At 41.5% G+C, this 274,484-nt stretch overlaps 41 protein-coding genes and 1 long non-coding RNA gene across 108 annotated transcripts in view; 20 read left to right on the top strand and 22 right to left on the bottom strand.

The window, feature by feature from the left end:
• LOC104000861 (MADS-box transcription factor 3) overlaps window positions 1-6,015 on the top strand; it is a 15,870-nt gene extending 9,855 nt beyond the window's left edge. For 2 of the 3 annotated variants that reach the window (XM_009423003.3, XM_065086839.1), the window contains 7 exons: window positions 213-294; window positions 4,923-4,984; window positions 5,055-5,154; window positions 5,265-5,306; window positions 5,387-5,428; window positions 5,502-5,656; window positions 5,764-6,015. In XM_009423003.3, coding sequence (XP_009421278.2) covers window positions 213-294; window positions 4,923-4,984; window positions 5,055-5,154; window positions 5,265-5,306; window positions 5,387-5,428; window positions 5,502-5,656; window positions 5,764-5,767 — 487 coding nt within the window. In that variant the 3' untranslated portion in view covers window positions 5,768-6,015. The remainder of the gene's footprint in view (window positions 1-212; window positions 295-4,922; window positions 4,985-5,054; window positions 5,155-5,264; window positions 5,307-5,386; window positions 5,429-5,501; window positions 5,657-5,763) is intronic. The other variant, XM_065086840.1, reaches the window with a different exon arrangement.
• A 1,480-nt stretch (window positions 6,016-7,495) lies between these two features.
• Window positions 7,496-10,363, bottom strand: LOC135595625 (trifunctional UDP-glucose 4,6-dehydratase/UDP-4-keto-6-deoxy-D-glucose 3,5-epimerase/UDP-4-keto-L-rhamnose-reductase RHM1-like). The gene is made up of 3 exons (XM_065086838.1): window positions 10,205-10,363; window positions 8,348-9,960; window positions 7,496-8,221 (listed from the first exon to the last, which is right to left on the bottom strand). Exons 2-3 carry the CDS (start codon window positions 9,917-9,919, stop codon window positions 7,751-7,753), a joined length of 2,043 nt encoding a protein of 680 aa, XP_064942910.1. The 5' UTR covers window positions 9,920-9,960; window positions 10,205-10,363; the 3' UTR covers window positions 7,496-7,750.
• Window positions 10,364-14,379: 4,016 nt separating this feature from the next.
• LOC104000988 (early nodulin-like protein 3) lies at window positions 14,380-15,339 on the top strand. Its single transcript, XM_009423155.3, has 2 exons — window positions 14,380-14,562; window positions 14,643-15,339. Exons 1-2 carry the CDS (start codon window positions 14,397-14,399, stop codon window positions 15,008-15,010), a joined length of 534 nt encoding a protein of 177 aa, XP_009421430.2. The 5' UTR covers window positions 14,380-14,396; the 3' UTR covers window positions 15,011-15,339.
• Window positions 15,340-16,225: 886 nt separating this feature from the next.
• On the bottom strand, window positions 16,226-30,339 carry LOC104000865 (uncharacterized). Of its 2 annotated transcripts, none has more exons than XM_009423005.3 (12): window positions 30,049-30,339; window positions 29,889-29,953; window positions 29,306-29,404; window positions 27,110-27,242; window positions 25,746-25,805; window positions 24,378-24,437; window positions 22,754-22,876; window positions 21,405-21,476; window positions 20,301-20,438; window positions 19,381-19,536; window positions 18,146-18,250; window positions 16,226-16,595 (listed from the first exon to the last, which is right to left on the bottom strand). In XM_009423005.3, exons 1-12 carry the CDS (start codon window positions 30,271-30,273, stop codon window positions 16,563-16,565), a joined length of 1,269 nt encoding a protein of 422 aa, XP_009421280.2. In that variant the 5' UTR covers window positions 30,274-30,339; the 3' UTR covers window positions 16,226-16,562. The 2 variants fall into 2 exon arrangements, with proteins under 2 accessions (XP_009421280.2, XP_009421281.2); XM_009423006.3 differs by having other exon boundaries at window positions 16,226-16,592.
• Window positions 30,340-30,850: 511 nt separating this feature from the next.
• On the top strand, window positions 30,851-32,344 carry LOC104000989 (VQ motif-containing protein 4-like). The gene has a single exon (XM_009423156.3). The coding sequence runs from the start codon at window positions 31,517-31,519 to the stop codon at window positions 32,231-32,233; it is 717 nt and encodes a 238-aa protein (XP_009421431.2). The 5' UTR covers window positions 30,851-31,516; the 3' UTR covers window positions 32,234-32,344.
• Window positions 32,345-33,528: 1,184 nt separating this feature from the next.
• Window positions 33,529-45,033, bottom strand: LOC104000866 (probable serine/threonine-protein kinase At1g54610). The gene is made up of 8 exons (XM_065086836.1): window positions 44,209-45,033; window positions 41,569-41,853; window positions 41,009-41,330; window positions 39,078-39,301; window positions 37,822-37,922; window positions 36,860-36,974; window positions 35,219-35,653; window positions 33,529-34,103 (listed from the first exon to the last, which is right to left on the bottom strand). Exons 1-8 carry the CDS (start codon window positions 44,650-44,652, stop codon window positions 33,834-33,836), a joined length of 2,196 nt encoding a protein of 731 aa, XP_064942908.1. The 5' UTR covers window positions 44,653-45,033; the 3' UTR covers window positions 33,529-33,833.
• A 3,775-nt stretch (window positions 45,034-48,808) lies between these two features.
• LOC104000867 (mannan endo-1,4-beta-mannosidase 2) lies at window positions 48,809-52,197 on the top strand. Its single transcript, XM_009423009.3, has 5 exons — window positions 48,809-49,470; window positions 49,744-49,941; window positions 50,356-50,478; window positions 50,931-51,145; window positions 51,345-52,197. The coding sequence occupies exons 1-5, from the start codon at window positions 49,057-49,059 to the stop codon at window positions 51,736-51,738; spliced, it is 1,344 nt and encodes a 447-aa protein (XP_009421284.2). The 5' UTR covers window positions 48,809-49,056; the 3' UTR covers window positions 51,739-52,197.
• A 2,194-nt stretch (window positions 52,198-54,391) lies between these two features.
• Window positions 54,392-56,068, top strand: LOC135595624 (ethylene-responsive transcription factor TINY-like). The gene has a single exon (XM_065086837.1). The coding sequence runs from the start codon at window positions 55,137-55,139 to the stop codon at window positions 55,839-55,841; it is 705 nt and encodes a 234-aa protein (XP_064942909.1). The 5' UTR covers window positions 54,392-55,136; the 3' UTR covers window positions 55,842-56,068.
• Window positions 56,069-60,286: 4,218 nt separating this feature from the next.
• Window positions 60,287-63,171, top strand: LOC104000869 (protein phosphatase 1 regulatory inhibitor subunit PPP1R7 homolog). The gene is made up of 6 exons (XM_065086835.1): window positions 60,287-60,747; window positions 61,769-61,999; window positions 62,168-62,314; window positions 62,397-62,539; window positions 62,613-62,727; window positions 62,929-63,171. The coding sequence occupies exons 1-6, from the start codon at window positions 60,436-60,438 to the stop codon at window positions 63,007-63,009; spliced, it is 1,029 nt and encodes a 342-aa protein (XP_064942907.1). The 5' UTR covers window positions 60,287-60,435; the 3' UTR covers window positions 63,010-63,171.
• Window positions 63,172-68,149: 4,978 nt separating this feature from the next.
• Window positions 68,150-74,665, bottom strand: LOC135583354 (pseudo histidine-containing phosphotransfer protein 2-like). 2 transcript variants are annotated; one of them, XM_065086833.1, is made up of 10 exons: window positions 74,482-74,665; window positions 71,013-71,200; window positions 70,566-70,702; window positions 70,341-70,459; window positions 69,651-69,929; window positions 69,080-69,210; window positions 68,926-68,994; window positions 68,686-68,757; window positions 68,500-68,572; window positions 68,150-68,421 (listed from the first exon to the last, which is right to left on the bottom strand). In XM_065086833.1, exons 5-10 carry the CDS (start codon window positions 69,708-69,710, stop codon window positions 68,371-68,373), a joined length of 456 nt encoding a protein of 151 aa, XP_064942905.1. In that variant the 5' UTR covers window positions 69,711-69,929; window positions 70,341-70,459; window positions 70,566-70,702; window positions 71,013-71,200; window positions 74,482-74,665; the 3' UTR covers window positions 68,150-68,370. The 2 variants fall into 2 exon arrangements, with proteins under 2 accessions (XP_064942905.1, XP_064942906.1); XM_065086834.1 differs by lacking the exon at window positions 71,013-71,200.
• A 370-nt stretch (window positions 74,666-75,035) lies between these two features.
• Window positions 75,036-79,131, bottom strand: LOC104000872 (transcription factor MYBS3). The gene is made up of 3 exons (XM_009423015.3): window positions 78,688-79,131; window positions 75,938-76,134; window positions 75,036-75,839 (listed from the first exon to the last, which is right to left on the bottom strand). The coding sequence occupies exons 1-3, from the start codon at window positions 78,968-78,970 to the stop codon at window positions 75,315-75,317; spliced, it is 1,005 nt and encodes a 334-aa protein (XP_009421290.2). The 5' UTR covers window positions 78,971-79,131; the 3' UTR covers window positions 75,036-75,314.
• Window positions 79,132-82,849: 3,718 nt separating this feature from the next.
• Window positions 82,850-84,222, top strand: LOC104000873 (transcription repressor MYB5-like). Its single transcript, XM_009423016.3, has 2 exons — window positions 82,850-83,187; window positions 83,294-84,222. Exons 1-2 carry the CDS (start codon window positions 82,850-82,852, stop codon window positions 84,000-84,002), a joined length of 1,047 nt encoding a protein of 348 aa, XP_009421291.2. The 3' UTR covers window positions 84,003-84,222.
• Window positions 84,223-98,849: 14,627 nt separating this feature from the next.
• On the bottom strand, window positions 98,850-101,073 carry LOC135595623 (protein DETOXIFICATION 51-like). The gene has a single exon (XM_065086832.1). The coding sequence runs from the start codon at window positions 100,792-100,794 to the stop codon at window positions 99,115-99,117; it is 1,680 nt and encodes a 559-aa protein (XP_064942904.1). The 5' UTR covers window positions 100,795-101,073; the 3' UTR covers window positions 98,850-99,114.
• A 7,805-nt stretch (window positions 101,074-108,878) lies between these two features.
• Window positions 108,879-120,059, bottom strand: LOC135583346 (nuclear poly(A) polymerase 4-like). 6 transcript variants are annotated; one of them, XM_009423018.3, is made up of 13 exons: window positions 118,920-120,059; window positions 118,717-118,794; window positions 116,874-116,981; window positions 114,206-114,268; window positions 113,971-114,132; window positions 111,643-111,756; window positions 111,512-111,574; window positions 111,117-111,446; window positions 110,879-111,043; window positions 110,223-110,718; window positions 109,747-110,036; window positions 109,558-109,634; window positions 108,879-109,449 (listed from the first exon to the last, which is right to left on the bottom strand). In XM_009423018.3, exons 1-13 carry the CDS (start codon window positions 119,043-119,045, stop codon window positions 109,425-109,427), a joined length of 2,097 nt encoding a protein of 698 aa, XP_009421293.2. In that variant the 5' UTR covers window positions 119,046-120,059; the 3' UTR covers window positions 108,879-109,424. The 6 variants fall into 6 exon arrangements, with proteins under 6 accessions (XP_009421293.2, XP_064942901.1, XP_064942900.1 ...); XM_065086829.1 differs by having other exon boundaries at window positions 109,767-110,096; window positions 118,920-120,057; XM_065086828.1 differs by having other exon boundaries at window positions 109,747-110,096; window positions 118,920-120,056.
• Window positions 120,060-123,306: 3,247 nt separating this feature from the next.
• LOC135583342 (protein IQ-domain 26-like) lies at window positions 123,307-125,545 on the top strand. Its single transcript, XM_065086831.1, has 3 exons — window positions 123,307-124,022; window positions 124,382-124,588; window positions 124,680-125,545. Exons 1-3 carry the CDS (start codon window positions 123,603-123,605, stop codon window positions 125,358-125,360), a joined length of 1,308 nt encoding a protein of 435 aa, XP_064942903.1. The 5' UTR covers window positions 123,307-123,602; the 3' UTR covers window positions 125,361-125,545.
• A 711-nt stretch (window positions 125,546-126,256) lies between these two features.
• LOC108951525 (uncharacterized) lies at window positions 126,257-127,725 on the bottom strand. Its single transcript, XR_010480554.1, has 2 exons — window positions 127,044-127,725; window positions 126,257-126,912 (listed from the first exon to the last, which is right to left on the bottom strand). It is a non-coding gene; the product is annotated as an uncharacterized LOC108951525 (long non-coding RNA).
• A 2,448-nt stretch (window positions 127,726-130,173) lies between these two features.
• Window positions 130,174-133,821, bottom strand: LOC104000991 (profilin). Its single transcript, XM_009423158.3, has 3 exons — window positions 133,455-133,821; window positions 132,434-132,571; window positions 130,174-130,613 (listed from the first exon to the last, which is right to left on the bottom strand). The coding sequence occupies exons 1-3, from the start codon at window positions 133,575-133,577 to the stop codon at window positions 130,479-130,481; spliced, it is 396 nt and encodes a 131-aa protein (XP_009421433.3). The 5' UTR covers window positions 133,578-133,821; the 3' UTR covers window positions 130,174-130,478.
• A 2,966-nt stretch (window positions 133,822-136,787) lies between these two features.
• Window positions 136,788-140,260, bottom strand: LOC135595622 (uncharacterized). 2 transcript variants are annotated; one of them, XM_065086825.1, is made up of 3 exons: window positions 138,330-140,260; window positions 137,662-138,188; window positions 136,788-137,551 (listed from the first exon to the last, which is right to left on the bottom strand). In XM_065086825.1, exon 1 carries the CDS (start codon window positions 139,645-139,647, stop codon window positions 138,601-138,603), a length of 1,047 nt encoding a protein of 348 aa, XP_064942897.1. In that variant the 5' UTR covers window positions 139,648-140,260; the 3' UTR covers window positions 136,788-137,551; window positions 137,662-138,188; window positions 138,330-138,600. The 2 variants fall into 2 exon arrangements, with proteins under 2 accessions (XP_064942897.1, XP_064942896.1); XM_065086824.1 differs by having other exon boundaries at window positions 137,662-140,260.
• On the top strand, window positions 139,965-140,795 carry LOC135594778 (aldehyde oxidase GLOX-like). Its single transcript, XM_065085287.1, has one exon. The coding sequence runs from the start codon at window positions 139,965-139,967 to the stop codon at window positions 140,793-140,795; it is 831 nt and encodes a 276-aa protein (XP_064941359.1).
• Window positions 140,796-140,850: 55 nt separating this feature from the next.
• LOC135594777 (aldehyde oxidase GLOX-like) lies at window positions 140,851-141,681 on the top strand. The gene has a single exon (XM_065085286.1). It carries the CDS (start codon window positions 140,851-140,853, stop codon window positions 141,679-141,681), a length of 831 nt encoding a protein of 276 aa, XP_064941358.1.
• A 452-nt stretch (window positions 141,682-142,133) lies between these two features.
• LOC135595619 (aldehyde oxidase GLOX-like) lies at window positions 142,134-153,537 on the top strand. Of its 30 annotated transcripts, none has more exons than XM_065086820.1 (5): window positions 142,134-144,678; window positions 144,808-144,905; window positions 152,816-152,833; window positions 152,957-153,198; window positions 153,315-153,537. In XM_065086820.1, the coding sequence occupies exon 1, from the start codon at window positions 142,134-142,136 to the stop codon at window positions 144,300-144,302; it is 2,169 nt and encodes a 722-aa protein (XP_064942892.1). In that variant the 3' UTR covers window positions 144,303-144,678; window positions 144,808-144,905; window positions 152,816-152,833; window positions 152,957-153,198; window positions 153,315-153,537. The 30 variants fall into 30 exon arrangements, with proteins under 30 accessions (XP_064942892.1, XP_064942891.1, XP_064942889.1 ...); XM_065086819.1 differs by having other exon boundaries at window positions 152,909-153,198; XM_065086817.1 differs by adding an exon at window positions 152,590-152,740 and having other exon boundaries at window positions 152,816-153,198.
• On the bottom strand, window positions 150,044-150,511 carry LOC135594776 (probable inorganic phosphate transporter 1-4). The gene has a single exon (XM_065085285.1). It carries the CDS (start codon window positions 150,509-150,511, stop codon window positions 150,044-150,046), a length of 468 nt encoding a protein of 155 aa, XP_064941357.1.
• Window positions 152,947-154,734, bottom strand: LOC135595621 (uncharacterized). The gene has a single exon (XM_065086823.1). It carries the CDS (start codon window positions 154,732-154,734, stop codon window positions 153,247-153,249), a length of 1,488 nt encoding a protein of 495 aa, XP_064942895.1. The 3' UTR covers window positions 152,947-153,246.
• A 1,224-nt stretch (window positions 154,735-155,958) lies between these two features.
• On the top strand, window positions 155,959-157,657 carry LOC104000880 (uncharacterized). Of its 8 annotated transcripts, none has more exons than XR_001975915.2 (5): window positions 155,961-156,259; window positions 156,330-156,539; window positions 156,636-156,915; window positions 157,073-157,197; window positions 157,297-157,657. XR_001975915.2 is itself a non-coding variant. In XM_018819378.2 (5 exons), exons 1-5 carry the CDS (start codon window positions 156,170-156,172, stop codon window positions 157,413-157,415), a joined length of 795 nt encoding a protein of 264 aa, XP_018674923.2. In that variant the 5' UTR covers window positions 155,961-156,169; the 3' UTR covers window positions 157,416-157,657. The 8 variants fall into 8 exon arrangements, 6 of the variants coding, with proteins under 6 accessions (XP_064941570.1, XP_064941569.1, XP_018674923.2 ...); XM_018819378.2 differs by having other exon boundaries at window positions 157,102-157,197; XM_018819376.2 differs by having other exon boundaries at window positions 157,099-157,197.
• A 2,337-nt stretch (window positions 157,658-159,994) lies between these two features.
• Window positions 159,995-164,042, top strand: LOC135595615 (uncharacterized). Of its 3 annotated transcripts, XM_065086789.1 has the most exons (4): window positions 159,996-160,349; window positions 160,964-162,235; window positions 162,353-163,653; window positions 163,739-164,042. In XM_065086789.1, exons 2-4 carry the CDS (start codon window positions 161,155-161,157, stop codon window positions 164,018-164,020), a joined length of 2,664 nt encoding a protein of 887 aa, XP_064942861.1. In that variant the 5' UTR covers window positions 159,996-160,349; window positions 160,964-161,154; the 3' UTR covers window positions 164,021-164,042. The 3 variants fall into 3 exon arrangements, with proteins under 3 accessions (XP_064942860.1, XP_064942859.1, XP_064942861.1); XM_065086788.1 differs by having other exon boundaries at window positions 159,995-160,349; window positions 161,061-163,653; XM_065086787.1 differs by having other exon boundaries at window positions 159,995-160,349; window positions 160,964-163,653.
• A 493-nt stretch (window positions 164,043-164,535) lies between these two features.
• Window positions 164,536-167,481, bottom strand: LOC135595618 (mitochondrial import inner membrane translocase subunit TIM10-like). Its single transcript, XM_065086791.1, has 6 exons — window positions 167,267-167,481; window positions 166,861-166,922; window positions 166,568-166,620; window positions 165,437-165,475; window positions 165,136-165,205; window positions 164,536-164,891 (listed from the first exon to the last, which is right to left on the bottom strand). Exons 2-6 carry the CDS (start codon window positions 166,900-166,902, stop codon window positions 164,841-164,843), a joined length of 255 nt encoding a protein of 84 aa, XP_064942863.1. The 5' UTR covers window positions 166,903-166,922; window positions 167,267-167,481; the 3' UTR covers window positions 164,536-164,840.
• A 430-nt stretch (window positions 167,482-167,911) lies between these two features.
• LOC104000883 (proliferating cell nuclear antigen) lies at window positions 167,912-169,500 on the bottom strand. Its single transcript, XM_009423030.3, has 4 exons — window positions 169,089-169,500; window positions 168,731-168,883; window positions 168,547-168,644; window positions 167,912-168,315 (listed from the first exon to the last, which is right to left on the bottom strand). Exons 1-4 carry the CDS (start codon window positions 169,405-169,407, stop codon window positions 168,094-168,096), a joined length of 792 nt encoding a protein of 263 aa, XP_009421305.1. The 5' UTR covers window positions 169,408-169,500; the 3' UTR covers window positions 167,912-168,093.
• Window positions 169,501-170,278: 778 nt separating this feature from the next.
• On the bottom strand, window positions 170,279-174,779 carry LOC135595617 (LIM domain-containing protein WLIM2b-like). Its single transcript, XM_065086790.1, has 5 exons — window positions 174,396-174,779; window positions 173,190-173,289; window positions 173,073-173,104; window positions 172,842-172,931; window positions 170,279-170,789 (listed from the first exon to the last, which is right to left on the bottom strand). Exons 1-5 carry the CDS (start codon window positions 174,534-174,536, stop codon window positions 170,580-170,582), a joined length of 573 nt encoding a protein of 190 aa, XP_064942862.1. The 5' UTR covers window positions 174,537-174,779; the 3' UTR covers window positions 170,279-170,579.
• A 748-nt stretch (window positions 174,780-175,527) lies between these two features.
• Window positions 175,528-177,558, bottom strand: LOC135595613 (protein GRAVITROPIC IN THE LIGHT 1-like). The gene is made up of 3 exons (XM_065086785.1): window positions 177,372-177,558; window positions 176,549-177,203; window positions 175,528-176,468 (listed from the first exon to the last, which is right to left on the bottom strand). Exons 2-3 carry the CDS (start codon window positions 177,192-177,194, stop codon window positions 175,672-175,674), a joined length of 1,443 nt encoding a protein of 480 aa, XP_064942857.1. The 5' UTR covers window positions 177,195-177,203; window positions 177,372-177,558; the 3' UTR covers window positions 175,528-175,671.
• Window positions 177,559-178,156: 598 nt separating this feature from the next.
• LOC135595614 (uncharacterized) lies at window positions 178,157-180,136 on the top strand. Its single transcript, XM_065086786.1, has 4 exons — window positions 178,157-178,475; window positions 178,603-178,695; window positions 179,631-179,768; window positions 179,858-180,136. Exons 1-4 carry the CDS (start codon window positions 178,257-178,259, stop codon window positions 179,897-179,899), a joined length of 492 nt encoding a protein of 163 aa, XP_064942858.1. The 5' UTR covers window positions 178,157-178,256; the 3' UTR covers window positions 179,900-180,136.
• Window positions 180,137-182,672: 2,536 nt separating this feature from the next.
• LOC135595612 (uncharacterized) lies at window positions 182,673-201,678 on the top strand. The gene is made up of 26 exons (XM_065086784.1): window positions 182,673-183,100; window positions 183,270-183,329; window positions 183,424-183,516; window positions 185,011-185,239; window positions 186,084-186,190; window positions 186,525-186,587; window positions 188,180-188,280; window positions 189,629-189,723; window positions 189,884-189,904; window positions 192,444-192,539; window positions 192,656-192,776; window positions 192,862-193,035; window positions 193,146-193,342; window positions 195,322-195,593; window positions 196,649-196,750; window positions 197,446-197,622; window positions 197,808-197,996; window positions 198,083-198,324; window positions 198,405-198,551; window positions 199,499-199,733; window positions 199,894-200,025; window positions 200,093-200,236; window positions 200,633-200,713; window positions 200,791-200,967; window positions 201,187-201,246; window positions 201,329-201,678. The coding sequence occupies exons 1-26, from the start codon at window positions 182,858-182,860 to the stop codon at window positions 201,401-201,403; spliced, it is 3,633 nt and encodes a 1,210-aa protein (XP_064942856.1). The 5' UTR covers window positions 182,673-182,857; the 3' UTR covers window positions 201,404-201,678.
• Window positions 201,679-202,238: 560 nt separating this feature from the next.
• Window positions 202,239-205,795, bottom strand: LOC104000888 (protein OCTOPUS). The gene is made up of 2 exons (XM_009423037.3): window positions 203,755-205,795; window positions 202,239-202,366 (listed from the first exon to the last, which is right to left on the bottom strand). Exon 1 carries the CDS (start codon window positions 205,694-205,696, stop codon window positions 203,777-203,779), a length of 1,920 nt encoding a protein of 639 aa, XP_009421312.2. The 5' UTR covers window positions 205,697-205,795; the 3' UTR covers window positions 202,239-202,366; window positions 203,755-203,776.
• A 2,227-nt stretch (window positions 205,796-208,022) lies between these two features.
• LOC135595611 (protein NRT1/ PTR FAMILY 8.1-like) lies at window positions 208,023-213,507 on the bottom strand. 5 transcript variants are annotated; one of them, XM_065086780.1, is made up of 6 exons: window positions 213,308-213,480; window positions 212,947-213,204; window positions 210,258-210,399; window positions 209,947-210,164; window positions 209,326-209,876; window positions 208,023-209,068 (listed from the first exon to the last, which is right to left on the bottom strand). In XM_065086780.1, the coding sequence occupies exons 3-6, from the start codon at window positions 210,364-210,366 to the stop codon at window positions 208,204-208,206; spliced, it is 1,743 nt and encodes a 580-aa protein (XP_064942852.1). In that variant the 5' UTR covers window positions 210,367-210,399; window positions 212,947-213,204; window positions 213,308-213,480; the 3' UTR covers window positions 208,023-208,203. The 5 variants fall into 5 exon arrangements, with proteins under 5 accessions (XP_064942852.1, XP_064942853.1, XP_064942855.1 ...); XM_065086781.1 differs by having other exon boundaries at window positions 213,312-213,480; XM_065086783.1 differs by lacking the exon at window positions 212,947-213,204 and having other exon boundaries at window positions 213,312-213,507.
• A 3,018-nt stretch (window positions 213,508-216,525) lies between these two features.
• On the top strand, window positions 216,526-217,933 carry LOC135595610 (formin-like protein 20). Its single transcript, XM_065086778.1, has one exon. It carries the CDS (start codon window positions 216,625-216,627, stop codon window positions 217,693-217,695), a length of 1,071 nt encoding a protein of 356 aa, XP_064942850.1. The 5' UTR covers window positions 216,526-216,624; the 3' UTR covers window positions 217,696-217,933.
• A 2,427-nt stretch (window positions 217,934-220,360) lies between these two features.
• LOC104000892 (glycerol-3-phosphate 2-O-acyltransferase 6) lies at window positions 220,361-223,316 on the bottom strand. The gene is made up of 2 exons (XM_009423044.3): window positions 221,981-223,316; window positions 220,361-221,503 (listed from the first exon to the last, which is right to left on the bottom strand). Exons 1-2 carry the CDS (start codon window positions 222,593-222,595, stop codon window positions 220,607-220,609), a joined length of 1,512 nt encoding a protein of 503 aa, XP_009421319.2. The 5' UTR covers window positions 222,596-223,316; the 3' UTR covers window positions 220,361-220,606.
• A 2,436-nt stretch (window positions 223,317-225,752) lies between these two features.
• LOC135595609 (chloroplastic import inner membrane translocase subunit HP30-2-like) lies at window positions 225,753-233,576 on the top strand. 5 transcript variants are annotated; one of them, XR_010480542.1, is made up of 9 exons: window positions 225,753-226,175; window positions 226,642-226,757; window positions 227,384-227,510; window positions 228,647-228,795; window positions 228,912-228,974; window positions 229,057-229,209; window positions 230,852-230,971; window positions 233,191-233,319; window positions 233,417-233,576. XR_010480542.1 is itself a non-coding variant. In XM_065086777.1 (6 exons), the coding sequence occupies exons 1-6, from the start codon at window positions 225,789-225,791 to the stop codon at window positions 229,082-229,084; spliced, it is 870 nt and encodes a 289-aa protein (XP_064942849.1). In that variant the 5' UTR covers window positions 225,753-225,788; the 3' UTR covers window positions 229,085-229,440. The 5 variants fall into 5 exon arrangements, 1 of the variants encoding a protein (XP_064942849.1); XR_010480541.1 differs by having other exon boundaries at window positions 230,848-230,971; XR_010480539.1 differs by lacking the exons at window positions 233,191-233,319; window positions 233,417-233,576 and having other exon boundaries at window positions 230,852-231,084.
• Window positions 233,577-234,527: 951 nt separating this feature from the next.
• On the bottom strand, window positions 234,528-244,425 carry LOC104000894 (protein DEFECTIVE IN EXINE FORMATION 1). Of its 2 annotated transcripts, none has more exons than XM_009423046.3 (13): window positions 244,032-244,425; window positions 242,528-242,638; window positions 241,102-241,184; window positions 240,706-240,823; window positions 240,481-240,641; window positions 239,546-240,027; window positions 239,384-239,454; window positions 238,295-238,551; window positions 237,374-237,555; window positions 236,162-236,445; window positions 235,947-236,064; window positions 235,482-235,664; window positions 234,528-235,376 (listed from the first exon to the last, which is right to left on the bottom strand). In XM_009423046.3, the coding sequence occupies exons 1-13, from the start codon at window positions 244,175-244,177 to the stop codon at window positions 235,062-235,064; spliced, it is 2,511 nt and encodes an 836-aa protein (XP_009421321.2). In that variant the 5' UTR covers window positions 244,178-244,425; the 3' UTR covers window positions 234,528-235,061. The 2 variants fall into 2 exon arrangements, with proteins under 2 accessions (XP_009421321.2, XP_009421322.2); XM_009423047.3 differs by having other exon boundaries at window positions 239,546-239,982; window positions 244,032-244,424.
• Window positions 244,426-244,869: 444 nt separating this feature from the next.
• LOC104000895 (fructokinase-like 1, chloroplastic) lies at window positions 244,870-252,612 on the top strand. Of its 8 annotated transcripts, none has more exons than XR_001976016.2 (3): window positions 244,870-245,864; window positions 245,973-246,942; window positions 247,647-247,872. XR_001976016.2 is itself a non-coding variant. In XM_065086776.1 (3 exons), exons 2-3 carry the CDS (start codon window positions 248,695-248,697, stop codon window positions 250,520-250,522), a joined length of 1,611 nt encoding a protein of 536 aa, XP_064942848.1. In that variant the 5' UTR covers window positions 246,661-246,942; window positions 247,647-248,694; the 3' UTR covers window positions 250,523-250,648. The 8 variants fall into 8 exon arrangements, 2 of the variants coding, with proteins under 2 accessions (XP_018675230.2, XP_064942848.1); XR_010480532.1 differs by lacking the exon at window positions 244,870-245,864 and adding an exon at window positions 252,140-252,612 and having other exon boundaries at window positions 246,661-246,942; window positions 247,647-252,025; XM_065086776.1 differs by lacking the exon at window positions 244,870-245,864 and adding an exon at window positions 250,514-250,648 and having other exon boundaries at window positions 246,661-246,942; window positions 247,647-250,296.
• A 364-nt stretch (window positions 252,613-252,976) lies between these two features.
• LOC135595608 (uncharacterized) lies at window positions 252,977-254,426 on the top strand. Its single transcript, XM_065086775.1, has 3 exons — window positions 252,977-253,303; window positions 253,384-253,710; window positions 254,112-254,426. The coding sequence occupies exons 1-3, from the start codon at window positions 253,222-253,224 to the stop codon at window positions 254,228-254,230; spliced, it is 528 nt and encodes a 175-aa protein (XP_064942847.1). The 5' UTR covers window positions 252,977-253,221; the 3' UTR covers window positions 254,231-254,426.
• Window positions 254,427-254,863: 437 nt separating this feature from the next.
• LOC135595607 (phosphatidylinositol:ceramide inositolphosphotransferase-like) lies at window positions 254,864-258,347 on the bottom strand. Its single transcript, XM_065086774.1, has 11 exons — window positions 258,220-258,347; window positions 257,692-257,778; window positions 257,518-257,586; window positions 256,884-256,964; window positions 256,685-256,756; window positions 256,520-256,580; window positions 256,321-256,423; window positions 256,106-256,201; window positions 255,966-256,012; window positions 255,748-255,872; window positions 254,864-255,124 (listed from the first exon to the last, which is right to left on the bottom strand). The coding sequence occupies exons 1-11, from the start codon at window positions 258,325-258,327 to the stop codon at window positions 255,044-255,046; spliced, it is 930 nt and encodes a 309-aa protein (XP_064942846.1). The 5' UTR covers window positions 258,328-258,347; the 3' UTR covers window positions 254,864-255,043.
• Window positions 258,348-265,627: 7,280 nt separating this feature from the next.
• On the top strand, window positions 265,628-266,342 carry LOC104000899 (uncharacterized). The gene is made up of 2 exons (XM_009423052.3): window positions 265,628-266,088; window positions 266,185-266,342. The coding sequence occupies exons 1-2, from the start codon at window positions 265,644-265,646 to the stop codon at window positions 266,199-266,201; spliced, it is 462 nt and encodes a 153-aa protein (XP_009421327.2). The 5' UTR covers window positions 265,628-265,643; the 3' UTR covers window positions 266,202-266,342.
• Window positions 266,343-268,342: 2,000 nt separating this feature from the next.
• LOC135583297 (probable pectin methylesterase CGR2) lies at window positions 268,343-273,813 on the bottom strand. 3 transcript variants are annotated; one of them, XM_065086771.1, is made up of 7 exons: window positions 273,674-273,813; window positions 273,107-273,269; window positions 272,952-272,991; window positions 272,739-272,780; window positions 271,390-271,761; window positions 270,125-270,180; window positions 268,343-268,667 (listed from the first exon to the last, which is right to left on the bottom strand). In XM_065086771.1, exons 2-7 carry the CDS (start codon window positions 273,230-273,232, stop codon window positions 268,521-268,523), a joined length of 783 nt encoding a protein of 260 aa, XP_064942843.1. In that variant the 5' UTR covers window positions 273,233-273,269; window positions 273,674-273,813; the 3' UTR covers window positions 268,343-268,520. The 3 variants fall into 3 exon arrangements, with proteins under 3 accessions (XP_064942843.1, XP_064942845.1, XP_064942844.1); XM_065086773.1 differs by having other exon boundaries at window positions 273,643-273,749; XM_065086772.1 differs by lacking the exon at window positions 273,674-273,813 and adding an exon at window positions 273,470-273,618.
• Between the last annotated feature and the right edge of the window lie 671 nt (window positions 273,814-274,484).

The raw sequence follows: 274,484 nt of genomic DNA, 5'->3' as shown, positions 1-274,484 counted from the left end.
TTTGTGATGCCTTCATTAGTTAAGCAAGATTGTTTCTAATTATCAATCATAGCAAAAAATTCAGATATAAATAAAATGGAATAAATACATGTTACTATTAAATTTTTGTAGTCTTCTGTATAATAAGACCTTCTCCCATAAATATCACTGAAGGGGATATTCTCAGACATGAGCTTATGTTGATAACAAAAATAATTATCATTTCTATGCAGCGTGAAAGCAACTATTGAAAGGTATAAGAAAGCAAGTAGTGATACCACTGGCACGGGATCTCTCTCAGTAGTTAATGCTCAGGTAACCTCTATGTAGTTGCATGCTATTCATAATTGTCTTGTTCTATTCACAATTACTAGTGATGATCACATATTTCAGCACCAAAAAGCAAATATCTACTAGCAATACTTCATATTCTTCGGTGGAAGTCATACTGCATGAATATCCAACCATTGTCAACCTAACCATGTTAGCTTTGTGCGTTATCTAGATCGGAAAATCTCGTTCCACATTAATTTAGCTTCAGTCACAGCAAGTTTTTTCGCTTTCAACCATAGGGAGAACACAATATGTAGATTAATAATTTGTAAAACAGGTTTTTATCTAATTTACAGTATCCTCTTCTCTTTATCATGTTTCGTTGCTTGTATTCTGGTTCTTTAACATTATTGGAGTAAGATCCAGAAAGATGTTATATAAAATAGCATTACGCCATTACGTGTTTCTTTTGATGCTTCCAAATATGAATTCACGTACTTATTCTGGCATGACCAAGATGAATGTAACAGCATGCTTGCTTTGTTGTCATGCCATGAAATATCCTACAAGACTATATATTAACATATTCAGAATATGTTTGTGCAAAATGAGCCGGACTCTCAAGTACTATGCATTATTTATAACTAAAGATTAACAAGCAAAGAAAACAAACAAAATTATGAATGTATCTGAAACTGAAAAATGATTATTCCAATTGATTTGACTTGTAGTATTTGAATTTCCTTCATTTTCTGAAATTATGCATGGAAGGTTTCAAGCATGAGAAGTTTTGACTCTTCAAGTTTTATCGGTTGCCTATCTTGGTCTTCTTCCACTCATAGTTCCACACCTGAGTAGTTCTTCAAAATGAACCTACAGAAGTTTCTATGCTCAAAGTGTGACCACTTACTTTTAATAAATATGCCCTATAAGTTAGCATCCTGATTGATAATCCATGCAGTGTTTTAGGTCTAATGTATTCCATCAAGATCTATTGGTATATTGATAGAATGGAGTAGAGTCGCCAGCGGAACCTCTTTTCTTACCTCCTTTTAATCTCCATTCTAGTCTTCTTCTATACTCCAATCCCCAAATTAACTTGGATTCCATTAAATCGATAATAAAAAATACATCAATATTACATCTTGAAGCAATTAAACATACACCAAATAGAATTGAAAAGGGTTCAAACAAGATCTACATTGAAAGATTTAAGCAATTATTCAAACTTCAGGTTTGAATTGAATTTGCATGAACAGAAATCCTACAAGATCTACATAACCCCATCAAGATCTACATAAATCCTACAAAAATTAAACAAAAACTAGAAAATTGGAATACATCTTTGAAGTGAAACCCATGGTAGATGTCAAATTTAAGTAGTTAGGATTGGATAACCTGCAAGAGCAAGGTAATTTTGAAGTTTTATCAGATATTAAGGCTTCTTCTTGGATCTCACCAAATCTCTCAAGTTTCACTCACTTTGATTGTTCACCACTTTCAATTTAAGAGCAATCTCCTTAAATTTGAACACGCGGAGACTTTGAGCTTGGATTTAATGACTAATTCATGGATTTGAATTTAGACTGCTGTTGCCACAAGGAAGAGTGAGAGGCGAAAAGAAAGAGAGGGAAGAATGATCTTATCAAAAATATTGGAGAGAAGTATGTCTAGACTTGAGTGGTTAGTGACAGCAGATATTAATACAAGCAATTAACTTTCTCTCTTGAATTTGTGTTCAATTAACTTTTGGCTTTAGTAAAGGTTTTGATGGAATATCTGAAAATCTGACAAGTAGGCAAATTCAAAAGATATCTAATTGTGGTCCACTTACGTAATCTGGATTCAGATTAGTGTACGGTGGTAATTGGGACCAAGAGTTCCTATTAAATCTGGACTTGATTCGATTTGGACATGATTAGTATAAGTAGCCAATCAAATGGTCAATGGATCCTATTAGAAGCTAGAATTGTTGTTGATCCTTGATATAGTCCATGATTAATTCAAATTGTTTGATCTTTAATGACTTAATTGCATTAAGAGGTCAATAACAAGAAATTCAACCGAATTAAACTCTCTTTCAAATCTAACGAAATTGATTATATGTAGAGTTTGAATTAATATTGTGGAGATTTGGTAGACATTGATCATGGTAAAATAATTAATTTACTTATTCAGCTCAATTATACTATTTAGGTTGGTTCCAAGATGATTTAGATGTACATTTGATTAGTTTGAAGTCACAACTAAACATAATAATGTCAATCAACTTTAGTTACACCAGATATATGGACACAAAATACTTGTTGGGTACTTAAGGACAAATTTTTGGAATTTTTAACTTGATGGCAACACTAGTGGTAATATTAGCAACTTCAAAATTGTGAAATTGTGATGTCTAGAAATATCCACCTTGTTTTGCTGCTTCTTTATTCTTCTATTCTCTTTCATCATCACCTGCATTGTTAGACTTATCACTAACCGTTGCATTCCCCCACTTATATTGACTAGCCTCTCCTGTTCCAAGTCAAAAGAAAAGGAATTCATTTCTAGAGTAGTCGAAGATTTCATTTCTAAGTAAAAGACAACAAGAGAATGCTGCTTTCCATATTCTCTATCTTGGCTCGTTCTCCTTATTGAACCTCGCAGAGCAACCTTGTCATCATCTTTAATAATTTCCTAAGAATATCATCTAGCTTAGCTTCTAATGCAAATTCAAGTAATCTATTTTCTTGTTTACCAGTGTATTCTCTCTTAAAGTAAATATATAAGCACTTAAGAAATTCCATGTACTCTGCATCACTTACAAAAGAGTTGCCAGTTATATACAAGGACTGCTGCTTTTCTCCACATCTTTTTCCTTGAAGGTAGCTCATCAAGTGTATTCCTTCTAAAACTTTGTGAAACTTAATTGTTTGTTCCCCAGTCACCTTTCTTCTCAAGACTAAAAATATCCTACCAGTAGGCCTCTCCACTCAATTCTGGCTATATTTATGTTTAGCTACTGAAATCTTAGATTTATTGAGAGACTCAAGTGTCCAAAAGTACTATACTCACATCCTTCATTTTGAGTATTTCCTTTCCAGCCTTTTCTTCCAAATGTATTGTTCCTGTGGTCCCATACAAAAAGTTGGAGGAAGGTTTTTGTGAATCCATGATTTTCTCATCTACACTATTCATGTGTAGGCTGCTTTTTATCTATTTAATAACAGTTTCAATAATTCAGATGTCAAGATCTTTTTTCCAAGGCAGACAGCGATGAGTTTATTATATCGTGTTGCCATTCTTCATCTTGCATAAATTGTGACTTCTTTTCTACCCTTCCATTCACCATCTGGTTTTTCACTTTTCTTTATCATTATACTGTGCTCTTGAATCCAAAAGTCATCTAGAAAGATTTCCATTGTATTCTTCAAAACTCACACTTCATTTATAACCTTCATGTTAAGTTGTCTACAAAGATGACGGAGCCTATGCTGGCCTTGTTACTCCATGCCCTGCAGGATTCTCTATACCTCGAATATATTACTCTTGTGACTTATTGTATCTTGCAGGTCTTGAAGTGCATAGCTCAGATTTATGAGAATAAAGATATTGAAGGGCTAAAAATTCTTAAGGGCACATTTGACACACCATTCTTGGAATAGATTTAGCTCCTGATGATTAAGGTGCACTCACTTACCTAAACATATATTAGGGTAAGTAAAAGATAAGCTTAAGAGCACTTCCCATAAATAGTTGGGAATCGCCCAATACCTCTTACATATTAGAAACATAAAATGTAAGCAAAGAAAATATTTAAAGGGAAGTGATTATTCCATAGAATAATTAAAAGAAAATAACTCATAGGTTTGAGAATATCTTGATGATCAGATAGACAAAGTCAGCGCAATACTATTATCTTTTCTCAATTTTGAAAGAAATTTGAGATATTTTCAATCAGTAGAGAGTCTTGAAATGACATTGTTATGTCCCGTTGTTTTTTCCTCTAGCATTTTGTGAAGTAACTATTAATCATTTTGTGGTAAAATGAGCAAGCTGATATTTCATTTATCAAAGTTATTTGCATATTTCAGTCATAAACACTTTTTCTTATTGCACATAATTTTCCTTATCTTACATACTGCTTAAAGATATTGTGCTTATAATATATTTTGCATCTAAGTCTTGCAGTGTGGATATCGGTACCTAACCCATCAGGGTGCCGGTGCCACCGCCGGTGGTAGGAAATCCTTGCACTAGTTGAAATAATGTCTCCCATTAATAGTTGTAATAACATTACTTGTTTTAGAGACGTGGAGGCAAAACCAGTCACATATATCGATAGCAACTGGTTGCAGTTCATGAACATTGTAGATAGTGAAACAAGATACAAGCAGCAACCTCGGTTTATAACTAGTTGAATCATTCTAATACTAATTGCTGACAGAGTCTTAAGGGTGACAGTTAGTGTAATTACACAATCACTACTTTTCCATCACATTGAGCTCCATTCCAAGAATGGATTCTCCAAGTACATTCATAGAATAGCAATTACACAATCACTACTTTTTATCTGATATGATTCCCAGGTTCATTGTGATTAGCTCATGAATTTAAAGCCAAAAGTCCTATTTATGATGTGTTGAAAAATGACACCTTATGACTTCACTATTTCTGTTTGTTCTTAGCACTACCAGCTAGAATCAGCAAAACTCCGCCAGCAAATCAACAATATACAAAGTACAAACAGGTAAATTTGAAGCATAACCCCTCTTTTCTTCCTTGGCATTGGTAGCTGTAGTGTGATCCTTGTTTCATAGGAACTTGATGGGTGAGGCTCTCAGCTCCATGAGCCTCCGAGATCTGAAGCAACTTGAGAATAAATTGGAGAAAGGCATAAGGAAGATAAGAACTAAAAAGGTGTCAATTTTTCCCGAGCTCTCTATCAACTTGTTTGCCATAGAAATCCTCCAATGCTATTTATCTGGAATGTATATATACTCTTAACAAATGTCCCTTGATTATGTTAGAATGAGCTGTTGCATGCTGAAATCGAGTACATGCAGAAAAGGGTAATGAAACAATTCCCATTCTTTCTTATGGCATATTTCTTGAGATCTTCAATCAAATGCCTTCTGAATTCTTTGGTCAGGAGATGGAGCTGCAAAATGACATGATGTATCTAAGGAACAAGGTTCCCTCTTGATCTCTTTCTCATTCACACGTTTCTTAGCTGCACAAGCTGAAAACTTTGCCTCCATTGCCAGATAACAGAGAATGAGAGAGCCCAACAACAGATCAACATGCTGCCTTCAACAAGCGAGTACGAGATCTTGACTCCATTTGATTCAAGGAACTTCCTCCAAGTTCTACAGCCTAGTCAAGATTCCTCGCACCCGCAGCGGACAGCCCTCCAACTGGGGTATGCGCAATCACTCACGAAAGTTTACTGGAACACTGAAAAATCATCGTAAACAAATAAGCTATTAACTTTCCGACTGGTAAATTGATCATTCGATCTCTGTGTAGATGAAATTGCAAGGTCTATACAGTGCTTCTGCAGATGATTCCGTAGACATGCAGCTTAATCCCGGAGAGGAGATAATGGTGAGTAACATCCGGAAATCCTAATATGAATGATTGCTCTGGACTCTCTATTTATACGAATCTGATAAGTGTAATGTTGGCTGACTTAGATACCAGCGTTTCCTCTTTGTTGCATGGACTAACAATGTACCTTGTTACTTGCAAGTTCTTATAAGACAGTTGAGTTATTTTCGACGTGGTGTTCCTGATTTTGATAGTCACATAACTTTTTGCTAGTGTAGCTGAGTCTTCTTGCTCTTGGTTATACTCGTTCTGATTATTATCTCGATCATATTATTGTGTTGCAAATGTAGCTGGGTTTACCTCTTAGTGACCTTTATCTTGAAACGTAAGGGGCTAGAATTCTTGGTGACCATAGGCAGAGGACACTTCCTTCTTCATGTAGCACAGATCTGGTTAAGATTTGGATAACCAAAACTATAAAGTTGTATACTGGATCTACTGACATATCCTTCTCTTATGTTTAGGAATGTCAATAGAGCGAGGCGGGGAGGGGGGTGTGGGGGATCACGAGTTTTCTATATTTGTAAAATTCACACATCATAATAATATACAAATATAAATATATTTACATGTTAATAATAATATCTATTGATATTATGTTATCTAATTTAATCGAATTAATCGAATTAAATGGCTTATAATTTATTAATAATTAATTCAATCAAGACTTAACTTACTCTGATTTAAATCGGATGAGCGACTGACCCGCCCAACATTAAGAACATCTCGTCTCACATATTGAGAGAAAGATATGTGGCCGAGATGAGGCTACCCATTCCCGCTCTATAATCGCACGGGTGGTAACAAAAGATATCACTGTCTGCCGCCCCATCCCTGGCTCATAAGGGACTGGTCCCGCAGGTATCGGTGTAATTGACCTCTCCTCTCTTATGCACCGACCTTTCTACTTGACTAGATTTCGTCAACTTCTTTGCCAGGCACGTGCAGATGTCAGGTCCATAAAACATATGAAACTAATTAAAGAACATGAAGCAGCATCAAAACAATTAAGTTTCACTCAACAGACGTAGGATGACTGAAAGACCATAGAAAAAAATGAGTTCAAATCATGATAGTATTTTACATGTTAAATAAGATGAGTTAGAACTTCAATTACTTTCAGACAAAGGACATATAGCTTGTAGTAGCAAAAAGTAGCACAAAAAACTAGTGGAGATTGTTTCTTGACCATTTGTCATGATAGGAAGAAAATTGTGCAGGTTTAAAATCAGTATGTACCATTTGTCAAGAATTAGATGCCTAACCAGAAAACTGTAATTTAAGCCCTTCAAACATAAAGAAGACACAGCAACTATGCACCACCCTTCTTTGAATATGTACGGTACAGAAATAACTTCTACTTCAAATAATACATGAATGAACTTTGACATAGGAACAGAACCAAACAGGAAAGACTCGAGAAAGTAAAAAAGAAGCTCATGCTAGGAATCACATTATTCAAGAACAGTATAAATGCAGATCATTTGTCTATATACAGATTTACACCATATACTATGAAACTCTATTTGGATTTAAATACATCTAGTTCGAGTACCAGCAACAAGATACAGAAGAAAAAAAAAAAAACATAAAACCAACACTAATGATGGTACAGGTAGAGGTTTGATGTCTCACGGAGTTCTTCTGTTCATAGAGATACAACAATTCGGCTGTGATTCAATAGATATCCTACAATATTAATTGGACAGGACCATTCAAATTCTAGACCTTTAACAATAACGATTCTCATAAATGGCAAAATACCCATTGCCTTCACTACAATGCATTAAGCGAAGAACACTAATTGACAAGATCAGACATACAGCAAATAGAACAACTAAAGGCAGAGAACAAGGTTCAACATAGGTAATGTAGGTTGAGAAATTAGATCTAATTTCTACATTATCTAGTTTCGCTTGGTTTCTCCACCAAGCGGGACCTTCCTATTTGGTTCAAAGACATACTTGATAAGTGATTCCTTTATAGAACACAACTCAGGAAACTCTTTCTTCAACTTTGAAGCATCCATCTCATTGTTGCTGCGAGGAGCAACAATGACCTTAGCCTGCTCTTCAAGCGTAAAATTAGCCCACTTAAAGCTGGGATCAATATATTTCTTGTACATCTCCAATATCTCGTTGTGACTAACGACCCCAGGATTTGTGAAATTCCATATTCCCCTGCAGTTCCTTTTTGCCATCTCAATAGATATTGGCAGAAGCTCATCTAAGATAGTCATGCTGTTGGGAATGTTTACCACTTTATTATAACGACTGATCTTCGTGATGAAGTTCCGTGGGTTGTTCAGGTCAGAGGATATTGGCATTCGAACCCTCAGAGTGCATACATTATCATATTCCCTCAGAAGTTCTTCAACCTGCATTGCCATATTGGAAAACTCATAAATTCATCAGCTAAGCAATTCTTTTTTGTTCAAGAACACTCTTACGATGTTTCTAAGGAAATGAATAAGGTAAAAATGGCATGAGTAGTTTTTAGTTACCATCGCCTTTGTCTTCGAGTAGTATGAGCCAGTAAAATTTGGCTTGTCTTCCTCCTTGAAACCAATGCCTGAGCCTTCTGGATGTGCATCATCGTACTCAAATATACACCCAGTAGCATAGTTCATCATCAACAACCCATGCTCCCTGCAGACATCTGCCAAAGTAAGAGTACCCACAACGTTGGTGCGAATTGTCTCCATCTTGTGAGACTCGCACCAATCGACATTAGGCCTGCCAGTCACACCGGCAGCATTAAAAACATGCGTTGGCTTCACTGACTGGATATCCGATATGAGTTGTGAGCGCTCCTCCAGACGACCCTTTCCATACTCAAAAGGTATGCCCTGTTTTGTGCATATCTTCCCAAGGAGACCACCAATCCACCCAGTCCTACCATAGATCAAGAACTTGAGAGGAGGCTTTTGGGAAGCAGCAGCATTTCTTGGAGCAGGAACCACCATTCTTGTCTGACTCAAATTGTTGGTGAAATGAGAAGCCATGTCCTTTGTGGCTTCAGACGCATCAAAGTGCCTCTCGATTCCAGGCATCATCAGCATCCGTGGATGAGGAACTAACGCACCGGAGACATCGCCCCACCAACCAGGATTGCTAGTGTACCACTCCATCGTCTTCCTCAGTCCCTCCTCCCAAGTTGTCCGCTCCGACCACCCGAGGTTCTTCAGCTTTTGATCATCCAGGAAGTACCTCTGGTCATTGAAGGGCCTGTTGTCCACACACTTGATGACAGAGTTGGGATCCAGATCGAAGAGCCCGCAGATATCCTTGGCCACATCAATCACCCTCCTTTCTTTCTTCGTCCCAATGTTGTAGACATGGCCGACTTCGCCTCGATGAAGCACAACCTCGAAGGCCTCCGCAACATCCTCGCAGTAGAGATAGCTCCTGACGTTGGATCCATCTCCGTGGATGGGGAGCTGCAGCCCCCGCATGGCGAGGAGGATGAACTTGGGAATGAGCTTCTCGGGGAACTGATTGGGCCCATAGACGTTGTTCCCCCGCGTCGTGATGACGGGCAGGCCGTAGGAGCGGCCGTAGGCCATGACGAGCATCTCGGCCCCGGCTTTGGTGGCGGAGTAGGGGTTAGTCGGCAGCAACTGCGACGCCTCGTGATTGCCGACGACGGCATCTTCATCGGTCTCTCCGTATACCTCATCGGTGCTGACGTGGATGAATCGGCGGATCTGGCCGGTGACCTTGCAGGCCTCAAGAAGGACGTGGGTGCCGTAGATGTTGTTCTTAGTGAACTCGAAGGAGTTGCCGAAGGAGTTGTCGACGTGGGTCTGGGCGGCGAAGTGCATGATAGTGTCGATGGATTCGGTGAGGAGGAGGAAGTGCACGAGGTCGGCGCTCGCGATGTCGCCCTTGACGAACTTGAAGTTGGGGGAGCAGAGGGAGGGGTGGAGGTTCTTGAGGTTAGAGCAGTAGTCAAGCTTGTCGAGCACCACCACCTTGTAGTCAGGGTAGTTACGGACCAGGCGATTGGCGACGTGGGACGCGATGAAGCCCGCCGCCCCAGTGATAAGGATGTTCTTGGGGGTGTAGCTCGCCATTCGCGTTCCTTCCCTTGCCGCCTTCCTCGGGAGGACCCAAGCTGCAGAAATGGAAACGCGTCATCAAGATTGGGATCCAAAATCTACAGGAGGAGGAGCAGCAGCAGGAAGCGAAACACAAGCAATCTTCCGGCGTCATCACGATCGCAAATCGCGGGACATCGGGAAGACATCTCCGAAAGAGCGGATCAAGAAGGATCTGCCAGCCGATCCGTTCGATCTCTGCCCAAATGCAGTAGAAGAGAAGAAGAAAAGAGTGGGGAGAAGAGTGGAAAGAGAACTCGCCTAAAGCCGAGGACTTGATCCGGAGAAGAACGACAGCAGATGCAGCGCAGCGAACGACGCCAGACACAAAGGGCGGTGGGAAAGAGAAGAGGCAATTGATAGGTTTATATAGCGGAGTTTTCACAGAGTTGGAGTTGGAGTTGGAGTTGAGGGAGTAATATTAAAGACGAGACTAATCGATTTAACAGACTCGATGAATAAATATATACATAAATATAAATAAATAAATAAATAAATCTTGGAAAATAAAATAAAATAAAATCAACCAAATCCCACGAATTGGGGGATCAAACTAATAAGTAACTTTGGCGATGCCTTTAAATCCTATCCCAATTGGGTTTTAAAATTGTATATTATCTCGAAATCATGGAACATCCCACCAATCTGTCGTCATGTATCCATTTCATAAATGGCCAAAGACAAATCATTCATTCTTTAATTTTCATTTAACTCTGATCTATCTATATTATAGAGTCTCACGAATCCACATCATTGCACAAGCAGTCGAGAGCTATACGTATTCAACTCGGTTGGCGTGTCAATTTGCGTAGATCTTCACCGCGCCCCAAGTAATTAAAACGATCGAAGAGGCATTACATCAAACAGCTTGTAGCTAAGGCTGATCGCACGTGAGTAGTTGCTACTGTGTTAACTCGGATGCTCCCCTACCTACCACCAAACGGCCAGCCCTTCGTCAGGAGGTAGGTATGCTATCGACGACGCAGAGGCAGCCACAGTTCGACGGTAGGTGGAACGCACCACGTGTATCCCTCCAACCTTAACTGCGATACGGCCCGTGCCCGCATCTTGGTTGTTGAAATGCTCGGTAGAAATTACTGGTGCGTGGAAAGCAGAGAGGCAGCAGAGGCAGACAAGCGAGGAGGGACTCGAGTGTATTTTTTTGGTGCTTTCCTGGTGGCATGAGTTGCTCGTGCGTTCGGAGAGGCAAAGAACCTGACAACATTTGCCAATTGTTTTAAGCTGAGTTCCCCATCTCGAGGTACCATTTTTGGGCAGAGTCAAGCTGCTCCCAGCGGGTGCTCGTTCTGAGAGAGACCAGTTTTTGGGAGAGTCCACGGCTTCCTCGTGATACTGTGGCTTTGGTCGAGGTTGCACTAGTTTCTCTGAGGAAGAAAACAAGATGCATTGGTTGGCATACGTTTAAATTTCGTCAACTACGCGAATCTTATTCCGGAGGATTGGGCTTTGTAATTAACGGTTACGTTACATGATCGGATCTCTAAATAATTAAATAGTGACTGAGTCACGATTTGTTCTTATATATATATATATATGAGCTGGAAATAATTATACAAAACACTTGGCGAAATAGTTACATTACCATTTAATTTACGGATGTTGAAATTAGTTTTTTTTTAAGAACCTCTTAATAATCATTAATATATGTGTGCGTATGTATATAAATATCATATCACACATAATATTATTATCTTTTTTTGTGTCTAAATATGTTTGATTTAAGTATTCGAGGAAGTATTAAAAAAAAGATACATTTTTAGAAGGTATAGAATAATTAAAAATATATATATTTCTATGGGCGATTTTTTAGTGTTTTTGGGCATTTTTTTAAAAGATATTTCTGTTTTTTATTTTTATCAGATGATGTCTCTTATTTTTATAATAGATGTACTCCCCCTCGTTATTTTTCACTATCTCCGTTCTCATCTTTGTTCGTTGCTTTCACCGTCATTCTCATTCGTCACCTTTATTCTCGGACTGAATGCTTTCGTTGTCGATGGTGATAGGAGACACTAATGACAAAGCAACTAACAGAGACATCAAGACCGAAGGTCTCACAATGAGGTATTTGGCGATAGTGGCAAATGATGGCCTCATGGCAACTAACACGTGTTGTCACATGAGTTCAAGGGTAATATTCAAAATAGAAATAATTTTTTTATCCATTATGACAAAGAAATCAATCACAGGTTTTATTCTTATCCTTTATGACAAGGAAGACAATCACATGCTTCATTCTCATCCATTATGACAAGGAAAACACTTACAAACTCTCTTCTTATACTTTAAGTTATAATAAGATATCTTAAACCCAATACAATGGATTTCTTTTGAACTACTTGAATTCATATTTGAGATTTTGGATTACTAACTTAAATATAAAAGGGACTAAGTCGAGAAATTTCTTCCAATCTCGATCTTAGTGTATGTGGTACCTCGAGAGCTTGACACCTCCAACTCAGACAATACTGTTTACATAAGTTCGGATCATGTCAAACTAATCAAGACTTCAATGATGTTTTTCCTTGACAATTTGACCTAAAAGGATGGAACGTCCACCCACCAATTCTCTTAATGAATACTCTAACCGTCTTACCTCCAACCCACATTACTCTTTACTCATAGAGACAAGTGTCTGTTTAATAACTCAGACCCCTCATCCTATAGATGAACTCGAGCCACCTGCTCATTCTCGCTAAGGTATTTCTAAACCTTAAGAAATTATTGATCGAAAGAGCACCTCACCGAATGAGCCATGATTTGTTCTAATATATATATATATATATATATATATATATATATATATATATATATATATATATATATATATATATAGTTGGAAATAATTATACAAACCACTCGGGAAAATAGTTGTCAAATTAGTATTTTGAAAACCTCTTAATAATCATTAAAATATTTGTGCGTACTTATATAAATATCATATCAGACAGAATATTATCACATAATTTAATGTCTGTTTGATTTAAGTATTTAAGAAAGTATTAAAAAAAATCTATTATCAACTAACACACATAAGCTTCTTAGGAAATAAGCATAAGCTTCTTCTCGTAATTCCTTCTCATCTTTTATGATAAATAAGATAATCACAATTTTCCTTCTCATCCATGTGAAAAACAATCATAAATTTTTTTCTCATCCAAGTATAAAAAGATATCTTACTAGGTACAATGAACTCCTTTTGAACTACTCAAATCTATATTTGGAGATCTCATCAGATTACTAACTTGAACATCGAAGGGATCGGGTCAAAAAATCTCTCTCAACCTTGGTCTTAGTGTAAGTTGTGCCTTAGGAGCTTGACACCTCTATATCGGAGCCATCTTGAAGACCTCCACATCGGAGCCACCTCGGAGATATTTTGAATATTCTTGCATATGATTTTGGAGTACATCGGATTATCCAAGACATCAATAATATTTTTTTTCTAACAAGTGATAAACTAGAGTAAGGGTGAAGGGAGAGACAGGTCTTATAAAAAAAAAGAAAACATGGAGCACCTTTCCATAGAAAAATTCCAAAAAATTAGGGGCCCAACTCAAATGTATGGCCCACGTTGGGTAGGACCCAATATGAGACTCAATCTAGATTAGACTCGAGGATAACGACCGAACCCGAATATGGATTCGACTCGGACCTTATTTATATTAGTTAAGACATGTAACATGAACTATGCATGCTTTCTATACGGATTTGATCGTATAAAGCTACTGATGGCACAATCTACAGATTAGGAGAGTAACACTTAATGCTCCTTATACGACTTATATTAATCTAACCTAACACCGAATCGGTCAGATGCGATCGAGTATTGGATAATATATGATAAATACATGCTTGTTTGGTGCTAAGTGAAAGAAAAGAAAGTTCCAGAATTTATAAGCTGTCATCTAGCGTGCAAGTTTCTTTTACACTAATGGTTAAATGAGAATTAAAATATATCGAAATAAAAAATAATCAATGAAAAGTAATGTATTATTAAAAATATGTGAATAAATTCTTTAAAATATGAGCTCGAATTCCATATATATATATATATATATATCAATTGCTCATCAAATTATGCTACCAAGTAAAATCGTATGAAACATGTGAAACATTTTTATCATGTCAAAAGACAATCCCTAACAAATAAACAACAATAAAATGAAATGCAAAGAACTCTTTTTGGTGAGGCGAGATAGGAAAGAGAGGGTTAATCGCTTGGCTGTCATCATGCATGCAATCGCGGGGTGCAATGAACCCGAACCGAAACGTCTAATTACTGTGCATTGCGCGTCACACACTCTCCTAGTCCTCTCACCTGCTCTCGTTCTTCCTCCCCAACGTTAACATCATCCTCTCTCTATATATTCCCCCTCTCGACCTTCGTTTCCTCTCTGCAGAGTGGTCTCATCTTCTCCGGGGTGATCAGATGGCGTCGACAGCTATTGTTTTGGTGGGAGTTGTGCTGGGTTTGGTTTCCTCAGGCTGGGCTTACGAGTTCCACGTCGGTGGAAGCCATGGATGGGTGGAACACCATCACGAGAAATACAACAGCTGGGCCGAGAGGAATCGGTTCCAAGTCAATGACACGCTCCGTAAGTACTCTCACATCTCCCGTCTTCCATGAATCTGTGTACTCGTCGGCGGTGTTTGATGTGTTTGGTTTACCATGCAGTGTTCAAGTACAATCCAGGGAAAGACTCTGTTTTGGTGGTGACGGAGACTGCCTACAAGTCATGCAACGTGACCAGCCCCATCCAAAGCTACACCGATGGCAACACCATCTTCAAGTTTAACCACTCCGGCCCCTTCTACTTCATCAGCGGCGCCGCCGGCCACTGCAATCGTGGCCAGAGGCTCATCGTGGTCGTGTTGGCTATCAGACACCACAAGTCCCATCGGCTACCCCCACCGGCGGTGGCGCCGACCCCGTCGACACATGGAAGTCCACCGCCATCCTCCTCTGCATCGGGTTCGGCCGTTTCGAGAGTGTACCTCGGAGTAATGGTGGCCATGGCGCTGGGACGTGCGCTTCTAATTTGACTCGGCGGATGAAATCTGCCGATCCTCTTTGTCTTGTTGCTCTGCCTATTGTTGGTTGTCATCTGAACCACCCCCCAGCCAGAATTATTAACTTGATTGATGTCGTTTGGTGTTTAGACTTTTTTTTGTCATTTCCAGAATACCGTGCCGACGTGAGAGACGCATGCGTGGTATTGAAGTTGTTGGTCAATGGTCATTTTACTTGCCCTCATTTGTGGGTTTAGACTTTGGAGTTTCCATCCAAACTTTGTCGCCGTTTGCATGATGTGGACGCAAGTACATGTATCACATGTGGATGCAAGTACAAGGAAAAAAGTCTTATGTTGTTCCTCCCAACTTCATAAATGGTTTCTTCTCTGGTTTTGACTGTGACATTGATAAGAGAATCCTTGTCTAGTTATTTTAGGAGTAAGAGAAGGATTATCTATAATATAATAATGGATTAGTTAGTTACCCAATCTTCCTAGGATTCGCTTCCAATCTCCCTTTTGCTTCAAAAACAAATTTATATCATGCCACCTTTTGCTTCAGAGCTAATAGAAATTTATTATTTGTTTGTTTGCTTTTACACAAAAGGTACATGGTGAGTCTAGGACTTTTTGTGTATTAATATCCAATCTATCTATCTTCAAGCATTCCAAGCAACAACTCACCGATCTTAGAATTAATCTGACTTGTCTTTTTTTATTCCTTTGCATACCGGAACTATTATGACCGACCCATACAAGTTATTGGAATTAATCTAACCTTACGGAAACCAGACTTAGAAAACTACATGGCTCCTCCTGGCTACAAGGGTTTAGCCCTTATCCAACCCGTCCTCGGTTGCACAGCTGTCCATACATTGAATGGCTAAAATTGAATCCTGCACTAAAAGATTCTTGTGGAGCATCACAACAGACGGATGTATCTCCGATAATGTTTCCTTTGCCTAAAATGGAGGCGGCCGGGCCGGGCCGGGCATAAAAGATCACCGAGCGTGATCCTTAAGATAGGAGAATCCAATCGTGTCACACTTCCAAGTGACAATTCGGGGCACCCCTTCAGCTATAAAAACACTAGTGACACGTTCGTGGTTGGTTCGAGGAATGTAAGCACCTGCAAAGAGCAGATGCTACGGTCCTCAAAGGCTCAAGTCCAGTCCAAATGGCTTTTCCACGGATCGGGGTCCAATCCACGATTCCGTCTTGAGTATATATATACAGGAGAGAAAAAGAAAGGTAACGTTATGCTTGATGTCATAATGTTACCGTAGTTGCAGGGTACAAGATAAATCTAATGACGCACACTTGTTTACAACAAGATTATAATTCGATCGAGGGAAAATTCATATGGAACAAAAGAGAAGAACACAAAATCAAGTTGCGAGACATAGGACTCCAAAATCAACAACTTACAGCTCTGTTGTGAGTGGTCGTCAACGTTGCCTAACACCGACAGCTGATTTCGACTACGAATTCAGTAGCTACAACTTACCAAGCTCTTACAGATGGAACTCAAGGTCAGAACAGCAAAAAATACAACAGCTCCAATTTCCATGTAACCGCTTCCATCAAAAGAAAAACCATCTTCTTCGAGTGGTCTTCTGAATTGAAAGAGATATGCATTAAAATAGTAAATACTAAAAACTACATTGCAAGCTTCTTAATCCATAATTTCTTTATCAAACTTTGTACTCAAGGAACAATACACCAGTAAAAGAACCATACTATCTATTTTCGAAATTTCAAAAACACTAGGAAAAAAAATGCGAAAAAGGTAAACAAATCAAATATTCCCTATATAAACCATCAAAATGATAACAAAAAATATGATACACATCAAGAACACCAAGTGTTCTTTACATACAAACACTAGCACAGTTGTACTGCTTTTTCTATTCAAATTAAAAAAAAAAGCATTAAATATAACTGAGATAAACTTTTATCAACAGAAGATTTAGGTCCATTTACCTATCATCGTCAAGTATCCCACAAGCACAAAATCATTGTCATATCTTTGTTGGAAACCAAGACATGACAGTTCTGCATTCAATTAATTTAAATATAGAACACATATATCTATAGAATCCCAGACATTGAAACAGTATATGTGCATTTTGGCCTTTCAAGTTGAATGCTAATAATAACTAACATTTTGTATGGATTTGAAGTTTTCTTTTTCCTCTAATAGTTGCTAGTAAGTAATTAGCAATTAAGCTTCTTACGAGTAAATTATTTCACGATCATAAGTTGCCTAAGCTACCAATGTGGTACCATGTCTCAAGAACTGCCTCTAGTCTGACAAGTGGTAACTAGATTGTAGTAAAATTGATCGAAACAAAGCAACTAGGAACAAGCCAACATGTACACTCTGGGTATAAAGACTAGCAAGACAATAAATGTGTCAAACCTTTACATACAATTACAACCCAACAATACTATTATTTATTTTATATCTAAAGAACTTCAATTAAATATTATGGGTCACCACAGTAATAGATTTAATACCTCATTCATTAAGCAGTTACAAGTTAGTTAATTTAACAGTTATCGATGGTCTATGCAATTTGCCTCATTCATGCTGAGGCAGCAGCATGAATATATAGCTCATTATTACACCAATTTCCTAGAAAGTATATTGAACTAAATAGTCTTCTGTAACATGAAGGCACAATCATGATAAATATATAGCTCATTATTACACCACTTTCCTAGAAAGTATATTGAACTAAATAGTCTTCTGTAACATGAAGGCACAATCATGATGAATATATAGCTCATTATTACACCACTTTCCTAGAAAGTATATTGAACTAAATGTCTCATTTCTTGTGAAACTCTCATTACAAAAAGAAAGCTCCAGATGGGCATGCTTATAAAATAGACAACCAAAACTTCAGACAACTAATAGTACAACTGAAGACATTATTTTCCCCACTAAGATCTATGATACAACATCCAACTTTGATAACAAGAACCAAAATTTAACATGATACCAAGCAGGCATTTAGAATTCTCAAAATATACATGAAAGCAGGACTTACAGAAAAAGAAAACCAAGAAGAATTAGTAGTACAGATGGACTGCAGATAGACAATGATATGTCCAAAACATAAAGGTGCTTCTTTGGTCAAAAATAAAAACATAGACTAACCTTGTTTCCTTGGTCATGTGATCGTGTGACTATAGACTGGGGAAGACCAGCTTTGTCGACACTCCTTAAATATGGTTGTAACTTTTCTTTCAATAGATCATTTAGCTGAAAGGGCACCGAATAAAATGAATGTAAGCTCACCGTTTAGTACCTAACTTATTTGTATCAAGGGAGATTAGATTCACATATATATCATATATGATTTATGTACACGGTGAGGGAGGAGGGGTTAGAAAAGAAGGGAACAGGACCATCTGAATTCATCTGTCAGACAGGCAAAACTTAAGAAGCAGCTACTGTCAAACCAAGATGAACCCATTAATGTATATACATATACAGCATATGTACATTAATGAATTAGCTGTCTCATCTCTCTAGGGACAACTAAGTGGTTAGCGCATTGTATTTTCAATTAAATACACTAACGTTCAAGTCCCACAGTGAGCACCTAATATGGATGGTTATGTAATATTATATGGAAGGAGTAAAATTTTAGAAAAAAAAAATGCAGCTTCTAGATAAACATAAGACTAGACTTTCCTGAATGAGCAACTCTAATCATGTGTGAAATGAACTTTCATGCCGAGAAATGGACAAATAGAGAAAGAAAAAAGATATTAGAACCTAAAGAACGCCTCTCTAATTTTCCTATAAGGTACAGATATCCAGGAAGTAAAGTTGATATCAAGTGTACTATTGAACAACATGTACCCCAAAACATGCTAGAATGATAAAAAAAGATGAGAGTTAGTGATCACTGAGTTAATGCATTAATCTCCTTAACTAGTGAACATAACAACTGCATCTATAATTTATTTTGTGAATTTGGTTATAAGTCAAAATCAACTTTGACTAGGAGAAGCATCATTGAGATAAGGAACTCTAGACCGAAAAGCTCATATAGATCTTTCACTGGGGAAAAGATGAAGTCATCTTTTTATAAACTAAGTGAGAGAGGACACATTGGCATCATTGCAGCATAGCTTTACTGCACAACTCTCACCCCTCCCCCTCATTAATTATACCCAAAAAAACGACCCACAGAGAAAAAACAGAAAATGGGAATAGTGCTTAACTTATCAGATCATTAAGTTATGATTCACATCGAAATCTACAGAATCTTTGTCCCGTGAAAGTTCTAGTTCACTTGTGACTTCTCTATCTTGAATTGAAGGTAACCAAAAAAGATGTAGTACAATATCCTTAAACAAAGGTAAACCTGGATTAGAGCATACCTTATCTTGGCGCCATTTTGCTTCCCATTGTGCATCCAATATGTTGTCTGCTATTTCTCTTTGGGCAGTAAGTAGAGACGTCATCTCTAGTACTTTCGCTGGATCTTTAAGCTCCTCCTCAGTCCATGAAGATGCCTTAAGTGGTAGATCTATCTCCTGCAGAAATTCTTATCAGTCAGGTAACATGATCAATCTGACAATCAATCATTAGCATGTGTTAGTTCATCGATGACTTTATCATGAATAGCAGCTTTAGGAACTTCCTCCTTGCTCCTATGAGAAATGCATCACTGACATAATGCACATGAAGATGGATTATGTGACGTACATACATCAAATCCTAGCAATAGAAAACAAAAAGGAAAGAAACATGGACTCTTACATCGTTTGCAATCAGGTAAACTAATGCCTCCTCAACAAGCATTCCGGCATTATATAGAATGACAAAGAAGCAGAAACAGAACTCCATGGAAAGATTTGAAGAAATGAAGTGAAGAAGCTGAAACAACATTATTTCTAGAACAAAGCGGAAACAGAAGCATACGACTAAAGAAGCTGGTCCATACAGCCCTGCTCCTTGAATTTCAATTTCAGTTTCATATATAAAATGTTTACCTACCATGAAATATATATTATATCAAATCTAGTCAACAGTAGGTTAATGTGAATCTGCAGTCAATACAAATCAAGAAAAGTTTAAGGACTAGAATTTTTTTTGTATAGTGCATGATAAAAAGAAGGTTCTTCCCTAGGATGACATGTGTTGATTTTTGAAATAAAAAACCCCAAAATCAGTAATGTTTCTAACTGAAATAGGTCCCACATGCTATATAATTTGCACACAGCTATGTTTAATTTGCTTCTTGTCTTCAAAGAAATAGCACAAACATGACATAAATGAACGTGATATTGGTTCTTACCCCCCAATTCTGAGGTCTAGGTGGGACATCAAGATTCAATACTTCTGCCTCTAGTGCTTTCTTTGCTTTGTAATATGGAATATTTTTAACAATTACCGGATCATCCCTTGCACGGACAGGATCCACCGAGATAAGGGCCTAAGATCAGAAACAAAGATTTAGAATACTGTCATACCACCAAATCACAAGTTTATGTTTCTTAAGAATAGTTAGGACTTACGGAAAAAGATCCATATAACTAACCCCAAATAGTTGGGACTTATGGTTTTGTCATTGTTGTTGTATTTTTCTTCAGAATCATAACCTCAAAAATACATTGTTTAACCAACCATTATGAATAATAGTGAACATATGACAATCTGGACAAGCAAGCTGATGACTAAATTGAGATGTAAGATTTAATATATATATATATATATATATATATATATATATATATATATATGATTCATCAATAAAGTGAAAAAAAGAAAGCCAACTTGCAGCCCACAAAAAGTCAACAACACAAGCCATAATGTTTCTGTAAAAATCTACAAAGAGACAGATGGCAACGACCGATATTTACATAAGAACTTACCAAGGCATTGCGGTTTCGCCAATGAGATGTGTTCGCTTGTGACTTATTTTAATATTGCCCCTATGGCAACATAATTTTAGCCATCTATGCAAGAATTCAAAGAGTATTTTTCATTCAAAAACGAAGAAATAGAAAAGCAATTATTTTTAATATTTTGAATCATACTCTTCCATTAAAATGGGATTAACTTTTTAATGCATCAACCATGCTCCAAGTTGCAACTGCATATATCCAATGGAATAATAGGCATTCTAAAATTCAAGAGACCCCAAATCTAGAACAGAAAACTATATAGTATATACATTCTTTCATGGTTAAATTGTACCTTTTCACCTGCAGAATTTCAGGTATCTGTATGATTACATTTAAACAGAACCATAATATAATAAATTCACGGTATCCTCATACTACAATGTAATGGAATATATATATATATATATATATATATATATATATATATATCAAATTGATATCAATTATGGACCCAGTTTATGTCTATAACATCAATAAATCACATTGCTACTCACATTCTGAAGGTGCTCCCAACCAGGTTTTCGCTCGGCAACCAGGTCCCGGAGTTGATCATACCGCATAGATTCCTTGAAATTATTCATAAATCATCATATTTTCACGAGCTCAAGATAAGCCAAGATTATATGAAACATAATACAAAACAGTTATTGCAGCTGAATAAAATACATGGTCGAAACTAGAAGTTATGTTAAAATTGTGAAAGCAAATCAGCAAAGCATAATATGCTTGCAAGTTTTAACCTGAAATCCAGGTGGTATATTTCTGAGGAAAAGAGAGAGACACCTTTACCTGGAATTTGCAACATGAAGATATCTGCTATGTAAGTTTCTGAAGTTTCCCCATAATTTTTTATCCAAATTGCACAGGTTCTAGCAAAATGTAGCCCAAACCGTCTAAAATAACTGCTTTAATTTCAAAACAATATCCCTTACATGTTACACCTAGATCCCAAGGTAATGCACCTAAGTGATTATGTTCGATAAAGGTATAGGTATAAGGTTTAGGGGGCAAGGATTCTACAGTTATATAATCTTGAACCATAATTTATATTAATAATGGTAGAAATAATTGTAACAAGGACAAACGCGAAGTATATATGCAAAATATATGGCTCCATATGAGGTGTTGTTTTTCTTATTTACAAGGACAGCATATGTACCAACACAGGTGAATGCTACCATATATTATAAATATGAAGTAATATCACCTATGGAGGATTAGGCCATATGCAATGGGGTTTTATAACAGCAAATGCTTATGCAACTATATATGTGGCTGCTTAGACCACTATTTGGAATAATTAATCTGTTCCAATCTGCCCAAGGGCCAATATCATATCGATACCCAGAACTAAAATCCTTATATTGTTTTACTTGGGGATGGTTTATGGTGCATATGGTACCTGATCTCAGGCAGTTAAATGGTTTAAATGATGTAGTAGATTTTCAAAGAATGAACAAATAAACCCTTTGATATGACATAGCAATATGTACTTCAGCAATACAATGACTTTGATGCATAGTTATATGCACACATGATTTGCGGCTGAAGTGATGTTCAACACACTAGAAAACGTATCAGGCTTGAATTGTTCACTTCTATAAGTTTGGAATACTTGAGACCAAGCATCACAAGCAAGATCCACATGCTTCTAGTATGCTGAGATCACTAGAAAAGAGATGAAACGATTGATGGACTGATATAGAGTGTACTTGATAAAAAAACTTCATTAATATATAAATTGCAGAATTAGCACTTGAAGAAACAAATGAATTGGTATAAATTAAAAGCCTCACAATCCTTGGAAAAAGAAACATGCATGGAGAATTGAAAATTAGCTAACCTCGTAAGACCACCAAATTTTCTGCTTAACATCCTCATCAAAGTTGAATCCTCCCATAATCTGAGGCATGGTGATCAACCAAAAGGCAGCAATCTTTGGGTCCCTCATGCTATGAACAATGTTCTGAGAAACCATTAAGCATGCTAAAGGTTATATATTTGGTAAAGCCAAACCAAAGCATATTGCTTGTGTGGAACCCAAAGTGCCTAAATTTAGCATAATACATGAGTTATCTAAAATCTTCACTTACATACATGTATGTATGCAATCAATGAAATTGCTGGGTTTTTCTAGCCTGCAAACCACTGCCTAGATTGATGCAACAGCAATTTAGTTAATTTATCAATAAAATAAATTTGATTAGTTAAGGAATATTTCGCATACGTAATACATTGTCACATGTCAACACTTACTCAACAAGGAGAAAAAAATAAAGGAAAATATGGAAAAAAATAGAAAAAAATCATATTATTGAAAATTACAAATCTTGATTGAATATCTTAAAGATTCATCTTTATAAAGATGAAAGTTTATCAATTAATAATATTATCAAGAGAGGAAGATTATTTTTCAAATTAAGTTATAAATATCACCTTCTTCAAAGGAAAGAGGATATCATATATTTGATTTGATGCGATTATAATTTTTTTATTTCTGCATTTCTTTTTATTTTTGTACTTAAAACTATAAAAAGAGGCTAGAAGATTATAATGCATCAATATGAATCAATGAATTGAGTTCTTTCCCGCCTTGTGAGTGGTGTGAGGCCACAGTTATTTTCCCAACAGAATGATTTCATTGTCCACATGTAAGACGTGCGGAGGTGCAAGACCATCATCTTAGGATTATTCTCCTTAAGCCAAAGTAAGTATGTTAGTTGTCCCTTTAATTTCCTATTACCTTTCGTTTATTATCTTCCTCTTCTCTCTTTCTATTCTTCTATAATCAGAAAAATAATTTGCCGTTGCTTGTCCTACATCATAGATCTTGACTGCTTTATGCACTTTCCTAGCCTTGCATCAGCCTTCTTGTGCTGTTTGAACTTTGAAGTAGATCAGCCATCTTAAAGGTTAAAATCTGATTGACTGCCATTCAAGATTGTCACAATTTAATTCAAATATTGGACTCTCCAACATAAGTATTTTATATCCCCATTTGTTAAGGTTCATAGCCTTGTCTAAAGGGAAGAAAAAAAAAATCTAGATTATATTTAGAAACCAGGAAAATCACGATCACAATGGGCATAACTACTATACATAAGCTAGGTTGTAAAAAGCATATGGAAGAAGGTTGTAACACTACAGTGGAAAAAGTGGTAGAATTAATATTGAGCTATACTTAGCTGCTAAAAACACAGACCTACACTCATAGATTGGAGAAATTATAGAATAGGAACTAGGTTATCACTTCAGTTCTAAATTATAACCATTGTTCAAAGATTGTTAAAGTATAAAAAGTAAGTTCAGAAAGAAAAAAACATATAACACCTACTGTAACCTGACCGATAGATAAAAAAACAAAGTTCCACTCCAAAATTTAGCCAAGAATAATCATGTTCCAAAATGAGTCTGGATGACATTTTCCTCCTTAGATATGAAAGAATCAGAGGTACCATGTTACTTACCTCATATGGGTAGTCCATCTTCCTCATAACATTATATGCTTTCCATGGAGGTTCCATAATCTAAAAAAAAAAAATGAATTAAAATTAAGAGGTGATGCTGATAAGAACCAGTGAGGATGCATGTTACACGACTGACATAATGTGATAAAAGAAAAAAACTATACTCATTGACCAAATAGATATAACAATACAGTGACATGTAATTGTATGACAAATCTTAATTAGAACGAGGCTATTCATGCAAACAGCATGGAAATGTTTCTTTAATGATATTCTAAGGAAAACATCCCTCACTAGAAGAATTCTCTCATAATGGATATTCTAACACAACTGAATAATTTAACATCCAAGAAAATCATGGATATTCTAACACAAGGGAAATATCCCTCATTAGAAGAATTCTCATAATGGCTTAAAGAAAGTATTTCAATCTCAAATATGAATTAGATATTGACTCCAACAGGCCAATCATTGAGCATATGTGCCCTCCTGGTTGTCATTTTCAAAAAAATAAAGTCTCATATGAAGGAAATGAACTGATTCAGTACTGAAAGTTCAACTAGGAGATGTTTTGCCAATCCAAATAGTCAATCGCCTATCAATTCTGAGAGGCTGCAAGTATCAACCAATAACTGTACCTAACTGAGCTATTCTAAATATAGATTTTATGGATGATAAATGGAATGAGAGAACAGTAGTCCACTGTTGAGAAAGATGACAGCACAGGGACAAACACCTTTCTAGTTATATCTTGATAAACATTAAATTGTGTGCATATTGAGGTATGTTAATGACATCATAGGGACAAACATCTTTCTAGGCCCTTTCTAGTACTTTGCTCTCCCTATCCTTCTTAATTTCTTAATGACTTCACCTTCATAAATTATCACAATAGTTCACTTTTTCAAGTGAACATCCCATCCGGTTTCCACATCCAAGATTCTGTGAAACTCACTACCAAGAATTAGATGGTGGATTACTGGAACTTCAGAAAGAATACTCTCTTATAGTTTTCTCCGTGTGGAGGTACTTTCTGTTACTCTTCTAGCTTTTCTAGCTTCCTTTTCTATCATATCTGGATATTGAGATTTGAGACCTTCTCGATGCAGAAAACAAATCAACCAACCAGATGATTGGAATGTGTCAAAAAAAATTCCTTGATCACTCCTACTAATTTATGATTAGATATTTAGAACTCCTAATTTGTAACGTCATCCTATTGCATGAGAAGATCAGAATAACCATGCTTCTGCCAAATTATGACACCAAGCAGGCAAGATTGTATACTGATTTATAAATGAACAACAGAAGATTGGGACAAAATATTAAGAGAACAAACCCGAAAGGACAATTCATAATTCTACTCACCTCATCTGCTGAGATCCTAACTTGCAACTTGTGTTTGCACTCTGGGCAGCCCATTACACCCTGCGGAAATGATAGGCAATGCCTCAAGCATTTTTAAAAAATGTAATCAAATGATGTATAATTAATATTGAAATGAACTAACTAAAGTGTTATAATTCCTGGGCATCAAGCAAGATGAACAAATGTGTACCATGAAAAACTGATAAGTGTCAGACAATACACACACACAAACATATATATCAGCTTTCCACACAAGTGCAAATGGTAAAACATGATTCAAAGTTAAAATAATTTTAAAATTTTAAATACATAAGTACAGAAAATCTTACAAGGTACGATATGCATGCATACAATTAAAAGAACTTTACCTGCAGAACTTATAGTTGACAGAACAAACATGGAAGAATAAATGAGCTTATAAGCAACAACAGAATTAGGTTAGTAAAAGCATCCGAAGGGGAAGGATCATGCTAATTATCTGACATGGGAACAATATTGGCTTATATAATCTTTGTAAAACTTTGTTGGGAAAAAAAAAAAAAAGGTACATGCATGCATTAGATTGGGAAAACATGCACAACAGGACAGGAGGTGCATGTAGGATATTTCAACCTAGATACTAAGATCCACCAGGAAGTATGAACTCACAAACACAAAGAAAACAATCGCATAAGGAATATAAGATGTTGATAAAAGGTACGTAATCCCTACATCACATTAAATGACATTATGATGCTGTCATACTTTCATAAAACACCAATGTTTTGACGTACCAATAGTAGAAGAAGACCACTTTCCTAAATGTGCTTCTTTTTATGCAAACAGATTGCAAGAGAAGTAGAATCTACTTTTCCCATATATGTAATTGAGTACAAGATTTGAGCTAGTATTCTTCTGGTATTGATGAAGTATCAGACCTACTATCAAAAATCAATTATGGAACTTTAATATTTATGATCCATCTTCTCAACTGTGACCTAGCATTTTAACAGTACCCATCAACAGAAAAGCCTATTTTCTATTAGGTTAAAAATAGAGGAAAAAGATATCTCTTGAACAAATAGAAAAAGAAATTTCATGTAGCATTAAATCAAGATATTAAGTTCCAGCAAAAGAATCACTAATATATGTATCATGGCCAATGATATACATAGTAAATATAAGGGTTCCTATCCGGTGCAACTTAGGTTTTAATCAAAACTATGCAATTAGACTTGCTCGTAAAAGGTAACATGGACCTATATTTAGACTGCACCAGCCTACTGACTAGACCTACTTACGTCATAGGGCAACTGAACTTTAAAGATAATAAAAAAGAACAAATTAGGTTCATAATTGAATGGACAGAGTATGGCGTATCTTACTGTCCCATCACAGGTTGGACAATCTTTAGAGGGAAGCGGTACAGAAAGATTAATGGCAGCAGGAAGATGCACCAACTCAGCACGGTTCTCAAAGATGGCCTCTGCAACACAATCAGCTGTTGCCCTCTCGCCACTGCAACAGAATGCTCAAAAATCCAAAATACCAATTAACCAGGTTCAATTGTTAAATTGAAATATTAATAATCTAGTAATAAGTCATGGACTGCATTAGTTGCCCCCATTCTCATGCAGCACTACAAACAAGAAAAGTTATAAAAGCACACAGACATTGTATCCACGAGAGTGTCTAAGAGCTTCAACAACAACAATGACAACAAAGCCGTAAAATCTTAATCACTTGGGGTCGGCTATATGGATCAGACTTCAACACATGTCCTGATGTAAAATTATAGAAAAACAATAGAACATGGAAAAACGATAAACAATAAAATCAGTATATACATATACATATACATATACATACATACATATATAGATAAATATGTGAAATTTGATAAGTGTTAAACAACATGGACACATATCCACTAAGAAGATAAACATCGTACATGATTTAAAGAGGTGAATGCATGAATCTAGAAAACAGACTACGATGCATCTCTTGAGCAGACCAGATACAAATTCATGGAATACCCAAAGCAATGAGAATATAGTAGCCACTAAATTCACTTGAATAATGCAACTACTGCGACACATATTAATAACCTGAGTTGATACACTTGCAAGCATTAATTAATAGTTAAAATTTAATAAACATCATGAAATTGTCAAATGCCGATCCTCACCTCATCGTCCCTGATAGTCCTGATTATATATCAAAATGCAAATTTAGGATACACCTAGAGTAAGATTCATTTATATAAAAATATATCCAATCAAGAAATAATGATTAGAGCAGCATCAGGCAAGTTAGATTAATTGGGAACTGCTATGTGAAAGAAACTAGGATGGTCCAAAGTGAAAAAAAGGTGAGACAAAGTTGTACTAGGAAATAAGAGGATTCCAACAACAATAAATCCATGAAAGATTCTTATAACAGTGACACAGATAAATGAATAAATAATCATATCTAAAACTTGATTAAATGGTAGCTCAGTACACAATTATCTGCAGCCAATCAAGCATGATTGCAACATGAGGGAAAAACCAAAAAGAGGCGCCTAAAGCTAGTAGCATCAAACAAAGGTGTGAAAGTGTGCCATTAGTAAAAATACAAAAAGTAGATTCAAGAAGAACAGGGGTTTCTACTTCTAGTATCCACCTTAAGTTCTCAAGATTATAACCTATCACATTTATTTTGTATAATTGTGGAATTACCCACGACGATTTTACATCTGTTTATTCCAGGGTTTAACAGGTCTTCACCATATGGAGCTCAGACTTCCATCCTCTAGGTTAACAAATCTTTTTTCCGGCTGGCTGCTAGGTTTATGGTAATTAAAGTATGAAGAACATCAAGTTTTGTGATTTTGGTTGCATAAACTATAAAGCATAAAATAGATAAAACATGTTACACAAGTTAAATTTCAATCTTGACCTGTAATCATAAAGCCACAATAACTCCATCACAGTAAGGGATTCAGCACATTAACTTGGCTAGTTGACCTTGTGGTAAAACTACAAACACCTGGTCAAGTAATGCTTCCATCGGTGATGGGGCTTGTTGGACTTGGGCTTCTAATTTGGATGCATATGATGCAGAAAATCATTTAGCCTAGTACGATGCTTAATGGGAAGCTGTTTAATTTCCTGCTTCTAATAATGAACAAACAAGAAGCCTAAAGGACACATTCGACAAAACACTGATGGATCAAGCCTGTCCTAAGTCAAATTCACTAGTATGAGTAACCACCCCTAAATTCCACTAGTTGGATTAAGGTGCTGAATTGACCCTTGTGGCGTCATCTACATATCCATCAAAGCATGGAGGACATCTTGTTTTAACTAGAGTCAAGCACAGAAAAACTTAGTAATGCGACTCAAAATGATCAAGCCTAGAGATTAAGATTAGATGGAAATGCATGAAGCAGATGGATGAAGCACATCGTTGGGAGCTGTATATACAAAAATCTATGACATTCCTTTTTTCAGCAATAAACTGCTTATCAAGGTACTGGATGAAAGCACCAACAATAATCTCCAAAATTAAAAACATGACGAAAAAGAGACATTACTTACCTTCTGGGGTTATAATTCTTCACCTGATAGTGCACTTTGCCTGTACCCTTGCACATAGTACATCTCAAAGCTTGCCAGCCATTGCAAGTAGAGCAATTTCTGAAATGAAGGAAAGCAAGAACCTGTGATCATTTACCGGTGCAAAAGATTTAAATGAACATTGTAATTTGTCTGACCAAAAGTGTGCCATCATATCAGAACCAAATATTATAAAACCCATTCAATTGCATTCTTTAATTGGTTTCAAACAAGCACCTTTTCGACCTCACTTTAAAGATAGATCACAACAAGAAAGGTGTTCCAAGATAGCAGTAGGGTTTCATCCATTAATCTTTGCCAATAAGATCACAACAAGAAAGGCAACGTGATCCAAGATAGCAGTAGGGCTTCACTGATGAATCTTTGCCAAAAAATATCACAAGAAGGGCGAGGTGATCCAAGATAGCATTACTGTTGCATCGATGAATCTTTGCCAAAAAGATCAGAACAAGAAAGGTGAGGTGAACTAAACTAGCAGTAAGGTTTCACCGATGAATCTTAGCAAATGACAACCAGAACCTAAACTAACAAGGGCCAAAATTACCGCTGGCAGACCACCTTCTTCCCCAATTCCAAGGCAATGTCGTATGTCCCCAGTGTGGCGACCAACTACAACCAGCCAATTCAAGAAACCAGTGACCTGTCGTCAAGAAGTCTCAACAAATATGGGGTTCAAGAACAAAAGAATCGAATGGAGCGCGTACAAAGATGGCGGAGAAGGAGATCTTGGAGGCGAGCTCAGGCAGGCCAAAGCCGCGAGGGGCGGAGCCCGCAACGTCGATGGCGAGGGTGAAGGGCGAGAGGACGAGGCGGATGGGGAGCTCGAGGAGGTCGATCATCTGCTGGCCGTAGCGAGCCGTTAGCTTCTTGTACTGCGTATCCGCGAACTGCTTCGCCGCCTTCAGCATCTTCTCCGTCCCCCGCCCCATCCTTCCTCCTCGCGTGTGCTTCCCTTTCCACCCACTTCTTCGCGGCCCCCCCTTACCGCACCGGATAACGTTCCTTCGGGGAAGGAGGGTTTTGGGTCTTTTATAGGGCCGAACAAATCAATTCGGATCTTTTTTTTCGGATATCCACCTATATTTGATCCGTTTAAATTAAATTTCGACGGGTTCGGGTCTTATTGGGCCTCTGTAGTGTCGGTCTGACCTGTCCACCGTGTTACGATTAAGTCATCTCCACCCTCGGCCCAAAGTTGATATTTACGGTTCACCCAATACGAAGCGACGTCTACAAATATTACGTATTGATAACTTTACTTCAAATCTGTTATGTGAGTCATAGTTCAGTAAATTCGATGTGGATTAAATCGGAATATTATATTTTATGCTTTATCAATTATTTTTTTTGTATTAAAAAATAATATTAATCTCAAATGTGATCGTCTCAGTTAATTTAAATTAATTAATAATGTTGAATATCTCAAAAACACAAAAGAATAACACAATTAGGTTCAGCTCAAGTCACTGGCAAATGGCCAGCGAAAACGACAGTGGCGCTGCTAACTCGACAAGAACAGAGACAGCACCGCAGGAAAGAAGAGAAGGTTGCCAAAGAGCTCAATTGCTCTGCTCGCCGACAACCAACCTCTGACCTGCTTCGCTTCGTCAACAAAAGCTGCAATAAGAAATCACGCAACAGCTGATGAACTCTCTCGTGTGTTTGCATGTGCGCCATTTTCACGTGATTAATTCTCTGTCTCTGTCGAAACATGATGTTGAAAGAAACCATGCGCTTCATTCGTCTTCCCAAAGAGCCAAACATGATCTTAGAGGCTGTATGACTTCCTCTGTTGTTTAGTGCAGCATTAGAAACACTTCAGCAAAGATGATAGAAAATTAGAAATCTCTCTCAACAGAACTCCAAATCTGTAAGTAGTCTCTCTCTCGAAATCTATTAGTTGGCTCTTCTCTAAGGGTAATTGAGGTAGAGTAAAAGATCCAATCTAAATAAGAGAGAACAAGAAGAATGATATCATGCTGCGCCATCACTTTATTCTGGGAAAGAAGAAGCCGACCCAGAGTTCTCCTTTTCTTTTTCTTCTTCTTGTGTTAACCTTCTCTTGCCCAGACGAACTGCTCTGTTGTTTCGCTCCCTCCCTCTTTGTTCCCTCTCCCTCTCTTCTTTACGGTAACTGTTTTTCCTTGTCCCTGTCCCTGTTCACCTCCGTCGATGGAAATCGACCCAAAACCACGGGACGCAGCGATCACCAGGAGTAGCAGCAACTACAGTAGCACCAACGGAGGAGCACCGGCAGCAAAACCACCTCCGTCGTCGCCAACAGCTGTACCACCTTTGACTCCACAGCCCATTCCGAGGGCCTGCGAAGCGAATCCGTGTCCGACGACCTTCGTTCGTGCCGACGCTTCCTCGTTCAAGCAAGTGGTCCAGATGCTCACGGGCTCCGCCGAGACCGCCGCCGCCAACTCGACAGCTGAGAGAAGCTCGGTAGCTCCTGCCGCCAAGGTCACCGGCCCAAAGAAGGCCGCTTTCAAGCTCTACGAGCGGCGAAGCAGAGTCAAGAACCTCAAGATGATCGGCCCCCTGATACCGACCTTGCTGGACTCCAACCCCAATTCCCCCGTCGGTGGCGCCGCCTTCTCTCCTCGCAAGCTGCCGGAGGTTCCCTCGCCCAGCACGCCGGACTTCCCTTCCCTGTCACTGAGCCCTGTCACTCCTCTGATCCCGGACCCCTTCGAGCGGCCGCCGCTCAGCGGCACGGACTCCGCCAAGTGGGCCGAGGACCGGGCGATCGCCGAGAAGGGATTTTACCTTCATCCGTCGCCGAGGACAGCGAGGAGAGACGGCCAGCCACCGCGGCTGCTGCCGCTGTTTCCGGTGACCTCCCCAAAGGCCTCCTCCAACTCGTATCCTGCCACTTGTAATTGAGATGGTTCGACTCCATGGCTGTCGATGGCTACGTCCTGCTCTTTATTTCCATTTCAACTGTAAAAATGGTTAGTCGTGGCTTTATCTGAGTTAAATGACTGCTTCTCTTTAGCTCTCGCTGATGTGATTGAAAGCCTGACAGCAGAGTCGAGGTATCGATTCTTTCGATCAACTTCTTACCATCTGCGCTCGGAATAAGATGTAACCGAGGTGCATGTGTTCTTCCACTGTTCCACACTCCTTGGTGGAGAATGATTCTGTGATGGAGGTGGGAGAGGAATCATGTGGATGATATATGAACCACGTTCCGAAGAAGAAAATATGTTCGGACTCGAGGGAGAAGATCGACTACCAGAGGCTAATGGATCTGTGAGTAGATAGATTCATCATTAAACAGTATGCAAGGGAGAGCAATGATATCGAAAGAGAGAGGATTTGATTTGTCTCGAGCACCCAACGTCGTACAGGCCACCATGATCGAGAGAGAGAGAGAGAGAGAGAGAGGAGTATGGGAATGTCATTCCTGTGTTCTTCTCGAAAGCCTTAACCCGACCTACACTTTTATTTCGTTATAATTCCACGTAGCGTTCACTAATTAATCATCATTCGAGGAGACATGTTGTACGCAGGCACAAAAACGACAAGTGGGACCCGACTAAGTTAACACGATCGGTGAGTCCGAGGACAAACTGCCATGACAACTGATGATGCCATCACGTGAAATCTGACTTAAAGTGGTTGCCTGACAAATCCAAGTTCAGTTCACTTGCAGTGAATCGATACTCTCCAAAGTTCCAACAGGAATCGATGATGGAGACGGCCATTTAAATGAACAAAAGACGTACAGCTTCACTAAATTCTCAGACCCAAAAAATGCTACCAAGAAGCCCGCTGCAGATGATGTGCCTATGGACCACCAGTCACTACAACACTATTTTCTGACGGTATAAAGAGATTATACTTTACTTTGAGCAACACAGCTGGACTATATAGATACATGAATGGTAACATCAGATGACTCTCATAATATACAGTAACAAGGATTGTTTTAGAAGTGACTGACCACTTCATTTGCTAGCTTTGACAAATGAGTACAAACAGTTGAAACGTTGCATTCACAAGAATCGACCCAACAGCAAACTCGAGCATCACCTGTTCTTTTGCGGGACAGAAACCATGTGCAACATATGGCTTTGACCCATTAAAAAGTTTCTGAAGAATCATCTGAACTAGATTGTTGAGAAAGAGGATCGTAGAAGACTACATGAGCAAGGTCAGATTTTTAGTTCAACACATTGCGCCAAACAGATGGAGATATCAACAACCAAAATGTCGGTACACCGAAGCTCGTAAGTTTATAAGAGCTGCACTACAACGGCACCAGTTGACTACGGCTCAAATGGCTACCTCCGCTCAATTAATAAATAGTTTCTTGTCTCACTAACAAGCAAATACAAAGAAATCTGTACATTACCTGACCTCACCACCACCCAAAACAAAAGTACTACACTATATCCAATAGAAATCAACAATACTGGATAGGGCTCCGCTGACACAACTTGCTACCCGACCGCTCAGTTCCAGTGCTTCTCTTCAGGTTTCACTGTGCAGGTCCACGACTTGATGTGAAAACCGGAACAGATGAACCACGACTTGAAGGATACACTGGCATGGCAATGAAGTCACTAGGCTTGACACCCAGCTGGTTTCCATCACCTTGAACTTTTCTGATCTTTGACTTATTGATTCGAGCTCGTCGGAATACCTCTTGGATTTGACGGTCATGTTCCTTGAGCATCTGATCTACATTTCCAGATGGGCGTAGCAGGGGTCCGGAATAATGGATCTTGTTTCCTTTCGGTCCATGATCCTGCACATATGGTTTTTTAAATGTTCAGATCAGAGCCGAGCAAATATTGAAGTTTGCAGTAAGATTCTTATAATCAAAATCTAACACTTGCATAGTATAAAGCAAAATTAAAAGGCTGTAAGTGCATTGGCATGTGGCGAGTAAGCCAACTCCCTATCAGAGAAATGGCTGCCAACTCCCATTGTGGTAGTGCAGATATAGAACAAATTTATAAAATATATTAATACTATCAAATATTAAAAAAAATTAAATAGGAAACCGAACAAATTTCTATTGCTGCGGTACATTGTTCGAGATTGTAAAATGAAATAGTTTTACGCTAAATAGACTAGACAATTTCTTCTGTTGATAATTACCTGGCAGAATATTCCTGGTGAGTATTTTCCATACTTCAGGTTACCGAACCATTTCTTGGAGGTCAAGAATCTCCACTGCCAGCTAACTAAATTTCAACAACCACAAAAACATGTTGTGTGATCCCAACTACTTGGGGTCTACTATATGCATCATTTTCTAACAATTACCTGATCAAAAGCAATCAAATAGTTTCTAGTGGTTACTAGAAAGTTTTCTTAACCCTTCCTCTATCTCTCCCCACACCAAAAGATTCACCCTCATTTTATCCTCATTAGAGCGTCATCAGATTATTAACGACCAAATTCCATCAGCAAAGAAGATTTACAACATCAGATAAAATTGGTGTTTTTCCATTAATGAATTTTGAGTATCACCAAGGTGTGCATTACATTGTATTGTTGAGCATGACAAATAAATACTTAGAATCTTCCATAAAATCTAAGAAATGTATACAACTTCCTAATAAAAAAATGATAAACTGCAGAAAATGAACCATTAATTTGGTGATGATATATGCTAATTGGAGCAAGCAAGAAGACAAGTAGATACAGGTTCGGTCATCATATTGTAACCAGAGACTGCTGTATTTCATAGTTTCACACAGAATGATATCAGAAGGTCATTACTTCCTAATTCTCTCGAGATATTTCTACAACCCTATGAATAGTGAAGACATGTTAACAAACTCTAATTTGGAATAATAGATAAACAGATTAAATAGTTGCCGAAACTTATCGATCAGGATTTTGAATACTTACAGTTGGTTGACCTATGTTGCTCCTCTCATCTTCTCTCTGATGACACATTTGATCACACTTTTTGCCATCTGACTCATTCCCAGACTCAGATAACCTACCAGATGGATGACCTCCTAATTGGGCAAAGAAATCTTCATTCCCATCATTTGATATAACTTTCCTCCTTGCAGTGGCTGGTCCAGGCAATCCTGATGAATCTGCTATTGCAGAAACCTTGGGTAGATCTTCATTTTTCCAAGATTTTGGCAATTGACTTCGATGAACCAAAGGTCCAGAATGGAAGGACCTATTAGAAAATTGATTCTGGGGCTCTTCAGATACTTCAAGTACTGGGGTTACTCGAGGTGGTTCGATTGGAAACCCAGAAGCAACTTCCTCATGTTGTGAACTAAACTTCTCACTCCTGCTTCTGGAATTAGCCTGGCTTTGCCTCCTCTGAAATATAAAAATGATTCATATGACAACCAAATGTAATGAATGACAAATTCAAAAACATTTTCCAAAAAGATGCTTATTATGATTTATGAATAGTTTCACACTGAACTAGAGAAGCAAGATGTGGAATATATAAGGACTCCACTGAATGGGCTAAATATTTCTTGATGCCTTGCTACTCAATGATACATGTAACCAATCACAAATAATTGGGAAATAATGCCTTGCCTCTCAGAGCTCAGCAATGCACCCTTGACACTTTAGCAGCTCATCTTGTGATATATTCCTTTCAAGAAAAAATAAGTAGCACAATGGAAATTCCTCTAGTTGAGAAAACGAGAAAATTTGCTGCTGAATCTAAATATAATGATAGATAAAGCTACGACTCTAAATAAAATGATAGATAAAGATGTGACTACTAGAGAGAGAATCATAACTCTCAGAACTGAACTAAAATCTTGTAGAATAGGAGACGAGTAAGTTAAACAGTAATCAACACACAAGTTAATTGGAATTTAAGTTAGGTCAAATTAAAAGGCAACTATTCCTTACCAATGAGACTTTGCTCTATGAAACAAGATGCAGCAAACATGGGTTTTAATTTAGGCTAAGAGATCCGTGCTCTATCAATGCTTGATTACAAAGTAGTAACTTCATCACAATGTGTCCGAATCTCAAGAATGTTCACAATGTTGAATGTTGACAGTTGTGAACCTTCATCAAACACATGCTATGACATTCATCTAAAATACCTGCATGTCTTGTAAAACAGTAAAAGTATATTCGAAAAACGACGGCAGGTTATAAAATTGTCTTGGAGCAACTGATCACATTTCTTTTCATATGTGGATGGATAACAATCATGTGAATATTTTTGCATATTATTAAACAGGAGCACACGTGTGCACACACACACACACACCCCTTTCGACAACAATTCAGCAAATACTGTTTAAGTGACAAATACACACATAAAAATACACATCTGCCTGTACATGTATATAAAGAAATGAACAAGAAAAAAGAGAAGACAAAGGAAAAGAAAAGGTAAAGAAGACGGGAAGAAAAAGAGAAAGGAGGATTAACAAAGTTCCATAAATTGCTACAGAAAGGGAAAGAGATGTCTGGTGTCTAATAATTAATTAGTGTCAAAGGGGCTATGCAGAACATGTACTAAGCAATACAATTGAAAAGATAACGAAGAACCTGCATTGATGATGCTAACTCAGCATTAGCATCAGGCGCTGGAATAGCTCTAGATTCTTTTTGTCCTCTCTTTTCAAGATCTGGACGATGTACTTTACCCCTTGAAGCACCTTGCCTGTGAAGAACATCAATGAGATGTCAATGTCACAGTTACAACAATACACTAAAGCATGAGTTCATTGTAACCACAAAATTGTACATCTTGTGTATAATATTTAAATTAAAAGTGTATTCAAGCAGTTTTGCAATGATATGCAACCATATGTTTTAGCTACAGAAACATATGATTGATATATAACATATACTCATAAGTAGCTTTTGAGCATCTTGTATTTAAATCCACCTTCGCTCAAACAATAGAAAGCTACTTCATGATCAGCTGTACAAACATCAAATGTGCATCTATTCTCCCCTTAAAACCTTTCTACAAACCAATCAAGTATAATAAACAAGATCTCTTACTCAAGGCTTTCACTAGTTCCAGGATACCTGTTGGGAACTAAATAACCATGAAAGTGCTACTTCTAAGAAGAAAGTATTAACTAATACATATCACTCAAGAAGTATATGGATAAGAAAATGCATGCTATCATACTCAGCATTGTCATAACATTCATATACCTACAAGAACTTGAACCATTGGGTGGAACCAGGAAGTTGCATACATATCCCTATAAGAATGCTCATTTGAAAGAGTGGAAGCTTAATCATAGCTATCAATCAACTATGCATCACTATAAGTTCCTAACATAATCATGGAGCACAATGCAAGGGCTGACAGTAGAAATCCAACCACCACCACCAAGGGTTAAAAAAGAATTTTTAAAATTATGCTTTCAGGCTTGAATATTCAATAACGCAAAAGCACCACATCTAGACATTAAATAGCACCATTAACTTTGGTGTAAATTTTACTAAAAAAGGATGGCACAAAAAAGCTACATTAAGCAGGAGGTACAGACCTTCGAGCTTCCTCATCACGTCTTTTTGCATCAAACTCTTTACTGGGAGGATATTTAGGCAAACTTGAAGGGTCACAAACAAGAGGCTTTGTTGTAAAGTACTGCAAAACAAGCAGTAGCTTTTTAAAATGATATTAAAAAAAACATATGCAAGTCGAAAAAGACGCCATATGAGAAACACTCTTACCGGTTGTTACTTCAGGATATTGTGAAAATTGTAAAGGGCAACAGCTGGGCATGTCTAGAAGCTAAGAAAAGGTTGCTTGGTCACCATTTACTCAAATACATGACAAGTTCAGCTTAGTGATACAAATCTTTAACCTCCTGGTCATGGTGGAAGTTACAAGCTTAAGCACTGTTTGTCCCAAACTAAATTCTGACCTGATGAGTGGAGAGATGAAGTCATCCATTCTCCATGAAAATGGTGACAAGGAGCAAGATCTAACCACCCCAAATAGAGGATCAACATTTCTTTTGTCATATGGACTGAACCAATAAAGAGACATTCAAAGAATCCTTTTGATCTTCCAATATCAATAAATTGACTGTTTTGGTCCTATATCTTCCAAAGAGGAAAAATATTTCTGAGCATATTTTCATGTATTAGGGAACACATGCATATGTATGTACTCCCATCATAACAAAAAATTCACATAACTTCCTTGAAGAATGGGTAAATCTGGACTTATCCCTCTGACTAATTAGATATGGCCCTAAAACTCAAAACTGTCATTAAGCACTAAGAAAGTTTATGCTATTTTGGTATAGTGGAGAATCTCTCCATGCTGATGTTAAGAGATTGAATATTTCTATATTATTTCAAAGCACTAAAGCTATAATAAAGGGGAAACATGCCTCAATAGAGCATCTATATGGAAAAAAGCTCAAACAACAGGTGAAAATTGCCTAACACTGCCCCATCACTGTATCTGCACTGTAACAACATATACATCAAGAAATAATTAGGCATAGAAAGCATCTGTGCTGGAGCACTTGCCACGAAAATTAGTGCACGCCATGATAACAAAGCCTTTGGGAGCACATTAAGAGAAGCAAAGTAAGCCAAAAATAGTTCAAAACTAACTCATAGAAAAGAACAATATCACCATAAATATCATACAATCCAATTTAAGATATTGTTGAAAATAATATAACCAAATGATGTAAAACAATAATTTAAAAAATGATCCATAAATTAAAAGCAGCATCAAGATACTATCTCAATTAGTAATGCTTAAATATGGAAAAACAAATACCTCATTTTTTAGGGCAGAGGCAGCAGTTCCACGGTCTGCAGGGTCCACTGATAGAAGGACTTCAATTAGTGCTAAAGCTGCAGACGGAAAGTCCTTAAATGTGTCTGCAACACATCGTCTATAAGGTTGTTGTGGTTTAAAAATGGTTGCATGGGGCAATCTAGATTTCTTCCAATAATCCTCAGACGGTGAACCACAAAGCTTAAATATTTTGTGCAACTGTTCTACCTGCAGAGGCACACTGAAAACATCAACATACACTGACTAAAACTTGAAAACAAAATTTTGCACCACGAACCCTGCAAATTCTCATGACAATAGGGACAAACCTATGTATAAATGTTATTTAAGAACAGCACAATGGCACATTCTGGTTAAATGGTTTGGATATTTGATGCACTTATCTCCTACACTATTTTGTGCTGCACCAATTTTGACAGTACAAAGTTTGGCTTCAAAACTTGACTTTGAGGAACCTAAAGTTCCTAAGCCAGGTCCACCTCAGATGTAAAAAATCATCTACCTTATAGCTACAGTCAATTCAAAATTCAGAAAATAAAATTTCTCCCGTCTAATTCATTAATATGGGAGAAGTATCTTGAAAAGTCCCAGTAGAGATAAAAACATATGTTCTTTAATCTCAACAAATGAATGCAACACTTCAAGTTGCTCAAGAGGCAATAAAAACAAGCATTACACTTGAGAGATCATATAGCCGCATTAGTAACAAGCTAACAAGTTAATTATATTTACATATATCCTATGAGTCATACGTTTAACACACAAAGCAACTAGATTCATAAGCATTAAGAAGTCCTAAGGTAACTAACTTCCGAGTCAAGTATACAAGACTGGACTGGAACCGGGCTTGGGATCAAGCCTAAGGCCTTGGTCTGCATATGTTGGCCTAGATCAGCAGGATTAGATCAGTCCAAAAAATAAATAAAATAAAATACAGAAAATTCAAACGTGTCCAGAAAATAAAAAAACTATACATTGAAATTTAACAAAAATAAATAAATATGCCAAAAGATTTTGTTTTCTTACTTTCTATGTAGTTTGATTAACCATTTTGTTGATGATAATAGAGATTTTATCTTTAAAAAATTTACTATTACTTAACAATATGAAAACTAAAACGCAAGTTAAAGTTTGGTAACAACTTAAATAAGGCTCTCGTTGATCACAATATATAGCCAATACTAAAGGAAAATACCTATTGGTCAACAAATGTGGGGCGCACAAGAACATCAGTGGTCCTTTTGATACCTTTGATGTTAGGTTTGGTATAGGATATGGTAGAACAACAAAAGTTTTATTCTAAACGAGAATAAAATGGCATAGACTTGGTCTTCACTTCTTCCTCCTACTACTACTTTTTTTCTTTCCTTCTCCATTTTCTTCTACTTGTTCCACCTACAAAGGATGGCCAGAATTAGCCAATTCCTTCATGGTTAGCAAATCCTGATCGAGTTTCTGATGATTTTTCATGTTATAGCCAAGTATTCAATCATGAACCTTATTTCACTCATCCAAATGAATATACATGTATGATTTTAGTTTCATGACTTTAACTTATGCTGGTAATAAACCATTCTCAGCAGTCAGCCCATTAACCCATTTCAAGTTTTCCTGCCACATCTAACTTTCCTAAAGTTTCAAGATAAGAAACAGGTAGAAAAAGTAAAATTTTGTCGAGCTTTGAAGAGTGCGTACCCATGTTGTGAGGATAAAAGCACATATAGGAAGGTTCGGGTTTAAGTTTAACAAACAGCATAATAAAAATATGTCAAATCACAGTGTGAAGTATAGATGAGACTTGAGAGGAACAAAATTATGACGAAACTGAAAGCCCGCTCTAGTTTTTAAATAACGGGATAAGATCCCCAACAAATAAACAGATAATAAATCTGCACTAGTCACGAAGTAACTTGCCTCTGTTCTTCCAGGCATTATAGGTTTGCCTGCATATAATTCTGCAAGGATGCATCCGGCGCTCCATAAGTCCACAGCCACTCCATAATTAGTAGCTCCTAGCAAAAGCTCTGGAGGTCTATACCAAAGGGTAACTACACGACTAGTTAATGGCAGTCTCTGATCAGGATCAAAGAAACTTGCCAAACCAAAATCTGCAATTTTTAAAATGCCACTGTTGTCTATCAAGAGATTGGAGCCCTTAATATCCCGATGCAGAATTCCACGACAATGACAATGGTCAAGGCCACGTAGAAGTTGTTGCATGTAACATTTAACCTGTACGACAACCAAAACAATTGTAAACCATGTAGCTAAGATACAAATAGCCACAAGATCATCATCTTCTAAAATTGAAGATAGGTTATATAGCTATTTTAAGCTTGCTTAAACGATCAGTGAACTTCAAACATGTAGTGATCATGTCATGTCCAAACATCGATTCTTTTTCCCCTATGGAAATAAAATAATAATACTCTAGTATATAACAGAGAATATATTACAAATTCCAACTCACCTGGGGTTCACTGAACTTCAATCCAGGGAAAGAAGCTAGACCAGCAAGATCATGTTCCATATACTCAAAAACAAGGTATAAACTGCAAGACATACGTGATGTTACTAAACCTTCCAACTTTACTATATTTGGATGATCAAGTCTCCGCAAAATGAGAATTTCCCTAGCCATAAACTTTACACTTTCAGGCTCCAGATTGTCAAACCGCACTTTTTTTAGAGCAACAATCTTTTTATTGTCAAGATCACGAGCCCTGTATACATTGCTGTATGTTCCTTGGCCAATCTGCAAAAACCATAATGCTTCATCACATTACAAACATGATGAAACTGCAAGGTGAACTTTCAAAATTAAATAAACTAGGAATTTGTAATCTAAATACTATCATAAAGAGTACAACTTTAGGAATTACAATATTAATAATTAGCATCAGCTATCATAAATTTTATAGTGGTGTGAAATTTTATGTAAAAAGCAGGTCTCCAAGCATCTATTGCTAGCAATCAAAAGTATATTACACACTTTGCAACTGAAAAAAAAAAGAATAAACCTGCTAATCAAGTGAAATGCAAGACAGGAAAGAAATCTACTAATGATGACAAGATCAACTGCGAGCAAAAATCAAAAACAAGATGAACAGGTTCTAAATGATTTCCAAAGCAGCTAGCTTCAGATCAAAGTGAAATTGTCAGGTTGTGCCCATGTTCAATACAAAAGGTCTGGAGGACCAAAACATTCGAATTTGTTTTGCAACTAAATTAGTACAAAAGAATCTTATCATCTGTACAAGCAGTACAGATATGGGAACATCACAATTTTTAAAACCCTTTTGCCAAAATTCAATCCATATCAACCAATCTGAGAGATTCTAATCTCCTTTTTTTTTTTTGAACAATCAATCATGAGTTGTTAAACCTTGGCATCAATGCTTCATTGATTAACCTGAGAGATCCTAATCGCAAAGGAGTAACCCATGAAACCACCATTTCTACATCACCACACTAATTGCCTCCAGTAAAGTGGCAGTAGCAACTTCAAACCTCAAGTATTACTTAGGATCTTGACATTGCTATTAAATTCAATTAAAAAAACATATATGATTGAAGATGGATGCACCGTCCTTCAACAAGCCACCAAAACATGAGCTGAACCTCCGATAGCTAAAACAATATAACTTAATTGGGGTATCACACTTGCTCTACGAAAAGTAACATCGACCTCAAATAGCAAAACGGAATACAATCTTTACCACCCACTTCCAAAACAAGGAATTTTTCCAGAACTTCCAAATTGACCTAAAACAACATAATTGGGACATCACACTACTTTGTAAAATAGCAACATTAACATCAGATATCGAAATCAAAATACTATCTTTACCATCCACTTCCAAATCCAAGCAAATTTTCCAGCATATGACCAAATATTAATTTCTAGAGTCATTTATGTCATTTTTAAAATTATGATGCTGAATGAACAACAAAACCACTAAATTAAGATCGTAAAATCCAATTCATTGCAAAAAGGGTTCATATTCATAAAAGCAATACTTAATCCCCCTCTAACAAGTGGAACCACCAATGTAGTCAGCATCATGCAACCGAAATCTGAAGCTACCAATATTGTCATGAGCAATGCCTAGGCCACATAGCTACACCACCGCCTAAATGCCAAGTGCTTTTGAGTTTCAGACCAAATGATGCTTGGATGCCTAGATGAGAAATAGGAAGCTGCCCAGGCCCATAAGGCTTGCATGTTCTCTTAAGTGCCTGCTTGTTAAAATTGATTATGGTAGAGTCATAAAACTCACCTAGAAAATTATAGAATAAGAACACTTATCATTCAGGTAATGCAACAAGTGGAACTAATTGGTTATACAAGTTACAAGCAAATATAGTTGTTATACATACATGTGCAACGAACAATGACAGTGTCACAGTAATGCATATGTTGGTTTAATACATCTTTATTATTGTCCTTGATGCTTGCCAAAATTTTTAATTATTATAGTAATTTTTAATTTATTTTCCTTTCACTTCTATTTATGTGGGTATTTTAAGCAGTGTTTTTCATCAAAACACCCATGGAAGAGACATTGTATAGAAATTTAACAAGTCTTATTGATACGATTGGAATCTCCAATGTGAAATAGTGAATGTTAATGTGATCCCCATTCAGAAGCTAATGGCAAAGGATTGAGCAGGTTATGTTACATGCTTTTTAACTTACAAATTATCTAAAACTTTTATATTAATTTTTTACCTACATATCATACATTATGTTTATGGTATTTATTCCTAGGAACCCACTAGTGCATCCAAACCTTTGAAGGAATTACCACCGATGTTGGCCTACGAAAACCTAGACGATTTGATGAATTTGCAACTTCCATTAAATCTTATAACTTCATGAGCAACAGAGTCCACTGGTCAAACTAATTAAGCTCTCTCGGCTCCTCATCAATTAGTCAATGGCATTGTTGTTCAAAAGAGGCTTAGAACAACAAAATGCTTCTCAAAGAACATTATGAAGAAATGGCATATCAAAGAAAGCTACAACATGGCTATAATTTATCATCCATAATACAGAAAAATAGTGACGATATTTGGCAATAATACCAGGGCCTAAAGACGCGCTTACTTTGTCAAGCTTCTCAAAGGAATCAGCACGGCGGGGAACCCAGCCCCTAATGGCTTCCCCCGCAACCGCAGCAAGCCAAGGAGGCCACCCAGCTGCCACCTGCTCCCCCTCCACAGCCTTTGGGACAGTGCCAATGACCTGCATCGGGTGGCTCCGTTGTGCCGGCCTCTCCATCACTCTCCTCCTATCGGCGTCCATTCCATTAGCACGAATCGGCCCGCTCCCCACTCTCTTCTCCACCGCCACTACCTGTGCAACCGCGTCCACCCTAACCCCGACCACTTCCTCGCGCATCAACGAAGACACCGCCGCCGCCATCCTCTTCGCCGGCGCATCCGCCTGCAAGGGCGCCGCCGCTGCCGGCAGCCGCGAAGCGGGCAGCCTCTGGCGAGGGCTCCCTCTACTGTCCTCGATGACGAATGGCTTTCCACAGGCGCAACCCATGGGCTCCCCGGGAAGATCCACCACCAGCTGGCTCACCGCCGCCCGATCAGCGCCGCGGCCACCTCCTCCTCGTCGACGCCCATCGGAAGGGATGCCAAGAGCGACGCCGAAGCCGTGGAGGGAAGATCGATCGGCTCGGCAAGGGTCAGCCGCAAGACCGGGGTGTGGGTTTCTTCTTCTAGGGTTTCCCGATCGGGTCTTCTTTGGATTCTTTGGAGGTGGGGATCGATGTGGCGCTTCTCTGCTCTGCTCTGCTCAGCTCTGCTCCCTCTCGGGCAATGTTTTTTTGTTAGGGCACGGACGGACGAGCGGGCGAGCGAAGAAGTGACGCTACATTGCAAAAGAAGAGAAAAGAAAAAGACGAATCTTTTCTAGCATTTGCTTGCTTTGATCATTATTGATTCTTGTGATCACTCGACACAACACTATGTTTTCATTTTCGACAAAATTACATCTATATCCCTGTGCAGTCGGTGATTGCCGTATTTATCTTCTATTTTTAAAAATTAATATATCACTTCAAAAACATAATACACGTAATTCCAAAATTATCGTATATTAATAATACAAGCGAATTTTGATGGCAAAATATTATTCTAACAAGCAGCGATCCTATTAGATAATAGTAAATTTTGTCGACTTATTAACGACCTTATTATATTTATGATATATCTACTAAAACTTCGGAATCAATTTTCACATTCAATGTATTGAAATTTCTCATGTCTATATCTTTAAGTTCTTCATAATGACATAAAAATCTTAAATAAAAAAATATAACATCTGATTTAGTTTTAATATATTTATTTATTAAAATATGAAATGACATGTGAAGAAGAATATGTGAAGGACATGTTATTATTCTTTGTTATTGCACTGATCAATTTAAACATGTGGTCTTTATATCAACCGTCACAACAATTCATTATTAATTCAAATAAAATCTATTAGAAAAGTTTTGTCCATTCAAAACAGAAGTTCTAAAAAACAGAGGTAAAAAAGATCCGATGAACTTATAAGTTCTTCATTTTCATATTCCTCGATGAATATAAGATTAAATAATATTATATATATATATATATTATAGTATTACCAGTCAACTGCTCATTAGTTCATTGATGGGTTCATAATAACCAGTCAGCACGCATGTTGCAAGCACAAAGTGCACAACAAAAAGTCACAACCACCAAAAGCTACAGAATGAATCATATCGTACGGACATATATTTACTCCCAAATAATTAATGATACAGAAAAAATATATATGAACAGATATTGTGTGGCCAAAGAAATGGATCTGCCCGTTGTCTTCTATTTTTCTGAGACATGCAACAGAAACTGCAGAGCTTTAACTTTAACAGCCATGCAATGCCCAGTAGTAGTTCTTCCAAACTTGATCTCAGCTCCTTGCTCAAAGGATCATGTACCTGCAGAAAGAAACATGAACAGTGTTGCGCCATGGATACGACTCCCCCCACTTATATCCGTGGGGTCTCCGGCAGCATCGCCTTGTTGTGTCGTGGGGTGGGGGTGAGGGTGACAACGACAACCGAGTAAACGAAAGGATTGTGATCCATGGTCAGCTTTCTTTTGTTCTTCCCACCGAGTTTCTTCTCCTTGTTTCTCAGTGCAAGCTCCAAATATGAATAAAGGAAGAAAGAAAGGCTCCTCTTTATCTGTTCCAAAAGGGAGGAGAACGCTTTACAGCACAAGGATACTCGCGAGTGATCAATGGCGGATTCTGGTGCATTCCTTTTTGTCTCTTATACCAACCCAATGTTCACGTGCTCCGCCATCGTTCCCCGCTGTTTGACCTTGGAGACCTCAACCCCAAGAGAGAGAGAGGATATAGTAGAGCTGGAGCTACTCCACTTCTCACTCTTATGGGTGGCCATCACTGCCTTGTACTATCTCTGAAACATCACTGTTAAAGAGTACTGCTGGGGAGAGTAACTTTGGCAGCATTTTACCGTGATAAAGAAGTCGTAATTGCATCCTCCATGTTTCAGCTGCATGCATGCCAACGAGAAGAAAGTTGGGGGAGAGGGAGGGTAAAGAGTGGTGCTGCCTCGTTCTCGTAGATGCTCTTATCGTCTGCCATTGCCGCAGGACCGTGTCATTATAGCCGGTTGTCATCTTCCGCCTCTGTTGCATGTTAGGGTGGCACAACCAGAGAGAACAGTCACACCCGTTGCAAGAGAATGAATTCATCTCTTCCGTAGCACTGCAGACACAATTATATATATATAATTTTGGTAAACAATAATATTATCGACTTGAATTGAATCTAAAGCTTATGAACAAATCAAATACAATTTAAATTTGGTATCACCCAATCCTCGTCTTCTTGAGCAAGAAATGGATCCATACTTCGTTGCTAAGATTCAGTTAACATGGAATAATCTTCCAAAACTTTCGATCGGGCGAAAACCAAATCCTTCGATCGAATGTTTCCAAGTGTTCTTTGGATTTACACCAACAACAACAGTGTGCGACTTTTAGGCTGCCGGTGATATCAGAATGTAGCCATGTGTGATGAGCTGATCTTGACTTTTGCGGACGTGCAGATTAACGTGCAGTTGTCGGACGCCAATGAATTGCGTGGGCCCCATTCCAACGCGTGTGGGCAAACAACTCACCTACATGCGAACAGAACGGGTGGACAACACAGAAACAATAAGCGTTCGACCGAAATCTATTATGGAGTACTCGAGCCCGGATTTGACGCATCGGCTGATCAAGATTAAGCCATCGATTGACTCGGTCGGGATCACGTCGACGGTCTGGACTCCAAATCAGACGGCGATGGGTCCATCGCCTTGTGAATCATGTGGAACGCCCACAAAGCATCGTCCACATCACGTGGACGGTGCCGGAAAAACCAGTCCAAGAATGGTCGCGTCTTTGCAATGATGTGGAATGCGAGATCACGAGAATGGTTGTTTTCGATCCAATAAAAGTATTTGATGATGTTGTTTGTCATTGCATATTTTCCTCGCTTTTATGTCCTGCTCGATCGATCCATTAAAGAAAAGAAGCAATCTCCTGTTAAGGAATGTGAGACCCAACGAAAAGGAATTTGCGAGAGTAGCAACATGGGATTTATTATTGTTTGATTCATTTAGCTCGTGTGATTCACATTTTTGAAATGAAAATTCAGCTTGTTTATTTGGGAAATATGATCAAACTTAGTTCATGATTCGAGTGACGAATGCTTATTTTGAGGCAGCGTAAATTTCTCGATCCACGATAGTGCCAATGGCCTTCATCCATGCAAGCCCAAAAGGCCCATCTTTTCCAAGCATTCGTAGATCGTTCGAGGATTGACCGGCAGGAATCTCGCGGTTAGAACGTTTAATGTTGGGTTTGAGGATTGACCGGCAGAAATCTCGCGGCGAAGGACTGCAGCAGCAACTGCTGCCGCTGTCGGTGGAACGAACCGGTGTCGGTGAGCGAGTGAGGCCCCCTTCGGAGTTGCGCTGTTCCTTCGTCATGATCTGGTTGACCGTGGCATCACACCCGATTCTATTATCAACCTCTCACCTGCCCACCAAACCTACCACTCAATTCAGATCGAAGTATCAAGCGAGTGTTGCTGCAACCCTACCGCTGTGCACTGCCCATTTCCACGAAATATATCGAGTTGCCCTAAATCGGCGTGGTCCTCATGGAAGGTAGGTTGTCACCACCAAATACCCAACGCAGGATAACGTTGTGTGCCCCAATACTTTCCTCCCCCCCCCCCAAAAACATTTGGTATGTGGACGCAATAAGAAACCTTACATTTTTATTTTCATTTCATTTCATTTTGGGCATTGACTAAGACGCCTCACTTGCAAAGCCAATCATGATGCGCCACCTAACGGTCTGTTCCACCGTGTTGACAACGTCCTTCGATTAGGTTTCGTGTGGTAAATGAGCAGAACCTTTATGGGTAGAATGTTCTCCCGTAGACGTTTTACAGGGTTTTGTTAGCATATTCCAGCTGTATGCTCACATGATCTGGCAGGAAAACAATTAGATCTGGCAAGAATCTAAAAGAGTAATGTTCGTAACTGCAATCTTATACATATCCATGCAAGATGTAGGAAGTTAGCACGACGACTGGCTAATACTTGTCCTAGAAGTATTATAATGCGTCCATTTGCTTTGATGCGGTCTCACATGACTAATTTATCGGGCCGAAGACGCCGTGATGCTAACAGTTCACCAAATCCCCTGCCCACCATTTTCTTCATGGCTCTCCTTCTTCCTCTTGATCCTCCGTAGGCTCACAACGAAAGCAACGATTCTGTGATCTGTTCGACCTGCACGACCGCTGGTCCGAAGGGGTGGGAAGCAAAACATCACAGGCTCGTTTGTGGATGCATGTGATCGATCACTCGTCGAGCTTCTTCGGATCGGAATGAGCATCCTTCCGGGAAGACCCGGCAGCTGGTTTAAGCCTTCTGCAGGTCACAATAGGGCGAGAGCAGGGAACGGGATCGTATATCCGGTTCTGGGAATTGTTGTGTGTGTAGCCTTGATATACCTGATGCTTGGGGACTTCAAGTTCTCTCCTGGGAAGTCGCAGCTGAGCTTTGTGCAGAGGAATGGCACCCAGTTCGTGGTGGATGGGAGGGCGTTCTATGTGAACGGATGGAACTCCTACTGGCTGATGGATCAATCCGTGGAGGAGTCCAGCAAGCCGAGGGTCAGTGAAATCTTCCAGACGGGTGCGAAGATGGGAATGACCGTCTGCAGGACTTGGGCCTTCAATGATGGTGCCTACCATGCTCTGCAGGTCTCACTCGGCATCTTCGATGAGCGGGTCTTCAAGGTATGACATGTTCTTCCCTTCCCTTCTCTTTCTTTTAGGGTTCTTGGCCTCATGGGCTTGCTCTATATCCTAAAAAAGTGATGGAACAAGAACTTGTCGGGATCATTACGAGCAGATTTCGTGGGTTTCCTATGGATCGGTCTAATGATCGTTGATCTGTTCGAGTAGATCTGTCCATATGTTTGTTCAACGACCTGAGGCATTTCATCGAACACGTTATGTTCAGAAAGCAACACATATGGTGTTCTCCGTTAATAACCGGAGTTATGGCAGGCATTGGACTGGGTAATAGTGGAAGCACGAAGACATGGGATCAGGCTGCTGCTGAGCCTGGTTAACAATTTGCAGCACTACGGTGGGAAGACGCAATACGTCAAATGGGCATGGGACGAGGGTTTTGGGCTGAGTTCTTCAAATGATTCCTTCTTCTTCGATCCTTCAATTCGTAGTTACTTCAAGATTTACTTGAAGGTAATACATTCTTTCCTATTTAGTTTCTGCAAGCATCTCCTTTGTTGGTTGTCCCACACTTTGAGCAATCTTGATCTCCGGCAACCAAGACCGCTGAGTCAGTGAGGAATCTGTAGCCATTTCATGAACCATTGACCATAAATCCCTTAGATCTATTCAGCAACTATTTGAACCATTTCATAAAATAGGGGATGGATTCGAAGAAGCAATTCCTTCTCTATCAATTGTTGCAGGAACCCTTAACCTATCAAGCAATTTGATCATCGACACTGTCTACGTTGAAACTGAGTTATCATTCATTTTTGAGCTGATATATTGGTTTAGAAATCATGTATGTTCTTCATTTCATGCCCTTTAAAGAATTCTGATAGAATTATAGGATTGATTTCTTAATCTAATTTGGCTTATTTACAGACCATATTGACAAGGAAGAACCATTTAACTGGAATTGAGTACAGGGATGATCCCACAATCTTCGCTTGGGAGTTGATGAATGAACCGCAATGTGCATCGGATGCTTCTGGTGACACTCTCCAAGTATGTTGCTAGTTGTTACTAAAATTTTGTTCAGTCTGTGCATATATGACAACTAAACAATGATGTATAGCTTTACTACTTCCCAGAAAATATAGATCAATCTAAATTGTAGCAATTAATTGTAAAAGCCTTTTTTCCAGAAAAAAAAGAAACTAATGTAAAACCTTTAATGCTTATTTTCTTCAGTTCGGAACCACTGATTGCTATAACAATAAGTTGACTTCATTCTCCGAAAGTTTCTTGTATACCTTCATACAGTTTTTTCCACTGAATGCATTGATTTCTAACCGATGTCCTACCGCATCATTTTGCTGATAATTATGATAAATTAGGAGTGCTCGAGAAAAATCATGGTAGCATCATTGTTCCCAAAGCTTTTGATCCTATAATATTAGAATTTACATATAAGATTTTGGAGATTTGAATTATCATTTGGTTATAAACAATTGCAGGAATGGATCGAAGAAATGACAGAATATGTGAAAACGATTGACAAGAAGCACCTCTTGACGATTGGACTTGAGGGGTTCTATGGACCAGTAAGTCCTGAAGAGAAGCAAAACATCAATCCAGGAAAGTGGTATAGCACTCTAGGATCGGACTTCGTTCGCAACTCCAAAGTCCCCTATGTCGACTTTGCTTCCGCGCATATATATCCTGATCAATGGTACTTCCATCGACGGCTCCTCTTGTTTGTAATTTATTATGCATAGAACTAGATAGATTTGCATGCACAGGACATCGGTGAAAGAAATGTGGATGATTTGCTATAATGGCTGAACCTTTCTTGTTCTCAAATGCAATGCATGAATGCCATTCAATCAAATATCGCGAGAGATTCAAAAGAGTAATTTTGTTCTCTGTAGGTTGGTAGAAGCAGATCTCAATGAGAAAGTCGAATACATCTCCAAATGGATCACATCTCACATCGAAGATGGTGAGAAAACACTAAATAAGCCGATCATGTTCACTGAGTTTGGCCTCTCCACAAAGGCAAAGAATTTCGAATACTCGCACCGAATAATTTTCTACAAGTCTATCTTCAACAAAATCCACGAGTCTGCGAGACAAAATGGAGCTGGAGCAGGTGCCTTGATATGGCAACTATTGGTTCAGGGAATGGAGGATTACAATGATGATTACGGGATCGTGCCAAGGGAGAGACCTTCTGTAGATAAGTTGATCAAAGAGCAGTCATGTCAGCTGATAGCAGTGCGATACGGGAAGAACTCAGTAGACAAAAGCTCTGTAATCTGCTAAAAGACATTGCCTATGTCTTCCATTTCCTCTTCTTCCGACCAACCACAGCAGTTCTTTCCAAGAGCAGTATCTGATGGTACAACTCAAATTTTTGGACAACTGGAACCAGATATATGTCCTTGGCATTTTATTTGGCTCTCGTCTTGGCCATTCTTTCCCAGAATGATTCACAAAGAACCGCAGAATGTTTTCATTAGCCACTTTGATGAGTGATCAGAATATGACGACAGTAAATACTATGGTGTATGTTTCAATCTCATTTTCCTTTGGGTTTTGAGTTTCGAGCAGATGATTGTGAGATTTTACTTTGAATTTTATTATTGTTTTACCGCAGACAGATTTTAGCATCACAATCAGGTTGCCCAGCAAACCTTCTTGTGTTCTTGGTCTCTGTTTGAGAAGAATTGCGATGTACTTTGTTGTGTTTAATAGAGGATCAACCTGAAGGTCCTTTCGAGATGTTTGGTTATCATGATCATCTACCGTGATGTATATGAGGTCAAGCCCAGTGATAGCTGCCCGATATTAAGTCGGTTTTAGTATCACGATGATACATGAATGATAAAATCCAATGATGACTCTCCAATATTAAGTCGGTTTGAGAACCATTTGTCATGATAATATTCAAGTTATTAGTAATATTATAATCTAAGTTAATCTAAGTTAATAATATACTTAAACTCTTATAAGTCAATCTGAATCTTTATCTATAGATCAAACCAAGATGTTACAAAAGAGGCTAAGGCATTGATAATGATTTGGCTCCATAGCATGGCTAATACTTAGCATGAGTTTCCCCCGATTTCAACACACCCGAGTATTAGGAAAAATAAAAATTCGAGATAAAAGGATATATTTTCTTATTATTTTGAGGTGAATAGTTTCTCTATTTGGATTCTAAGTTGGGCTCAACACATAAACTTAGAAGCTCCAGTCTCATGGTGGATCTTAAAATGGATCTCGACTACTATTACAGATACAAAGTTCACCATCATCTTGACTATAGTAGTAACAATAAATTCAGGCCATCCACTGTTTATATTTTATATTTCTCAATCCTTTGTGTTTCTTTTCAGGAGAAAGAGACAATTTCTTTGTTTATTATACTGCACAGTACAGCAAAGCACTTTCTTTTGTTTTACTTAATCTAATACCGAATACTATTCCCATAGTATGTATCATTCAGACATCCCAATAATCTTTCTACTGTGCAATCTTTTATTCTGAAAGAATAAGGTACAGAGGTCGTCATCACTCTGCATGCAGTGTATGTGCTATTCTCGAAATATAAAATTTGCTTGGTGGATTCAAATAATAATTCAATGCGTAAAGATCATATTTTCACAACACACGAAGTAAAATATTGGTGTTTAGTCACACAAAATACTACCCTTGATGAGTAAACTGTTGTATATTTAATGTGGGGCCCCGGGTGTTACTTGAAGTTGCAGTGTAGGGAGCATGGAGGTATGCTTCACCTGTATGTGCATGCACATCTCTCACATGGCTCCATCTCCATGACCTGAGCAAGTACTTGCTCATTATTAGCATTATTGCATGCCGATATATATATATATATATACCACCATGGCTACAGAGCAATTCCTGCCAAGTTTCTGTAGCAGAGCGCAGTGACGCAGGACACGGCCAGGGTTATGTCGATGCGCACTTGTACCATCAGGTGAGGTGTCTGCCATCACTTCATTCCACGTTCATCCACAACCACCGCCCGGCTTCCACTCGGCAGTCGAAGACGGGCGATGGGTCGGCTTCGTACACGTCATGTCGAAGGCTATTAAGGCTGCGCCCTGCACTTGCCCATTCCCTCACCTACCCATTACACCCTTTGGCATCCGCTCCACCTACCGAAATCTTCACATGAATTGCCCGTATCTCCCCCTCCGTCGACTGTACTCGGACGGGGGATTTAGATGTGTGCTTCTTGACAACTCATCTTCATGGAGGCACAACAACTCGGCGGTTGTCATCAATGCCCGTTGGCCTCCTCCAGCTTAATACACCTCGATTTAGATTTGGATCCATGCGTTGTTGTTCACGATGCCACCAGTGGATCTGTTGGGGGTTGTATTCACCTGAACAGTTGGACAGATTCTTCTTATCTTGTTGGTGGATCAAAATGGTAACCTTCATGGATGGCAAAAAGAAGCTTCTTCATTCGACTGCAGCAGGAAGTACCAGTATCTTAAATTTCCGAGCGATGCTGCAAGTGCAAACGAGCTATGGGACAATTCACCTACGTAATCTAAAACAGGATCACCTCGATCCAGGCGTTTGCTGCCGATGTAGCGCGGCTTCAGTCGCAATAATGTTACCGTGCAGATTCACCCATCTCTTCTTGGTCCCTTCCAGGCTATATATGTACAACGCAACCGTCAAAGAAGACGATTGAGGAGGACAACAACTAGCCATGACAACAAAGTCATGGGAAGAAGACCTACGTGATATCTAAAAGAAGACTAGGTGTAGAATCGCTAAGTTGTCGATAGGTGGTGTAGGAAGGAAGAAAGATCTTGCTAGGTTGTGCAGCAAATAATTGATCATGGGTACTCGGTGATGACCAGTGGTGATGGGTCTTGGGGGAGTAAATGGGTGAGAGAGTGGTCCAGAAGGTGGTGAAGAGAATGGCAAACTGGAGCATTGAATGTTGGGAGGATGAAGTAAGTAACAGATAAAACGGGAGAGGCTCGGGGAACACTGTACTGCTAGGGAGTAGTGGGCGCAAGCGTCATTGGGAAATGATGGGGAATGCGAGGTCGGTGGCGTGTCGCTTTTAGACCGCACGCTTCCCCTCAATTAAAACCCCTCCCTGCCCTGCTCCTCGGCCTCCCAACTCTCCCATCTCCTTCTTCTTCTTCTTCTTCTTCTTCTTCTCTCCCTCCGTCCGTCTCTTCGAAATGTGTTTGCTTCCATGGTGTCAACTCGACGGTAGCAGCTCAAGGTTTTCTTCTTCGTCTTATCCAAGAAAAACTTGAATCTTCATCTTCTACTCGTTCCAGGCACTTGTAGAGGAAGCCCTGCAGCTACTCCAACCAAATCACCCTATCCTTTGAATCACATCCATCGGTTCCAGAAGCTATACATGTCCATCACTCCACTCAAGCCACCGATGCCAATGCCGGTTTCTCTTGTTCGCCAGCAAGTCGTTCGTCCACCTAAATAAACAAGGCCGCGAGTTTCTAAGCTTACCTTTCCGAGCCAAAGCTAAAGAACTCTGCTCTCGAACGCGCCACCTTCCACCAACTATTACTTTCTGTAGCCTGCATCACGCGGGGGCAACGTGAGAACGCCATCAGGAAGCTTGCTTTTTGGAGTGAACAGTATCGGAGAGGGACACCGCACGGCATCGCAACCAAAAGGATCAGTCCTTTTTGACATCAATGGCGGACACCCGCAACTCCTCTGAGCCGGAGAGCAGCGCCAATTCGATGTCTTCTTCCCTCTCCTCCCCGTCCTCCACCACTACCTCCTCTTCACCTTCCCGAGCCCTTCAGGCGATTGACGAGTCGAACCAGGCGATGGCTACCTCTACTACCGGGGGGAGGAAGAGCGGCGCCGGAACGAAGCGGACGCGGGATGGGGGTACGCTGCCGGCGTACCGCGGCGTCCGGATGCGGGCGTGGGGCAAGTGGGTCTCGGAGATCCGGGAGCCCCGCAAGAAGTCGCGCATCTGGCTGGGGACGTTCCCCACGGCGGAGATGGCGGCGCGGGCACATGACGTGGCCGCACTCAGCATCAAGGGCGCCACCGCGGTCCTCAACTTCCCCGAGCTCGCCGCCACCCTTCCGCGCCCGGCCACCCTCTCTCCCCGCGACGTCCAGGCAGCAGCCGCCAAGGCCGCCGCCATGGTCCCGGCGCCGTCTCCGGCTACCCCCGACGATCCGGACACCTCCGACGAGCTCGGGGAGATCGTGGAGCTGCCGCGGCTGGACGGGTGCCTCCTCGACTCGGCCAATTCCGGGGGCGAGTTCGTGTACCACGACGCGGTCGACTCGTGGGCGCCGTGGGTTGAGACCGAGTTCGGGCTCGAGCCAGATCAGATGTGGGATCCGACCACCTTCGGAGCTCTTCTATGGGACTATTAAGGCTGCTCAAGCTCTTACTCTCTCTCTCTCTCTCTCTCTCACCATGCTCACTAATGCCCTCTAATTTTTCATCCAAGCTGAATGGCTTCTCTCTCTTCTTCTTTTTCTTTTCCAATCCAAGCATGTCTTTTCTTTTGTGTGTGTTGAGTTTTTGTGTGTTAAAAAATCGATTTGTATAGTTCTCAAAAAGAGTGGAAGAATAAATTGTGATCACTGTTTTGTGTGAATGACCAGTTTGAACCACCAACCTTGGAACTTTTCTCTATCCTTCACACCCAGCTCTACTTTATTTGTTTCTTATTCCCAACTTTATGATCTTAGATATGATTTCAGCTTCATAGCAGTCATACACCACAGAATATTCCTATTCCAATTATTCTTGTAGCATCCCAGTCTCAAATTATTATCACTGACTCTTTAACTTTTTCTAATGCTAGTGCTCGCAGAAGACAAAATAGAAAAATAAAGGTACAAAAAAGTCCAAAGTATTAGTTGACAGGGAATAAAAATAAAAAAAATCTATAGACTTATGATAGATGGATGTTCCAACTCATGCAAATCAGAGCAATTATTAATGATTCTGCTGAATAGAAGCACTCTATATTTTGAAGTATGTGAGCCAAGTGGCATTACACATACCTAAATAGACAACGATGCTCTTCCTTTTCAAGTCCTTTCCTCATGTCAGCATCATCCGCTGAGCTCTAAGCAATTAAAGTGCGGTTTGGAGCCTCTTCAAAGACTAAGGACGTCCTCATCACCAAACTTGCCCAAACTTAGCGAAGAATAAATTAGCATCATGTCATTAGAGCAGCGTGACAGCTCTATCAAGTCACATCACCCGATGGACGTCCGCTTTAGCGGTAAAGGATTAGTAGCCATTCTGTGTGCTACGACGCACGGTGAAACCGATGGTTACTGATCCTCTGTTTGTTCTTAATAATCAATCGTACTCTTATAATGAACTGATAAGAAAAGGATGACTGGCGCAGAGGCTCGCCTTCCCTACTCTATCGTTAGCGGCTTTCAAGGCTTGCGGTCATCCTGCGCTGCGCGAGACGGTAGCGGGTCGCTTTTCAAGACGGCACGGCACACCCGCGAGTTGCTCGACGTATCGCGTCACTGAAGGTTGTTTATGAGAAATTAAGAGAGAGGGAGAGAGAAGGGATGGGCACATATGGTTTCAAAGGTATCTACGTTCTCCTCCTCAAATAAAAAAAAAAGGGGAGAGAAAGCAACAGTCTTCTTTCACGCACGCTGGAAATTGGAAAACCAGCTGCTATCACAACATGGACTGTCCACTGCGCTCTCTCTATTTATTAGTCCAGAAAGCATATAAAAAGTGTCTTCCCGTCCTTTTCTTTTCTTTTTCTTCTTGTCTGGGAGACAGTGATCTGCAGGTTTACTGCATTGTTTACTTTCTTTTCAGCATATATTTTTTCCCACCCTGCGGTGCACGCATGTCTCTCAGAAGCATTTCCGCAAACAATTTGCGGTCACGCGCAATGCGTGGCATCCGTCAGCTACCCCCAACCTCCATTACCCATTATTCTACTCCATGCCCCTCCTCCTCTGGTCCCTGGATCTGATGTGACGACCCTTCCCCTTCCCCTCGAGCTAAACACAACCCGGGTTCAGCCACGCGTCTGGTGGTCTCAGAAGCAGGAACGATGGCCCAATTCTTTATCACTTAGCTAATTCCATGACAAATATGAACTGCTAAAAACTCACCGACGACGACGACGACGACGACGCTTGCGACCATGAAATGACCTCAGCAAGAAGATCTCTCGCCCACCGCCTCCTGCGCATAAAAACCGAGAAGGAGACAAGCGACTGATTGCAGTAAGATAAGATGGGATAAGATGTGTGTGCAGGGGAAGTACTGCGTGTCACAACAGGGTTGCCTTACTTTTTCCGGACAGAATGATAGGACGTGTGTCCTTGCGGGTGTGTTCCCGGAGGAGGTCCCCCTTTCCATGGTTTTGCGATCACTGCCCATGAAGAACACTAACCTTTTGACGTCCGTCTGCTTCTTACCACCAATTCTCCATGCAGTTTGGAGAGGATCCAAATGCATGCATTCGCTCTCACTCTTACCACCAACACTGCAGATGACCGGCCCCCACCACATGAAAGTGCAGGTTTGCATGCAGTGCATGCAAGTGGTGGTTGGATTTCACAGTGTCATATCTCACGCCGGCGACCGTCAACGTGGTTGGTGGTACTTCAAAGATTACGGCCGTCCCTACTCCCTCTTCGGCCCAGTTGTACATCGAGATGAATCTCTGGGCCCTGCTTGGATACCTTAGATTTTACCTCAATGCCGACAAGATGAGAGGAGGAGAACGATCATTCACATGTTCGGACTCCACCATTCATAAATCCTTGGACAATATATTGTCTTTGCCGATAATTCGAAGCTGCACAAGAAGTGAAAGAGTAGATTGGAAACGAGTTAAAGCTGGCTTAAAGCAGTACAGGGGAACTGGCCATCAATCCCAATCGCATCGCAGTTTAGCAAGCCATGTTCACAGAATCCGCGTGGGCAACGCTGCCGCCAGCTTTTCTGGATTTGACATCGTCGTGCCGTGGCCGACGGTACGGTTCGAGGAGGAGATCGGAGAAAGACGCTGTTCCAAACCCGTGTCGTCCAACACGCACACAACGTCGAGTTGTGCGCCTCCTGATTGCGCCAGCTTTGGTTCTGCTGCTTGTCTTGCGCGGCAATGTTGACCGATTCAAGTGCTCGAGGGATCGGCGCAGACAAAGATCAGACGCGTCAATCGCAGACGAAGGTCAAACCTTCACCGTTTGGTTGATCAATGTTGCTGTGAAAATTATATTAAGTATCTAAAAGAAATAAGTGATAATAAAAATATCATTCATGAGATCGGGTAATCAATCAATCACCAGTATATTAATCATTTACATGTGATCAATCAATAACGATTTGATTGCGATAAAAGTGACTCGTAGTCAGGCTTCGATGCTTCCGCGAAGTCTCACAATGGCTTGGACTGCGGGGACGAGCACCGAAAAGTAGGCAATGATGCGGGCGGGCCCAAGCCAAACAAAGTCGGGGCCCACCCACCACGGCCAACGAATGCGACTGTCGGCGTTGCCATCGCTCGACACGTCTCACGCACTCTATTAACGACGAGAGGGGGTGCCTACGTCTCCGGGGAGGGACCCGCACACACGCGACTCGATTGATCTGCGACGTAACAGAGAAATCTAAATCGATTGGCAATCCATCGTAGAGAATTGACTTATGAAACGAATTCCGAAGCTTAAATTGCCTATTCCTGAAGATTATTGAGGCAATACGTCAGTCGAATTGACTTGATTGTATCCGAATAATTTTATGGGCCATGAGTTGATATGAACCCCAGAATATGGTGACAAATAAACGTCTATGAATTTGTTGACCTAAGATTGATACATGAGTTATCTGAATAGTCGAATTCAAAGATATCCCCTACTTGTCATTCGTGTATAGCGCTACACATGCCATAACATTAGGGTGAAACATATTGGAAACTTTTCTTTCTGTGCTATATTAAGAATCCAAATTCTCTATAAATTCATATTTCTTGAGAGAGAGGTGAATGGGCTTTTTGGGCGGGTTTTAATGCGTTCGGAGTTCGTTGGGCCAGACATCTATCCGAAGAAGAAAATAGATATCTCACTGTACTATATATATATATATAATGTGTTTTGCTGGTTGTAAGTTTTTTTTCTTACTCATGTTTTTAGAGATACCTAAACTGATTGGTTAATATTAGGAGAAAATATTATTGACGTCTTAGGTTGATCAAATGTAGTCCAGACCTATATACGTAGGAATGTCTGAGATATCTTTAAGATGAAAATATCATGCTCCCGGTGTAGATGTCATCTACCGAAATACCCAAGTCGAGAAGGGTTTTGTAATCGATTTCTCTTATGTAGGTGGAGGGTGATTTGAATTTTACGTGACAATCATGTGTCGGTTCATAGTAATTCCTTAACTACTAAATTAATTTTGTATTGAAAAAAATTTTGATATTGGCTTTGCTTTTAGTAATAGGTTTTTTTGAAAAAAAACTTGATATTTATTCTATTCTATGGGGTTCAAAAATACATGGCATAAAACAACGTTGTTTTCGTATGCATTACGAGTCGGATGGTCGATCAAATGAAAAGGAACATTGAGTTCATATATTCGGGTTTAGACCGGATTTGGAGCCCAACGCCAAGTCGACCTACTCAGAGGACGCAAGTCGATCGGACCAGATTGATCCAAGTCGTCCTACGATGTGGTCAGGTTGGACCAAATAGGATCCCGTTTGAACTGCGCACTGCACATTACATTCGACTTTTTTTTTATTTTTTTATTTTTTTATCTTTTGCTTAATTATCTTTTTTCGTCCGCAAAAATACAAATGTTATTTTCCGTTTCGATTCTCTTCGACCACTTTCACTACATTGTTCTTCGCTTTTAGAGGCATCGAGAACATAATCTCGATCGGTCTCTCCTCCTCTTTGCACAACCGTTAGGGTTTTGATCGGTTTCTTTGTCTGGCGTCTTCGATCTGCACGACCACTGCCGATGGAGGAGCGCCGTTGTCTCGACGCCGATGAAGCGCCCGGGAACGGAGGGTGTGCGACGGCAGGAGAAGAGGTGGAAGGGGAGCCGCAGGGGCGATGTCTCGACCTCACGAGCTTTCAGCTCCATGACCTGCGTGAGGTCGAGATCCCGGATGACCTCGTCGAGTTGGATCTCACCGCCAACAGGCTTTCCGAGTTGGACCCGCGCATCCGTCTCCTCCCGCAGCTGCGGAAGCTCTCGCTTCGGCAGAACCTTTTCGACGACAAGGGCGTCGAGCCCATCTCCCAGTGGAAAGCCATCGCCGGCTTGCTTGTAATGCTTCCCGTTTTCTCGTTCTTGATAACTCGTTTGAATTCTCTTGCTCTTTTTATTAATTCCAAGAGGAGTAATGTGTTACCTTCGTAAATGTCTGTTTTTATTCTTAATTTCTTGCACAAATTTAGTACGTTTATTTCAAAACGGCACAAACATTCTTTTCATCCATGAATGAATTGAATTGTCATCTGAGACGATAGTGAAGCATTGTTATATGATGCAAGTCGAATAGAGTAGGTAGAAATGGATCGACTTGAATAGATGGACGAAAAAAGAACAAGAAGATGGAGAAATATGCACAGGTTCACAGTTTATAACAGAGGGCATTGCTTCCAATGGCGATAATGCAGAATTTGGTGGCGAGAAGGGAATCTAGAAACAGAGAAAGTGGCCTTGTTATGAGGGTTCCAATATAAATGTTTTGAAGCCCTGGTGACTGCCATTATGGAGCTCTCAAGCGTCACTTTCTTGCAACTTGCGGTTAATGAACAAATGAAAGGTACTTTGATTAGGGAAAGACAAAAGAAGTCGTGCAACGTGCAGCCGACAAACAAAACAAATAGCCAATTTATATGTGAGAAGTGAATAGGCTAGTATTAGTGAAAGGTTAGAGTATTCTGGAAGAAAAAGTTTCACTACTGTTGGAAATATTAATCTTGCGAATAACTTAGCATTTTCTAATATTTTGTGATTTTTAAATTTTTGATTCAAATTTTTTTATTTTCAATCTTAATTCGTTTGATTCCAATCACAAATCTTCGGTTGATGTCTATACTGTGGAGCTTCAGGGAAATGCCTTGGTTAACTGGCACATTCCATTGGAAAAGTTTTATGAAAAAACTTTAACAATGAAACTGATGAAGAGCGAGGTCTATCTTCCATTTACTATGATATCGATAATTAATTTTCATTTTTGTTTAAATATGGAGTGGCAAGGTTTTTGGATTCTTTTATTTGACTAAATCCAAGCCGCCTTTGTTGCTATCTATTATCCACTGGTGGTTGCTTTATTGTGCAGGAGCTGGTACTCCGGGATAACAAGCTGAGAAATATACCTGATGTTAGCATTTTCAAAAGCCTCCTTCTCTTTGATGTCTCTTTCAATGAGATATCTTCCTTGCATGGCTTGTCCAAGGTCTCCGACACACTCAAAGAGCTTTATGTTTCAAAGAATGAAGTCAACAAGATCGAGGAACTTGAACACTTGCATTCGTTGCAGATCCTTGAACTCGGTTCAAATAGATTAAGGGTGAGCTTTTATATCTTGTAACTTTTATCAAAGGCTTTATAGATTGGTAAAAAGCAGTTCCAGAAACTGAATTTGTTTTCCTTCAAAAATATATGTCATCGCGATAATCTTTGGTACTTCTCTGATGATATAATTCATGCTAATCTTTTTTCCTGATCCTCATGCAAGGTTCTGGAGAACTTGCAAACGTTGACAAACTTACAGGAGCTGTGGCTTGGACGAAACCGTATTCGGATGGTCAACTTGTGTGGGCTGAAATGTATCAGAAAAATAAGTTTACAGAGCAACCGTTTGACATCCATGATGGGGTTTCAGGTAAAAGAAACAAAAAAGGTTTTTCTATTGTCGCGTTTCATTACGTATAATACATGATGAATTAATATTATTCTTATTCTAGGGATGCATCGCACTAGAGGAATTGTATCTGAGTCATAATGGTATCCAAAAGATGGAAGGGTTGTCCACCTTAGAAAACCTACGTGTACTGGACATTTCATCCAATAAACTTACCATGATTAGTGATATTGACAAACTGACAAGGTATGAATAACTTCTTTGTCTCTCTGGCTCAGTGGTCATCTTTTTGATTTATGCATTTGTCGATACCATGCAGATTAGAAGACCTGTGGCTTAATGACAACCAAATAGCTTCGCTAGAAGGCATTGATGTAGCTGTATGTGGTTCAAGGGAACGGCTTACAACCATTTATCTCGAGCGCAATCCATGTGTATGTTTTTTGAAATTTCAGGGAGTAATTATTTAGTTTTTGATTGGCCTCATTTAATGTTCTTAACACAAGCTTTAGAAAGGCTTGCTTAGGTCACTAGTATGGATATCCTTCCTCGAGCTCGTAAAATTAGAAAAAATTGAGTGATGAATGGATTTCGAATGTGCTAATCTATTTCACTCTGTTAAAAATGTGTTGCAGGCTAGCTCGCCAGATTATTCTACTACTTTGAGGCAGATATTTCCAAACATTCAGCAGATTGATTCAGATATTTTTATGTGAGGGATTGGATGATCATGCATGTTACTGAATATGATCAGTAATCACGTGATAAATGGATTTTGGAATCACATTTCATGGTACAAGCTACTCGATCTTCACCTACTTAAATTGTCCTTGTAACCTTACTGGTTATTAATCATCCATTTGGTGATTTCATCCTCACTCGTGAACTGGTGGAATTTGGGAGCAGTTAGAATTATGATGCATTTCTAACAGATAAGTCTGTGTTTTGCTTCTCAGACAGTTTCTGCAGAGCAAACCTTTGTATCAAGTAGGTTTATCAGAAGCAATCTCCTCCTTGGCAACGAATACGGTACCACAGCAAGTTCCAAGAGAACGAAGGTGGAAAATTTTATGCCATTTTTGAAGTGGTGGATTAAAGTAGAAAAATAGACAATGTGTCCTGCTCTCATTTTGTCAAGAACAGGAAACATGTTGAGCTTCAAGCCCTGTTCATAATGTCAATGTTGAAATCTTAAGTTCATAATGTCAATGATGTTAATTACAAGAAAAGCTGTCACGGTTATGCTATCAATCCTTTCTCTTTATTCGGGAATCCAAATCATGAAACAGTAACGACTTAGATGACAAACAGTACTGTTCCACTGCTTCAGGTTTTTCTCATTCGTTCGCACGGCTTCCGACACTCGCTCCGCCATGCCTTCGAAGCCATCTTTGGTCCAAGCCTGCAGTGGGTCGGAGTGGAACGACCACTCGAGCTCGCACCCGCCTTCCCCACGCCCGTCGGCCCGCAGCGGCAGGACCTTCAACCTCGCGACTTACGGCCGGAGCCCCATGTTGTTCTCGGCCACCTTGTAGCTGTACCGGCGGCGGCAGAACGACCTTGAACGTTGCCACGTACCGCTTCAGCCCTATATTGTTGTCGGCCACCTTGTACCTGAAACTTCGCTCCGCAGGGTCGAACGCCAGCAGTTCCTCGTAAGCCCAGATGAGAGGGTTGCCGTCGTCACCCGGGGGGCTGCCGCAGTAACGCACGCAGCCTGGCCGGCTTTCATCGCCGGCTGTCTTGCGGCATGTCTCGACCAGCCCCGGGAGCCACAAGTGAAGGCTGCAGAAGTCGGAGAGGAGGGACCAGGCTTCGTCAGCGTTCGTGCTGAGGAGCTTGGCCGCGGCTTTGCCTTCCCACTTCTCAGGTGGGTCTTGCTCCATTGCTGAGCCTTTAGAGGGAGATCATGGATCTTCTTATATAGGAAGAAAGTAGACCAGTGGACCACAACATTTGGAATGAGCAAAATTTCGACTGGTGATGGTCTCTCCAATGGAATCGACATCGTTCCGCTCGTGGCTCATCGATTAGTGTCCGTAGGCATTGGGCACACACATTTGCCTGCTTTGAGACCACGCTTTCTTCGTGCTGCATCTGATGCTAATCTATGCCAAGAAAAAAAATTCATGTGGTAAATATCGATTACTTCCCGAAAAATTTATGACATATATCATCAAACTCAACTGGGAATCTATATTCTTTGCCAAAGTAATCGGTTCTCTACAGTTCATGGAAGACCGGTCGATAAGCGTCTGTCACTTCCTCACAAGCTATATACTCTTTGGCTTGTCTAGCATCGGAGAGGAATGCGGTAAGAACCAAAACTACAACTGTAAGTTCCTCAGCAACGCTAGAAAATGGCTGCTTACGGAGTCGACATGTTCTTGTCAGTTTGCAATTCTCGTGTTTCATGACAAGCTTTCCTATTTGGATTGTCCGAGTATTGGACAGGTGTGTGAGAGACAAATTGTCGTGTTTCACATGATGTTGAAAGGAGAGGGCTAGTCGAAGGAGGCTTAAAATGTGAGGCATTTGCAGGGTGTTGATATCATGGCATAAATGTAAGACATTTGAAGGAGGACATTTGAAGGAGGCCAAAGAGTGAGTTCTATCTCTGATAGAAATGTGCCATCCAACTTGAAGAATTCTGGTTCATTCCCAGAAAACTGTGATTTTGTACATAATGCTCGGATTGTCTATAGATTATCTCAAACTGATGATACTGTCAAAGTACAGATCTTATAGTGTCCGGGAGCCAGAGAAGAATTCTGAAAATAAAAAAATTTATAGAGATCAATAATAATAAAAATACTAAAAAATTGACGTAAGATTTAACATGATTATATAAATATTTATTTACATCTACAGCAAAAATTAAAATTTTAATTTCAAGGTTATCGAGTTATCTCTACTCAAACACAAATTTTCTTATCTATCCTCTCGTATAAATATTAAAAAATTATATATATTTTTTCACTCTCTATAGAAGTCCTAAGGAGTATTCACTCTAAAGAAATCCAAAAGCACCAAAAATATTCTTCACATCTTACTTTTCGTCTAAAGTAATTCTAAAATACTTGTTAATCATAACATATAATAAGAAAATATTGACATGCCTTGTATACTTATGTGATCAACCAGCAAACTTACATGATCTATAAGAAGATGACCAGCTCCATCAAGATTGGAACTGATACATGGCAGGAGCTTCGTTGGAAGAGGTTCATCATCTCTACGATGGCTTTAGATAAAATGGATTTTATTTAGGTTATGATGTGTTGATCTAGCTTCTGTGCTTGTGTAGTTCTGAGACTCTTTCACTTACCTAAACCTTGACAAGTTCTGCTGCTGCAGAAGAAAATATATAATCGCTTATTTCTCATTGATGAATTCTTCTGATTTAGACCACCGTCTACTTCCATATTCCATACATGTATCTTTCACCAATAAATTCAATCCACTGCACATCGTCTGCAGATAGCAAAGATTACAACCCACTACGGTGGGAAATCGTGGAAATCCTGCCGATGGAGGAGACAAATGTTGGAGAGCACCAATCCATTTGTCCACCAGAATATTTCCAGGGAATGAGTAGATAACTCTGTAAAATGGAGCGTCAGTGATTGCATGTTTTGAATATGGATCATATGGTGGACAGGATTTGGCGTTGGAAGAACCAGATGAGATGATGAAAGCAATGTGTGCGAGTGACTTCTTTGAGCTCCTCTTAGCTTCACCAAATTTGACAAAAGAAAGTTAGAACGTTGTGCTTTACTAGTTTCCCTCGATAATTTTATGCTAAATGGTATTATCACCGTAAGAAAAAATAATTCAGCAACATCTTAGATTAATTCATATACACTTATCTTATAGAACAAAGAAAGGTCAAAGTTCAAGGATATAAGCGATTAAGATAGAAGCAAGTCAAAATAAAAAAAAGATATTGTTTATTATAATAATAATAAAAAATAATATTAAATTAATCAATGCAAGCAAGTCAAGAAGAATAAGAGAAAAAAAATAGAGCATATAGAGTAAGAAGATAATACTACAACTATAGTGCAGGGTGATGATTATTTAATTTTATCTACTTCTGATGATATTTTTTCAGGGTCTCGAGTGAGTGATTAACATAGGTGTTTCTTATCATGCTACACTGAAGATGAATTTTTTTGTTATCTACAGGTCTAAAAATTTTGGTATTATCAAGATGGACAACTATGACATGATAAACATCATCAACATGAGTGATATTCATATAAAGATCAACCTTAACTACAAGTTGATACTTAATTATGTGAGGGATATGATTGACTTTGAGGTTGAATTAATTCCAGTTGGAAGGCTAAATGATAAAAACTTTGATAACAGATTTCACATAAGATAATGAAAGCAGGTTCTCTTAATGTATCTAGTGGAAAGAAATATCACACTTTGTATAAGTTGTAGGCTAAAACTTGTAATGAGCAATTAAATACTATAGAGAAAGATTTCAACGTAAAATTATGACATAGATAACTTGAGCTCATGATTGAGAAGAGATTGTAAAATCTCATTCTAATTCAAACTCAAGTAATTTTTAACGTTTTTTTCTTAATATATATTTTTTTAATTTTTAAATTAGTTTGGAATTGAACTAAAACCATTAGTTTCGTCCGGAGTAGATTGGAAACCAATTACCTCCTTGGTTTTGGTTTGGTCTGAAACCATAAAACCATTGATCGATTCCGATTTTGACTAGTTCACTTTAAACTAAATCGTGATCAGGACAACCTTTATTTCTAGATTCAATAATTAAAAAATCTAACATAATATTACTCAAATGCTTGAATTTCAAGCAAGAAATTCAGATTAAAAGTTAAAGGTTTTGGATTACATCCATCTGCATTATCATGTATGCTATTTTGACTAAATTAACTCAAACTCGACGATGAATTTAGAGGGAAGAGGTAACATAAATTACAACTGAACCGAAAGCTTAGGGGAAAGCCACACCGCCAAACGTAGCTTTCGACTATGGTAGTGGTGGTGGCGGCGGCGGCTGTGTATTACAAGGACGTGTCTCTCGTGCTTGCTTTGCGAGGTTCCTCCACCCCCACCCCACTACTAATCAAACCCCCCCCCCCCCCCCCCCCACCCCCCTTTTGGAAAGTAGAGAATCCAAGCATTCGTTTCTGTAACGCCGTGTCAGTTTGCTCAGCTTTTTCGTATGTTTTTTTTTTTGTAAAAAAAAAAAAAAAAAGTTAGATTAATCAGAGCTATAAAATTAGAATGGATTGATATCTATCTTCCAGACGAGAAAAGAGAAAGAGAATGATTATTCATCCTATAAAAATTTGTATCATCATGAACTACAAGATTATGAGAGAGATCAAAATATTTAAAATGGACAATATTCAACTTGGAAGTCAGAAAGCAGATGTAAAAGATAATATGGTAAGGAGACCCAGCGTTTCTTTGCATGGTCATTCTTTTTGGTCAATGCTTCCCTAAACCCTTCATCTTCGCATAAGAGTCGAGAGATGATGGTGTGTCTGATCTTGCCATGTATTATTTTTAAGCTTCATTGTTAATGATAGCGTTCGAGATGTTTAATGTGGCTTAATTATTGTTAATGATGGTGTGTTTGATTATGCCATGCATTATATCGGCCGAGCTTTTATCGAGCCTCATCGCAACCGAGAACGCATTAATTAGTTTTTTTTTAAGGATAAATCATAAAGATATGATTTAACTTCAAAACCGAGAACGCATGCCGTTTAGTAAATCCATAATTCAATTATATATCATATGTCAGTGTTTTTTTTTTCTCTGATTAAATTGACAATTGTACGGTTGGACAAATTCTGAAAATATTAGAATTTTGTACCTCCCAACGTTAAGATTTTATGATCACAGATTGCACATGAAGTTTGATAGGATATATGTGGAGTTAATATTTATTTAGACTCCACGGTCGAATATATTAAAGTCAACATCTGCTGCAATAACATTGCTTATTCTCACACCAACCTACGCTATATATCTGCTTCGACTCACGTCACATAGCTTCGTTGACGATCGATGATCTCCTCTCACTTGCCGGAGCGAGTGGCTTTCTCAGCAGGACCAACTTGCCTTAACAGCTGCCATGACAGAGGTGAGGGCATCAAATGCATGAGGAAGTCTGAGAGAACGAGTTTTTAAGGGTCAGAAAATGGAACCTGGAAGTAGTTCTCCAGCTTCAGCCTCAGGGTCGAGTGCTCCTTCTTCACCTTCTGAAACGATCGTAGGCACCTGAAAGAATGTGAGCGAACAACGCAATCAAACAGTAGCCATGGAGAAGACGATGCATGGCATGCAGTATTCAAAAGCGGAAGATTGTGGAGGAAAAGAGATGAGTTTGGCACCCTTCGGAGTTTCGTTTCTCACAGTAGTCTCTGAAGACGGTGCAGTCTTTCATCATCTTCGCGGCGCCGATGCTACACCAATCGCGTAAGCTTACATTAGCCAACGCTATGAACATCATCAAAACTAGATGGCCAAGTACGAGTTGAGGGAAAAGAAAAGAAGATGAAGAGAGTCTCAGAAAAGCTTGTGATCTACCATCTCAAAACCTGGTAGTCAATGTGAGAACGGCAAAGTCTTACCTGGAAGCACTGTCCTTTAATTGGTGCACCAATGCGTCCAGACTTTCATAATCTCGAGGACACTTCTCACTGCATGAATACAAAGCTCATGACATTATTATACGTGAACGCTCTCTCAGAAATACAGTATACACCGAGGGAGAAGTGTGCTTACATGGCCTGCTCAATATTAGCCACCAATCTGGAGGAGTCCCTGAAGAACAAGGTGACGACCTCTTCCACAAAATTAGGACTAGCATCATCTTGCAACTCTTCTAGCTGATAAAATTGGTCGTCTAGGTTACCCTGCAATAAACAACCACAGCCAAGTATTTATATATGACAAAAAAAAATACTGCAATTAGGATTCTTAGAACATTATTCTGGCTTTGCCATGTTCCAGATAACGATTAAGATAACATCAAATCATCTTTTTCTTGATGCAACATCGGCATCCACTACCATGACCTTACAAGGAACTCAAATGCACTCAGGAAACGTAGAACAGAGTAGATGATAAACGTAATGGCTATTGCATAACCTAAAGAAAGATATATATATATGAATATATTTTTTCTATTCTGCTTTACCGCTGACTCGACGGCAATAAATTTGAAGTTTGTGGGGGTCATAGTAACAGATCATGGTGGATTACTGTTAAAACTTTGTTGTTATAGGAAATGCTGCTCTGCAGTTGCTGCTACAAACAAAGCCACTGCTTTGCACACCGAGTGAAGAAATCCAACCTGATCAAAGAGGCTCTTCTTCAGGTTGGCAAGCTGGCGCTGCAAGCTAGAGCTCTCCATCTCTGGCCGAGTAAGAAGAGACGAATGGAGCAAAGGATGGAGTAGTGCAAAGATAAGAGATGCCGATGAGATACTAGAGCCATGGTAGGTTGCTCTATTTATAGAGCAGGAGAAGGGCTGTTGGTGTACATTACTCCTGCATATAACCCATCAGGAAGCAAGCAGCACTCAGGTGGGTCAGGATCAGCTTGAAATCCAAAAGATGGACAACGACCAAAACTGCATTCAATTAATTTGGGTCAGCTCAACACATGTATGTTTACAGCACAAGCCATAGCATTTCAAAACTTTAATTAGTCTGCAACTCAACAGCTAAACAACTGAAAGAAACGAGTGTTCTTTGCATCCAAACAAAGTCTGACTAGTTCATCATTTACATCTAGATTACCCTAGAAAGCATAAACAATGTCTGAATAGTTCATCTTTTACCTCTAGATTACCCTAGAAAGCATAACTTGACAAGCCATGAAAACTAAGAGAGCAAAAGATTATGACAAAGGGCACCCCAGCGGATATATTTCTGAAGACAAAGGACAAGCATACATGTGATTGCTTCATTAATTACTGATGTATAAATCATACAAGTTATTTTATTTCGAGAAAAAGGATTGGAATATGTAACATGCTTACCATCAGATATCCTGCTACAGACCACCAATCATCACCTGTATGTTCTTTTTCTTGTCACCGCCCTGCCCTGGCTTAGGATATACCTGTTCTGTCAAGCTCTTGGAATCAAAATCCAGAGGCTGACATAATAAACACCAATGATTAAAAGAACATAAACCAATGCCAATTCTATCCTTGCCCGACTACAGGACTAGGTTCACAGGATCTGACAAGGAGGACCCGTACCTGTCATACTTTTTCCCTTGATACTCTCAATCATTTGTAAGTATATGCTACTTGATAATTCTGACGAGTGCTGAGAAGTAGCAGATGTGGCTTCGGCGCATCCACCAAAAATTTGTGATGACAATCTTGAGTTCAATCTGCGATGTAAAGAAAAATTCCATGAATGCGGCTGCTTATAATCACTGAGGGAATACTTTCATATAACTTTTTAGATATTTCTTGCTGCCAACAAGTAGCTGCTAGCTTCATGTGCATAATTTGTATCAACTGCACAAGTTTACCTTTTTTTCTCTTTCATGTACTACTAAAAGGCTGTTTAGAGCTAAAATATGAAAGAAGTCCAATGAATTATGGTCATTGTCTTGTGTTTCTATCATCTGAGAAGCACTTGGAAAAGAAAAGATTGGAATTAGAATAGACTCTTGATATGCTATCTTTATTCCATACCCAATATGAGTAGGATGCAGCAACGATTCCAGTAGCTCTCCGCCCTGGTTTTCAGATTTGGTTTCTTTAGGGTGCTTGGTCCCATGCACCACTATGCTAAAGGAGAAAAGTTGTAGGGTGAATGATTGCCCCGAGGATCATGATTCTTGCCCAACATCATTGTCCAATGTCGAAAACAGAATATTGACCTGGAAGGACATACTCAAATTGCAATTCCGTGAAGAACACTGTTACAGAAAGTAAAAATCCTCTGCCTGGAGAATCATAATGATTAGAAAGAGTTCTAAAGTACAGCCGTTGAATAGATCTTAGTTGTCCAAAGATGGAAAGATCAGCTCCTAAATTTTTTTCCTCAGAGGATCCATCCAATGGACAAGCACAACATGCAAGACATTCTCTGCTGCCCATATTTAACATATACAGATATTATGAAATCCATTCTAAACATGCTAACAGAAAAATTCTATATGACCACTAACGGTACAACGTGGAATACAGACTAAACGACCATTTATTATCCAAAGTAACAATGAAATTATTTATACTAAATTTACACAGCTAGATTATCACAATGGACTAATTCTAAAAGTCCCATAAGAGAAAGAACATACAGAAAGAAAACGCAGGCATGAGCAGAAAACTTCATGTTCAAAGAACACACCCCCCAACTAGAATGCTGTTGAGTATTCAAAGATATATGTCATAAATATACGCATATATGATTTGCTATAAATGTTGTAAAAATAACATGCATTTCTTGTTATATTCAATGAAGAGATACAGCTAAGAACATTTTTATTAATCCAAAAAATTTAAGAAATTGAGAATTATAACATTCAATTCTGGAAAGTTACCACCGATGAGAAGAAACTATAAGATCCCAATTATTTGGGATCAGCAAATGGATATCTTCCTGCTTTTGAGCTCTATTGAAGGCAAAGTTACTGGTGATGTTCATAAAGTCACCAAAACATTAAATATCAGATAACTTTCTTTAGAAATTATAAGTATTTCCTACTTAAACCATAGCAAAAATTACAACTGCCATGGTCTGACTGAATTTCATTGATCAAATAAGCAAATGAAAGCTTTTCTACACCTAAAGAGTGTCAACATCATAAAAGGTTTAAAGGGTAGCTAGTCTTTCGTAGAGATGGGAGTTATCCAGGACAAGATAACTTTTTCATGGTTTAATAACAGAATTCAGGTGCTGTACACACAAATAGCATGTATCTTTGTTGTTTCATGAGTTAATTTATTCACTATGATATTACATCTATTTTCAATATGTACAACAGATGTCCTCACCAAGTTTTAAATGACAGACTACAAAATGCATCGAGAGACATCATAGAAAGATTGCTCCTCTATGACTTGGGTGATCAAAGGTTGAGTCGCAGCAACAACATCTCTATTGATAGAAGGATGATTACAGACAACCTTGTATCGATAGGAAACTCATGCATTAAGCCACTCTTTTTATGTTACTGATGTGTCAAATATGAAGTAAATAATAAACAGTAAAGGGAAAAAAAATCATCATATAGGAAAGGTAAAATATTCTAATACATATTTATATTTAATAAGCCATCAAACCCTGTCCTAACCATGAAACCTACAAAAAATCCTTTAAAATCAAAGATCCAACGATAAAAAATATTAGAGTCTCCACTAATGAATGATAAGCATACAAGAGAAAATATGATGGGACTAAAAGCAATCCTAGCCATGTTTTTCACAATTCAGTAAAATGAAATATGCTCAACAAGATTAAGTTGTATCATGGGTTTCTTTTCTTAGTGAAGAACTACTTAGCATCACCCTAATGAATCATTTCACTCTGATTCATTCTAAATTGATGTAAAAGATAAATGCTCAAATTTTCTATGGTAAAATTTTACAATATGAGAATTATCAACTTGTTTGTATACTATAGAAGTACAAATAAGATTTATTTTGTATCTCGGTCATCAGCCTAGCTGTCACATCATTACCACAATTTTATTCTTATTTAATTTGCTTTCACGTCTCATAGTCAACATTAGAGAATCCACCTTATAGCACAAAAACCGACAGACAAGCATAAGAAATTTCTACCAATGGAAAGACGATGATAACGTTCATGACTAGGTCTAAGATAGGCCACATGGGCGAGATAGACACTGAGCTGAGTGGACATGGACATATCCTGGATCTAATCCCAATCTCTTCAGCAATAAGGGAAGGTCAAATCCACAAATATAACATACTTCTTCTGTAGAAAATCTGAAAATCATATCTTATCAGCATATTCATATTTAGTATCTGACAAATAAGTGATTGGGACATCTAGAATTGAACTTTATAGTTGGTAGCTTCCCGGGTTTTCCAAAGGAATCTTCACACATCATTGATTGTTCTCATGGCCACATATTTCTTCAGCATCATTGAAAGCAGAACCTAGTGACAGCTCTTGCATATTAGCATCTTCAGAGTACTGTTTACCCTACATGCACCCATTACTCAACTAGCGCAGCCCCCATGATATAGGGTCGAAAAAATCATATCATTAAAAGAAATCATACATATTAAATGAACAAGTAATCCTTCCTAAAATGATCGAATGAACAAAATAAAGTGACTTTATCGACATAAAATCACTTTGCTTTGATAAAATAATATCAAAGTTCTGAAACAGGAGTTGCACACATGTGCATTCACCTAAGCAATTCTTTAAACCAGAATCACTTGTTTCAGTCGTAAGAAGAATTAGCATATATATCATAGCTTAATGCAAGAATGCCTTAATGGTCCATTTCGTTATAGTTTGATAAACATGCAATATCCATTTCACATGTATTTACATTTCTAAATTTCCTGACCTCTCAATAGGATATTAGCTCCTCTCTCTCTCTCTCTCTCTCTCTCTCTCTCTCTCTCTATATATATATATATATATATATATATATATATATATATATATATATATAAAGGTATATCTGTATTTGTTATATAAATATATATTATTGAGCGCAAATCCTACTACTCTTTGCGCTTGTCTGTTCTATTGCTCTTTCTTGATTTATGAACAAAGGTTGTAAAGTTAGCAGGAACTGTGTACACGTACAATTTATTTCATAACTGATTTTTCTATTGAATACAAATAAAATCAGAATTGCCCATAAACATGCCTTTTGACAAAGGAATTAGAAATGATGTTCATTATAATTGGATACCCAATTCGAAATTTTATAGTTATCAAACATCGACATGGATTTAGTATTTTGTATTTTTCTAGGCAAATCTGACCTGGAACTAACATGATACTGTTACGAAGCAGTATAGGCACCAAATGACAGAAGAACCAGATCGATGATGAATAAAAAAGGGGGAGATTTGCATGGTCTAATCACAAAAGCAACAAATTTTTCATTAAATTGCCAATCGACAGTTCGCTTCAAATGATACAAAGCCGAAAAGGATCGCTCACCGTGGTATAATTTGACGACGAAGAAATCGAAAGGAACAGGAGGAATCCACTGTCGCGATGGAGAAAACAACGATATTATCGAGGTTAACGAAACTGACATCAACCAAACTTTACGTCGGCCGCACGATCCGATCCGATCCTATCCCGTCCCATCTTCCTGCTGAACAAACCCTAACGCGTCACCTCAACCCTCCCAAAAACACTGTCCCGAACGATGCGACACCTTCCGGCGTCCCGCGGCCTCTCACATATTTGATGTCTGGGCTTCATAGGTCATGGGTCCCATCGTGTGAGGTCTGTGCTACTTCCAGTCCAAGTCAATCCCCACACACACACATATATATATATATATATATATATATATATATATATATATATATATATATATTCGATGTTGAAAATACTATTTTATGATGTATTAATATATTCCACATCTCTCTTCACAAATATGACAGAATAATGAGCATCTGCACTTGTCACATTTTAAACACACGTCTTACTGTTTCAAAGGACAACGGTTTTCTTAGCTGACCTATTTCTCAAATGCCATCCCATAAACACCAACTCTTCAATAGCATTATGTCCTGAATCCAAAATGACATGGGATTTGTGTGCTGATCCGTATGAATCAGACTAAGATCAGCAAAAGATGCCTTTTGCATGGTAAGAATTTTAGTTCAACTATCAACAAGATGCATCAAACTAAGAGATCGTCCGACTAGCTTGTTACAAGAATGGATGTTCCAGGGTTCAATGCAGAGAGCAGATTAACAGTTGACAACAGAGAAAGAATATGCATGGTGAGGATTTAGGGACTTCACAGTAAATGTGTCTTAGACTGCATGGATAGGGCTGCTGTTACTCTGGTTCAGATCAGGCAGGGCAACAGAAGAGTTAACCTGGAAAGCAGATTGCCTCGCTGAAGAGGATCCTACCAGTTTGAGGGAGAGCGCAGACGGGTCCATGCGGCTGTTGGTGCCATCACCAATGCTGAGTTTAGATATGCCGACAACCTCCTCAACATTCAGTGCTTCCTTCGGGACAACGGCGATCGGCTTTAATATCTCATGAGCCTCCTTCATCTCTTCCTCTTTTGCAACAGTAGTCAGGTTCAGAGGCCAATATGGTAAAGGCACTGGAATGAAAGCAGGGTAATATGTTGGTATCATTGTGACTGAGTTTTGAGTCTGCGGAATGGTTTCTCTTTGTTCTGGAGCATATTTTGTTGTTTTAGTTCCCAAAAACTCAGCTCCTTGTTCATTGAGATGCAAAGTTGGCAAGTGGTTTGTGTTCTCCACCTCGTTAGGAGGAGAATTGGACGTCAACCGCTCTTCATTGGCTGAGATCTGGTCGATTGGCTGCATAATAGAAACAGAAAATATTGTAAACAACTAGGAAATTTGTTGTAGCCTAGAATTGAGAATGAGTGCAATCGAAGGCAGAGAATTTCTGGAACCATGTCAAATAAGCTTGAGCGTCTCTTCCTTCTTGATGAATTACTCTGTCGAATGAAATACTTCTGGGCATGACTCGCAACCTGTGTCGGAGTCCTAGATATTACGAAGTTTCGAGCTATTCCACGCCAATCACCTTTTCCCAGTTGCTGAAGACCCACCAAGAACATCCGATGCTCTTCTTCAGTCCAAGGAACACCTGCAACCCAATGCATTGATCGTATGAGGGTAATATACTGAATTTAGATGTAAAGATTCATATCGTTGGTGAAAAATATAATACCTAATAAAGAAAAATGGTCAATTGTCAGTGAACTACAATTTTAAGTTTATGGCCATCAGCATATCAAATAAATCAAACCATAACTGATCTAAACCACCAAGTGCAGGATATTGCTACCTTGCCTCTGAAGTGCATGACCACAATAAACTGAAGATAAGTGAAAGAAACTGAAACAATGCTTCTGATCTGAGAAAATTAACTAAAGTTTTCTAATTTATCTAGAGAAATGTGGAGTCATCTTTCACAGATCAAGTCTAAAATAAGCTACAAGACTAATCGACGATAAAAGTTCCAAGAATATCAACACAAGTGACAAGACTAATCGACTAGATATTTATAGGACAAGGAATAAGTAATATTATAAAAAAAGGAGTATGCTGAACAAGTTCATATCAAAAAGAGTATGTCAACTGAGATCACAAACTAGCATCACTAGAAGAAGTTTCTTGATTGGTATTTTCACCTATTCATAGAAAATGAAACATTTGTAGGAAAAAATGATGACATTAGACAAAGCTAAGATGAAAACATGCAAATATTTTATAGAAAAATGCCAAAGGCACACACACCATCCAAGCATGCTAATTTTGACTTGGAAGATGGAAACTAATGATCTGTATGATTTCGTATCAAAGATCTTCAGTACAGCTATTTGTCACAGAATTATCTTTCAAACACAAACCAGATGTAGAATCATTGGATCCACTACTGGCTGCCTATGTGTTAACAAAGTTTAAGAAACGGCAGTTCACGATTCCTTTTTGTTACTCACTGAGAGATAAAATATATGCTCGATAACGAGTAACCCTTTTAAGTTCTTCACTTCTTCTAAAGCAAATGAAGAATGAATTATGGCATTCTTCACATAGGGCTCGAAGATTCAGAGGATAACATTTTAAGAAAAGATGTAACACATTCCAATCCATTTGAACCGGACACCTGGCGAACTTCATGTCAGCACTAATATCTTCTACCATAAATCACAAGGCCTTCACTGGTGCATCTCAACTTTAGCAATTCAAGATTTTGGAATGCATAATACTTTATCGAGAGAAGATTTTGCTGGCTATATAAAAGTTCGATAGCAGATGACCTAGTAGATTTTTGTAATATACAAATCCTTACATTTAACAACAACTACAGGACACAGATGCTTGTGTCATAAATCTTACAGGCCCACTTCTCGAATTTTTCTCAAAACTTGGACAATTGGGCTTGTATCACATTTAAAATGAAATTATTCCTACCCAAGTAAAATTATATATACGCTAGTTCTTTAAGCATGCCACCTTAGACTTAAAAGCAGTAGTCAATGGCCTGTTTACTTCCTAAAAAATGTACTATTTTTTAATAGTTCAAGGGATAGTAAAATCTTTGCAAAGACAATAGAAATGTGTTTTCCTGTAACTATGATTTTTTCAGTTATGAATTCTTCGCATTTTCAGAAGAAAGCCATCTAATAAATTAGACGGACGATGCACAGTCAAATAAACAAAAAATGTAAAATAAAGTCGGACTGCTAAGTAAATGAAGCGCATCATGAAGGATGTCAAAAATTAGATTGCTAAGTACATAAAGCATGTTCAATTTGAGAAAATTTGTTTATACTTCTTCAATGAAGGAGAGGCCTGCCAAATGAAGCACAGTATCAACCTCAAAATGAAAATAGCAAGAAAAAAAAAAGAATAACTGATAATTCTCAAGATAAGACAGTAAAGAATATAAAGGAGGATCATGTGAGTCACAAGCTCTGGACGTTAACATTTTGACTAATTTTACACCCATTCCATCATATATAAAACTATTGGTCCAATAATTAGGTCTCTTCTGTAGATGGGCCAACCTGATTCAACAAGAAATCAACACTACCGCAATATGCAAATCAGGTAATCATATTCGGTGGACCACATTCAATCAGCCCTTATCTTGCACAATGTTCCCCCCAAAGGAGGTGGTGAACTCAGGGGATCCCATCATAAGGGGCCACCTCTAAGCGTGTTTCCCCAGATTGGACGGTTCATCACCACCAGTGCAAACAAGGAAATCCTGATCACTGAATACTGGCAATAAACAATATCTGTCAACCTTCTACAGTGGAAAAGCAATATCCGTCGAGCTAAAACACGCATCTCATAATTACAAAGAGAACAATTTACATCCTTCAACAAATTACCAGACTCGAATATACCAGAGAAATGGCGGATCTATATAAGATGTTCTATGCGGTAGACTAGCACAAAGACGAGAGGTACCGTAAAAAGATCGAATTTTAAGAGGAAAAATCTGAAAGAAAAATAATTATTGAATAAATTTGATGAAACGTATAGAGATCTCATACGAACGGAGACATGCAGTTACCAGCAACGGGTTCGACAACGGAAGGAGAAGAGAGAAAAAAAACCGACCTTTTTAGGTATAAACGAGTGGAAACGTTAAAGAGAAATAAAAGGTTTAAGGGGAAAGTCGGGCCTTTCTTGCGGCAAATGGATGAGCTGGACGCATGGGCAGGCTCATCGGAGGCGTACCCGGACGCGGCGGCATCGGGGTGGTCGCCGGCCGGATCGGCGGAGGGGGAGGCACCTGCCGTCGAGAACGCGGCCGCGGAGGAGAGGCACCCCATGCTGGCGCTCTTCTTCATCGCCCCCACCCCATCCGTCAGGCGCACCCCGAAGAGCCGCACACCGCCCCCGCGCGCCGGGCACGTGCGCGAGTTGTGTCCATTGTTGCTGCAGTGCGAGCACCTCCTCGTCATCTCCGCCCGCCTCCCCAACCGCTCGCCGGCCGGAGCCCGTCAAGGCCGCGTCTCCGCGACTCGATCCTCACGTGCGCACCGCGAGCGCGAGGACAAGCAAGCAAGACCTCCGCGAGTCCGCTGCGTCTCGGTAAACGCTATTTTCGTCTCGCGAAGCATCAAAAAAAGGAAGGCAAGCGCTAACTCACCTTTATAACTCCCCCAACTCCTCACCGTTAATTACGAGAAAACCCGACAGAGCTCGACCGTCCATATCCCGCGCCATCACCACCGTCCAAACCAGTGTGAACTCACGACGACGATGATGATACGCTTACGTTATCCTGCCAAGGCTCTCTGTTAGCCATATGAAATAAATGCCATGAAATGCAAGTTAATAGAATTGGGACGTGTGGCTGATTTGATTAGGACTGTGACAGATTAGGGAGAGCCGAAATCGGCGAGGAACAGATGACCTGGTCTCTGCAATGTTGACAGGGTAATTAGCGCATTCCATATTAATTGGCTAGAATTCTGGGGTAGGAATGAATGGATTAAAGTTGGCATCTCATTTCCATTCTTTGTCTATTAATCTGTGTAGCATATTTTTATCCACCTCTTCTTTAGAATAATCAATCAAACACTTCACGAATCTCAAAGATAAGGGTGAGATGTCGACCCAAATCATACGTCGTCGGTTCTGTTACGCTGAGGCGGGGGAGCTCCTTGTCCGCCATCGTTGAGGCAGAAGAACAAGGCTGCTCGCCACCACTGCATCTTTTTGCCGTAAAAGACTTCGTCTTCTCTCTCTCTCTCTCTCTCTAGTTATTAGATATAAATAATTGTATATCATTCAGATAAAAATATATCTAGAAAAGAATACAACATAATAATGTTGGAGAAATGAGAATGATCACAAGGTGGCGCACCCACAAGAACAGCCCCCACTTACCTGTCAAGTTTTAGACCCCGTGAGGCAAGAACAGGTTTCTTAACCCCGAAGAGACTGGCGAGAGAGCGAGCAGGTCAAATGAACACCTCACAGCCATCCATGTCCTTTCCTTAAAATATTGACTGACAAGTACATGCTGTTTCCCACCACACAACTGGTGGCTGACACAGTGCTGCCTACACTTGAATCGCTTGAACCTTCCATGGGTAGACACAAAATGGGCACCAAAGCAAAGGGTACAAGGAATCATGCAAAGATTATCCTGTCTTTTCAAAAAGGACTTGGCAGAGGTGTGGATCACATTGGTGTGATAACCCAACCATGTGCGATCCCAAGTGGGGTCTTCATGCTGGACCCTCTTCTGCCTTGTGCACTTTTGCCTCACAACTCATATTGCTATACTACTGGTGGCAGATTGACTCCAGCGATCCTTCGGCTTATTTGATTTGCATTCTTCCAGCCTCTCGAGGGAAGTCTACTCTTGTGGATGGAAAGAATCCAATATCTTCGAGTGGGAGCCATAAGAATCCAGTCCTCAAAGAACCCTTTCTCGCGAACACCAGTCCTCACATGTCGAGTGCTTTAGTTATTTTCCACGTGAAAAAGAAGAGACAGAAACCTAACCATTCCAGTCTTTAACTCCGGCTTTAAAGTCCAAATCGGAGAGGTGATGTAGATTACTTCCCAGTGAAGGGAGTTGTAGGTTGCTTTAACTTGGCTTTGCAGCAAACAAAGGCATTGGATTCAATCTGTTTTAGGTCAGTCAAAAGCTTAATGCTACAGATATAAATCATATTTTGTAGTAAATACTTTTCATATAGCCAATTGACATCATCCTTCTGTGCTCAATCATGGTGACTTCAGGAACCATGTTTGCGAGAGATATTTAGATAAAGAGGGACAAGAAAAGGAAGTGATATGAAACATGCATGACACCCTGAAGCTAACAAGCTAAAGATGGATGGCTTTGCATGTAATAGAGCTAGCTTTTGCATATGCATGGATCCCATGCTAAAGGATGCTTTTATGAGCTATAGCCTGGCCTAGCAAGACCTTGCATCATCTAATATTTTTGAAGTATATAGTCATAGAACAAGACAAAAAAAGATAAATTTATTGTACATGCTTCATAATATCATGGAATTATCTATGGGGATGGATGGGTGATACTCATTTTAGCCATCGTTAGTAGCATGGATCGTAGTTGCCTCCAAGATAAAGAAGATACTGAAGCTTAGGGTTTCGGGATGGAAAGGGGCAGTCCATATAGTAGGTGGGACAGCGAATGGAATCCCCTTTACCACTTTATTATCTTATCCACTGTCACTGCAAGTGCAACTCCTTTTGCAGCCTCTCCGCTCCTCCGTCCATTAAAATGCTACTTCGATACCTTTTAATACACGTTCCATTGTCATTCCTAATATGCGAGATAAGGAGATAATTTAGGTAATGAATATATTATCCATTTAAATTGGATTTTAGACATTTTTATGAACAAAAATAGATCTGCGAGTCAGGTCTAGATTATAGTGAAGAAATTGACTTGTTTATCCTTCCTGCTCTTATCTCTATGCTTAATCCAGCCTATCCTCTCACTGCACTCCATGAGATAAGGTGCTTTGTCTTTTCCAGGCTTTTTCTGTCAGCTGCAAATAGATTTGTGTATGAGATAAGGTGCTTTGTCTTTTGCAAGCTCGTTCATTCTGTCGATTTCAAATAGATTTCTGTCTTTTTATTTCTCAGCACCAGTAATATGAGGTAGGAACTAATAGAAATTTTAGTTGGGTTATCTGTAATTCCAAAAGCTCTACGTGAATTATAGATAAATATCGAATGAATAATCTTATAATCTTAAGAAAATAGACCCTTTTTTATTGTCTTAGATGGATGATGTAGCTCACATGTATTTTGGTGCTCAGCAACGTTTGTGCATCTGCAGGTGCTTTGTTCTTCGCCGTAGATAACGTTGCTAGAAAGAGTGAAGGAGAGCCGCTCCCTCTACGTTAACAGGCGTGCAATTTGTATTGGCAAGATGACCACGATGGGTCGCCAAGAACAACTAATGTGTCCAAACTATGGCTTCACGTACATGTCCAGATAGCTCAGCCAAGCAAATGTGGCTCCGCCGATGCACGCAGGTTCCATGGACATCCACATAGATTCTCTGGAAACGTGGCCAAAACGATGCATCTCTCCCTGTGCATATCAACCACAGAAGGAAGTCGGTCCTCTTGGCGTTTCCAACTTCATTGAATGGTTCCATTGACAATGACGATGGACACCAGACAACGGTAGGTGTTGAGTCCAAATCGTCTGCCTCAGCACTTGCACTATCTGAAGTCCAGAATGGATGGGCCTCGAACAGACTATATGAGCAACAAGGAGTAGTGCCAGGTTGATGTTGCTGATACCAAGAACGGCTTGCATGTAGAATGCTTTGGCCCAGGGTCATGAAGGAAAGCCCACCCGAAATATCCAATGTCTTTCTGCCTGCAGAGTGTTCGAAAAATTGACTGACAGTGAAGACTTCTGATGCCCCCGCGTTCCAGGATGAGAAGCGTGGCGACGGAGACCAGAAGGACTGGTTGGGACGAGGTTTCAGCGTCGGGTGTTTTCATATAGACATGATTTGGCCCGTGGTCACAAGTGGTTAGTCCCGGAACAACGGGACCCACACCCACTAAAGGTCGCATCTGCCCTTTGAACCAGTGGTCTTCGTCGCCAACTACACTTCCTGTCGTAACCGTTACAGGTGACCGCACGGATCGTGGCTCCCACCATTATGGTCGGCATGCACCTGAAGCTAATACTTTGGCCCAAAGAAAGCTCAAAGACAACAAGAATGAAAAGGGATAGAGCGAGCGAGTGAGCGAGAGATAGAGAGTAAGTAGAAAGATCTAAACGACAGAACACAAGGTAGAGAGAGAGAGAGAGAGAGAGAGAGAGAGATGAGGAACCCCTCACAGTCATCAGCTCCAGGCTCGTCATCGACGGCGGCGGTGGAGGTGGAGGGCAGGCGGCGTGGAGGGCCGACGCCGTGTTGCAGCAAAGTGGGTCTGAAGCGGGGCCCGTGGACGCCGGAGGAGGACGAGGTGCTGGCGAGCTTCGTGCGGCGGGAGGGGGAGGGGCGGTGGCGTACGCTGCCCAAGCGCGCTGGGCTCCGCCGCTGCGGCAAGAGCTGTCGCCTCCGATGGATGAACTACCTCCGCCCCTCCATCAAGCATGGTCCCATCGCGCCCGATGAGGAAGATCTCATCCTCCGCCTCCACCGCCTCCTCGGCAACCGGTCATCAGACACCATCGCCCCTTTCGATCTTTTCTTCTTTGGGATCAGCTCCTTAGGGTTTCCTCTTCATGTTTATGACCCGATCTTGTTGTTTCGACGACTGCAGGTGGTCTTTGATAGCTGGGAGGATTCCTGGGCGTACTGATAACGAGATCAAGAACTACTGGAACACCCACCTCAGCAAGAAGCTCATCAGCCAAGGCATAGATCCGCGCACCCACAAGCCCTTGGCCTCCTCCACTCCTGATGCGATCCAACAGCCTCTTGCACCACCGTCCTACACTAACCCTAACCCTAGCACAGTCCTTAACATCGATCCCATCGTCCTTCGTGCTCAGGGTACTCATCGCAGAGGCATCGGTGTTCAAGATAACGAGAGAAGCTTTTCGGACAGACAGAACCTTCAGCATGATGACGACGATGACGATGAAGGATGGCGGAACAACGAGCTACTTGATGGTGCTACAGGAAACCAAGAAGGAGGTGATTACGGTACCAGCGAAGATGGAGGGATTGGGATCGACTGTTACACAGATGATATCTTCTCCTCTTTCCTTGACTCGTTGATCAATGAGGATGCCTTCCAGCTGCAGCACAATGTCAGTAACAACGATGATAACATTATTCTCGACAACACCATCAACAACAACAATAGCGCTAATGGGAATAACCAAGAAATGCAACCAGCAGGCGCCTCTACTGCACCTTCAGGTCCTGTGTGCGGATTTGGAACCTTTTGGGAAGCAGGCTTTGTGGGTCAGATTGGTTTGGAGGAAGGTGTTCATGAGCAGTTTGCAGATCATGCAGGCAAGTAAATTTTACTTGGTTGGTAGATTACCGAGCTATATTTGTGTTGTGTAAATAAGAGCTTGAACAGAAATATGGGTTTGCAATATCTTGTTCAGCTCTGATCATGAATAGCTAGCGTGGGAAATGTAATCTTATGTTTACCAAAGTTTGTAATGATGATTTAAGTTCTAAATCTTTTATGCAAACTAATTTGTTGTATTAACTCAATTGATCAAAAGAGTAGCTCATGCCATTCAACAACCTCACAGCTGCTTCCCTTAACATTGCATGCATCTTTTCTGCCATTTGCTCTACTCACCAGCATCATAATATTATTTTTCATTTATTTAGGTGCACAAAGTATATGCATCTATGACCATATTGTTTTACATTCATTTTCTCGAACGTTCCATGAATATCAATCATTACATAAATAATGTCAAAAAAATTATTTAAAATAATACGAACATGTGTTGAGGAGACATATAGTTAGAAAAAGTAAAATAATTAATGTTAATGATATAAGGAGTGAGAAAGAAGAAATTCTAATAAAAAATAAAAATTATAAATAAAAATTTAGGCATTCTAAGCTTAACTAGACATATGATCTCTTACAAATTTCAATGACAATAATTGAAACTTATGATTTTATTATTATTATTTATAAATCACTCCTTGTGAAGAAAAAAATAATAACTTAATACTCCTTTGCTTCTCCTATATCTCATAAACAACTAAGATCAAGTTGTTCAATCAGTCCATGGTAGACATAATCTCTACTATGGATGCATGGTTGGTTATCTTCGATGCATGTGCATATTTTGCTTCATCAGATCACAAGAAAAGAAAAAGGTGAAAGAGAAGGCCAGACATTCAAGAGATATGAAACTAATAGAAACATTAATTAGTCAAGTACCACTTGCTAGTCAGCATATATTGATCTATGTAACATTTAGGACATAACCTATTAGTTTCTTTGATCTCATCAGTATGTGATGATTCATCTATGACATTGATCTGAAGTTTATCTTGTCAATGCACCATATCGTTGTTGCAATAGATCTTATACACGTTGACTAATCTATTTAGCATCGACATTGGGAGAATGGAACAATTGCACAATAAAATAAATTGACAATTCAGCATATTCATTGTACGCATTGAAGAAATTGGGCATTGAACGAATATATTAGACTCATAATAAAGAAATTTATTATTGTAGATAAAACAATGGAGCAAGAGATAGAGCAAAACGTTGTGACTACATCTAAGAAAAATAAAGGAATCGAGAGAGAGAGAGAAGATGACCTTATGATGATCATGCACGTTTTCTACAGCATAATAACACCTCTCGCCATGAGAAGTACGACTAATCACACATTATGCTGCGCAAGGTTTACATATAACGATGAAGGCTTCCTCAGCCGTTGGATTAGCTTCCCAAAAGAGTCCCCATACTCGAACCACGTCTCCCGCGGGCTATTTATGAGAGCCCTCAGCCCTGCGCGCTCTCCTCTCTCCAACAACCCTTTCTCTTCCGATCTCCTTCCTCTCCTTTATAACTACCGTCGCCGTTGCCTCCACCTTCTCATCCGATCTCCACCACCGCTGCCGCCATCTCGTCTGATCTCCGAGATCATCTCCCTCCGCTCCAATGTCAAGTTATTTTCCCCCGTGATTGAGGCGGTTTTCTTTCTTTGCCCCATTCCGTGCCCCCTTTAGATCTCGAGATCATTTCGATTTGTCTTGTTTTGTCGTTCGGAGTGGAAACTAGGGTTGTGGCTAGTTTTTGTTTGTTCTCGGAAGACTTTCTGATGTCTATCCTTTTTAAAATAGCAATTCTTTTTAGGTCTGTTTGGTTTTCTCACATCATTCATGAGATTCTGCTGGAAGTTATTAGTGTCCATTCTTGCTTTTAGGTGATATAAATATTTATTCATGGACTGATGAAGAAATTCTTAATGGCGGTACTCATGCTCTGTAATGGTTCTTTGGTAGCTTAGTTAAGCATTTATCTCCTGCATAGCAGATTAGATATTGGCGTTTCTACACATTTATCTATATTTTCATGTGGACGAGAATATAGATCTATAATCCAAAGTTTGTATCCATGTTTCTTAAAATGGGTTTGGGTTTGAATTTTTGTGGTAGGTGGATATCAAAGCAGTGGACAACGGGATGGTGGTAGGTTGAGGACATGCTAAAGATGTGTTGTTCTGTAGAGCATATGTTCTGGGTCATGATTTGAGATACGGGTTGAAGAGAGTAAGATAATATAAAATAAGCCAGGAAGGTTTGTACATATCATGCATGGTGTCAATTCTTCTTGAAAATTCGCAGACTAATCATTGATAATGGATATGGCTAGTTGATTAAGGTTCGAAGTTTTGGGATGCATCTAATATAACATGTATCAGGATTATCTAGATTCAATTCAGGAATTGCTTTTGGGTCAATATGACAATAAAATGGCTTCTGGCACATAGATGCTGCCTAACATTATCCTTCTTGTGTCATCATTAAGAGGTGCTTTATATTATCTGATCTGATTCGTTCCCTATCCTACAGGAATAGTTGGATTGGTATCTAAATCATTTGATGTGTGTCTCGATCTGGTCTACCTACTAACTTCATATGTTGTAGCTCAAATGATAATACATAACCTATGGGGAACAGAAGTAGTTTATCGGTGTAGCTTTGGTTATTACCTAACTTTGATTTACTCATTTGCATTCTTTCTTCCTGCTGTGTAGCTTCACCAAACTTTCTTTCCTCAAGCCTCTCAGATTCTAACAAATTTGAAGTCCAAAAGGAGACAAAGTGCTAATAGATCATTGGGATATCTTAGCAAAGTAGTTCCAGTCTTATCATGCTGGCTTATTTTTGCACTCTGTTTTATGCGGATATGATACATATGTCAAGCACTGAAACAACTGAAGCCTTTTAGAAGAGAAACATGAAGTTTCTGAATGGTGACTTATATCTCTATTCAATTACTGACCTATTTAGTAGATAAATACAAGCCTGTCTCATGAGAATAATTTTAGAAACCCTTACAAAGTGTAGTTGATATGGCTAGTGAACTGATGGACCAACTGAACAAACATTTTGCAGCCCAAAGTACAATCTAAAACATATGATTGCCATCTCAAGTAAAGCTTGTTGATCAGAAGCACTTGCTAGATATATTTCTTAATTCTTATCGTTTTTGTTGTGTCTAACAGTTAAAAGAGAAGAAGTTTTCGACCAGCAGTATACAAAAGAATCTTTTAAGCTTGGTATGTGCATTTCCTTCATTTATTGATTATGGTTGAATGGGGAAAATCTACCCTTTTTCTCTATACTTGTTATACTTGCAATTATTTCTCTAAGATAATCTCGACTTGTCATGTGCTTATGTCATTTGTGCATATACTTGTTTATGTTTTTATGAGATACATGTAGTATAATTAGATTTACATTGAGTTCAAAACGAATCATTTATTGTTAATAACCATCTTAAATCATAGTTATTAGGACTGGACCAAACAGTGACCCAAGAAAGCATTGTGTATCTGTCTGTAGCAGCAGCTACACAAGGCTTTACTCTTCAGACCTATGGCAACGGATCTGGATATAGATTTTGTGCAGGTTTTTTTTGCACCTTTACCAATGGTTGCCTTTGCTAAAAGTCAGTATCTTAGTAGAGACAATTCATTGACCAACAAATCCTCTTCGAAGACTTATGAGCATGGAAACATTGCTAGCCCAGGACTTGACGAAGTCCATGACCCATCACATCTGTGATGCTCTGTTTTGAAACCAAATTTGGTTGTTCGTTTAGGTCCGCAACCAACGTTGAAAGCCAAGTTAATATGCACCCATTTGGGAACACCAGTTCTATTCTGGCCTATATAGACTGTTCGGTTTGGTCTGACTGGAAGTTGAGTCTCTATAAATGCGACACCAACACAGCGGGTTTACCAGTGTTGCCCAACAGAAAGCAATAATTCGACAGATATTATATATCATACATGATCATTATATTTCAGGAAGGAGATTAGTGGTCATAACATCTTATCTGATATCATGATTGTTAGTACAGAATAAGGTAGGCACAAGAGCTTAGAAAACTACTTAGAACTTGGATTTTGACAATCAATGTATATGGATTTAGTATTCATATCCAATCACTTTGATTGAATATGATTTAAGTCCAACTAACTCATAATTCCATAGTTTGGGATAAGAGTGTTGAAATTGGTTCAAATCTTTTTTTTTCTTTTCAATTCAGTTCGATTAAAATAAGATAGGTTGAATTGGAATCGATTCATCTAATCAAATTGATTCAAAATTGGTGAATTTGGTTCAGTTAATTGATTAATCAATTTATAGTTTTAAGTAATTTAAAAATATATATTTTAAATGAATCGATTCAATTCAATTGAATCGAAACATAATATTAATCTAATTGGATGACACGAAAAGATTTATAAAATTGAGCACACATTAAATGTAAAATTAGGCTTAGGATAGTAAATTTAATTAAAATGATAACTTTTAAATTAAAATTAATTTGGTTCCATTTGATTCAAAGTGGTTAGTTGAATCAAAGAAGGGTATTCCAAATCAGAACCGTTTATAGTCTTTACAATTAAACCATTGATGAATTGATTTAGACTGAATCGATTTTAAATTAATAATTTTGATTTGATTTGATTTTTTTATTCGATTTGAACACTTCTAATATGGGATGAGTATGATCGGACACTTTGTGTTGAATATCTCATTAGTAGCACTTAGTGTTGATTTATCTTAAATTATGTTAGATTTGAACCAAAGTGGTAGATTTTTGACTTGCTAGTTTCTCTTAATCGGTGCCACACTTGCCTAAATGGCAGCAATATTCCCAGTTGGTAGTTGGAATCTTCTGGGAGGACTCAAGAACCTCCTCCCAGACCAAAATTGAGTACGGTCCTCTAGAGATGTAGAGAGAGATGTGCACTTGACAGTGGGACGTAGGCCGTATGGAGTTTTGTACTGCCACATTGTCGACCAAAATTAAAAGCTTCAACGAGTCCTAGGAAGAGGTTGATTATAGTCTAATGGAACGGCGAAATGAAACCATTGTTGCTTCTACACGCAAAAGAACAACGAAACAGAAAAAAGAAGAGCAAAAACAAGAAGAGAGAAAACCGACACCTTGCAGCCTCAAGAATTGAAGGACAAACAAATTAGGTGGGTTATCAAGTTGAGGTTAAGAATCGACGAGAGGCCGAGTGTGATGCTGATGTGCTTGTTCTTGGGTAAACCTGCTGCTTTCCCTTTTTAATTCCATATGATGGTTTGTTAGCGCTTCTATGCAATTCCACTATCGTCCTTAATGATGGCATACTAAAGGACGGAAAACCTCATGAACTATGTTAGAACAAAATGAGATTCTTAGCCCCGGACACTTGTAGACTACAAATGAAGCCGATTTGATTCATGCAGATGGTTTTGGATCGGTGGCAACGAAACATTCAACTATTACATATTGCCTCCAGCTATGTACATCGGACGCTGCAGATCGGAAGAATGTCTAAAGTTTGCAAGCAATATATCCTTTCAATCTCTTAATAGCATCAACATAATACCGACCTTGACTTGTACCCACGCTTCAACTAGCTAGGCTTAAGTAATTACGCGAGTTCCAGAATAAACTTCATGTGAACGAAAACTAACCACTGACCTGCAGAGGGGCTACGACGTTGTGACTCGATCTCCCGCATCAGCTCCTTGCGGATGTCAGGTGCAGCAGTTCCGAAGCAATGGCTGAGCTGTGTTCCTTTTCCTTTCATTCTGTTGAGGTATATAACCGATAAAACAAAGAACGCATCATATGTTTGCATCGCGGAACATGCACCTCCACACATCGTGCGCCTGAGTGACTCAGAATGGGAGGTAAGAATGTGAGATGTGGGATCGGTTTGTGGAGCCAATTAGTTGGTGGCGAATAGTATTTTGGATTCCAGATGGACGACGGGTGGCCTTCCGAACCAAACATTCCAAATCATGTTTCGTGAGGTATGGTCAGTGGAACAACCGTTCCACGGTCCACCGTGCGTACGTTTGACCCTCCTTGATGCACCCACTACCTGACACGCCTAGTTTGTTATGAATTATACATTTATGGTGGATTTTATCTTGCTTTTTAAATCGACGATCTTAATTTTTAAATTTTAAAAATCGAAATCGAACTATATAAGAGTTCATTTTGAAACCAGAATCAAAATCGACAATTCTGATTTCGGTTTCAATTCCTGATTTTGATTTCGAACTAAGCTGGTTCAATTCCAATATTCGACCGCTGGTTCACCATTCGGATCCTGCAGATTGGAAAGCATCATTTCGCGCTTAGATCTCGAGCAACATGTACGCTTGGTTTGGTAGCCGCGCGTGATGCTAATCGCCGGATTAATTAGGCTGATCGTTCTGGACCGTGAGCATCGGCCACCTCAGATCTTACTCGGAATGAGACATTGACGCGGCTACACCTAGATAAATTAATATGCAATATAATATTTTAGTGTCTTAGTATAGAGATTGACTCGATTTCTGTTGGTTTGTGGAAATGCCCAAAAGTTCCACACTATATTATTATCCTTTTTATTATCATTACAATGCCCCCGCTTTCATTCTATCAGCCCGGCCCCTCTCGCAAATATATCTCAGTGAGGAGACGAGGGCAGGTGGAAGAAGAGGGATCCCTAAAATTGAAGCGTCGGCAAAGATGGCGAGTTGTACATCGGCTTTAAACGCCAAATCTCTGAGTTGCATCAGCCCTGTCCGTTGCCCTTCTCAAGCAGGTGCCTTCGGATCCCCCTCCCCACTTTGGTTGCTAGTTTCCATTTGATTACACCAACTTTCGTCCTTGTTCATTTCTTGTGGTTTATGTTAAGATTTTGATGGGAGTTCGGGTATTTCTCGGTTTATCCGATACCTTTAATTTAAGTTGCTTCTTTCAACGTGCCTCAATTTTCGTTGTAAACCAATACTGTGAAAAATTGGCAGTGTTACTGCGATCTGTGACGGTCATGGTTAAGGTTGTAATCGAGCCAATTTGGGTCGAGGCTACCATGTTCGAAGTTGACATTAAATGTTAGCATGAAGCCCAGTTGAATGATTAATTTTGGCTCGTTACCTACTTATATATGGCCTTAATATAGTCTTATTTTAAATCAAGCTAAGCTCAAGCCTAAACGTTTACCCCTTGTCTACTAGAGCATCACTCACAACCAGGAAATTCGGGTTTTAATCCCCATCATGCTCAAGTTGTACAGTTCCTCATTGTTATAGAAGACGATGCATCTCCATTATCTTTTGTGGGATTAAACTGACTCGAGTGAATAATATATGTCCCCTACTTGGGCAATGTGGTCCATTTAAAAAACAAAAAAATTATCAATTATTCTGTTTTCAATTGCAGACTATTGTAACAAAACTTTTTTTTTCCATTTGAAGGCTCTTTATCTATGCCCTTGGGAAGTGATTAAAATCCGATTCCGCTAGGTAAGATATCAGAACTTTTTGAAAGGGGAATTTGATTCCTTCAAGAATGAGATTTGACATGTGATTTTTCCAACCAAACCATAGGAATTGGCATTTGTGAATTCTGATTCCAGTTCTAGCCAATAAATCCCGTAAATTAAATGCTACATTATTGTACCACTGGCAATAAAATGATTATTCTCATAACATGATTATCTCTTTTTAGAATTAGTAAGATACTGACAATGAATTCAATTATTCAACTGTTATCTAAGATTTTTCTGGCAGGATGAGATAAATATTACAACTTTTTTTTTTTTGCTGTTTGTTTCCCCTTCCCCTTTCCTTTGATTTCTTCGTGCTTCTTTGCTTGTCTCTTAATTGTACTCTCTTTTGTTATTGGTTGTCAGGCATGCCTAGATGCTGGATCTTTTTATGTGATCAATCATGGAATTAGCAAAGAGTTAATGGATTAAGTTTTTTCTCAAAGTAAGAAATTTTTTAATCTGTCTATTGATGAGAAAATGAAGCTGCTTCGAAACAAGAAACATCGAGGTTACGCTCCTTTTCTATATCAGAATTCGGATCCCGATAATCAAATAAATGGCCTGTGTTAATTCTTCTCTTGTTCATTTTTTAACATTCACCTTTTTAGGCCTGTTTTTTGGTCGTCATCTGCTAAATATATGAGAATCAGAATTTGCTGAACCTTTGGCTCGAAATCGATAGTTTCTAAAACCTGCAATATGTAATGATGTATTTGCCATCAATCTGCCTGAGAAACAGAAAGACTGGTACTATTTTTAATTATTAGTGTCATATTTGTGAACCTACAGTTTTTTTTATTCTCTTTGAAGTGTTTGGTGCTATTACTCATATTTTATGGTGGATATATTAGTCAGCAAAGGATAATCCGTGTGAGAAAGTTTATTAGGTTGGGTTTATAATCTGAAAGAGTACCTGCTAGACAACCTTAGGGAAAATTTTAAATATACAAATGATAAGGCTAATTAACCTGATTTGCTCGATACAGGATAGTCCTTCCATTTAGCAATAAGGGAAACTGCAACTTGATTGGATTAATTGGTAGAGTTTGAGCTAGAGAACTCTCGGAGGAACAAAAGATTAGAATTAATAAATTACCAGGAGTTATAGAAGAATGCCATGGGAAACCGTTACGGCCAAGGGACTTGTCTCGACCGAAAGAGAAGATTGCTGAGTTAATTTTCTCTGCAGAGAAAGGGGCTTCTAGATTAGCGACAGATGAAGCTGGTTGGAAATCAGGATAAATTTCCCAGTCCATTTTTCAGGGATTGTCATGCCGGAAAAGCTTTATACAAGAATTTCAGACCTCATGTGGATCATCACTTGTTCTATTTCTCTCCATAATAAGTGATACGTAGTTAAAATTTCTCCCATTTCTTATAAAGCTTGCATTCTTCTTGCTAAATTTTATATTTTTTTAAACATATTTGTTTTCTATGTCTGCCTATTGTAGTATTGCTTATCTCTCTTTAAATGACTTTTCTATCTGCTAACATGCACCTTGAGACACTGCAATTTTTAGTCTGTTGCAATAATTTTTTTCTCTGTTACTGGATGATAGAGCATTCAAGTGGAATCGCATCACTCAAAAATCCTTTAATACATTATTTAACTGTTTTTTGTGCAGTTTCCGTCTAGTGTACTAGTATATATATATATATTTATTTATTTATTTATGTAGAAGAAAGAATAGAGAAAGCAATCATTAACTGTCTTTCTAATCTGCAAATAGCTTAACTGAAATTGGACCTTCCTGCAAATTGTTTATTTTTAGTCTGCTTCATTTTAATAGGCATGTCTTTCTATAGATCTGTGCTTATTGCTCTTTGGTTTCTAGGTGATTATAAGGAGGGATATCTTATTGGCATCGAAGTACCTGATGATATTCGGTCAGTATACTAGTATTTTATAATTTTTGTTTTATATTTGTGATTTTAGATAATGTTATAGGGTGCTTTGAGATAGCATTAGCGTTTCTAGGTTATTTTTTTTATTTATTTATCTTAAATCACAAGACTGAAATGATTTATCTTCTATAAGATAGAATTTTATTTATTTATATAATTATATTATATTGTTTATTATATATATGGGCCATACAATTTTTTTTGTAACCTTACAGACATACATTCATTTATCTATTTTATTTATTTACTTATTTAAATTTAAAAAAATATGTATTCACTCTTGAATAAATATTAATTTTTTTGAACTTTTGAAATATAATTTTACCAAGCAACATTTATATCGATACACATTTAAAATACAGTCTTATTCTATTGTTTACCAATCATTCAAAGTATTTTACGATGGTACATCGATTAAAATTTTTTTTCTTCAAATAGGTGTAACAAATATAAATACGTTTCAAACACAACACAAGTATTTTATGTTTAGACTGAATTCGGACAATGCACTAAAACTTGTTTTTATGTCCAATCAGATTCCCTTCATTTTTTTTGCCTTTTTTTTTGGGGGCGGGGGGATCCAAGTCATGAGTGTGTTGTGGAGTGTATGCCAACTTGCAAGTCCGAGGCAAACCCACCCAAGTAAGTTCTATATAGTGTGTGACATGTATTAAATTTTCATTTATAATAGTGGTAATAGATCAAGAGTTTATGTGTTCTAAATCACCATAGTTAGCATTCGTCTTCGCATTGTGAATTGAATTGCTCAAGAACCAATCATATTCCTTGTGCTCGTTCTTTAAACCTAGAGAAGCATTAATATCGGCCTTATTGAGCTCGATCACATGGCTAACATATACTTTGATGATTTATGCTTTCGATCAGGTTCCCTGCAATGGATCGTCCAGCATACCCGCTCCAAAGATACTACGATGCACATGCCGACCTGAGCTTGTACGGTAAACACTTTAGCCTTAAAAGAAGAAGACATCGAGTTTCTTCGCAAGATTGTGACTGTTCTTTCATCCTTCTCATTAGAATGCTCTGTGCAGTGCCTGTGACCGTCGAAATCTGATATGACTGCATCAAGTTTTAGTTCCTACTGAAGTTGCTGCTCGGCAAGATGGTCCTATCGAAGACAAAAGAGGCTTCTTAATGGGCCTCCAAACTGTGAGCAGTGGCCTTCGTGTCAATCAATCACCACTCTAACTCGATCCATAATGACAGGAAGGAAGGAATGGCAAGATCGTTGACCAATCAATCAATGCAACTGAGAAAATATACTTACTGTGACAGCTCCTCAAGTCCCATCCATGCCTCGACGGGTCTCGCCGATCCACAAGCCAAGCTACCCATTGGGGCGGACGTCCCCCTCATCGAGTCTGTGCCAACCTATCAAACTCGGGACCATATCCGTGCGTTAGATTGTCACTCTGTCGACAGCAAGGAGGACGGTACCACCGCACGACGGGCATGGCCGAACCATGCGGCAAATGTTAGGCGTGCGTCACTCGATTTCGCAGTGTCGACGTAATTATCGGCGCGTGTTGGGATGGATAGTTAACGGAGCGGTAATTTGAGGAGACGAAATCCAATAGGAAGCCTCCCATGCTTTGTGGAGGCAATGCCAACCGGCGTCCACGAGGATAGTGGTCCTTCTTCTCCCCATGTGACCTGCGCGAGCCAAGTTTTCGGGAAATGGACCACGAGATCCGGGCCTCGATTCATTAGTGCCATTTATTGGTCCGGACAAGGCCATTGGATCGGGCCCATTTACAAGGAAACATACGTGCGTGTCTTCGTCAGACGTCTCTCTCTTTGCCCCTTTGGTCATGTTACCATGTACCCCGCCTTCCCTTCCTCGTCTCCACTCCGCCTCTCGCCCACCACCTGTTTGATGCCAGGCACTGTTACCCCCCTCTGCTGGGCAGTCCATCTCCTGGGCCTCCTGCAGTGTCATCGGTTGAATGTGTGCATGCATTCCAACAAACATCTTGGGTGCATCTTTTTTGAGCTGGTCACATCAGTTAAAGATTTCAAAAGATGCAGAGTTCATTGTGCAATCTATATGATCCAGATGCTCCTCACCTCAAGTACTACCATAGAGGACTAGCTGCCAGCATCCACATCAGGGAAAAATACTTATCTGACTCATCTCTTTTTGGTGTTCCCAGACATGGTTTTGGATCCATTCCAAGTTCCAAGGACTCATTTTCATGTCTGAGTTGATGCTCTTTCATCTGTCTTCACATGTACCAGTGCAAGGTTTTGGGTGTTTGGGTTTGGTCATGTTGAGATATCATGAGGTTCTGGTACTTCACCTCTTATCCTGGGTAGGTCTGTGGTACTTGCTGCCCTCAAGGTTTCACCCCTCTTGACCATGGCACCAAACCATGCTTTGGCACGGGCCCCTCTGTCAACCTCGGAGGAAAGCAGCCATCATGGGCCTGAGTACATGAGCTCAACAGGAAGACATGATCGGAGAGCACATAGCAAGTGTGGGGGTGACATGTTATGCCAATTCGAGGAAATGGAACAGTGTGCACATACAGTATATGTTACGACGCACACACGCAGCAGATGGCTTCGAGTGGTGGAGATTGTGTTCTCTGTGGTTGATTCCTTGGTGAACTGTTCGAAAGCTAATGCCTTCACTGAGGCTTGATGTCTAACCCACTCCAGACACATCCACACCATCATGAGGTATGATGTCCAAGAAACTGATGTGAGCAAAGGCAAAGAAAGAAGAACAGGCACAAAAAACGCCTTCAAGATCTACCATAGAAAGACAACCGAATGCATAGGTTGCATGTGAGATGCATAATGGTGAGGGATGATGCTGTCCTCTCCATCTAGCTCCTCTGCTATGCCAACATCTAGGAATGGCAGTCATGTGCCACCCCTATCTATGACTCTACCTGGGATGATACAATGTTTTCTTTTTCTTTTCTACCTGTTTTGTTTCTCCATTTTATTCGTTTATGATTATAAGTCCATCCATGAAAACTGGACATATGACATGATTTGGTGGATTCTATTGTGTATATAGATCGCTAATTGATGTAACATCCTATTGCACCATGGAATAAATCAAACAGGATCAGAAACTTACTGGGTTAAAGAGTAGCATCATCAATGAAGCTCGTTCTCGAGTAGTCATATCAAATAAAGGTGATGATGCGTGTCTGCATGAACAAAGACGAAAACCAAATAACTCTACATCATCTGTATGATCCTAAATATTTCGTATCAGAGACATCAAGTCAACTTTGCTAGTGGAATGGAAAGCAAAACTTGCATTCATTTAATGCATAGGGACATATGACTAATCATTCTATTCTTCCACTATTCCCACTGGATGAAGAATTCAAACCAATCTTATTCGTTCTCGAACACTACTCCACCTTATATCGCCATATGAATAATTGTTATGCACCCTTATGCTTATAGGCTTTGGAATCTGTCAACTCCTCTGTTTCAAGGCAAAAAGAGGCTTCAATAATCTACACTAATCCAACTCAAAGTCAGGGAAATGTATATGCACCTTTATTTATATAAATACTTGCACATCATTACACCTCTGTGATTCCAACTTTGTTGTCCAAACCTATGGTTTAACGCAAGCAAAAATTTGAGATCAAATAAGTCTCTTTCTCAGTGCAACTGCAAGGCATCAAAACATGTAGCTTCTTTAATTGCCATGTCCAGCTGACTAAGATCCCCCCTCACCTCAGTCCACTGCTACAAACCTAACCTCCTCCTACTGCTACAACAACCAGTGACATGGTTAGGCTCCGTAGGATTCTTCCTTCGGCTTTGTGGTTCCTTTGAACTTTGTTGTGAGGAGGCGCTCTGCTGCTTCTATCTGCGTCAAGCAAAAGTGACAAGGAGCACAGGAGGAAGCAACAGGTGAAGCTAGCTAGGGTCCATGGGAGAACAGTGGCACCTGGCCTAGGGTGTGCCACCCCCCCCTCTGGTCTCATCCACTGCCATGTGACTTGGCCCTGACATGCTTTGGGAGGATTGGGTGGAAACCAAGCCGTGGGTCCAAACCCTCTCCCTGCTCAGCCACACTCGCAGTTTTCTTCTCTCCGTGTCGCATAATATAATGCTGGTGGGGAGGAGGGGCTCGCAAAAATGATGATTCCTGCAAGGTCTAGGTTTGTCGCCTCCTGCATGGGAACCCGGTGGTGATTCAAACCTTTTCCTACGTGACAAACTCTTCACTGCCTATACCTCTCTCTCTCTCTCTCTCTGCAGTGGCCGTGTAGGACCTGAGAGGGCGCTCAGCCATGCTGCTGCCTCAACTTTGGAGGGAGGGATTAAAAAGAAGATGTACTTGAAGTCAGTGCATTGCAACTCTCGTGTCATTTGTCCAAACTTCACCCTGTTTCTCTATTCTTATGGAGTTAAGCAGAGTGAAATGTACTTCCGATCAATGATGGGGTAGATTCAGAGAGTTGCATGCTGCATGGTCCCAAAAATGCTCGGCCTTGAAGACCCACTAAATAGCAGATGCCATGTCAGTATCATCCAATGTTCCTGTGTTCATGAGATCTAAGGGTAAAAGATCCGTGCATCGATCGACCTACTTGTCGTTTGACGAAATGACTGTGCAATGAAGTGCGATGGGGCCATGGCCTCGGGGGGTGGGGGGTGGAGTTTGGGTGAAGGAGGGAGGCAATCACGTGCACCCATCACTCTCTAACCTGAGGCCAAGAGCAGCCATCCCCTTCCGTAAAATAGACGTGGGAGCTTCCGTCCACATGAGCAAACAGGCTGCACCACCACCCTCGTGCCCCTTCCCCCGCCCCGCTTCCATGTCCTCCCCCGCCGTGGACCAGCCGCTTCCTGGCATCAGACATGGGGTGTCCTGTTCCCTTTCGAGCGGTTCTCTTCTTAGGACACAACCAAAACACCCACACAGTTGACATGACTCATGCCCTCCCGCCCTGTAAAAGATCAATGGCAGCAGTCGATAACAGTTGTGATGGATGATGACAAGCAACAGTGGCTGCGTTATGATGGTTGCCGCTTACGTTTTCGTCGGCGGAGAAGAGGGAGAGAGAATAGATGCTCCCAGGCAAATTGACTTTTTGATTCTCCAACACTTTTTAATGGGGAGCAAACGATAGTGCCATCCTAACACCCTTGCGAGCTGGACCATCATCATCCATAATGGCTTGCTAATGACGCGCACCGAGCCATGTCCCGAAATCTCGAATGAGGAGGAGAATCATGATTTCTTCCGTGTTTGATAGCATAGCTAGCCATGACAATGAACTTGATCTTGTCCCTCCCCTCTCCTTGCTGGATACAGATGGTTATGCACCGCTCTCGAAGCTACTCTGCACCTGTTATCACCAGGATGATAACAACACTATCTTGAACTGAGAAAGGAGGCTGATAATATAAGCAAAGAAATATCACGTTGAACATGAGGTGATAATGTACATATTTCACACCCAGTTTACACCCCGATAGAATTATTAGTACAATCGTTCATCGAACAAAGATCAACGTAAGATTTCTCATCGAGATGTCGACGAAGAAGATGCTAAAAAAACTGTGTTCTTCTCTTCGGTTATAAAGTTAGAGATTAAAATAGATTTAGTCCATCAATTTCTCTCTACCTTCCAAATTCCAGACAAAATTGTCATTTCCAACCCCCACATTACTATCTCTCGAGATCGCACACCTTGATCGAGATCAGCGGTTCATAGCAACACGTCACACCCTTCGCGGCCACCTCCTCTTCCTCCTCCACCAGCTTCGCCGCCGCCGGCTCGACCTTCACCTCCTCCAGCACCGGTGGCGGGGCGGCCTCGGCGCACGTCAGCATCTGGGCCCGCCGGGCCTGCGATTCCCAATCGGTGGTGCCCACCGCGTGCAGCATTAGCCCCGCGCAGCAGACTTGGGCCGCGAGAAGGCCCATCCATAGCCCGACGAAGCCTAACCCGAGCCAGAAGCCCAGCCCGACCGCCACGGGCATCCCGACCAGGTAGAACGCTCCCAGGTTCACGTGGGCCGCCCGGGCTGGCCGCGCGCTCCCGCGCAGGACTCCGCATCCCACCGTCTGCGGGCAGTTGCCGAGCTCGCACAGCCCCACCACCGGCAGCGCCGCCGCCGTCAGCCGCAGGATCTCGCCGTCGTCGGTGAACATCCGTCCCCATCGGTCCCTCACGCCGGCGGTGAAGAACATGGCGGCGAGGCCCATGACGGCGGCGACGATCACGGACACGGAGGCGGACACTCGCGCCCGCCCCGGGCGGTTGGCGCCCAGCTCGTTGCCGACGCGCGTGGAGACCCCGAAGCCGAGGGAGGAGGGGAAGACGTAGACGAGGGCGGTGGTCTGGATGAGGACGCCCATGGAGGCGACGGCGGGCCTGGGCTCCGGGAGGAGGCCGCAGAGGAGGATCATGAGCTCGTACCACCACCACTCGAGGCACACGGAGACGCAGCTGGGAGCGGCGAGGCGGGCGAGGGGGGCCCACCCGGTCAGGCATGCGGCGGTGGGCCCGCGGGGCGCGTGGGGGATGAGGCAGAGGAGGAGAGCGAGGTTGGAGGCGGCGGCGGCGGCGGCGACGCCGGGAGCGCCGAGGCGGAGGTGGGTGACGAGGAGATAATTGGCGGGGAGGTGGACGGCAGCTGCGAAGGCTGCGGCGGTCGTGAGCGGCTGCGTGACGCCCTGGGACCGCAGGTAGATCCGGATGGGGTGGATGAGGGAGAAGGAGAGGAGGTCCGGAAGGGCGAAGAGGAGATAGGCCTGGGCGAGGGCGGTGATCTCGGGATCCTGGCCGAGGAATAGGAGAATCCGGGACATGTGGAACCATAGCAACGCGATGGGCACGGAGGAGCAGAGGAGGAAGAGCACGGAGCGGTGGAAAGTGAGCGCGAGGAGGTGGGGCTGGTTGGCGCCGAAGGCCTGGGAGCAGAGTGGCTCCATGCCGAGGGACAGACCGGAGAGCACCGAGTAGCCAGTGATGTTGGCGAAGGCGATGGCGAGGGAGCCGGCGGCGAGGGGAAGGTCGCCGAGGGACCCGAGGAAGAGCATGGACAGGACGGAGCGGGAGTAGATGAGTAGCGCCATCAGCGCAATGGGGAAGGAGAGGCGAAAGAGGGAGCCGGCCTCCTGCAGCGTCTCCGACGGCGACGGCAAGGGAAGCAGCGACTTCTGGGTGATGGTTGGCTTCTGTGGGGCCTCGAGAGCAGGTGATTTATTGCTATGACTGGATGGTTTGGAGACAGGAACGAGGGTGAGATAAATATGGCCCGGAGGGAGCAGGGGATTCTTTTCGTGGGGGGAGGCCATGGAGACGGAGACGGCGCCGGCGGCTGTGGTGGTCGTGCTGCACATCGTGGAGTCGTCAGCCACCGGAATTCAGAGGCTCTACCACGAGCTCTACCTATCGGAAGAAGCTGAGCGATAAGAAAACAGAGCACAGAAGAGTTTTGGGTTGTTTCAGCGAAGCGAACAAAGACGTCTGCTCTGCTCTCTTCCGTTTCGTATGCGGAGAGGAGGGATGGAAGCGAAGCGGGGAAGGCTCAATGCTTGCGTTTCCAGTATGGGGTCTATTAATATAGCGGGCGGGGACGGGGGGAAGGGGTCAATTCCTGCGATTAAATTAGCCGTTTCCCTTCTCAATACCCCCCGCCCCGACTCTGAGATGTGGCTCCTCTCTCCCTCTCCCCCCACCCCTTGAAAAGGACCTCCTCGTCATTGGTCATCCTAATATTCTTTTCCTCTGGGTTTGGGTTTCCATCTGTGATCCTTGTATGTACAAGCTTCATTTTGATGAATGATATCGATTCAAACCTATGACAGCATCCCTTTAATCTGGACTTCACCAGGAAGACAAAATCAACTGGCTTTCTGTAACCCGAGAGCCGTCTTTAGAACAGTCGGCGATAAGTGCCATATATGAGATTTCTGAGAAAGGTCGTATGTAACTGAAATGAGGTCAAGATGACATGCAGGCCCAGACGAGACCGACCAAGCTCGCTCATGGTGAAGCCTGCTTCCGTATGAGTCTTCCAACGCCAACCATGTTGGCCATGAATCGGACAACCTGCAAGTCATCAATTTTTGGGCCATCAGTCTGACAACCTTCAATCAGTAGCCATTTATTCGTCAAAGGACAGACACACCTGTTCTCCATCTCTTCCGAATAGTTCCCCATCTTGTTTCCATCTTCCTATTACCATCTAATTTTGTTCCCGGAAACAATGGCACATCAGTCTCTCAGTTTGCTACAAGAACGTAAACCATGCATCTCTGGTCTCTCCTCCTTGCGCAGGCTCCTCGTACCCTCAGGTGGAGCTTCCTTCTCCTCATCAGCCTTCTTTCCGGGTTGAACCCAACCGGAGAAGTCCCTCTCCACCTCCCACAAAAACCTACTTTTCATCAAGTCGTTCGAGTTTAGGATCCAATCTCGAATTCCACACGAGACTCGCGAAAGTTCCTCAGTGGGAACCACTACGTGAAACCCTAACGCAGACGTGCTCTGCTACGGGGAGAGGGAGCACGTGCGAGCGATGGTAGTAGTAAGAGGGAATGAGGCGGGGAGGAGGAGCCATACGTAGCGTAAGAAGGGAGCTTTGCTTTTGTTCTTTTGGAGTCTCGTGCTCTGTTTCCTTGGCTAGGTCGCGGTCCTCCGGGAGGTGGATGGAGACGAGGGAGTGATGTGCGCACGGGTACGGTGACTCGCTTGAGCTTGTACTTGGCCTGTGTCAGCGTTGGAGGGAGGCGCACAACCTGGCCGGTGTGGTGGGCCTTCCTCACCTCGCTGGACGGCTGGAGTTTATCCCCCATATTAAAAGCGACGAGTACTATGCTTCCGAAAGACCGTGTGTTCGCGTGTCGTGACGGAAGGGTCCCGCACAGCTGCCAATCACGTGTCAGGTAGCCTCGGCGGGAGAAAACAGTGGTGGGAAGAAAAGTTTGCTGCATGGTATACGTGCACTTTTTTGCGTACGCCAAACGAACGCTGTGGCGAGTGTTTGCAGAAATCGGCTCCAAGCTCCATCGTAGATGCAGCACAAAGGGAGTACGGTGTTTCTTCTTCTTGTTCTTCTCTGAGAAAGAAGAGAGAGAGAGATGAAACTCATGGGGACGTCTGTAAACTATTTCCGAAAATAATTCCATGTTCTTGGTAAATCATAATGGCAATCTTTAATTTTAGAACCGGGAGTTGCAGTGATGCACAGTCATGGCATGTGTTGTTGTTCTATTTGCACGGATCACAACCAAACTTCTTCGTCTCAGGAGGAAAAAAGAACCCTAAAAAACAGCAAGTGGTGGGAATCATAATTGATCGTATAACAGTAGGCAGAGAGTATATATAATAAGTCGATCTGCATGGTACAGTCCATGGCGCTCTGTTCTTCGTCCTTGGAAGGATCGCACTGTAGGGCAATGAGAAGAATCAAACAAATCTTTACAAGATTTAAAAGAGCTCCATAGAGAGGTAACACTAATCTCCTAGCCTTAGGGTTGGTATACATGTCTGAGAGAGGGAAACAACTCTCACCACCTCTTAATACTTAAAAATGTATATGACCATGAACTGTTATTGATGTACGTGCTTTATCGTGCAGCGTAAATGGTAAGGACTTGGCATGCACACTCCCTCCACCTCTCTGCACCTCCACGGGCTCAGCACTTTGACGACTGAGACAGTTCTCTAGAAGTGTGCAATCAATGGCGCCAGGAGCTCCCGACACCGGCATTGTTTGCCATTTGCGAGGCCTGTCGCAGTCGGAAAGGGAAGAGAGCAATGGCAATAAAGAGAGAGAGAGGAGGAGGTGATCTGCGAGTGCCCAATTCAACGTGTCGCGGTGGGAGGATCCTGGCCCTCGAATCAGGATAAGCTTGTGTGTAGGCATTGCCTGTGACACAGTCCATGCTGTGCTTCGAGTGATTGGGATTTTCCGGTCCAAAAAGAGGGAAGCATGGAGAGAGGATGACAATGCCAGCTTCGATTGTGGTTGTCATGATCTGCATATTTATCCATCCTTTTGTCGTCCATGTAGTTGATGGATGGGTGTGTCAGCTACGGGCCATGTAGCATCAGCAAACCTGGCTATGGAGTTCAAATTTGACCTGCTTCTTCTCCACTGCGTGTCGTAGTGGTTGCAGATAAAAAATCAAAGCAATTGCTGCTCAACCTTCTTCCTCGATCGCCCACTCTCAATGGCAATCAAAGTGCTATAGCAGTGTGGGACAGTCACTACTCATATACTTGTTGCATACATGTATTTACATAGTACACGATTGACGTCTAAAACTGTACTGTTATCAGATAGATCATGCTAGGGCACCTGATATCACCACGGTTTGATTGCCCTACCGTCATCATCTCGATCAAGCCACAACATATTCTTCTTCCCTCTCGTTGTCCACCACGTAAAACTTGTGCACCTTGAATGGTATAGGTATTTCCCCCATTTGCCTACCGATACATATTAAATCACTGGTCATGGACCAAGTGGGATGTGATCTACTGTACTTTTCCCTTTGAAAAGGTCACCATCTTTCTTTTCCTGCTTCATGTATCATGTGCTGCTAATCCAACCTCTGTCACCCAAGTGGGAAGTTGAGAAGGTGATGATAATACGTTCTTCGTTCTTTAATCTCCTGAGTGCTTCAGATCGTGGACACATTCATTGACTGCTCGTTCGTTGGCTGCATAATCCGCTCCCACTGACACTTGATAAATATGAATCGTAGATATGTGTCTGACATCCTGATTGAATTTATTTATTTATCTCTCAATAAATCACGACACCGATACCGCTCTCTACGTGGTTTTAGAGACCCAATGATTTCCTAACGTAGAAGTTTCTGATACTGCTTTCGTCATGGTTTGCCAGCACATTATGATTCTACTTCGATTTGATCACGTCTTGTCACCGTACTCAGATTATTTGGACTTAGATCTTGTCAGCTTGCAGATGTCACGTACCATTGATGACGGATTTGACCGCCAATTATTTCTCTGCCTTCCTTTCGCCTTCTTTCTTCAAACCCTAACTTTGGACCTCGAAAGTCTCAAATGGCAAGCCCGTTCATACACGGTTTCAAAGACGAGTGGTGCATTCCGGTTACTAGCCACGAGAGGTGTCAACTTTCACGTCCCTGAAAGGGTAAGGAGAGAGAGAGAGAGATAGAGAGTGTGTTGCATGCGTGCGCTTGCACGCACACATTGATGTGAACGTGCCAAATAATTCGGCATGTACGGTTGACCGAGTCCAACCGAAGAGGCCTACAAAGATTTGGAACGGACTGTGGCTGACGAGAGATTTGGATGTGGATGACGGCATCATCTGCGCTTGGGCTGACCAACCTGACTCGAGCACCAAGAAAGTAGCAGAAATGGTTGATTAGGTTACTACGTGTGTGTCGCATGCACTTGAATTCTCTACCGTATCATCGATGTCGAGGAAAAGCTCGCAACCTGAAAGCTTCAGAGAGCTTATCCGATTGCTTCGGAAGCAATCAATGTTCTTCTGCATCCCTTCCGGAAAGGACCTTATATAACATCATTGCCTGAGGACTTGATATATATAAAGACAATGAAGTGAAGTAGGGTGGAGAGCAGTACACCAAACGTGTAGACGATGAAAAGGGGAGGAGAAAAGAAATAGTGCGTCCACGACACAAAACCTCAGAGTAATCGGTTCCACCACGAAAGGCCTGCAAACCGATAATGCGTGATCATGTCATGGTGTTCGGCACTAATCAACTGCCGTGAATTATACGTTAGACGATCAAAAATCTGCTTGCAATTCTTCTTCCGATCCGACGATTCTTGAGGTAGAGCAGAAACCGTGTTCAAGCCTCTATAAACAATGATAAGGCCTATTTTGATCCCAAGACATGTCACAGTCGATGTCATACGCCAAATCAGAATCCGTATCAAGGTGTTGTTCGACCTACGTACCACCACGCCAATCCGAGAATTAGCAAGGGAAACACTATCATACGTCAAGTCAGAATCCGTACCGAGACGCTGTTTGACATGTCCTATCCCGGGAACCTGGGCTGGCGTCATCTGACGTGGCTCTGTGCATCCCGAGACGGCGGCCGGTCGGAAGTGCCGTCTCAACTCTCGAAGATCATGGGCCACGTCGAACCCGAGTGCAACCGACCATAGTACAATAGTATAAAAGCCCTTGGCCGGCATTCGGCCAAAGGGGAGGGCAAAAAATAATTGAACCCACAACTGACTTGCTTGTTGGAGGGGCCAAAGTCGGGAACCACTTGACGAAGACCATTTTTGCAGGCAAACGACCACCCGCGAGCCACGAGCGCCTCGACCTGGGAATCGCCATCCAGTGAACGAAAGCGAGCTGCCAACCAGCCCGGGAACGGAGAGACGCTGCTCGACACATACGGGGCCCGGACCGAGAAACACTGATCAACACCCCGTTGCGAGGGCCCAGCCTACCTCAGCGTCCAACTCAGTCGGTAGAAGACTCCCGACATCGATCCGTGGACCGAATCGTACTGACTCACCAGCCATGACACATTTGTTCACCAACAAACATGGCTTTGTCCTCGTCAGGCATAGGTCGAAGTGAGTCCAACCCAAGTTGATCGATCAAATTTGACCTGAACCGAGTTTGTCGAGCAAATTGACCTGACCTGACCTGGATTGATCGACCCAAATCAAGCTCGTCGGAGAAATTGACCCGACGTGGCTGGTCCGTCAAAATTGTCTAACATAGGCATAAGACTTGAGATGATTCAACTTCTCGAGAAAAAGCGAAAGTTGAAGTCGAGAAGATATGTATATCTCTAAGTCACTTCTCGACGTTATCCTTCTCTTTTTCGGACGTGAGGTTTCATTCAATCGTTGCGTGTCACATAATTCCCTTTTGTCAACGTCCAAGTACTATGGTCACTTGCATGGCCATGAATGCATCAAGAAACCTCGAAGAAAGAAGAAGAGAAGGGGGACACGACAGTATGATGCTGATTCCCGCTCCTCCTTCCTTCCTCGTACATGAAGCATTCCTTGTTCACGATGTGGATGAACATGTGTAGCCACAAGGAATCTTCTTAGAAAACATTAAAATACTCTTCACTGAAAAAACATTAGTCTTCTACTCTTTACTGAGAATCTTCTTAGAAATACTAGGATGGACATTTTCTTAAATTTCTACACCTATTTTGAATGAAATAAATAGTTAATTTCAGAAAAAAAAACTTATCATTCGATAACTAATGAAAATAAACCTTTGATTTAAAAAATATAAGAATGTAATTTATTTGGAAAGAGTTATGGTGAAGATAGAACTTCTCTCGAAGATCTATGACCATTAGATGCCAATAGTCTTTGTTAAAAAGTGCGACAAAAATATATCTTATCGAGCCATATAGGTAAAAATTTTCACCATTTACCTATAATCTACTCTTTCCAAATAAATATGGATTATGTTTTAAAGCTCGATAACTTTTTTATCGGATATAGCATATGCACATTTGATAGTGTAACCGCTTATGATCTTTGAAAATACAAACTTTGTCGGATATATGAGATGACAAGATGACCAAATTTATTATCTTAAAGGATCTTTTATAGTTTTTTTATTTCATCTTACTACTTTTTATACTTGACGTAATCTTGTTGTGTGCCCATATAAGTGTCTTGCAAATAACATAATATGATAAATGAAGTATCAAACTACTTCAGATACACCAAATGCAAAATACTCTATCCGCTTATCCCTCTTCAGAAGGGAATGATGCCTAGAGAGAAGAATATACATCCACCATCATTCATCCGTGGGAGAACCATCCGTTCCTAGATCAGATACTGGCTTTTCACACTCAATAAAATGAGTTGTCGAATCAATATTATTAGTCAATGGGTGTGTGTGTCCGAGACAGGATGACGTCTAACAATGGCGATGAGAAGCCGCACAACCATGCAAAATCTTCACGTGCAGTGTGTTTCTTTAGCATCATGATGAGTTGGCGTCGGTGGAAGATGAGCACACACTTGAAAGAGCTAATTGCCGATGACACCTTCAAAGGAACGTACAGGAAAAGTTAACTACAGGCAACTTCATCCTTAAAGTCGATAACAACGTTCTAATTATGAATGCTCACAAGACCCGTCTCTATAGTAAGGGGTGAGTTGGTCATGGAACGAAGTAAACATATGGAATAGTCAGCTCTACAAAAATATTAATAGACGATGGGTGTGTGTCCGAGACGAGGGTGGCGTCTCACGATGGCGATGAGAAGCCCCACACCCATGCAAAATATTCACGTGATGTGTGTTTCTTTAGCATCGTGATGAGTTGGCGTGAGTGGCAGAAGAGCACACACGAGAAAGAGCTAATTAATTGCCTATGACACCTTCGAAGGAACGTTCGGGAAAAGTTAACTCCAGTCAACGAGTCTGCCGTCCTAAACTGATCGATGCGTATCAAAGACTCCAATAGTTCCTTTGTTGTCGACGGCAACAAAGGAATCTTATAGCGCTCTTATTTTCTTACAATCATCCAATATCAGTCGTGTCGTCGGCAACAAAGGAATCTCATGTTTCACGCCTACTTCATGCCTCTGATGAAGCATCAATCATCCTTAAGATCTTACATGGAACTCCCAACTAAGTCGACTAAACACGTTGATGGAATTCTCTTCTGCTGCATCAACGTAAGTGAATAAAATAAGGAGAAAAAGGGAATAAGAGGGTTTTTAGGCAGAAACCATCAAAGTCATTCAAAAGGAGGAGGCAAGGTGGTGGGTGGGGGAGGGGAGGGGGGCAGGGTTGGCTTCCTGTCCGAAGAAGTGAAATGATGTTCCCCATGTTGGGTTCTTATCCACGGCTGCAAGCCTCCAAAAGGGTTACCAGATGTATTTATTAGATGCATCCCCTCTCGCTTCCTCCGCAGGTGGAAACAAAAACAGCAGCGTCTACGTTGACCGGGCGATCTCGAGCTGTCTGAAGCAGTCAAGTCGACGCGATCCTCGAGACGTCGCACCGAGGCAAGCATGCCGCTTCTTCATGGTAAGTGCATGAACGCACGAACTGTGCAGGTTTAGTCCGCAGTGGAGAAACGCCAATAGAAAGTAGAGAGAGGTTGGCAGCACTACCAGATTGGTTTTGAGTCAAATCTCAAGTTGCATTACAAGTGCCAATATTATTGGCTGCAAAGTCCATGCTGACCAGCCTTCTTCTAACACTGGATGTTCAATAATTTCATAAAGAATTTTCCGAAACTTTGGCAGAAAGAAGCCAGGGAGAGTAATTTGGCAGGGTGAAGACCACACGATCATGATCGCAGTGACAAAAGTGTTAAAAGCAAGCAGGTATGCAACTCCGGAACCTTGAAGAACCCTGGGATTTCCATCGACAGGGTTCTCAAAACAAGTAGCGAGAGCTAATGACAATCCCAGGCATGAAAACTAAGCTTTTACACTTGGCATGCAGTCATCTTGCATCAATCTGACTTAGACGGGAAAGTAGTGATACAGAATAAACTCATACAAGAAACTATTATTTTACAAGGTGACCAAGTAAGTGCACAGGGTTCTTCTAAAATAAACAGAATAAAATAGAAAGGCTAACTTGATCTAAAACCTAGATATAGAACCTTGGTCCAGGGTCTGGCACTTCAGAAACTTAAATTACACCATTCCAGACAGCAGGCATTGCCATGGCTTGTCATAGAGCCTGAAATCTGAATATTTTTCCACCGAGAAGAGTTTTGAAGCTCAAATCATCTCGTGGATCAAACATAAGACTACAGTATAAACACCTCGGCGAAGTTCGTTACAGAAGCTCGCTTCAACTGCTCCTCCCTTGCAGGCTGCCCTCTTTGTGACAACAGTTAGCATGCATAACATCAACTGCGATGAGTCCAGTAAAACTTACCCCACCAAGTGCAGATCAGGCTTTACAAAATGGCAATTAAGATGGTGACTTCACTTGCCGCTTCCATTACATAATTTGACTGACCAACCGCAAAAGTTTATGCTGTTGAAGTCAGACTCAACCTGCCACAAGTACAGAAAAAGAAAACAACAAAGCAGGAGTAGATAAAGAAAACAGAACATCAATGTCCCCAAAGTAAAAAAAACTTTTAAGTGTTCTTGGAGACATGCCTTAAAGCAGGCTTCTGCGGAGCATCAGCAGTCACACTTCCATGAGCTTCGAGGGCCACTCCAAGTGCCAGGTTTGGCTTTAGAAAACAAAAGTACAACAGAGAAAACCATACAAAACAAATTCAGTGAATAATATCTATAATTGTTTATAGACAGTTGCAGAAGGAAAGCATGCACCAGAAGCAAGACCTCCGACACATCAGCCACACCATTTTGTGCTGATCCATTCTTCAAATGTTCCGTCTCTGGGCTGGTCCCTTGTTTGTCATCGTCAACTAGTTCTTGGCTGCCACCCACAATGGTACAATTACTTCCAGCAAACTGCTCCAGATCCACCTTTATCATCTCTGAATTACAAAACAAGTCTCCTGCCGAAGCTTCGCCACACTCCAAAAATGAGGACCCATTTGCAAGCTTCCTAGCGTTCTCATCTTTGTCGTTTCCACAAGATGCTTCCACACAATCCTCTATGCCCTTAACTGCCATCAAGTCCTTCAGACTATTAGCTCTAACATCCACTGAATCATTGAATATCACCTCTGGCAATGAAACATTAGCATTGTCATCAAGGAGCCCATTTTGCTTAAATGTGACATCCTTATGCAAAGCTTAACTGCAAAACATACCTGATATGTTATTGGTGTTACAAGAGAATGAATACATACCTTCATGATCTTGTTGATCAGTAGTTGGAAGTTTCTCATGAGTAGGGCTAATTGAAGCCCGTTTCTCAGGTTTATTTGGTCTAGCACCTGAGCAATCAGCATCACCTTTCCGCTTAAGACGACGCTCTGAGGATCCCCCTTCACATTCCTCCCCTATATCCTCACCAGAAGTTTTATCAACCAGCTGCTGGCAGATGAGCCTTGATGGACGAGGCCTCTTGTAACCCTCTGGAAACACATAAGAGGGTATTTGCTTTCTACGGACATGAGAAACATATAATTCCATCCCAGGTTTCCAGAACATATACATGTTCACTTCATGCCTGAACTCATCAACAGTTCCACGTATATCAAACTGTTGGCCTTCTTGTATCTTCACACCTTGTTTCCTTTGCAAGCCCATAAAGAAAGCACAATGCGAACACTGCTTTGAGGGATCCTCATACTCATTGGGGTAGGGATGGCACTGCAGCATGCCATAAGTGTCCCGCTCTATCTGTTTGAGAATAAAAATGGAACGGTTTAGCAAGAAAGCAAGTCGTTCACAAAGATGGAAAGAAACAAGCAAATCCAGTCCCTTTTAAATGCAAAAAGCCATAAATGAAACAAGATGCATGGTATAAAAAATGCACTGACCTGAAAAAATTGGAACTCACCTTCAGAGTCAACTGCCTCAACCGAGATTCAACCCATCCCTTCCATAACCGTAGATCCTCAGCATCAACAGCGACAATGTCAACCTGAAGATAATTTTTGTATGTCTCAAAGAAAAGATAGGGCTCAAACAGAGCCCCCCAACCTGCCTTGTTCAACTCAATATCCTGAAAGATAGAATAAATTAAATGAAACCGAAGTCAAACATCAAGCAATATTACAAAGTCATGGAGTACAGACTTCACAGATCTTGTTCCCAATTTGAAATTGTTCCATCATGACTCTCAGTGTGCTTGTTGATACATTATAGCTAGAATTCATGCATGGATATGCCGGAGTAATAATAGGCATATGATGAGTTCGATCTCGTGGGTTCTTACGTGGATCCCACACAGGGAACCCAAGTTCATCTTCCTCAATAGCACACAACATTACTGGATTTGGCCAGCGCCATTGTGTATAAACTCTGAAGAATCGAGAAACTAGCATACTCGGCACAGCGTTAGGATAAAGCTGGCAGACACGAGCAACCAATAGAGCCCAATTAACACCCCCAAGAAATCCAGTCACCTGAGCGAAGAAGGTAACAAATGAGTATGAAAAAATCTTTAAAGAATCACAAAAAAAAAACTTACATTTGAATAAACTCCACGCCTCTTAGCCCAAAACTTCAAGCATCTGAGAGCTGTTCTAAAATTCTACAGGAAAATTAATTGATTCAGAAGATTACAAGCATGTATAGTAGTGCAAAAATCAGGATGATAACCTCAATATTTGGCACCAGCCGAAGAATTTGGTCTGCTACCCTGCAGCCATTAAGACTTCTAACAGTTGCCTCATCAACATCGTAAAGCACAGATCCATGGGAGATGTCCAGATCCTGTATGATTGGATGGTTCATTATAAATTCATTATTAATCTTATAATACCAAATAAGCCAAACAAGCATCTAAGTTAAACAAAATCAAAATTAATGGTGTTCAACGGCAATCTAAACTGACTAGTCATTGTTGCAGAGAGATCACAAGGGTAAACCCATTTTGAATCATAATACTTGTCTTGCCATAGAACTTAAAAAGCAAAGAACAGATAGACGAGATTCACTAGCAAAATTTAGGAAAGCCATCAAAATGAAAACCTGGATAAAGAAAGAAGAAGCACTAAAATGCCGGAGCAAACATCCGGTAGTCAAACAGCAGAAAGACCAACATGAACAAAAGAAAAGCCTTTTAAACATGCATCTGAGATTAAAAATAAGAAGGAACAGCAAGGATCTAAAAAATTCAAACTACACCGAAAGTCTGTGCCCTAGCCTTGCAATTTTTCGTGTAAAAAAAAATTCCTTTGATCTACAACCAATTATGGTCATAGGAGATACAAAAAAAAATCCACCAAGAAATAAAAAGATATGGTCAATACACATTCAAAAGATTTAAGACAAATCTCTAAAATTCAAATCAGTAGATGAGAGACAGGTAGTTGAGAATAATAGACAAAACAAGCAAACTTAAGGTGATATGAAGAACCCTATATTTGATTAAACTAACTTCAAAAGCCATTATTATCTAAAAAGCAGATGTAAAATATTAAATCCACAAAAGACAAAGCTCCACATGTCACTACCCCACTGTAATCTGTAAGTTATGAATATGTTAAGGACAAATTATCTATAACCAGCTTACGTCAACTTCCAAATACAACCTGAAATACTACTGTTGATCATCAAACTTTGTGGCCAAAACTCAAAAATTTTCCAACAGTCATATGCAAATATTTAGCATCCAGAGAAGTGAGTTGCAATGTACGCTCAGGGCTAACAGGAACATCTCAGTGTTTATGTAAGAAAGAAAATAATTTTATTCGAAAGCATATACTCTTCATATAGTTTTATTTTCAATGAAAAGCATAACAAACAAACAATCACACTGAAGAGCAAAAAGCCTGGTGACTGAAGCTCCCATCAATGCAGTTTTGAGGAGGTTCAGCCTTACCCTCATAACCCACAGAAACTCAACATCAGGGAGATAGAAAAAAAAACTTGAAACCCTCTACAGATGATTTTGTATAAGTGTGCATATCCACCAGTAATGCACCTTTGGGGAGGATAAACGTACTTCCCTTGCAAGCAAAGATGTTACTTTCACGAACTGAACCATAGTCACCTAGCTGACAGTGGGTAAAGTACTTCTTTTAATTTTTCCTTGCACAATTCTGTGACCAGTGCAACCCTAGACCAAACAAGATGGAAACGAACATTGATTTCATACAATCCATAATCACTTACCTTTGGGTCAAGGGATTTAGAAATCCAGCATAAATTATATAACAATGGAAGAAAACAATAATGGGTAGGAAACAAGTAGCACTCCAAGTACTTAGAAAAAAAAGCATATTCCAGTGGATTAGGTAAGCAAGAAAGAAATGAACAAGCAGCGTCTTAGCCTCTTAGGTAACATCAAAAGATAAAAGTGACAGTAGAAACTAAAGTAAAAGGAAAGAAGCTAGTGACTACTCCAGTAGAAGTAAAAACGGATGAATCCAGAGTAATCATAAGACGGTGGTCATATAGCTCAAATTAGTAACCGAAAGTTTATTGGTTCAACCTAAACTCACACACAACCTAAACATTGTGACTTGTGAGTATTCATGTCTATTTATGTACTCTAATAAGCATCCAAACAAAAAGTAACACAGGTCATCATATACACATCAATACTAGCGGAAGTACCACTCCTAAGAAAAAAAATTCAAGGAAAGAGCTACAGTAAAGCAACAAGATCACACCCAACAATGCAATAAGACCAACTTGCATTAGGCATATAAGAAATACAGGCATAAAATACAATCAAACGCAACAGATTTTATGAGAGAAAAAAGCATAATAATAACAAATGCTCCTATCCCGATTCATAGCCCATTTAAACGCATCTATTGGGAAAATTTGGATAGTGAACAAGCAGGATAGCTGCAAATAATTAAAGAAAAATTAAATTTGTGGAGTTATAGAGAATTCAACTAGATCAACTAGGGAAAAAGGAAGAGGGTGTGTTTTTTTAGACCAAGGAAGAAACCATCATTCACATTATGTACCAACCTGAGGAACAACCAACCGTGATATACTGGCATATAGGAGATCAATAGATATTCCATGAAATTTAAATTTCATAACAGGAACATGAGCATCAGGCACTGGCTGAAGTTCAGAAACTTCCTCCTTTTCAGCCAAAATGTCATGCAAGATAATGAAAAAGTCCTCCTGCAAAAACCACAAAAGAAGTACCATCGGTGAACAAGGTCTACCATTCATAACAAAAACAAACAAATTCAACCTCTCGGTTAACATAGGAAGGTCCAACGCATAAAGTATCAATGTCAGCCCCAGGCCCATGAACCTGCATTAGGAAGCAATTTCAAGTATCATAAGTGTTAAATTATTCCAAAAATATACTAATTTTAATAAAGTTAGAAATAAGAAAGGAAAAAACATGAACTTAAGGAGAAGAATGCTGTAAACGAGAACAAAAACATGAGAAAGGAACATGAGCAAAATAAAGCCGTGTAGCTTAATAATTACAAAAGAAACGCTGCATAAGAAAACAATGTTCACATAAAAAGTCTTATTCCCACCATCAACAACATGCATTAAACTTCAACCATGTAATTGTAACTACAATCATGGTCTGACTAACACTGTAAGCCCAGTACTATTCAGTAAATCATTCATTATTGTAGTTACTTCTAGTGCTGCTGGATTGGTACAGGTTGATATAATGAGTGGTATCGTATCAGTCCCAAGTGGTGATCGAAATTGAAACAAACCGGTATTTACAAACTTTGCCTGACATTATGTGCAATGTACATTATTAAATAACTAGTGATAAAATAGGCGTATCGAATCAGCTCCAAAAGGCAGACCTATGACACAAATATGATTCCAAGTAAAATTCACATCTCAATTTTCAACCAATAGAAATAGAATTATTATTAGTAGTAAACACCAAGGTTTGTCGTCTTGTACCAAACAGGCATATGCAGCTACCGATAAAACAGATAGTGGTGGAGAAAGAGGAGGAAGGAAGCGAAAGAAAAAAGGGCAGACAGTGGAGGAAGGAGGAAAAGGAAAGAAGAAGAGAAGGCGATGAAGGAAGAGGATGGGAGAAGAGGATGCCCTGGATGAAGAAGAGGAGAAAGAAGAGAAGGAATAGAAGAGGAGGAAACATACCCAAAATAGAAGGTACGCGATGAGTGATTGATGGGTGACAGTAACGACTCACGGGTGCATGTTGGAGAAGTATGTCTTTGGGTCTTGCGCTGTTTTTTTTTTTCTTTTTGTATTCGTTGAATTGGACCACCCGAAACCGGGGCAGCTCACATACCGATTTATGCCCAAACCGATACGAATCGCCCATTCCATACTAGTCCAAGCAAGCACAAATGTATGTCAAAGGGGATTCAAGAAACCTCTTTATTTTGGGAGAGGAGAAAAAAGAGGTAAATGTAATTTATTATTCCAAACAATTTAAACGATTTCACATTCAATCTGAGATAGAAGTTGTTTAAGTATGAATGAAGATGCTCTAGGCAAAAATGGTCCTAATCAATTTCTGCAGTTATTTCTAGCCAAATATGGTTACACAGAACTACAGAAGTGTATCCTTACAAGCTGTATATCTGGCTTCGTATCCACACTATCGTGGAAGACATCGAAAATACAAGTTGAGGATATGACATTTCTGACATCTTCTCGAATGATTATTAACCTAACTCTGTCAATTCAGTTTAATAACTGGTTTTTCACTTTACAAAAACTGAAAAATGAACATAATTCTTAATTTGCATATTTTCAAAAAAATTAACTTTCTGTGAGAATACACAGAACCAATTAAATGAAAAATACATACTAATATAAAGACAAATCAAGGCCTCCCCAACTAAAATCTCCCTTTTGTTCCCAATCAGCTCAATCTTCCATCTCGACAAAATGGAGAACTAAGATGGATTAAATTTTAAAGTGCTTACAGATTCTCCACTCCTAAATCAAATTTTATGTCAGAGAAGCGATTAAGGCAGCAACACAAATGGAATCCTCGACTGAAAAAAATGACAAGTTTCTGAGGTACATACATAATAAATAATTGTATAATAATTAAAACATATATATATATATGCCATTTTATACAATCCCCGGTAAAATCAGCAGAGATAAAGGACAAATATGACCAACCAATATCAATTTGGCTCATTTCAAAATTTCTTTTAGCCAAAAAGCCAATGTAGAAAATCATGTTGTGTCCTACAAAGATCTACCACCAAATTCAATCAAAGAATTGCATCTTGCCTTAAATAATATCGAACAAAACATTTTAACTTACTCAAACAGTTACCATTTAATTTTTCTGCAAACAAATTCAACACTGATATGAATCTTGCAGAGATGATTCAAAAATTGCCATCAAAACTAAGATTTGCAAGTCCTAATACTAAAGCTTAAACTAGTCATGATCTCCCAACATCACTGAGCTAGCTGAAACTGACTAAATCTGCAAAAGTTGGCAAATGAAGCAGTTGTAACTGGAGTAGCTGGAGTAGATGTCTCTCAAACATATCAATTACTGCACATACTTCATCATTTATAGACAAAGCTGTTCTGGGCCTTCCCATGTTTGCGTATATTAATGACTTTAAAATTAAAAAGCTCACAGTACAGAAAAATTTAATAAAAGCAACATATTTCCAATACACTTGTGCAATTTTATCCAAGGACTGAGGGAAAATCAAGATAGGATTGTAAAAACTTGATATGTTTACTATCAAGAGACATGTTTACCATTAAGTATATTCAATCACTGAAGATCTCACTCTCGATTTGGTAGATGTTCTTGTCCAAATATATAGTCAAGAAAGGCTTAACTAAGACCACCCAACCCATATCTCATGCCCTAGCATTAAATTCAAATGTAAAAAATTAATGCATTAAAAAGCTTAATTATAACTTACCCCCAAGCGATAAGAACCAAATGTAAAAATGACAGCATTCGCCTCTTCAACCATTTGATCGGAGTAACCCCTTTGACGAGTTAACTGCTTCACCCAGCTTTTGACAATCTGGGAGGTGCCAAATATAAATTGAAAAGAGTGGATGTAATGGTATCTAAACAACAGTTGGATCGTACAAACTGAAAAAAATGCTGACCAGCCAGCTTCACAAAATAAAAGAATTAACCATGGTTATTGAGTCTAAAGCACAATTGAAATAATAAAACATTCTCAATATCAGCATGACAACCTGTTTAAACAATCAGCAGAATAATGCTTAGGAGACTAAAAAAACACATATAGAACAGAAAATACAAATATAGTTGAAAAAAACTCCATAAAAGAAAATATTCTCCTTTTATGTTTCTAAAAAGAATAACAAAACACAATACAACGACGAGCTTTTCTTCGGAAGCCAGAAAAAGCAGATCATTTAAAGGACAAGCACATCAAGCTTAAGGGATAGTTTGGCCCATGGAGAGGTAAAATTATCATCACAGTTCTCACAAGACAAAGTTAATCTACAGCAAAAACTGACTAGCCATATTTTACCTACTGTCAAGACCACCAAAACTGGTGATCTTCAAAAATTAATCTCTGCAATTCAGACATATATCCTCAACAAAATTTTCTCAAAAAATTCAAAACGTCCATATTCATTCCATATTCAAAAATTAGTCATGAAACTACTTCAGTTCCTAAACTTTCAACTCCTCAAAGAACCTGGTTTTAAACTCGAAAAACATCAGCAAAATGAGCCGTGATAAGCAGCATCCACTATGATTACCACATAAAACTACTATTTGTTAAATATAAAAACAACGAAAGTGCCTTTCTCCTAGAAGCACATCCTAGACCAAATAGATGTATTAACAAGGTTTTGAAATCTTTGATTTTCAGAACAATAATCTAACGTCAGAATCTCACTTTCACTTAAATGAAAGCTTGTATCACCTTGAATTGTACATGGGCAACTTTGGAAACTGCATTTGCCTATTACAGTAATAATAGCCTAAAAAACAACTTAGTGTACTACAAGACTATGTTGCCAATATGAATTTGCAAAAACAAGAAGATAGATTTAGAAGCACACCTTGATGAAAAAGTAATTAACTGAGATCTAGGTTACAGAAATGAGCTGTTTAGATTGTAAAAAATGAATATCATGATAATCCACACTACCAACAACAACTAAAACCTAGAAGAATAAACATTGGTGCATCATATGGCAAATTATTATAAAGTAGGAGACGGCATGACTTGGATGATCCATGATCACCATATATTAATCAATCATAGAAACCATTCTCATTACAATCTAAATTAATCTCCTTGCTAAAATTAAACACCATGTATGGAAACCAGATAAAAGCTAAAGATGGTGCTTAAGAGGTTATAAATGCTTATGACAAGTTGAAAACCAAAAAGTGAGCTCATGCCAGTTAGTGCCACATTACCAGCCAAGGCAAAATCAGATAGTAGATGGAACTAGGCTATATTGTTAAATGGTGGAAAAAGATCCCAAGAAGACAAACTATCACATGACAATCTCTAACAGTATCACCAACTACCCCATTGATAGATAGATAATTACTAGAAACCCAAACAAAGACAAGAAAAAAGCACCTGCCAACTTCAAGATCCAATATATTATATCAAACCCAGAACTACACAAAGATTATTTTTACATAAAAAATTTACAATACAGTTCCTTTACTAAAACAATTCTACTGAAGATTTTCATGAGAGATGATTTGTTCAATTCATATAACAAATAAGATCATAATTAAAGAAAGGCAATTACCTTATCTATTTCTCCTAAAACCTCCTCTCTCTTGGTAGCTTCTTCACTGATCTCGTGGAGCCCGGCATCAACCAGGAACTTTGAGGATAAGACCATATGCAGATGCCATATCAAGAGAGAAAACATAAGTAAAATTAGAATGTGAAGAAGTTTGGTTGAAGGTGAAGAGAAGGAGAGAATAAAAGAGAAGGCAACATGTGTACTTCTTCAAGCTCAATTGTCCTCTTGAGATCAGTCTCAGTAGGTCCAGCTGTTGAGATCGGCTTTGTTATACCAAACTGTCTTGAAGCAGGCGGAGGTGTGCTAAACTCTTGATCAGAACTACCCATCGCACGATCTCAGATGTGAAACTACGAAACTATCCGGTTTTATGAACGGTTCTAAAAGAGCTTCAAGGAAATAGTTGACAAGATAAGACGCAAAGACAGGAGGATGACTAAAGATCTTCAGTACAGCAATAATCAAGAACCCTAATCTCCAGGCATAGATGAACCGTATCTGAATAACAAACGAGGAGATAAATAGGAAAAGATCGCTCTTCGAGTCGGATCACCAAGGGAGCGGAATCAATCGGGACAAAACCAAATGAAGAAGCCCTAAAGACATCGCCGACACGACCGCTTGAACAAAGATTTCAGAAGTACGGGTACCTCGATGCCCTGGTACAGCAGCCACGACAAGATCTAAGAATTCCAGCAATTGTTCACGGGCGCACTTCAGTCAGGAAAGAAGGATCCACCCAGATGAAGGGGAAAAAGGAAGTCTCTTAGTTTTTTTGGCATGTATCAAGAACGTCTATCTATTCGAAAGGAACCCTAAAACCAAATCGGAAACGAAGAACGGTGGGCACTAGCCAAGAAAGGGGAATCTTTTAACCTCGCCACCACCACGGAGATCGAATTCGATACGGGATCAGAGAAGGAAAGCAAGGCAAAGAAAGGAAACCTAAAAGTTAGATCGAGACCCGCGAATCAACCAATTCCGCGGAAATTATTCTAATCCACAACGGGAGGGACGAGGCGGCGAAGCCCTAAACGCGGATCCCGTGGCAGCTACTCGGGATGATTGTGGCGGCGGCGGCAGCGGCGGCGATTCGACGCGAGAGGAGAAGCGAGGAGGAACCAAAGCGCACGCGGGTGAGGGGGTAAGGTGTGAGAAGGGGGGAGGGGGGAAGAGGGGACGGATCCACCACCACGCGGTGTCTTCCCGCGGCGATCGAGCGGGGTGTTGAGGTCGGCTGGGGGGACGGGGAGAGGGAAAGGGCAGGGAGGCGAAGGCGAGAGGAGGCGTCGTTTGGTGGTGGTGTCTCGAAGAGGCAGGATACCAAAATATCTCTATACATCTACAATGTTGTCCCTTTTTTTGGTAGGATTTGGTGGCGGAAGGCACGAAATAATCACGGAGGAGACATTCGGCGCCGGATACGGCAAATATACATAAATCGACGGTCCTGATGTGTTTGATGTATAATTATGATTAGCCGTCCTCTAATTCAACGATTTCTTCCATTGACAAACAAAAATTACGAGATGGAATAAAGGCATAAGTTTAAGGTTAATACAATTGGTATACAAAAATACAACATGGTTTGCAATCATCATGCCACTTAGCATGAACGCGTCATTTCTTATCGTACTCGGTCGGTGGACGTCGAGGAAAAGCGTGTTTTCGAGTGTGTTATTCTGATGGTCTTCTCATCGAGTACAATTCTACAACAGCCCCGCTCGCTTGGACTTAAGTCAAAATTGGCTGCTGACCACCAATAATTAGAAGTCCGACCGGTTCACCGGACCCGCACGCCTTCCATGATAACCATTAATTAGCATGCCATTCTAACATCCGTTCCACTATAATCTTTCAATATAATAATCCTATTCTGACATCGTTCCATTTGCCCAAACCATCCAAAATCATCATTATTAGATGTACCGCAAATTAATCCAACCATTAATCGATAGGTCTGTCGAATTGTTTCCACCACCATTTATTTGGTCCGACTAAATCATTTCGAACACAAATAGAAATTATCGTGCCAACTGTAGGCCCGTCGATGAGTCTTCTAGTTGGGCTTTATTTTGGATTTTGGGCTTTCGTAGGCCGAACCGTCAAATGATCGATATATATATATATATATATATATATATATATATATATATATATATATATAGATATATGAGAGCTTGCGTGGCAGCACACGCCAGCCTTGCCGTACATCTCGGAGACCACAACAGAGCAACTCTAATTATAGAGACCAAAGCATGCCATCTACGAAAAGACGACATGAGTACACATTTCGGAACACCACAACCCGAGAAGACTTCGTCGGTGAGGCCTCGGAGGCCAACGAGTCAAACACGACTCCAGACGAAGCACGGGAGCCGTCGGATACGCTTTTCCCGAATCTTGAAGGAGGGAAAGGTCATGATGATGTCGCAGGGCGGCGCAGGTCCAAGTCCAACCCCATCCATCTGAATCCGGGTCCGAAAGGACTCGGTCCCACGACCCGAAATCACGCGACCGACCCGTGTCCGAGGCGTCCCGGTCGCAGGCAGAGTATTCTAGTCGTCGCACGTTGGGACCGTGACGAAGTGACCAAAACGCCCTCCGATCACGGGCGCCTGAGGCTACCCCTGGCGAGGGCAACCTGGTCATCGGCGGCGCCGGTTGGGATCTTCTCGGAATCTTAATGTTAGCTTGAGGTGTACTCTTCTTCAAAAATTTAAACAGATTCGGAATCTTAGCGGGAAATTCAAATAGGCCCCTCGTCGTAATTTCCTCCGACATGGAGGTCGAATGTTACTAGAGCGCCGGTTCACCGGTTCGTCCACGACGGCCGTGAGGTAGGGTCATGTAGCCAACGGTTGAGGACCGCTAGGTAATTTTATTTTATGTTATGTTTATTTTCGAAAAGGACCTTCGTGAAAGAAAGAAGCGCATCGATGCTTAATCCCTCTTTTACAGGTCGGACTTTGGAAATTCGTATGACGCGAGGAGTTTTCTGTAAAACACACGGTTAGGTTTTGACGGCCGTCGGCTCTAACTCAAGTAAATGACTAAAACGGCCCTTTCCTGTCCGTTTGCGTGGTTGGTAAATCAGTGAATAGGTAATCGTGTTTGGGGCATTTATGGAGATAGAAGGACGGGATCGATGATCCGTCCATGGAGGGCAGCAACGTCGCGTCTCGTCAGCCGTGTGGAGAACGACCAAAAGCTTTTCCTTTCATAAAAACGCACCATTTTTAATCCCAAAAAAGATCGATGGATTCGCCATTTAAATCCCCTGCTGGTCCTCTTAACGGCAGTGATCGGTTCCAGTTTCCATAGCGGAGCGGAGACCGTGCTCAAAGGTGCCATCTTTCCTCATAAAACCCAGTAAAAGCCCCCGCATTTGCTCTCCACCCCGTGCACTGCCGCTCCCACGGTTTCCAACGGCGGAAGAGAGAGCAACCGCACGGCAAAGGCGACTAGCGAGAAAAGAGTAAGCTTTTCGTGTTTTGATTCGTGCCCCATTGATTGCTCTCTGGCGTCCCCTGGGTCAGAGAAGCGGAGAGAGGGAGAGAGCCCATTCCGTTGCTCTGTTTATTTCATGAGGACGTCTATATAATGTCTTCTTGACAGATTGATAGAAAGGAATTACCAGGGATCTCTTTTCCCTCCTCTTTCAAGAGGCCTCGTCCTTTGGCTGTAGTTCGTTTTGTGGGCAGAGTAGTTTTGATAGCATATATGAGAGAGAGAGAGAGAGAGAGAGAGAGAGAGAGAGCGCGCGCGATGGTGCATCAAAGCAGCTCAGGATTGATGGCGGCAATGTGAATAGAGAGCAAGAAAGAGGGAAGAACATAGCTTTTGCAGAGACAGAGGCGCGACTTGCTACTGTTTAGCTCTGTTCTAAAACTTTTTCTGGACGTTTTTCTTTCTTCCTTCTGCCTGATGATCAAATATCAGAATTAGTCACAGGAAAAAGCAGGTAGCAACAGAATAAAAGGGGAAAAAAATCCGATTTTTTGTTTAACATGATATGGATTCGGCCGCTCCTTTCTGTTGTGCATCGTCCACTTTTACAGGGATTTGGTACTAGGCAAAGCGAGAGGTGAGAGTGGAAACCCGGACCTTTGGGTGTGTCATCTTCACCCTTGGGTGACCGAGTGGCTACTGGTTACGTAGTTTCGATATGGATAGGTGGTGAGGGTGGTAGAGCTCCTTTTTGATGGGCTTTATATAGTCCTAACTTTGTCGGAGAGAGAGAGAGAGAGAGAGAGAGAGAGAGAGGAAAAATCCAATCTTTCTCCGTCTTTAACAATTAGGATAGCTATCCCTTCGTGTCTTTTCTGCTGAATTTTTGGAAGGCAGAGAATATCTGGAAGGGTGTGTTGTTTCCTCTCCTGCGCCTAAACTCCTACATCAGCTAAACATCCCAGCGAAAGCCTCCTCCTTAGTCTTCCACTTTTGAATCTGCAGCACTTCCATCTACCCCTCTCTCTCTCTCTCTCTCTCTCTCTCTCTCTCTCTCTCTCTCTATATATATATATATATATATATATATATATATATATATATATATATATATATATATATATGGTTCTCTCTTATCTCTGGTTCTCTCTGCAACACCCATTTGTCTTGTAATGCTTTTCCTTTTGAAAAAGATCCCATTTTTGCGTCGCTTGTGGCCTAATTTTCCACATTTTCCCCTTGCGTCTTTCGACGTTTTCATCACTGCGTCGCCTCTCCTTTTGGGCTTTTGCCATGTCGATAAGATTCACTGCTTCTTTGTTCGTAGTTCGTTTCATGTGAGACCGTTGCAATGGCATCCCTTTCGTTCTTGTTTGCGTTGTAGGACTTCCAGACAGTAGGCGTCTTCGGCTTCGCTCTGCTCCTGCAGCCGGAGAATGGGTCGGGCGAAGCGTTGGCTGCGGAGTCTTTGGGGTGGGAAGAAGGAGAACAGGGAAGGGAAGGACTACTCCGGCTACTGTGGCGATGAGGACAGGAGGGAGAAGAAAAGGTGGAGCTTCACGAAGTCGGTCAGAGGCTCCGGCGACGACGTGGTGCTAGGCCAGAATGCTTCGACCGCGGCGGCGGTAGAAGCCGCGTGGTTCAGATCATTCTACTCAGAGAGTGAGAAGGAGCAGAGCAAGCACGCCATTGCGGTGGCGGCGGCCACTGCTGCAGCTGCCGACGCAGCCGTCGCGGCAGCGCAGGCCGCGGTCGCGGTCGTGCGGCTTACGAACCAGGGGAGCGGTGCCATGTTCGGCCGCAGCATCGAGCGTCTAGCGGCCGTCAAGATCCAGTCTGCATTCCGGGCATATTTGGTATCGGAATCAACCTCCTCTTCGTTTCTTCTTTGGATGTTTCATTTCCTTTCTGCTACTCTCTTCCATTCGTATCAGATGCTGTTTTCGGTCCTCATTTCCTATCGATTATGATAGCTTCTTAGTATTCACAGCCACTATTTACCTGTGTTCCGAGAAGGAATGACGAGCTTTTATTGCTCCTTTGGAATGGATCTCTGATTATTTCGGTCACTCATAATTTCTATTGTTCCCTTCCTTATCCTTTCATTTCGCCCAATCTTTTGCTTTCGGAATCGAATCATGTTGAATCCCATTGAGTTTAGCCTTCCTTTCAATGGTTCTAATGATATTGAATCCCATTGGCGTGAGTAATGCAGGCAAAGAAAGCTCTCAGAGCTCTGAAAGCACTCGTCAAGCTACAAGCTTTGGTCAGAGGCTATCTTGTGCGCAAGCAAGCCGCTGCAACTCTTCATAGCATGCAGGCTCTCATCAGAGCTCAGGCGACAGTGCGAGCTCGGAGAGCTCGCAATCTTCTCCGGGACGACCGGAGACTTCAGCTAGAGTTCCGCCATCAGCCACCTTTTGTATGTCCGAGTGCTGATTACGTCCTCGATATGATCTTAGTAATCGGTATATTACTCAGCGCTTCCTGTTCTTCTTCTTCCTTGATTGTAGGAGAGGTTCGAGGAGGTGAGGAGCGAGAACATGTCGTCGTTCCATAGCAGGAGGCTCTCTGCCGGCCTCGACAACGTTTCCAATGGCTTCGACAGGAGCCCAAAGATCGTGGAGATCGACACCTGCCGCCCGAAGTCGTCGAGATCTTCCCGTCGGACGAACCCGTCGGTTTTGGACCCCGCCGACGACCTGCACTCGAGTTCCATCTCCTCTCCGCTGCCGTGCCAGATTCCGGCCAGGATCTTCATCCCCGACTGCCGCAACTTCCAAGAATACGACTGGTGCCTCGCAGGCGACAAGTGCCGGCTGTCGCACACGGCACAGAGCACTCCCCGCTACGTGAACGCATCCGGCAACGCGCCTGTCACGCCGACGAAGAGCGTGTGCGGCGCCGACGGGGTTCTCCGCCGCTTCATGAACGTCCCCGACTGCCCTAACTACATGGCGAGCACGCAGTCCTTCGAGGCGAAGGCGAGGTCGCAGAGCGCACCGAAGCAGCGGCCGGAGCCGGCGGGGACGCGGAAGAGGCTGCCTCCGAGCGAAGTGATGGTGGAGTCCCGGGCAAGTTTGAGCGGAGCCATGATGCAGAGGTCCTGCACCCGCGTGCAGGAGGCCTTCAACTTCAAGACAGCTGTTGTTGGGAGGCTCGACAGGGAGTCCTACTTGCAAAGGAAGACCTGATGCGAGAAGAGTCCTTGAGATCACAAGAATAAGAGGAAGCGATCTGCGCCACCTTCCTCTCTTGATCGTGTCTTTTCCTCTATAGAATCCATGTAAATTCTTAGACTGTCTCTAACAAATCCTTGTTCTTCCTCCCTCGTTGCTCGTTGATGTTAGAGATAATGCACTGTTTCCTCGCTGTCTCATGGTTGGATTGATGGGTGCATGTGCATCAGAGTGAGGTTTGCCGGAGACAGACCACTGTGGCCATATGACTGACAGTGTGGGGTAAACTCATAGCTTTTGCAGGGCAGCAGCAAGGTGTTATCAGTGATGATGGTGCCAGATGAGCAGCTCTTGCTTCGTCTTATTCTCTTAATAAGACCTGCAACTTCCTGAAACCTCGAAACGGAGGAACATGAACAGAGAACCGTGACTTGGCCTGACAATTATTTTCCTTGATCTTAGATTTGAGGTGACCGCCGTGTCGCAATGTAATGTTGATGGTGATGGTGTTGGTGGGAAAGCAAAAGATGTCACCGGTGACAACATTTCACGACGACTCGCTGAGATTGCGGTCCGAGTTTTGTTTCTTCCTTCGGTCAAAATCTTCCCTGCACAGTCCGTGATGCAGAATTATTTTGGACCGTCTTCTCGTGCACCGAATCCTTCGGTGACCTCTACAACGCTACTCGGCTTGGGTTTCCAAATGATAACTATTGCTTCTGAGCTCCACAAGCTGCTGATGCAATAGATGAACAGCCAAAAGCTCCCACACAGCCAACTTTTGTTCCTCAGAGCTGCTGCAGGCCATCGAATACTGTTGCTAACACTGTTTATACCTCATTTGCAGTAATCATTAGAGTTTGATTTGATTGATGAGAGGGTTTGGGAGGCTGTGCACGCAACTCTGTCACGAGCTCAAAACTTTGCACTGCACTGCACTCTTTATCTTCCTCCAAACGAAGGAGGCTGTGCTTGCATCACGCTGCCTCATCTCCCTAACCGAAATGCTCCTCCCTAGGGCACATTTCGGTACCTGCGCCACTCACTACCATCTCCTTGTCGGCTTACACTGCCAAGTCCACCGAGCCGTGCCACAGCTTTCTCCATGACGTGTGATGCCATTCTTCTCGCTATCTCTCTCCATGATCCTCTTGTCGCATCAATCAGCCCATATCCCGATCGCTCCTTCGACAACGGGGTCGAGGATAGGATCGACGTGCAACGGTTGTTGCTGCAGCATCTCCGCCTCGGCGTCCATGGAGAAGACGGCAGAACGGGCTCGGTCGCACCGTCCGGTCAAACTCATGGGTGTCATCTGATCTCGGCCTGTACTTGGTGTCCATGGAGCAATCACGTTCATGGTGTCGCTTCAGAGTCTCCCCGTACCCAGGAATCTTCTACATGAACATGCACCGGTGATACACGTATATTTTCTCGCAACCCAAGCCGAAGAAGATCGAAGATCGTATGGATCAGTTCATGAACGATCGTATTTTCTGTAGCACTCGTCCTCTATTGTCGCTTCAGTGCGATTCCAAGGTGGAGAAAAGCTTGCGCTTGGGAAAAGCTACAAAAAAGTTGCAAGAAAGAACAGTGAGTGATCGCGAAAGATGAACACACCTCGTGGGATCCATTTGACTGCTCTTCTTCTGCTTTTGAGCACATGATTACCCAAATTTGAGGCAGTCGGATGCTTACAAGTCAAATCTGCTGCAGTGGATGAACACGATCGATCACCTACTCATTCATTAAACATCAATCAACAAGTCTTTGGAAGGTTACCCATTTTGCTGCTCATTTAGACTTCCCTGTGAGAGAAGCCATGAATGAGTGAGAGCAGCAACATCGAGCTATAATCTACAGAATTAGTCCAATCCAACAACCACATGAACACTAATGGAAATACTAAGAAGGATTGATTGAACACACTGAATACCTTTGGAAATGACAAGAGAAACGACTAATACGTCACTTGTCCTTCTTCCCTCACTCTGATCACCCTTTCTTTACTCTCTAAGCTCGAACCACTAGGCTTATAGTCTTTTAAGTTGAGATGGACTGTTTAGATTAGTTTAAGGTGACTGTTTAGATACAGGAGTTTGTGTAGTTTTGAATTCTTGAAAAGGGTGTGTGCCCATGTCATCATCATCATCCTCTTGTGAGGTTGGCTGGCTCAAGGTTGATGGCCATGCATCCAACCAACAATGTCAGGGCTTAATCCAATTACCCTTAGCCCAAAAGGACATGCTTACCTGGTGAACATTCAAACCTTCTCTGCAAACTGCACACTCCCACACTCACAAGTACCAAGCTGAGGATTAAGATCGTTGCTTTGTTTTGGTCTCTGTCTCTGTCTCTTTCTCTGTCTCTCTCTTGAGATCATCATCTACTGGATCATTAGCAAAACAAATGGCAAGTGCTTCAGGGTGAATGTGAATGTGAATGCGAATGCCGGTGCAGGGTGAGGTAATGCTTACAGAAGCCGTCCTTGGAATTCCTTCTGTGTGATACGGATCTTTCGGGGTCACCATGTCAGGCAACCTGCGCCGGTGTCGGGAGCCTCTCGTACATGCATCACATGACCCCTCCTCCCCCCCTGTCGTGGATGGATCGACCGGATGCTTTCTCGTCTCTCACGGCCCCGGGCAGCCAGTGGTGGTCCTCCTCGTCCTCGGTTCTCGAGCTCCACCTCCTGCACGGTGAACTTAGTTGATTAGTGACCATCATGTAGATCACAATCCAAACAAGATTCATTCAATCCGACGCAGTGCTCGAAGACAAAACCTGCTCACTTGACCCCTTCGCTGAGATTAGCTCCAGTGATCGATAGGGCATTTGAATTGCTGCTTTGTGCCTCACATCTGTGGCAGGAATCTATGAGACATGACCCACACTCGGAAGGCACATGTCGAGAGGTCACGGTCGGGCCCTGAACCCATAATTCTCGCCCTCCGTTGCTTGCACTTGTCGAATGCTCAGGCCTCGCTGCGTGAGTGGTGAAAGAAAGGGACTTTACCTTCTCGAAATACTCGGAAGACACTGGCTGATGGATGAAGAGGAAGTTGGCATTCTCTCATTACTGAGATGGATCGAGTGGCTGCTGATTGTGTTGGTTCTCGTTTGCCTGTTGGGCAAAGGGTCGAACGACCGGAAGGCATTGGCCATCTCTCATGATCGAAGGCAACCATCTATTGATCGGAAGAGATCTACTATATTCTGATGGAATCTCTCGCGTGACTTGTGATTGTAAAGACGCGATTCAATGCACTTTAAACTCGAAAGTGACGTGCGGCAGGAGCACATCGATGGCCACAAAGTGTTCGCGCAAATGACTCGGCCGATGCTGACTTGCATGGGGGTGTATCAATGCGTGCATTGATGAGAGCAGAGCAGATACCGGATGGCTACTGATTAGGTACAATTGTCTGCCACATGCGCCCTAACCGAACGATGTTGATGGCAGTTATTACTACCTCTGATGTTAGCCAACGGAATTCCCACTGGGTCAAAAGAATAATTGGTGTTGCTGTCGTTTCAGGAATCCCAATCGATCAACATTATAATTGTTACAATCTAATTGGTGTTGCCGTTAGCTAGCGAAGAAATAATTTACCTGTTAATACAATCGATTGACTCAGTATATTTATCAGATCTTTAAAATGAATTTTAATTTTAATCCATTTACAACTAAATTACAATCAATGATGCCGTGAAAGCAAACGGATCGGACGGCATCCACCATGCATAGGTGAGATCGTGTCGGGATTGGCATAGCATGACGGGTCCCACCCACCATTGCGAGACCACGTAGATTTTGGGTTGATTGAGCCTCATATTGGGATCGACAAATTATATATAAATTTTTGTGAAAGAATTACTTACACAAATAAATGATTTCCAAAGAACTTCAAAATATGAGACGATAATTACATCATCTATAAAGAAATTATTCCTTTGGACATAAAGACACACACAACATGTTCGCACGACCTATATTATATATATAGGTACATAACGCATATGAAGGTAATGCGTGGAGTGGCACATGGGGCGGTGTAAAGTGGAGCTACTACTTTTGTATAATATTAGTGATAATAATAATATGGTAATTGTGAACTGAGATTTAAGTTCTATGCTGTGCACATCGCCTCATGACAACGATGGGTTAGTGAAGGCAATCTTTGAGCAATGAAGGTTTGAGTCCATCCAGAATTCACCTAGAAAATATCATTTGAGGTCTATAATAGAATAGGTGAAGATTAAATATGCTGGCCGGTCCAGTGACAACCAAATTAGACTCATTAGATCCAATCTAGCCGAATCAATTTGAACTTTTAATATCTCGATAGATGTAATCTAGCCGAGTCCATTTGAAGTTTTAATATCTGTCTATTCTAGACAGCCCATCATGGTAAGATAGATGAACTTTGCTCACGGCCTGACAATGTACATTAGATAGGTTGTAATTATTAACTATCTGAAGTAGCAACGCGAGGAAGAATTTTTAATCATTTCATATTCCTTTCTATTCTTTGTTTTATATTTTACAACGGATGTTTATTTTTTCAGGCATGCTTATGTTCCTATGTGATTCGTTTCCAATCAAGACTTGATATGTAGCATCTTGACAAGTATAAAAAGACAAAACAGAGACATCCAAATGTAAAGACAAAACAGAGACATCCAAATGTGCTATGTCGACCGAAATCCCAATGGAAAATATTCGAAATATTTTCTGTACGTAGAAAATATTCCCCTAACATTAGGGATGATCGACTATAAAGTACGGATATGAGGATTTGATCTTTCTCTCTTTACTACTTGAGCGTAAGAGAACGTTGAACATTCATTGCAGCATCACAATATCATATATATATGCTACAATTTAATAGTATCTTCCACGATGAAATGTGAAATGTCGACCACAGAATGATACATGTTACAAAACGAAGTAAAACATTATAATCCACACAAACAGATAAATAACAACAATCATTCTCAACATTACTTCCAACAATACTTCAAGCTCATTGTTGGTAACACTCGTTGCAATTTCAGGTAGACCGTAGACCCATATTATAGGATTTTAAGACCAAAAACAAAAGGAAAAGGATTCAAGCTCAGTATACTAATTCAAAAACCTTGATCAAGGAGATAATCACCGAGCCTCTCTACTACCATGTTGCATTGACCAGGGGTCATTGGCTCCTCGTATAAGCCAAATATCAAAGCCAGATTGGTTTTCTTGACAGTAACACCGCCAGAACCCTATAAGAAAACATTATTTATGTTTATGTGCGACTGAAACATACATATTTGAGAAGAAAAAAAAGAATGCTCCTCGTTGATGAAAGAACCAAAAGCTTAAATCTTGAACAATTAGCTAAAGACTAATTTAGTATAGTATGGTTCGTTTGTTCAGCTACTGATATCCCATTTACGGTTATGAGTCTATATGAAAATTGGGGTGGCAGATATGGGCCAGATGGTGTTTGAGGATGGCCCAACATTAAGTCAAGTTTAACCTATTTTACCTCTGAGCATGCATGGCATGTCTCATTTTCATGTTTTACTTCCATGTATATAAATACCATCCAGGAAAGGGCAAAAATATGACCCTACAAGATAAAAACTACGTGAAGATTGACCAATCAAAAGTTACCATGGCAGTTAATATATTACTTGAACATTAGTTCTTTTACCTTTGCGCATATTAGGTATTCTCATCGAGATGCCTCAGGCAGAGCGTAATCCTATTTGAGGAACAATTTGATGAAAATAACAAATGAAGCAAATGACAAAATTTGCATAAGCCACCTAGAAGTAGATCTGCAATTAAGGCAATAGGTAGTAATCCTATTTGATAAACTAATGAGTCGGATTAGTTCTTCCAACGATGGTGAGACTAAGCTGTTCTGGCATGGTTTCAAGACTAAGACGTCTACCAAAAGATATTACATGGTGCAGGTAGATCAATAAGCTACCAGATAATTGCTAATTAATATTTTGCTTTCTGCAATTAATGGAGGAATACAGTTCTCAGAGCACCCTTGAAGACAGAACAATAACTCATGTTGATTTAAAAAATTAATAGTTTGTCAGTTTGATGGATCCACATTAGCTAACCACTGTCTATCTCACTCTATTGATCTAAAGTCTTCCACATCAACAAAAACATCCACTGGTTGCTTAAATTAAAAAAAAGAAAATCGAGGACCAGAAAGACTAATATAGCCCATGCTTCAGTTCTCTTAGAAAGAAAAGCCAGTTGTTTAAAGTCAACAAGTATGAAAAACAAATTCTAAGCTAATTATTTTAAGGCCTAGGAAAAGTCACTTGCTGCCAATGTGGACCCTACTATCTTCACTTATCTCTCATGTATATAAGGTCTGTTGCAAAATTAGACCATATATTATACTACAAACTGTTCTCTTAGAAACTTTGACATCATTGAAAGACATCTTAAAAACGAATCATCGAAAGAAGAAGATCTATGGTTATAATACCATCTAAATCATTTATGATCACCATTAACTAATGAGCTATATGGATCACGGGATACAATTAGAGGCAAATAGATTCAGAAATGAGGGTAATTCATACGTGTTGTGGTTAATAGTTCGGATGACGTAGCCTGCATACTCTCTTAATTGCATATGCCGGATGATCATTAACAAAAATTTCAAGCAAAATGCCTTAATTTAAAAACAAACTTTGAGCATAGAAGCGACAAGCTCCAGTTGACTTCATCATGGATCCATAATTTAAAACAGAAATAATATGATTCTCCCCCATCAAATATACAGATACTTACAGTTTTGATCATCTTCATGATATCGTTTCTTTTTTATTAAGGCCTAATTTAATTATTGCTAGAATTTCCAAAAAAATATTAAACAATTCATGATGTGTCTTATGCATTCAAGAAAGCATTAAGTATTTAGAAATATAAACTTGAGTATAATCAAATTTGCATTCTGTGCAATAACAATGGAATGCCATTGAACTTCTAGGTCAACGAAATATTGAACTTCACGTTAAACAAAGCACAGAGTAGATTAGTCAATAAGCAGGGTATAGAGTCTGACCTTCTTCCCTCGAATAACAGCTCCTGGCTCGCCCTGGATGACCATGTACTTTGTCCCTCCAAGGTACAACCCAGTTGGAGCAAGCGATCCAGGTTCATCAAAGTCTTTCATGATTGCAGAAATCTCTTCCGGCTTGTACTGCAGAATTTATATGAATATAACTGAATGACTAGATAGTCAAATGTTGAGAAGACCCAAGAAAAGTGTTCTGCAGCATCATCAGCTAGAATTTAGTGTCAACATTTAAGTTTCCTGTATTAATACACTAATTGGCAGCCCATCAGATGAAGAGATTCTAAGTCAAATACATTATTTTGACTTATTAAAATTGTAAGTCAAATAAATTGTATGAACTTATCATGACTAGAAATAAGAAAAGATCTACTAGAATGCCTTAACTCGAGGGCTTTATTAGGTCAAACATTTTGTATAGCTCTCATCATTTAAATTAGTCGATGAGCGTAACAAATAAACAATTATTTTGAAGACATTGTGTCAGATCTTATCATCTCTTCCGATCGCCAAAGTTTATTCTCTCAGAATCATGAACGCAATCACTTATGCCCGCTCAAAAAAAAATGGGGGCACATGCTGGAGCACGAGAATCAACAACCAGATCTCCTCTCCATCGATCATTGGCAATCCCCGTGTAATTCCGCATCCAGGACTCAATACAAGACCGTCACACGATGCGATCCCCCATCCAAGCCCTTCACCACGAATTGCTCGTTGTTCCACAGGGCAAGGATTCGACGGCTAGCATGAACCCACATCTACCGACATACACAAAGGTGATCCTAGGTTAGAGCCCATCAAGAACGAAAAGTCCGGGTAAGACCAACTTCGATCCAACATCAGATGAAGAAAACCACAGTTAAAAAGAAAAAAAAAAATCAACACCACAACAGATCAAACAGATCTGCCGCTGCAGCGACCATCCATCAGATCCAAAGAACACAAGCAGATCAAACTAATCGAGAGGCGTAGCCAAGAAGCAAACCGAAAGGATAAGGGAGGATACCTGAGGGAAGAGCTCACTCTGGGCCCAGACGCTGCCGTCGTGGCCGACGATGGAAGCGGCCGTGAGGCGCTGGCCGTCAATGTCGCACATCAAATGGTCGTCGACGTACGTTTGCCACGACATCGCCTTCCCTCTTCTTCAGTTCGCGTGAGGAACCACTGATGAAGGAGGGCTAACGCTGCTCGCGTATTTATCGGCGCGAACGAATTGGTGGGGGTGGTGCAAAATAATATCTCACAGGAGGGTGTAAATGCAAAAGTAATATTTTCGATAACATAATACGAAAATATTTTCGATAACAATGCCAACAAAACCTAAAATTTCAGAAGAGGAATATCAAATGCTAATAAAGACCTTTCACTTGTCCTCATTGCACAGAGAAGTGTAAGCCATGTAGGGGTTCAGGATGGAGATATAGCACAGAGAATTAGGTCCTGCTAAGGCGACAAAGATAAAAGTTGACAGCAGCTGAAGGGAAGTCTCACCAAGTTGCTTTGAGCAACAATGATATTGTTTGGAAAAGCAATTCTAGGTTCATGTTCTCTCCCTCTATGAGAGGGATTTAAGACCTTTGAGTGGTGACAGATTGATTGCAACAAGACCAGTGTAGTGCAGGATATAACTCTTAACAAAGCAATCATAAAGAAACAGGCAGTCCATCAAAACAACCTGGCTTGCAAATTATGGAAGACAGGGATATCCTAATAGTTACCTTGGAACTTCAAGTGGGTGTGGATGGAAGCAGCAGCAATGGAATCCAGACTGTGCCCTGCAGCATCGCTCGACAAATTTGTGACCCACCTAAAAGTTTAGTGCCAGTGATTGGAACTTAGCTATCATAATCTATGCTTCACGAGTATGGCTTCCTTCAAAAAGACATGGACAAATTTCTGTAAAAGTATTCCTAATTTTTCTTTATTTTTGTACCACAAACATTTACCTATCCGTCGGCACACTTCATCAGGAGGCATCCGCAGGATCAAGCACAGAGCTGAGAGTCAATCAAGTCCTGAATCAAGACTTTTAATATGTCTAGCATGATAAAAGAGATGGTAGATAGATGACTGATTCCAATATAATATGGAAATCCAAACACGGAATGAATAACGGGAGTATTCGAATGTCGATTGTGGTTGGATCAAAACCTTGCACAACAAAACAGAGATCTTGAAGCTGTATGCCAACTGATTAGCAAAACAGCACAATGACTGTAAGCATGACTAACCGATAGTGATAGACTGCTTTTCTCCCCTTCTTATTGGAGAAAAGAAGATAAGGAGCTTCAAATCCTGCTTGATTATAATGGCAAATTGATTTGGTCATCAGATTAGAAAATGGATATAAAGTAGTCAGAAAAAGATTGGCAGAAACACCATAAGAAACGCATACATCACAAGAAGGTATAATCCAAAGTTGATTGAAAATTTACGGAGGAAGAAAAAATTGGTAAACAGCCTCCATATCTGAAAATTCAGATCGAGAATTTTCAGAAGCATAAATTGAATGAGGGGGCAAGAAGCAAGTGGAGTTATCAAAGCCACATAAAATGAATAAATCAAAAATACCAAAAAAGATATTATAGCAATAAACATTGTATCAATAATGGGGGAACAAATTCTAGAGCATTGTCTTGATAACAATTAGAATTCACCTTATGCATATGAAAGAAGCAAAAACGCTTTCCAGCAGAAGTTAGTCAAGAATTTTCTCCACTAACCAATATTTCTGTTGGAAAACATCAAGCTAATATCAAATTAAGTCGTATTGCTATGTTAGAATGAGTTGGCTCCCTGTGTGGCATGAAACATGGTTGACAGCCCAAAATGTGATTGACAGCTTTAAAGAAAAGCTTAAAAAGGCTATGTAAATTGTGTAAAGTTAATATAAATCTTCATGCAGATAAGAAAAAGGCACTTCTACTCAACTAGAACAATATTCAACATGATCAACTAAAAGTAAGACTGTGCTGTTTGAGAATTCATAATTAGTGCAGACAGAGAGCCGCATGTGAACCACAAAATATCTAGTTTCATGTCAATAATAAGTGCAAGCAAATTAACAAAACAATATGCATGTTAAGAAACTAAACATAAATAGCCACAGCAACAGGCGTTAGGCATTTATAATAGTTTCAGCCTAGAGAACCAAACCAATCACGAACAACAAAGAAGAGGCAAAATGTAAAACCAACTCTGTTGAGTGTCTGATGTGGTCTTGCAAAGCCTTGACTTTCTACCATTGTTATATGCATCCATAGAAGGATAATAACTAACAGATACAAATTGTATCAGATAGATTCAAGAAAGACAAAAGTTCATTGACACCTGAAAATGAGCAAATACCAACTGATATATTAATGTAATACTCTTAATATCAAACAAACCCTGCCGTGGTTAACAAACACTGAGTATCATAGGCTTTGCTCACTGGTGGAAGAGAATTGTAGAATCTGAAAGAAAATGAGGAGGTAACCGAACATTGTTGTTTACCAGCAAACTAATGTTAAAGTAGTTCATGTACAAGATAATCAAATTACATCATTTACATAAAAGCATACAGAGAAAAATAAGGTAATGACACTCATAAACTAAGCTCATGATTGATTACCTATGGCAATTAAGGCTGACAGAGAACGATTCGATGTTATTGTGATAAGCCATAGCATCTCAGCCCATCATACAAAAATGTGCAAAGAGGTTCTCCAACTCGATGTTGTCATGATCCGAGATCAAGAAGATTTGAATTCTGAATTTCTCCATGGGCATGTGGTAAGAATTCATAGTCTGTCTCATGTGTTGCCACATTTGTAAATAAAAAGCCACTCCTGAATAAACTTTATCTTTAGGAACCCAATTCAAAATATAGTTTATATCCTCCACTGCTTCAAAATTGGTTTTTTTTTTTCGCATTTTGTCCACTATTGAGTAATGCAACAAGTATTAAAAACCCTTCAAAGTGCATGGGTACATGAAACAAGAACAAAGTTTGACAGCACTTAAATACGATTAATAACTTGGTGTCTACTTGCAATGAGAAATATCTTTTACAGTATCAACCATAAATTGATCGCACAACACTATCAAGAAATGAAGATTTATTTGTGAAAGATTATAATCAATTTCTATTTATTATGTTACTGATGAATTTTCAATGTTAATCATTTATATTAAAAAAATAAACCGTCCTTCTATTTGACAAAAGGTTGGAGTATGTTCTAAGAATTTCCATGACAAATTTATTGGTCATTTATCCTTTGACAAAAAAATGTAGCCGTAAATCGGATCAACCTCTAATGGTAATGTACCAAATCACATTCACAAATACGTAACGCAATTCACGAAAATAAAATATATAAGCAGTAGCTCAATTACGAAATCCCACTAATTTCGTACGCAATACAGCGACCGAACATATCAATTCAACTCACAAACCAAAACAAAAAACAATACAATCATAAAGAATGACAAAAATCAAGTAGTAGGCGATTTAAATCGTAATCGACCACTAACATTATCTTAAATCTATACATTATACCAAAATAAGTTAGGGTTTGACGAAGATATATCGAGTAGATTCGAGGTTTACTCAGCGGGCGTAGACATCCTCGAGTCCGCAACGTCTCTCTCTCTCTCTCTCTCTCTCTCTCTCTCCTCCCTCTCCCCGTCCTCGAATCAGGGAGAAGGCATCACCGATCCTCAACTTCCCCCCTCCTTTTCCCGATTCTAGCGATTGAAGTGACAAAACGATGTCAACCGTCGGATCACACGATTACACAGTACCGGACGTTTAGGATCGCACGACGCCGATCACCATCATGCACAAAAGGATTCTGGTTGAAACGGGAAATCGATTCTGACGGTTGGATCTTCTGATCGGGTGGCACGTGACGCTTTTGATCACCCGACGGGGCCCCCCGTTTTCTTGAATCAGATCGAACCCGGTTGGATCATATTAGGCTCGGGTTTGGCCCTCAACTAGATCGGTCCTTCCGCCAGACCAGCCCAAATGCAGAAGAGATACGTCCTCTTACGTCACCCGCTCACCCACCTGCCATGTGATTGGAGGATAGCAAGAGTCCCGCAAGTGACTTCATGGCCCTGAAACAGGAAACGACAACAGCGGGTAAGATTATTAAGTAGGAATGAAGTGTGTCGACTTTTAGGTACGTGCTTTAATTCCTCATTCATGTAACAGTGAGTCACATTACCGTGTGTGAGGATCCAAGTAACCTTCAGTGCCTCATCTCTTCCAGACTTCCATAAACTTTGTTTCTACATTCACAAACTAACAAGCATGGGTGAAAGATCACTGGGTGTAAATGTGTGAATCGTCTTCTTTCTGTGGTGATTCTTTCTGATCATTCGATGCTCTCAGATGATGTCATCTCCTTGTCTCCTAGCTGACCACCACTGTCAGATTTTAATGGATCTCTTTTCGACTTATCGTCGATCATGGCCGAGCTGCCAATCAAGTGAGTTCCAAATCGTCTCCATGCATATCATGTTTTTTTCTCTACCAAATGATGGAAAGGCAAAAAGCGATCGATAAGTTATAATAGCTGTTGTTACGGTAAGTAACTTTTTCAGCCGTGACCTTGGGGTCGACGTGGCTAGTTCAGGGCTCCAAATGACTGGGATCAGATGTGGCTCCTCTTGGGTGGTTGCGGTGGCTGCCACGGAGGCCGCTGGCCGGAAAGCTCCGTGGCGTCGGGTGGATTAAGTGGCGGTCGAGTACCTGCACACAGGTCGGGTCGGTTGCTCGGCCCGGCCCCTCCGACAATTAAGTCAATGAAGCAGAAATGAGTATTTTAGTGAGATTGTCCCCCCCCCTTCCTGTTGGGAGTCAGGGGGTATTTATAAGTGGGTTTGATGTTACCTGACGTGCCACCCTACCGGGGCGGGGCCGTACCTCTGATGGCGTCTGTCGTTGTGGAAGTTACGTGGAAGGCCGAGCTGCCGCAGGGTATGGGGGGTGTCAGTCAGCGCCTTCCCTTGCCTTGACCGGCCACGGGGGGTCAGCCGAGGAGGTTGCTTGGGTATGGTGGGTGTAGGTGTGCGTCATGTCGTCGTTAATGCTCGTTCAGGAACCAGGTGCCACACAGGGTGTCCGGCGTGGGGGTGCATTACGTCAAATCCGGGGTGTTATGTCAAATCAGTTTTTTTACCCCTATCATATGCACCACCCGAAAGGAGCTATGCGTCGGTTTTGCAGGTAGGGAGTCCGATGCATGGCTTTCTGCTTCAAGCGAGCTGTTCAGGCGGGCCTGAGGGGCGCGCCGTAGACGGGTCGACCGCGTGAATGCATCTCGGGCAGCACTAGGCCGAGACGTGTGATTTAGTCGGGAGGCTGAGGAGGATTGGACTCGGGGGTAATGGAGCAGTCGAGGGTCGAGGTGCGCAACGCAGGCGGGGTGACCGCGCAGGTGTGTCTCGGGAGGCAGAAGCCGAGGGCTGAGGAGCACAACACAGGCCGGGTGACCGCGCAGGTGTGTCTCGGGACGCAGAAGCCGAGGGCCGAGGAGCACAACGCAGGCGGGGTGACCGCGCAGGTGTGTCTCGGGAGGCAGAAGCCGAGGGCCGAGGAGCACAACGCAGGCGGGGTGACCGCACAGGTGTGTCTCGAGAGGCAGAAGCCGAGGGCTGAGGAGCACAACACAGGCGGGGTGACCGCGCAGGTGTGTCTCGGGAGGCAGAAGCCGAGGGCCGAGGAGCACAACGCAGGCGGGGTGACCGCACAGGTGTGTCTCGGGAGGCAGAAGCCGAGGGCCGAGGAGCACAACGCAGGTGGGGTGACCGCGCAGGTGTGTCTCGGGAGGCGGAAAGCTGAGGGCCGAGGAGCACAACACAGGCGGGGTGACCGCGCAGGTGTGTCTCGGGAGGCAGAAGCTGAGGGCCGAGGAGCGCAACGCAGGCGGGGTGACCGCGCATGTGTGTCTCGGGACGTAGAAGCTGAGGGCCGAGAAGCACAACGCAGGCGGGGTGACCGCGTAGGTGTGTCTCGGGAGGCGGAAAGCTAAGGGCCGAGGAGCGCAACGCAGGCGGGGTGACCGCGCAGGTGTGTCTCGGGAGGAAGAAGCCGAGGGCCGAGAAGCACAACGCAGGCGGGGTGACCGCGCAGGTGTGTCTCGGGAGGCGGAAAGCTGAGGTCGATGGTACGCCACCAACCAGATCTTACCCGACGGCTCTGTCGTCATCGTCGGCGGCCGCGCCGCCCCCTCTGCCGAGTTCTACCCGCCGTCCCGCCCCCTCCGCAATTTCCCCTTCCTCGCCACAGCCGAGGACGCCCAGATGGACAACCTATATCCCTTCGTCCACCTCCTCCCCGACGGCCGCCTCTTCGTCTTTGCTAACGCCCGCTCCATCCTGTACGACGTCGACTCGGGCGACGTCGTCCGCGTGTACCCGGAGCTCGACGGTGGACCCCGGAACCACGAAAACACTCCCACTTCTGACTGAGGATATCACCTTCGTCTGTCAGAGGTACGGGTCCCAAATTCTCATCCCTGCGACCATGGCAGTGGCCTCTGCTTTCGCTTCGATCAAGTCCGGAGGAATCCCCGGCCTCTTCTTCCTCGTTGGCCTTCTCTTTACGTGCGCGTGCCGGTCGTTACGTGCGCAGCAGCTCCCGGGCACTTGGGAGGTGGTGCTGGAGGACGCGGGAATCGCTTCCATGCACACTGCCGTGACCCGGTTCGGTACCGTGGTCCTCCTCGATCGCACCGGCATCGGGGCCTCCCGCCTACGCCTCCCTCGCAGCCGCTGCCGCATTGACCCCGGCGACAGCCTCCTCCCCCCAGGCGGCAAGGACTGCTCAGCTCATTCTGCCCTCCTCGATCCCTCCTCCCGCCGCCTCCGCCCCCTCTCCGTCCTCACCGACACCTGGTGCTCTTCCGGTCAGTTCCTCCCCAATGGCACCCTCCTCCAGTCCGGCGGCGACCTCGACGGCCTCCGCAAGCTCCGCGCCTTCTCCCCCTGCCCCTTGGCCGGCTCCTGCGACTGGTTGGAGCTCGACTCACCGCTCCTCGCCGACGGTCGATGGTACGCCACCAACCAGATCTTACCCGACGGCTCTGTCGTCATCGTCGGCGGCCGCGCCGCCCCCTCTGTCGAGTTCTACCCGCCGTCCCGCCCCCTCCGCAATTTCCCCTTCCTCGCCACAGCCGAGGACGCCCAGATGGACAACCTATATCCCTTCGTCCACCTCCTCCCCGACGGCCGCCTCTTCGTCTTTGCTAACGCCCGCTCCATCCTGTACGACGTCGACTCGGGCGACGTCGTCCGCGTGTACCCGGAGCTCGACGGTGGACCCCGGAACCACGAAAACACTCCCACTTCTGACTGAGGATATCACCTTCGTCTGTCAGAGGTACGGGTCCCAAATTCTCATCCCTGCGACCATGGCAGTGGCCTCTGCTTTCGCTTCGATCAAGTCCGGAGGAATCCCCGGCCTCTTCTTCCTCGTTGGCCTTCTCTTTACGTGCGCGTGCCGGTCGTTACGTGCGCAGCAGCTCCCGGGCACTTGGGAGGTGGTGCTGGAGGACGCGGGAATCGCTTCCATGCACACTGCCGTGACCCGGTTCGGTACCGTGGTCCTCCTCGATCGCACCGGCATCGGGGCCTCCCGCCTACGCCTCCCTCGCAGCCGCTGCCGCATTGACCCCGGCGACAGCCTCCTCCCCCCAGGCGGCAAGGACTGCTCAGCTCATTCTGCCCTCCTCGATCCCTCCTCCCGCCGCCTCCGCCCCCTCTCCGTCCTCACCGACACCTGGTGCTCTTCCGGTCAGTTCCTCCCCAATGGCACCCTCCTCCAGTCCGGCGGCGACCTCGACGGCCTCCGCAAGCTCCGCGCCTTCTCCCCCTGCCCCTTGGCCGGCTCCTGCGACTGGTTGGAGCTCGACTCACCGCTCCTCGCCGACGGTCGATGGTACGCCACCAACCAGATCTTACCCGACGGCTCTGTCGTCATCGTCGGCGGCCGCGCCGCCCCCTCTGTCGAGTTCTACCCGCCGTCCCGCCCCCTCCGCAATTTCCCCTTCCTCGCCACAGCCGAGGACGCCCAGATGGACAACCTATATCCCTTCGTCCACCTCCTCCCCGACGGCCGCCTCTTCGTCTTTGCTAACGCCCGCTCCATCCTGTACGACGTCGACTCGGGCGACGTCGTCCGCGTGTACCCGGAGCTCGACGGTGGACCCCGGAACCACGAAAACACTCCCACTTCTGACTGAGGATATCACCTTCGTCTGTCAGAGGTACGGGTCCCAAATTCTCATCCCTGCGACCATGGCAGTGGCCTCTGCTTTCGCTTCGATCAAGTCCGGAGGAATCCCCGGCCTCTTCTTCCTCGTTGGCCTTCTCTTTACGTGCGCGTGCCGGTCGTTACGTGCGCAGCAGCTCCCGGGCACTTGGGAGGTGGTGCTGGAGGACGCGGGAATCGCTTCCATGCACACTGCCGTGACCCGGTTCGGTACCGTGGTCCTCCTCGATCGCACCGGCATCGGGGCCTCCCGCCTACGCCTCCCTCGCAGCCGCTGCCGCATTGACCCCGGCGACAGCCTCCTCCCCCCAGGCGGCAAGGACTGCTCAGCTCATTCTGCCCTCCTCGATCCCTCCTCCCGCCGCCTCCGCCCCCTCTCCGTCCTCACCGACACCTGGTGCTCTTCCGGTCAGTTCCTCCCCAATGGCACCCTCCTCCAGTCCGGCGGCGACCTCGACGGCCTCCGCAAGCTCCGCGCCTTCTCCCCCTGCCCCTTGGCCGGCTCCTGCGACTGGTTGGAGCTCGACTCACCGCTCCTCGCCGACGGTCGATGGTACGCCACCAACCAGATCTTACCCGACGGCTCTGTCGTCATCGTCGGCGGCCGCGCCGCCCCCTCTGTCGAGTTCTACCCGCCGTCCCGCCCCCTCCGCAATTTCCCCTTCCTCGCCACAGCCGAGGACGCCCAGATGGACAACCTATATCCCTTCGTCCACCTCCTCCCCGACGGCCGCCTCTTCGTCTTTGCTAACGCCCGCTCCATCCTGTACGACGTCGACTCGGGCGACGTCGTCCGCGTGTACCCGGAGCTCGACGGTGGACCCCGGAACCACGAAAACACTCCCACTTCTGACTGAGGATATCACCTTCGTCTGTCAGAGGTACGGGTCCCAAATTATCATCCCTGCGACCATGGCAGTGGCCTCTGCTTTCGCTTCGATCAAGTCCGGAGGAATCCCCGGCCTCTTCTTCCTCGTTGGCCTTCTCTTTACGTGCGCGTGCCGGTCGTTACGTGCGCAGCAGCTCCCGGGCACTTGGGAGGTGGTGCTGGAGGACGCGGGAATCGCTTCCATGCACACTGCCGTGACCCGGTTCGGTACCGTGGTCCTCCTCGATCGCACCGGCATCGGGGCCTCCCGCCTACGCCTCCCTCGCAGCCGCTGCCGCATTGACCCCGGCGACAGCCTCCTCCCCCCAGGCGGCAAGGACTGTTCAGCTCATTCTGCCCTCCTCGATCCCTCCTCCCGCCGCCTCCGCCCCCTCTCCGTCCTCACCGACACCTGGTGCTCTTCCGGTCAGTTCCTCCCCAATGGCACCCTCCTCCAGTCCGGCGGCGACCTCGACGGCCTCCGCAAGCTCCGCGCCTTCTCCCCCTGCCCCTTGGCCGGCTCCTGCGACTGGTTGGAGCTCGACTCACCGCTCCTCGCCGACGGTCGATGGTACGCCACCAACCAGATCTTACCCGACGGCTCTGTCGTCATCGTCGGCGGCCGCGCCGCCCCCTCTGCCGAGTTCTACCCGCCGTCCCGCCCCCTCCGCAATTTCCCCTTCCTCGCCACAGCCGAGGACGCCCAGATGGACAACCTATATCCCTTCGTCCACCTCCTCCCCGACGGCCGCCTCTTCGTCTTTGCTAACGCCCGCTCCATCCTGTACGACGTCGACTCGGGCGACGTCGTCCGCGTGTACCCGGAGCTCGACGGTGGACCCCGGAACTACCCGTCCGGTGGCTCCTCCACTATGCTCCCTCTCGATCCGGCCGGCGGCTACACGAGGGCCGAGGTGGTAGTCTGCGGTGGGGCTCAGTACGGGGTCTTCCTCCACCGACAGACCGACATGCCTGCCGCCACAACCTGCGGCCGGATCTCGGCGACAGACCCGGACGGGGCCTGGGCCGTGGAGGAGATGCCGTTCCCGAGGGTCATGGGCGACATGGTGATGCTCCCAACGGGAGAGGTGCTCATCATCAACGGCGCGCAGGCAGGGTCGCAGGGTTACGAGATGGGCTCCAACCCGTGCCTGAACCCCGTGCTGTACCGGCCCGACCAACCCGCCGGCCTGCGGTTCATGACGTTGACTCCGACAACCATCCCTCGGATGTACCACTCCACTGCCAACCTCCTTCCGGACGGCCGCGTCCTCGTGGCCGGGAGCAACCCGCACTACTTCTACCGCTTCGCAGGGGACTTTCCTACGGAGCTCCGTGTCGAAGCCTTTTCGCCCGAGTACCTGGCGGCAGACAAGGCCAGTCTTCGGCCGGTAATCAAGGCGGCTCCGGAGAGGGTCTGGTACGGGGACGAGTTCGTGATGGAGGTGGAGGTGCCGCTGCCGCTGGTGGGACTGATGGAGGTGAACCTGCTGAGCGCGCCATTCGCCACGCATTCCTTCTCGCAGGGGCAGAGGATGGTGAAGCTGGCCGTTTCACCAGCGGTGACGGTGGCGGACGGCGGGGGGGACGGGACGCCCTACAGCTACAGGTTTGGGTGCAAGGCGCCGCCGGACGGGAGGGTGGCGCCGCCGGGGTATTACATGGCGTTCGCGGTGAACCAGATGGTGCCAAGCGTGGCTCGCTGGGTCCAGCTGGTGCTTTAAGAAAGTTGCCATGAAAAGAATGCTTATACAGACGAGACTGCAACCTCTTTTCTCCTCGTAATTAATTATGGTCAAATAGTAGAATAGTTAAATGACTTTACTGAAGGCCTTTAGTGGTCCTGTAACTAAAGCTTCTGCAGAGTAAATATGGATCGATATATTGTCCCGAAGCTTTATTCTGCTTAATGTATGTCTGTCCTTCAATCCTAATGATCTGTACCCGAATAGAATATACCCGATCCGTTTACAACCCCTAAATGTGTTGGTGGCGATGAAGCGGAGTGGAGGGCGAGGATACCACAGAGGGAAAGAGGAGACGGTGAAGCTGATAACTGCCGAGGGTTTTGAGTTCGTGGTCAATAAGAAGCCCATCGTGGTCTCCCAAACCATCCGCAACATGCTCATCTCCCCCTTCTTCTTCTTCCTTTCCTTGTTCTTTCCCCATTCTCTGATGTTGATGTCAATTGCGATTACGAGAATTTTTCTTACATTTGTTGGCGCGCAGATAGCTTCGCGGAGACGCAGCACGGCAGGTGATTTTTCCGGAGACCAGCACTCCTATCCTCGGGGCCAATGCTTCTACTGGTCCGTCGAACAGCCTAGGTTGCCATCCTTCACTTCCATCTCGCATTCTTGCTGGTGATTGCTATTATACTTATTTTCTTTTCTTTTTTGAGATTAATGGAAACCATCAACTTTTAAGGGCCTGGAAATGACAATTCAAGTTAGATTTACTTTATTTGAGAACAATGCCATGTGCTTGTTGAATTGCTAGTTCTCCGATCACTGCATGAATTAGTGTTGGCGAGGATTTGCTGCTACTTGCTAACCGCAGTGATCTTCTATGATTCGATGGGATTGCTCTCCTCATCTATTCTATGTTTCTGCTTCTAAGATTATCACCTTTTGTTACGGTAAGTAACTTTTTTAGCCGTGGCCTCGGGGCCGTCGCGGCTTGGTTCGGGTCCGGAAGGCGGTGATCTCCGTGGGGGCGCTCCTCGAGGTCTCCCGGCGGCCGAGCTCGGTAGTTCGGGTCGGGAGGTCGGTTTGGCAGGTCAGGTCGGCGGTTCGGGTCGGCGGCTCGGGTCGGGAGGCAGCTCCGCCGCAGCTTCGGGAAGAGGCGACACCGTCTCGCACCTGCACATAGGTCGGGCCGGGAGCTCGGCCCGACCCCTCTGACGATCAAGTTAGAGAAAGATGTGGAGGGGATTGTGGATGAGGCAGAAGAAGAGCCTCTGAGTGTTTTGTGTCTGAGAGAGTTCCCCTTTTTCTCCCTTTTGCTTAGGACTCAGGGGTATTTATAGAGGAGGTTTGATGTTACCGCTGGGGTTGCATGGGAGGCCGAGCTGCTGCAGGGTATGGAGAGCCTCGGGCAGTGTGTCGCTCAGGGGGTTGCGTGGGAGACCGGGGGATCGTAGGGTATGGGCGAGCTTCAACCGTTACCCGCTTCTGTCTCGTCCGACTGTGCTGCCATTTTTTGTCATATCATATGCCCCCCCCGAAAGGAGCTATGCGTCGGTTCTTGCATGCAGGGGGTCCGATGCATGGCTTTTTACTTCAGGTGGGCTGGTCATGCATATCCGAGGCGTATGACGTAGGCGGGCTAGCCGCGCGGACGTGTCTCGTGCAACATGGGGCCGAGGTGCGCAACTCAGTCAGGAAGCCGAGCAGGGTTAGACTCGGGGCCGATGGAGCCGGTGAGGGCTGAGGAGCACAGCGTAGGCGGGGTGACCGCGCAGATGTGGTCTCGGGATGGCGTAGAGCCGAAGAGCCGAGGAGCACGACGCGGGCGGGCTGGCCGCGCAGGCGTGGTCTCGGGTGGCGTAAAGCCGAAGAGCCGAGGAGCACGACGCGGGCGGACTGGCCGCGCAGGCGTGGTCTCGGGTGGCGTAAAGCCGAAGAGCCGAGGAGCACGACGCGGGCGGACTGGCCGCGCAGGCGTGGTCTCGGGTGGCGTAAAGCCGAAGAGCCGAGGAGCACGACACGGGCGGACTGGCCGCGCAGGCGTGGTCTCGGGTGGCGTAAAGCCGAAGAGCCGAGGAGCACGACGCGGGCGGGCTGGCTGGCCGCGCAGGCGTGGTCTCGGGTGGCGTAAAGCCGAAGAGCCGAGGAGCACGACGCGGGCGGGCTGGCTGGCCGCGCAGGCGTGGTCTCGGGTGGCGTAAAGCCGAAGAGCCGAGGAGCACGACGCGGGCGGGCTGGCCGCGCAGGCGTGGTCTCGGGTGGCGTAAAGCCGAAGAGCCGAGGAGCACGACGCAGGCGGGCTGGCCGCGCAGGCGTGGTCTCGGGTGGCGTAAAGCCGAAGAGCCGAGGAGCACGACGCGGACGGACTGGCCGCGCAGGCGTGGTCTCGGGTGGCGTATAGCCGAAGAGCCGAGGAGCACGACGCAGGCGGACTGGCCGCGCAGGCGTGGTCTCGGGTGGCGTAAAGCCGAAGAGCCGAGGAGCACGACGCGGGCGGGCTGGCTGGCCGCGCAGGCGTGGTCTCGGGTGGCGTAAAGCCGAAGAGCCGAGGAGCACGACGCGGGCGGGCTGGCCGCGCAGGCGTGGTCTCGGGTGGCGTAAAGCCGAAGAGCCGAGGAGCACGACGCAGGCCGGCTGGCCGCGCAGGCGTGGTCTCGGGTGGCGTAAAGCCGAAGAGCCGAGGAGCACGACGCGGGCGGGCTGGCCGCGCAGGCGTAAAGCCGAAGAGCCGAGGAGCACGACGCAGGCGGGCTGACCGCGCAGGTGTGGTCTCGGGTGGCGTAAAGCCGAAGGCCGAGGAGCACAACGCAGGCGGGGTGACCGCGCAGGTGTGGTCTCGGGATGGCGTAGAGCCGAGGGTCGAGGAGCACAACGCAGGCGGGGTGACCGCGCAGGAGTGCCTCGGGCATTATGCGACCGAGGAGCAAGGCTGAAGAGCCTCGGGCATTACGCGGCCGAGGAGTAGGCGGGTGGACCGCTCTGGTGTGCCTCGGGCATTACGCGACCGAGGAGTATGACGCAGGCGGGTGGACCGCTCTGGTGTGCCTCGGGCATTACGCGACCGAGGAGTATGATGCAAGCGGGCTGGCCGTGCAGCCGTGTCTCGGGGTTTATGGAGCCGAGGGGCACGACGCGGGCGTACTGGCGGCACTGGTCTGTCTCGGGAACATGGAACCAAGGAGCACGACGCAGGCGGCTGGCGGCGCAGGTGTGGTCTCGGGCATTGCGCGACCGAGGAGCACGACGCAGGCGGGCAGACCGCGCAGGCGTGGTCGCAAGGGCCATGCGACCGAGTAGCACGACGCAGGCGGGCAGGACGCGAGGACGTGGACTCGGGCACCATGCAGCCGAGGTACACGATAGAGGCGGACAGGCCGCGCCGAGGTAGATCTCGGCAGCGATTGGCCGAGGTGCTCGGTGCAGGCAGGCTGCTACCGAGGGACACCGCTTAGGCGGACAAGCCGCGCTGAGGTGGGATTTCGGCAGAGAGTTGCCGAGGTGCTCGGTGCAGGCAGGCTGTGACCGAGGTGGTGGGCTTGGCAAGCATGGAGCTGGTGCAGGCAAGCCGCGGCCGAGGGGCGTGAACCAGGTGGATAGGGCCGTGGAGTTCGGCGCGGGCAGACTGGCCGTGCAGACGTGTCTCGGGGTTTATGGAGCCGAGGGGCACGACGCGGGCGTACTGGCGGCACTGGTCTGTCTCGGGAACATGGAGCCAAGGAGCACGACGCAGGCGGCTGGCGGCGCAGGTGTGGTCTCGGGCATTGCGCGACCAAGGAGCACGACGCAGGCGGGCAGACCGCGCAGGCGTGGTCGCAAGGGCCATGCGACCGAGTAGCACGACGCAGGCGGGCAGGACGCGAGGACGTGGACTCGGGCACCAGGCAGCCGAGGTACACGATAGAGGCGGATAGGCCACGCCGAGGTAGATCTCGGCAGTGATTGGCTGAGGTGCTCGGTGCAGGCAGGCTGCGACCGATGGACACCGCTCAGGCGGACAGGCCGCGCTGAGGTGGGATTTCGACAGAGTGTTGCCGAGGTGCTCGGTGCAGGCAGGCTGCGACCGAGGGACACCGCTCAGGCGGACAGGCCGCGCTGAGGTGGGATTTCGACAGAGTGTTGCCGAGGTGCTCGGTGCAGGCAGGCTGCGACCGAGGGACACCGCTCAGGCGGGCAGGCTGCGCTGAGGTGGGCTCAGGCCGTCTACGACCGAGCCGTGCGAATGCAAAAAAGAGGGGGTTAGGCCGAGGCTAACCGTGAGCCAAGAGGCACGCTGAGGCGCGCAGGCGGCTGGCTGGCCGCGCATGGGGCCGAGGAGCCGAGGCAGCGGGCTGCTTGCTGCGTATGGGGCCGAGGGGCCGAGGCAGCGTGCTGGCTGCGCATGAGGCCGAGGGGCCGAGGCAGCGGGCTGCTTGCTGCGCATGGGGCCGAGGAGCCGAGGCAGCAAGGCAGTAAGGCAGCGTGCCGGCTGCGCATGAGGCCGAGTGACCGAGGCAGCGAGGCAGCTTGCTGCGCATGAGGCCGAGTGGCCGAGGCAGCGTGTTGGCTGCGCATGAGGTCGAGGGGCCGAGGCAGCGGGCTGCTTGCTGCGCATGGGGCCGAGGGGCCGAGGCAGCATGTTGGCTGCAGCGTGTTGCTGCGCATGAGGCTGAGGGGCCGAGGCAGCGTAGTGCTTGCTGCGCATGGGGCCGAGTGGCCGAGGCAGCGTGTTACTTGCTGCGCATGAGGCCGAGTGACCGAGGCAGCGAGGCAGCTTGCTGCGCATGAGGCCGAGTGGCCGAGGTAGCGTGTTGGCTGCGCATGAGGCCGAGGGGCCGAGGTAGCGTGTTGGCTGCGCATGAGGCCGAGGGGCCGAGGCAGCAAGGCAGTAAGGCAGCGTGCTGGCTGCGCATGAGGCCGAGTGGCCGAGGCAGCGAGGCTGCTTGCTGGCTGCGCGTGAGGCCGAGGAGCCGAGGCAGCGTAGTGCTTGCTGCGCATGGGGCCGAGTGGCCGAGGCAGCGTGTTACTTGCTGCGCATGGGGCCGAGGCCGAGGCAGCGCAGTGCTTGCTGCGCAAGGGGCCGAGTGGCCAAGGCTGCGCAGTGCTTGCTATGTATGGGGCCGAGTGGCCGAGGCAGCGCAGTGCTTGCTGCGCAAGGGGCCGAGTGGCCGAGGCTGCGCAGTGCTTGCTATGCATGGGGCCGAGTGGCCGAGGCAGCGTGTTACTTGCTGCGCATGAGGCCGAGTGACCGAGGCAGCGAGGCAGCTTGCTGCGCATGAGGCCGAGTGGCCGAGGCAGCGTGTTGGCTGCGCATGAGGCCGAGGGGCCGAGGCAGCGGGCTGCTTGCTGCGCATGGGGCCGAGGGGCCGAGGCAGCATGTTGGCTGTAGCGTGTTGCTGCGCATGAGGCCGAGGGGCCGAGGTAGCGTGTTGGCTGCGCATGAGGCCGAGGGGCCGAGGCAGCGAGGCAGCAAGGCAGTAAGGCAGCGTGCTGGCTGCGCATGAGGCCGAGTGGCCGAGGCAGCGAGGCTGCTTGCTGGCTGCGCGTGAGGCCGAGGAGCCGAGGCAGCGTAGTGCTTGCTGCGCATGGGGCCGAGTGGCCGAGGCAGCGTGTTACTTGCTGCGCATGGGGCCGAGTGACCGAGGCAGCGAGGCAGCTTGCTGCGCATGAGGCCGAGTGGCCGAGGTAGCGTGTTGGCTGCGCATGAGGCCGAGGGGCCGAGGCAGCGGGCTGCTAGGCAGCGTGCTACTTGCTGCGCATGAGGCCGAGGAGTCGAGGCAGCGAGGCTGTTAGGCAGCGTGCTACTTGCTGCGCATGAGGCCGATCGATCCCGAGGTAAGTGGGGAGCACGCTTGAGCCTGTCGAATAATACCTCGACATTCGGGTGCCGCCCGTTTCGCGTTCTTGGCAACAAGAGCAGTGTATCGCGCGGTCTCTGGCATCTTCATCCGCCAGTAGTAGATTAAGGCAGCCGGGAGGGCGCCCAGCATGAGAGTCGTGCAACAGATGTAGTCGGCTTCCGGGACGGTGGAGCCGGCGCGGTCGTCCCTGTCGGCCGGATAGTCGAAGCGCTCCTTGAAGGCGGCGGAGATGATGATGCAGACGATTCCGCCTGGGAGGATGCCGAAGCCCTGCGTAGTGAAAACGACTGCGACGAAGGCGCCACGGGTCTTCTTGTTGGCGTACTCCGACATGATGGTGGCGGAGAGCAGGTAATCGCCGCCGATACCAAAGCCGAGGCAGAAGCGGAAGAGGCAGAGGGTGGCCATGACGCCCTTGGCGGTGTGACCGAAGGAGAGGCCGATCGCTGCTGGTGCAGGTCGGCCGCAGCGGAGCAACAAGGAGAAAGCTAACGTACCGTCATTTCGGGCCCTCCTTCTAGCGCCATTATGTTACGGTAAGTAACTTTTTTAGCCGTGGCCTCGGGGCCGTCGCGGCTTGGTTCGGGTCCGGAAGGCGGTGATCTCCGTGGGGGCGCTCCTCGAGGTCTCCCGGCGGCCGAGCTCGGTGGTTCGGGTCGGGAGGTCGGTTTGGCAGGTCGGGTCGGCGGTTCGGGTCGGCGGCTCGGGTCGGGAGGCAGCTCCGCCGCAGCTTCGGGAAGAGGCGACACCGTCTCGCACCTGCACATAGGTCGGGCCGGGAGCTCGGCCCGACCCCTCCGACGATCAAGTTAGAGAAAGATGTGGAGGGGATTGTGGATGAGGCAGAAGAAGAGCCTCTGAGTGTTTTGTGTCTGAGAGAGTTCCCCTTTTTCTCCCTTTTGCTTAGGACTCAGGGGTATTTATAGAGGAGGTTTGATGTTACCGCTGGGGTTGCATGGGAGGCCGAGCTGCTGCAGGGTATGGAGAGCCTCGGGCAGTGTGTCGCTCAGGGGGTTGCGTGGGAGACCGGGGGATCGCAGGGTATGGGCGAGCTTCAACCGTTACCCGCTTCTGTCTCGTCCGACTGTGCTGCCATTTTTTGTCATATCACCTTTAATTATCCCTTGTCAGCTTACTCGCAAGATCACATAGAGATTGAGTTTACGACAGGGAAAATGTTTAGGTTGCTAAAGCAGGGAGCCGTATTATAGACCTAGTATATTTTTTTACTTGGAATTTTATGTGCTTGCTCTTTTTCTACTGGGAGAACTATAATCATAGTTTTGAAATTAGATATGGTTCTTGTGGTATCAATTCTCTTTCGTGGATGCTTGATACTTGAATTAATTGACATGAATTTGATTGTTCTTCTGTAGTCATGCAGCACAATCTTTGACCGTCCAAGATAGACTATGGATGGACATGCCCTTTCATATGTAACCCATAATCTTTACTTCATATGGGCTCAAAGGAAAAAAGATGGTGTGTCCCATGGCTTGAGAATAAATAGATATCGAAGGACATTTGGCATTAGATCTGGTACAAATAGTAGAGTACCATTCATAGTTTATGATGCCAATTTTCTGATTATCATCAGATATTGGAGAAGACCTCTATCGTTTCTCTCAACTATATTGGGTGAGATAACAAACCATAAGAAACTCGACTAATGATCTCATAGGCAATTTTCTTCATTGAAAAATTTGATCATTTCAAAATTGTCTAGTCAAATTTTGTTTTAGTCTTTAGCTTTCTTATCCCTCTATTTTATTGACTAAATTCTGACTTCTCTGAGGATTAGTTAAAGTTCTAAAACTTTTAATATCGGCATATTAACTTGTTGCGCCCAGAAACAAACTAAAGCTCTGTTGCTGGAAACAAATCAAATGCTTTAGTCATGTATATGCTGTATGTAAATAGCCATGCTCATATTTCTATTTTCATGATGTTATTTTTGCAGCATCTGACACCAAAGGACCAATATCTTAGGTGTCATGGGTAACTATACTTGTGTATGGTTGTTGATATGTTGTGCTTCCGTCTTTTTCATCTATTTGATTAGTGTCACTTGTCATAAGACCTGGTCGGAGATTGAAGAAAGAACAAAAGTGTTGAGAATAACATAAGAAAAATAAGCTGAAAGCAAATCTGAATAGAGTTAAATTTGGGAGGAGGATTTTGTTGGCTTCTAGGGCCAAGTAATTTAGATCACATGGTTTTGGGCTCAACAAAAATTACTGGATCGGTAGTGTCAGGGCAGGTTCATTAGCTTTCTTTACCCCAAATTTTTTCATCACTCGAAAGAGATAGTTTGAGCAGTTACCATATATATGTTTGACTATCATGTTTGCCTGACATTCTGTACTTTAGTCAATACCACATAAGATAAAAATTCTTGTTGGATTTGACAGCCATTTTCTTCCTTTAGGTTTGCTTGTAACATCTAAGAACAAGCTTTCCACTCACTTGGATGTTGTTCTTGGCAGAGGAAAAGAAACAGTTTCTTATCGAACCTGATATTACTTTGGAGTTGATGATGGCTGCTATCTTCACATTTGAGATGCTGGTGCTCATTGTAGTCATTGCACAAGAAATTTGTTAAACATTGATATATTTTTCTCGTCTATGATCTATCTGGTTAATATACAAGTGCTTTAATCTTTTGTTTGTTTTGAAGGCCATAATTAACTTCATCATGACATGGCATTGCAGGTGTGGATTGTTGCGAAGGTTGGAAGCTTCTTTATGCTAAGTGCTCAACTAAGTTTTAAACTTTTTATCTCATAGTTGTCAACTAATTACTAGGAATGCTAAAGGTGTTCAGTACAGTGAGATTGTCATGGTTGATCACAGAAAAGGGAGGCTACTAGTTAATACATGCATGAATTAAAGCACCAATATTCAACCAGTTTCAGCACTCCGCATCCCCAGCAGTCCGCAAGATTTTGCGCCCTGGATGTCATAGCAATCCAGGTGGATCCACAGCTCATTGGCAGCTATCTAAATGGTGATGCTTATGGATCAATCTGAAGGCTGTTTTATATGTACATACTCCCAAATTTCTCAGCTTCATCAACCCTGTGAAAACTGCCACTGTAAACGCTTCAATACTCTCACTTCCATCTCGTACCATCAAATGAGTCCTACTTCAGTTTACCCGAATCCCATGGAAGAGGGTATCGGCAGTAATCGATGTTGTCCTTTACTGCAGGTTCCTTGGAGATGCACTGGAAGAGTCTCTCGTAAGCAGCGGCCATCTTCGTGGCCGTAAACAGATGCAGCGCTCTGCTCCTGGCGACCTCCCCTTTCTTCGACAGAACCTGCTTCCCATCCTTCATAATCTTGTACAGGGACTCCTTCAGTGACTCGACTGTTGGCAAGAACGTGTAACCGACGTTCGATCCTACTATCAGAGAGCCTGTAATGCTCGCGAACCGTGTGCCGGCGATGGCCACTCCTGACAGCATTGCTTCGATGAAGGTATGATCCAGTCCCTGTGCTCTGAGGGTCGGATTCAAGTAAACGTCGAGTGAGTTGTAGAACTTTGCAAGCTCGCTTTGCTCCAGAGGACCAAGAACGATGATGTTTCGTCCGAGCTCCTTGTACCTGTTGCCCCACGGCCCATCCCCAGCAACCAGAACAAAGACGTCCCTCTGGAATCTCTCTTCCTCACCAAAGACCTGCTTCAGTGCCTCGAACATGAGAGGGTGTCCTTTGTCCTTCACCAGCCTTCCTGCTAGTCCTATCACTAATCTCGCGCGGTCAGGTACCCCGACCTTCCTCCTAAACTCCTCTCCCATCTTTTGGTCTGGCCTGTAGATGCTCTCGTCCACGCCGTTCACGATGATGTGAACTCGTTCTTCCGGGATCATGTAAATCCTCTTGAGGACGTCGCCGACGTGATCGCTCGTCGCGACGTGGTGCGCGTAGTGGGGGAAGAATTTCACCTCTTCGATCACTTTGGAGAGCCTTTCCGTTATTGTAGGCCGCCGGGGTTCGTCGGGGCCGCGGAGCAGATCCTGGACGACGTCGGAATGTATAGTCTCGTAGGCGATCCCGTGCCAAGAAGCAGCGAGGTTGCTGATGTTCCGGGCGCGGACGTGGAGGAGGCCGACGCTCTCGGAGTGAATCACGTCGAAGGGCCTGCCGGTGGCGTTCTCGGTCTGGAACTGCTCCCACGCCAGCGCCTGGTTGAGGTAACCAGCAGGGGAGGGCGGGGTCTGGTGGAAGCTCAAGGCGGCGTCGTTGTGGCGGGGGAAGGTGGCGTTTGACTTGGTGGTGAAGACGTGTATCTCATGGCCTCTTCGCGCGAGCGCAAGATGCAGGGTCAAGGCATGCCTTTCGAGTCCGCCGGCGAGATTGCGGTGCGGCCATCGCTTCACGAAGAGAGCGACCTTGAGGAGCCTCCGAGGAGGTTTAGCGGAGAAGGAAAGCTGGTTCAGCGTAGAGGGAAAGGCTAGGAGATGGAAGGACTCGTTCCGCTTCTCCGGGTTGAGAGCGGCTTCGCCGTTGCAGGACGCAGAGGACTGAGACCAGAAGATCAAGGATACTGATGAGAGCACAGAGAAGGCGAACAGGAAGCGACACAGGAGGTGGAAATGGACTGTGCTACTCCAATGATCTTTCCTCATGGATGCAAAAGATAAGGAAGACTATAATCCATACAAGAAGTGAGTCACTGTTATAAGATCCAAGATCTGGAAGATCGACCTGTCCTCGAGTTGACTTATTGTGAATGATATGAATTTTTGATTTAAATCCAAACATGACGATTTATATATTGTACGATTTTGAAAACGTATCAGGTCACGTGATAGCTGCATCCCATGTGAATATGCCGATTAATAGGAAATTAGGGGGGGAGATCCAACAACAATAGCCCACTCACCAAGATTTCTAGTCAACGTCGGCTTTAGTTAATAGTGCTCATGTCCCTACTTTGACTGACCTAATGCCTGATAGCCTACACCAATATCAAGAATAATTATTTACCTGGAAGCACTAACACCTGCTTTACTAAGTCCACGATCGGTCTAAAAGTTCCATGTCAATATTACCACGAGTGACATCCCTTCCCAAGATTTTCTATAAACAACCAAGTAAGGAATCAAGAAACACCGTTACCATGGCTGATCAGTTGTGCCACAAGCTTCAGGACCACTCAAGATTCTGTCAGGCCTTAAAGAGATGCTTCACATCCTCATCAATGCGTGCGTGTTTCTTTTAGTTCATTCCCGAATACCAGCATCCTTTATCCTATCGATGGGAGGAATCATCCACTAAACAACCGTTGGTGACTTCCGTAGAAGAAACGATGAGTTCGATGTGGACGGTTAGGCGCATGCGACTCGAAGCAAAGCGTCAAATCACCCACCGAAAGCGGCTAATTTGTCGTCCCCAGAGAGACGACCAGAAGAAGGAACTCGAAGAAGCGTAACGATTAAGACGACACTTGAGAGAAGGAAAAGAAAAGGAAGAGAAGGGACAGCTTTGAGCCAACTCCAGCGGAGAGAGTTGACTCGTACATGGAAGACCGAGAAAAGGCTTCCAAGTGAAGAAACGGTTTCGCAGACCGGTCCACAACCCACGAGACGGCCTCATCGCTCGTTATTGCTCGCCCACCTGCTTTTTCCACGTTCGTATACGACAAGAGGAGTTAGAATAGGGGTGAATCAGCTGAGTCGGTCTAACTCATACTACAAATACTCTGAAATATAATAAAATCAGAAAGTATTAATTTTGTTATTATTTATGTTCTTTCACAGATATGTTCAACATGTGTGCAAAAAGGAAACTAATAAATGTGATTTGCCAAACATTTTAAGAACATTAGCAGAGAGCATATATGTTAGTTGTGGGAAACAGAGAGGAGAAGCTGCCCAAGTGGAAGCTCCATTATTGTTTCTTCTGTAACCAGCAAAGCTTCCCCAGCAAAGCTTGCTCTACTTGAGCGATGGCCAAGGAGCGACGAGAGGGGGAGGTCTGCCTCCCTTCCGACTTCCTTTGCGACGATCATTTCCTCGAGGAGAAGAGAAGGCGAGACGATTGCTTCTGGAGGAGTTCGCCATGAATCTCGACTGGCCGGCGGAGGACGAATGCCCCTGCATGACCGGGCTAGCTTGGCAGATGCCTGGCTCCTTCCTCGGCGACACTAAAGTATGCTGCTTGCGAAACGAAGCGTTCTTCCCTTCCCATTCCTTTAACGTGCATCCGCTGATGATTTCAGTATTGTGACGGGAGGTATGGATTCACGACCGGTTCCCATGGAACCGCTCTCCGCGGTCGGTTCATCTCGGAGAAGAAGGAAAGCCTCGACGCTCCTTCGTTAGTTGCCCTGCCGCCTGCGCTGTCTTTCTCAGATCATTGCGAGACCGCCAATAGCGGCCACTGCACGTCCCCCGTCCCCATCCACTTGCAGCGGTTTCAGGCAACTCAGGTGGCCCTTCGTTTCAGTCCAAAGGAATTTATTGGCGGACTTCTTATGGTCTCTCAATCTTCTTCGATTTCTTCTGCTCCCAATTTGTTCCACCAGCTGAAGCAGCAGCAGCAGCTGATGAGACAACGGTTGTTCGCAGCGTGGGCAAGGCAGAGTGAAGCAAAAGGAGCCGTGCATTCCCACAACCGTGGCCGCCCCACGGGACTGTCTTCTTCCGCACGCCGTCCTCTCCAAATGCAGCAGCAGCAACCGCAGCCTGGATCTGGGATGAGAGCTGTCTTCCTCAGCAGCCCCAGCGCGAGGAGAGAATCCGCCGGAACCGGCGTCTTCCTGCCACGCGTCGGCGGCGACAAGTCCGAGCCGCCAAAGAAACCAGGTACGGACCTCTTTAGCTTCGTCCTTCCTCGTCGAATCTTCGGATGCCTCTCGGTGTTGTCGTATGCTCTGCTTCTGCTCTGATCAGAGATCGTTTTTCTATTCATCCATTAGATTTTGGACGGATGTAAATGACTCGTATCGCTCAGCTCTCACAGCTCCTCTTTGCTATGGGTGGTTGCAGCAGCTTACTCCACTGTGCTTGTGCCGGAAAGAGTGGTCCAGGCGCTGAATCTAAATCTGGAGGAGATGGGAGGGAAGCCATACTCGGTCCTCGACCATGGCAAGTCGCTCTCTGTTCATTCCACACTCACTCTCAAAAGATTGCACCAGTTGACCAAATCCTATTCTCCTCCTAAACGCACGTCTTGTGCTTCGACAGATGCTCTCATAAGCCGACGAGACGCAGTGCTTTCACATCAGAAAAGGAACCACCGGCTTCCCCACCCAACTCCTCCTGCGATCCGTGAGATCAGACTCCCCCATGACTGGACCTACTGATACATGCCCTATACATCACAACAGCAGCTGCAATAAGGTTGGCAGCTCTATTGATCCTTATTGTGTTGGCAGCCCAATTGGTTGCACCCTCTATAGCAGTGGACAAATTTGTATTACCATCATGTCTTGAATTGTATGTGAGATACATACATACAAACAAATGTTGCAGAATCCATGTTCAGAAGAAGAACTTGTGTGTAGTGCTTGTCAAAAGCATATTACTATGGGGGCTCTTTATCTGATGTGAGCAGCTCAACAATTGTTGTAGAATCCATCTCTGGAAGAACTTGTTGTGTGTGTAGTGCTTATCAATAGCATATTGCAGTCCTCTTTTTGCCGAGGAGGCTTCACATCCAAGGATAATTTTTTCCTCAGGTTCTGATCTCTGATTGATACTGAAGTGAAGACCACCTTCCTGCTAAAAGAGAACCTATTAGAAGAATTCAACTTAAATCAGCCTACAAATAGCTTTTCCTAATTGAGTCTAATTAAATTGGTCAACTTAAATCTAATGAATAGAAGGCTTCCTCTTATTGAAAATGACTTCATTTCTCATTTTTCAGATGAACTATAGCTGGTTTGCTATAGCATGTTTTCCATTCCATGATTATTATTATCTTCCCTTAACCAATCCCCCAAGGTATTCAAAAATAATGACATGCTTTCTTTCCCAAAAATTTCATAGTTGGGAGGAGACAGAACAAGTAAAGAAAATATGGTTAATTATTTCAGCATCTTCCAATTATAGAGAACATAAATGATTAATATTAAAATAAAATTGAAGAAGTCTTTTAAACGTCTGTGTAGTAATTTTCAACAAAAAATTTGATTTTGAGGGATCACAAGGAATCTGCTAAAGATTACATCAGCCATACCAACTAGGTTTTACTCTGGAGTTAAATAAGAAGATGATAAGCTTCATTTGTTATTATTGCCTTCCCTACAGATAGATAGATGCCTCTTTCATATCTATTTATTATCTATCACAAGGCAGCTGAGATCTCTTTAATTGTTGAGATCCCAGGGAAAAAAGCACGGCCGCATGGGCGCTCTCGTGAGCTCTACGTGCGCTCCAGGCGTGCCGGCGCACCTTCCATCATGCGCCCATCACGTTGCGTGCCTCCCAGCGCAGGGCGCTCACTGCACACTGGGAGCATCCACACGACCTCTGAAACTTACTACAAGTCTTAAAACATTAGAGATAATAAACTTGTCGGAGAACCTTATGCCGTTTGATCCAATCTTGAGTGTATAGAGTCACCCATGTGGATACTCGAATGGAGGTGATCGACGTTAACTCAAGTACATACTTCGTCTCCAAAATTGGTCAGAGATAGAGCAAAAGAGGTGCTCTTTCTCTCTCATCCAATTGTTGCTTTTTCGTTGTTGAGTTCATGCACCCAGGCTAAGGTCGAGAGAAAAATTTTTCGACTCGATCCCTCCGAAGTTTAAGTTAGTATTGAGTGAAGTTAAAGGGAGCTGAGTGTTCGAAGTCTCCCCGACACTAGCTAGGATATTGACTTTTATATATGTGAACGAAGATCGATCGTACATGATTTGTTAATGCCTATCGACTTTTCGGACTATCGACCCGTACCTTTCCGTGCAAGTGTTGATCGACCTGCATGGATCGACGTTACGCGATGCCATTCTGAACTTTTCGAAACAACTTTATACTATGCGACGTTGTCTTATACGACCTTGGACAGCTCGGGAGTAGGTGATCGTTCCATCCGAGTTCGAGATGTCGCATCGACGCAATGCACCATATCAATCCCGAGACTCTACGTTGGTGTTGACGTGACTATTGAGTGTCATCGCGAGGGTGATACTAAAATATGCTCTCCCAAAACTCATCGCAAGAAACTTACTATGTAATTTCCAAGACTAATCTACTATTCAAAGCTGATGAGAACAACTCAACTATCTGCGACATGAACATATTATATGTGCAGTCAAGTGATAAAGACTTGATCTTTGCCACCCTCACACACATTCCTTCCTACCTTTCTGTTTCTTCCGAAGGAGAAAGCGTTCGCAAACTTTATTGCCCTCCTTTGCTTTAGCAAAAAGACTGCTTCCATCAAAGCACCGATGATAATAATTCGTAGTCGCCGTGCATCAACTCAAGCAGAACGTCACCTGTATCTTTATCGTCATCAACATCACATCTTGCGTGGTCATGATTATTACTTCCTTCAATGAGTGCCTTCGCACTCACAACTTATCATGATGGAGAATTCAAATCAGTGCACTTTGGATTATCTATATGGATGAACGCATACGAAGCAATAGGATACACTGTGGTCCTCTCTTTGGGTAGAAACATATTTTACTCACGCGTGGACCGACAGACACGAAATCAGGCTCAGCAGGGGCCCACCGTTTTGACATTCCAGCCAACCTGTGGTCGGTACGCGGTTTGTGTCTACGACAGCGCGTAGCGAAAGAATTGTTTTCACGGTGACCCCACCCGCAAGCATACGATTGGGTGGGGTGTACGAATGGGTGGGAAAGGCGTTTAAATTTAAGCGACGCGGAGCTGAAGCGGCGCGGGGCCCGCAGCTCTGTCTCGCGACTCTAACTCCCGTCCATTTCTTTCCCTCCACCAGCTGGCCTCATCGCCAACCACGCACCCGTTCCCACCCCACGGACTCGCAACCCACCGCCGTCGCTGTCGGCTGATTCCTCCCGCCGCTCCACGGAAGAGGCAGCCCCGCCGCCCGCTCTGCGCCTTCGCACTTAAAGAATGCCATCGCCGGGTCGTCCACTTTAGCCCGTTGGTTGGTGGCGGCAGAGTAACAGACCTCTCCTCCCTTCCCTCTCTGGTTTGGTCGTGCTCCTTCCTCTTCCTTTGGTCTCCCAAGACTACCTTGAAGAAACCGGCGAAGAAGGGGCCGAGCAGATCTACATCTCGAGTTCTTCTCCTTTCTGGTACGGCGCTGCTCTGTTTCCTCCGACGAGTATATGCTCACTCTTTTGATTAACATTCTTTCTCTTTTCCTCTTCTTTTTTCTCTGATTGCTTGCTTGCTTGCTTGCACATGCTACGCTTTCGTTTCTTGGGATCCACGAAAAGTGTAGGCACTTCCGGGTTTGATATTCGGCCGGATTGCTGTAGATCCACTGCTCACTTCTAGTAGAGGCGGTGAACGGGTTAGGGTTTTTGGACACTTTGTTTTCTTGTTCGTGCGCCTCGCTTTGATGCGTTGCGGCAACTCAAATCAAAGAAATTCTTCATACGAACGCATCAAGTTCGCGTATTGTTTCGTAAAAATGCGAAATTGTGTGGCGGAGACGCCATGTTCCTTTCGTCTGGTTTTGTGCTGTCTCTCTCTCTCTCTGTCTCTTTCTTTTTTCTTGTTTGGTTTGCAGATGAAATGAAATCTTTATGTTCTACAAAGTGACATTGTAGTCATAGTGTGACAAATCTTTTATTTAGTCTTGAGTTAGATAAAGGTCAGTGAGATGAGATACGATGCTTCAGTTGTAGATTGCATTATATTTAGTATCTGCACTTAGAGATAACACTCTTTTTCATGTATACAGCATTGTGCACTGTGATATTAGAAGAAATTGAAATTTGAAGGTTGTCTCCCTTAACACGAGAAAAGGAAATCATGAACTTACAAAATCTTGTTGACAGTTAATCGCGAAAAGCGTTGTTGTGCTGTACCAAGAAACAAGTTGTACTTAAAGCAATGAAGCTGATAGAATTTCTGAAAGAAAACTAGCCAAACATGCCTTCTGAAACACCAGCAGCTCAAGCAAAGGATGATAGAATGATAGAAATGCTGTTCAGTCAACATGAAAAAAGGTGCTCACTGCAAAATAACTCCTCAAGATTGTCCAATGAGAGATTTTTATTCCCGAGCGGAATCAAGAATGTCGACCTCTTAGAGAAGGTTGGGGCCCTTAAAACTGAAAAGCTTCCTAGACAAACAGCCAAAGATCGGCAGGGGGTGAAGAAAAACTCAGTTTCATCATCTTTGGGAAATTCTCAAAAGCCATGGCCCAGTAGGAAGGGACCAGGGTTTGACGAACCAGTTATGAACATGTCAAATGTACCCTTTTATCTTCAGCGGCTGGAGGAAGGAGATGATGTTCATGGAAAGGCGCTGAATTTTGGAGTTCTGGACTGGGGGCGTCTTGAGAGATGGACAAACCACCAGAAATGTGTCACAGATGTGGGAGGTGGACACTCTGCATGTGATAGTACTCAGTCATCGGCATATGCTACATTTGGTTCCTTTAACCAATCTAGAAAGACCATATCTAGTCCTCTTTCTCGAGGGAAGAAATCTCCTGTTTTTCCTCATAAGAGAAGCCCTGTTACGGGCAGCCGATCAGAGATGTATGAAGGAGAAGATTCTGAACATTTACAAGGCGTCCGTAGTTCAAGTATCTCTTCTACGAAGTTTCCTACACAGAATGATAATGGAGATTTTGTTCCAAGTGCTAAACTGTTAGGGAATAAACATGATAAAGGTAACAGTAAAGATTCAGATTTGAAAGCCATATCAGGCAAAGTATGCCTACCTCGACATTCTGCAGCTTCACGGTCAAGATATAAGATTGACACTGCTACTGCCACTTCAACTGGAGTGGCTGAAGACCAAAATGGAAGCTCGATGAAAGCAGAAAAATGCGTAGACAATGGCCATAGTCAATCCTTGGACACCAATTTTCCACAAATTTCCCAGGATTGCAAAGGAATATCGGATTATCTTCAAGAGAACGTGGACAGTGGATGCCTTACTTCTGATACCCCATTAACTGCTGACGACTGGCTCGCTGAGGGAAATAGCTACAACCATTCAGGTAATTTAGCTGAAGATGTCGAGATCATCCATCAGTATCTTCATGTTCCTCACGCATGTCCTCTCCCTTGTACCATTCAAAATGATGAACCTGATATATCTTCTACTGTTCTGTCAGAAGGTGTAGCACCAACTGATACATTGGTACGAAGAAATGGGGAAAATGATCTATTTTCTAAAGGTACTAGCAAGCAACTTGAAGTCAATGTGACAAAAGGATCAACAAAATCAGAAAAAAAATTAGTGTCTGCAGCAGGAAGGGAATCATCTAACCGTCGACTGAGTGCTGATCTAAAAAGCATGAGCAAGAGTTCTAGCTTGAGGGAAGGTTCATCTGAAGAACAAATCGATTCAGTTTCTCATCTGTTTAATTCGCATGGAGATCAAGCAGCCAGAAAGAATAAAGGTAGGCAAAGCCCATTGAGGAGAATACTAGATCCTATAATGAAGCCAAAGAACAATCTTCGTTCGACTGGGCCAATTGCAGCCTTATCGGGCAGTCATGGTTCTTGTGAACTAAGTAGAACCGACAAATCAAACCATGGGGTGCACAAGCCAACAAGTGTTGACTCTACATGCCAGGTGAGGGGAAATATGATTACTTCAAATCAATTATCCAACAATGATAAAGGAACTCAAAAGGATGAAAAGCATGTTGCACCAATGAAGCAAGCTCTTCTTCAAGTTGCTTGGAAGAACGGCCTTCCGTTGTTTATGCTCTCATCCTGTGACAGTGAAGTATTTGCTGCAGCAATAACAATGAGAAGTATTATTAGCAATTATAATGACCTAGAGTGCATATATAAGATATTCTCTGTAAATGGTTCAAAGAAGAAAACCATGTTCTGGAGCAGCCCCGGAAATAAGAGCAAGAAGCATCAGTTGATCTCCAATGTTGTTGGCCAGTTGAAGGTTTCACTTCGCAACTTGAGGAGCCATGAAGGTGACAGTTCTCACGTTATGAGAGAGTTTGTTTTGCTTGGTGCTGAACAAGCAACTGCTGACTCTTCTGCTATGAGCGAGCTGGCTGCCATTGTTGTTAAGGTGCCACCACCTGTGGATAAGTCCGATACCCCCACCCGAGCAGGCCACAGTAATTGCGGAGCAAACTTATCAACAAGAAATGTAAGTGCTTCAAATGATGAGAAGCGTTTGCAGACTGATCAGCATAATGATGATCTATGTCAATCTGGTATCTCCGTCATGCTTCCAAGCGGGGTTCATGGCTTGTCGACCGATGGTGAGCCCTCACCTCTGATAGAGAGATGGAGATCAGGAGGAGCATGCGATTGCGGAGGTTGGGACGAGGGTTGCTCGCTGACTGTTCTTACTGACAAGTCCCGAAAGTGCAATACCTTTGGTTCAGACCAAGGTTGTCAAACTACAGATGGAACTCATAGATCTGAACTGTTCACTCAGGTATGGCAGTTTTACTCACTGTCTGTTGCTTTTGCTAGTAGCATCGGTGTTTCAGTAGATAACACTAGTAATCGAACTGTTTCAGGGTGGATCACAAGAAAAGAGACTTGCCTTCAGCATTGTATCTTTCAGAGAGGGGCTGTACACTGTTGAATTCCTATCTTCCATGTCAATGCTTCAGTCTTTCGCAATATGTATGGCAGTCCTCCATGGCAGGAAGACTGACAGTCCTACAACAGAGCCAAAAATCTTGCAGGAACACATTGTGAATGATCAATCAGGGAAAGCTCCTGCTGGAGCCCAAGGTGGTGATCCTAATAGCTATGTACCAAATCATCCACCTGTGTCACCTGTTGGGAGAGCTTAATTTAACTGTCTTCTTGATACAATTTGGATGTTTCTTGTGTTGTTAGATACTCACTGTGGTGGAGGTGATAAAAAACACCGACCTCCATTTACAGTTATCCCCAGTTTGCTGGGACCAAACGCCAAGCATCATGGATCTGTGCCTGTACAAAGTGTAGTAGTTCTCTGGCCACTGAGAGAAGAGGAACTTACATCTCATTGAACAATGACTCATCTGTAACGTGTAAAATAGCCTGAGTTCTTCAGTAATACATGAGGAAGCTATGTTTGCTAAGAAACATGATACATTGTCATCTAATAGAGGCACAATTATGCCACCTATCACTCAGGACCAGTCATGTTAAGCAGCATTATTCAATGATTAACATATGCACAATTATATACAGTCAAGAGATCAACACTCACGGAGATAACAACAAAGTTTGAAATCCCAACTTCTTGTCTGTCTGTGCACAATGCGCACTAATCGTCTGCAGAATTCCAGTAAAATTTTTCCGACCATGTCAACACGTCTAATAACACAATCATACTGACTAATTCCAAAAGCTGGCAATTACCAGCTGCAAGTTCAACACAATCATACTGATTTTACAATCCAAAGGCTTTCAATTAACAGCTGCAAGTTTATTTGATTGATGCCAAGAAAGTCAATGCCATTAAAAATAATAATCATCAAAGGTAAGAAGTGTTTGTTCCTCAACAAATTTATCTTAGAGGTTGCATATATCTCAAGTTATGCCGAATGTGATTGCATAACCATTTGATGTATGTTGCTGACGGTGAAATAGCTTTTCAGTCTGAAAAAAGGCATATTGGATGCTTCACATTGGAGGCCTGTTGGAACCAAGTAGTTGCCCAACTATATTTGTCACCTGAAATACCACAATACTGGAGACTAAGATCACTGAACTTTAAGAATGACCAATCAGTCAAACACTTGAAAGAAGAGGAACTGATATCGCACATATTAATATTGCATATATCGATGTCAACATACGAGAGATTATATGTAGGGTGTTTTTTTCTAAATTTAGATGTATCGATGAAAGTCTTTGCACAAAGATCATTTAAGTAAATACAACATTACATAAGGATCTGCAACTCCAAGTATCTTACCTGCCAATATTTTGAAACGCATCGATCAATGCAACTGTTTTCACCCATGTTGAGCTCAGATTCCTTGTACCTGAAGGAATATATTGAGAGTACTTGTTAGCTAATCAGATGCTCAGTGCAGACAACAATATTTGAAATTTTAATTCTTTAAAGGAAAAACAGAATAGATTTCCACACTACAAAAAAAAATATTCCAAATAATTCTTAGATCAAAATACATCAATCTATCATCAAAATATCAATACCATCAAAATAAAAGCTATGAAATTCCACCAGAAGAAATGGTTGAAGCATAGCATACCTTTTCTCGATGCATTTATCGAAACATGTCTGTGTGAGCCTGTTTCAAGAATAAAGAGAAACAACTCAGATGGTTCTACTTGTGATACAAGATAAATCATATTACTAGCAGTAAACGAACCTGCATGTTAGTTGATATTGCACTACTCATAAATCATTTGCAGGAACCTTCCACTTCTTCCAAGTAGATAAAATATGGTAATGAGTAAAATTCAGATTCAGGTTCAGAATATCAAGATTTTGTAACACAACGGGAATGCTAAACTTGAAATAATGCATAATATTTACCTTAAAGGTAACTAAAACTATGGCCTCTCATCAAAACCATACCATGTTGTGTAACAAGAAAAGCGTGTGATTTGTTTAACAAAACAAGGGAAAGAGAGCAATGATGTTACAAATTAGCAATACAATTCCAAGGGCCATGATGTGAGTGGCATGCCCTAGTATATAACCGGGCCGTGCAGCATCAGCACTATTTGGCCCCCACCAGCATTTGGCCAGCCTGCCACAGTAATGCAGGGTCTGGGCCAGCTCCTGTGGGAACCCATACAAGCCAGATAAAGCCCGAGGCAACTGTGATGCACTTCTCTGAGAAAGCAGAGAGATGAGCTTGAAAAGTCTACAAAGCAAAAAAGACTCAGAAAACCACCAAAGTCATTAGCAGATCGACAACAGAAGGAATCTAAGCTGAAAGGATTGTTATCAGCCTGAACCACAGAGGAAATGGATCAAGCCATCCTAGGGAAGTGGCCAACCAGCCACGTACCCATGAGGACAGGGCCAGCTAACCTTACAACAGGCACGGGCTCCAAAACCAATTATGGGGTCAGTGAAGGCAGGACATAAGCATGGCAATTCAAAGAGGCCTTTTCCCCTAATAAGTTATGATTGTAGCATATAGTTTTCTGTACACACAAGCTCCAAAGAAGTCTGACTCTTGGTTATTTTGTGCTCACCATAGTTCGATTTCTCATACGTTTCATGCCCTAGTTAGAAAGGTGAAGATTAAGATAATACAAAGCAAGGAACCTAGCCACATGATGCACACGAATTATTGGAGCATGACAAACATCAACAGCATATCGAAGCAAAGACACTGCTAGCTAAGTAATACTTAAAGGCTGTTTACCTGTTGAAGAGATCCACCCTGTACTCCATTTCTTTCTCTGCCATTCCAAAAATCTGCTCAATTAAAATAAAAGTCTGTCAGATAATTTCATAGGCAAAAAGAAATAAAATGGTGAAATGACCTTTCGTAGACATGCTAGTAAAAATATCACTATTCATCACTAAAAAAAAAATAGTTAAACCGTCACCCTAGAAGGTTTATGTGACACAAGAAGGTTTATGTGACACTAAAGAATCATCCATTTCACTGAACAAGCTAAGGAAAGCTTACGTGACACAAGAAGGTTTATGTACCTGCTCTTTCTCGATGCTGCTTGCGCCATTTTTAGCAGCCATTGTGGAGCTTATCAAAGATCCTGATAGATATATCACAACAAATGTTATGCCGTAAATCTTCCAGCGAAAACTAAACAAGATAAGAAAGGAAAAAAAGGCCCAAGTGAACTATCAAGAAAGAAAGGGGTGCATGCTGCACGAATACACTGCCCGAAAACAAATCCAGACCGAAGACGAGATCCTCATACACTACTAATCCTTTTAAACGAACAAAGAATCACAAGGACCAAGTTACTTCGTAGAAGTAGCGCATCGAGATTGTCTTGGAAACGATCAAAGAAACAGAGGTCATTCTTGCTCAAGAAAGCGCAAAATTTTGTTTCCTGCAGCAAAGAGAACGGAAGAACAAGAGCGAAAGCCTTACGGTCGTAGAACGCAAAGCCGCCGATGGATGCAGCGGCGGAGGAGACCCCGAGTCGCAGCGGGACCAAGGTTGTTGAACTTTGGCGGTGCCCATCATCTTTTAGGGCTTCTCATAAACAACCGGTTGGGCTCACCAAGTCGGTGTTGAACCAACCTAACCCTAGCCGACCGGGTTTCGTCGGATTAGGTCCGCGGCACATACGCAAATCTTGTGTCTGCACACCATATGCTCGATCTATTGACACCAAGAATCACTGATAGGCCTATCTATCACGACACACAAACGACCTTTATACCCACCACACGTTAAGAAATTGATATCCACTTCAGTATCGCATGTGCACATGCCGTAAAGTATTTAATTCCTTTTCATTAAATAAAAGATTTACTATTGCAAAATTTGAATGGATACATTGGATTATGTATAGTGTTACTAAATAATAATCTACATTATTAATTACATGTACAAACAATCACAAAATGTGAATTATCACAAGTTGCGTTACATGATCTCTACATTACGTGAATGTTTTGATATAGAATGGTAAACTTAGAAAACATGAGATTTTAATGTTCTTTAGACTAAACTTATATATGCATTACTGGCTCACTTCACTAGAAATTTCTCTGTAGCACAGGCAAGACAGGTTGCTTGGATCCTCAATCTTTCTTCAATCAAAAACTACAGATATAAAGAAAGAGCAATCAACTTGTCCATCTGCCTCTGAGCATTCATAGACTGCTTACAGTAACAAGAAATAGACCAAATAATCTTTGGTCTGCAGACATGAAACACATCATGATCATAACAAAAAAGTGGGGGTTAGCTCATGGCTTCATGTCATCATCCTCCTCGATCTTGGGTGCCAGGTAAAACCTAATGTATCCCATCTCTGCAATCTTGTACTCGACCACCACAGGCAGATCAGACGAGAGACTGATGGCCACAGTCTCAGAGAGTGGCGTTGCCTTGGTGAAGGAGTTCAAGTACCTCAGAGCAAAGGTTAATGAAACGGGCTCTTGCATCTCTATGATGGTGGCTTCCTCAGGCTGTACCATAAAATTGAAATGGTTAACATTCGTACAAGCATTATACATTTACATTCATAGTAGGTAAACTCATTCCAAACAATTCATCTTTTTTTCTCATTTTTGGGTACATTCAAAGATTAAAATGAATGCAAAATGACTAAAGATTGATGTAAGTCTGTGGCCTGTTTAAGAACATAGACTACATCCAATAGATCAATGGCTTCCTGGGACGAAGCAAGAACAAGGTACCTTGTCCACAGTCTTGTTCTGCCTGCAAACGATGTTTGCAGTTCCAATGTCCCCTGCGGTCGAAAACTTCACACCTTCCTTGGTCACTGAAATGATCACTGCCAGTTCCAGACCACAGTAAATAAACTACATGAGCATCACAACAAAGACACGAAAGAGAGTTTAACTAAGATAGCTACAGCACCAGTGTCCCCAATGCTGCTCAGATCCTTGCATATCCTTGCAAATTCTGAAGACGGCATCCGAACAATAGCTTGGTACTCTGCGTCCGGAATGCCAAGATGCTCGCTGTCGATGTCCATTAGCTTCATCTCGAAATCGGCGATCTTGTCTTGATCTGCACAAAATCGGGAGAAATGAGTTTAGAGAACACAGAAGGTAATAGATCCAGACAACAAGAACATGAGCGGTTCTTGTGAGCATCATGCGAGTTAAGGATCCTATTACGAAAAAACTGGCAAAGTCTAAGCAGAGAGATCAAGATATGCACATGTCGGACTTTGGAGAGATGATTAGGGTGAGATAGGGGTCGATCGCCGTACTGGGGCTTTCAAACATGAAAGTGACGGTGTCGCTGCCGTCATCGGCCTTGACGGTGATGATGTCGTCGTTGCCGGCGCAGCGGAGCATCTTGGACACGTTGTTGAGGTTCATGCCCATGGAGAGGTTGCGATCGCAGCGGTAGTGTTCGAAGCCCTCGGATCGGAGGAGGAGAGCGACGAGGGCGACGTGGCTGGAGTCCATGGCCTGGAGGGAGAAGCCGGTGGCGGAGCAATCGAAGTTGGCATCGGTGACCAACTCCCTGATTGATTCCAGCACCTTCTTCAGGAGGCTGCCTTGAACCAACCGCAACTCCAACATCTTCTCGTTCTTCAGGCGATGTCGCTGGCCGAGGATAGAGGGGTTCCGTTTCCGGGTGGAGAGGGTTGCGAGTGATGGGGAGAGGCCGGGGACGGGAGGAAGAGGAAATAGGGCAATTTTGGCGGGAAAAGCAGCCGCTTTCCCTCCATTTGCACTTGGTTGGCGGTCTTTTCTCCGGAAAAATTCCGGCAGATGGCGAACTGACAGAAATGCCCTCTAACAAATTCAAACCTACAGGGATGGACGTCAATTACCAAAATTATCCTCAAACCAAACCAAGTTTGAGTAGATTGACAAAAGCATCTCTATATCTACCACCAATTTAACTACAGATTTTTTTTCCTGATATAGAAAAAGGAGTAATCTTTAACCAATAAGAGATCTCGGAATTAACTAAAACGAACGGGCGATATCTATTCCTGAAACAACATTAATTACATCAACAACATTTATGAGGATTCCAAAATTAGAAAAAAGAAACTTGGTATCCATCCTATTTAACGAAAGGAGTGGTCATTTACCCGAATCAGCCCCTTTCCTCAAGCCAAACACCCTATTAATGGTTCAATTGGTTTATTCTTATTCATCTCAGAAACATTTCTGCAGCTCTACTGGTTGAAAACGGAAGGCTTGAGGATCCTCCCACGTTATGATATAGATTTAGATGTTGGAATTGAAGGATTCCAATTTAGAGTACAACTGGAGATTATCACACGAAGGTGGAAACGCAGGTTATTTTTAACGACGCAGGAAACTTAAAATGCCTGTCTGATGAGAGACATCGAAACACAATTTCATTGCACGAAAAGGTAAATAGATGGAAATATCACGATGGACAGCATGGCATGACAAGCACAAAAGCATGCACAACTTGCTCAAATGACTTGATTTGATAATCCACAGTAAGAAATTAGTGTCCGACAAAATTCAACTACAGAAAACCTTAAAATATGCAGATTTGAAAGATGGATGAACCTGACAACAATAACAATTTAGAAGACCAGTTTCTCTTGGATAAGTTCTGCCACAGATTCCACATGATGAATGAAAGGTAAATCAACAAGGAGAAACAAGATGGCAAATGTCTTAGCAGATCAAGCGGCAAAGGCGGAAGCATAGAATACAGAATTATTTGCCACTGAGATGGTAAATAGCTGCAAGATTCAACAGAACTAGAGATCTGGGGCGGTTGCTGCCGCACGCTTAATCGAAGCAGACTTGATTAGATGGTTGTAACTTCCCTTTTCCTTAAAAAGCTGGGAGAAATGGTGCTTGCAATAGAGGATCCCTTCAAGAGCTGCATAGTTTGAAGGGGTAATCGAGCAGCCTCCATGAGAACATTTGAAACAGGACTTGTGATATGCCTGTCCTTCAACAGTCACCTGACAATAATAACATCGGTATCAGCCAAAGCAGAATATGAAGTGTATCTGTTTGCAAGAGAAGTTCATCGTTGCAACAAAATACTGATCGTAAGAAAGGAACACCAACGATGCATACTTAAGAAAGTTGGATGTGTTGTCCTTCTCTAGAAAATTTTACTTCAGGACATAATAGTTGGATGTGTTATCACATTTTACTTTTTCTTCATGACATCATTCCGGGTGGGGTAATTTGGAGATTTTAAACATGGAGCAGGGGATAATCTTGCTCAAGGAACTCTTTTACCAACTAAATTAGACTCAAATCAGTTGTTCATGGCCTTAGTAGAAGAAGAGATTCTTTTAGCTAATGTGGCATAAATGTCTAATCAATTGAGTTGACAACATTAGACCTTTCATAAATGAAAAAATCCTAAAAATATGAAAAAAGCAACAACATAAATTGTAAAGTCACCAGAAATCACTTCCAGGACCAAAAAATTTATTATGACCATAAAAACATACATGTGGTCCATTCATTTATTGCAGATATTGGATCAAATTGTTTATACATCCACATCTGTACCTACAGAACAGCCCTTAAAACAACTCAACCGTTGCTAGGATCAGCTAAAAACTTCATGAGACAGAAATATATTAAAATTAGAGAAAAAGGTACTGGTACCTAGTTGAAATATGGTCCCATGTCTTGCAATGTATAGACTCAGAGCTAGAAATATGGAGACAAAACAAAGTGGAAACAGTAAAAGGGAGCCAGATTATGCTTGTTCTATGTTAAAAACTAAGCAAGCAGAGCACATGAATAATTGGGTCAGTAGATACACATCTGCTTCATTTTACAAAACAGAAACTTTCATGGTATGTAGCATCAACCCTGTTCCTAGTTTTTAGCATTAGAAAGATTTGGATTAATGCGGCATCCATCACTAAGCTGGCCCAAAAATCATCCAATTGGCAGACTCAATTGAATCTAGTATTAACAAAAAATATGCCAAGTTTTACTGGTTTAGTTTCTTCTGTCGGATTCAATCTTAATAAAGAACACAAGTTTTGCAGCAAATAACAGAAACGATGACGGAGATAACAACAAAATGAAAAATGACAATTCTTCACTGAAAGCTGACAGGTACACTGTCTCGTACATTAAAAGTTTCAACAGCATGTCTAATGCAAGTAACTGTATTCTTCAGAAAGGCCCTTAGTCAAGCTAGTTGGAATAACTTAAAAATACACCAAGTGTCCTCTAAAACAACTAGAGGATGGTGAAAAGAATTTTATTTTTCAAGATAAATCACCACATAGCAACAAGGCTAGGTTTCCCATGTCTAACCTTGTGGTGGAGAGAATTTTAGGACTTTTGTTATTAAGATGATATAATATTTTCTCAGGCTTTTGCTAATGCATACAACCAGTCAAAATGTGAACAAATACATTTTAGAACAATCAATGACAATTGCCAGTAATTTTTAGAAACAGACCAACTCATCCAGAAACATGACATCAGGTTTACTTATTTTCAGAACTCAATCCTACAAGTTCTTCAGTATAGAATTAGGAAGTGAAAAGAAACAAGAACTGATATCTAAATAACAGGTGAAGTATTGCTCAAGAAATAAAGACAGTTAAGAGATATGGGCCTAGACATGAAAAGATGATGCCAATTGACACCTACATTGAGTCTAGTCAGTAACCTCCACCATAATGCTTGGTTTCAGAAATTCGTAAAGCAGGTAAGATAGTTTGAAGGTCACCGCACAGTATACAAGAAAAGATGACCATATGATTTTATAATTATCATACATATGGCGTCCACATTTTTGGGCTTCCTTTGTATGGATATATAACTAGAGCTACTAAATGGAACAACTTAAAATTAGATTATGCACTTACAGCAGAGTGACATGCTTTTAATAGCAAAACTGTTTGATGAGTCCTGTTCGTATTAGATTCAGAGTAAACTAAACTTTACTAGATTGAAATCATGTAGAATACCTAACCATATGACTAACATAAGACTAGAGGAATAACTAGAAACTATCAACGTGGTCAAACCTTTTCAAGAGGATATGCTGTTTTCGTGCAAGTGGCACATTTTTCTTGTGTTCCTGAAAACATACTGGCAGCTTTGCTGGTAGACCTAGTCTGAAGTCAAGATATGTTAGCCATATTAAATAGCAAACCACAATTTTGGTTAATTTGAAAATGTTTTTACAATAAGAAATTAAGGATAAGTGACTTGGAGACAAACAGGGCAGAAAGTGGTGGTGGAAACACTGAACTTACCAATTCTGGGGCTTTTTCAGCTGATTTTGCAGCTGCAAAACAGGAAATATGTTCATAAGTTAAAGCATTATGAGAAAATTACACAACTATCTCAAAGTGGCTTTGTTGAACCCTCACGTGACTGAAAATTCTTGTTGAAGTTGCCAGATTCTTTGAAGAGCTGTTCAAAATGAGGCTTACAATACAAAACACCTTCCATTGAAGAATATGTACTTAGCTGACAAGAAAGAACAATAAATTAGAAACATAAACAATTTGTCTCTGCTCCAAATTCACGTCGAAAGAGTATTTAGGGTAAAATTCCAAGTACTTCAGAAAATTTATTTCTGAATTAGAACGCTTGCCCCTAGGTTGTTATGCCTGCCCAGTTCTTTGATTCAGGATTGAAAGGTTGATTTCTCTTACTGCATATGGTTAGGAACCAAAGGCACTTCTACATGTAGTATCCACTTGAAACAAAAATGAACTTACAACTCAGAGTTTGGTTAGGAAGTTGGTATGCATAATATGTGTTCTATTTGGAACTATGAAATATGATGGTCAACATCATACTGCATTTATTCTATTAATCCATTGTGTGGATGACTCATTCTCTTATCCGCATGAATCAATGAGAAAACCCAAGGAAAAGCCGAAAAGGCAAGAAGTTCCATGATCTTAGTAATCACCAATTCTGCATTTCCAAACTCTTTGATGGTCATCACAATATACAGTCTTTGTCTTCTGTTGAATCATAGATAATTCAACCAAAGCTCCAGGTAATCCTTTAACAATAATCTTGCCACTATGTTCGGTCAAAACACCTTTCCAGATTATTGGCTGTACATCAAATGAGTCCTATGTGGCTCTTGTATCTCCGAAGCAAATTGACTAAAAATAATCAACCATACCAAGAGTGCTATCCTAAAGACAGATTCAGGATTAAAAAACAATAATTTGCAGAAAGATATTTAAAATGGACTTGGCGATCTGGGATGTATTAAGATGGTAATCAGCTAAAAATATGGAGGTAAATTTGCTATCTTTGCATGATATGAACAAAAGGCAGCCGCAGCAGCAACAGCAGCATGGAGTTCTCGGCCATCGTAGTGAATTCAGCTAAGCCTTTTAGAAGACCTCCCACGAATAGCAAATCTGGGAGATCGATCAATGACGGCCAGTGCCGATCTTTCCATTGTCGGAACAAACCGTACGAGGCCCGCACGATCAAACTCCTTAATATCGATGCCAACTATTATTGGAGATAGATCATGTATATTATGGAAATATTCAGCAGAAAAAAAAAATCCCGGAAAAGAAAAGGAAATGGGTAAGAAACGATACCGTGAGGGTTCCTTTGCAGTGGTTGCACTTAAAGCAGGACTTGTGGAAGACGACGCCATCGGCGGTCAACTGATCCATCAGGTAGACCGTCTTGTCGCAGGCCTTGCATTTCTGCTGCGTGCCCGTGAAGTTGAACGCCATCTCGTCTCTTTCCTTGTCCCTTCAGTCCCTTCCCTCCTTCTAAGCCGACCGATCGATTCCGGACCCAAGTCGGCAAGAAACGAATCGGGATGCCGCTGCTGGTTGCCGCGGCCGCAGAGGATAAATCCAAAGAGGGCACGAGATGGAAAGTGCGGAAGCGATGGTGGCGATGATGACCAACGTGAATAGAGATGAAAACTCGATCGCCCACGCGGCCATGGGATCCTCTATTTGGCGGAGTCCTCGAATTGACTTAGACGGACCCCCAGCGCCGCGACACGTAGCCCACGGGGGTCCTTGGGTCCGACAACTCCACCAACTCATTCGCGCTTTAGCCAGCTTTTTGGTTCGCGGCGCTCCAACTCCGCTTACTTTATATACATGTAAAGGGCAAACCTACCCTGCTATACGTACTCCGACTTCGTACCCTTTGTTTCATGAACTGCACGTCGGAGGACGGACTCATTGGTGGTGTAGGTGCAGAAAATAGCAGGTGACGCTAACGTTGGAATCTAATAAGAACGCACTTGCAGACGATGAGGACGCGGAGACAGCGAGCCGACGAGCTGGAGATGATGCTTTTACCCCGCGGCTGTTAATGATCGATGAACATGACCTACCCATGTGGCAACTGGAGACACCGTATTGGGCTCCACCGGAACACACGAATGAACCTATCAGCAACTGCCTCGTGTAAAAGTAATATTGTGATCTTGTCCTCTATGAATTATATTTATGAGACGTGATAAGAATATATCTTGTAAATATACAAAGTATGATGATGTTGATTTATGTCAATTCTTAATTCACTGCTTCTCTCGTGTCAGATAAAATCTTTGAAATTGAAGTATTCTTGTCCTCTATGAATTATATTTATTTTATTATTATAGTTTCAAAATTTATAATATCCAATAATATATTTGAAAAGCGATGCATTCGATGGGTAAGAAAGGAAAAGAGGAAGCAGAACGTTGACCAAAACGCTCAAAAGAAAGCACTCAGAAGCTTAGTTATTCGGAGTAGGATGTGCTCGGTTTAAACTAATTAGATCAACATGTTACAAATGTAATCGACGGAAATAGCAACTCAGATTTCCCCCCCCCCACGAATTACACCGTGGTTAATTAATTCCGCATCACTGAGGCCGAGGGAGGGGCCCGCGGACGAGGTAGACCCTGGCGCGGATCACCGATCCGTCACCAAGCTTAAAGCCCGGCCCGACCGGAAACCCAACAACCAAGCCGGGCGGCACGCGCCCTCCTGCGAACCGGACGACGCTCTCCATGTAGCGAGGATGGAAGTCCGCCCCCCTGCTCGCCTCGAAGTGGGACGGCGCCGGGTCCAGCGCGAAGGCCAGCAGGTGGAGCAGCCACACCGCCTTGGCCAGCCGGAGGAACTCACTGTAGAACCCCGTCCGCGGATGCGCCCCCTCCAGCACTTGCCGCCGCTGCTCCGACCCGGCGCCGAACAGCGACTCCTCCAACTTCGCGTGCACGACAGCCAGGTACTTGCTGGCCGCGAATCGCCCGAAGGGGCACCTGGGGAGAATGCCCAGCAGCTGCTCCGGCTCCATCCCCCGCATGTCCCGGAACTGGGTGAAGCAGTCGCGCCGGAACTCCGCCGGGTTGATCAGCGAGCTCAGCGACCCCTCTAGGTAGAATGTCTCGTTCTCAAACCCTTGGAACAACTTGCGGTTCACGTACGACTCCAGGGCGTACTTGGCGTCGCGGGGCTCCAGGTCGGGGATGGCCAGAGGACGGTCTTCGGCGTCGTCGCCGCCGCCTGCATCGATGATGGTCCTGACGGCGGCGACGATGTCCCAGCGGGCGGAGCGCATGAGGGAGAGGAGGTGGCCGGTGAAGGACTTGGACGCAAACTTCACTCTCTCCATGTACGCCTCGAACAGCTCCGGCGTGGCCGTGCCCGGCGCACCTATTCGACCGACCGAAATGCCATTTCAAGAAATCTTGGTTGCTGGAAGAAACAGAGGAAGGTAGACTACTTCTACTTACCGGGGACAGCGACGCATCCGAACCTCTTGCTGGAATAGAGCCGCCCTCTCCTTCCCGAGCTGCCGAGCGTGGCGCTCCGCAGTTTCTCCTTGATGCTCTCCGCCTCCACTTCCTTCGCCCTCAGCTGTCTCTTGAGATCGTCGATCGTCGCCTCGTACGGCGCCACCGCATCCCTCAGCGGCACCGCCGTCGGCCCAGCGGCGGAGGGGCTGACGCACCCCCGCCGGAACCGATCCCTCAGCCTCCCCAGCTTCCGGAGCTCAGCCACCACCGCCGCGTCGGCCACCCGCAACTTCTCCGGGTCCCACGGGTTGTGCGCCTCCTGAAGACCCACGTACGCCCGCTTCACCGCGGAGACCGCATCGAACACCTCGTACATGAACCCCTCCATCTCCCTGATCTTGACCTTGTGGGAAAATCCAGGGACAGTGGATGCCCTTTGACCGTCCTCTTCCCAGATCCTAAGACCCTCCTCCTCCTCCTCCTCTTCTTCGTTGGGTTGTGCCTTTTCTTCCTCAGCCAGATCAATTTCGCCCTCATCGCAATCGCCGTCTTCGAGCGCGTGGCCTCCGGGAAGACGATGTGTGAGACAGGAGGAGGCGACTCGTTGAAGCAGATCGGAGATGGTTGTCACTTTGTTCGCCATGTCTTCTTCCTGCAGCAATAATAGCGACAATCACAGAGCTAAGTGTCCACGACAAGCCCCAATGACTTGACTACTGCCACTACATATCGACCCAATAGAAAAGAACGCTGCGTTTGGAATCACAGGTAAAGAGATGACAGCAGATGCATCATCAAGGGGGAGTAAAGCCCTCTCTACCTGGACGAAAAGGGTGCGATGGATGGATTAAAGCTGCCTGTCCTCGTGCATCTAAAAAAGATGCGTTCAAGTGGTATGGAAGCAGCGGCGATGATTTCTCATCAGAGCTCACGAGATCTTGTCTGAAGTACCAGTGTACCACTCATTGTCGTCCCGTCCGGTCCATCATCCGATCTGACGGCTTAGATCCATTACCCGCAATAACTGGTTACCGTTTGCTGTAACGTTGCAACCTGTGGCTCTTTAGTCACTATGAACCTTGACTCGGTAGCATAAGAAACAGGGAACGGGTACTGTAACAGTATTAATGAGACAGTGGGCAGAGCGTCACATGTTCTGACCGTCCATCGTAGAAGGAATCTGACGGTGGTGCGTTCTTCACGTTGTGGCCAAGATAGGAGCAATGGGGCTGTTCATGGCCGATTTCTCTCGTGATTCGTGCATCCTCCTTCTCGGAAACTGCCGAGGTGGCCATTAACATTAATTGGCTCGATGCCCCATGGTGCAGTTGTCCTATTAAGATCTACTACTTAATTGGTCTGGGAGCGCGATCCACCATGGCTCAATCCGATGGTAAATTTTCCGGGTCGAGTCACAATTGTGCGCCAACTCTAACACATAACATTATATTTTATGATGTATGTCGTTTCTATGTGTATACATGTAAGCCAATAGCACAGACCATACATGACATAGAAGCATATATCACGCATGACACCGACATAATCATGGATGACGTAGATCCAACCTTTGGTCGGAGTTGGCTATACTCGATGGAGCAAATGTGTTCGTATCAAACCCATCGTATTCCAGAAGTCTCCATCGACAACGATCGACCCCGGACAAGGGCGAGAGAGAGAGAGAGAGAGAGAGAGAGAGAGAACGATGTCGAGGCCGGATCGCAGCGACGCTCATCTGACGCCGGAAGAGGCGGCGAGGGTGGAGGCGGCTACGAGGGAGTACTTCGAGGGGATCGCCCCCAAGCGCCACACCAAACCCTCCCGGAGCGAGTACTCCTCTGTCTACTCGGACGCCCTCCAGTCGGCCGATCCTGACTCCGTCCCGGAGCTCGACAAGCTCCGGCATCTCGAGGCCCGTCGCCAGGTTTCTTGTCACTCCGATTTCATTAATTGCCCTCTCTTTTGATTCGGATGCTGTTTTTTTTAATCTGTTACCTCGATTCTGTATACTCTGTTCAACGATCGCTGTTGGTCCTTGGGATTCTTGGCAGAAGCTAGCTTGCGATGGCCATGAAGTGGCAGAAGAATACGTCGAGACGGAGTATTACAAGGATCTCCGCTGCATCGACAAGCAGCATCACACGGTACCATCTTTAGATGTCCTCTAATCTGCAATTACTACACAGCTCTATTTGGTCATATGATTTGATGGAAATCTTATGAACGTCTTGTGAGTTAAATGATCTTCTTTTTTTTTCTTTTGACCAAAAGGGCAAACATTATATTGTGTTTACTCCTGTTGATGTAGATCTTTAGATATCTTCTTGAATCCTTGACTACTGCATAAATTCAATTGGCCATATGATTTGATGGAAATCTTTGGAAAAATCTTGTGAGCTATGGATCTACTCTTTTTCTTTGACCAGGAGGGCAAACATTATGTTGTACTTCAGTAAATATTCTACCATAATCCAAATTGTACTGCATGTGTTTTTGTTTGTTCCTTTTTATAGTGTTGTACTGCAAATTGCCAAAATAGGCATTTTGATCTCATTGATGCTCTTAAACTACCAATTTATATGCATCAAACGTGCAATATGTCGTGGACCATCTTGATCACCTTTTGAATTGTTCTCTTATATTTACGTATTCAATTAAATTCAACACAGATGTTTTGGTTATCGTAACTTAGTAGTCGTATCATCTTGGTTGAGGTGGCTGCCGCTGTCAGAGACATGTAGTCGCAGGATGTTTCCGTCAACCTTAATTTCATTATTAACATGGATAATTTCCCCTTACCCTTCTCTTTCACAGAGTTGTAAGGTGACCGCCATCCGTGTCCCTGCAGAAAATATTGTTTCTATTTTCTAATATGGATAGACCATCTTCCTCTAATGTTGTAATTGCCTTATGTAACTCATTTAAAATCCTAGTTTTATCTTTAAACTAAACAACCACAATTGCATTGTCCATTTATCTGTGTACTTAAGCATTGTTTTTCTCCTAATATCTTGTTTGTTATCTAAATACCTCGAAAGTTACCCCTTTCGTGTTTTGTTTCTATGAATTGGCTCTCTAGACAGGAACTGGTTTCATCAAGGTGGAAAAGTCCGGCAGAAGTAGCTTTGTCCTAGGACCAGTATCTGATGCATCTAGCTACCAGGCATCTTGCAAGGGGAATCCAGCTACAAACGAATGGATTCCATCTGCTGATATAGTATGACAAGCGAAGACTGTCTTCTCTAATAAATTGATGGCTACATCCTTATCTTCTATATAACGCATGATCTGATCATTTCATTCCAGGTTATCCCAAATTCAAACAAGCCTAAGAGGAGTGAGAATTAGCAGTTGGCATGCTATTGCATACATAAGCACTTGCGTACAAGTGGTGTGCTATTGTTGGTTTGTTAAGGTGATTCTACTGGTGTCATGTGAACTTATCAGCATATGTATCGCATTCTCTTCCTGTAGCATGTTTAATTGGAGCATCAAATGAACTATTGTATTGTCAAAGGAAACAAGGAACATTTAAGGGGGTAAACAAGAAAAGTCAACAATTATACTTGTCCAAGGTCAAGTATACTTGAATGGATTAGATGCAGTGATTTTGGTAGAGATTTGAATTTCGACTGGACTCAGCTTTACCATTCGAGTCTTGGTATGTTCTTTCCCTTGACATCCAAGTCCAGATCTACTTATTTCATTCGCTGAGTTAACGATTTCCACTTATGCCTAACTATGAGGCTTTTGTGCTTCAGATGGTTTGTTCTTAGCATTAGTCTCACGAGACTATAGAGCTTCTCTGATTGAAATGCCAAGCATAACTGCGTGTATATCAAATGAAGGATGTGGTCGACGAAATCTTTTTCTTGTGGGCTGCTGATACAATTGTTTGTTGAGCCTCCCATTTGGCAGTTCTTTACCCCCATTTCAAATAATGCCAAATATTTACTGAATGCATGGTTGGAGTCTTTCGAGGTATAAGTTGTGGTCAAGATTCACGGGTGATTAATAGGAGTGTCTTGTATTTTTTTCTCTTCTTTTTACTCTATAAACATCTCTCGGACCTTCTGTGTCATTTGGATGCTATCCTCCTATCTCGCGCTTGTATTGATTTGAGCATCAACACAAGTTTTACAATAATGCTCAAGCCATGATTCCACATCAGGATTCGAGGTTAGCAATAGAACAAGCCAATAGAATTAGACCACATTGGTTTTTGACTTCTGTATTTGTAGTATCTTCTTTATCGTTGATACTTTACTTTTTACCTCATGTTTATATTCATTTCAGCATCCCAAGTTTCATTAAGACTAGAAGGTTGCTATTTAAAATCTATTTTTATTATATATTTTTAAAAATAATGATTTAGCATTCACAAAAATTCTAATTTTTATTTTTATCTTCCTCTTTTATTTATTTTTCCATTCTCTATAGCTTTTTCGAATCATTCATGAAAACATCGTATGAACAGTATTTTTACTATTGTTCATAGATACTCTAATAGTTTTAAAGGGTTTGGAATATGACATCTTCAAGGTAAATACAATTGATCCCGGAGTTGATGTTTTCTTTGTTATTACAGAATATATAAACTTATAAATGTAACAAATATTATGGGTTAAATATGTACATCATTAATATTTACTAACATCCGAAAGAGAGAAAATAGTTAATATTATACTTCGGATATGTTAAGATCTATAATATTTAAAATATCGATCCGAGCATTTGAATATTTTACAATTACTCATAAGATAATATATTAATATCATATATTAAGTATTTTATAAATATCTAAGAGATAATACTCGGATACTTTATAGAGGCTGATATCTTCTGGGTCAATAAAATAACGTTTTTTTAGTTATCTATGTGACCTTAAAATATTAAATCATGTAAACAAACATGAAAAACTATTTCTCACCTCATTCTTTTCGATCTTTATATCATACCAATTTATCATATATATATATATATATATATATATATATATATATATATATATATATAATTTTAGATCACGTTGGACGATTAAGAGAAGGAGAAAGAAGAAAAAGAGTAAAAATAGAAAATAGAAAAGAAAATATTATACGACGGAGTGAAAAAGATTTGATTGATATTGAATTATAAAATAAGGGTATATATGTTTATTTTATAATTTTTTTAAAAAATATTTAAATTTTTTAAGATGAAAATTATAAATAATAAAAATGAGACTCTAAATAGCAAACTCATTCGGTGTATAGTGTCTCCCCAGTAAAAGCCTTACCAAAAAATCATTCCTAAGTCATGATTGTGTATAGAAATCCAAGTTAGAGGGTCAAACCATCATTTTGGTCGAGAGATTCGCCACACACTAAACTTCTTCATCGGATGGTAACCGAGGACTCTTCAAAGTTCACATGTGGGTGAGTAAGAGTTAGCAATACAATTTTGGATCGAAAATATAATAAAATACAAAAAAATTAGACAGATCGAGTCGAATTCAACAAATCAAATTTACAATCATTTTTAACGCTAGAAATAATATTCAAATCTAATTATCCAAAATATTTCAAATATATATATAAATACAACAACTACGATAATATACTACTCCATTCGAATAAATAATATAATATCATTTTGATAGGGAATGAAAATAAAAAAAAATTATTTAAGAAGGTAAAAACATGTTGAGGAGATTCATAGATGTAATAGTTAAAAAAATAAATTGATTATTGTTGTAGGTTTTGTTAATGGTAGGAGGAGACATAGATGAATTCTTACACTTCAATAAAAATTATAAATAAAAAAAGGTAAATATTTTTTTAATTTAATTAAATATATATCTTTTTATAAATCTCAAAGATGATAAAAGGTTCATTTAGTTGATCTCAAATAGTTAATACGAGTTAAGATTGTGTTGTTGTTATTCTAATAATTTTTATTAGTATTTCAATATGCATATATATATATATATATTTCATCCCAAAAAAAAAGAAATGAAGCAAAGAAATATGAAGATTTAATATAAAAATGATAAATAACAAATATTATAAATGACATCGTTAAATGTAATTTTACATGCATATGGTTAGAGTTAGAGTTGTGGGTTAGTCTTGCCTTATTACTCTATCGGGTTCGTGGATTTGGAAAGCTCGAACGAAGACAAGCGATTAAGAAGCGGCCGTTCGTCGGGCGGCTGGTGGCCATCGTTTCTCCCTCCTTGCCGTCGTTGAGAGGAAGATGCGTCCGAGTTGAGGCGCGCGCGATCTCCCTCATCGCCGCTTCCCCAAACCCTAAGCCTCCTCCGAAACCATGGCCTCCGGCCAGGAGTCCTCCGGAACCACGCTCATGGATCTCATCACCTCCGATCCGGCGACGGCGGCCTCTGCTGCCCCCAGCCCCGCCCCTGCGGCTGCCGCCTCCACGCTCGGAAAGCCGGTGACCACGGATCGGAAGTCCAAGAGGGCCACCCTGACGCAGATCCAGAACGATACCATCGCCGCTGCCAAGGCCCTCAATCCCGTCAGGGCCATCCCACAGCGGCAGAAGAAGAAGGTCCAATTCATTCCCTCCAGATCTTTCTCTTCTTCCATTTTCTTGATATTTTCTTTTTGGTCTGGAGAATCCTTTTCTTTGGTCTCAAGAACTGCGTACGACCTTCTTGATATCTTTTCCCCGTCTCTGACTTTGCCTAATACCTCCCTGACTTATCGAATCTGAGCAGCCGGTCTCATATGCTCAGCTGGTGAGGAGTATTCATGAACTCGCCGCCACATCCGATCAGGTCTCTGTTAATTGCGTCATTATTTATCTCTGTTTGTTGCTTAAGTTGCTTGAAGGGGGAACGGATCTCTGATTGTCCATGCTGTTCTGTATAGAAAAGCTCCCAGAAGCAGCTGGTGCAGCATGTGTTCCCAAAACTTGCCGTGTACAACTCGGTTGATCCTTCAGTTGCTCCATCACTTCTCATGGTATTCCAATTTCTCAAATGTTTTTGTGTTTTGTCAAGTATCTTTGTTGACGATCATGTTGCTTCTTAGACACACTTGTGAATGCTAGACAACATAACATACCTTTGATTGTGGATCTCAAAGAAATTACAGAATTCAAAAAGGGAGGTAAGATTCTGTAATAAATATAATAAATGTATTGCACCCATGCTGGACTCATGTCTATGTTTCTGCATGTGCTTGGAGCTGCCAAAGAGTTGGAGTGTCTTCAGTGAGATGCCTTTTCATTTTTTTTTTCCTGAGAGGGAGTGAGGGTCCGAGGGGGGAAGGGGAGATGCAGAAAGAAAGAGGCCCTCGGGTTGAGTAATTAGGTTGGTTGATCAATTTTATATAAGGTAATAAAAAACTGAAACGTGTGATAACTCAGTTCAAAATAAGCAACAGAAATTCTCCATGATTTTGTGGAACTCCTTATACCATAAGTCTCTACATAAGCTACTTTCTTAAGTATCTACAGTACATCATGCAGTGCATCTTTTTCATTAATCATACACGTAGTTTCTTTGTTGCCAATAGGGACTAATTCAAAACACTTTATTTCTAGTTACTATAGTAAATTGTCTTGCGTTTTACAAATTATACATCTTTATTTAAGTTTAAGGCAAACTGTTAGTTGGTCAAGTGTATCTATTGATTAAATTAACTTCGTTGCATGTGAGGCACATTGACTCTCTCAAGCCACTTGCAATCTGGCATCTTTATGACACAATTTATTTGCAAATTTTAACACAATGATAAGGTAACAGTTGAATTGGTTGTTTCTGTAACTTCAACTACAAAAAAGAAATAGAAACTACAAATGCTTGAGATAGGGGCCATAAAGTATAGGTGCTCCAGAGAGCGTGTTCATTATAGGACTTGGATTGCTCTGGTCGTGAATAATCATGGTGTTGTGATTAGATCCAAGAATTTTGACAAAAAACAACACAGCTGGCTTGGTGGTGGTATGTGAATACTTCAATTTGCATGTGTCTGGGCCCATGTCAGTATGGATCTGGTCATGACTAATCAAAATGACAACCTAGGGTGGTGGTGGGGGACCTCCAATTTCAAAGTACTCATGAAGAGATCTTTTTAGTTTTTACAGGGTCAAGAAATTTATAAATAGCTGTTTTATAAGGTCGTTGATGACTATAAAAATGGTGCAAAGGTAATGCAGGGAAGAGGCAACACTGAAGAGAAGGGTACCACATTTAATAGGAGAAAATACAAATTATAAATTCTGTAAGCCTCGACTTTTACATTGGTTTTTATCCCATCTATTTGTAGTTGAGTTCTATTGGCTTGTTTCAGGTTCTGTGGTCTAGATTTTGTTACAATTATTCTTTCTAGTGACATGATTTTCTAACCACATGTTAAAAATTTTAATTTAACAGCACACATCACATACGTTATTCATTGCAAGCTCATGTATGCCAGAATGAAACAAACTCATCATGTTTTACCTTTTGACAGCTTCACCAGCAATGTGAAGACAGGAATGTTCTACGATATGTTTACTACTACTTGGCCAGAATTTTGTCTGACAGTGGTTCACAAGGTTTAAGTCCAGGTGGTGGAATTCCTACACCGAACTGGGATGCACTTGCTGATATTGATGCTGTTGGAGGGGTCACACGAGCAGATGTGATACCTCGAATAGTAAATCAACTTACTGCTGATGCCACAAATGCTGATCCTGAATGTAACCCCTTTCTTAAATTTATCTATGTTTTAGGCTATGTTATTGTTCCATATTAAAATTTGGAGTTAAAACATTCCCTAATTTCCTTTGTTCATTTTATTTTGATTTTTCATCAGTATATCTTGTTTTATGAAATATGCAGTTAATAATAAATTCATTTTGAGCAGCAATAGCAGCAAGTAAGTTAAATCTCTTTTGCTCCCAAATAATGCAATGCGAAGCTAGTGCTATCTTAACATGAAACCCAGTTAATCCAAGAAACTCTATTAGAGTTAAAAAGGCTGCATGATTCTCATACAAAAAATAGAAAAATACTTGACCATGCTTTTGAATTTTTTTTTATTCCATCAACTTAAGTAGTCATGCAGAAATTTAAAGTAACAATTTGGCATGATTACCACTGTTATGAGTTTGCGGGCTTCAAAAGTTAACAACTTACAGATGTGTAAGATTTTCTTAGTGAATAAAGCAGTGAATTCTCAGTTTTCCCTTTCTGGTTCCTCAGACATACCATTTGCTACTTAGAAAACACCTGGCTTGTTGACATAAAGATATCTTTCTCATGAGTACGGGATGGAAATATTGTAAATGTTATCTTCTGAAAGCTAATTATGAATTAGTCTTGTTGTTGTTTTAGTTTAAATTGATCTCCTACCATGTATGCATTTATGATCTAATCATCTTTACCTGTCAAATTGACTGGTGGAGAAAATGTGCCATGTTTATTTCGTCTATTCTATTGTACCAGCAAGCCAAAATCTGCTTTTGCCTCAAGATTATAACTAGTGCATTAAGTTAAATTTTTTTTATTCATTTGAATAACTTGATTATTGGTGTTTTGAAGTCCATTCACGAAGGCTTGCAGCTCTAAAGGCCCTTACTTCTACATCGGCAAGCAGTTCTGAGATTTTGGAGAAGTTGTATGAAATTGTGTTTGGCATACTAGAAAAGGTTTCCCCTGTTTCCTTTATGAATGCCTGTATAGTGTATATGATGGCTACAGTTGTCATATCTCCTTAATATTGTTGAAAAAGCTTCATTACAATGCCTCTTGAGTACTATTTAAGCTTCAAACTTCAATTTTTTATTCTGATGTTGGTGTGTCCCTCTCTGAAGTCCCAGTTCCTTAAAAGAATTTATGTGCACCTGCTGCTAATGGTCCTCTTTCAAGTGTTCCTTGAATCTTGAACTTCTCACCTGACTTTAATAATTCTGTCCTATTATGGCAAATTCTATTTGTAGTTAACATCGTACTATATGGACTCACATGCTTTTAATCTTTCAGGTTGGAGATGCAAAACAAAAGCGTCGTAAAGGTTTATTTGGAAAGCAAGGTGGTGATAAGGAGGTAGTTTCTCATAGGCATAATGTAGCAATGAGCTTTGTTACCTTTTATGTGCTAAAAATTTGGAACTAAACATTTACTTGCTTTTTTGTTGACCACACAAACTATATTGGCTTGCTTCATCAGCTCTTTCTTATAGAAAACATTGTTATATGCTCTGATGGACACACACCAGAATTCTGCGGTGTCCTTGTTCATTACCAATTCTTGTTGAACACTTCCTGGCACATCAGATTTATCTAAACATGTTTAACATTTGTACCATCTATAAAGACTTATGTTAACTTATGATGTGTGTGCATGTTCTTATGCGTATATGTGTACGTAGGGACAAATGTACATTACGTGTGCATACCTGTCAACCTGTGCATTGTGTAAGATGCATACCTTGCATCCTGTCAACCTCACCTGAGATGCAAGATTAAGTGCCCAAAATTAATTTCTGAAACTCTCATCACAAGTTCTACATAAAAGCTTTACTGGCTAATAAATAGTCAATTTGAATTATGTTCTTTTTCTTTTTGCAAAAAAGAGAACTTTTTATTTCAAAAAAGTGCTATGACCATACAAAGATCCAAGATCATCAAAGGCCCCCAAAGCAAAAACAGATCAGTTGGTACCATGTTGGTCCAAATATAATTCTGCATTGTGTTGCTAGCATAGTTACCTGATTGGCTTCCTGTGTACAAGTAACATTTGTTTAATAAAAAAATATTGTTGAAGATATTTCCTAGTTGTGATGGAGCATTCTTGTTCTTAATCATTTTCACGAATTCGATGGCTCAACTTCATTCTTCAAAATTCTGTGTCACTTTTATTGGCTTGAAACAGTTATATGAGTTTTCAGATTCCAGTTCTAAGACAACATAGATATCCTAGCATGAGCCATTACCAAAATAAGACCTAAACCAGATCTCTATACAGACACTATTCTACCTTCAGACTTTGGACAGAAGAAGACTTATTAATATTCAATTTAGCCTAATCAAGGTCATTAACTTCCAGCTAGTTCTCAGGTGGCTAGCTAGTCCTTTCCACAGACAAAATTAACTATAAAAGAACCTCTATTATTAGAAGGAAAGCATAATATTTTCGATAGGGTTGGCTGGTGTCCCATTTTCCAAAGATTTTGTCATATCTACATGTATGTATTATTGTGTCTGTTTCCTGTAGTTCATCTCATGTCTTGTATCCATGCTTCATAGGATATAACAAATGTCATATGTTCATGTGGTCTATACTACTTTGTTTCTTTGTTGCTACCAGTTGCACATATGAGATACTTAGTCAGTAAGTTAACCAAAGTTCATGTTTAATGGCATATTCAATTAACTTCCATGAAAGAGAGAGTTATTCAGTCACTATTGCAATTTTTGTTTACAGTTGATGGGGTTTTCAAGAAATTAACCATTGATGATAACCTTTTAGAAAGAAGGTCCATGTACTTATGTTGCATATAGAATTGTGAATACTCATTTGATTCTGTTCATACATTATGAAGATCTGCCATCAGAATTGCAGTGCAATGAAACCTAACATAAAGTTGATGTAATCATGAGATTGCTGTGGTTGATGTCTTGTTTTCATATCTGTAGTCAAATACTCGTAGCAATCTGCAATATGCTGCTCTTAGTGCTTTAAGAAGACTTCCTCTGGATCCTGGAAATCCAGCATTCCTCCATCGAGCCATACAAGGGTCAGTTGATCAGACTTTTTTTTGATGCATCTCACTGTCTCTTCCATGTCTATTCTGTGAAATAGAATGATACTGTTACTAGATAAATTTTGGTTATTGAAGACACATAATAGACATAAGTTAACTGAATGAAGAACAGATCTTAGATTTTTAATTAGAAATGATATTCTGCAAGTTTCATTGATTTTTTTTTCTATGAAGCAGTAAAAATAATGTTCATAAAATGACAAAATACATGCATGCTATACCTCCTTTGTAATGTATTTGCATGTGTTTCATGATTTTATGTTGGTTTAGTCGTATTGCTCCAAGCACCGTTTTATGTTCATTCTATATGTGTATACTATATCTTCTTGTTGTAATCAACTTTGTCACTGAAATGATGATCTCATCCTTGACTTTAAGGCACTACATGTAACATTGCATACAGCCAAAACTGAGTATGTTGTTAAAGGTTATCTACCACCAATCTTTTTAATGTGGATTAAAATAATTCATAACTGATACATAAAGACTTCTTTTCATTGTAAAACGTCCTAGCTGATTCAAAGCAATGGTGTCATCAAATCCTGAATTTCAGCCGATCATATATGCTGAGAGCACTAAAGTCAATGCTTATCATCTTCAGATATTCACTAGCAACTATGATGTTTAAACATTATATATGGAAAGCTTGGAGGTTCCTGGCTGCAAAATGTTGTTTAAACTTTAAAATACTTCATTGTGCTTTCTGGTCATTGGTCAGTTGTCTTCTTTTGTATATCTATGGAGATTGATTGTCGTAGTTGACTTAGTAGGAAGCTAAGGGAGCTTTATTGTGAAATTTGTTTGATATGCTTCCCTGAATTCGATAATATCTGTTTGATATACTCACAAAATGGTGGTGTCTGTTTCCTCCCCTTCTCCTTGCTGTTGTTTTGAGCCTACCTATCTAATCTCAGTTTTAACAGTGAGCTCATGAGCTGTACATCTATCATATTCATGGTGAAACTGTCTTTCATTGACATACCTTTTCTATGAGAAATTTATCTATATGGTTCACTTTGAAGTCCCAACAAAGCATAGGTTGTTCAGTCAACTTTCTTATAGGTGTTCACGTGGTAAGTCTCATCTACTTTTAGATGCTAGTTGTTGATCCTGGTGCTTGCTAACTTTTTTGTCGATCATTTTGAAGACTTTTAGTACTAGAACACCAATAACAGGAATATTTCTTTTACTAGTTGGCTTATCATATATATGATTCTGTTATCTTGTATTAAATTAGTGCTCCTAGAAATTTGTCATATGTATACTTATCACTCTGAGTTATTCACCAGCTGTTAACTCTTCGAGCTCTATATGAATGTAGGATTTCATTTGCTGATCCAGTGGCCGTGAGGCATGCCTTGGCGATTATTTCTGATGTAGCTACAAGAGATCCTTATTCTGTTGCAATGGCTCTTGGTCTGTTTTAAATACTTATTGCTGTTACAACCATTTCTGATTGCACACCATTAAAGTTCTCTTATTTCTGCAGTTTTGCTATAAAGCTAACTTTGTGTGAGATGTCTATAGTAGGTACAATATCTCTGTACTGATTCTTTTCTTTTTTCTTCTTATGCAGAAAAACACATCGAACATGGAGGTGCACTTCTCTTTCTTCCTTATCTTCGTTTTATAATCTGGAAGCTTGCCTTTGAAGTAGTGGAAATCATGCTTTATCAATCAACAGTAATTAATGTCTTTCGGCATTATGTGATTATTTGTTCTCCTTTTCAATATTCAGTTCCGAGCAAGTCTAGAGTGGACAATGAACTAAACTAAATTAGTTTGATACGTTCATTCTAAGACCAGAATAAATGAAGGATGTGTTTAAATTAACTAAATATATGAAAAGGAGACCTTATATGATAGGTGTCATTGTGTCAATACTGGTTTTAGGCTTTTAGCAATAGGTCGGACCAGTATGGTACATATATATTGAGTGGTACATATTGATCCATACCACTTGGTATCATTAGAAAAATAATTTTAAAAAAATATCAATTGGTACTAGCCTCTATGGTCCGATACCATTCCTTGGTTGGATTAGTACATCTAGGTTGTGCTGATTTGTATAGTTAAAATTTGATTCTCTGATTCCAAGATTTTCACATTTCTATTGATAATGGATGTATGAATTGTCATTCGAGGCCATAGTTTTGAACATCTGGATATCCTCTGATTGTCGTTTAATTGGATATGAAATTATGCACAAATGACACTGTGACATTGACCTATTTAAAGGACAAAAAAAACCTTGAAGGGCTGAACTAATATTTTACTTTCCGATATTTAAAAGATGTCCCGTGGCATATTATATTTCTTTATTGATCAGAAGATGGAGGAAAATTTTGAAACAAGGGTCTGACGATAAACTATGTTCTCTAATAAGCACATATATTAAAGAATGGATCTTTTGTGGAAATATAAAAGGGAATGTGGATTGTCTATTTTGGAAAGTTGTTATGTAAGCCATAACCATCAACATCTATTTGTCTGGCTGGATCTGTTACTGTTACAGTTCACATGGACTTTGCTCTATGTTTTTTATTTTTCTGAAATTTCTCTTCATGTTAATTTGGGGTTTAGGGTTTGTTCCTCTTCTTTTTGCTATTTCCTCTCAGCCATCTGCCTTGTTCCTCTGTTAGTGCTTCTATTCAGTTTTATTTGGATGCATGGAGGGCTCTTGGAACAAAGAACATATATATTTTTTTCTGTGGATGATAGTTGAGGAAGAGAAACAAGTAAGGAAAAACTACTAAATGTTTCAGATTAAAAAAACAATTAATATATGCCAAACTTTGATTTAAGGATTAACTAATTGGGATGGAGGTCTCGCATTTGTGCATGTCTCACATGTGGTGGATGATAGCATTACACCATTAACGATAAATATCAACTTGTTTTAGTTATAGGAATCAGTCCTAGGATATGGCCTCACACTGCTCACATAATATTGGAAAAAAAAAATCAACTATTTATCCATTCCATGTGATTCATTTTACAAATTGCAATCAAGAAAAATACATCTCTTTGATCAAGACTTGTCAACCTACTTTCTGTCGGTGAGGATGATTTATATCAAAGTTTATTTTTTGTGAGACACCCTTTTACAGAATATTTGACTGTTATGGACTTTCTTATGTATATATTCTTCAATCAAACATAAAATTCTTTACAAGAATGAAATCTTTAATCAAATTTGAAATTTTGGCATCTTCCATGCTTTGACTTAATTTTTCTTCTCCCTGATCAATTTAGAAAATTAAAATGAAAAGTTCAAGATGCTGCCATGTGACAACTTGTCACATATATATCATAGTGAGTAATGATTGCAGTATGACATGATAAAGGCATTCTTTTTGGGTACAGGGTACACCTCCATGAAGCTTACACTTTGTCTAAGGTGAGGTTCAATATTGAGCCTCAACAATAAATGCACTAGTGTGCCGCTGGCATGCCTTTGATAACGTTGCCTCTGGTGTCTCCTTGGTAGCAGGGGATTGTGGAGGGGTGTGAGCTCTCTGAGGCGCATGGAGTGTTTTCCCTGTAAAAACTGAAACTCAACCCTACCAAAGGCCTGATTGTTTAAATACTTGGCTGGTCCAATTCAAGGCCAACATTGCTAGTTTGTGCCTATTAAATTGATTTGTTCTAAATCACTTTATGGAGCCAACTCTAAATTCAAAAACCCTGATGGTTTAAATACTTAGCTGGTCAAGTTCAAGGTCAAAATGGCTTGTTCAGGCATACTAAATAGAGACCTTACTTCTCAGAGCTCAATTACCCATGGATTCAAGAAGATTCTGATGTTACAGCTATTACTCTTCAGAACCTGAGTATGTTGGAGATGAAAATCCTGTCGAGCTCGATATGCTTATGGGTTTTGCTGTGTTTTTCAGTGATAACTAGGCCTCCCATTGTATATAGAAGATTGATGTCATTGTGATCTCAACTGAATTTGGTCACTTATTTTTTATGACATGACAGCAGTTACTGATTCTTTGATCAGGTGGTTAGGTATAATTCAACATTGTTGTCACTTTGCTTTGTGGTAGTGTACTCAGGTTAATGGTATTTTCGTACAATATATTTTTTATATATTCAAATTTTCTAATAAAATACAGTTGTTGGATGAGCAGGTGCTTTGCATGACATACTTCATTTGCATGATGTTCTCGCACGGGTTTCCCTTGCTAGGTTGTGCCATTCATTATCTAGAGCCCGTGCACTGGATGGTATGCATGTTTTGTTGGCTCATTAATTTTTTATGTTTAATTTTAATATCTTTATGTTAATTTATTTCTTACTGGTACACTAGAGTTGAATGTCTTGTTTGATCATTATTGTCCAGAGCGGCCTGACATAACGTCTCAGTTCAGTTCTCTTCTTTATCAACTGCTTCTGGATCCCAGTGACAGAGTTTGCTTTGAGGCAATACTTTGTGTTTTGGGGAAGTTTGACAATACAGAGAGGTGATTGCTAATGTCCTCATGCACTCTGATGGATTTGATTCTCCAAGACAATTATAGAAGTTTATCTTTTATTGCTCTGTTGCAGAACTGAAGAGCGTGCTGCTGGATGGATTAGATTAACCAGAGAAATTCTTAAATTGCCCGAGGCACCATCTGTTACAATAAAAGACACCGATAACCCTACGGCAAAAGTAAATACTGTGAAGCCTTCTTCTAAAGCAAAGCGTCCTCAGCCCCTTATAAAACTTGTAATGAGAAGGTTTATGGATCTTTTCAGTTTTTCTTGTCTCTCTATTTTGTTGTTAGTGTAAAGCTCTAAATTAGGCAGCAATGTTGGTATTCAGACATTTTTTTGTTTCAATTACTCAGATTGGAGTCCTCTTTCCGAAGTTTCTCCCGCCCTGTGCTTCACGCTGCTGCAAGAGTTGTTCAAGAAATGGGAAAAAGCAGGGCAGCTGCATATGCATTGGGTCTGTATGACGTTGATGAGGGAATTCAGCTTCATGCATATTCTGAGAATGCTGAGTCCCTTGACTCAGAGTTTAATAGTGGCTCACAATCTGAAGGTAAGTTATAAATAATTGTTCATTCATCTACTGGAGGAGCATGGTTAGAATCATATTCACAGAGTCATACTTCTACTATTTCCTGGAATGTTGAAATTCTTTTCATTTTTTGTGACTTTAGGATGATTAACCATCATATGCTTTTGACAAGATCTTATTCTTTTGGACAACCTCATCTCATCATGTTCATGCCATCTGGGTTGTATATTTCATCACTACAATTGAAAACAAAACTAAAAGTTAACAATGGTAGGCCTAAAGCTTAAATGCAAGATTTTATCTCATTTGATGTCAAGATGAGGGTGTCTCTATGCTTGTTAACTTTTGGGTTTGAAAAGGCTGTCTTCTTGTTATGCAGAAGCATGTAGTGAACTGATGCACTGTTTTAACCATTTATAGTCCACTTTTAACTGCTATTTTTTCATTATAATTCATTCAATATACCAAAAGATCGAAGTGCTATGACACTGATTAGTTTGTCATGAGGCTAGTGCATTTGTCTGTGATAAAATGTTCCCTTGATCAGTCAACTTAAGAACTGAGGTTTTTTGTCCCTGAAAATGTTTGCATCTAATGGAGATATTGAAGCTGATTTCCATCCTAGCTACATTTGCTTTTCTAAAGTATTAGTTGGCAAAAACCTTGCGTATCTAATATGATATATGCCACCATAAACTTTCTTATTTTTTGTCATTGGAAATATTGTCATTCTTGATGATTCCTGGACCCACAGGGATGTAGAAATCATTTGCGGGAGTAGTATAGTTCTTTGTACCTTTTAGATTTTAAAGGGTTAGGTTTACCTTTCAACTTGAAGTTGGATTAATTGATTGCACAAAGAAAAAATGAATAATTGTTATAGTCAAGCTCAAGATTTTTAAAACTGGTCTAGTGCTAGTCTCGGTTACCTATTGCCCTATCAGCCAATGTGGTACTAGTATACTACATGGTGTATTAATCTATACCATCCAATATTATTGAATAAAATCACAAAAACATAAATGGTATATGTAGATATTGAGCTATGCATTTCAATACCGATACTTGGTTGGACCAGAATGTGCTGTTTGGTATGTATCAGTCTGACTGGTACTTAAAGCCTTGGTTAGGCTATAGAACACTGCAGTAAGAACATAAAAGTTGTGGCAACATGTACAGGCACAAAACAAAGATGTACTTTATCCCTGTACTACAATTACATATAGAAACGAGGTGCACACCATTGATAAGCTGACATTATCATCGATATATGAGTTATTATTATCAAGTGTCTAAGAATTTATTGATAATGAGGAGTGTTAGGTTATCTTATTTATTCAAATGGCATGTCATGTGATTTCTGTGATTTGAAGTAAAATTATGTATTAATGTACATGCTGATGCTTTAGCAAGGTAATCGAGAGTTGTCATGATTCATGTTCAGGTTTGGTATCATCTAATCTTATTACTCGAATGACTTTTACATATGGTGCCATGGGTTGCAGTAACTTCAGGATGAGTCTCTTATGGTATAATTCTTAAAATGCAATAAAGAAATTAAAATACATTTATACATGATGACCAAAGAACAGGCATCAAAAGGAATATTAAACAAACCAATGCATTTGCTATCACTATTGTTCCATCATATTGTTATTGAAAACACATTTATATATGTAACATTGTCCAATAAATGGTAACATTGCATAAACAGTTTCAAATTGTGTTTCCTTATTCCTTCACAGGGCTATCTATTAAAATATGTGGGCTTTTGGCACAAAAGTCACCAAAGGCCCACATCCAAAAGTGCCAAGCACTGGGGTGATGTGGAAGTCTGAGGGCCCATACTATTATCTCCATTCTCTATTATTCATTGTCATCTATCAAGCTTCGACTTACCATTGCAATATATAATTGCAATGATTCTTTAAAGTTTAAAGATCTATTTATCAAATTGAAGTGTTACTTTTTTCAATTTTGCTGATAGTCTTTGCTTGCAGGAACACGTAAGACAGTACCTGTGTCAAATGGCCCCGGTGGTATGGATACTATTGCAGGTTTATTGGCTTCCCTATTGGAAGTAGTGCGCACAACTGTAGCATGTGAATGCGTTTATGTTCGTGCAATGGTAATAAAGGCTTTAATATGGATGCAAAACCCACACGAATCACTTGAGGAACTGCAATCTATCATTGCATGCGAGTTGTCTGATCCAGCTTGGCCTTCAGCTCTATTGAATGATATATTGCTTACTTTGCATGCTCGGTTTAAGGTACTTCTATATTCTTTAAATTTCCTGTATTTCTTGTGCAAACATATGAGGACTTACTCTTTCTGATCTTTCCTTTGCCTAACAGCTGAAACTAAATTTCATGTTGCATAACCACAATAAATGACCCATATCATTTTTTGTGTCTTATATGCACATTTTTAGTTACACATCTAATGGTTTTTTATTATTGCACACTGCATTGGTGGGAGATTCATGCACTAGCAATATAAGTTACCCACTTACAGTTGGAGGTCTTGTCTGATATGTTATTCCCACTCTTTGTAGACATGGATATATGTCAAATTCTGCTTCTAATGGAGGATAATTTCTTGGTTGCTTTGCTCCAAATTGCATTTAGAATGCCTTTACATTTTTCTTTGACCTATGATGCTTGCGAGGATTGCTGTTTTGTGGCATGGGATTGTCCCAATACCTTTTTGGCATCACACACTTATGCAAGCTGGCACAGGCCAAAAGATGGCCTAGCTATGTACCGGGACCACCTACCAATAACTTTCTGGCACAACACGTGTTGACCGATGCCAATTGGCATGATTAACCTTGGAAACCTGTGCTGGGTACATCCTGATATAATATTTTGAACAATTATGATTTAGATTATCTTAGTAAACAAGTTCTATAATTATATACAAGTACATCATATTTATGTCACACGAACTGTCTACTAGTGCATGCCCGAATCTGTTAGTTACGACCTCTTTGAATACCATTTGCACTTTCAAATTGTAAGGTAATATATCTGTTCATGATTGATACTAGAGGCTCTTCTCAGTGCTGACAGTACAAGTTTGGAAGATATAGGACAGTGGTAAATGTTGTCCTACTATTTTTGGAGTCCAAAATTTTAGAGTACTAGCTTCATAATATGTATCCTCTCTATATTATTTCTGGAATACTGCTTTATGATATTTGGAAATTTGATTTTGTCATGATTTCCTTTCGTTCAGGTACATAAATGCCATCTTCAATATGTGGTGTTCTTATTCTAAGTGAGATGCCTGTCATTTAACTTTGATTATTTATTGATCTACCAGGCAACTCCAGATATGGCAGTGACACTACTTGAGATTGCAAGAATATTTGCCACCAAGGTCCCTGGGAAGATCGATGCTGATGTGTTGCAACTGCTTTGGAAAGTAGGTTCACATTTGTGGTATATATTAGTTTGGCAATGTGTTGATTATTGCTTGCAACTATTTGGGTAACTTCACTTTAATCAGTTAAGGCACATGGGATTCCATTAAATTACTTTACAAAAGATTTCTGGATCATTTTGTTAGAGCTGCAAACCTTCAATTTTTTTTTTTTGCTATGGAAAGTCTGTTACTTTGCTCTCTTAATAGGTAGAATTTAGCAGCCTTGGGGGAAATTTTCTGCTAGATGTAGGAAATAAACTATGTAAAGTTTATGGTCTTATTAGGAAGGATGCTAAAACAAGTTATTGAAGATTATGTAAAAAACTTATATTAAAAATTACATGGGCACTGCAGAGGATTTTCAACTTTGGTGCCTCATATCACTTGTGTGGTAGACATTTTTTTTTTGTATTATTATTCCTTTGCTTGGTTTGCTAATTTAAAAATTGTTGACACTCTTAATCCTTAAACACCATGCTGGGATATGTTTCTGAGATGGATATTAATTTGTTTAATCCTTATTTTTTGGTGAATTGCCCATCTAAAATTAAGTTATGAAAACATACTCCTTTTAATTTCTGTACCTCTCTCTCTCTTCAAATACAAGCCGGCAATTTGTTATATGTAAGCATGATATATGTCGTTTGAACTTTTTTTGAACTCAATGCCATCCTGTTTCATTGTTTCCTTGTCAGACGTGCCTTGTTGGAGCTGGTCCAGAAGGGAAGCATACAGCTTTGGAAGCAGTTACCATTGTCCTTGATCTACCACCTCCTCACCCCGGGTCCATGTTGGGACTTACATCCGTTGATAGAGTCTCTGCATCAGATCCGAAGTCTGCTTTGGCTTTGCAGAGACTGGTGCAGGCTGCAGTAAGGACAACTTTTGCTTCCCAATTATATATATATATATATATATATATATATATATATATATATATATATATATATATATATATATCTGTTTGTGTGTAGATATTTGTGTTTTCTCTTTGTGCGTTGGGGTTATATTATGAGTATGAAAAAAAATATTATTTTATCTCTAATGATCAATACAGGTGTGGTTTCTTGGTGAAAATGCAAATTATGCTGCCTCTGAATATGCTTGGGAGTCAGCAACACCTCCCGGCACTGCACTTATGATGTTAGATGCTGATAAAATGGTGGCTGCTGCAAGTTCTCGAAATCCTACCCTTGCTGGAGCTCTGACACGGCTTCAGAGGTGTGCCTTTAGTGGAAGCTGGGAGGTAATTTTTTGACAATTTTTTATATATAAGATTCCTTGTAGTTTTAAGCTTTCAGTTATTAAATTCTATCTGTTGATCCTTCTCAGGTTCGCATCATTGCTGCTCAAGCCTTGATCACTATTGCAATTAGGTCAGGAGAGCCTTACAGACTACAGATATATGAATTCTTGCATGCTTTATCTCTAGGGGGTGTGCAATCCCAGTTTTCAGAGTCACAAATTAGTAATGGGGAAGATCAAGGCGCGAGTGGTACTGGTCTTGGATCTTTAATCAGTCCTATGCTAAAGGTCCTTGATGAGATGTACAGGGCACAAGATGATCTAATTAGGTAATCTATGAAAAAGATCCATTATATTTTAAGTTATATATCTTTCTCCCTCTGTGCTTGTTAACTGTGTTGACTTCCAGAGATATGCGCAATCATGATAACAACAAGCAAGAATGGACAGACGAGGAGCTGAAGAAACTTTATGAGACTCACGAGAAACTACTTAATTTAGTTTCATTGTTCTGCTATGTTCCAAGAGCAAAGTATCTTCCTCTAGGTCCTACCAGGTAATTATCTGCTGCTTATAACCAGCTTTGGTCAACATGAACTAGTTGAAGTCCGGTTAGTGGAAAGGGGAATTGTTATTTTGCAAATTTGATTTTAATATATATTACAAGCCAACTGCATTATTCTCTTATGAATATCTTATAAATTTGATTAAGTATGGCCTTATGTAACAATTAGGGAGTTAAGAATTGTCAGGGAATGGTGAGCACAATATAAAGATTAAGGATTTAATCAGTCAGGATTGGCACCACGTGATCTGGATCGGCTGAAAATTTTATAAGCGAAAAACTGTTAAAATCCAGAAAATAAAAATTAAAAAAATATCAAAATGGTTTTTAGAAAATAGAAAGTGCATATTCTGAAAACTTCTTTTACCTTCTGTCATAAAATATCTAATTTTTTTTAAATAAAGAACTAAAATGTAAAAGATGAGAAAATCATATAAAAAATATGATGATGAATAATCATGAGTACTTCATTAAATATAGTGAAATTATTTATGAACAAATAAATATTAATCATTTTAAACGGATATGCTAATGTTGTAATTAACTACTATATATTCATTATTCAAATAAAATCTCAAATCTATCTGCATACAGCCCTACTAAGCACTCCAATGTAATGATAAAAAAATGTTCCGCATGGCAATAAAATATCAACTTTGAACTTAATTATAAATACTTATACAGTGTAATAAAAGGCGGATGTCTACCAATGATGTAGCAAATTGCATTTGGAATAACCTTTTTCCATTTTTTACCTACAAATAAAGGATGAGAGGCTCAGTTGTATTTATTGGTTTGGTTGCATAAGGTCACAAGTTTGATATATGGCTTGAGTCGCATGATATTTTTTTTGTTTGCTTAACGTTCTTTATCTATGAAAATTTGTAATTATTTTGTCTCATTTGTCTCATCTTATATTTTCTTGGACTGTGATTTAGTGCCAAACTCATTGAAATCTACCGTAACCGGCATAACATTAGCACATCAACTGGGCTGAATGATCCAGCTGTTGCTACGGGGATTTCTGACCTGGTATATGGGATTTCTGAACTGGTATATGAATCTAAGGAAGCTGAAAAGGAATCTGATGCCATTGATCCTGAATTGGCAATGGCTTGGGCAGCAGGTTTAGAAGATGGCCTATGGGGAAAGAATGCGCCTGCAATGGAAAAAGTAAGATGCCTGTCTTGTTTCGACAAGGATAATTTTTTCTTAGTCTCAATTTAACAGTCATCGAGCCAACTACTGCATTATGAATGCTAAAAGATGTTGCTACCGTCTCCAATTATGTTGCTGTGGGTATTGAGTATTTGTTGCCTGTTCTCCAATCCAGGTAAATGAATTTCTCGCCGGTGCTGGAACTGATGCTCCTGATGTTGAAGAGGAAGAGAACATAACATCTCGGCCATCAGTTACTTATGATGATTTATGGGCTAAGTCTATTCTAGAAACTTATGAAGCAGAGGTACCATAACCATTCTTTATATTTTTGTTTCGAGTTTGGATCTTTATGTAGATTCCATTTATTCCAGGAAGATGATGCAAGGTCATCGGGGACATCATCTCCTGAGTCAACTGGTTCTGTTGAAACTTCCATATCCTCCCATTTTGGTGGTATGAGCTATCCATCCTTGTTCAGTTCACGTCCATCAGGTTATGGAGTGTCACAGAATTCGGTATATATCTTAAACTTCATTTAATAAGAAAATAGGCACCTTTTCCTTTCTCTGTTATATCGGTCAAATTGCAAAGTTTCTTTTGAATCTATGTTCTTGGATTACATATGTGGCATCTCATCTTTGAAAAATTTTCATTTCTTATACACTATGTATTATTGCAGATGCATTTTGAACTTTTTTTTTCCTTAACATATACCTGCTCTTCCACTGGTTGATGTATTTATAGGACTTAATAATAGATAAGAAAATTAACTCAATAAAAGAAAATACATTTTTTTAATATTTACTTGACCATCTACTTGGATTTCATGCCTTGTGAACTATAGAAGTCGTTTTCCTTATTGGAGTTGAATTGAAAAATAATGTCAAGCAAAACTTTATTGGACCAAGCAGGAGATCAGGTCAGGAAACAACGGTAGGAGGTTCAGCAACACATCCACTGGTGGTCCGACATTGGAGGGGATAGGATCCCCGGTTAGCCTTACTGCAAAGTTACAGCACTCGTTTTTTCTTAAAACAAAATATCCTTATTTTCCATTTTGTATGTCTAGGTCAGGGAAGAGCCACCATCATACTCCTCATCTGTTCTTCAGAGGTTCGAGTCTTTCGAAAATCCTCTAGCAGGCCGTGGGGCACAGAGTTTTGGCTCACAGGATGAAGACACAGGTTCCCATAATCCACAGTTTGGGAAAGCACTGTATGACTTCACTGCTGGTGGCGACGATGAGGTATCCTGCAGCTTTTACATGAAATTACTGTTTCATTATTGTCTGAATGCTAGTTAAGTGAATAGAAGGGTTTCTTTATTCTCCTTATATTTAAAACAATGGCCTGTGCATCTTTGATTCTCTGCTTCTTCTTGATGCACCATGTTCCTGAGTGGTAATGGTTAATTATGTCGATCCTGAAAGAAGACTGAACTACTTACCTGGATATCGTGTTTACAGCTAAGCTTAACAGCGGGAGAGGAGGTTGAGATCGATTATGAGGTTGACGGTTGGTACTATGTAAGTTCACGAGGTCCTTCCCTAGAAGACTGACTTGGAACAATGATGGTCTGGTATAACATTACCTCTCGTCTTGGCACAGGTGAAGAAAAAGCGACCTGGAAGAGACGGGAGAATGGCTGGATTGGTTCCAGTTCTCTATGTCAGTTCATCTTGATGAAGTACGATACATTAATTCATGCGCCATGAGTGTTGTTGAAGAAAGTTTTCTGAGATCCGGTTTGATTTCCATTAGTAGGCTGCATCAGAATATCTACTTATGCACTGCCAGACCCGACCTGTGAGTCCTTCGACGAGCTTCACTATTTTTTTTCCTTTTATTCGAGCAACCGGTATTCAGCGATTTGTGTGTAGATCATGCTGGGAAAATTGTTGGCTTGCTTTTGTATTAGACCTGGCGTTAATTAAAGTTCATTTTATATTATTCTTTTACCACTGTAGGGTCTCTGTGCTGAGGAAATAAATATATACATGTCTTCCCCGTCAAGTTGACTGACTTCAACGATCGTTTATTCATCACATAAATATCTAAAATGAACAAAGGTTTAGATTCATTTGTGAGAGTCGTCTGATGGATATTGATATAGTATTTAAGTATTTTATACTTAAATCATTGATTCGGACTCAATTAGTTAACAGATCAACCATAGGATTGTGATAATCCTTATCAGAGTCCTAAGGCTAAAGTTCGCATAGTTCAGAAAAAAGGTATGGTTCCATGCAGTGCAGCTGACACGGAGAAAAAAAGATGGAGAAAGAACAGTTCGACTCCAATGTTTCACATGTAGTAATTGCATGGAAAGAACAGTTCGCCCGCCCGGAGTTAGGTCTGTCATAAATTTGCTCAGGATGAACTCCGCAATCTGGAATCATTAAGCCTTCAGCTGGCTTCAAGGTGACATCACCAACTGCAGGGAAACACAGTGTCGAAGTCCGAATCATCGACTCGTTTCCCATACTCAGCTCCTCCGGCTCTGTGTCACTCCCAGTCCCCCCCCCCCCCCACACATGCATATGCCACAAGGCCTTCGGCATCACGCTGCCTTGTAAATTTATCCAACAAAAATGTCATCATACTACTGCAGCGATTGATGACCGCATGATCTCGGGACGGGATCACCTGCAACAAAAGTGGAAGCACAGAACCGTGGTGAGGCATCTGCTGTCCTACCAATATTACCTTTTGCAGGTGTCAGCAACTTGTAGTCTCTCATACTAACTAGATGAATAAGAGAGCTAATAAGTGTTGTCATTTGGAGGTGGAGAGTGACACATGACTGAAGTGGCCGTAAAAAGTCAGTACACCAAGTAAATAAGTGCTCTTGTGTCCCTAAGATTCGCACTACAGACAGCCTAATGATCGATCACATGTTTTTGATCCTTCAGAGTGAGTTCGACTTTTTTTGCTGTGGCTCCAAAAATAAACCCATCAGTTTTCCTCCAAAAAGAAGACTCGATGGGGTCAGATGCCTCTTTCCAACTGTCTTTGTCAATCTTTTAGGTGGACCGGTTTAAAGGGCATCCAAAGACAATGACCAAAGCGAGTTACATGCTGGAGAGAAATGGCAGAATAGACTGAAAAGAATTGGAGTATGGGGCCAGCATAAGGTCAAAGGAGAATCCTTGCAAGAAATATCAGAGTATATGTTGGTTTCCTGAAAGCCCCCAACCACGATTGGACAAAACAAGTGTGTGTGTATCACTATCATCTATCTCCCTTTCTTTGATAACATCCATCCCAACAAATAATTGCTCACAACACAATTTGTGGATATATGAAAAGACCCTTCTAATTAGATGCCAAAAGTGGATCCCCAACCCCACACAACCAAATTCTAAATGGTCGGAGAATTAGGCAGCAATCGTCTTTCCTAACACTGTAGTGCTGCATGTATGCCCTTCATTAGAGTTTCTTTCAAAGGCCACAGCAACTAAGCTCCTCGGTAGGTTCGATATCAAATGTCCAGCCCGAGCTAATTCAAGCATCGGTAAAACTACATTCAGGGGACTAAAACACCCTACCAGAGTCAGGGACATGTAGCCTTCCAAGAACCACAAAACAGAAATGAGTTGCAACCGAGCTATATGTTAGATCAGTCGTCGGTGTATCAATAAAGTGATCTTGGATAAGCATACAGAACACCAGACAAAACAAATGGCAAGCAACTTAATCAGATTCTAAATTCAAGCATTGACAGAATAATCTACAAGTATGGAATCCATGGTGAACTTATCGAAAATTAGGGTATACGACGGCACACGGCTACAAGTGGAAACTAGAACCATTTTGATAAAGTGTAACCAAATGTCTACACTAATAACCTGATCTCCTTCAACTACTGTTAAGTTCCATATGATATGCTATCCCTGGCAATCCCTAAGTTGTTTTCAATTACCAGTGTGGTTAAGGGGAAAGGCAATTGTTATTGAAGTAACAGTAAACAGCATTCTTCAAACTACCAGGATGAGAAACAGACACAGATTTGATACAAGGAAGAAGAGAGGAACCTGATCGACGGCAGGAATCAACTCAATGCAGTCCGAGCATGCTCCTTGTGAAGTGGCGGGAAGGTATCTGTCTTCCGCTGCTCGCTGAGACTCCATTCCTCCGGCTATTTCTCATCGGTGTCAAGTAAAACCGCAGCATACCACTATCTACATGGCTTGGAGAATACCTAGCACTTCTGTTCCTCTCCAAAACAAAATCGTCTCCCCTCTTCTGATGGTTACCATTGGACTTGATACTGTTCTTCCTCATGCCCCAATACCCTGCATTGCCACTGAAAGAACTCCTAGAGCTATTACTCCGAAGCATCCTGCTATCGAAGCCCCTCGACTGTAGCTCTGGCCAAGACTCCGACAGAGAGTTCTCGACTACATTGTCTTCTCCTCTGCCACCGTTTCTTCGCTGAATAAACCCCCATATACTCCATGCCTTGCTCCATCTCCTGGTCTTCTTAGCAGCAGCCCCTCTGTGAGGGTCCCTGAAAGCCGACTCGAAGCTTCCCGAGTAATCGTCTCTCAGAGAGTTGGAACTCCAGTCCTTTATATCCCGGTCGAGCAACGTCCCATTGTGGAAGTGCAAGAAGTCCATACCATTTGCTGGGGATACTTTCCCGTTGGGGACCGGCTTGAGCTCATTGACCTCTACAGCCTGCTCGCGCATGGAGCTCGATCGGTCAAGGCTTCGCCTCCGCCGGCTGGACGAGTCCAAGTAGTAGTCCCGGGTCTGCACTGACCCCCCCGGGATGGCGATGTCCTCCTCGACGGGGATCAGGTAGTCCGATCGCGGGACGGCAGGAGCAGGGGCGTCCTCGACGACAGAGAGGATGGGAGGGAGCCGGGGGAACACCGATCGGCCTCCGGTAAGGTAGCCGTCCCAAGACGCCCTCGGCTCGTCCCACGAAAACCTCGGGTCGTCGAAGGACATCCGACCGGCGTCCAAAGAGAAGCGCGGGTCGGTGTCGCAGGATCTCCGGCCGGAGGCATCCACGGCCACCTCCGACTGTGTGTCGCGGAACCGCCGGGACGTCTTAGGTGGCTTATCCGCCGGCATCGCGGTTTCGCCGCCCTGCTTCTTCAGCTTCTGCCTTCTCCGCCACTTCTGGAGCTTTTTGCTGAACACGGAGGCCGCGAGCCAGAAGTTGCTGGCGATCTCCTTGAGGTCCTTGGACGGAGGCTTCTTCGCCTGCTGCAGGGAGTCGAGATCTATGTGGTCCTTCATTGTCTTCAGTTCCGCTTCGTCCTCGTTTGCCTCCTCCTCCTGTGTCTCCTCATTTACCTCTCCCGAGGTTCCGACCACCACGACGACAGGGTCGACAGGCCTAATCTCGTCGCCGCTGTCTCCCTCCTCTTTACGGGTTTCCGGGACAGGAAGGACGACGGAGAGAGCCGGATGCCCTAGGTTCCCGCACTCCAAGTCGATTGCCCCACCCGTCGACGCTGCAGCCGCCGCCTCCGTAGTGGAGGCTGAGGCGGAGGGTGGAACGAAGGGGTTCTGAGAAACCCTATGGCGGTCGTCCTGGTGGAAGAGGGACCACAGAGTGCTGCGGCCGCGGACGTCGCAGGACTTCCGCTGGGGTTCCAAGGCGGAGGCGGGGGGCCGCTGAGCGGATAAGCCGTCGCCGCCGCTTCCGCCACGGCTGAAGGAGAAGGACTTGGAGCGGCGGAGGAAGGAGGGCCCGGCAGCGGGGGCAGTGCTGGAGGAGACCTTGTGGAAGACGGATCGGAGGGCGGAGGTGGACTTACGGCCGGAGGTGGCGGCGGGGGTCTCGAGGCCAGCGAGGCGCTCGCGGAGGCAGGATGCACAGAAGCCGGTGACGGTTTCGCCCGGGTGGAGATCGCAGGTCGACGAAGGGGGACGGCGCTGGGGTTGCAGCGGCGGAGGGAGATGCTGTTGATGGTGGTGGCGGTGGTGGTGATGGTGCTGGCTCTCGATCTCGACCGTCATGGAATAGCGTCTAGTCTCGTCCTGTCCCCTGCAATCAATGAAGCCCTCTTTGACGTCTCTCTCTCTCCCCCACTCTTAAAGCTCGACTGCTGTGCTTCTTCCTGCTTGTTATTAGCTTGGCATTACTGCCACTTCCTCATTATTCCTCCTCGGTAGTTATTTTTCTGTTTTTCCTTAACTACTTAATATCATTTTACAAAATTATATCGCTCTCAAAATGTTCATGTCAATTATAATTTTTAATATAAATATTCATTAAATATCATATAAAGAAAGGTATGAGATACTAACTGATTAAAATTAAATATCTAATGAAATAAGAAAGGTATATATATATATATAAAGGAAACATTATTATTATTAGCTATAATCATTAAAAAAATGATATGTTACGATGAATATACAAAGCAATAAACATCTTCTTGTCTATCCCTCTATTATCTTGAAATCATACAGTATAATAATAATAATAATAATAATAATAATAATAATAATAATATAATTCTTTTGGACATAAAAATGCATCAAACAAGTGTTTTGTTATCTTAAGACTTAAAACTATCTATTTCTCATCTTAAACATAAGCAGAATATTTGATGGCAAACAATCTGGCATTATCGTTAAGTTTCTTTTGTTCGACCTTAGGATTGATTGAATTTGAATTACACAAACCAATGTTGGATATTCACATTTTGCAATCACATTAGACTTCACTTTGGCTTCGGAAACAAATCAAGATCAGGATTATTCCTGTATGTTAGGCTTAAACAACAAGAGCCCTACTAAGGTATAAAGGTGTAGGAGAAGATCATATACGTCTCAAAGTATTGTGTAGAAGAAGACTACGCACGGCTGGTCTGCGACAGGATTAAGGTGGATCCGTACACGTCTGGGTTGGAATATATATACTCCATAAACATTCATGGCGATTCAAATGTCCTTAAACTAGTATGATGGAGATGATGATGCTTGGGATGGTAATGAAGACTTAACGTAGGCTCGTCGTACATCACGTTGCATGTATCTTTATGCATATTATTAAGAACGGTGCTGTCTCAGAGAGACACTTGTGGGGTTTTTGTGGACAGTATAATAGTGTCAGTTCTTCCTGTTTCTTTAAGCTTTTCTTCGAGGAGAAGGCCTGTTTGCATTAGCAGTGGGTTGGGTTTTGTTCTCATGTGGAAGCCGATTGACGTGTTGTTGGGAGTGTACCTTTGGATCCATTTCTTTATTGTTTCTGCTATTTTTGTGCTCTTCTCTTTTGTGGTATTGTTGCTGGATTACTGTAGCACATGGATTATCCATTGAGAATGTATGTGGGTGTGTGTGTGTTGGTAAGATGCTGAATGATCGAGTGAAGAATACTACAATTGGCATCACACATTGGAACAAATTGAAAAGATCCTCGGGATTTACCACGAACATGTGCTAATGAGGCTGCTAATTTTGACATTTTTGCAAAGCTTTTGCAGGTCAAGCAACGCAAAAGGCAGACAGCGCAAGCTGGTAGGACACAACTCGACATGCAGAGAGAGAGAGAGAGAGAGAGAGAGAGAGAGAGAGAGAGAGAGAGAGGAAGGGAAAGATAAGCTCATGAACACCACACCATGTGATAGACAGATACCTCAGGCTGTTGTTGATCCTACAAGTGAGCTTTCTCACCTGCACCAGTGCATCCTTTGCATGTTGCTTTGAGGGAACAAAGCATGGCAGAGCTCACCCTCAAGAGAGGGACAGCTCCTAGGCCAAACCTTCTTGGGGATTCACAATATTCCAATGAGATCTTTAGCCTGGGGGCACTGCTGGTTGCTGGAGGACCTGCATGGCTCAGTGGTGATGCTGCTCCTCCTTGGAGTTCACAAAGGAAAGGGCCCCCATGGCCTGAGAGGCTGCTGATAAAGCTTGATTGGGTTGCATGGAAATCATCCAAAGGCACTTGGGCTGGGAAAATGAGCAATGAGTAACCCTGCTTTTGATGCTTTTTCTCTGTGACAGGCAAGTGGCATGCCTGATGAGCTACATATATTCCTGCTGCCAAAGCTAGCAAAAAAGCAAAGGGAGCATTCCCAGTTGGTGAAGGATAAAGAATTGAAAGAAACAAGCAACTCTCTTTTCACCTCAAAACCACTGTGCTATTTCCCTTCTGCTAAAGAAGAAAAGAGCAGCCACTGAACGAAGCTGCTCCTGTGATCATGGCTTTATTTAGATACACACCTCTTTCTTTTTCTCCCTCCTTTCTTTTTGGTTCAAATAAACACTTTCTATGTGATCATGTTCCTGTAAGCGATATGTATATACTAAGAACATTTAGTGACTCGAGGCAAAGTTAACGAGTGTCAAAGTCATGCACATCAATTATCTTAGCAAACGACCACTAAGAGTATCTCATCTACATCATGAGAAAAGAACGACTTCCACATGCTGCAATTCTATTAGCCGTCTGCAAGAAGGCTAAATTATAAGCACGATCTGAATCAAACAAAGGACTCAAAGCTAGCTTAGCATCTTCAACCTTGCGTACCCAACTCCGAAGAACTGCCATAATCAAACTCCTCATCTGTTGTCTTCTTGTAGGTGTACCACTTCGCAATGAGAAGGTATGCCACGAAGTTAACCAAGCTAAGAACTGCCAGGAGCCAGAAGAAGTAATCGAGGTGCCCTCGGTTGAGGTTATCCGGAATCCAACCCAGCTTCCCGTTCCTCGTTGTGATGCCTGTGACTACCGTGACGAGCACGGTGCTCAGGTAATTGCCGAGTGCCACGGTGGTGAGGGACAGCGCAGAGCACAAGCTCCTCATGGCATCCGGTGCCTGGTCGTAGAAGAACTCCAGTTGCCCGATGAAGGTGAAGACCTCAGCTGCTCCCACAATGAAGTACTGAGGGATCTGCCAGAAGATGGAGATGGGCAGGTAGGCGTGGGAGTCATACATGTTGTGATTTGCCACGATGCGGAGCCTCACGACCTCCAGAATTCCAGCAGCCACCATGGAGAAGATGGAGATGACGAGGCCAATGCCCATGCGGGTCAGCTGCGTGAAGCCGCGCTCGCGGCCGGTGGACCTCCGAGCCAACGGGACGATGATGCGGTCGTAGATGGGGACCCAGACGATCACACTGATGGTGTCGAATATGGAGAGCGAAGCCGCAGGAATCTTGAAGTGAGGACCCATGTAAGGATCGAGGGTGTTGCCTTGCAGTACAAACATGGTTCCCATCTGGCCATAGACTGTGGAGAAGACGATGCCGGTCGCCCATATTGGAAGAAGCCTCACGACGCTCTTGAGCTCCTCTACTTGGGTGACGGTGCAAAGCTTCCAGGGGCTCACAGGGTTCTTGTCCTCCTGAGTGACAATTGCAGCCTTGTCAAGGAACCTGAAAGGAACTCAGAGTAGCACGAATCATATTCCGAGCTTGTCAACATTGAACATACGATAAACCCCTTCGGATATATCATCTCAGGAGCTTACAAATCCACTCTGTTTTTCTATCCCTCTAACGAAGAGACAGAAAACATATACTACAGAATATATGCAAGAAGAAATCACGGAAAAGCACAATAAGATACGAGCACATGAAGGTTAAAGAAATCTAAAGCAGAGTATTAATACGAAGAGTTCTAATGAACTTACTTGAATTCGTCAGTGTGTCCAAGCTTTCGGCTACCTTGTATGACAGACTCCTTGTCTGCCACCTCATATAGAAGAGACTTGTCGTCTGGTACGTCCATTCCAGACTTCCTCAAAGATGCCACAATAACCTGCGCAACTCGTGTTATAGGACTCCCTCCGGGTTTCTGGTGTCTATACAATGGGGTTCCCAGGAAGAAGCTCACAACTGCGATAGCCATCACCACTGCTGGTATTCCGAAGCCCCAACCCCATCCGACATTATTCTGTATCCACACCAGCACAGAAGAAGCAATTAAAGCCCCAATGTTGATGGAGAAATAGAACCAGTTGAAGAAGGAGCTCTTCCTCTTTTTCTCTGATTCTTCCGATTCATCAAACTGGTCAGCACCGAAAGAAGAGACACAAGGCTTTATTCCTCCGGTTCCCAGAGCAATGAGATAAAGAGCCACAAAGACCACTGCTGTTTGTGCTGTTGTTGGATCACAGACGCCGTGGTTACAAGGAGCCTTCAGACCCTCGACAGACGCTGTCATTGTTAACAATATCAAACCCTGTAAACGAGATCAAAGTCGTTTAGGAATCTCCAAAGATCAAATCTAGAAAGGATAATGCTGGTCTTACAATGATGTAAACTATCATGAAACTAGCAATTGTCCGATATCTTCCCAAGTAAGCATCGGCGATGAAAGCCCCGAGAAGTGGCGTAATATAGCATGTGCCTGACCAGTTAGTGACATTATTTGCTGCTTTTGCATTCCCTTGGTTGAGACGATCTTTCATATAGTTCACTAAATTCGTGCTCATCCCATAGTATGCTAACCTTTCACAGCATTCATTTGCTGCGATGAGATGCAAAAATATGATGGTTAGATTACAACACAGCATAAATTTTCATTCTACTGTATGTCAATTAGGTGACCTGAGGATGATACCAAGAATATAGGGGCAAGCTCTCCAATTCCCAGTGTTCTTCCTCACAGCTGGCCTACCATGGACATCTGTTGTCCCGTCTTCAGTGTACCTCTTATCGGTGGCCTCCATGGTTGTCTGACAGTCCTTAGGAGTACTCGGAATCTGACATTTGATCCACGCTTCAGCGTCATCGAAGACAATAGTCGAATAAATGGCAGAATAATTGAGACCATTGTTTCATATGAAAAGAATATAAAATCAACTTATCGGTGCACAGCCAAATACCAAAACACAATAGAGAAGAACGAATCTGCTTTACCATATGATCACCAAGAACAAATGTAAAGCATATGCAGTTTTAAACTAAATGGTTTATCACATACTGACATATTCCTGTGTGCCATAAACAGTGTTCAAAACATATAAATACTGATGGCAAATCTCATTTGACTGATAAATTCAAAGCAAGCTAAGTTATTGTCAGACCAATAAGAGATCTTCAAGATCTCGAGTGTATATTATTAATTAGAATATTATGCCACTACAGTATAAGTAAAATCCCTAACACAATATTGAAGTAAATTAACAGAATTGTTAATAAAAGAGTAGAGAATATTACCTCTCCTCAGGGATTTTCGAGATATTCTCCTAAATCCTTCTATCAAGCTCACTAAAAAAACAAGGGAGGTGAAGCCCCCTTTATATAGGAGAAGATGAGCGTAAATAATATTTTCTTTTTTATTTTATTTTTATATACAAAATAAAATTAATATGTTTATTTGTTATGGTTCACACAAAAATAAAGTTCTAAATAATTATTTTCTAAAAATCACGTCACTCATTAATAAATAAATAAATTATTTAATAATTATTTAATTGATTTAATTATAGTTGGTCCAAACGATGAAGGAGACTCATTTTAATTATGCTATACAAACAAAATAAATAAATAATTCAATCAAAGTAAAACATTAATTTTGGTAATTTGCATTATGACAAGGGAAAAAAATCATAGGTCATTACAACCTAAGTGACTAGGCAGTATAGATAAATGCTTGCCGGTTATGATTAATCTGGCTAAATTGGTAGATATATAGATGCAATATCCTTTTCTGAAGAAACCATAGCTGAACTTGATATATTTGAACTTCACCAACGACACCATAAATTGTCTCTGAAATCAGAAAGGCGACCGAAGAACAAAGCTATAGATTTGTTCATGGAGACACAAACAGCTATCCAAACTTAGAAAATGGATTTTGCAAGTTACATGGTAATAAAAAATTCTGACATAGACAACCAAAATGACATGTTATGTGAACTGTAATACCCTGTATGGTTAATTATTTCACTTTTAGTAGTACACTATAATACTCAGTGCATAAGAATCCCAATAACATAGGAGAGTGGTTGTACATAATCTTATCTATAAATTTATCGAATCCTTTCATATCAGGAAGGAACAACAATAGGCTTACCCAGTTCAATCTCACTGCACACTTATAGTACAGTGGTATACTATAATCTAGGGGATAAATAAATTCAAACAAAGCCACCTCGTGCATAAATACAGTAATTTCACTGTATTACTAATTGAATAGTTGCTATAAAAAATATGATCCTGCAGTGGGATTGAGATCCTACTTCTTATTTCTTTTTGCTATTTATTCAAGCCAGAATATGGTTCATATCTGTATTATGACAAAGTGTGATTAACAAATGAAAAGAATTGCCGTCTACATCCGCAAGCATGCGGAATCCCATGAACAACATAGGTGTATAAAACTTAGCAAGAATGTATTTATTAGTCTTTTCATATATGTAGACCATGTGTACTAATAGACAAATATAAGAAATGAAGGATTAGAAGTGGCAACTAAATAGAGGAAAGAGTTGCAACTGGCAACAATCTTAATTATATGTTTACTATGATTGCCACATTATATTATCAAGACAAATAGGGAAACACATTTATGAAAAAGGAAAAAACAGTAATAATCATAAATTTTATTTACAAAATGAGTTGTAGAATCATTTATCTATCATAAATACAGAAATAAATAATTATCTGATTAGAAAAGATTTGTGATCCTACTACCTCTTTTTATCAACAATCTTAGATTTGATGTAATAGTCTAATGTAAGGAACAAGGAAGGAGAAAAAGTTTAGAAGGTCCCACGGATGGATTCATTGAATGATGCACTACTTGCAATACTGGCAATGACAAGGATTGAGCCAGCATGCCAAGGCAAAAGAAACAAGGAGCAAAAGCAGCAGTTAACTGAGTGGACAAGCAAGAGGACAATCACCAGAGTGACTGGTTCCAAAACAAGACTGAGTAAATACTAAGAAATTTCACAGCACAAGCTACCAAAATTTGTGCTTTTCATGGATGTCTCGATAGCCAAAATAAAATGAAAACACTTGCCGAATGCAAGTAGTGCTGTGAAGTGAGTCAAATCATCTCGATATCATTCTCTCCCCTACAGTGATGCTTTATCTTAGACGCGGATTGCGAGATGAGCACTGTCATGAATAATGATGATGAATTCAAATTCAAATTCCAATCTCACTAACGATATTTGGGAATCAGGATCAGCGTTATCGATCAATCTCCAAGTAAATCATCATATAGAAATCTACCAAATCTTCGACATCAAAGTGAAACGATAACAGAGGAACTCAAAAGGCTTCGATCGATGACTTACCAGGTGAGATCAAGCCTGGTGATCTGAACCAGAAGAAGAGGAGTGGTGAGACAGAGAGAGGAGTCTTCTGTCACACCCTCAATCGATTCTCGGCGATCTACAGTAGAGAGGAGATGATGAGGGCAGGGGCGATTGATTTTGTAGAGAGCAGAGTAGAGGAGGAGGCGGAGGTCCGGAAAGTATGAGCTGTACACCAGCCTTTTATCTCCGCCAAATATCTCCATTTACTGGAAGCAACAACTCACATTCCATTTCAAGCTGACACCAAACAACTCGAACTCCATCAAATTGAGCGGTTTTTATAGGAAGGTATGGATTCAAGGCACAGCAGAAGTGAGAGAAGAATCATTCCTTTTTCTACCTACACATGGGACAGCTAGCCAGCTCGAAGAGTCACCCCGAGGAGGAGGAGGAAGAAGTATTGGATGGAAGAAACGCTCGGCCTGCTGCAGCAATCTCCCTAAGAAATCTCTGTCTCTGTGGATGGAAGAAACACTTGGCCTCGGATGGGTGTCAGAATGTGGAACGGCACGCAGGCAGTGGGACGCGTTGTCGCTTGCGGAGCCATCCATTACAGAGGCGCGTCCAAATACATGGAAGAAGCATTTTTGGTGGCTGATGTGACATCCAACGGATATTGGAATTTGCACTCTAATCATATCAATTCAGCGATTTGATCTGTTCACTTTATTTAAAGCAAATCAACGACTGAGATTAAAAAGAAAAATAAAAAGAATAATTTTGTTAATTTTAGTATACAATATAAGCGGTATCAAAATTGAAAATCTCACACGCACATCAAGAATTGGTCAACAATCTCAACGCACTTTATATATGATATTCCTTGATCAACGAGTTCTGATACAACTAGTGTTTGAGGAATCAGATTCCAAGTAGAGAAATATTATGATTAATTATCCTATCATGTTTGGTTAATGGATTCCACAATTGGATTAGAGTTTTTTACTCGTGACTTATGAGATATTATAATGTCAAAGGTCGAGTATGATCCGGCCTGATTCTTTTTTGGAAATAGTCATCACCGTTGACGCTTGAATTCGATGCCAAGATTTCTGATTTATGTTTATTTAAGTTGTGGGTTGTTGAATGACGAGTGTTGATACCCATTTAGCACGGGTTAGGATGATCCGATATGAAAAAATATATTATTTGATTAAAATTTTATGTCATATATGGAGAGAGAGTTTCTTTTGCATATTTTAGTTTAGGATGCATTCATTAAAAAAAATCCGTAAGTTTGAAATTTTCACGTTAAATGCATTTACTTTGAAAAATTTTTAGATAATATTATTTTTTAAATAATTATTTTACCCTTATTGACCATCGCCCTTTGCCTCCCTTTGCTTCGTTGATTGTCCTCCTCTGACCACTTGTGCCTTTAAGTTTGTCTCGTCAATTATACCCTCCTCCCATGGTCGTTTGCGCTTTTGCATACGCACGAGTTCGCCCACTGGTCGCCTTCGCATGTATTTTGGTTCTCATTGATCACTACACTCTATGCGTGGGCTGGTCGCACTAGCGTGCCTTTGTGTGCGGATTAGTTTCGTTGGCTATGCTTGTGCCTCTATACACAAGCTGATCTTGTCAATCACTCCCCTCCATGTGCACGATACCTTTAGATATCACGAGGGTGGTTAGAGCTATGCCCATGCTTACGTTTGTAAAGTACTTTAGTCCGATAAGAATACACAGATAATGGAAAAAAGAGACAATAGTGGATACAATGAAGATAAGGATAAAATAAACTTTTGATATGATCAAGAATATTCTTTGAGAAATTTTAAAGTTGATGTGCTCTATAAAAATTTTTCTAACTTAAAAACTTTTTTCTAAAAATCCATCCTTAGTTTAGCATGAAAGATTTATTATATTAGACCCTCACGTTAAAATGGTAGATGAGTTGGCGAACCTTCACGACATCTCACTAATTAATATTCATATGTTATTACTTTATTAACATGGAATGTTTTACCATATTAAAATCAAAATTAAATTTGATATCAAATAAATAATTATGTTAATTTATTAACTTAAAAGATACTTTTACTTATTTGTGGGATGATCTTCTCGCCATTAATTTTTTACCGTATATTATAATATATAAGTGTTATACACATAATACATTATTAATCACACTCCTTTTTTATTTGTAATATTTTATGTTGATTTTATATTATTTACTATCGAAGTATTGTTTTTTTTATGAAAGTTTATAAACTAAACTATATTTTATTATTAGAAGATAAAAAAGAAGAGAATTTATAGTTCGATCAAAATCGACAAATTGATGAACCATACCATTTGTGATCCAAGAAACATGGACCACATTGACAACATAATGACATAATTAAAGGAGGAAGATGTCATCCAAAATATTCTTAAGAAACCAAGAAATGCTAATAATTCCCCTAACAAAATAGATTAATTCAAGTGAATCTTGGAGAGATTTAATTTTGCACCCCTTCAAAGGCTTTCGAGTAAAGCGGGAGCTTTAGCTATAATGGGAAATGTGGAAGAGGATCCTTCCCCTCTCAAGAGAGCTCTCAAGTAGTGAAATAGTCTGATAGCTATCATAAACACTGGATAAAACTCTCAAAACCAAACAATAGGGATTGAACGAGTCATTGTGATGCTGAATATTGTTACCAGCGGTATTGGATTGCCCTATTATTTTGATTACTTTTGTTGTGATATATTTTTAATGCTCCATATTATTTATTTATATATATACATATAAACTATGTATATATCTATATTATATTATTTGTTAATTATATTATGTAATATTATTTATTTTGTTGTGAATACCATGTTTTTACATACTATGATATTAGTATAATTTTATGGTTTTATTATCTTTATTTTGTATTAGTATAAGATTATATTATTTTATGGTAAAAAGAATAAGAGGTGCGAATGGTTCTATTATCAAAATCTTTGGATTTTTGAATCAAAATTAAATTTCATAATTGTAAATTAGTAAGGAGAATATGAATAAGAGACATTTGTGTTGGCATCCCGTTGTTCTACATTTATGTCATTAAGATGTATGGCTTTTACCGCACCTCTTGTCAATGTAGTTGTAGAACGGTAGGTTAAAATTATAATTTTACTTATTATTTTCGTATCATTCTTGCATAAGCTATCACGTATTGTATTTTTCGTTGGTAAAATCGATAACGTTAGAGTTAATAGGATTAAATATTTGATGTTTATAATTATAAAAAAATTAATATAAATTTTTTAAATCTAGAGACCAAAATGCTAAGATTATAATTAGTTAGCTTATTTCTCCCGAATTTTCTAATTATAAGTAGTCAAAACAAATTACCAACAAAATTAGCTGGTCAAAACTAATTTAGTCGAAATTACGTTAGGAGTAGGTGATTTTAATATAATGATAATTACTTAAAATATAAATTATATATATATATATATATATAAAAGAAAATTTTCAGAAAAAAACATGCTGAATAAAATAAAAAAAGAAAAATATAATAATGAAAAAGAAAGCACGGGTCAACGTCACGGAACCACCTTGATTGGCTTTGTGCGCGTCCACTGATTTCCGCCCCCAAACGCCTCCCCTGTTGGTGGGTATCATCGATCATCTCCGCACGCCCAATCCATCGCAGGTGGTCAACCCAATCCGAATCCATGGATTCCCCGCAGCGCCCTCCTCCTCCATCGCCATCGCCGAGGCCCCTGGACCTCGAGGTCACCGTCGTCTCCGCGAAGCACCTCAAGAACGTCAATTGGCGAAACGGCGACCTCAAGCCCTACGTTGTCGCCTACCTCGATCCCGACTGCCGCGTCGCCACCAAGCCCGACGACGCCGGCTCCACTCGCCCCGTCTGGAACGAGCGCCTCGCGCTTCCCCTCCCCCTCCCCTCCTCCGAAACCCTTCTTTTCCTCACCCTCGACGTCTTCCATTCCAAGCCCTCCGAGACCCCCAAGCCCCTTGTCGGCACCGCCCGATCCCCCGTCAAGGACCTCCTCGACCCCGACGCCTTCACAGTCGGCGGCTGCGTCGACGGCTCGCCCTCTCCCATCCGAACCCTCGAGCTCCGCCGCCCTTCCGGCCGTCCCCAGGGCAAGATCCGCATCAAGCTCGCCATCCGAGAGCGGCCCTGCCCCCCGCCCGACCTCCATCCCCATCCCCATCACCACTTCCCCCCTCCCCCTCCCTCTTCCAGCTATTATTACTCCTCCAACGCTCCCCCCTTCCCTTCTCCTTCCCCCCCTCCTCCTCACTCGGCTAAAGATTACCGCACCTTTACTCCCCCGTCCCCTCCTATTCCTCCTTACGGCCACCCTGTGCCGCCTCGGCCCCAGCCCCAGCCCCATTCCTCGCAGTACCACTACGGGAGCTACTCTGATCCCTACACTTCTGGATACTATTCCCCTGCTCCCTACTACTCAGCACCTACGGCTCCGGCTCCGGCCCCTGCCCCTGCCCAGACCCATACATACTATGACCAGACGTCCGGCTACGGGGGGCCATCAGCGCCCACGGGCTACTCATCAGGCTATTCTGCTTATGATCATAAGCCAAAAGGGGGCAGAATGGGAGCGGCTACAGGCTTGGCGGTTGGGGCGGTGGCTGGAGCGTTAGGAGGGTTGGCGCTTGAGGAAGGACTGAAATATGAGGAGGAGAAGATCGCTGAAAGGGTGGAGAGCGATGTCTGTGCAAGAGATGATTACAGTGACTATCGTGCAGACTATTAATAGCTGCTTTCTGTTTAACAGACAGGACTTGGAGTTGAAAGAGGCAAAGATGAATAAATGATGCCGCTTTCAGGGCTGTTGGTTTCATATCTCTGACTATCGTGTATTTGTTGTCTTTGCAGTCCATCTCAGTGATCAACGGACTAAGGTGTGTTATTGTGAAGTTCTCATGCTTTTAGTAGAATGGAGATTATGATACTGTGCTTGTCTAATATATATATCAGTCATTGTTATTGTATTGTTGTTGTTGGATCTCTTGTCATGAAGAGGTTATTTTTTTTTGTTTGTCATTTTCTTTCATAATATTAGCTTTTCCACTGTTCTTCTGTCATATATACCTTGACATTGAATTGACTTTTATTTTCTTGTGTCTTTATTATTTTTGTGAAGTTTTGATAATATATATTCTGGTGTAAGTCAGCAAATGTTAACTATTTGTTGGCAGTCAATAAAAATTGTACAAGTGAAGATAATTTAACCTTATTGTAGATTTTGATTTCAGATCATGCAACTTGAGGTCTGATAATCTGAAGTATCCATAGAAAGTAAATATACTTCTTTCTGAAGCATGTCAGACTTCGTTGAACGGCGAATAGGGGAATGTTTGTTCATGATTTTGAGTTGATCTATAGTGCATTTAACCTTTTTTTACTTTGAGGTATAATGAAGTCAGCTTCAGAAAGGCTATTTAGTTTGTTTCTGTAAAAAGGTGGTTTTCTTCAAGATTATGGTTGTTAAATCATACAAGAAATGCGCACAAACAATATTTCTCTTGACATATCATCTTATACCAATACAATGTGAAGATAGCTATATTATCTTATTAGTGTGATTTTAGAGATTTTCTTTTAATAGGAATCAAGGTAGATAACCTTTTTTAGGGGAAGATTTGCAGATAAAGTTTGATGGACTGGGCTGAGGAGAAGGTTCCCACAGAATCGTGTAATCGTAAGGGTTTCAAATCTAAGGCATGGAGGTGTTTATGACTAACAGATGTGGCTTATTAAATTTATTGAGCAGTGTTGTGACCTGTCATTCATGAGGTTGCCAATGGAGCCAATATATACAGATGTGGTTGTCTTTTTGTGTATCCGGTGGGTGGCCATGTACTTTTGAGGTCGTAGAACCCATGCACGCCCATATGGTTGTGTTATAAAATAGAGGGTTTATATATATTAAATTTGTTATCACATAAATGGACTCTACCACCAAATTTTTATCATTTTGATCTGTATAAATATAAACTCATGCTTAGAGTTCTTAGTTTGCATGATCATTCTGGCCCAATTTGTTGTGCATATGTATATTTTAGATAAATTAAGTGCACATTTCTCTGTACACCTCCAGTTTGCTATGTGAGACACTTCGGCTACCAGAACACCATGATCACCTTTAAGAAGATTGTTAGTCTACATATTGGAACCAAAGGTACCATATGAAATTAAAACCCTTTTACTTAATTAAGGGATTGAAAGAGTTTTTTTAAGTTTGGCAACTGTTTTTATCAAAATTTTGAGCCATATAATGATGTTTTTAGTGTATGATTGGACAAAGATTACAATATAAGATATGTATACCTAAAAATGTAGTTTGACGTCAAGGAGATTTGTTGTTTCTGATAAAGTTTTCTCAGGTCTTCCTCAAGGTTCCTTCACACCATTAATCCTATTTCTGTTGGCACTTAATATGCCTATTGTCAAATAAACATTTCAAAGAAGAAATGAGACGTGCAGATGGCATATGGCGAGAAATGCTTATGGTACAACAGAAATAGTGTGGTAGTTTTGGAAGAAGAAATGACAATCTGCATTATAACATGTTGAAGGAGAAGACTAGACAGCTCTGTTCTGGTTGCAGCAATGTTTAGAATAGTTTGAGTTGTATGTATCATTCTGCATCTATTTGTTGGTTAATGTAACAATTTACTTATAGGCTCCGAAGCCATGGATAATATCACCAAACCTTTCCCTCACTGCCCCTAATCTTCCATTTTACTTGGGTATAGTCATATATGTCGGGTTGCAAATTGTGTGAAAGATTTTTTGGGCTTTGATCATCATTCTTTTAGGTACATGTAGGCTTTTTTATTCTGATTTTGTGGATGAATATCTGCTCTCAAGTTTTTCGAAAGTATTGCTTTCAAGGGAACAGATCCTTTGTTGTCTACCAAGTGTTAACGAGAAGATGGACAGTTAACTCTCTTGCTCCTTGCGTTTGATCGAGACTATCAAAGCTTCTGGATGCTTATAAATGGTCTAGCTCCTGGACCATGTCTGGTTTTTGAATGACTTGCTTTGTTCTTTTATCTCCTTCCAACACTGCAAGCGCTATATATGGTTTCCAAGCTCTATGGAGTTTTGTTCCAAGCTCTATCTGTGATTTCCATGGTCATTGCTATGATTTTGTTACTTGATGGATGTGTTTTTATAGAAGATGTGAGAATTATGTGCTTCCTTTTATCACACCAGTTTTTCTCGATTTCTTGGAACTTCCATGCTAGGATTCTTTCAAATCTAACTCTTATGTTTATTTGTTAGATCTTTTAAGTTGTCCTTCCTGCATTTACATGTACAAGAATAGGCAGAGAATAGATTTTGGATTGGCTCTGACTTGATGTTTCTTTTGCTCTTGGAAAAAGAAAAGCTTACTACTGATTCCAGAAACGTCATATAGAAACATAAGACTTCCTTACCTCAACAATAATGGACAAGACCCAACCTCCCTCCACTGCAAGGAAGACTAACTTAAGAGACAGGAGATTGAGATTGATTGCTGATAAATATAAATCCTAGGTGTCATGCGCCAGTGGCTGCTGATGAGTTCTGTACCAAGTCAACCCAATGCAATCACGTCTTAGAGAACGTCCAGCAGAACAATCTGTTGTTTGTGTTGGGAATGGCGTGTGCTGCTGCTACGCCTTCTCCTTCTCTTTGTCGTCGTCCTCCTCCTCCTTCCTGGGGCGGACTCGGCCATCGGTGCCGGCGAGCAGGCCGTACTTGTCCTTCCTTGTGAAGTTGGTGCACTCGAAGCCCAGCGTGCTGGCGAGCACGCGCTGTATGTAGTTGGCGACCTCGATGGGGGACTTGCCGCCGGCGCAGGTGAGCTCCTTGGGTAGCTGGTTCAGGAAGGTGATCTCGTAGGTGGGCCGGGGGTTCATGAAGAAGAAGTAGGGGTCGAAGAGCTTCCACCCCCTGGCGCTCGTGCCGTGGAACATGCTCTGCGTCGTGTTGATGGCCACCGGCACGATCCGATCGGTGAGCTCCGCGAACAGGGCGCTAAACCTCAGCAGGAACGGCTCCCTGCACGTCGTCCCCTCGGGGCAGATCACCAGGTCGCCTTCTTCCAGCAGGCGCTTGATGTGCTCCGCGTCCTTGTCCCTCTCCCGCGACAGCGCCACGGCCTTGATGGGGGAGATGAGCTCCGAGAACCTGCTGATGCTGTAAGTGACGCAGCTGATCTTGCGGCGGAGGGCGACGGCGGTGACGATGGGGTCCAGCACCGTGCGGTGGTTGCACACGAAGAGCACGCCCGGGTGGCCCTTCTTGGGCGGTGGCGGCGGCGTGCCCTTCACCACCAGGCGGATGCCCATGATCCGGTAGTTGTGGAACACGATGCGCTCGGGGAGGGGGAGGTTGATGTACACCCGGAGGAGCGACAGGGCGAAGCCCAAGGGTATCCACAGGTAGGTGAGCAGCGCCACCAGGGGCGTCGGCCGCTGCACCAGGCGACCGTCGTGGAGGACCACCCGGTTCAGGAGCTGCATCTTCGGCACCGGAGTGCATTTGGTGTGCGGCGCCATGTATGCGTCCTGCAACCAAATCCATCAGAGCACAGAAGCCTTGTCGGATCGTAATGGATCGAGTCAATACAGCTAATTATAATACGGATGTGAGGGATCAATTTATTTCTTGAATCATTCCTGACCTACTTTTGAATGCCAATTTATTGCCTCGCTCGAATCATTCACGACTCTTCCCATGTGGTTCTCGTTCAGTAATAAATATATCTCAAGAATTATGATGATATATATATATATATATATATATATATATATATATATATATATAAGATAAAAAGAAATATGTAATACACTGTTGAACAATTAATTAGTTAATAAAATTACTAATTATGCAAAGAATAATTATCTGTAAAGAAATCATGCGTTCATGCTGCAAGAAGAGCCTCAGTTCAGTCCAATTACCTAAATCTAGCTTCATAATCTATGCCCAGAATGATCACAAACCCCAACAATTAAGAAGCTCGAGGAGTGAGTTCGGGACCCAACCTTGCAAATGGACATGAAGTCGTGATCGGTCTCCCTGTCGCCAATGCCCACGTCAGGCGAGCTCGCCCCGAGCTCCATCTCGACGGCCTTCTTCTTCAGGGCCCCGACGAGAACTCCGGGCTTCTTGATGAACCCGGTGGCTCGCCCCGACTTGGTCACCTCCAGCTCCGTCCCCAGCACCTTGTCGGCGCCGAGGAAGCTCTTCACGAAGGGCTCCACCATGACCGTGGGGTTAGCCGTCACCACGTACCTCCTGCCGAAGGAGCTGAACACCCTCCACGTCTCGGGGTGGACGTCCTCCGCGTAGAACCTCGGCAACACGGAGCGCGCCACCATCTCGATGTCCCTCACCTTTATCCTCGCGAAGGAGATGAACAGCAGAATTTGTATGGCCAGCGACTCCGAGAAGAACACGTAGACGACGTACACTACCGGCACCGACAAGAGGAGGAAGAGTCCCCTCAGGAGGCTGCCGGCTTCGATGGCCATGAGCATGTAGTAAGGGAAGGCGCTGCCAGATATGAGAAGTGTGCCGTCGAGATCCGCCGCCACAGTCTGCTCCAGCCTTCCATCGGAGCTACACTTGTCGATGGTCTTGAACCTGAGAGAACCCATCGCCGGTGGTCTTGGAATCGTGGAGTTTACCTGATGGATCACCCGGCGACAGGCGGGAGGGGGATATAAATGGGGGATCGGTAGGGCACACTGTGCGAGAAGCCACTTGCTCCACTGTCCCCGGTTTCATGTACGCAAGTCACCAACTGCTGGTGCCAACAACAAAAAGGACGGACGTGGAGGTGGCTGTCACGGAAAGGCAGGTGCGGCTGCTCTCCGTTTTCTCACCAGCGTTTGAAAGCATGGATGTCAGCATCAGAATTCTTGGTTGTCACCACTGGAGGTCGACCTCCAGTGGCACACGTATCATCCGTCCGCTTCGCCCTTCGGCCGCGGCGGGCCAAGCCACCCGCAGCCCCCCACGCATTAACTTGGAGCCACCAACCCACGAGACCAGAGAGGAAAAGGGAAAGCAGTCTGATGCGAGAAGGGATTTGTTGGTTGGGAAGTAGCGGAGTCTCGCGTTAGCCATTAATGGCGTGTTATTACTGTCACATGCATGGCCTCCCTGAGAGGAGTTGGCTTCTGCGCAGAAGCATGGCACCCTAACAGCTCAGAGGAAGGATGGTTGGGACTTCACAGTGGCCCCATCTTTCAATGTCCAACCTAGAAAAGCAGACAGTGATTGCCACTAACCTCCCGGTGACCGACGTTGAAAGAGGGGGTTCAACCCAGTCCCGAATGTGGCTTTTCTGTGGGTGACATCTCTTGCCGATCCACAGTTTAACTGTAAATGTAGTTAACCAAACTTACCAGCATTCAGGTGACCAAATGCCTCATTCACTTTGGCAGAAGTAAAGTTTAGGGTTAGTGATCTGTCAGATATATATCAGATGGCAAAAGCTGATAGCATAAAAGACCACAAATTTTGAGTCATGGAGAAAGTAGATCTTCGAGAGGCCTACTTTTTTACTTAGGATTTCCATCTGACGAAGGTTAGAATGTTTTCTTATACATGGTGAGATTGCTAATGTGGGTAACATATTTTTGCTTGCTTGGTGACCCAATCTGTATATAATAGAAGTCAAGATGGGTGGAAGAAGAAGGAAAATAAAACAAAATAATGGAAAAGAAATGTCCAAAGGTGATGACCAAAAATCATATGCAGCAATGGAAATCAAAGACTTAAAATGGCTATTTTAGAATTAGGGATCTTTAACATATACAACCCTCACAATATTGGTATCTGCACACCCTATGGAATGTAGTACAAGTACATGGGGTCACAGTGTCAGAGAGAGCAAATGTATTGTCATGAATTATGTCAAGTACAAACACATGTATAGCAAGCAGGTTATGTCATGTAAGTACAAGAGCTGTATTAAAGCATTGGCATAAATTTCAAGACTAAATTAAATTCAAATGATGCACTGATGCCAAGAAGCCTCAAGGACCAATTAGGATTTAGGGCTGAGACACATCCCCAATTCTTAATTCAATTTGGATAAATCAATTGTAGGGCTTAAATTAGGGCTTGGGTTCCCTAATAAACAACAGAGGGTTTCTTAATCCATCACTAATAATGGATTATTTTAACTCAGATTTATCCATTTAAATTATAGTGGTGAGATCAAAACCCAGCCCAGCCCTACAATTAAACCACCCTTGGAATCAAACACCTGGGCCACTGTGTTTGGTAAGGATGCTTTGACATTAAAGGATTGAGGTGGTCCAAATGGCCCTAATTAATACTCAGAAATAGAAGAAGAGATAAATGCCAAGATTACCGTGTTTGTGGGGATGCAATGTGCTCCAAGTAGATAACCCTTCCCTTCCCTTCCCTTCTCTGGATCCACAGCTGCGCATGCCAAACTCTCTTGTATCAGTAACTTGATGTGTTGATGAGGCATCTTCAAATCCCAGCTAATGTTCCTGTTAGGAGTACTTATACTGGTCACCATGCATGAAACTAAAACACAACCTTTATGTGAAAACTATCGACGCAGCATTTCAACGTAGAGTTGCAGAAAAGTAGGCCAGCTCGGGTACTCCTTCATCCCCTGACGCAGCATTTCGTTCTCGGGTATGTTCGGAGTCTCCAAGGGTTCATTCAGCGACTTCAATATCGGCACCACGGTGCTGGAGAAGCCGCATTGGGGGAAATCTTTGGCTCCTTTCATGAAAAGCGCCACTTTGTGCGATTGAACAACCTTATCGGTCGTCGATTTCATCTCGGAACTCAACGCCGAAGCAAAATCAAATAGGTAATTCAACAGACGACCTCCAAGATCAACAAAAGATTGTGATGGCTGGCAACATTTGTCCTGGGGTTAGAAGAAATTATCTATCAACACGCTAATCAATTGAACAAACAGGCTACGGGGCGATTGAAGGAACGAGGCCTTACCGGAGAAGCACCGGGCGGAGAGGGAATCTCCCGGCCCCTTGAACCGAAACCGCCGTGGCCGAGCGACGGGAGTTGCGCCACGTCTTCCGTGTGGCACGGCGAGGATCGAATTCGGAGGCGAACGAACTCGGTAAGCGGCCGCGAGAACCCTCGTGACTCCGTTGGCTGTCCAAGAAGGACGAGGAGCGAGCGAAGCCATCGTTGCCAGAGGATAAAGGTGGCCGAGGCGCAGCGGAGGACGAATCGGAGCAAGCAAATGCACCCACGCCGAGTCTTTCGACCGCCGAGGAACGAGCCGTGCGGCAGTACGTTCCGGTTGTGCTTCAAGATACTGTGCGGCCCAATTATAACCCAAATGTTAACTCACCATAGTTAGTTAACATTTCCTATTTTCGACCCAAATGTTTTAGCCGGCCCAATTAAACCCAAACTCGAATGCGAACCATTTTCCTAATTGGTCCTAATCTTGCTCACCCAACCAAACCCTCTCAATTAATGTAATGTTCTAATAAATTAAAGCGATTCAATTAGGCACGACTAGCTTAAATCCCTAATCAAAATTAAAATCACAATTAGGATGCAGTTAATCTCTGATTGGAACAATTAGCATCGAGACGCGAGCCGTAACATTAATTAGCAGTCACGTCCGTAGACGTGATAAATTCGATCCAATTACGATCATAATTTAATGGGACATAACATAAAGTAATGTAGATTAAGCCGAATACAACGCTCATTTAATGTACTTCATGAAACCAACCCATCGCATCACGAAGAGAAACGGTCATGAATCTGTTATGCCACTCGTCGCCATATATACGTACCATCTTTCTATCGACAGATCGAATGGTCTTATCCGCGGTTCATCTCCGAGATAGAGAAGGCAAGAGGGGAACGGAGCAAGGGATTGAGAGGCGGTCGTTCGCACGGCCCATGGACGGGAAACAGGGCACGGCGGCGGTGCTGGCTCCACCAAGCCCTCCTCCGGCGAACCCCGTTGCGCAGCTGCAGGCGCGAGTCAAGGAGCTGGAAAGCGGGTTCCGGGCCTGGCTGGCGAAGCAGCCCACCGCCATGGAGGCGGCCATCGTCACCGCCACCAGCGCCGCCCAGGGCGCCTTCATCGGCGCCCTTATGGGATCTCTCACTTCCGACGCCTCCTCGGCCATCCCCACACCACCTTCGAACGCTCCCGGCCTCAATCCCGAAGCCATGGCCTTCCTCAAGCAAGCGCAGGTTGCTCTTAGTTCTACGTTTCCCCTTCCATCGTAGACATTACGGATGTGATGCGAATTTATGGTCTCATCTACTGATCTCTCGGATAGTAATGACACCCTTCTGGATTTCTAGCTAAAAGATATGCGAAATCAGTATGCTTCACACTAGTGTGATTTCCTCTTGTCAAGATATATACTTGTTGGGAGTTCTTGTAATGGGTAATCGTATATACTTTTCCTTATCGAGGTTTTAGGTACTTCACATTGATCTGTTGTGTCATGGTTGGAACTTGATATTGTGCTCAATTTTAGCCGTGTTCATTTCGCAGTATTTAGGGTTTCTATTTCTGCACTGTCTTAGATTTTACTTAAGCTGATTCTTAACCCTTTCCATCCTGGCACATTATCATTGTTGCTTAGTCACACCCATGCCATATAGATACCTACAGATGTTGTCAATAACAGGACTGTGGCATGAACTGCAGGCGTTTGCAGGTGGCCCCTTGGTGCAAGCTCGTAATTTTGCAGTCATGACAGGAACTAATGCAGGCATTTCTTGCGTGATGAGAAGAATAAGAGGGGTGGAGGATATGCAAAGTAGGTGAGTTCACTGGCACCTTTTCATGCTTTTTGGTCGATCAACTTTTAAGTTCATAGTGTTTTAAGTCTCTGAAATTACTCAAACGTGGTTGGATGAAAAATAAGGTCTTATCTGTTGCTTTTTTCTTGCGGGCCTCATGTTTCTTCGATTAGGGGCACACAAAGAACTACTTGTGGATCAAAGAGGTTTGTTAGTAAAATATGAGTGATGATTACAGATATTACAGCTATGCATGGATGCATAATCTTGAAAGCACCACTAAAATAAAATGAACAGTTGAAAGAAGCAACGTATGTCGTTTAGAAATCAGATTCTGAAAGTCATCTGACCTCGTGAAGGTCAAAGTGATGACTGTGCTAGTCCTAGCGCTTTCTTGCTTGATTAAAGTTATAGAACTAGATTATTTATGATGGCTCTCTTAGGAGCTTTCCTTAGAAAGAACATCCTGGCTTTTAGGTCTTGTGCTTTATGGTCTAGTCTGCACTCTGACTTTTACCACCGTCCAGGTATTGTAAATTTGCTTACATGACATCTGATTATAAATGGAATATGTCTATTCTAATTATACGTCTTAAAGTATAAAATGTACTGCTTACAGATTTGTACATTCATAATTGGTCTTGCAGCGTGGTAGCAGCTTTTAGTTCTGGAGCAATGTTTTCATTGGTTAGTGGCATGGGAGGCCCAAACCAAGCTCTTAATGCAGTTACATCAGGACTTTTTTTTGCACTTGTTCAAGGGGGCCTTTTCAAGGTACGAAAACAAAATTGAAATTTAACATCTGCTACCGGTGATGTAATATTAGATTGTTGTTACATACTGTCATGATGATGCAAGCTACAGTTCATCCATGTACAAATCAAAAGATCAAATTTGTTGATAAAATGTATACTGTATATGAAGCACAAAGGCCCTTTGGTTCAAATTTGTTGACCCATGTGTTGCATTGGTATTTTAAGCCATAGTTAGTATAAAAAATAGAGTCCCAATACATTACAAATAAATCTCCCAAAAGTAGGGGATCGATCAATCAGTGAAGTAGTTAGCATAACATACCTTCACTTGTTTTTTAAAGCAAGATCATGTCAACATTGTAAAAGAAATTTATTTCTTAAGCTGTGTGCACATGGATCGACAGGTCAGTTGATATTTATCTATAGCCTTGAAGCTACGTACTTTAGAAGAAGCATCCAATTGGACTTTTATAATAAATTGGATTAATTGATTTACTTTTATTTTTCTTGGTCAACTTGGTATCATATTCTATAGGTATATCTATAGGGTGATAATTTTTCATGAAAAACTTTTTTAGAATATTCTTTGTATAATTTTCCTATGAGATGAAATTTTTTTTTATTGTCTTGTATAACTTCGAGATCGAGGAAATAAGTCATTAGGCCCAAGTTGATCATCTCAAACTTCTTCTTCATAGAGTGTTTAAAATATTTAATCATTGAGACATTATTATTTGTAAAAATTTAAATCATCTATATATAAATAGGATATCTTGATCAGAATTAAATTTTGTATAAAGAGCGTATTCATATGGATATTTAAAAAAATTATTTTGAATAAAATAAGTATTTATTCAAGAATAAAATAAATAGATCCACCTGTTTGGATAGATTTGCCCCAGAAGCAAAACTTCTTCTGCATATCAGTGGCACTCATCTGGCGTTTAAGCTAGAAGCAATTCAAATATAATTCTCTTGTAGATGACCACATCAGATGATGTATGCTAGCTTATCCTTTTAGTTCTAATATCAGTATTGGCTACTGTAAATGTTGATACTTGCTGTAACATATAAACTGATGACAACTTGGGTACTTTTAACTTGTTTGCATAGCATTTCCCCCTTAATGTTTTTTCCTTTCTGTTAATATTGCAGATAGGTGAGAAATTCTCACAGCCACCGGCTGATGATGTGTTATACTCCCGCACAAAAAGAATGCTGACGAACCTTGGCCTTCAGAATTATGAGAAGAATTTTAAGAAAGGGTTGCTCAGTGATGCTACTCTTCCTCTTCTTACGGATAGGTAAGCATGATCCACCTGTCCGCATTCTAAAGTTTCTCCTAATAAGTCCCTGTATTGCATGAGAACTTCTCTAATCCTTTTTTTTTTTTTCTTTCTTTTTTTGGTTTATGTTCCAGTGCTCTCAGAGATGTCAATATTCCCCCTGGGCCTAGGCTTCTCATTCTCGACCACATTCAGAGGTGAAACATAGGATTAATTATACAGCTCATAAGCTTGCTGGAGTTCATTGCAGTTCTTCATGATGCCCAATGTATTTGGCAGGAACCCCGAGGTGGTAAAACGGTGGTGACATTGCAGGCAACATTACTCTCTAAAGTTCGGTTTCAAAACCGAGAGAAAGCTTGGTTGGCCGGCTCAACTGGTTCAGATGAACATGGTGTGATTCAGAAAATTTAATGAGACTGCAACTCAGAGGTGATTATGATTAGGCTGAACCTTAACTATCCCAATTTTGTTCCTAAATACTCGCACAACTCTGCATTAGGATGACATCCTTTTCTGCGTCATGTCAAATGAACTGCAGCCGTGCCTTGCGCAGATCATACTCATGGCACGCATTATTTCTGCCTCCTTTACTACAATCAATCATGATGGACAAGTAATTGCATCTTAGTTAGGGTTGTTATCGTTTGAAGTGTTGCAATATTTTCTGCTCGTCAGCTGTTTGTGTTTATGCCTAGATGATCCTTATAAACACCTTCGCCTCAGAAAATCTTCCAATTTAAAATTCAAATAAAATCTGTGGCTCATTCAAGGCTTTCTCATTCACAAGGACTCATTCTCTTATATAGATTCATTGTTCTTGTAGGACACTGATTTTAGGAATCTTAAAATACTTACCAAACCTAACATAAAATATGAGTGCAAAAACACTCTTCCTGGTGATTCATTATCGAATGAATAGCTCTCTTCACTAATTGTCTCCTTACTTAGTGATGGGAAGATAAGAGGAGGAAGGTGAGATTAGTATGTAGTCAAAGGGAGCAAAAGGTCGAAGAGGAGATCGGGTTATCAAATTGTTGTTAATGTTTTGATCATATGCCTTTCAAACATGTGTGTCTCATAAATCACCATCAGAGACTTTTAACTTTAAAGAAGAAGAAATATGCATGATGCAAAAGAAGTCTAAAATCTCATTACCACATCAATATCTCTTGCTTTAAATGATGGATTCTTTTTAGTAGATCGTAATTCAATATCCAAGTATTATTGGAGTCTTATAATATCCATCTTTTACGCTATCTAATATTTCATTCACTGTGATCAACCTCTCAATTTACATACCTTCTTCTCTAATGTGGATTAGGTTGGCAACAAAGATTATTTTACTTCAATCACACCCAACATTATATACTGCAGTGGTAATCCTATTTTTTTTATAATTGTATCATATAATTTTAATTTGAAATACACGTTCTATTAATTCGTTCATCGATGATTTATTGTGATAACGTTGGTGACACCTATTTATGCATAAATATGATTTTTTTTATTCTCGTAGGAAGCATGTAGTTTTTAACTATCATTTCATCCTAGACAAAGTATCTAGTTGAGCTCTACGAGTATATCTCATATTTCAAGATCAAGCTCACTAATATTCTTCTCATAGAATCTCTATCAAAATCTCGATTCTTCTTACTAAGACCTAAGGTTCCTATCTCTCATAGAAATATCATCTTGCAAGGATTAGATTAAATCAAATTTATATATATTACATATATTATGAATATCAAATCATATCCATGAAGGTCACATAAATCATGAATATCGGATCATATTCAAAGAGATCACCAATGTCAAAAATATTTCTTTCCTGATATTACGGAGGATTATTTACATATTAATCGGTGTTTCTTTACACATAATCTTGAGGATGATCATACCATACATATCATTACCATTACCATGTACCATCCATTAACCTTTTCAATAGATCTTACTTTTTATCATCCATTTTGATATTTATATATAAGTGCATGGTCATGTAACACAAATTATATTAGTGAGTAATTCTTCACCAAGTGTTTTATAGTGCTTTTCTTATTCACCAAGGAAGGAACGGGGAGGAACGGTTGCGAAGATGGGGAGGCTATTTCTCGTAACATTGGAGGGGAAGATCTATTGCTGCAAGCAATGTCGGGCCCACTTGGCAGACTTCGATGACATCGTCTCTAAGGTTCGATTCTATCTTTGACCAATCTTTCCTTGATTCTCTCCGTACATAGCACCACCAAAGATCATGTTGAAGATGTTCTTTAACATTTATTATTCTCTGGCCATTGTTACTAATACAATGAGATCATGATGTTGTGATCTAAAGCTTCTTTTAAGCTATAGTTCAGAAGAAACATCTACCTAAGTTGCTTCACGAATCTTCGCTCCATAGCTCTAGTAATGGTGATGTTGTGTTTTTATGTTGTAGAGATTCTTTAGGCTAAAATCTAGAAGAAGATTCTACCTGAGTTGCTTCACCAAAACTTGTGTCCCTTTCACAAGCTTAAGTCATTCATGTAGGTAAAATTTGTTTATTGAGACCAAAACAATTGTGAGATTTGTTCATAGTTTGAAAAGATCTTTCAAAAAAAAGAAAAAAAAAAGAAACGACAAACAAAAAATAATAAGATTGATATGATTTTCAAAATCCTTGAGTCGACCTTAATTTAATCATAAATCTCTTTATACATTCTCTCACATAAACTCAAAAAAATATTCATATATTTTCTCTTATCTCTCTAGACCGAGTAGAAAATTATATAGAAATATTTAAATAATTCTTCGTATCTTATTACTATCAAGATCTAGAGATACATGAGATATTTATAACAATAGATCATAATTTACTAAGGACATCGTTTCCTATTTAAATTCCTAAACAAAAAGCTTGATTCCTCTCAAAATGTTGTGTAAGTTGTTCCGTATTTTTCAAAATTTTAAATTGTTCTTTTATGAAAAAAATGTCATGGCAAACTCTAAGTTGTTTTTTTTCTGATTTATAATTGAAAATAACATTGAATAAGTTATATTACAGTTCTAATTATATATTACCCATTCTAATTAGCGTCCTTTACGATTTCAATCCTTACACTTTCAAAAATTAAATTTCGATATCTATACTTACAAAAGTTTTTGAAACATTAAGATCTCTATAGGGTTCAAAAGATAATTTTATAGAATTAAAAATATACTTAAGTAAAATAATTAATTACAGAAGATAATATATAATTATCCCCAATATTTATGATATTATATATATATATATATATATATATATATATATTCACATAATATGCAAATATTCACCAAATTTTATATGATTATGTACAGACTTTCGAGGGCAGGAAAGGGAAGGTATATGCCTTCAGTAAAGCGGAAGTAGCTTACTGTTCTTTGCTCAAATGACTATATGAACTGTACACTCAGATTTAATTTGCCTCTGGAAGCAATTTCTCTCTATATTGTCATACTTTGATCTATTATTTCACTGTTGAATATGACCCAAATTCTTTTAGATTTATTAACTTTTACCTATATATTTATAAAAGAGTCTAAAAGAATTTGACCCAAATTCTTTTAGATGTATTTTATACACTTTCATTCCGATCAGCATTCTCTTATATCCCTATTATTGCATGCATGACACACCACAAATGACTTCAATATAATACCTAGAGAAATTGAATATTTATAAGTCCGAGTCAAAGTTATCAGGGTTTTTATTTGATCAGATACTAACTAATATCACCCAAAAACTTAAAACATTGGCCAAGCTTAGTATACGTAACTCGACTCTCTTAATTCTTAAGAACATGCGACTCTCTTTATATTCATCTCTTTTTATCTTGTACACATAAATATTTAACATGCATATAAGAGTAATTCGATATGAGCATTGAATTCCTTATATTCTTGATCTACAATTTGGACACCAACCAAGAGATGACTTAACATGAAGAGTTGGTGTTGAGATACTCAATTTAAACTTTGTCAAGACAAAACATACTATTTTACATATCAATAATTTAAGAATATATTAGAATATTTTATGTAGCATCAGACCTTTTATCTATATTCACAGAGAAAATTAAATTATTCATCTATCAATTATAAATAATTAATCTAACTCAAGCGTAAGACTTTTATATATCCTCTCACCTAAGCATCGAAAATTTTTTCATATATAATTTTTTACCCTCTCGAAATCCATTATAGATACATCTGATAGCATCGATTGGGATAGTTATTATGATCGGGACATATTGAGAGTTTTTTTAATGAATCAAGCTCAAGATATCTTTTTTTCACCAAAGATTTTTTTTTTTATCCTACACAATTTTAAAAATCCAAAAATACATATCCTACAATGATTTAATGTTGATTAGTTACTATGATTGGCAGTGTGAACATTACGCAGGAGAATGAGTCAGGAATGAAGACGAAGGAGACGCAGAACGTATCGCAAATATTCTGTGCTAGTTGTGGAGATGTCGTGGGGTGGACATATCACAAGTGGTTTTTTATCAAGAGGTACTGTTTTGTATTAAATTGAAGAATGAAGTATTGACTAACAAAATAAGAACTTGATCGTACCGATTTAATATAGTGGATTCTAATCCTCGAGCAGGTACAAAATTACAAAGGCCTGTTAGAAATCCTCATCGAGCGACAAATAATGGCGGTATGGGCGACAGCGACGCTGATGGACGCACGTCGTTTGTACATGTATTGTTTGTAAATTGTTGTGATGTTCTTCTTGGCTGTCCGGCATTCCAGTAGTAGCGGTAGAATGGTATCGTTCCCTTGTAAGCGGGCTTTCTGGATCAAACATTCTTTTTTTTTTAATGCATACACTCTGAACTGTGGATGAAGGTGCTCTGTGTTTTCTTTTTTTTTTTTACCTTTTAAATCAAGGAAGCAAAGGAAAAACTATTACATCACTTTTTTATCATTTAATTATTTATGTCAATTGATTTTACGATGAATTCTTAAAAAAATCTCTATTTTTAAAATATCTAATTGTTTATATCAAAGGAACGTTCCTATTTTGAAAAGTTTTAAAAAATATATATCTTTTTCTTCAAAATGACCATTTTATTCTTGTTGACGATCGTCCTCTATCCAACCCTTGGTTGTCGTCTAGCCACACCTTCGTTCCATCGATCACTCTTGAACAATCGTTTATAGTCCTAATGCGAGATCTTGTCATTGTCGTTGGAAACCCTTACTTGAGGTATCCCTGTCATTGCTCATAACCCTTACACAAAGACCCACAACTCTCGTTAATTCCGCTCATGGCTTGTAACCCTTACCCCACCAACAAACTCGTCACTCCCTATGCCCACAACTAAGAACTCTCGTTAATGCCGCTCATAGCTCTCGTATTCTCATGAACTCACCCTTTGTTTCCTCACACAAATCCTACGAGGCGAAAGGGAGAGAAAGCGACTATTAGGGTTCGACGGGGGCACAAGTATAATAAGATGAAAGGGTAAAAATGACCTTTTAACCCGACCAAGGATGCAAATTTCTCAAAATTGAGAGACTCAGATGAAAAATTCTTCTCATTTTTGTTTTGAAAATCCACCCTTGATTTTATCATTGTGAATTTTTTTTTTCCTACAGTTCGAGATTGTCAGACTGAATAAAAAGGAACCAACTTCACATAAGTTGTATATCACGCCCCTTTGCCTTTGTGGTGCCATTTCATAAAAAAGAACAGCAATGCAGAAAACAAGTACAGTCTTCAAGCATCGCAGATGTTATTCATGGAAGCAAACCCAGTGGAAAGCTTTGCTTCAGCATCCGCATATCCGTATACAAGTCATCACCACAGTATGCCCTGACATTGGTGCTTATAAATATACACAACCCAGAACAGCAATCTTGGTTGCATACGTCCACACCAAGGTTGTTCGTCGCATAGAAAAAGAAAATATAGAGAGAACTACAACTTAATGATAATTCAGCTCAAATTATATTTTTCCATGAGGATGAGAGGGGAATTTAAGGCAAAATACTCAATTTTCTTCTCCAGAGAAAAAATATGCTGGTCTGATAAAATGCTCGAGCAAGCAAGACCATCAACCACAACAATTAACAGCCAAGATTTCTTTTGGAACTAATAATTCAACTAAGCTGGCCATAGAGTGACCTCATATACTTCCACAGTCTGACCATGCTTCAATTTGAATCCACTAATGACTCTTGAGTAGTTAAAATTTCAAAATCTTCCCCCAATCATACCACTCATGGATGATCATAGACCTGATTTAGTCTATGTTCCGTGAAAAGGATGGCAAAGGAGCCCGTTCTTGTGGCCCGAGAATAACTAGGATAGCAAACATCCCAAGCATTGGCAAGACTGTAAGCCACTTCAACAACTTATAGTAATGCATATGGAAAGTAAGAGAAAATTCATCAGAGAAGTGGAGCCCATTCTTGTCAACCATCTCAACGATGACGGTTCCTGTTGTCCGCACAGGCACTGTTGGAAGCTTGATCCGTTGCTTTCCTGGACGATCATAGACCTGATTTACCACTATACGTCTCTCTCCTTGGTAATTTCCAGGAACTAGCAGTGTTGTCTGTGTTCAACAACAAAAAGAAATAGATATAGAAACAGAAGACGAGAACCATTAACAATCCAGGTGTCCTCAAGTTAAAAAGAAACTGCTTATGAGAAGTTGTACCGTAACATTATAAGGTCCTTGAAACCCTGAGGGCACTCTGTATTTGTCAACAATTTCCATCTCCACCCAGAAATGTTTTCCTTCCTCATCACGGAAAGCTCTGGATGCATGTGAAATATATATTCCTTCACGGTTACTGCGAACTGCAACATTGTTTCTACCCTGGTTTGGTGATCTCCATTCCTGTAATGGAAAACCAGACAGATAAATTTCATGGACACCATATGTGCAAGTTGTCTTATAAGAGTAACATATTTAAAATGGATGCAATTGGTAGACAAAAGTAAATGTCTGTGGAGATGTGTGCTTGTGTCCATGCATGCATACATTCATCTAAGAAGGGTTTAATATGTTACTTTATAACTAGCTCAATTTAAAACGGTCCACTTTCTGATTAAATAAACAAAAAGCTTTAAGACAAGCATGCATCTTCCACTAGACTAAAAGTAAAAAATTCCCAAGCACCTTTAGAGGATGATGTGGGGATGGGGTGGAAAAGCAGAAGACATTGCCATTCATGGTTGTGACAACAAGATCAAGGTCATCTCCACCATCAACATTATCAGCCAAGACCATGGTGTATCTGTGGATACAAGAACCTTGATTAAAGGAAAGAAAAATAGCAACTAAAAGAAAATGGTACTAATTTTAATCACAAGGCCTCATAGGATGTAACATACGATGTCTCGCCGATGTCAACGACATCTGCACAGGCTGTAGATCCATCGATTAAGTACAAATAGCCATCGAATGAAGTGGTGACTAGGGTTAGCCCCTTCAATTTCTCATTGCGTTTGTTTAAATCAACTAAAAGGATCTGATTCATCACCCTCCCATGAGTTCGGAATGGGAAAGGTCGAACATGTGAACCATCCTGTCCGCTTAGAACATAGATGTTCCCTGATACCGTTGGGATTACTATATCTGTATGACCATCCCCATCAACATCACCAACGGTTGGACCCTGGCATCAAAATCTCAAAGTTAGATAACTACCTGTTCATAGTATAAGATAGATGTGATTTTGATGATTTTCTATGCCTGTAATTAGTCCAACTGTCTCAACACAAGCAAACATCACAAACATGTAAATACAAATGCAATCTAAAATTAACAGCAACTAATAGAGAACATCACTAATACTTAACCCAAACGGTTGCTGGCACTATAATGCATGTCAGGCCTTGAATAGACATACTTGAAGTTCCTGTTGATGTAGCTAAAATTGTCTTTCATAATTCTCACGTTGCTAGGAGGAACCACTACAATGATATAGTCTCCCTAAACCATGAAAAGGCAATGAAAAGATCCAGCAACAAAGAAACATTTATCCTATTGAATTTTATTCCCCAAAGGAAAGTGAAAATTTGAAATCTCATTATCACTTGTTGGTAGACATCAATATCGCTGTTGAAGTGAGTAGTGACCAATATGAAGTCTTCTTTCAGCAATTTTGTTAGATTTTGAGAATTCCCTACAAACTTTTACAGGTGCCTAGCCTTTGACATGATCTGATTTTCCTTTTGCAAAGACAAACATAACATCAGCTAATACACAAAGTCAAACAAGTTGGTCAACACCTTACAAGATTTGTACATTTTGGCTTGTTCAGTTTGTGTTTTAGAACCATGATATTTCAAGAGATAGTTGCATCCTTTGTTCCTGAGCTTGACTTGGATGTGGAGCGGTGGGTGAAAGATGGATACTAGCTTCCGGCATCATAATTATTCTAATTCCAAATACGGGGATATAAGTCAAATTCAAGATATAGGTATGTGGATGAGTCTAATTAAATATTTAAAAATATGATTTAATCATTTAATTTATTACAATTTTGAATTTCCTAAGTCAGATTAAAATATCATCCATATAGATAACGGAAATTTACTTGCCTGAGGAATTAGACTCTTAAGATGCACTTCCCAGATTTCTTCTCCTTGTGCAGTCCATGCTGCAACATTTCCATGTGTGTCAGCTGTCACTATTTCGATTTTACCGTCATCATTGATATCAGCAGCCACTACTGGTGCTTGAATCTCAGCCATCTCAAGTGGAAATTTGTTCCTCACTTTGCCTACATATGAAAATCATATCAGAATAGAGTCAACAATACAAGGGGTTTTCTAAGTTCCTCTAGTTGGAGATATAATATTTGCAAAATACAAAAATAAGAGAAACACATGTACAAAATGTTGTTTAATCAACATATGATCTCCGTTCTTGCCGTTGGATTATGATAGAAAGTGCAACTCGTAAAAGCTATTGCATTATATTATTGCCTCATTTTGGTAAAATTGACTGGACAAACTAAAGGATAGATTCTGTAGAATATTTGTAACACTTAACCTGAGAATGTCTCTATTGCCCACCCCCAACTGTCATTAGCTCTCTCATTGAAAAAAATGCCCTAACCAGAGCAGACAATGACTACATTCCAGCTAAAGCATGTGAACATTCCTACATGCTGGTTCAAATAACTTCTATATTTTGTCTAACCAGTCTCCAGATTTCTTTTTCATATTTTATTTGGGGGTTGAATCAAGCCTTTGCACAGGAAATAATCAAGTCTCACAGATATTTTTCTGATGGTAACCAATGAGGTTCTGGTGAGTAATGGGAATATACCCAAGCAGGTTAATGTTGTAAAAAAATCCACAGGTATAGAAGCTGTAGGTTGTCCAAAATATTCCGCAAATTGCAGCATGTGAAAGATGAGCATATAAAAATTCACTAGGGAAAAAAAAGAAAATTACTAGAGATAGTTATTGATTAAGCATGGAGAACAATTAATTACAAAAGAAGGCAAAAGTTACCATGATGATCCAAAATATAAAACAAGCCATAGGAAGTTCCAACAAGAATGTCCATATTTCCATCACCATCCAAGTCAACAACAGTGGGAGAAGAATATATATAGGCACGGAAATTTCCAGAATCAACACTCAAATCAAGGTCTGCAGTCCATTTGACTTGCTTTGTATCAAGATTGAAAACTACAATACCACTTGCTACGTACTTCTCAATGTTGATGCCACCCAAATCTGCCAAATGCTGTGGATTATCATAATACCTGTTCACTTGTCAACGACCAATTATTACAAGCATTTAAAGGACATAAAATTATTGACAAGCATTTAAAAGAAGATAAAAAATGACCTAAAACTGTCACTCATTTCCTGAAATGAAACATTAAACATGCGTGAACAAGATGGTTGATCTACCAATACAAAGGTAAAAAAATCACTTGAGCACATGGACAGATGTGCCAAACGCTCCTTGTTGCATTTTTGTCCACTAAAGTTCCACTAACTACGTGTTGGCCGTTGTCATTATGACATCAGAACCTACTTAAGTACAGCAAGTAAATACTCTGTTGTATGAAGAAAACATCAAGATATTGTCCGCTGTTCACTTCATTTTTTTCATTCTAGAAACATTTATATGACAACCTAATAATTCAAAGGTGATAACTGAACACATAGAAGGAAAAAGAATATCTTTATAAAGATGTCAAGATGAGATTCAACGATATGGCAATAAGGTTTAGGTCAAGTATATAGATGATATCCAACAAAACAGAAATAAGATCTATCCAAGTAAAAAGATATAGCCAACCCAACACTAAGATAGCGTGGTGAACAAAATGGTTGATGACTTTATTAAAAAGATGATTTCCCAAAATTCAACGACTTTAAGGAATGACAGAAATTGCCATAATTGTGTCAGTAAACACTTGTTAAACTAACATAAGAAGAGAAACACAAGATTGCGCAATTTCCATATACCAAAGACCACATGCAATAAAAAGCACTCCACCTATCACCTTTAACTTTTTTTTCCAAAACACTATATAATTTGTTCATATAAAGAGCATAACCAATAAAAAAGTGGGAAGTTCTTACTCCCGATCAAAGAAGTATGATACAGCCACTACCATTTCTTGGATGCCATCATTGTCTATGTCGGCAATTACCTTGAGAGAACATGAAAATGTGGATAAATTTTTATCTTGTAGCTTAAACACAAGTATAAAATACATAAACTTATCAGCATGCTATACTTACTGGAGTGCATAGTATGTGTGAATCTATGCTCACATAATCTTCCAGTTTCTCATGACTCTCTTCTGTCCAATTCTCATCCCCCCACATGGATTCATCAACATAATCATCATAGTCATAATTATACTCATCAGCCAACTCTTCGGAATTTCGAAATAAATCAAAAGATGAATCAGCCTCTTCTTCCAGATCTTGATCATTCTCCACAGTTGCTCCAGCACTAGTGGTAGTTTCAGAATGTCCATCTTGAGCACCTTTACCATCAGTTTCTTCAAGAAGCCTCCGCTGTATATGTGTTGTATTGTCTGTTGTAACATTTTCCATTGAAATATCATGCTTGGTGTTATTATTGAGATTAATTGATGACCCATTATATTGATCACTTTGGGTAGAATCAAGTTTTCCTTCATCCTCCAGCTTAGATGCATTGACCGAGTTATCTGAGGAAATAGAAGTATTTGTCTCAGACATGCTTCCATTCACATCTGGACAAAAGCAAACATAATCGCCAATTTTATATATATATATATATATATATATATATATATATATATATAAAGATAGACTGAAAAATAGTGATATATTAACATATTATTCTAGGATCCATACAGTAATATTCTCAGACAAAGCCCATCCTAACTTCATAAGCTGAAGTTAGAAGTGAAGTGAAAAATCTCAATCCATTAAATTTATCACACAGAAAGAAGTCATTCAAGATATATACATGCTTATCAAATATGAAAATCAATGCATTTCACATATACATCACACACAAAAAAGAGTGAAGAAAGTTTATTATCAGAAGAGCCATTTAATTATCAGTGAAAAAAAAAGAATACCATACAATCCAACATTCTGGTCAAATGTAATAAAGATTTGACTTATTGGAATCAGAACATGAAAAATTAGAAAATCACAGTGGTGTTTTGATCACATACGAGACATTGAATTCATTGCAGAAGCCTCCTCAACCAGTAGATCATCATGAACATCAGGATGTGAACGATCCACTGGGTCTGGATGCAACCCCACATACCAGTTTTTACGAACTCTTCTACGAGGTACCTCTAATTTATCCATCATCATATAGCCAGAGACCCTATAAAACCATCAATTAACGTTGACATGCACAAATCCAACAAGCAGAAGTTGAAGAAACTTACCTGAAAAAATTTATCACTCCATTGTAGGTAGCTAGACCTATTTCTCTCGTGCCATCCTTGTCTATATCAAATAAGAGGGGGCTTGAATGAACAGTTGATTGGTGGAAAGCTGGCCATCCTGAAAAAATTTGCAACTTTGTCATCAATGACAACTGAGATTATACAAATTATTCATTCTATACCGATAAAAGCAAAAAGAAGAGCCATCTACAAGATATTAAAATTTTTGATCAAATATTGTTGTCGAGCATCGATGCGTATACTAGCATTAATGAAGTCTGGAATCTCTAGCAGATAACTCGAAGTTTCACGTATACACTTGGTGCTGCAGTCAGCCTTTGTTAAAGGAAATTTTCAAAGCTAAACAAAATGAAAAATATATATATAAATAAATACCTGGCAGTTTATCACCATCAGAACCTTCCAACACTTCCAGGTAATGAACAAATGATGGTACCACTATCTCTAGCTTGCCATCACTAGTTGCAAAATAAACAGCAACAAAATGTCAGTACAACTTTCCAAACAACTATAATCACATTTATTATATATGTCAGATATCAGCAATGAGACAAGATGAGCTTTGGTATTACAATAAGGTTTCTCTTTAGCAATCTATTCAAGTCACGGGACTAGTCTTCTGACTAGCATGGGTATCATTGCATACATTGACCTTCCCAAACCTTGCAGTGGCAGGAGCCTCATGAAAGAATCCACCCTCTTTTACCAGAATTAGAAAAATAAGAACAAAAAGGAGTCTCTACACTTAACACATCAAGAAGCAAGAAACAATATCCAACAGATACACATTTATGGTACGTTATATTAGTTTCAGAGTAGGTTGGAGACCAAATCACACATCAACCAAAACTTAAATCATTCCCAAACGTCTGGTTTGACAATAGAAGTGTAATTGCCGTTGCTGCTATTTGATAGGCTCCTTTTGGATACACTTAGGATGCAAGGTCAAGTTTAAAGGAATCACATAAGTTATCTAGTGTTATTTTTATGCTTTGGCTTAGTTATGTTAAACCATATCTTCCTATCTTGGTCTAGAACTAAATATAATCTAATTATGCTAGATCAACCCCAAATCAAGCCAACCTTACTCTCCCATACCATTGCCAATACAACTTAAAAGTGCCAGTGGGCCTGACACAATCAAGCCAATCATATATTTACACTACAAAATATTCACATCACAACAAACAATTAAAGTCACTAAAGTGACTATAGTCCTAGTCACTTCCTTGGAACAAAATCAAGAAGTCAACATGCTTTTCAGAAACTTCAGCTCAAACTGTGAACTTGTCATATCTACCATTCAAATCCAGCCAAATGTGCTGCTTTCTGGTTCACATCATCTTTATTCACTGGACTCCTAAATTCATGCTCATGGAGGAAGGGTAAATCAAAGATTAGGTGATGATGGTGGATTTTGATCTTCTTGTGATCATCTAATAAAGTCATCTTTGCCAGCTAGGCTAGCTAGTATGGAAAAATAAACTAAGGCATCCAGTACAACCGTTGCCAATCAAATTTGATCTTATGTACTTCCAACATAGATGCATATAGCAGCCAAGTATAGAAAAACTAAATAAACCAACTTGATCTACATCAATATAGTTATTTCAACACCCAGTACATATAAAGTTGGCTCAAGAATGATTTCTACAGCAACTAGTCTACTGAAAAAAGGTATGGAAAATTTTTCACTAAAAAATAATAGTCACCAAGCAGATTCACTAATAATTTAAGATTAAATTAATTCAGTCGTATTATAAATCCTGCATATAAGACTACACAATTGGATGACCCTTACCTGTTGATATCAGCTATCAATGGAGTTGCATAAATGCTGGAGCTAAGCTCAGTTTGCCATCTCAATTCTAGATGCTTTGGACACTTTGTATTCAACAAAGAATCTTCATCTCTATGAGAAAGAAACAAAAAGTGACTACCCATTAGTACATCTTGGACATATAGCTCTTGATTTGACCATGATTACAGCATAGATTTAGTCAAAGAAAATAATTATACAAGTGATTCTTTGGATAACATCAAAAACCCATGTGCTCAAAGCAGGAACTAAAATTACTTGAAAGACCCATCTTCTGCACATTGGAGAATGGCCAGACTATAGTAGGCTTATGAAACTAATAAATTGGATACAAAAAATGTAGTAAAAAATAGTTGTAAATTTTCACTATGGGATAGAATTTATCAAAGAAAAAAAAAAACTATATGAGTGATTCTTTTGATACCATCGAGTACCACTGTTCTCAAAGCAGAAACTAAAAGTACTTTGAGAACCGATTTCCTGCATACTGAACACAGAAATGTCGTTCGCAAAAATACATAGCACAATAGAAAATAGTTGCAATTTTTGTTATCGAGTAGATTTCATCATAAAAATTTATATTAATAAATTCTATAGATAATTCTTTTAATAATGTCAAGTTTCGATGTGCTCAAAGTAGAAACTAAAATTACTGGGACAACCATTTCTTGCTTACTGGAGCGTAGCCAGAATAAATTGAGCACAGCAAATGAAGTTGGCAAAATACAGGGTACAATATTTTGAAGTATTAGCTAATTCTATACAATAATTAGTATTATGAAAATCTCTTCTCGGCTCAGAAAACTCTAGAAGTATAACGTAGCGTGCTTATCATCAAATGTTTATACTCGTAGCAAAGGTCTAATTTTGTGCAGCAATGGGTCAAAATGCCAGAGGATGTTGAGGTTACTTATGTGCTACGCATGCTTTGCCTTCGAGTGGCCTTGGCACGGAAGATGGTATTGGAAGTTATGTCAAAATCATAGAAGCCACTAATAAATCACCAGCAGTTTCAGACTGCTAAACTTTATATCGCAGCCCTGCTAAACAAGAGACTGGTAATTGGCTGTCAGATAGATATGAAAGCATCATGATTCCTAATCATCAACTCGTGTAAAGAAAGAGAAACTAATTTTAGAAGGTGCACCAAGGACAAGGTAAAACTGAATCATTCCTAGACTAAGAGAGCAATAACTGTTGGCACTTCACTCTAACATGCCACACAATACAAGCGGTAGTAGCAATTGAAATCATACTCAACCTATATGGACGGCTACATATACGTGAAGAGTGTGATGAAACCAGTTTTTGCTAAAAGTAAGAAGCAAACTATTAACAAATTCCACATAGAAATATCAAGCTATGGCTTCGTACAAGAGGATCAAGAGCAACTAATTCTACAAAATCATAATAATGATTTACAGGAAATTTTTTATAAAGGTAAAAGACGAGGAACGAGTGACATAAACGATAAGATGGAGCTTACAAATGGGGATAGCCGAGCATATCGTCACTTGCTTCGCGGTCGCGGAATTTGTTGGTATGGTTCGAGGGGGATGCGCCATCACCCGCGATAGACCTCGGTGCAGCGATTAGGAGGACGAGGATGAGAACCCCCGCGGGGAGCCTCATCGGATCCACGAATTCTCCGACCTTCTGCCCGGAGTGGAGAGCGAAACCCTAACCGGAGAGAGGAAGAGAAAAGGCGAGTTCTACTATGGATCAGGTGATGCTTGGAAAGAGATGGGAAGCAGGATCGGCTCGTCTCCCACCCACAGACGACGACGAAGGCGAGACCTAACCGGCGATAGCAGCAGAAGGAGAACAACGGCCCGATGCGTCGACGAAAGAGGTGGTTGCGTTGTTGGGTTGGCTCGGGTCCAATTCGGTCTTCGAAGAAGGATTTTGGGTTGCGTTGTTGGGTTGGCTCGGGTCCGATTCGGTCCAATGTGTATATACTTCGGCCCATTGCGTTGCGATCGGCATCGGACAAGACATATTGTTGGCTATCTCGTGGAAAACTAAGAAAATGAGAAATTAGGAAACTCAAGCTGAAATCATGCAAAAACTACATGGTATTCATATGCCTTATAAGGTTTCATTGATACTTAAATCAATATGGTATTCATATGATTCATTAATAATGATCGAAATTGAAGAGTAAAATCCAATTTATTTATTTTGGAGTAGCCTTGGGATTATTTTATGGTCCCCGATGAGCTGATTGTTATGATGACTCCAATTTTATTTATTTTAGATTTTGCATTTTTATTTGATGACTCCTATTTTACAAGGGCAAAGTTGTCCTCTGGTGTCAAAAACCCTTCTCTCGAGTCTCGAGTTTATCTCCACAGTAGCCCGGCTGCCGTGCGAAAGGATAGAGGCAGACGAGCCTGGAAGACAAGGAAGGGGGAGTCCATCCGCCATGGCCGCCTCGTTTCACTTGTTAAGCAGCAACACATTCACCATCCCGTCATCGTTAGCGCGTCGGGGATTCGATGCGGATCGCAAACTCTTCCACAAGTTTCCAAATAGGGATCCCTTTTCCCTCCCCATTCTCTCCCCAGTCGGCGTTCCTAAACCGCTTCAAAGGGAGACGACAACCTGGAGAGCCTCCATCGTTGACGACGCTGGAAATGGAGCCATGGAAGCCCCCAAACCCACTCGCAGAGGCCGGAAGAAGAAATCCGCCGATTCCTCTCCTGCCACTCCCGTCAAGAGGACAAGGCGCCGGTCCCAGAAAAAAACCCCGGAAGATGAAGCAGCGGCAGAAGGGCCCCGGATGCCGGAAGAAGCGAAGGCGCCAACGGTAGCAGCGCCAGTAGAAGAAGAGGAGGAAGAGGACTTTGACGACGGGATGGACTTCCCCTACGAGTCCCCACCCCTGGTGTGCTGCTTCGGCGCGGCGCGGAGGGAGTTCGTGCCGACCGTCCGCGTCTCCGAGCGCCAGATGCACCCGGACCAGTACTCCTCCTGGAAGCAGCTCCAGTGGAGCCCGCCTGAGTTCGTCAGGGCCCCCGGCGGCCCCCCGTCCAACGTCGCCATCTCCCACGCCCGCCTCGGCGGCCGTGCCGCCTTCATGGGGAAGGTCGGCGACGACGACTTCGGCAACGACCTGGTCTACCGCATGAACTTGGAGAAGGTTCAGACTCGGGCCGTCAAGATCGACCCGGCGGTCAGAACTGCAGCCTCCCACATGAAGATAGAACTCGAGGACAGGGATGACGGCAGTGGGAAGAGACTGGTCGCCAAGACCGTCAAACATTGCGCCGAGGATTCCTTCTTGAAGTCTGAGATCGATGTTGCGGTCCTGAAGGAGGTTTGTCTTAACGTATTCTTTCTGTTACAGTTTTAAGAATCTTCTTATATCTTTGAGCATATTGTTCCATATTGTTATACTAATGTGGAATTTGTTCTAAATACGCAGGCTAGGATCTTTCATTTCAACTCAGAAGTCCTCCTGTCTCCAGCAATGCAGCCGGCACTATTTTGGGCCATCAAATTATCCAAGAAGTACAACAGCAATGTGTTCTTCGATCTGAATCTACCCTTGTCTCTATGGAGATCACGAGATGAGACTCGAGAAGTGATCAATAAAGCATGGAGCAATTCTGACCTTATTGAGGTTTCCAGACAGGAGATGGAATTCCTTCTGGATGAAGAGTACTATGAGAGAAAGCGGAACTACCGGCCCCAGTACTACTCTGAATCCTATGAACAAACCAAAAACCGAAGGGACTATCACCATTATACTCGCAAAGAAATAGCACCTCTGTGGCATGATGGGCTAAAGATCTTATTCGTAACGGATGGGACACTTCGGATCCATTATTACACCCCCAAGTTTGATGGGGCAGTCGTTGGCACAGAGGATGTCCTCATTACTCCGTTCACATGCGATCGGACTGGCTCCGGTGATGCTGTAGTGGCCGCGATCATGAGGAAGCTAACAATACATCCAGAGATGTATGAGGATCAGGACATGTTAGAAAGGCATCTCCGGTTTGCTGTTGCTGCAGGAATCATTTCACAATGGACAATTGGTGCTGTGAGAGGGTTTCCAACTGAGAGTGCAACTCAAAATTTGAAAGAGCAAGTCTATGTTCCATCGATGTGGTAAACCTTAGATTCTGTATGTGACAACAAAATTAGAGTGTATGATTGCCAGTGAAGTTGTGGGACGGCAGCTGTGGCAAATAGGTGCTAGAATATTCCTGGAAGGAATATTGTATCAGCCAATACGTCATAAGTGAGAGGATCAGGGGTCTTGCTTGTGCTTCTCTTGCGGAATCTGTCCTTTCCACAACATAATCTCAGATCAAGAAGACATGTTATGGTTGGATAATCATATGATTCAAAAGTATTGACTATTTGCCTGAAGAAGAATCAAAGAATTGGTAATATTTGATGAACTTTACCACAAATTTTGTAGACTTATCCTCCATGTTGTTTAAATATCCTCAATGCAAGTTTCATTGGTTCTCAATGCAAGTTTACCTGAAAATGTTACTATCTTTCATCTTATTTAAATCTTTTATTGGTGTCTTTTGTTGCTTTAATATTTCATGATTCCATTAATGTTTTCCTTTCAAGCAAATCTGTTGGATTGGCTTATAGAGTTAGCTAGACAATAAGTTAGTCAAAATTTCCTGTCAAGGAAATCATATTACATATTATGTCTATTGTGACTGCTTGCCCTGACTTTGTTTTAGTAGAAGAATCATGATCATACAAGAAAACTAAAGCCCGGAAGACACGTTTGCACATTTACCATCTACAAAACCGCCTGAAAGCTAAATCAACCGCCATTTTCATCATTCTGAAGTTGAATTCATTTCCTCCTATGTAAAGATTATTGAATCAGTGGAGAATGTTGTGATGGTTGAAAATTTCTTTTGCTTCGCATCTAACAAGGAGCTGAGACATGCTCAAACACTGGAAACATTCCAGTACACACCCCCATTCCATGCATATAATCTTGTTGCTGCTTGTCTTTTGATTTTTCCAATCTTGTTGCCATTACCTTTCCGTATCTTTTATATTTTGTTCTGTACATATAGTATGTCTACATGTTCATGTTTCTTCCTTGTAAATGATGCAGAATACAAACAAAGAAAGACAACTGCAAAATGGATCAAAGGAAAATGTCAGATGATCCTATCTATCAAGGGTTGATATACATGGTGGTTGTCCCTGCCAAATTAACTTCTCTTGAGCAGAAATTTTGATCAGCCAAATTTTCAACAAATGATTTTTTTCTAGGTTAATAGGTATTTATGAATAGATACTCGGATCATTCTTCAAATCTCAAATCTCCTTTATGTTTATCCCTGTGCTCCAAGTTCTCTATCTCATAATTGAAAATGCACCAAAAGTTCTCTCTTAAATCATTTGAACCACACAGGTGTTTAGATACTTTTATCGTGGGGATTCAACTCATGCAATTACAAGCTTCCATGATTGCAATATCAAATTGGTCTTCTATCTTTTTAATTGTTTAAATGATTAGCAAATTGGTCCATTTTGAATGAATTTATTACTATTTTATTTCACACTTTGGTCTCAATATACCAAACAAAGATTGTTCAGTCTGAATGCATATAATTTTAGTAGAAGAATGGAATCAGAAAACCATGTTGGTATTGGATCGGTTAAAGAGAGTTGCAAGTTTTAGGAGTTCAATTGGCGGTTGGGTATATTTTTCATGATTGGATTCACCTTATAAATCTTGTACTGTTAATTAAATGGAGTTGTTAATGGTGTCGACATTTCATGGACGTGCATACTGTATATTAAATCCAATAATTACATGATTTAACCTCTTTTATATGACTCTAACGTAACACATGGCTTCATCTAACCGAAACCAACTTGTTCGTGACCCAAATCGTCGAAAATCGAATCCGTCATTCTCGTGTCTTCTTCCCCGCTGAGTGCTGCCGCCGTCTCTCCTCTCTTGTGCTTCTGCGCGCAGGAGCAGACTGCGAGGGAGAGAGACCTGGTCGAATCTCTGGGCGGAGCTCGTCTTGCACGAGAAGACGACTCATCTTCTCGAAGAAAACTCGAAGGTTTTTACTGCTGCGACGCTACTTTTTCCGACTAGCCTCAGCTTGGACCCCCCAGTGCTGTTAAGAGAGCACACATCTCACATGTTTATGCGCGGATGGCGGTGCCGGCGCCGACCCTTCCACGTGTTGGTTCCCGTTGCAGCGCCGCCTGCGAATCCAACGTCTCCGTCCAAGCATCTCAATCACCTCCTCCGCTCCTGCAGAGACGTCCGATCCCTCCTCCAACTCCACTCCCGCATCCTGGTCCTCGGGTCCCTCACGGACGACGCCACCTGCATCCTGCTTCTCAACTCCTACTCCTCCTTCCGCCGATCGGACGCCGCCCTCGCCGTCTTCAACACCTCTCCCAATCCGTCCATGGCCTTGTGGAACTCCATGATCCGGTGCTACACTAGGACCGGCGAGCACAAGAAAGCAGTCGAATTTTACTACCGCCTGCTGCGGCGAGGGCTTGAGCCCGACAAGTACACCTTCACCTTTGCATCCAAGGCCAGCGCCGGCGCTTTTGACTTGGAAACTGGTGATATGATACGGCAGGAGGTTGCAAGGAGAGGGCTCTCAGGTGACGTCTTCATTGCCACCGGCCTTGTTGACATGTATAGTAAATTGGGTATGGTCACGACTGCCCACGAGCTGTTCGAGTCAATGGCGGAGACGGATGCGGTTTCATGGAATGCCATGATCGCGGGTTTCTCCCAGAATGGCCGTCCTCGAGAAGCTTTGGCTCTTTTTAAGAGGATGCAGGTGGCCGGTGAAGTCCCCAATTCGGTCACATTTCTAAACTTGTTTCCGGCAGTGTGTGAACTCTCTGCTCTTATTTTGTGCAGGGTTATTCATGGTTTCCTCACTAGAAGATGCCTTCTGTCTATCGTATCTAATGGGTTGATTGATACCTACTGCAAATGTGGGAGCACTGGCATTGCCCGTAAGATATTTGACGGAATGTCAAGCGGGAAAGATGATGTAACTTGGGGAACGATGATATGTGGCTATGTATTTAATGGTTATTATGCAGATGCTCTGGTGCTTTTTGATGACTTGAAAAGTGAAGATATAAAGTTGAACCAGGTAGCGGTGGTGAGTGCCCTCTCTGCTGCATCTGAGACAGGAGATCTAGAGAAGGGAGTGAGCATCCATAATTATGCAACTGAGAAAGGAGTGGATTCAGATATTTCAGTCAAAACAATGCTCGTCACAATGTATGCAAAGTGTGGAGACTTGGAGAAGGCAAAGTCACTGTTTGATGGGATAAAAGACAGAGATGTTGTTGCTTGGTCAGCAATGATTTCGGCCTTTGTCCAGGCCAATCACCCTACAGATGCATTAGTTCTTTACCAGGAAATGCAAATGGCAGGTCTAATGCCAAATCAAGTTACCATTGTGAGTCTACTTCCAGCTTGTGCAGACTTGTCAGAATTGAAGTTAGGAAAGAGCATCCATTGTTTTGCCCTGAAGTCAAACATTCACCTGGATGTTTCGGTGGGGACTGCTCTGGTGGCAATGTATGCTCAGTGTGGATCCTTCACTTCTGCACATTCTTTGTTTGACAACATGGAACACAAAGATATTGTGACCTGGAATGCATTGATCAATGGATATGCACAAGTTGGCGAGGCAGGAAAAGCTTTGGAGTTTTTTAATCGACTGCGATCGGCGGGACACTGCCCAGATCCTGGTACCATGGTAGGTGCCCTTCCATCCTGTGCTCTGTTGAATGCTCTTGAGATTGGTGCTTGTCTTCATGGCCTGGTTATCAAAAACAGTTTTAATTCAGATCTTCATGTGAAAAATGCAACCATTGATATGTATGCCAAGTGTGGGGACCTTCCATCTGCTGAGTTTTTGTTCTTAGAGACCAAGTCTCATGAGGATGTGATATCATGGAATACCATGTTTGCAGGATACATGAACAATGGTCGTGCTAACGAAGCTATATCTGCCTTTCGCCTGATGAGAGCTGAGAATATGAAGCCTAATTTAATTTCTCTAATCAGCATATTACCAGCAGCAGCATTCCTAGCTGCATTAAGAGAAGGCTCTGCTCTTCATTCCTACATAATCAAGATCGGCTTTGTGTCTCAAGTGCTTGTTGGGAACTGTCTAATTGACATGTACACAAAATGTGGAAGGCTTGATAATGCCAGAGACTTCTTCAACCAAATGGATCAAAAAGATACAGTATCGTGGAACGTAATGCTTGCTGGATATGCCATTCATGGACTTGGTGAAAGCGCCATCTCTTTGTTTCTGCAGATGAAGGATAGTTACGTCAAGCCAGATTCTGTGTCCTTTCTTGGTGTACTGTCTGCTTGCAGACATTCAGGCTTAGTTGCAGAAGGAAAAAAGTTCTTTGAATCTATGATGACAGAACACCATTTGGAACCAAACGTAGAGCACTATGCGTGCATGGTAGATTTGCTAGGTCGTGCTGGTGAATTAGGTGAAGCTTGGTCCTTGATTCAAAGAATGCCAATGACTCCTGATGCTGGTGTATGGGGAGCGCTATTGGGTGCTTGTAGAATGCATTCTGATGTAGCAATGGGGGAAATTGCACTGGATCATTTAGTCAAACTGGAGCCTCAGAATGTTGCTCATCATGTAGTTCTCTCAAATATATATGCACAGGTTGGAAGATGGACCGATGTTAGAAGGATGAGATCGGCAATTAATCACATAGGCGTGAATAAAACTCCTGGTTGCAGTTGGGTTGATATTAGGAACACTATCCATGCATTTAGTGTTGGTGATCAATCTCACCCACAATATGACAAGATGCGTGATATTTGGAACGATTTGCGTGAGAAAATGGAGAAGATGGGTTATGTTCCTGACACAAGTTCAGTGATGCATAATGTTGAAGAAGAGGAGAAAGAATCCTTCCTCTCTAGTCACAGTGAAAGGTTAGCCATATGCTTTGCTCTTTTAAGCACAGAACCCGGTATGACTATCCAGATTGTAAAGAACCTCCGTGTTTGTGGAGACTGCCACACCGTGTTTAAATTTGTGTCAGAGATAGCTAACCGTGAGATAATTGTCAGAGACTCCAGCCGTTTCCATCATTTCTGTAATGGCATATGCTCATGCAAAGACTACTGGTGATTTCAACTCGAAAACATAACCTGCTCTATGTAGATGTCAGGAGATACCGATCAAATCAATCTCAAAAAGACTGCAGCTTTGATCAACAAGAGTTGAGAAGTTGGCTGATATTTTAGGAACACAGCTAGATGCTACATTCTGCTTTCTGTTGCATCCTTCTCACACCTCGGCCCAAAACATCACGAATTTTGCCATTATAAAGGAGTACTCGAAGGTGGGATGGATGTTGGATATAAAGTCTTTATAATTGCTCGCAACGGATGGGTATCAAGTCCTACAATATCAAACTCCAGGATACATATCTCAGTCCCAGGTACCATCAACAGTGTTGTTCTTCCATAGATATTCTTGTCAAGTGTTGTTCTTCCCTTGACATTAAAAATTGATCTTGCCTTTGAAAAAGATCATCTGAATGTGTTTTAAGCAGAAACAGTGAAGCTGCGGCTAGCAACCTAAAAGGCCATCCACCCTGGTTATCACTGAAGAGACATGCTTCTCAAAGCTGCAGTTTACATTGTGCATCAGGGAAACATGGCAAACAAAAGAGACGAATCTCAACTCAACAGTCGGCATTTGAGAGCCTATTCAACAGGGTTGCCAGAAATCCTATAAAATGAAGATGGGGTTGAAAGCTTTTGAAGAGCCAATAATGTTGTCGGGCGAACTAATGCACGGTTTTACTCTCGCAGCACCGCTAGTTAGGATTTATCTGCTATCAATTTCTTTCTAATGTTTCCCATTTTAATTTAATTTTGTTCTTGTTATAAGTCTGCGGTCATTCTGTCCATGGAATTAGTCTGTTTATTCAGCTAAAGCTCATGACAGAGCTTATAACAGCAAAATAATTTTCATCACTATAGTCTTTTAATGGCAATTTGATAGAAGCAATGATTTGTGGTTCGAAGCTTGTACTTAAAATCTTTTGTTCAGTACCTGAGTTCTTCATTGCAGTTTGGTATTGAAGAGTGGAAATTCTAGGGAACTATGAGAAGAAGAATGAAGTAAAAATATATGATGGAATATAACATCTACTGTTAATTTTAGGATATGAAGTCAGTTTATTATGTTCATAATCATTTTATGGGTGACAAGTAATATGAGATGGAATATCATAACTAAATATGTGAGGTGAGGAGTCTTAATAAATTTACTAATGGTAATTTGTTTAATCTTTTCCATTAAATGGTCGTTAATCCGAATTATTAGGAAAATTAGTTCTGTGGCGTTGGATTATGTCAATCTTCACTATATTACAACCTGTGAACGCTCGTATTCCACGGACGCCGCTGAACGGTGTACGCCGCACGCTGCCGCAGCCCCGCGAATGCAGGGAGAAAGAAAAAGCCTTCGATTATGGCCAAGTCATTCCCCCGAGTAGCTCTCTCTCTCTCTCTCTCTCTCTCTCTCTCTCTCCTCTTTATATCGCGAGGCGAGCTGCTCCTTGGCCATGCACCCTACCAATCGATCCTGGTCTCTTCAAACACCAGCGCGTCCTACCTCGTCTGACCAATGGCTTTCCCGGCGTCTTCGTCCGCGACGGCCTTGGTCCTCCTCCTATCTCAGTTCCTCCTCCTCCTCCCGTCCGCCACAGGTTCGTGCGTTGCTGAAATGCGCCTCTTTTTACTTGTTATCTTCTCCCTCGTGTCAACCTGACGCCTCGGTGTGTCTCAGCGGGGGTGATCTGCGAGGACCTGCCGCAGGACCTGTGCGCGTTCGCTGTGTCGTCCGCCTCGAAACGGTGCCTGCTGGAGAACACGCAGCTCGGCCGGGGCCGCACCGATTACCAGTGCAGGACGTCGGAGGCAGTGGCGGAGGGAATATCGGATTGGATAGAGACGGACGAGTGCGTGCGGGCGTGCGGCGTCGCCCGCGGCAACGTCGGCATCTCCTCCGACTCCCTCCTGGAGCCTGACTTCGTGCAGAAGATCTGCTCCGCCGAGTGCTACAGCAACTGCCCCAACATCGTCGACCTCTACTTCAATCTCGCTTCCGGAGAAGGTATGACTGAACCCATGCCATGCCTCAGAATCTTACGTTGATTAGCCTCCAAGGAAACGTTAGAAGGAAAGCAGGAAGTCTGACACAGTTCATCAGCTTAGGCCCAGTGGGCCGAAGGATCTTAAAAAGAAGTAATTATATATTCGGTAAAAGGCAAGATTAGTCTTATTTAATCTTTTGTTCTCGGATGCTACTTAGGCGCATTAGACCCACATAGGATCGATAGATCACCATCATCAAGCTAATTGATTGATTAGATTAGTAGAGATATGTTGATTGATAAATTCGGCTTATACATCAATCAAAAGCTTGGCTAATAAATCAGAGAGATAAGCAGAAGGAATACAAGTAAGAAGAAGCCTGTGCGGTTCTGATACCGTGGTTATCTGGCAATGTTACAGGTGTTTTCCTGCCGGATCTGTGCGAGGCTCAGCGAGGGGACCCCCGCCGCGCCATGGCGGAGTTTCTCAGCTCTGGAGCAGCACCGGGGCCGGGGGCTCCTCCTCCTGTTTCCACCTGAGAACGAGGGGGTGGCATCTGTCCCTCGTCCCTCTTCTTCCTTGTTGCAGATAACGATGCGGTGCATGCGGGGAGCCTGCAACTACTTGTCTTTTCGTCCATATAATAAAACATCATACCATCTCTTCTGTTTTAGGATCAATGATACCTCAATCAAAATCTTTATCGTTATATATTCTTATTATTTTGCGAATTCAGAGAGGGGAAGGCCACAAAAAGATCAGAATTGAGGAAATTAAAGGCTGGAAAGTGTAACTATTTCCAGGTGACAATTTTGATCAGAAAGGTTGAATTCCTAATATTGAGGAAAGTTTTTTTTTTGTTAAGTAAAATGGGCAAATGAACACAACAATCATCATTCAAATCGATGAGAAGTATTCGCTATGCTTTCTGCTTCACATGGAAGCATCACTTGGAGCTACATAACAAGCATCAGAACAAAAGAAACCCTAGAAGTAATAACCCTAAAGCAACAACTTCATAGCTAGCTACCATTTCCAAGATAACTTTTCCTTTTATGGGGTACATGTTCCTTCCAGCTTTCCTGTGAACACAAAACTTCCTCAATTCCTAAAGCGCAAGGAGGATATAAAGCACAGGGTACACAGCCCATCAAGAGTGAGAACAACATATATGGACGGAGATAATTCTTTTTTACTGCTTAATAAGCAATTGTTGAAGGAAATAATACATATGAACATTTTATGATGTAAGAGCAAAATGGTTGTGTGCCCAGGCACAATTTCAATTACTTCTTCTATTTTGGAATCCCCTCTGTGGAATATGCAGCCGAAACAGTGATGTCCGATATCATCTATTTACCATTAGCTGCAGATTCAGAACGGATGTGGATGGATTCTTCTCCATGATTGCCATTAGTTTGCATTCTCTGCCTCTGGTTGGAAACAAATCACAAATGTCCAGTCATAAGAGATGGGGAATGAATCAGATGGTAATTATGTAAAAGAAAAGACACTACTATGTTCTGTAGATGAAATAGCTTATGTTCTAAAACTCTGATCGGTTGATGTTTGCATAATGTGATCTATACCCTTCAGTCATCTTAGGGAAAGAAGAAAAGGAAGAGCCATTGGCAAATAACAATTTCCCAGTAATATAAAACACAATAAACTTATTGAATCTGCCGTGTGCAGACAACACTAGATGTTGTTAATCAATGTATAATGTTTAGTTCCATAAACTATTCCGATGTCAGCAGACACCATGCAGAGAACACTTACAGAAGGTAATACTGGATCCATATGTCTAGTTTTGATTGTCATGCAAACAAAAGTAAGGTTCTTCGGCTTCATATGGATACAAGTGATTGGTATTTGATATCCATTTATGGAAACAAATCGAGTAGATCTAAGTTATGTTTGAAAGCAACCTGATCCTCAAGCTTGGTTGATAAAGCCACAGCGAGATGTATGTACATCACCAGTCGACCACATAACATACTAAGACTAACTAACAATGGTCAGTTAGAAAAGCAACATATCAGTTAAAGTGTTATACCCAATCAGCAGTATCCACTGAATTTCCATTCAATAACTTGAGGTTCTCTTCTCTAGAGTTTCCTTCTTTCTCTTTAACACTCAGCAGTAGCAATGGTTGTGATCCACTAGAACGATCGGGCATTTCTGTCAACCAATATGAAAATTTTCATTTATCAAATCTACAAGAAAAGCAAAATAAATAGTGATAATGAAAAACACAGGCTACCAGATACACACCTGGTAGTTTCTTGTCAATGAAGAATACCACTAAATTCACTGTATACCTACAAGCATTAAAATCAATGTATAGTCCAGTAGCCACCAAAAAAAAAAGTGAAAAAAATAAAATAAAATACGAGAATACAAATTCAACCCACCATGCAACGACTATGTCTACTGTGTAATGCTTCCGGGAAGCTACTATAAGCAGACTCTGAATGATAGCAATAACCCAAGCAAGAAGCTTAATGAATCTGCAGTTAAGTTATTGAAATTAGGTTAACTTTGATAAAATAACAAGCAATCATAGTTGCATAGTTGTGGACTCCCAGAACATCAAATTCACAAGCATAATTGAATATCAAAGATGTACCTTTTAGAACCATATTTATGGTATGTAAGCACAAACACCAGTGTAAATATCATGTGGGATGAAAAAATAAGATCACCACAGCCATATATGACTCCACGAGGAACTGCAAGCAAGAAGATCAAAATAGATACCTCAATGGAATTAAATGGAATTTATGTCATTTAACTACCACGAGATAATATCAGATAAAGGATCATACAGTTAATTAGAAGCACTTCAGTTACACTCTCTGGTGGGGGCAGTCTGGCAAGCTTTGATCCCTAAATGACATGAAAAACAAAAGATTACAGTAAAACTATAGATAGCAATTATTTTAGCAGCAAAATAGTATTAAGAATTGGCAAGACATTCATGCAGATAATACCTCACGACAATGATAGTTAGGACCAGGAAGCTGGGTAGAGTAGAACGTAATGATCCGCAACACTTGACAAGCCTGAGGGCGACGAGAATACAGAACAACCAAGGAAAGGCAACAAACATAGAAACACAATCTTACGATTCCGAAGGTGTTGGACAACAGAATGACCAAGGAGAAAGGAAATAATAGATGAAAAACTTACAACTAGAAATGCCAAAACTCTCCGCCAAAGCAGAACAGTGTAGAAGCGCTTGCTATGATAAACAAAAGGATAAAATGTCCACTGCAACAGTAACAACATTCCATAAACATCTATCTCGCACTCAACAAAGATATGGTGCCTATTGTGGCAGTAAAGGTAAGAAATATAATGTAAGACTAAGAGCTTCATGGCAGACATGGCTATACTCTATGTCATGGCACATGATGGCATGTGTGTATCCATAAAGATATGCACACACATACACAAGAGAGAAAAGAGATGGCTGCATCATGGTACTGAGTGAAACCGTGATGCCTTCAAAGAAGATATCCTACTTATATAATAAATATAATCTGAAACACCAGAGGTAACAATGCAAAAACTTTGAAAAAAGGGAATATGCAGCAACATAAATAGAAAAGGGCTATCAAATATAGTATGAACTTGAATTGTCTGCATGATGATAATTTTATTTTGATAAAGCTCCAACATGTTTCATATTGGAGTTATGCTGATATTGGCATTGCTTCAATAAGCAAACGTACCTTGTAATTTTAGACCTTTTCCTTAATTCTAACAGAATTATATGTGCAGAAACTTATAAGAGAACACATTAGACAAGGACAATGCATACCAGTACAAAGGACAAAAAGACAAAGGTGAATAGACTTTCACTGATATAGCCTCTTTCTTTTCCAAGTTCCTGAAATTGCAAAAGCATTGGTATAACTGGCATGTCACTTTAAAACAGCACTGACATTATTTTTTTGTTGAATTGTAATCAATTGAATGTGGCACCGCTACACACCGGAAGGATCATAAACCCAAGATCTTGAAGAGTTGGTCCAGGTTGATGTAGATAATGAACTCCTCGAGCAGAGAGCCCATGAATATACTAACAAAAGAAAAAAAAAATTATTAGTTCCCTGATCTAATCCATAATTTTTAACTTGTATAGCTATTCATACACTAACCATGAATGATGAACATAATTGGAACAAATAATTTCAGTAGCTAATCACATTGTCCCACAATTGATTCCAATAACAGAGATAAAAAGAGGCATATGATTATAACGGCATAAAAAACATCAGGTAAACAATCTAAGAGATCAATGCCAAGGTTGCCCTATTTTGTCACTAAGACCACCAAAAGAGAACTCTAAGAACAAGATCGTAGATACAAAAAGAAAAGAAAGTAGATTATCTAGAAGAATCAATAAGGCAAAAGTTTATTGAAGGAAAGCACCCCCAGACTTCTTTCAGGACAAGGTAACACAAGGTTCTCAAACCAACCGCATTTAAACACTAAAAAAACAAAAAGTGCAGCAAATTACTTTCTGACCGTGAAAAGCAGCATCTGTTCTAGCACTCAACTTGCCACATCGAGCAATCAGGAAAGTTCTTAGTAGCAGACGTAATGACTTTTTGGTGTACCAAGACATGACCTGGATTCCCTAGTCAGTACCCATAACAAAAAAACCCCTAATTTAGGGATTCCCTCGAAGAGAATGTCCGATCCAAAACAAACTTATTAAAGTTCCATCGATATTCATCCGAGACCCAGATTTCCCATGTACTCGAAGAATAGAATCGAATGATTACCTGGAATAGATGTCCAGACGAGCAGAAGCTTCCACTTCTCCACGAAAGAAGTTCAAGCTCGCACGGAGTCTCACGGATCGCAAACCTCCTCCATAGCTGCAGAAGGAGAAAAGGTTTCAGAAATGTTGCGAAGAAGAAAGAAAAGCAAAACAGATGGATTACGTGAAGGAAGGACCTTGGAAGCCTCGCGAGTAATGTAGAGCGTCATGACGGGCAACCGACGATCCAACAACTTGTTCTCCACATAACCCGATCAACGCGACGCGGATCAGATTTGTCCCGATCTCGGAGGCGAATTCGATCCAAGACCAGAAAGGAACCCCAGCAAAGAAGGAAACAGAGATCGCCCTTCACAAGCGCGCATGTACAAATGGAGAGAGAAGACTTTGTTGTCGGGAACAAAGAATAATAAGCTTGAGATTGCTAACGTCAGTGAGTAAGACAGTTGGGTTCCGTGGGCTCCGCCTTCTCGCCTCCCCTTCTTGTTGGAGAAGGCGATCCTCCGCGGCTGTCTCGTCACTCGGCGGCCGCCACCACCGCCGATCGAGAGGACCGGCAAGAGAAAGGGAAGAAGAGCGAGACCCGAAAACGCACCTGAGAGGAGAAAAATGGAACGCTCCAAACTATGAAGAACTGTATAATAATTAATAGGAAAGAGGAGGGGGGCAGAAAAAGATGCAGACCTCCTTCCCCTTCCCACCTTTTTACCTATTCTTCAAATCAAAAGATTAGGGTGGATTTTTTTTTCCTTCAAATGAAGATTAATTATTCAAGTAGATTTTTTAGATATCCATTAGTCCAATTGATAAATATTTTTATTATATCTTAACACTTTCTATTTATTAAAAAATGTTTTTTTAATAATAATATTTTAGTATTTCATGATAAAGTTAACAACGAGTGTTTTTTGGATAGAAAATAACTCTGAGATAAATGTTCGAAAAAGACTTAAATTTTAATTTTTTTTTAAATAGATCTTCAACTTTAAAAAATTCTCATAAATTTTTTTTTTAAATGACTATCCTATCTTCGTATCCTCTATCCAACCCCTAATTATGTCATCAACCTTCTCGATCAAACCCATCTAATGATGAACGCATAATGGCTCCTTCTACACCTTACTCGACTAGTGATAAAGCGAAACTCATTGCCCTTACATAGGTAAGGGTGTTGCATAGCACATTCACAACAAGTAATAGCCCACATCACCCTCACGTGAGCAAGAGAGTAAGCGACTGCATCATGTGAGTAAGGGCATAGGTGCCACTATGCAATACTTTGGCGACCAATGATGACGGTGAAGGGTTGAGGGTCCAACGACAATCATAACCCCACCCTCCTCTTGTCGACGACTATGGGTGAGAAGGAAGGGTATAGCTTACTCTCAGGATCAATGACAACAATAAAGGTTGGAAAGAGGGTGAGACAAGGATATATCTAGAATTAGTATAACTGGAGGAGCAAATAGGATTCGATAGAAATTTTTTTAAATGATAAGAGTAAAATTATATTTTCATACGATTAAATATATGAAATTTTTTTTAAATGACCATCCTATCTTCGTCGATCACAATCCTCTGCCCAACCCCTAATCATGTCATCAACCTTCTCAATCAAACCCATCTAATGATGAAGGCATAATGGCCCCTTCTATACCTTACTCGACTAGTGACAAAGCGTTCCTCGTTGCCCTTACATAGGTAAAGGTGTTGCATAGCATATTCACAACCAGTAATAGCCCACATCACCCTCACGTGAGCAAAGAGAGTAAGCGACTACATCACGTGAGTAAGAGCATAGATGCCACTATACAATACTTTCGCGACCAATGATGACAGTGAAGGGTTGAGGATCCAACGACAATCAGAACCTTACCCTCCTCTCGTCGACAAACTATGGGTGAGAAGGAAGGGTGTAGCTTACTCTCACGATCAATAACAACAATAAAGGTTGGAAGGAGGGTGAGACCAGGATATTTCTAGGATTAGCGCAACGAGCAAATAGGATTTGGTAGGAATTTTTTAAAATGATAAGAGTAAAATTATATTTTCAGATTAAAGATGTAACACCCCTTATTAGTCCCACATCGAAAGTGGTCAATATTAAGATTGACTTGTAAAGATCTGATAAGTGTATTACTATCAATCTCACATATACTCATAAGGGAGTATATAATGTCAAGCTAATTGAGTTGGACAATGTGTATGATTGACGCAGTGTGAAAAATTCTAAAACTTTGATTTTTTTTTTTGAGAATTCACTCATATTTATGTTGATTTTTTAAAAATATATGTATTATTTATTTATTTATTTTAAATATTTATTTGCGTTATGGACGTGCAGAGCCGCCGGTTGGCTCCACTCTTCCCTCTCACGAGCTCTGCGCGCTTCGCTTACTTCTTGAAGCGTGATGTCAGTAGCGGGCGTCTCTTTCTCTTCTCTCTCTCACACGCGGGCGAGGAGAGGCTGCGGCCTGCTGCTGCCGTTAGACGACTACCTGCAGCGGGCGATGCTGCAACGGCGGAGGAAGAAGGCTGTCATTTATTTATTATCAGTACCTACGGAAGAACGCGTCTAAGACTTTTTTCCTCGTTGACCTCCGCGGTCTGCGTGTTTGAATCGTCAACGTCTCCCTCGGATAACGAAACGCCGAAGGATTCTCTCGGAGAAGAAGGAACAGTGGAGAGGAGGACGAGACACGGCACGCCTGCAAGGGAGCAGGTGGTGTGCGTCAGGCGCCATGTGCGTTCTCTCCGCAGAGAAGGTGGCAGTGGCAGCTCCGGGCGCTGTCTCCCCACCGAGCGTACGGTGGTCGGGCAGACTATGTTGGTGAAGGAATAGGCATCGCAGGTGCATAGTGGCAGTTGTGTGTCTTCTCCCGTGACTCGGCCATCCGACGAGGGGGAGTGTACTGAGTAAATCCCGTAATGACCATTGTAGAAGTGCTCGAATAGTTAGTCGAGTATTCCCTCGGCTCCATACTTTTCCTAATGAAAGCAGATTCTCAATTCATCAGACAGATGTTGGATATTGGAATCGAAGATATCAAACGCCATTATTAACAGCTCTTCTTGTCCTTCAAGAACAAAAGGAGTCAAACTCAATCTCATACAGTAAGAATCGCAGATCCAAATAGTTATCTTTGGACTTCTTTACGAGCCTCTGCTTCGAGGTGGCCTCCTCGGAAGATGTAATCACATCTGAACATGTTCAATGAAAAGATCTGTATCGAATGGATGATGACATAGCAGATATGACAGCAAATAGCTTACACACACGCAGACTTCTTTTATAAAGATGGAGCAGAGGAAATCACATGCAGGTTTTGGTGCACACAGGATGATGATGCATCACTCCAATGGATTCGCATAAACAAGTGAAGGTTGGGATGGGTAAGAACAGAATAGGGAGGAGAACCTTGAGGTGCCTGCAAGTGACTGCCATGAGGAACGCAACGATGTCGACATACCTACCGCAATTGTTTTGGTCGTAACTCAACCGCGTCAGTATCCGTGACGAAGAATATTTATCTCTTTTGTAAAAATGAATTGTTTAAGAACATAAAAAGCCACCAACTTTTTAATAGATTATGCTTTTGTATCATTGTATCCGCTAATTTTTTCCTTTTTTTTTTGTTAAAAATGTTAGTCCAATCATAAATTGGGTATGAGAAATATCACAACCAACGTAAGGAATAACAAAATGTTAAAGATTACAACGTCAATCTATCTTCATCAAAAATATGACCATCACATAATATCTGAGGTGGAAGGAGAAGACAGAGGTCTTCGTTCACCCGTTTACTCACATAGGCAATGTAAGTGATTATAGGTTGTCCCCCCTAATCATTCATGTGGACAAGAAGTCAATAGAAGATTGTTGTAGGTAGTTAAATGTTGTTCTTCATATAATATTTTATGAAATATTTTAATCTTTTTATAGCCATATATAAAAGTTTGTCATCAACACAATAAAGAAGGGAGTTACTTTTTTTTACCACTTTCATTCACGCTCATATACCTCGAGTTACTAACTTGTATCCGAAAAATATGATCGAAAAATCTCTTTTAACCTCGATCTCCGTATAGGTAATACCTTGGGAGCTTGATGTTTTCATCTTAGATATACCTTAAATAACCTTACATATATGAGTTCGAACCACGTCGGACCGAGAAAAATGACAACAACTTCCTTCCCTATCAACAATTATACTTTATCTTTTTTTTTCTCACCCTTTGCTCTCCTAAACAACACTCTCTTCTGACGCTAAAATATTATATTACCTGTCATGCCAATACTCTCATCTTAACTCGAGAGAAAGAACGATGTATCGTGATATGATAATAGAACCGGTTATGAGCCAAACATGGTGCACATTTCTTGTCAAATTTATGTTCATACCATAAGCCACCATTTTGTACGAAAGATATTGTCCCTCTTGTAAGACTGGCACTCTCATAGCTAGTCGGTGTCATTATCCCATCGCAAGTCATCTTGTTGTTACATATAGTAACATATAAATGATACATGGAGTCTCTCTTCAACTGTGTTATAAAAACTATCCTATATGATATTGATAAGAGATCAACATTCACCTATTTCAACTCAAATATTAAAATTTTCTACCACATTCTCTCAAATTATAAAAAAATATCTTCATGAGGATTGTCGGAGAAACCTTCACGCAAAGAAGCAACAAGTGGTTGACATCACGATAAATCAAGAGACATGAACCTAATAAGCTTTGCTCGAATCAGCCATCTATATCTATCGATGTAGAAATATATCTCAAAGCAACGAAGAAATTTCTTTTAAAAAGCTATTGAGAATAAAAGCAGTTGGCTTTATCCGAGCAATGGATTTGTAAACACATACTTAGTTTTTATTATATATATATATATATATATATATATATATATATATATATATATATATATATATATATATATATATATATATATATATATATATATATATATATATATATATATATCACGAGAACAAATCGTTGATATCTTAATCAGTATTGGGACCCCTATGCACAGGAATGTTTGAGGTGAATTCAAGAAAAAAATATCGAACTCTCGATATACCACTTGGATAAAGATCAAAATTGAAAGAGATTTTCCAACTTAATCTCTTCGACGCCTAAATTAGTAATCCAAGGTGTATGAGTATGAATATAAGTGGTCAATAAAATGATTTTTTTTTTATTAGGTTTAAGATGAACTTTTATATCGGATCATAAAGGAGTAAAATAAAATATTTTATAAAGAGAGAATTTTTAACCACCTCCAATAATTAATCATTAACCTCTTACCTATGTAGGTGACAAAGAAAAGAATAACCTATAATTGTTTGTGTTAGAACTTTGTCCACATGAGTGATGGGTGGAGGATGATCTTTATCATTTTTTTCAACTATAAATACTATATGGTAGTCATATGTGTTAGATGATGAGTATCTAGCGAAGTACTCTTTATCAATATCTTATTTTCTTTTCTATATTTTTCTCAAATCGTATTTATTTTTCATCTTAGAACTAGTTTTTCACTCCAAGAGCATATATCAATTGCATGAAATTAATCACTCAGAGGATGATGTAAACATTGTATTGACAGCATGTTTCCTTCCCCATGTGATGGGGCAAACTTTCCCTTAGTTGTTGTCGGAAGAGTAAGCTTCTAATGAATAGAGATAACTTTGTTCCTATGATCAAACTTACTAATAAAATGTGCATACACTATATAATAGAAAGGGATAGCAAATGCTAAAGTTCAATACCTTCTTCCACAAGGATTTAGAGGCGGCTAAGCTTGTCCTACACGAAAAATTTGTAGTATGGTAATGTATCATCTCGATGGAACATCTCAATAATCACGAGTTTCAATTAATGATAAATTGACCTTACGAAGGTCTAATTGGAACTCAAAATTTTACTAACAACACGTGATAATTTTGATCATATTTATCGATAATATTTTCTCTACTTAAATCCCTCGTAGACATGTTTTGATATCATTTATCATCATAATCAATATAAAGCTCATCATTTCCCCGAGGTGTTGTATATAACGCTCTCATTCCATTGTTTTTAAGATGAAATATTCATATATTCTTTTATCAGTGATCCTAATCTTCATTTCAGGATTTCAGTGAGTAAGAACGTTCAAGCGTCAGAAATCTTCCTCCGAATGAGTGGAAACATAATCCCATGGAAATGATATCGTCGTCGAAAGGTGTTGAAGCGCACAATTCCATGATATATGTGATGTGATGTGAATGAACATTAAAACGTTGATGTGATGTGAACCCACCCATCCTATTGGGACTTGACGTGAACCCACCTCTCGCAATTTGCATCCCTTCTCCGATCGAGACTTTGACGTCGACCCACAAGAGACTAATTTTCCATCTTCATTTTTTATCGTTTTCCACATCATTTTTGGGTCTTTTAATTTTGCTTTCCATCCTCCGTTTTGTTGGTGAAGCTTCCTTTCCTTTTTGACTATCAATACGTGAGAGGAAGAAGTCTTCGAATTAAAAGAAAATTTGATTAAGATGACGTGATGACATCTTTAGAACAATCCTATTCGGAAAGAATATTTGCTCGAAGGATTATCTATTTTTAACGAAATCGTTCAAATTAGTCATAACATAAAAAAATTAAAATTTTGCATTAATTATAGCCTTATGAGCTTTTTATAATGATTTAATATAAAAAAATATTTTAAGGTATAAATAAAATATTATTCATATAGCTGAAATTTTTTATAGAAAATTATATACATTAATAAATTAAAAATTCATAAAATTCAACGTTCTCAATTACTCAAAAGTGTTTTCATCCCTTTGTAGTTCTCTCTTCAAACCTTTAATATGCACAGCTGATCGATAGCAATGGGTTGATGATAGCACAAATCCTACGTAGGCAAAGGAACGGAATCATACAAACCTCTCCGATCACGAAACGCGAGGTTCCATGAAACGGAGAAGAAAGTGATGCTTTACCGTTCCCAGTTTGGAATATGATATAGGGAAGGTTGACTGACCTCTGTAGCCTCGATGAGTCTGAAGTCTAAGGATGGGACTGGACGTTCCAAGCGTGAAGCGTCCGCTAAGTTTCCAGGTCATTTCTTGTACGGTCAACACTGTAATGGCGGCCTCCACTTGCGCTCGGTGCATCGGGCAGCTCTCCACTGGGAGCTTCGCTTTCCATATAAAGCCCTGCACCGGCTGGCCGTGGTGCGTGGAAGAGATGGACACCGCGATGAAGCGTCTCTGCCTCCTCGCGTTGCTGGCGGTGGCGGGCATCGCGGGGATGGAGAGGGCCGACGGCGCGGGGGAGTGCGGCCGGGTGCCCGTGGATAGGGTGGCGTTCCAGGTGGTGACTCCGTGCGGGGCGGCGACAAGGGACGCCAAGGTGGTGGTGCCGGGGAGGTGCTGCGCGGCGGTGCAGAGATTCGGCCGTAACCCCATCTGCCTCTGCGCTATCATGCTGTCGACCACATCGAAGAATGCCGGCGTCAAGCCCGAGATCGCCGTTACCATCCCCAAGCGCTGCAACCTCGCGGACAGGCCGGTGGGCTACAAATGTGGAGGTCAGTCGGTGGAGAGATAGAGAGAGAGTGTATCCTTCTTCGGTCTGTTCTACTGGTGTACCTCTGCTAACTATTTGGTATGGGAATTTGCTGCAGATTACACACTGCCGTGAGGAGGGGAGAGGTGGAGAGAGAGAGAACTTGGCGATCCCAAGGAGTGGAGTTCGAACTGCAAGCTGGTGTGATTTGTAGCTCGTGAGTGCTTGTTGATGAATCATATGAAATGCAATAAGATGTCGACTCTGTTCAATGAACTCTCATAGTAAACTACAATAGCTGGAATTGGGAGTGAAAACAGTCCTAGGAGTATTTGATTTTAGTTTACTTTCGATGTGAGAAGACTCGATTAGGGTGTTAACAGTCTCTCTGATCGATGTGAGCCACCCACACCATGTCAGCAATCGAGCATGCCACACGCAATACTGGAGCAGAGAGATTGGGCATGTGTTGTGTGTGGAGAGAGCTGCATCCCATTCGTGGCCACCGTCGGACGTGCCACCTCTCTCTGCTCTTTGCATGCGTTACAGCTATCCGTCTGCACCGACAAGTCCATAGGATAGAGACGAAGGCGTGGCTTACTTCATTTTATGCGTCAGCTGTCTTCCTCGGAGTGCAACTGTAGCGGAGGTTTTAGTAGCACGAGCTGCTGTAACGACACCATCACGTTGAGAGGGGGGAGGACAGGCAAGATGAGGAGGAAGGTCGATATAAGAGAAGCTTTATGCTTCTGCTTATTAGCAGCACTGGTAGGAGTTCTATGGGAAACCACCCTGTCCCATGGCAGCAACAGTGCAGAGGAACCCCACGACGCCACACCACAATTACCTCTGCCGCAGCAGTGGAGCCACCGGCCACTGCCCCATGAAAGACGACCACCACCTTATCGAGAACCACAAGTCTCACCGAAGAAAGTGCCGCCTCGTTATAAATACCCTCCTCGACCATACGGGCAGCTGCCTCCTCCGCCTCGTCGTGGATATGCGCCGCCCACTCATCACAAACCACAGCCACCACAATACGGCCAACCACCACCACCCTCTCACGCGAAACCAACTCATGAAGAAGAACCACATCATCACTGGCACCACCCGCATTGCCGCAACAGACGACCTCCTCATCATGGTTGCCCACCGCCAGCACCACAGACGCGCGCCTAGACCCCCTGATCATCAACCGGTTCCGGCAATGCAGATGCACCGATCACCCAAACATGGATAGCCGCCACCTAGTACCTCAGGTTTGTCGACCACCAGTTAACGCAGACGCTAGCACCACTGTATGCACCGGAGCTTGTAATTTGGTTCTAATCATGTATGTCACTGTCTTAGAAGCTCGAATATTAGGTGCCAATGGAGTGGCGAGCTTCTCTTGTAATGTTTGAGCATGTATCTTAAAGAGCCTGTCTGTAATGGTAGTTTCTTTCCTTGCAATGCTTCATAGGCTATTGCGAATCGTAAATGGTATTCCATCCAAAGGAAAAGGAGATGCAATCAACACGAGAAAACGACTGAATCGATGGCAAACTGTATGTAGATGTAACACATTCGGTAAAGGACAAAGTACTGACCGATTCTTTGATCTTAATAACCTGTTCGAGCTGCACGTCAAATCTGATGCATCAGAGATCAACTGGCTCTGTTCTGCCGCTCCACGCCGGCCGCCTCAAGAATGCCAGTTACGTACTCGGTCTCCTCCGCCACCTCCTTCATGGACCGCCGGTTCTGCCTCCTCTCCTCGAGGCATTCGATCGCCAGATATCCCGCAGCCTTCATGGTGTCCAGCTCCACCTGGCTCGCTGCCTCCTTGAGCGCCCCGTCCTGCGCTGCACGTGGACCGACAGGTTCATGTCGTCGGGGCCCCGGTTGAAGTCGATGGCCTTCTGGGAGGTGAGCAGCGCCACCCCGTAGCTGTAGACGTCGCTCTTGTCCGTCAGCTGGTAGTTGCGGTAGTACTCCGGGTCGAGGTAGCTGCCCTGGGCGCAGGTTGGGACGTGGCCGAGTCCCGGCTCGGCGAGACAGGAGAGACCGAAGTCGGAGACCTTGGCGTTGAGCTTCTCGTCGAGCAGGATGTTGCTGGACTTGACATCGCGGTGGTAGACGGGCGGCACGTCGCAGGAGTAGGACTGAAATAAATCTACTACACAAAGAAGAGTAGGACTGAAACAAAACCTTTCTTGTAGCATGTTTTGTGCATCGTCAACCGACACAATGACACTTAACATAAGAGATTTCATGTAAATTGTACACATCAGGAATAAGTCAATTATAGCATTCCATCATTTTAATTATAACAAAAATAGAAGATCTACAATTTGAGGAAGTAGTGTCAATTAACATAACCAAATTTAATAGCCAGCAACAGTCTGTCACAAATGAGATCTACACCGTAGTATTCGGTTCTAGTAAAGGAGGCCTCCCAAAATTTGATGCTTTCTATGAGCTGACGTGAAAAATTTGGCAGCTTGGTTTATAAGAACTCTTGCTTGAAGCTTCCTCAAACTTCTTCATAACAGCTTCGTTCTCTTCCAAGCCAGTCTGAACGAAATATCTTACCCACCAAGATGAACTTCTTAATTTGGCCTGCCCATGAAGTGAAATGTCAGAATTGTAATAATCTTAAACTGCAATGGAACAACGACCAAATTTAGCCACTTGAACAAATTGATCTAATGTTAGAATGACTACAAACATATATATTATGTGACAGAAGCAGAAATGTTGAACCATCACCTGACAGTTGCTTTGGACCATAAACACCTATGATTGGAAGACATGAAAATGTGATGGGTGCTACCGAGAGAAACAATCAGATATTTGTCAGGAACTTGATGTAAACTAATATGATTTTTCTAGGTGTCATAAATGTAACGGTATGCTAATGGACAATCAGTGTAAATATTTGCAGGGGAAATAAATTTAAGGTTGATCAAAGAGTGAGCCTGAGTTTGATAAAATATTTTTACAGATACAAAGGTGAAATGCTAGTGGAAATGCAGGCAAATCAGGGGTTTTCTAGAATCTGCTTAAGTGGTATTGACACATGAGGAAAATGGAGCAGTCGACCGCCAACCTTTCTTTCCCAAAAATGAGATCAATCTCCCACCATGTGTATCTTTCAATTTTTCACTCAAGCTTTGCACATATCCCCTACGCATCTGCTTCTTCAATGATGGAAACATGAGTTGTAGCTTCTTCCACAAATATGCTATTTTGCAATGACTAGCTCGCTCTCTCTTGGAAAGGCCGAGGAAAGCTCTATGACCAAAATATGCATAAAATCTTCTCTTTCTCGAGGTTGTGCAGTAGAATACTTCACATGCAGTTACAACTATGTTGGTTCTCTAGTGTTCTTCATTGTTGCCTCCAAGGTCTCATCCTAAAAACTAGTAGAGATGGGTATTTCCCAATCCAATCCTATATCATCATGTTAAGGAGCAAAAGGAATAGTCTCTGTGATGCTGAGAAAGTGTTTGATTTGAGAAAACCAATTGGAGTTTCTCTTTAAATATAATCTATGGTGGCTACTCAACAAAACCCAATTGCAATAGCCAGAGAATCTACAGAATTTAATACTATGGCTTGGTATTATTGGTCATCGTTGACTCTCCTGAGACTTAGACGCACATACTAAACAATAAGAGATTATACAAAATTAGAATCTATCCTTTCTCTGTAAGTTGTATGGTAGAACAATTGGCCTTCAAACAAAACCAATAGTGGGTCAAGACATGATATAGAGAAAATCATTTGTATATATATTTAAACAACTATGACCAAACAAGGGCCAGCAAGTGTCATTCCTTTTAAAACTTTACTCTTCACCACCTCCAATTAATGATGCATTTCAAAGGGAAAATGGTTGATGGTAAAAAAAAGGTAAAATGAAAAGAAAAACAAATAAAATGTGAAGTTAGTACATGCATAAAGTATAGAAAGCATAAACAACCATCAGTAAGTCCAAGAAAACCACATCATGTGAATTGTAGATTCCTACAAAATGATAATGGCAACATATATATATTAACTGCAGATCATACCGGCCTTCCAAATTTTGCTAGCTCAGAAACCTTGGCCCTCTGCTGACCTGGATAACCTACAAAATTTATATGATGAAATGAGAAATATGAAGATACTTAAATACTAAAGGATCTTTCAGAGATCACACAGCTTTGTAAATAGTTTAACATTTACCTAAGCCATAAGAATCTATAAGAATTTATATAGAATTCTGACATTATATGGCTAAAATATACTAGACAAAATTTATAAACTTGTAGTAAAAAAAAATTCATAAACTTGAATAAGCAAGCTTTTCCACTTGAAAACACAGAAACAAGATTTGCTATCAAACTCAAAATGAAACATATAATTACTAAATTAAAAAAGAATGAGCACCAGTATCTTCAAAGTATGCTTGCTGTCCAATCTTTTCTTATTTTATGGCATAAGTTCATATAAATATTCCCTATCTAATGATTACTAATAAGTATGTGCAAGTCACCTTAAAAGTGTCTTAACAGTATATTTAAATGAGTACTGCCATACAAAACTTCACATTACCGCATGAATAAGAACAAGAATATAAATATTGGGAACATTAACAACAATTTTCAGCTAGATCCATGGCTCAAGTTAAATGCAAAAAAGGTGTGTTCCTTTTTCTTGGTCCTTTAAGCCATTGGTCATGTAGAAAATCTTCTATGACATGTGGAAGAACTGAAGAAGAGCTCATTATTCTCAATATAATTAGTTAAATTAATGCTGCACAAAATAAATCATAAGCAGAAGAGAACTGAACACACTAGGGCTCATGCCAATGATAAACCATACATGAGCAAATACATATTCTGAATCATCTATTATATCTTTATCTGAATTCCCATTGGATAGAACCTTATTAAAGGCAAAAATTCAATCACCAGTGTCATTTTAGACTATAGATTTCTAAATAGCAAGAAACAATGGCGATCAAACAATTTTATTAAGATAGTGATCCATAAAATTTTATTAAGCTTACTTAAATAAGAAGTAAACGAAGGATGAGCTAAAAAGTTATGAATTCTAATAAAATAAAGTTAAAAGTTTGGACCTTTACATTCATATGTCCCTGTAACTACAGATCTGACTTAACCCTTACTGAGTAAATGACAAAGTCCGTAAAACAAAATCTTATTATAACCAAAAATCTCAGTTCTGTGCAAGAAAAACCAGTAAGATTCATTATTATGTGCTTTCTACAGCAAAATAACTTCAAAAACTATGCTACACCATGCAAAGGTTTTACTTTGGTATGAAGAATTACCAGTGAATATAACAAGACCATCTGCTGAAACCCTTGCGAGGTCTGGAAGGGTCTTGTTAAGGTACTTTGGAGATAAATAATCTAACGAATCTGAGACAATGACAAGGGAGAATGATTTTGGCCTGTATGGTAGTGGGAACTTGATATCAGCTACACGCACAAAGGTTTTGCGCACAAGGCTTTTGCAGCTGCTATCAGCATCTTCCAAATCATATGGTTCCACACCCCATGCTTCAGTATCTTCTTCTTTCAACAGTTTAGAAACCACCGCACAAGAGTCAGGACCTACATGCAAAACCTTTCGCATGCTATCTCCATAAGCTTTCTTTAGAATAGGTATAGCTTGTAGAACATCTGATGTGCAGGAAACACCTGTTGATGTGAGAAAAACAAGTCGATCTTTAAGAGAAAGAGCAAACAATATGGATGTGCATATACTTTGGCAAAGTAAAATTAGCTATAGCATCAAACACCAACATGCAACAAATTCTATCACAAATATCATTGGTAATTAGTACCATGGTAGTTAACTAATGATTGTTCCACTTCCACACAATGACCATGAAATATGGAAATTGGAGGAAGAAATCTTAGTTCACCAGGATTTTTTTCACCAAACAGTGCGGTTATGCATGATAACTTACAGTTCATGTTTATAGGCTCCATTGGCTTATTTATGTTTTGATATGAACATCTATCCCATAAAAGAAAATGTGAAATAGCCATTTTTCTAAATCCTCTACAGTTCCAGGTGAATTCCCTTGTTTGCTTGAGCTAGCATTTTAGATTTTGAAACAAAGCCTGCTGTTTTATACTTGCTTTAACGATAAATTTTAATCTAATTTTAGAGTGTTGTTGACACTAATGTTTGATTAGACTTCAATGATCTAATCTTCTCAGTTTTTTGTCGTGCAATATAGCTGATCCTAAATCTATCAAACAAAGCTTGAGAGATAAACCCATAGTTCAGTGATATACAACACACTCAAATACTTAATTGTGGGACAAATGTTTTAACTTCATGTAACTAAGCATATTAATTTGCGACTTACAATCTTCTTGCATGTCCCTGAGATTGACCTTGTGAAGTTTAGTAGAGAGTATGTGGTTCAAAAAGTTTGACATAAAAGTAAAACACATGTTAAAACTAAAAAAAAGAAGGAACTAAGTACCATATTTACAACCCGTGGAGTTTTTCTCAAAATCAACAAATCATATATAAATTTTAAATGAAAAGTGAACTTAGGCCAGCTTGAGAGGAATATGCATAGAAAACCATGTAATCAGACAAGAAATTTACCTTAATTCAAGAAAGACTACAGAGATGACAAAAAAAAAAGATTATGTACCTTGACCAATATTTATAGCTTCCTTGTTACCAGCAAATCCACCTGTTCATCAAAGGAGGAAAAGTAGTTCGTTCAATCATGATAGTTTAGCCAACAAATGAAAGTAAATAAGAGGACTCCAAAGATTCAATATCTATAGACAATTGGTTCTCCTTAACAATGGATCAAATGCTTGATTCTCCCTCAAATTTTTGATAGGAGAGTCACACGTACCTGAGCCTCTAAATGAGTAACCAATGAGAAGTAAAGCACCCTAAAATTTCAGAAAGGGAACCCATCAGATTCTAAATTCTCCATCACCCATCCGCGGATGGCGCACCTATATTCCTTAAGAAAGCAATTACACGCTGAAATGAGAAAAGACGTACCAGAATAACCAATGCAACAGATACTAGGGGCGAATTCCTTGACTTTTGATGTAGTGAGCTGACGAGCGGAATGCTTCCGCTATCAGCCACGCGTCGAGATGGATTAATCGCTCGCCTCGACGCCATACTTCAGTTCTTCCAATCCCGCAAGCCTGATCAAAAACTATGATGGGAAAAGAAATCGTCAGATCAACCTCATACAGTTCGCAGAACATGAGCGGAGCACACGCACTTTTAGATCGAACAAGCCCAAATTTATAGGCGCAAATTCCCTAAATAAATAAAGAATAACACAAAGCAGAGCAATTCCATCCCCAGAAGTAAGGGGAAGGATCTATGGACTTGCACAGAGGTGACAAGAACCTAAACGCGATCGCAAGAAGCCAAATCCGCTGCGGATCCAATGTGCCAAGCGAGCAATCGAAATCGACAATGTGAAGTGTGGAACGCAGGGCGAGATCGTCGAGCAAAAGAAACCAGATCCAAGAGCAGTGACGACCAAGACCCTAGGGAGGATCGAAAGAAGATAAAGCGACCTGTAAACGGGGAATCGGAAGTCTTCCTTACCAGATCTAAAGGCCAAGGCCAAGGCCGAGCTCGACGATTGTTCGTACCTTTCTAGCTTTCCACACGATAACAAGAGCGAGATTGGGCAGCATAAATGTGAGGAGCCCTGACTCATCCCAACCATCGATCAAGTCCATTAAGAGCCGTCCAAAATATTTACCATTCTTCGACTCGATTAAAAAAAACAAAAACACAAAATCCATTCAGCGCACGTTTATGGCGGAAAGGTTTAAATGTTTGCGTTTGATTGAAATGTGTTTGCCAATCCAATATAAGATCAATATATATAATCCACCTTCTTACTCTACCAATAGCGTATATTTCCATGACCAATTGTAATCGTCGTTGTCGTAAAGAAATACTGAAGTCATATATTTGGATTGTTAATATGAATCCAATTTTACAATCTTATTAAGTCTTGATAGGGCACAATTTGGCAACACACCCTTTGGCAGCATTCCACCGTCATGACAGCAACGTAGAACTTCAAAACCGATGTGACGGACCACATCGGAGCACCTTGAACTCAGACGATGCAACCATCCTCTCAGAACGGCACTGTTGAGTACAGAGCCACCTTGGAATGCTCGGGACGACATCGCTCGATGCCGATCCGTACAGATCAATTGACATTCGCACAAAAGGCATGAGCTGACCACTTAAAGGGTCGACGATCATAAACATACGGGATACGACAGACCCCCGTTTGCAGGTATAAAAACCCACCACCTGCCCGACGCTAATGGGACTTTTCACACATTAAACTCACTTATATTTCACCTAAAAGGGGTTCAGTCGGAAAACTCCCCTC

This window comes from Musa acuminata, chromosome BXJ1-10, assembly GCF_036884655.1.
Source record: "Musa acuminata AAA Group cultivar baxijiao chromosome BXJ1-10, Cavendish_Baxijiao_AAA, whole genome shotgun sequence".
NCBI lineage: Eukaryota > Viridiplantae > Streptophyta > Magnoliopsida > Zingiberales > Musaceae > Musa > Musa acuminata.
Note: the sequence above shows the minus strand (reverse complement) of the source record. Positions and strands in the feature narration are given on the sequence as shown.

Bases quoted from the DNA above. Each gene is read 5' to 3' on its own strand.
- LOC135595625 (XM_065086838.1), bottom strand. From the start codon at position 9,919: ATGGCGAGCTACACCCCCAAGAACATCCTTATCACTGGGGCGGCGGGC. The intron at 8,222-8,347 runs GTAACTAAAAAC...ATGGCAATGCAG, and splicing joins ACTCGAAGACAAAGGCGATG to GTTGAAGAACTTCTGAGGGA.
- LOC104000988 (XM_009423155.3), top strand. From the start codon at position 14,397: ATGGCGTCGACAGCTATTGTTTTGGTGGGAGTTGTGCTGGGTTTGGTT. The intron at 14,563-14,642 runs GTAAGTACTCTC...TTTACCATGCAG, and splicing joins CCAAGTCAATGACACGCTCC to TGTTCAAGTACAATCCAGGG.
- LOC104000865 (XM_009423005.3), bottom strand. From the start codon at position 30,273: ATGGGGCGGGGGACGGAGAAGATGCTGAAGGCGGCGAAGCAGTTCGCG. The intron at 24,438-25,745 runs GTGAGTAGAATT...TTTTTTTTTTAG, and splicing joins TTAGGATCTCAGCAGATGAG to ATTATGGAACCTCCATGGAA. The intron at 22,877-24,377 runs GTAAGTAACATG...ATGGTTTCTCAG, and splicing joins AGATGGACTACCCATATGAG to AACATTGTTCATAGCATGAG.
- LOC104000989 (XM_009423156.3), top strand. From the start codon at position 31,517: ATGGAAATCGACCCAAAACCACGGGACGCAGCGATCACCAGGAGTAGC.
- LOC104000866 (XM_065086836.1), bottom strand. From the start codon at position 44,652: ATGGGTTGCGCCTGTGGAAAGCCATTCGTCATCGAGGACAGTAGAGGG. The intron at 41,331-41,568 runs GTGAGTTGGAAT...GTTGTCGTACAG, and splicing joins TGAAGTTCAGTGAACCCCAG to GTTAAATGTTACATGCAACA. The intron at 35,654-36,859 runs GTTCTTCGTTAT...TTTATATTTCAG, and splicing joins AGTTAGCATCATCAATGCAG to AGGAGGCAAAGCCAGGCTAA.
- LOC104000867 (XM_009423009.3), top strand. From the start codon at position 49,057: ATGAGCATCCTTCCGGGAAGACCCGGCAGCTGGTTTAAGCCTTCTGCA. The intron at 49,471-49,743 runs GTATGACATGTT...GAGTTATGGCAG, and splicing joins TCGATGAGCGGGTCTTCAAG to GCATTGGACTGGGTAATAGT. The intron at 49,942-50,355 runs GTAATACATTCT...GCTTATTTACAG, and splicing joins ACTTCAAGATTTACTTGAAG to ACCATATTGACAAGGAAGAA.
- LOC135595624 (XM_065086837.1), top strand. From the start codon at position 55,137: ATGGCGGACACCCGCAACTCCTCTGAGCCGGAGAGCAGCGCCAATTCG.
- LOC104000869 (XM_065086835.1), top strand. From the start codon at position 60,436: ATGGAGGAGCGCCGTTGTCTCGACGCCGATGAAGCGCCCGGGAACGGA. The intron at 62,000-62,167 runs GTGAGCTTTTAT...TCCTCATGCAAG, and splicing joins TCGGTTCAAATAGATTAAGG to GTTCTGGAGAACTTGCAAAC. The intron at 62,540-62,612 runs GTATGAATAACT...GATACCATGCAG, and splicing joins GATATTGACAAACTGACAAG to ATTAGAAGACCTGTGGCTTA.
- LOC135583354 (XM_065086833.1), bottom strand. From the start codon at position 69,710: ATGGAGAGCTCTAGCTTGCAGCGCCAGCTTGCCAACCTGAAGAAGAGC. The intron at 68,995-69,079 runs GTAAGCACACTT...GTATTCATGCAG, and splicing joins GCTAATATTGAGCAGGCCAT to TGAGAAGTGTCCTCGAGATT. The intron at 68,758-68,925 runs GTAAGACTTTGC...CGATTGGTGTAG, and splicing joins TTAAAGGACAGTGCTTCCAG to CATCGGCGCCGCGAAGATGA.
- LOC104000872 (XM_009423015.3), bottom strand. From the start codon at position 78,970: ATGACGAGGAGGTGCTCGCACTGCAGCAACAATGGACACAACTCGCGC. The intron at 76,135-78,687 runs GCCCGACTTTCC...ATTGGGTTGCAG, and splicing joins ATCCATTTGCCGCAAGAAAG to GTGTTCCTTGGACTGAAGAA. The intron at 75,840-75,937 runs GTTCCAGAAATT...TCTATTATGCAG, and splicing joins GCTCAAGCTTATTTGACATG to CCAATCGACCAGATCTCAGC.
- LOC104000873 (XM_009423016.3), top strand. From the start codon at position 82,850: ATGAGGAACCCCTCACAGTCATCAGCTCCAGGCTCGTCATCGACGGCG. The intron at 83,188-83,293 runs GTCATCAGACAC...CGACGACTGCAG, and splicing joins CACCGCCTCCTCGGCAACCG to GTGGTCTTTGATAGCTGGGA.
- LOC135595623 (XM_065086832.1), bottom strand. From the start codon at position 100,794: ATGTGCAGCACGACCACCACAGCCGCCGGCGCCGTCTCCGTCTCCATG.
- LOC135583346 (XM_065086826.1), bottom strand. From the start codon at position 119,045: ATGGGTAGTTCTGATCAAGAGTTTAGCACACCTCCGCCTGCTTCAAGA. The intron at 114,133-114,205 runs GTTGAATTTGTT...TGGTTTTTGCAG, and splicing joins CTTCCTATGTTAACCGAGAG to GAGGACTTTTTCATTATCTT. The intron at 111,447-111,511 runs GTAAGTTTTTTT...TTCTTCGCTCAG, and splicing joins GGCGTGGAGTTTATTCAAAT to GTGACTGGATTTCTTGGGGG.
- LOC135583342 (XM_065086831.1), top strand. From the start codon at position 123,603: ATGGGTCGGGCGAAGCGTTGGCTGCGGAGTCTTTGGGGTGGGAAGAAG. The intron at 124,023-124,381 runs GTATCGGAATCA...TGAGTAATGCAG, and splicing joins CTGCATTCCGGGCATATTTG to GCAAAGAAAGCTCTCAGAGC. The intron at 124,589-124,679 runs GTATGTCCGAGT...CCTTGATTGTAG, and splicing joins TCCGCCATCAGCCACCTTTT to GAGAGGTTCGAGGAGGTGAG.
- LOC104000991 (XM_009423158.3), bottom strand. From the start codon at position 133,577: ATGTCGTGGCAAACGTACGTCGACGACCATTTGATGTGCGACATTGAC. The intron at 132,572-133,454 runs GTATCCTCCCTT...TAAATTCTGCAG, and splicing joins AGAGTGAGCTCTTCCCTCAG to TACAAGCCGGAAGAGATTTC. The intron at 130,614-132,433 runs GTCAGACTCTAT...GTTTTCTTATAG, and splicing joins CTGTTATTCGAGGGAAGAAG to GGTTCTGGCGGTGTTACTGT.
- LOC135595622 (XM_065086824.1), bottom strand. From the start codon at position 139,647: ATGACGACAGAGCCGTCGGGTAAGATCTGGTTGGTGGCGTACCATCGA.
- LOC135594778 (XM_065085287.1), top strand. From the start codon at position 139,965: ATGGCAGTGGCCTCTGCTTTCGCTTCGATCAAGTCCGGAGGAATCCCC.
- LOC135594777 (XM_065085286.1), top strand. From the start codon at position 140,851: ATGGCAGTGGCCTCTGCTTTCGCTTCGATCAAGTCCGGAGGAATCCCC.
- LOC135595619 (XM_065086820.1), top strand. From the start codon at position 142,134: ATGGCACCCTCCTCCAGTCCGGCGGCGACCTCGACGGCCTCCGCAAGC.
- LOC135594776 (XM_065085285.1), bottom strand. From the start codon at position 150,511: ATGGCCACCCTCTGCCTCTTCCGCTTCTGCCTCGGCTTTGGTATCGGC.
- LOC135595621 (XM_065086823.1), bottom strand. From the start codon at position 154,734: ATGAGGAAAGATCATTGGAGTAGCACAGTCCATTTCCACCTCCTGTGT.
- LOC104000880 (XM_065085497.1), top strand. From the start codon at position 156,170: ATGAATCTCGACTGGCCGGCGGAGGACGAATGCCCCTGCATGACCGGG. The intron at 156,540-156,635 runs GTGGCCCTTCGT...TTGTTCCACCAG, and splicing joins AGCGGTTTCAGGCAACTCAG to CTGAAGCAGCAGCAGCAGCT. The intron at 156,916-157,098 runs GTACGGACCTCT...GGGTGGTTGCAG, and splicing joins CGAGCCGCCAAAGAAACCAG to CAGCTTACTCCACTGTGCTT.
- LOC135595615 (XM_065086788.1), top strand. From the start codon at position 161,155: ATGCCTTCTGAAACACCAGCAGCTCAAGCAAAGGATGATAGAATGATA. The intron at 163,654-163,738 runs GTATGGCAGTTT...GAACTGTTTCAG, and splicing joins GATCTGAACTGTTCACTCAG to GGTGGATCACAAGAAAAGAG.
- LOC135595618 (XM_065086791.1), bottom strand. From the start codon at position 166,902: ATGGCTGCTAAAAATGGCGCAAGCAGCATCGAGAAAGAGCAG. The intron at 166,621-166,860 runs GTACATAAACCT...TTAATTGAGCAG, and splicing joins GCAGCATCGAGAAAGAGCAG to ATTTTTGGAATGGCAGAGAA. The intron at 165,476-166,567 runs GTAAACAGCCTT...TTCTTGAAACAG, and splicing joins AGGGTGGATCTCTTCAACAG to GCTCACACAGACATGTTTCG.
- LOC104000883 (XM_009423030.3), bottom strand. From the start codon at position 169,407: ATGTTGGAGTTGCGGTTGGTTCAAGGCAGCCTCCTGAAGAAGGTGCTG. The intron at 168,884-169,088 runs GTACGGCGATCG...GATTTTGTGCAG, and splicing joins TTTCATGTTTGAAAGCCCCA to ATCAAGACAAGATCGCCGAT. The intron at 168,645-168,730 runs GTGCTGTAGCTA...TGGAACTGGCAG, and splicing joins GAGCAGCATTGGGGACACTG to TGATCATTTCAGTGACCAAG.
- LOC135595617 (XM_065086790.1), bottom strand. From the start codon at position 174,536: ATGGCGTTCAACTTCACGGGCACGCAGCAGAAATGCAAGGCCTGCGAC. The intron at 173,290-174,395 runs GTATCGTTTCTT...CTTTCTTGTCAG, and splicing joins ACTGCAAAGGAACCCTCACG to CTAAGTACATATTCTTCAAT. The intron at 173,105-173,189 runs GTGAGGGTTCAA...CCTGTTTTGCAG, and splicing joins CAACAAGAATTTTCAGTCAC to CTGCAAAATCAGCTGAAAAA.
- LOC135595613 (XM_065086785.1), bottom strand. From the start codon at position 177,194: ATGGCGAACAAAGTGACAACCATCTCCGATCTGCTTCAACGAGTCGCC. The intron at 176,469-176,548 runs GTAAGTAGAAGT...TCGGTCGAATAG, and splicing joins CGGATGCGTCGCTGTCCCCG to GTGCGCCGGGCACGGCCACG.
- LOC135595614 (XM_065086786.1), top strand. From the start codon at position 178,257: ATGTCGAGGCCGGATCGCAGCGACGCTCATCTGACGCCGGAAGAGGCG. The intron at 178,696-179,630 runs GTACCATCTTTA...TTGGCTCTCTAG, and splicing joins TCGACAAGCAGCATCACACG to ACAGGAACTGGTTTCATCAA. The intron at 179,769-179,857 runs GTATGACAAGCG...ATTTCATTCCAG, and splicing joins GGATTCCATCTGCTGATATA to GTTATCCCAAATTCAAACAA.
- LOC135595612 (XM_065086784.1), top strand. From the start codon at position 182,858: ATGGCCTCCGGCCAGGAGTCCTCCGGAACCACGCTCATGGATCTCATC. The intron at 188,281-189,628 runs GTCAGTTGATCA...ATATGAATGTAG, and splicing joins CTCCATCGAGCCATACAAGG to GATTTCATTTGCTGATCCAG. The intron at 198,552-199,498 runs GTAATTATCTGC...ACTGTGATTTAG, and splicing joins CTTCCTCTAGGTCCTACCAG to TGCCAAACTCATTGAAATCT.
- LOC104000888 (XM_009423037.3), bottom strand. From the start codon at position 205,696: ATGACGGTCGAGATCGAGAGCCAGCACCATCACCACCACCGCCACCAC.
- LOC135595611 (XM_065086783.1), bottom strand. From the start codon at position 210,366: ATGGAGGCCACCGATAAGAGGTACACTGAAGACGGGACAACAGATGTC. The intron at 210,165-210,257 runs GTATCATCCTCA...ATCTCATCGCAG, and splicing joins AGCTTGCCCCTATATTCTTG to CAAATGAATGCTGTGAAAGG. The intron at 209,069-209,325 runs GTAAGTTCATTA...AGTTCCTTTCAG, and splicing joins GGACACACTGACGAATTCAA to GTTCCTTGACAAGGCTGCAA.
- LOC135595610 (XM_065086778.1), top strand. From the start codon at position 216,625: ATGGATTCCCCGCAGCGCCCTCCTCCTCCATCGCCATCGCCGAGGCCC.
- LOC104000892 (XM_009423044.3), bottom strand. From the start codon at position 222,595: ATGGGTTCTCTCAGGTTCAAGACCATCGACAAGTGTAGCTCCGATGGA. The intron at 221,504-221,980 runs GTTGGGTCCCGA...ATTTGGTTGCAG, and splicing joins ACTTCATGTCCATTTGCAAG to GACGCATACATGGCGCCGCA.
- LOC135595609 (XM_065086777.1), top strand. From the start codon at position 225,789: ATGGTCTTATCCGCGGTTCATCTCCGAGATAGAGAAGGCAAGAGGGGA. The intron at 226,176-226,641 runs GTTGCTCTTAGT...CATGAACTGCAG, and splicing joins CCTTCCTCAAGCAAGCGCAG to GCGTTTGCAGGTGGCCCCTT. The intron at 228,975-229,056 runs GTGAAACATAGG...TGTATTTGGCAG, and splicing joins ATTCTCGACCACATTCAGAG to GAACCCCGAGGTGGTAAAAC.
- LOC104000894 (XM_009423046.3), bottom strand. From the start codon at position 244,177: ATGAGGCTCCCCGCGGGGGTTCTCATCCTCGTCCTCCTAATCGCTGCA. The intron at 236,065-236,161 runs GTATGTTACATC...TTGTATCCACAG, and splicing joins GTTGACATCGGCGAGACATC to ATACACCATGGTCTTGGCTG. The intron at 235,665-235,946 runs GTGCTTGGGAAT...TTTCCATTACAG, and splicing joins CCCCACATCATCCTCTAAAG to GAATGGAGATCACCAAACCA.
- LOC104000895 (XM_065086776.1), top strand. From the start codon at position 248,695: ATGTTTATGCGCGGATGGCGGTGCCGGCGCCGACCCTTCCACGTGTTG.
- LOC135595608 (XM_065086775.1), top strand. From the start codon at position 253,222: ATGGCTTTCCCGGCGTCTTCGTCCGCGACGGCCTTGGTCCTCCTCCTA. The intron at 253,304-253,383 runs GTTCGTGCGTTG...GGTGTGTCTCAG, and splicing joins CCTCCTCCCGTCCGCCACAG to CGGGGGTGATCTGCGAGGAC. The intron at 253,711-254,111 runs GTATGACTGAAC...GCAATGTTACAG, and splicing joins CAATCTCGCTTCCGGAGAAG to GTGTTTTCCTGCCGGATCTG.
- LOC135595607 (XM_065086774.1), bottom strand. From the start codon at position 258,327: ATGTCTTGGTACACCAAAAAGTCATTACGTCTGCTACTAAGAACTTTC. The intron at 257,779-258,219 runs GTAATTTGCTGC...TTCTTTTGTTAG, and splicing joins CTGCTTTTCACGGTCAGAAA to TATATTCATGGGCTCTCTGC. The intron at 256,965-257,517 runs GTATGCATTGTC...TTACTGTTGCAG, and splicing joins TCTTTTTGTCCTTTGTACTG to TGGACATTTTATCCTTTTGT.
- LOC104000899 (XM_009423052.3), top strand. From the start codon at position 265,644: ATGGCGGCCTCCACTTGCGCTCGGTGCATCGGGCAGCTCTCCACTGGG.
- LOC135583297 (XM_065086771.1), bottom strand. From the start codon at position 273,232: ATGGCGTCGAGGCGAGCGATTAATCCATCTCGACGCGTGGCTGATAGC. The intron at 271,762-272,738 runs GTACATAATCTT...TCACATCAACAG, and splicing joins AGCTATAAATATTGGTCAAG to GTGTTTCCTGCACATCAGAT. The intron at 268,668-270,124 runs GTATGATCTGCA...CTTCATGGGCAG, and splicing joins TAGCAAAATTTGGAAGGCCG to GCCAAATTAAGAAGTTCATC.